Consider the following 216,271-nt stretch of genomic DNA (forward strand, 5'->3'; position numbering starts at 1 on the left):
CCGTTTTTTTTTTCATTTCAATTTTTATTATATATTTTCTCACGTGAATTATGAAAATATTGTAGAATAATAAAAGAGAATAATCACTTAAGAAAAAATAAAAGATGAATTGTAGAATCTGATACAAATATGTTGTGTTTGTTTTTATTTGGACTAGAATGCAAGTGGAGGTGAGCAAGCACACTGAAGGGGCCAAAGAAAAGAGTTTGAGGCCCAATGGGCTTCCGGAATCTTTGATTCGATATGATGGTAATTACAGTTTTTTTTTTATATATATCTGATTTTTCTGTTATTTTATATGTTTTTTTCTAATGTTTATTAAAACAAATTTTAAATTTTGTTTCGTAACAGCCCGCCAAAAAGATATTGCGACGAACTCAGTGACTGAGCTAGTGGAGGCGGTGAAGAGACCTCGAGCACTAAGCGAATCGACGAATCTCCATCCCTTCATGACAAAATCGGAGAGCGATGAACTTCCGAAAAAACCTGCTCGGCGAATGTCTGAAAATGTTGTTCCGTCAGGCCGAAGAAACTCTGGCGGCGGAAGAAGAAACTCGATGCAGCGAATCAACGAAATTCCCGAGAAAAAATCGAGGAAATCTTCTCTTTCCTTCATGGGGTAATAATTCAAAAATCTTGGTTCACCTCTAATTCTTAACATATTACTCTTTTACCTATAACTTTTATAAAGATGAATTTAGTCCTTGATAAGGCTATTGTGAACTCTGGTTATAGGATTAAGAAAAAGAGTGAATCTTTGGATGAATCTATAGACGATGGATTTATAGAGTATGGAGAAGAAGACGATGAAATTAGTGACAGAGACGAGAGACCAGAGAGTGTGGATGATAAAGTGAGACAAAAGGAAATGAGAAAGGGTATTGATCTCGCTACTACACTCGAACGTATCGAGAAGAATTTCGTCATCACTGATCCTAGACTTCCCGATAATCCCATTGTAAGAACAAAATGTTTTGAGACAAATCGGATTTTTCATTTGTTATGTTTCATTTCGATTGGTCTGAAAACGTATTGTTTGCTTTGTCCTCTGTTTCTAGATTTTTGCATCTGATAGTTTCTTGGAGCTCACGGAATATAGCCGTGAAGAAATTCTTGGCAGAAATTGCAGGTATTACATAAATGTGATTTTCTTCCGAAAAGATTTTCGTGAATAGAGCATGTCTTTAATCTTTCTTTTTTTTTTGTTTCATGGTTTTAGGTTTCTGCAAGGTCCAGAGACTGATTTGACAACTGTGAAGAAGATTCGAAATGCAATTGATAACCAAACCGAAGTGACGGTTCAGCTCATAAACTACACCAAGAGCGGTACTCAATTTTCGATATCTTTAGATTAATATATCGATCAATGTATAAAGTTGTCAAATTATACTTTGTTTTCTCTATTTCAGGAAAGAAGTTTTGGAACATTTTCCACTTGCAACCTATGCGTGATCAAAAGGTACAATGGTTTTAAATAGATATCGTGCATAATACGGCACCTTCAAATTAGTCCTCAGTTTCTTTTGGTCTATGGATTTAAAACTGAAGATGTGTATATTATTTGATATATCGGTAACAGGGAGAAGTACAATACTTTATTGGAGTTCAACTAGACGGGAGCAAGCACGTAGAGCCAGTTCGCAATGTCATTGAAGAAACCGCAGTGAAAGAGGGAGAAGAGCTGGTTTGGAACCCTAATCTATATAAATATTTATTTCATTGTAATTATTTGATCAAAACTCAAGAAATCCTAATCATTTCCCAAATCTGAACTCTTTAGGTGAAGAAAACAGCTGTAAATATCGATGAAGCGGTTCGAGAACTTCCTGATGCCAACATGGTAAATGATAGACAAAGGAACAGAATTTGAGAATTTAAGATTAGGCTTTATGAGAATTATCTGAATGAATGTTTTGTTGTGTATTGTTTGAAGACACCAGAGGATTTATGGGCAAACCACTCAAAGGTTGTTCATTGTAAGCCTCATAGGAAAGATTCGTCACCATGGATAGCTATCCAAAAGGTATTGGAAAGTGGTGAACCGATTGGTCTGAAGCATTTCAAACCGGTGAAGCCTTTGGGTTCCGGTGATACAGGAAGGTCTGAAACTCTGATCTAGTGAAACAGTTTACATAAAAGGTTTTTGTCATCAAACTTATAAATGTCCCATTTCTGTTTTATCAGTGTGCATCTAGTGGAACTCGTTGGAACAGATCAGTTGTTTGCAATGAAAGCAATGGACAAGGCTGTCATGCTTAACCGAAACAAAGTAACTACAGTAACTTGCACATCAAGAAATCTTTAGTTTCGCTTCTTATATCTAAGTTACGTAGCTAATGATATAAATTTTTTCAGGTGCATAGAGCTAGAGCTGAGAGAGAAATCCTCGATTTGCTTGACCATCCTTTTCTTCCTGCACTCTACGCTTCATTTCAGGTCAAAATTTTTGAATACATGTGTATATGCGTGTCTCTCGGTCTTAGGTTACTAATGTGTCATGTTTTACTCTGCAGACGAAAACACATATATGTCTCATTACAGATTACTATCCAGGAGGAGAACTCTTCATGCTCCTAGATCGACAACCTAGGAAGGTTCTCAAGGAAGATGCCGTAAGGTACAATTGTTCCTCGCTCGAAAAAGTCCCGAGATTTTTCACTTAAATCTTGAACTAACACAGTACCTGAATGGATTTTCAGATTCTATGCTGCTCAAGTTGTCGTTGCACTCGAGTATCTTCACTGTCAAGGCAAGCTGTTCGACTTCCTCTTACATAGAAAATTTCGGATGCAAATGAATCTTGACATGATACTAAGTTGATCTTTGTAATTTTTCTTAACCTCAGGGATAATTTACCGAGACTTGAAACCGGAAAACGTGTTAATCCAAGGCAATGGCGATATCTCCTTATCGGATTTCGACCTGTCTTGCTTGACATCTTGCAAACCTCAGGTATAATTTCTCTCAACCTTCTTGATTCTTTCCAAAGACTTATGCTAGAGAGTTTGCTCATGTATACTAATTAACGGTGGTTAATGAATCTCGCAGCTGTTGATTCCGAGTATAGATGAGAAGAAGAAGAAAAAGCAACAAAAGAGTCAACAAACTCCAATCTTCATGGCTGAACCAATGCGTGCATCAAACTCATTTGTTGGCACTGAAGAGTATATTGCTCCGGTTTGTGTATTATATATACTGCTAGCTTGATTATAGCGATTAAGATCTTCACCACTGTCTTAACCGGTAATTAAATGTCTCATATGGATAGGAAATTATATCCGGGGCAGGACATACAAGTGCAGTGGACTGGTGGGCTCTTGGTATCCTTATGTATGAAATGTTATACGGATACACTCCGTTTAGAGGAAAAACCCGACAGAAGACTTTCACCAATGTTCTTCAGAAAGATCTCAAGTTTCCAGCTAGCATTCCTGTAATGAATCAATTTCTATATTTTATATCAACTAATCGCAAATAAATGGAAGATCATATTGAATTGTTTTGTTATTGGTATGCAGGCAAGTCTTCAAGTGAAACAACTGATCTTTAGGCTCTTACAACGAGATCCGAAGAAAAGATTAGGCTGTTTCGAAGGAGCGAACGAAGTCAAGAAACATTCTTTCTTCAAAGGCATAAATTGGGCTCTAATTCGATGCACGGTTAGTTCATACGTTCTCTTTACTTGGTATAGAAGAAACATTTTCTGTTTTACTTGCGCAAGAAGAAAAACAATCATTTTATGAGTTTGTTTTGATCTGTAGAATGCTCCGGAGCTAGAGACTCCGATATTTCCTGACGAAGCTGAAAACGGAGAGAAAGTTGTTGATCCAGAGCTGGAAGATCTGCAAACAAATGTTTTTTGAAATTTGAATTATATGTTTCTTGTTTTCTCTTTAACGACTTCAAGAATTGTTTGAAACTCTTTGCTTTTCAAAAATCTTGGTTGTTTTTCCTATTTTACCATTATCTTTATTTATTATATTGTCAATCGTTTCTAGTAATTTGTGTGATTTTCTTAAGAACAGTTTTATCTGTTAATAATATTATCTAACATTAAAAAACAAAATTTACCTTTTTTCATAATTTAGTGGTTTACTAAAAAAATATCTAAAAAGAATTTAGAAGACTACAAAATATAATGGAAACCCTGAATTTTCTTTATTTCAATGATGTGGCAAGGTTTTCTTATGAAGTTTTTGTCGTGTAATGGTGTAATATATAAATTGTGGATTTGTAAATGATCATAACTAAATATAATTAAATATAAGATGATGGCATAAAATACTTGATTATTAACAATAGTAAGACTCAAGACCACCGCGATACCGCGGGGGAAAATATTTCAAAAATCGTTTAAAAAAAAATCAAACGAAAAGTTATAATAAATTGTAACAATTTTGAAATTATCTTTTACTAATAAATCAATATATATTTTACGAAAATTATGATAAAGAAAACCTTCATAAATTCTATATTAACCAAATGGCATAAAAAAAACTATTCCCATCAAAAGGCATCAAATAAACTAAAGATTACAATAATTTGATAAATAAGCCAAAATATTCTTTGGTTAGTCAAATAAACCAAATTCTACTATGTTAAATTAAACGGTAGCATTTCATTAGAATATATTTTAGTAATTAAATATATTTAAAAAAATATGATAAACTTTAACCGAGAGATGCGACCGCAGATATCAAATATATCAAAAGTAGTAACAATTCGTCAAATATACCATTACCACATGTTGCAATGGTTAATCAAATATAGTAATGATTACAATGGTTCGTAAAACAAAACCAAAAGTTACAATGATTCGTCAAATAAACCAAATGTTGCAATGATTCAACTAAACGGTTGCAACTGTTTTACGAAGAGTTACGATTAAAAGATGCAACCGTATAAAACATTTACTCGGATTGCAAATTTCTCAGAAAAACATAACGTAAAATATATTTTTAGTTTTCAAAGAAATAAACGAAAGGTTATGATATACCAAAAATTGCAACGGTTCGTCAAGTTTTGTCAAATAAACTAAAGATTACAACGGTTCGTAAAACGAAACCAAAAATTGCAATGATTCTTTAAATAAATCAAATGTTTCAACGGTTCAAATAAATAGTTATAATCTTATTTAATACATTTTGGTAATTAAAAATTAAAAATAATAATTTATGAAAGTTATACCGAGAGACGCGTCGATAGATAATTAAATATTATAACGATTTATAAAATAAACCAAATGTTGCAATTGTTCGTGAAATAAATTAAATATTTAAACCAAATGAGTCAATTGTTCGTGAAATAAACTAAATATTGCGTTGACAAAAAAAAAAAAACTAAATATTGCAATGATTCGAATAAACGGTTGCAACTGTTTATGAAGAGTTACAATAAAAAGACGCAAACGTAGAAGACATTCGTATTACAATTTTCTAAAAAAACATAATCGTAAAATATATATATATTTTTTTTAATTAACAATAATTTGCGATTAAAAGACACAACCGTTCAAAAGTGCAAAAGGCATTTATTGAGATGGTTATTATTATTAGATTTGTGAGAAAATAAATGAAATATGAATTAAATTTATAAATTGTGTATATGATTGATATATTAATTGGTAAATTTTTTAAAACATTGATTACATACATATTATAAACTTCTTTGGTATGTTAATCACAGAGTGTGCTTAATACATTCATCTATATAGGTAAATTCATGAATGTCATTAGTAGGTTAATCACACTGTGGGCTACCTCATTTCTATACCCACAATTCTCTTTATTTTGGTTACACATTTTGTTGCCTTGAATGAGATTTTTGATCCATATCAATAACTTTTTTTTTTAATTTTATGAGATATCATAAACTAAGTCACAATAATTATTTATTTTCTTTAATTAACAATTTTCGTTATATAATATTTTGTATAGTCATATAAAATAATTAAATATATATTATTTATTTCTAAATATTAAACACTAGAAGTTACATGATTATATATATTTGTGCAATCTTTTATCACCACCAGTTCTATTCAAAATAGCGGTTTTAAAGAAGGTTATGTTGACTTACAAATAAAAGATGAAGAATAGCACATTTAATTCGTTTTAAGAGGAGTTTATTGGGGAAAATTGAATAGATGATGTAAGAGAATCTATGGAATCAAATATAACGGTTGTTAGTTTTTTAGTGGTTTCAAATCGTGAGGTGAATAGGAAAAACACCAATCAGAACATAAATATTGATTTATTTATTTTTATTTTTATTGTAATTTAATATTTGTTATATTACTAATTCTTAAATGTGTTTTGGCATTTGAATGTATTCTATAACTTATGAACATTTCAAAAAATATTTAGACATATGCAAATATTGAGTGTCTAATGTTTTAAATAATACACATGATGCAATTGAAATTACAAATGTTAAAAGTCACTTTTATTTATAACTATAGTTTTAAATAAATTTTCTGCAGTTTTTCATATGTATATAATACTGTATTCCTAATATCACAATATTTGAATTGGTTTAACAAATTTTTTGGGTAACACATCATTGAAGATGGATTAATCATATCGTAACTCTTTTATCAACAGTTTGAACAAGCATATATGTGTACAAAAATATTGATATGTTTGAATTTTTTACAAGTTTCATATATGTGGATTTTTGGATGATGAAAGAGATAAATAAACTAGTTCTTTTATCACTTTCATAGGAAGAGAAACAATATATTATAAAGTTTTGTTTTTTTAATGGTTTGAAAGATATATGCCGATATTAAAAAAAGATGAAATCACTGCAAGTATTGTCTCAAGAAATTAATAAGAAGATTAAGGGTGCATTGGTAAAAATAGATATAGTTATTAACGAGAAAATTCGAAGAAAAAATATATACAACTCAAAAATATCCAAATGATTTTAGTTCTTACAATTATATGAGTCTCATCAATCACTTTACTAATTGGTTTCCATCATATTAGTCAGAATAATTATATATCTAATAAATATAGATATACTTTATATAGAAAAAATTAACTAAACACCTTAAAATGAATACATCAAAAAAATTTAATATAAAGAGACACATCTATCACTTCAAAATGCCTTGGTTGATCATATATCGAAGCAATATGAAATTAATTTGGTAATTTAGTTATTGTCACCTTTCGTCTACCTTTTTCTTTTTTTCTCTATATATCAGATCAGTTCGCCTTCGTCTCTTTTTCATCTCATCATCTCTCGTTCGTCTTTGTCTCCAATTCCCTACACAAAATATCTCCGGTACATCTTCCAATCGACATGAACGTTGTTCCTCACATCGACCTAAAGTTTTTCAGCGATGTTGTAGCGATCATTATCGCTGATGGTCGGGAGAATCTTCCCGTTCTAAACCCGGGTGTTGGTTACTGGGTTGACAAAACCACTGTTACGTGGTTCAAGTTCAATCACGATCTCTCTGTCGCGATTGCAGAGATACTCAAGCAAGACTGGCACCATGAGTGGCCGACCTACCACTTGATTCCCGAGGATGTTAAGAGACGTTGGTTTATCCTCCTCGCGGTAAGCTTCGATATTTGATATAGAGCACACTAAAACATAAAACTGAATTTACGATCTCTTCTTTCATTGTAGCGTAAATACACGTGGGAACCAATGCATACATCAACGGTTTGGACACAATTCAATTTGGTGGCTAGAACGCTATTCCGGGACCAGATGCGTGCGTTTATGAGGATATGGGAGCGTAGTGGCGATAAGCCCGAGTGGATGAATCTAATAGTGTGGAATAATTTATGCGATATGTTTGCCGAATTTGGCATATTGTTCCGTCGTTAAACTTCCTTGTACTGTCGTATCCTCTATGAACTTCCGTGTAATGAACTTCTATGATCATCATTCCTTATGACTTTTGTTTTCACTTGATTTTACCCGTGATTTCCATTGTTAGATTTTATTATAAATCAGCCGTAACTTGACCTTAACTCAGTTATGATTATAGTAAAAATCACGAATTATAGCTTCACGTTAAGTCAGCCATGACACTACCATAACTCGGCCAAACCACGAATTAATCTACGTTAAGTCAGCCATCACGCTTTCATAACTCGAAGACAAACACGATTTAATATGTGTTAAGTCATCCATGTCGCTGTCATAACTCGGCCAAACCACAAATTAATCTGTGTTAAGACATCATTTTCATACAGTCATGTAATTTATTCAGATTAATGAGATGTAATTAACTTTTTATATTCACTTTCAAAATATTGATCATGAAATTAGCTCATGTTTGCACCTTTAAAACTCATCCAATAAACCGATAACCCAAACACAAAAATTTGAATTATTTTGAATACTTTTTCAAAAATGTTGTAATTTATGACTGATTCGACTTGCCGTCTGCAGGTGAATATGTCAGTAATTATTAATGGCATCTCCCGAGAAAACACTTTATGTAATCTCGAAAATTAATATGTACTTAATGGGATGTTCGTAAGACAGCTGTAACTCAGCCAATACTGGTATGGCTCGAACGACGTCGTTTTATTAGTATACATGACTATATTGATTTAGTGAGTTAGAGTCATCAATTAGACATTTATCCCAAAATAAACAATTAGGGTTCTTCGTCAGTCTCCGAATAACGAGAGAAGATGGAAGTAAGCTCTGGATCGACGAGTAGCTTTGTGAGTAATTGTGGAGTTCGGAAACTGTGTGAATGTGGATTGCCGGCAAAGGTCTTCAAATCCAACACAGATAAAAATCCAAATCGAAGGTTCTTTGGGTGTCAGTTGTACAAAGAAGGTGGTAATGCTCACTGCAAATTCTTTAGGTGGCTCAACGAGGAGGTCATAGGGTGGCCGAAAAGAGCTTTGGTAGAAGCTCAATCTGTAATTAAATAGAAGACTGAGAAGATTGAAGAACTTAATGCGACAATTTTGGAGCTTCGTGGTGATTTGGAGAGGCAAAACTTGGAGTTATCATCAATTAATACAGAGGATGAGAAGATTTCGATTGAGCTTGGATTACAGAAAAGGATTGATGAAATGGAAACAATAGTTTATCGGCAACGCATCGTCATCAGGGGATTGACAGGATTGCTTGTATGTGTCGTATTGGCCATTGTCTTTGGTTGAACATTGTTAGTGATGTATAACATTTTATTTGGCTTGTGTTTCGTAATGCTTTTTGTTAGTGTTGTTTGAATTTTGCCAAATGACCAATAATAACTCAGCCGAGGAAATGTAAATAACTCAGGCGTACAAAAGTAATTAACTCAGCCGTGACGTATTATTCTACAGCCAGACATTAAAAATTACTCATAAGTCAGCCATGTCGCTGTAATAACTCGGCCAAACCACGAATTCATCTGTGTTAAGTCAGCCATGTCGTTAGAATAACTTGACATAAATTCAGTAACATAGATTCATTAACATATTATCAATAACATAGATTCAAAAAAAAAAAAAAAAGTACTGCAATACAATAACATAAAAGAAAATACAAATAGAATGGATATCTCCATTCTTAGTCTGATTCAGACTCCGACAACTCGGTCGGCTTAAACCCCAGTTTTTCCCAATTGATCCCCGTCACGTTGAATGCCATCTTCTCCTCGTAAGCCTTCTCTGCCTGCTTCTTCACGATCTGGAACTCCTCCTCCATGTTAAATCCGTCCTTCAAACTCATCATCTTCCTTAGGAGCTTCAGTTTCGCATTCTCCTCACGCAGCGTGAGATCCAAAGCGTGGGCTTCCTCCGTCTCTTTCATGTTGTGTCTAATGAGAAAGATGATGGCTTCGAAACGCTCTTTCTGCTCTTGCATCTCCACTGCATGCCTCCTGCTGCTGGAACCGTCTTCAACACGCGTCCTCTTGCTGCTAGACCCTGATGCATCCATGATCGACAAGAGAAAAGACAAGAGAGATTATATAGATTAGTTGCTAATAATCAAGAAGAGAAAAGACGAGAGAGAATTGTTTTACAAGAGTTATATTTACAAGAGATATATATATATATATAGGGAAAATAGGTATAAGGGTATTTAGGTCTAATGATGACGTTTCGGTTCTTAATAGTCCGCGGTGTACTTGAGTGGGTAGTTATTCGAGGTGGGGAGTTATACAACCATAACTCCTAATAAACCATAACTCAGCCGTGTTGTTAGATTAACTCACCTAAACAACGAATTAATAAACACCAATTAAGCTACTAAATCATCAATCTAGACGCATCATACAAACCTAAAGCATTATCAACCCCATACATAATCATCACGAGAACTCAAAAGCATAAATACTAATATCTTACATATCATCATAATGTATCATTGGACATTAAACGCACCAAGCAGGTCAGGTGCCTCATCATAGATCTCTGTTGCCATCTTAACCCGTATAGCCTGAATATTTTCATCACAGATGCCATCGAAACTTACACCGAGCGCTAGACATTCGACAAATTTCAACGCGTACACGCCACAGTCTCCAACTTGGACGTTCTGAGGGACCCTCGATTTATTTCTCCTTCTGAATGAAAACTACTCCAACCTAGTTGGATATATTTCAGCAGGAATTAGTTCGTTCATCATCTGAGGAATCATCCTTGTAAACGGCGTACAACCCTCCAGCACATATAAGTCACTTTCCTTGGTATGATGCCCAACGATGCTATCATAGCAATCAATGTGCCCCCTAATCAGGTCCACGTACTGCGCCACCCAATGATTGCCTCCGATTTGGTGAACTATATACAAGTGATCCACATCTTCTATCCACTTCATATTTGTCTTCTGATCTTCTGGCAGCAAACCGTTTACCATCTTATCATAAGGGGTGCCTTTGAATTTAAACCTATCGGGTTTTATCTTGAACTGGTCATACTCTTTACACCAATAGCTCATGAACCACGAGTCTATAAACGCAATGCGTTTAGTGTAGAATGGGAAGGGAACTCGCGTGATGAACCTGGTTCTAAGAACTCTCAAATACGCAGCAATATGCTGCACAAAAAAAAAAAAATCAAAAACAACTCAGACAAAACATAACAAGAACTCAACCATAATGTAGAAAAACACACCAATAACTTAGTCATAATGTAGAAAAACACACCAATAACTCAGCCATAATGTAGAAAAACACACCATAACTCAGCCATAATGTAGAAAAACTCAGCTAAAACACATCAATAACTCAGCCAAAACACACTAATAACTCAGCCATAATGTTATACTTACGTCATCCCACAGCCATCCATAATTTGGCTCTGGCCAGTCCTTTCTTTCGGCGATGATAATACTGTAGAAATCAACAATGTATGTTGCCCTGCCCAATGGGAGATGCCTAACAGATAAACAGAACGTAATTTACACAAATAGTGTAAACAAGCCGTAATTAAGAAGGTTAAAAGGTATAAAGGTTCATACTTGAAGGGGGCCATGTATTCCTTCAGTTTCTGCAATTTGGCAGGATCAACTGGTGACAGAGGATCATATATCCCAGCTGAAGGCAAACAATTCTTCCTCATGCAGTTCAGTCCGTTGTCTCCGATATAAGGAAATATCCTTTCGTGGAAATTAGAGATGGGATTCAATGCACTCCCATCCGGAGACAGCTTGACACTCTCCTTTCTTTGAGCTTTGATTATTTCAATCCTCATCTTTTCCTCTTCATCATCCTCAGACTCAGGTAACGTGCGTGCCTTTTCAGCCATCAACTCGTCTGTGACCTCATATACCTCATTGTCACCTTCAATGCCAGCTTTTTACAATACTTCCTCATCTTTGTCGGGGACATCAGCAGCTACTTTCAACTTTTTAACTATTTGAGAAGCAGGCTTTCTACCTCTTCTACGTTTGACTGATGTCTGCCCTTCTTTGACATCCTTATCTTTAACGGGCTTATCTTTGACGGGCTTATTCTTTCCCGTTGCGATTTTTGTTGTGTCAATTTTCCTCGAGCGTAAATTCCTAATTGAAGGAGACGTCTGGATGAAATCAATAGCAGACTTTCCATCAATGACCTTATCAAATTCTTTTTCCAGCTTCTTATTGACACCAGCAATACCATTGTCCTTCTCAACATCGACCATATCCTTCGCCAGCATAAACGTTATGATAACTCAGTTATTAAGATAATAATAACTCAGCCGCAATGTATTTATAAATCAGACATATGTCTGCCACTGTTAGCTTTCCCAGAGGACTAGTAACAGACTGGTTTTGTGGAGGTTTCACTGGACGTTTTGGTGTTATTTTTTCTTTCCGATTCAACAAAAGTTTGATATGCGTCGGGTTTCTGAGCGTATCTACAAGTCTGATTGCTGAGTTTTCCTCACAGTTGTCACCGGATTTCCCTAAACCCTGCTCCATGGCATTCAGACGCTCTTTCAACTGTTTGAACTCCTTCTCCATAGATCCAAACCTGCTTTTAAACTTTGCATCCATCCTCGCTTCTAATCTATCTCCAATCACCTTCTCCAAATTTGAAGAAACATCTCTGATGCTTGTATCAACGGTGTCAAACCTTGAGTTTAATTGAGTCACCATATCTACGACTGTTTTAATAGACACATCGACCAGAGCATCGTCCTCCGCACTACCACCCTACAACACATACACAAAAACGCATAAACAAGCTAGCCAAACATTACATAAAATATAAACTCACTACATACCATATCACTTACCTTTTCTTCTTTCTTCTTCTTCTTCTTCTTCTTTTGTGTATCTCCTTCACCAGATTTCCCACCCTCACTTCTGCCCCCCCAAATCACTTACATTTTTCTTCTTCTTCTCAGTCTTCCTCACATCCCAATAACCTTTAACAAACTTATCCTCATGTATGTCTCGGATCAAATTATCAAGTGGTGGGTCGATTTCTTCATCTGGCCACGTATATAATGAAATAGCTCTCTTACATCATTCTTCATAACCATTTTACTCACACGCAGCTATAACATAAGAGATTATAAAAACCCATCAGTAAGTTTAAACTCAAGCATCAATAAGTATAACTCAGACATTACTAACAATAAATCAACCATCAGCCATCTCAAACCATAAGTCAGCCATAACAAAATATAACTCAGCCATCAAAAAATATAACTCAGTCAGTAACTATCATAGCACAGCCAAAACCTTACCTCGCCATGCGCTTTGATATCTTCAGCAATGGTCGATTCCATTGATGTACGTGTACGATTTCCACCCTAACGAAGCAACGGTATCTCATCCTTGTTGACTACGTTCCCATATCCCTCTCCAAAGCATTTGACTGGATCATACGCCCAAGCCTGTAACACGAAAACCATACCACTGATGGTGTACGTCTTTCCAATAGGCCTCAACATCTTTATAGAATTAACAAGGGCTTCAAATGCTGACCGACCCCATGGATATTTGTTCATGGCTTCTTCATCAAAAACTCTTTTTGCACTTTCAAATGGTATTCTAGAGTTATGATGCAAGCCATAAAGTCCAATGGCTTGAAGAGTGAACAGCCCCAACCACTTACGCTTTTCAGGAGTCCATGTCCGGCACACTAATAATCCTGCCCTCAGTTCATCTAGCTTTGGACCTTCACCACCAGGCACATTCAATTCACTGAAGAACGCTTTGTAGTCAGCTTTAGGTTCAAACTTTTCTGTAGGGATTGAATCTGTGTTTAACCCCGTGATATGACCAAATTCATTCAAGCCAAACCTGAGTTGACCACCAACCAGAAACCAAATCTCCTTCTTGTGTATTCTTAACTGTCTACACATCAGAAAATGTACCAGACCACACGAATTGGCTATCAGCTAGCTTAGCAATTATTCCAATAGGTGACCCTTTCATTTCATTCCACGCATCTTGTCCAATTGATTCTCTAATCCCAGGGAAATCTCCCATCTTGATATTGTGATTAATCAATTTATTCTCCAGAATAGACTCCCCTTCTGCGTAAAGTCTTGGAGGGTAAGCCCTTGGAGGGTAATCCCTTGGTTGTTCTTCAGAAATAACCTTAGCCATCTGATAAACCATAAATCTTCCGTAAGCATACAGTAACTCAGTCACAACATAAAACTAACTCAGCCACAGTTGAGCAGATAAACCATAACTCAGTCGTAAGCATAGAGTAACTCAGCCACAACGTAAAACAAACTCAGCCACACCATAAAACAAACTCAGCCATAGATGCATTGATAAATCATAAATCAGTGTAAAGCAAACAATAATTCAGCCATGGAATCGAATAGTATAACAAATTAGCCACCATATGAAAATCAACGTTGGCGAAAATCAGCAGTAATAAGCGTCGATAAAAACCCTCAATTTCTTCGCGATAGTTTTCGGAAAACGGTTTCAATCACGGAAATCACTCGCTATTGTACTTAGATGCGGGGAAAATGTCAGAAAATCCAAAATAAAGATTCGACACATACATTAAACAAGTTGAGTTGAGACGAAATGGTCCCGACTTGAGGTGAGGCGACGAAGTAAAAGGTCCCGACTTGAGTAGAGACGAAATGCGACGGAGAGAACGAGAGAGTTCAGAGTTTTGGCCGGAATTAGGGTTTCTTAGTCTTAGTCGGAATCGCGTTTCCGTCGGAGAAAGAAAAAGTTTTTTACAGTTTTTTTTTTTTTTTTTTTTTTTTTCGCGGATGAACAGTGACAGAGAGGGAAATCAAAAGGGTTCTCTTAATGACGTGGCTTTAATTTGTTTTTCTTTTAATGAAGTGGATTAACATAATTTTCGTTAATCATTTCTTAATTAAAAATGGATTAAAAAAATCTTTATAAAAAAAATACTAATCAAGGGTGTTAATTGTAATTACACAAAGACGCTAAACATATGAGTAATTTTTAGAAAATGTATGATATTCTAGTAATATTCGAACTTTTGGTTAACATCTGAGTAAATATTTCTAAAGATAAATGTGTTTTGCTTTTACTTTGGCTTTAATATTTGAGCTTTGTACATATATTTTTTCGGTATCCGCTCAGTGAATTACACATTTAAACAAAAAACGTTTTGGTCATTTATTGGTAATTAATGATTTAGTTTTGTAATTATATTTTATACTATAATGAAATTTTTTATTAATTAATATTGTATGTTTTATAGTTTTGTAATAAAATTATGATCTTAATTAGTTATAATCAATAGTGAAAACTGTAATACAAAATACAAATAGTTTTGAAGTTAAATTTAATTTTTTTTTCCGAAGAACAAAATCTTTCGACCTTAAAAATATATTTTTTTGGGAATGTTCTTAGTCTTAGTTTTTGGTGTTTTCTCACAGATTTTACCCTTTTGTTTTATTTGTTTATTTCCCCCCTCAAACATTTTCTCCTTCTCTCCTATAACTTAGAAAATTGACTGCGGATATTGCTAAGCTGGTAAATGGTAACCAATTACAAAAAAGATCTTAGAAGCTGGCTAAGTAATTACATGACCATGAATGATCTTTACCTACATGGCGTTCTCCATTCATTCAATAGATAGTTACGCATATGAGCAAATTACTTACTCGTCTTTTGGCCATGATAAAAAAGTAAACTTGTTATTGATCAGTTTTATGAATTGATTATCTGAGTTATTTTGTTAGTTAGGTTTTTAAGATTAACAGCCAAGTAGTGGCACCTTGGGAGGAGAAAAGAGGTTATAAAAGCAAGGTGAATACTCCAAGAAAGAGATTCCATTTTCTATATTTTTCACCGCCATATTAGACACAAACATTGTTATTTCCATTACTTATTAAATTAATACTATTTATTCTCTTTATGTAATTAAACATAATACAGTATATGCCAATATCTATATATTTAGCTCTTTATGTTCTTTGCCAATTTATATTAATTCTTTAACGCATCTCTATGCTTGTCAGCATTTGTTATTTCTAATACTTATACTAAATACTATTTATTCGCTAATCTTGACGGCACAATTTGTATTTTATCCACGCCATCAGAGCATTAACATCCAGAACCAGAGAAAGCAAATTATTCTAATTCACATAGCTAACTGTCAATATCCAATTACACGTGATAACCGAACGCTTAGCATAGATATTTTATATATTAGTTTCATCAGAAAAAATAATTGCAATGAACTTAAAGAGTATAGAATTATAACTAGAAATGTAAATTTTATATTTTTTTTCAAATATATAGTTAGCTTAGTCCTTTTTTATATTTACTTCTTGTCAACGTGATTTTGATATGGTAGAAAGTAATTGAGTTTATGGTAAAAGCTAATTAAAAGAAAAAAATACTAGTATATGTTTGTCATTATGTGTTAATATTTACTGATGAAAACAAATTAATAGATTACTTAAAAGTAGTTAATTTACCATGTAATATTCATATATAGATAAATATGTATCCTTACAATATATGTATATATAGTTATATTGTCAATATATATATATATATATATATATATATATATATATATATTCAAATAACAGTAATTTTGCGTCATCTTTGGCTATTGAGTTAAATTCATATTGATACTAATCTTCAATAAATATATATTTAAGATATTGAAAAATGAAGAAGAATGACAGAAAAAAACATATAACAGACAAATAAATTTCAATAACAAAAATATTACGTAATAAAGTTTAAATGTACTCTAAATAAAGTTGATATCATAATAATGAAAATTATTAATCATGAAAATACAAAAAATAACAAAAATGTAAAAGGAACAACGAGAATAATAAAAAAGAATGTGTTACTTAGGAGTTAGGATGGAAAAAATAATTATTTTATCTTATTAAATTATAAAATGTATAAGGTTTTATATTGTAAACAACCATGTTTTCACTAAAATAATAGTAAGATTTAGTATAAGAGTGTATAAGCATAGTTTTAAGACAATGCATCTTTAGTTTTTAAGAAGAATAATGTGCATATTAATACTTATATCATAAAATATTAGAATAATTTGATTTATAATTTATTACTTGATGATGAGAACTGTTTAAGAAAAAACAAGTTAAAAAAAAGTTCTACAAATTGTTCAAGACACTTATTTTTTTTCTATATATATCCCACCAATCAACCTAATAAAACAAAATATAATAAAATCAGATAAAAATGCATACATACAAGTTGTTACAAAATTTTCAAAAAAGAAAAAAAAAATGCATATATACGTTTTCCGAAGAAATAAATTTTGTGATCAATTTAGTTTGCTTATCTATTTATATTGCTTTGAACATGAAATATATTCAGCTTAATTAATCATACCAAATTAAAAACAAATTTTAAGAACATGAACAATGTACAATACCAAATTACTAGCAAATTTTTAGTCATTCTCATACATGCGTTTTATGTGTAGGTTATAATCTGTGTACGATGTTGGCTGTGATAGATGGTTGTTTATTTATGTATAAAATTTTGTACTCTTCTCCTCAACAACGGCGGTATAAATATGCAAATATAAAAAAGTTATTTGAACCAAAACATGTAGTCAAATGGATTGTGTTAATGCATAGTATAAGTTGATTAATCTATTTATGTGTTGTGTGCTCCATTTGGTAGATATTCATTTTATCCCATAAAACATAAACGTTGCAAATTTTGTTCATAATTTACCTATGAAGTATCAATTATTGGAAATGTGTATATGATTAAGGTATTGTTCATGTTTATGTCATTGTTTGCACTTGTGGATTAGTCATTTGCACAGAACTATTAATATCATAATAAATTAATGTATTTTATATATATCACACTTATATCATAGTTGTATCAACTTGTCTTAAATGATTTTATATAATTTGTATCTAGTTATGCACTAGTATCATATTGTCTTGAATCAACATATCTATATTTTATTCTTCATCTTGATTGTTAAAAATATACATAATAATGATAATCTACTTTGAAATTTTATTTATTTATAAATGAGAGATATATGAATTATTAAATATCATTTGAATCTAATACTTTATATTTGATTACCTTTACGATTTTAAAAACTACTTAATATATGAAATTTCTTTATAAATATAACGCATATTCTTTTTTAGATGTTTAAATGGAATACTTAAATTATATTTTGAACTATTATATGGTTTGTGATACTTTTCTAAGAGTTTACATAATCTTCAAATCAGTAAAATATATGCGTTAATGAATATTTGATCCATAATTTTTTATAAATGTCTAACTTTACTTTAATAAGTGTTCACTTAAATGATTATATTCCATTAAATACAAATGCATCAGTTGTTTAATTTAATCGAATAAATATAATAGAACATACAATTATGATATCACGAATTTTACCAAAAATATTGTTGATTACTACATTATGATCTAAATAATCTATATAAAATATGTTACTAAGACCAAACCAGGTAGCCAAATAGTTTATGTTAATAGTTACGTTGTTATTACTGTTTGGATGCAAAATTACATAATGCATGTTGTTGACAAAAAATAATATAATTACTATGTCTATGATGCATATTTTAAAGCATATATATATTTCTATGTATATTAGATATTTTAAAATAACTGCATGCACTACATGAAAATATTTTTTCAATATCGGATATTATGGAAAAATTACATGATTTGTTTTTACTTATTATACGTCTTATAAATTTTATTTGTTTTGTTAACAAATATATATATTTTATTTATCAGATTTTCTTTTGATACTTGAAGTATTAGTCCAAAAATTATTCATCTTTCAAACAAGATTAATACATCTTTCATTGTTACTTTTTTTTATTTGACAAATATGATATCATTTTACATTCTTCTACATAGATAAATTCTTGAATCTCATTTATGTTAATCATACTATGTGCTATCTTCTTTCTATTATCAAACTTCACTATATTTTGGCTACACATTTTGTTCGCAATGACGAAATGAGATTTTTTTTTTTATCATTATCACTAACTTATTTTTTTTAGTAATTTTATGATATATCATAAAATTAGTCACAATTAATATTTATTTTCTGTAATCAACTATTTTGGTAATATAATATTTTTTATAGTCATATATAATATTAAAATATCCTTTAATTTTAATCTAAATATTAATCATTTGAAAGGTTGCATGTATATTCATGTTTTTTTTCCATCTTTGTGCAATCTTTTTATCACCACCATTTTTATTCAAAATAGCGATTTTATGGGAGATTATGTTGACTTACAAATGAAATATGAATAATAGAACAGTTTATATATATATATTTGTGCAAAAAACAGTTTATACTTTTTTAAGAGGAGATTATTTGGAGAAAAATCGAAGAGATGATGAAAAGGAATCTTTAGAATCAAACATGAACGGACGGTTGTTAGACGTTTACTGGTTTGTAATCGTGAGATTTGTAGAACATCAATCAGAACACTTATATTGATATATTTATTATTATTAATCGTAATCGTAATCATCATCTTCTGATTCACTCCCTCCACTGTAAGAATAAGAATCATCGGAGTTTTTTGAATACTCTTCATCTCCATTGCTCTCCATTTCATCTTCTACTGCTACAGATGTGTTTACACCTGTGTAAACAACCAAATCTCTTTTAGATGCCTTCTCCACTTCTTCTACGGCTTCTAACAGAATTTCATCGCTTATGTCCCACCCACCGGTGCTGTCAATAACATCTGTACTCTGGGCGATTGCTAACTGAGAGTTATTGCCTTGAACTGGAGGATAGATAGTGTTATTGTCTTGAACTGCAGATAAAAGTCCAGCAAAGTATCCTACTCCCTCTGTCGCTCTTGAATTACCTCCAGCCTCTACGATACCTGCAGATGAATCTCCAGCTTCTAAACCCTTAGCAAAGTAACTCCCACTCATTCGAGCTTCAAGAGTAGGCCCGACTATATATGACTCCATCGCCTTCTCTAAAACACACGAACAGGTTCACATATTTATCATCAATGCTTAAAGATTTAAAACTCCGAAACTGCCTATCACACCGAATCATTGTCGGCCCCAGCTGAACACCAGCTAACAGTGCTAAATTGTCCTCAAACATGTAGCTAAGCTCTACTGATATCGAGCTCCTCTCCATTTTGTAGAGTTGCCTCACTTTAAGCTCCAAATCCCTGAAAGTTTTTAACCCCATCAAACTCAACGCCCTCCCTACCGATAAGAATCCATCTTGAACTCCCGTTCACCTGAGCTAAACAAAATCCATCTTCCAGCCTGTACAACAACAATATCATCCACTGCAAAGGAAATTCAATTAGAATCAGTTTCTAGGCCAGTACACTTGGAAACATTAAAAGGAAATTGACAAATTTCTTTCAGTACTGAATTTCACCTTCCATGGTTTGTTCTCTGAACTGAATGACCTCAGGAACAGAGAAACCCTTCTGAAACTGACAATCATCTTCTTCTTTTAATCTTTTAATGAATTTTTCATCAAAAGAAGCAAAATAAATTTCCCCCCAAAAAATTTACCTACTTTCGAAAAAAATCTAAAGAGAATCTGAGTATTATATCATTTCCCTCACCAACCTAGTAACTAATTCCGTTGACACTAACTTCTCATTAATGCCGATAGTTTCTCTCTGCTGAACAGCCCCCATGGATGAAGACGACTTGTTTGATGGCGTGTTTGGCTAATTACTTAATTCTCGAGATAAAATAGTAAAGTATATTTAGGCCCATTTACAACTATCGAAAGCCCGTTAATCCCAGTTGGCTCCTGTGTCCAACAAGCCAAACACGCCATCTCGCCTAGAGGGTTTCTCATTCCCCTGCAAAAACAAGGAAGCCCTCAAACGTAATTTCGCCAACAACCTCAAGACCCCACTCTTTTTTCTTTCAGAGAGATCGTGTATCTCACGCACAGTGGGGACCCGACTACTTCTGCAGTTTTGAATAGTACCCGTACTAGTTTCCCTATTATGTTTCATAAACGTACTATTTTCCCAAATATCTCTTATTTTATACTATAAATCAACTATTGATTTCTCTTAAGAATCACTAGGTTCTCGGGGTATTGAACCCGAGAACTAAAGCAATTATTCTTAACTCGCATTCCCTACACTATTGCAGGCTACTCTATGTTTTTGGATGCGTGATCTCGAGATAGAGCTTTTTTTTATAAAGCTCCTTCTGTTGTGTTTTCTCAGGTTTATAAAACCTTAATTTAGTTAGATTCAGTTTTTTTTTAAAATAGATTCAATTTCCTTTTTTTTATTGATTTTACTATATCCACATCAAAGAGTTATTAAATACATCAAAGAGTTATTAAATTTCCTTTTTTCGTTTGGTACTTTTAAGAAGTCTAAAATTTCACACACGTGTATATCCGAATACGTATATGTATGTAGTAATTTTTTTTTCTTCAATAATTGTGTATTTTGTAATTTCTTTTTTTTTTCAATAACTGTGAAATGGCAAACATTTATTTTTCTCACACTCTTCCAAATAAATACGAAGTCTCAAAACTATTTGTAAACCTTGTTGAATTTTTTTATATTAAAAGTATATTTGATGAATTAAATAGTTTTCAAAACATTGTAGGCCTTTTATAATTTATAATTATTAAAAATAGAATTATAGGTTCCACTTTATATACATATGTAAAATTTTGCTAAAAATATCGTTTTTAAATCTAAGAACTGTTTGTTAGCTTTATTTGCATGTGTTAAGAGACGGTTTTGGTATAAATAGTTAATATCCATTCATTATTACATTAAGCACATTTGATTCAATAATGAAGACATGAATTGTATAAACAACTAGTAAAAAGTAACATAATTTTAAATATATTATAGTCTAATTTACTTGCTAAAAATATATTATAGCCTAACTTAAGTACAAAAACTATCTGATTTTTAATATTTCCTTTATATATATTTTTATTTCTGATTTTTTTTTTTTTGACCGGCATAGTTATTTGTGATTAAGTTTCTAATTATGAATTTTTATGACTTAATAAACTAGATGAGTGAAGGTAATAATGATTAGTTCAATTTTTATTATTAAAAGTATATTTGATGAGTTAAATAGTTTTCAAAACATTGTAGGCCTTTTAATATGTATAATTAAAAAAAATGGAATTATAGGTTCCACTTTATATATATATTTAAAATTTTGCTAAAAATATCGTTTTAAAATCGAAGAACTGTTCGATAGTTTCATTTGCACGTGTTAAAATATATACAACCCAAAAATCTCCAAATCATTTTAGTTCTTACAATTATATATCTGTCTCATAAATCACTTTACTAATTTTTTTCAATCATATCAGTCCGAATAACTATATTATTTTAAGGGAGACTCACAAAAATGCCCATTTTTCAATACCCCTTTTCAAAAATACTCCATTTGGCTATCCATTTTTAAAATACCCTTTTTATGTACAAAATGACTAAATTACTCTTCTTTTAATAAAAGATATCACAAATATATAAGGAAATATAACAAAATTAGGTCTACAAAATACAAAATATTTTTTGGCGGGAAAAGTGATCCCGTAATTTTTCCCGCCAAAACACTTGTAAAAACTTGTAAAACCTTTAAAATACCTTGTAAAATTTTCCCGTAAAATTTTTTCCCGCCAAAAAAATTTTTTTGCGGGAAAAGTTATTCCGCAATTTTTTTGGGGTTAAATTTTTGGCGGAAAAAATTTACAAGGTATTTTAAAGGTTTTTTACAGGGTATTTATAAGGTTTTACAATGTATTTTAAAAGGTTTTACAACGTATTTATAAGGTATTTATAAGATATTATAATATTTTACAAGCTATTTTATAAGGTTTTACAAGTTATAAGGTTTTACAAGTTTTTTATAAGGTTTTACAAGTTATAAATACCTTATAAAACCTTATAAATACCTTGTAAAACCTTTTAAAATACATTGTAAAACCTTACAAAACACTTGTAAATACTCCGTAAAACCTTTAAAATACCTTGTAAATTTTTCCCGCCAAAAAAATTACGGAATCACTTTTCCCGCAAAAAAAAATTTTTGGCGGGAAAAATTTTTACGGGAAAATTTTACAAGGTATTTTAAAGATTTTTACAAGTGTTTTGGAGGGAAAATTGCGGGATCACTTTTCCCGCCAAAAAATATTTTGTATTTTGTGGACCTAATTTTGTTTCAAATACGGGTAAAATGGTCATTAAAAATTAAAGTAGGCAAACTTAAAAATGGACTCTCAATTGGGATATTTTTGAAAAGGGATATTGAAAAATGGGTATTTTTAACAATTTCTCTTATTTTAATTGACTTTTTATTATAATGAAACGTTTTATTATTTATAGTGTTTTTTGAATATATGTTTTATAGTTTTATAACATATTTATGATCTTAATTAGTTATAATCTAATGACTATGTCTATAACGCAAAATACAAAAAGTTTTGAGTAAAAAACTAAAATTGAAGGGTTTTTCTTAGTGACCGATCTGAAATTTGAAGTTTGGCAAATGTCAACAATGAAATATGTTTTGGAGATGGTTTAGTCCTAAAGCCGCCATTTCATCCGTCTACGATTCTTCAGTTTCCCCTCAAGCAATCCCGATTCTGATCTCGACCCATTTCAATCCGCCCGAAAACACTTGCGAGTCGCGGCGAGCTAACAATGGTGAGGAGAAGACAAAGAAGAGAATCGAAGCTTGTGATGTTACGAAAGGGAAGTGGGTTTATGATCCATTGTACAAACAAATGCGTCTTGTCCTTTATTTTTTATGGATGAAGGATTTAGTTGTCAAAGCAATGGAGATGGGAGCCTCAAAATTGTGATTCATTGTTCCACTGAGCAGTTAATCATTTCATGGTCCTGACTCCTGATTTTGAAATTGTGGTCGTTTTTGGTATGTGTCAGTTTAGGTTCAATGCTACAAAATGATCTTGACGGATTTCAAGAACACTTTCGAACATGGAGATGTGAAGCTGACTTTGGTGGGCAGAGATGGATACAGAGTGACCATGGATGTGCACAAGAAGGTCTTATCAGAGAAGAGCAAGTTTTTCAGGGAGAAGATGAAGTATCGAAGAGAGAATGGAGTCTCTCATTCTCAAATGGTGGAGATAAGTGAGTGTGGTGATGTAGAGACTGTGGTGTTGAAGTATTGTGATGATCTTCAGAATAAATTGTTTGGTCAAAGTCTTGACCTTTCTCAAGGTAGATTATATATGAACATTGATTTTGACCAAGTTCTGTCTTTTCTATAGTGAATTTGATTATGGCTGATAGACTTAAGGCTTGAATCGGGCTCAAACCAGAAATGATTAGGATAGAGTAGATTAGATCCATGTCTATTTGAATCTCTTAAGTGTTCTTGATCTGTTTTTTTTTCTGAGGAAAGAGGAACTTTGTGGACTAATTACTCACATAGACACTGTTTCTGCTGCATCTTTTGTGTGTGTTTTTAGTAGTTATAATGTAAGTTGGTAAGAAATGATTGTTCTTTACATGTATGGCTGGCCAAATCTGAGAGCTTTTTGTGTTTAAATTAGTTTCTCGAGTTATTTTGCTTTTTTGATGGTTTCAATGTCTTGTCTTTTATAGGTTTCTTCAGCTATAACGTTTGTGGAGGGAATAAAGTCATGCTTGGAGTACTTAAAGGCAGTTCCTTGGTCATAAGACGAGGAAGAAATCGCTGCGTCGTGTATTGAAGAACTTAATCTTCCTGGTTCGACTGCCACTTCAGTTCTGCAGAGAGTATCATCTTTTAAGCCCTCCACATGTACAAGCATAACCGGTAACATCTTCTTGAAACTCCTTACTGGTGTTCTCCTAGCGAAAGACGATAAAGCATGCAGAGAAATGAAATCTGTCATCTTTCGGTTGATTAAAGAAGAAGCTGATCATGATGTGTCTAAAGATATCCTTTACAGTCTATGTCACCAATGTCTCCTCTCTCTTATCTGAAGTCACCTCCAATGTGAATGATCCTGGTGATTTGATTGGGGAAATATCTAGAGAAGCCAGTAACTTGATTTGGATAGTAGACATACTGATTTAAAAGAAGCTCTGCAACGAGTTTGTGAAACTATGGGCGGATCAGAAGGAACTAGCAAATCTCCATTCCACGATTCCAGCGATGTACAGACACGAAATAAGAAAGATCACTGCAAAAATCTGTGTTGGAATTGGTAAATGAAAGATCTTGGTGAAGAGGGAGACTCGGTTTTCAGTTCTGAATACATGGTTTAAGGCGTTGTACGATGATTTTGGTTTGATGAGAAGGGCGTCACCGAGATCAATGGACTGGAAAGTAGTGGAGGATGGACTCAGCCAGATGATATTGACATTGTTGTTGAGACAACAACAGGTGATCCTGATGGAGTGGTTCAATCGGTTTATGAGCAAAGGAAAAGAATGTCCAAATGTTCAAATAGCATTTGAGGTTTGATGGAGAAGAGCTTTTTCATAAGACAGGTCATATTTGAGCCACCTGATACATAATATCAGCTTCAGATTACTTTCTACAAAGGCTTTTACATTTGTAGTTTTGTTACACACATCATTGCAATGATTTGTTATATAATATTCTTTGTACAAAATTATTTATATACTTGATTCTGCAACTGTAAACTAATAATGAAACAGAACTCAACATGAATCAATCAATAGCAATTATAATACTTTACCAATACTACAAAATATTACATTTACCAATACTCAAAAAAACAGAACTCAATGTTAACAATTTAAGCTTTTAAACTCAACTTAAATCAAACTCAGTCATAAACAAAACCGTTATGAGAAAAATCCACATCCGAATAGAGAAACGGATGGTTCATGAGTTCATTGATCCTCCATCTTGAACCAGGCTCCTTAACAAAGCATCTCCTCAAAAAATCCTGAGCTTCTTCCGATAACCGACTCGATATACGAGGAATGAGATCAGTGTGACCGATGAGCTTAACCCAATCATCAAAAACCAAATCACCATGCTCTCCCCAAACCATTTGCCCGGTTAGCATCTCCAAAACAGAACATCCAAACGCCCAAATGTCAACACCAAAATCAACAACCCCATGGCCTATTAATTCCGGAGCCATGTACCTAGTTGTCCCTCTCATATGACCACATCCATTCCCATACTCCACCGAACCTTTCTCCATTGATAAACCAAAATCTGCAATTTTAATCAGATACCCATTAAACCTAAACCGGTGATCAACAGGGCTGAGTAAGAGATTGTCTGGTTTAATGTCACAATGAACAATGTTTCTGCTGTGAATGTAACTGAGACCAGACAGAACATCTCTAGAGAACTGCTTCACATCAAACTCCGACAACCCTCCGTGATTATCTTCGATCAAATCCACAAGACACTGTCCAGCACAATACTCGAGAACTAAGTTATATTCATGACCAGTCCCTTCTCGTGCAATCTCATCGCCGTAGCAACTAATCACGAACGGAGATTGTAAACGTTTTAGGATCCTTCCTTCGTGCATAAGACTCGAAGCCTTTGAAAGCTCTGCACTTTTGATGGCTCTCTCTGTTTTGTATCTGTCGTCTTTACTCGTCGCTAGGTAAACCGAAGCGTAACCCCCTTCCCCAAGTAACCTAGATTTCACCCAAGAGGAAACCTTTCTCACTCCTCCGTTGCGGGTTACGGTGGTGGAACGTTTCTGAACGGCGGCGTTGAATGATCCTCTGCTTAGAAATTTGACACTGCTACTAATACTCTTCTTCTTCTTCTTCTTCTTCTTCAAAAGCGGCTGTGTAAGTTTCTTCTTTTTAATCTTCCTCGAACAACGACGTAGATGGAGCATGATCGGAGAGAGTTTTACAGTGAAAATAGGGTTTTGAGGAAGAGGAGGGATCATGGAGTTGTTGCTTGACGATGAATCAGAAATCTCAATAACACTCGTCGTCGGTGAATATTTAGGTTTTCTGAGAGGTGTGTTTGAGAATTCGTTGAACTTGACCTGACCATATCGTTTGAAGTAAGAACACATTGAAATCTCAGACTCAATATCCATTCTTCTCTCGCTTTCTCTCTAAGTTTGTGATAGAAAGATTATTTATAATTATAAACTTCTGTTATGTTTCCTTTTTTCTCACTAAGAAAAATGGAAATACTTTGGGTTCTTGATTGGAAAATGGAAATACATTAGCTAGCCCACGTGAGAGATTAATTTTTGTTGATTTTTTTTTTTTTTTTTTTTATTGATTTTGATAAAACCTGAAGATCATGACATATTAATTTAGGCTAATTTTTAATAATAAAACTCCAAATTAATTCCCCAAACCTATATCAACTCTATTGTTAGGTTCGTATATATAAGTTTTTCTCAAACCAATCTCCCTAAAAAAAAAAGATTTGTCAGTTCTACAAAGAAGTAGGTATGTGCATAATTTCATATACTTTATAACGTTTCTATGCGTAATATTCTTGCAAAGTTATTTAATGATGTAGTCTTTCTTTGAAAAAAGTTATCTAACAAAGTATAGTTCTTTGGTGAAGTAATTTAGATTTTAATTTATAGTTGTTTAATTGATAGTTTCGCAAAGCTATTATATATAGTTGTTTGGTAAGTCTAAACAAGTTTTTTTTTTCGTCTGGTACATTTATGAAGTCTAAAATTTCACACACATGTTATATTCGAATACGTATATGTAATTGTGAAATGGCATATTTTTATTGATAAATTAGTGTGTGATAAAATGATTGTGAGATATTTGAAGTTCCATAAGGCATTTGCTAGTTTGAAAGAATGTGAGAGAAACTACAAATCATTGTCTTATGAGGATGAGTGTGATTGTGGAGAGAGAATTTGTGATTTTTAATGTCGTTTAGTACCATCACTACCTACTTCTTAGAAAATCTCCATCAGTAAGAGCCCCTAAAGAGTTTCTTAGACAAAAATAAAAAATGATTATTTTAATAAAGTTTATATGTAATTAAATTTTAATTTTTAGAAAAGAAAATGAATCAATGTGTGAGAGGCATGTGGCTTAAGGGGTTCTAGTGAGTATTAAGAACTCCTCTTCATTCTCTTGTTTTTAAAAACCACTCTTTATTCTCTTTTTTCTTTTTTCGACGATATTTTTATTTTCTTATTGTTAGAAACTCATCATAGAAACCCCCCCCCCCCCCCAAATTGGGGTTGTTCTTAGGTATCAAATATCCTACATCTAATGTGTATATTCTAAAAGTGTAGAAAATTGAGCTTCTTTTGTTATGAGAGCTATTTTAGATCCGAGGTTGAAAGTGCAAAATCAGCTTATAATAAAGTGAATCTGAGTACTTCAAAAGAAAATGTCAAAGTTTTTGTACAAAATTTGAAGAATCTTTATACAGAACGCATGGAAAAAGCTTAGACTTCCTCCACCTTCTCAACAACACCAACTCCACATGAACTTCTGACTGAATCACCATGAGAGGATGATCCGAATTATATAAGTATTTTTCTTCATGCGTTGTATGTATTATAATCATCATATTTGTCTAACTAGTGTCTATATCATACATGATGAGTTTGAGCTTGAGAAAAGCATACATCCTGGTTCTGACAACACAAAATCGAAATTGCAAAATTATTTGGATGATCCAAAGCTAGATTTGAGGTCTTTTACAAACATGGATGTTCTGTGCTATTGGAAAGGAGATGGGCAACTATGGTGATTTGGCTTCTCTAGATTGTGATGTGCTTAACATTCCAATCACCATAGTGGCAACAAAGTCATCGTTTAGTATTGGAGGTCAGGTTTTGAAGCCTTACAGAAACCGCCTCTTTCCTAGAAATGTTCAAGCCTTACTATGTACTAGAAGCTGGATGCGTGGTTTTGCTGAGTTAGAAGGTAAAATAATAGTCCATATTTTCTATAATTAATTTCTTTTGATTTGTTGATTTATATCTTCAAATTTTAGGTGACATGAAGAAAACTTTGATTATAGAATTGAGGGTACTACATCGATGGCAAATAGCTCTAGAGTATAAGACGCGAGTGATATTGGTGATATGATAAAGTAATAAAATTGAATTGAGATCGTTACTTAATAATATATATGATTGTTTGTTATGACATTTTGACGAAACTACATCGCTTTGTTGTAGTTGTTAGATTATGGTCAGGTTTTCGAAGAACGAGAAGATTGTTGTTTTTATATATAACTTCAGTTTTAGATTTTCGAACATGGTTTAAGATACTCGGTACTCATCTTTTTTTTTTTTTTTTTTGCTACTCGTCTCTACATTTGGTTTTTGATACTCGTCTCTATTTTATGACAATAATTATGTTTGTGATTTAAGATTGGAACATAAAACAACTTCACGAGACTTGGAAAATAATTCTTATGAGACTTAGAAAATTAATAAAAGTATCTCAAAATATATTTATATATTAATTTTATGTTCCTAGTTTAAAAACCAAATATTAGACAAATTTATGTTTATAATTTTATGATCCAAAACTTAAATTAAAGCCATTACAATATATAACTAAAACAATTCGCCGGATTTTACACAAAAAATGCCCCCTCTCACTTCACTCGTGTGATGGTTGAATTCCATGGGATTCCCTACTTTCTTCTCAACGAGAGAAGCTTAAGTCAAATTGCAAGAGGAGTTGGAGTCATTTAAGGTTGCAAAAATGTTAATTGAAGTGAATCTTCGAAAAGAGCTACCCACATAGCTCATATATGGTTTCCCCAATGGACGGGAGTTTGAAATTATTGTCTCATATCCTTGGCTTCCTCCAAAATTTCATGTCCAAGGAGAACCGTGAGAGATCTAGTGCTTAATCCAAGGGTAACAAATCACAAACCGTCAAGGAAGACCCAACTGTTACTAATGGTTCTTGTGTAAGAAGAGGAGTAATAAACCCCAAAAAAAACTCTTGCTTCCTCAATGCTATCTAAAGGCTTTGCTTTCCTGCCATCCTTTTGTAAAGTTCTTCCAGGGATTACAGAGCGATATTCAACAGGTTTGTGACATGAATTGTCCTATTTATGCATTTATCTCCAATCTTTGTTGTCTTATTATAGTTGTTCATGTTTCTTTTGTATATATCTGACATGTAGTATATTTTTCGGTGTTGGTTTTTTGAAGGTTACGCATGAAGATTTGATCCAAGAAAAACTTTAGCGCAAAGATTAGTAAAAGAGTCACTTGAAAAATTAGAGCTTTTGTATATAATGGTTAGCTTATACTCATTTATTATTTAACAATTTGTTGTCAATTTTTTATAAACCGAAAGTTAGCTTTGCTTGCCCTTATTCAAATCTCTGAGACTGTTGTATCTCAGAAACTTGATATTGTATAGGAGAAGTTGACCTCTCAGGTACCACCGATTCTTCCTTCAGTGTCGAACAATGAGGACACCCACTGGAATTACTAGTTGGTTCTCTCAATGTTGAATCTCATGTAAGTCATTGTACGAATCTTTCTCGTTCATCTTTAAGGCAGTCTCTTTAAGCACCCGAGAAATTAAATATGGATTGTTTTATTATTTGTTCTTATTACAGATTTTACTGATATTACTTTTTCTCATCTATTCGACTAACTAAAAAATTGTATTATAATTTAACTGGTAAATCTTTATATAGTGACTTATTTAATATATCGATTTCTTTTTAGGTTGGTTTATAAATTATTTTGATTGATTTTCAAGATTGTGTTAGTCCAATTAAATTATTGAATTATGTTTTAATCTAATATCTAAATTCTTGTTTTAAATTAACTTATGTTTGCATTAGTGGAGACCATGTAAAAATTTGTGTAGAAGATTCAACAAATCAAATCAATCATTCAATTTTTTGTGTAGATATTAGTTAAGCACTAATTAATTATCATTTACATTAATATTAGGTACATTCCAATTTTTTTAATTAGTGTTAATTATATAAAATTCAAATAATATTGACGGTATTTGATCAAATATTCTCCTTTTAAAAATGTCCCCAAAATGAAATTCTATTTTGAGATTTATCTACCAGACTGTGACTATACATCACACAATAATTACAACTTATCGTTAAAACTAAGTGAATAACTGAACTCAAAATTTGTTGTTTTAATTAACCAAATTTTTTTTAATGAAAAAAGTCAGAAATTCTCTTTGTGGAAAGTAAAGCGGGTGGACGACTCGAGACTGAACTCCTGACAAAGGGATTTTAGTGGTCGAACAAGCGTTGGACTTCCACAGTAGAACACACCTGAAACAATACAAATTAAAATTAATCTAAAAAAAAATCATGTACATTAAATTTCAAATTAAATGTATTAGATTTTTCATCCCAAATAAATATTAACTAAATCTTTGAAATTTTTCTTTACCAAATGAACTACTAAAATTTAAGATATCTTTATCATTCAAAGTACAAAAATTCGATGACAAAAAAAAAAAAGTACAAAAATTCCAAAAAAGTCAGACCAGAATATACTAAATCAAATATTGTTTACCTTGTTTATTACTTAGCTAGTTTCAAAATTTTCTTAATAAATATGCAAGAAAAATAAGTGCTTAATTTTTTTTTTTTTTTTTTTGCTAAGATTGTAAATATTCATTAAAGTGCTTTATATGCAACTAGTTGAATATATAAAAAAAAAAGGTTCAAGGTAAATACATGAAAATTCCCTAAGTTTCTTAGATGGTGTGAGAACTACACTTTAAATATTTAATTAGTAAAAATACACTAAAACATTTTGCTAGCAACAGTACTAAAGAATGTTTTAAGTAAATTAGGAGAAACAATATTTACGTACCTATGCGAGAAGTTTCGTGCTTGCTTGACAATTCAGAAAAAACCTTCCTCCAATTAGGTCTTGCGAAATGGGTTCGTATCTGAATCAGGTGGAATATTAGAAATATATTGTATTTGTATATAACACGATGAAAAGTATAACTATTTGTAAATAAAATATTAAATGGATAATATAATGTACAAAAAAATGAACATACTCGGCTCTCGGACACAATGTCAACACCATTTTTGGCATGTTGAAGTTTCTGGACCATAGCAATTAGAGCAGATCTTGCATCTCCTGCTTCGTACATACTTGTTAAGTAGTTATGCATCTCTATCACATTCTGTCAATACAAAAAACGAATGAAAAATAATATATAGATAAAGATATCTATTTTAAATTTGCATTTCATCATTAAAATTTCTCATCAAATTATTTTTCTTTTCATGATGTTTCAGTTTTAATTACTTAGAATTTCTATGGAAAAAAAAAACAATTTAAGTTTTTTCTTTCAACATTATAAAAATAATTTTGTACTTTATTAGACTATCAGAAATTCTGATATGAAAATCTTATTTAACATCATTTAAAATCTATTAATATATGATAAAACTGGATATAAGAACTTACGGTTTTGTCATACACTGCAATATCATCCATAACTCCTTTGAACCATTCGAAAGAAGCTTGTTCTCTTGTCACCCAGTAAAAATATGCTCTTTGTGGAAACTTCCTACCTCCTCCACTTACACTACCTCCTCCATTTACACTAGATCCTCCATTTACACTCGATCCTCCATTTACACTTGATCCTCCTAAGCTCTCACCTCCTACACTTCCTTCATACTTTTGCCCCTACATTTTCCAAATTTCACACCCCATCACTTTTTCATAGATAGACTTTGTTTCTCCAAGACTCACTATGGTTGTAGATTACTTACGGCTCTTGGAATACCAGGTTTGAGATTGTTCAACATGTCTTTTAGGATACTTATAAATGGGGTTGCCCCTATCCCTAGCCCAATCAACAAAAGGATATCATACTTCTGATAGTTTTGTGCCGGAGCTCCGTATGGTCCTTTGATAAAAATTCTTGGAAATCTGGTTGTGAAGATATGGATAGGATGAGATCATATTTCGATCAGCTTATGTTGAAATATCCGTGCATGGATTTGGTAGTAAATATATTCACTTACAAGGCTTGTGATTCTTCAACGTGAGGATTTGCACCTCTCGCTCTTGTTTCCATCCTAATAAGACTATTTGGACTAGGTTTCGATGTTTGATGAGGCTCACATGTCTACAAGAAACAAGAATTTACTATATAAAATCAAATTTGGAGTTTAATTTTGGTTAAGATGAGTGTTTATTGAAAATGATAAATGTTAAAAAATTTGAAAAGACAAATTAAGAAAATTACCTCTGCAAATCTGTTCCTAAGTTCAGAGGTCCAATCTCCTAATGCTCTTATGTGAACGCTCAAATATTCATCTCCGGGTGCAGAAGTGACGGAGAATGGATGCCTAAACCACAAAGACAAAATGATAAGTACAATGATAGAAATAAATAAATAAATATATAGGTTATATGAATTGGTTAGATCCTTTTTTGAAAAAGATGTTATTACCATTCGAATTTGGAGATATCAGGACACTTGACAAACATGTACATGCCACTTTTGTACTTGAACCCTTGAGGTTTTGTCATATAGAGTGCAAGAACATTGCCTGAATATACAATAGCCTAGGCATGCAAAAATTTACGAGGAAAGAAAACACAATTAAATTGTTATTATTACATTTGACAATCTTCATAATTTAATAATGTTGTAAGCAGGACAATACAAGAATCTTAATTATACCTTTATAATATGGACACGATGGTTGTGTTCTTGAACTCTTGAGAAAAGCCTCTCGCTCGCGTACAACACCATTGGTATGGCCACGTACATCCATGTCTACATTTTCCCATACAAACAAATATTTTTAAGAAATACTAAAGTTTGATTGTATATCTCCTAACATATATTCATTTTAGTATTTATATGTATAAACTTACCGTTTTTTGGTACCAAGGCTTCTCGATGATAAGAATGTAACCATGAATGATAAGAAGAGCATAGGCAATAACCAGCAAATGATGAGCATACCAAAACGAATTAAATCCAGCAAGACGGTTAAACGGTTTAGGCAATTTCACTATGTTTCTTCTGAAGTAATGCATAGCAAGCGTGAATGAGATACCCATGAAGATGATCATTAGAACTCCTGTGACCGAAACCGGGGTCAGCATTAGACCTAAATAGGTCGGTTGCATGAACCCCAAGAGATTTCCCGCGTAATCATAGTACAAATCGTTAGGGCAAGCACTTAGCCTAGGATAGTTGCATAGCATGTGTAGTGCCGTGTGGAGCAAGGAAATAACCGCTATCGCCACCGCTATCAACTTATGGAAGTTGATGTTATCATCGAACGGGATCAGGTGGCTCAAGAAAGTCGATCTGAGGAACGTAAGGGTTCTTCTTAAAACAGGGACCAAGATCAAAGCCATGTTGAGTTTAAGTATTTCCGCAGTTCCTTTCGCGGCGCAAAGGCAGCGTCCGGTGATGTTGTAAAGAGGGCTTGTGGTGAACTCTTCGTATTTCCATATGAAGAGGGCGGCGTTTACTGCGAGCCACAATGTAACGACCCAAATCTTTTTCCAGTGCTCGTACATTAGCTCGGCGGTTACTGAAACGTATTTACTAGTCGGTGTTCTGTAACGTTTTGGGATCATGGCTCGCGTTAGCTGTTGCGATTTCCTCACCACCTTATGTGACTCAGCGTTTGATACAATTCCTGTTAATAACACCTCGAGTTGCCACATCTGGTTGATGTAAACTAAAGAAATGTCAGAGTGGACGAGGCATGTAACACAAAGATATATGTTTTAACAAAAAATATGCAACATGAAGATATAGTTTTGGATTTAACATCAATATTAATTAGGTTTCGATTTCGTAAAACCTAAAATTACCATTTTCTACTATATTTATCATTTTCATATAATAACTAAAAGATATTGCAGCGTGGACAACGCATGCAATGTATACTTATATTTTTTTTTTCGTATTTAGTACTTTTATATATAAAACCTAAAGCTATATGATTTTTTTTTTTTAAACTGAAACCAAAAACCAAAAACTGAATTCACCAAAGTTCCTGTTTTTTTTTGTCTATAGCCGGGGAATTTTCTTTTTTAGAAAGGCTAATCTCCGTGTCCAAAACTATTTAGCTTTTGCAAGCTATATCATAGTTTTTTTTTAACGTTACTATTTTCATATATATGACAAATAACTTCGAATTGTTTGATTATACCCTAGCTTCAAAACGATGAACCAATAATTACATTAACCAATAACTAGTTGATCTACATTTTTAGACCTACAAGTCTGAAAATTTCACATGGTCACTCTAATATATCGTAGATTATGGAAATGGAATCAAAATGATACCTCAATGTAACCGTGTTGGTCGGGGTCGAGTTCTTCCATGATCAAAGAAGCATAAGATGCAGCATTCTTCTTTAGATTAGCGAGCCTGTTCGCTGATGCACTCAAGACTATGACCTCTTTAACTTCCTCTTCTGTTAACTTCCCGTCTCCATCCTTGTCACACCTAAACCGCAATTGTTAACCTTTGTTGCTATATATTTTCAAATTAAAACCAACATAATAAAAAGTAGTTACATGTCGAAGAAGATCTGGAGGCGACAGTCGAGATCTTTCTTGATCATGTCTTCCCAAAAAAGCTTGAGTTGTTCCTTATCAATCCCATTTTCTGTGTTTATTTGTCTTCTCCTACCCAATGCTTCATATACTTCTGCCGCAAACTCCAATGTATCTCCCATTCCTATTACACAAACATAATTATAACATGAAAACAACATTTTATATATTTCATTTTGAATAACAACCTTTTAAAGTTGACAAAAAACATAAAGTGTGACCTTATTTTTTTAAATTACATTTACGTAAAAAAAAAGGATGAATTTTAGTTTTACCAATGCAAACACCGAATTTATCCTTGGGAAGCCTCCCGTCAACGGCAAATTGATTGAACCGGTTCTCGATTGATCTCCACGAATCCCGTTCCCGTCCTGTGACAGTCCGATCAAGGAACCGTAGGCTTTGTAGTCCTCTAGCCGCACTAGATGTAGTCCTCTCGACTCTTTGTGGCCCCGGTCTTTTTTCTTGGGCAATAGGGAGCGGAGGCCCCAAGTTTCCACTCTTCCTCGTGCTCGGGGGCCCGAGATTACCGCTCTTTCTCCATTTGTTTACACTCATGGACCTGATTATCGATCCCACGCCAAGATTCTTAGACACATTCTTCAAGATCCCACCACCACTACCACTACTCTCGGGATTATTGCTATTGATTGTGTTTTCGGATTGTTTCACGGAACTCTCGCCTTTTGGATCTATCTCGACGCTCTCTAACATCCATTTCGTTGAATCTTCGGTCCCAACCTTTCTATTGTTGTTCATTATGGCTTATAATTTTGTAGCTTTTCCTTTTCGTCGATGATTTAATTTTTGATGCGAATGAGGATATAATTCACTTTTGCTTTTTCGTGTTGTTTTGCCATTTATCAACCAATTGATCCTTATAAATCTTTGTTTTTGGTTGATAAAGAATCATGAGAGATCCTGATTTTCTCTCTCGTTCTCTTTTAGTTCGTGTGAGTTCTTGCTCTTTCTTCTGCGAAGTTTTGAGATCGATAATTCTATGAGAAGAGACTAAGAATAGCCTCCTAATTGTGTGTCGTTTGTAACATGGCGCATAGTCTATTTACTTGGGAAGAGAGACACATGAAGAGTTACTAAAAATAGAAAATTTTAAGGAAAGTTAAACCCTTAAAAGAAAGGAAGATCAAACGAAAAAAATAAAGTAGATAGATACAATACAATATAACAAAACTTCCCCAAACGATAATCATATGGAACATTTTGTGGTAATGACTTAATTTTTGTAGTGAGTTAGTAAGTAACCTGATAATTCCCATGTTGTGTTGATTTGTTTTAATTTTTTTTGCGTTTGAATGATAAAACATATAATTTAAGATGAAACAAATTAAATGCTTTAATTAAACATCATATATTAATATATTCTAAAATATAAGTATAAGTATAACATTGCGAGAGATATGGGAGTGATGACAACAATTGCTATGCTATGATCTCTATTTGTACTATTGAAAAATATTGTATATCTCAATATGAGTGAAGCTAACCGAAAATTATTCAACAAATTTATCATTATTTAATAATTTTTATACGATAACAAGAAAATAGTTTTTCAAAAAAAAAAAAAAAACTACGAACTAAAAGATGGATCTCTCTCTTTTTTTTTTTTTTAAATTTTTTTATCATCCGAAATTAAATATAACTTAAAAGAGCCTGAGGAATGTTGTTTACATAAGTGATATGAACCTGTTCTGTACGAACTTTTCGTGCCAGATTATCCGCTTTTACATTAGCACTACGAAAAATTAAAGATAAAGAAAAGGTTGAGAATTCTTCCTTGTCGCTCTAAAATTCCTCCAAATACACTGAAAAAGCTGGCAATTCGGTTGGAGAAGACACCATCTTCACCAGGTCAGAACAGTCTGTATAGAATGCTACCTCTTGATTATCTGCACCAATCATACACTTCATCGCCCAGAGAAGAGATTCGACTTCTGTATGTAATGGAGATAGACTTCTACGGAGGTTGGCAGCTCACAAGATGGGTGAAAACCGACCCCACTATATCGACTCGATAAAGGACTAAAAGACTCTAAAACACACTTTAACTCAATAAAAGATATGGTATAGGAAAGAAAACAAATACTCAAAACCGATAAAAAAACACAACATATCAAAACATATTGCACATATATGTAAAAACATTAAAATAAAAATTAAGTGTAAATCAAAATACGGTAAAAAAAAATTGTCAAAAGAAAAGCGATCAAATAAATGATAATAATTAAAAAAAAAAATTTGTAGTTCTTTTGGTCAAAATCCACAACACAAAACAGTGGTTTGGTTTCTTATAAATTTGATTCCATATAATACTAACTGAATTTGTTCAACATGAGTTAAGTTTAAATGAATTTTTAGTCTTTTTTTTAAATGACTAAGAAGTTATGGACCTAGATCCGTACATTCTCTCAAGCTAGGATCCATCACATTTTATATATCCCCAATTTCAGTCTTGCATATGAGATGGATCACATGTGAACATCTAAATCAAACATGAGATGAAAAAGGTTGAAAAAATCATGCAAAGCAAAAGCATGAGATGATAGACGAACCAAGAAAATCAGTGTCATGGGAGAAGACAATAAAAAAATATTCAGTCAGACTTTTTTTTTCTCTTTAAAAAAATATTTTTAAAATACACAATTAATTTATATGTTATTTAATAAACCAAAACAACAATGTTTTAGTTGAATAAAAAAAGTATACCACATAAACGCCGTATACTCGGCCATGTTAACCCAAACTGTATTTAGTATACTCGGCATCTTTTGGAACATTATTTCTAGAGTGAAGAAAACTAATGTGATCATTGACCTTGAGTTATCTACCGTTGACGGCCCGATCTTAGACATCTATTGAAAGGTTTCTAGTGTTAGCAGTCTTTTGCAATTCGGCTTCTACTCCTTGCAATCGCCTTTCATCTCGGAAGATCAATTGAGAAAAAAAAAAAAAAGTATGGACATCTCAAAATGATCGAGATTCAAAAGAGAAGAGACACAATTTTTTTCACTTCGGCCTGACCCGGTCCAAGAAAGACTATAAGACAAGTCCAAATCCTTTGGGCTTCTCTTAAATATAAAGGAAATTTTAAACATTTTACGATCAAAATGTTCTTTTGTTACAAGTCCAAGTGAATTCAAATGTAAAAGTGAAATATAAACAACCCACATCATAAAAAAAGAAAAAGCTCTCGAAACAAGTAACAAAATTAAAAAGATAAAATATAAAACACTCCGAATAGTGGAGTCAAGATGGAAATGTTTATTTCAATTTGTATATTGTTTTACAATATTTTTATCTAATATTTGAATAGTGTCCACCAATATTTGTATATAAAAGATGGAAATGAAACTTTTAGTAAATTTGGACATGTATACATTACATGGAAAGTGTTACTGAATTATTATTTTTTTTCTTTTTTTTGTCAAAGTGTCAGTGAAAATCTATAAAAAAAACTTTTAATGTATATAAGTAAATGTAAATGCTATGAATTGTTGCTTCAGTATGAGTTTAAATATGGTTAGTTCAATTATTATTATATTCGACTCAAGTCTAGTTTTATTATTATTTTTTGAGTTGACCAAAAAAAAAATGTTTAAACGACGTCGTAGTGGAGTGTGACACGAGGACTCGTCTCTCTTCTCGTATCAACTCGCTCCGAGTCGACTCATACAAAAACTCGGACCGTCTCTTCCACTCTCTTTCCCAAAATTTTTTTTTTTTTTTTTGGTGTTGTTGCAATTTCACCGTCTTCTTCGTCCTACTATGCCCTAAGTCTCTGTGGCTTTACCCTTTTTCGTCTTTTCACATAACCCCCACTAATCTGACGGCTCTGCTTCCTTCCACGTCACCTTCGTCTTCTTCATCAACCCTCTCTCTCTCCGTCACCGTCTTCTCCTCCTTCTTTAAGTTTATCGCGTTATTTATACGGTTTCTTCTCTAGGGTTTCCTCCAGATTCATCTCTCTTTTCCTTTTTTCTTCCTCCTCGAAGAACTTCTTCAATTTTGCTCAAGCAGAGACCTTCGAGCTCCAATTTTTGTTCGATTAAGGTACTTTTGATCATAATTCATCGATAATCTTTGAATTGAATTGAATTGGTACTATAAAGTTTTTGTTTTTTCTTGTTTGATTTCTAAAGTTTTGTTTTTTTCTTTCTGTGTTCTGGGTTTGTGTTTGTGTTTAGGGTTAAAGAATCATAGGACTGTGTCTGTGGAGTGGAATTGGGGGTTTTTATATGAGGGATGGCGATCGAGAAGAGTAACGTCAAGGTTACGAGGTTTGATCTAGAGTACTCACATGGTAGTGGTGAATCTATGTCAAGTTATGAAGAAAGACGTAAAAACTCAGTGGCTAATAATGTTGATTCTGAGGATGAAGATGATGATTTTGATGAAGATGATTCTGGAGCAGGTTCTGATGATTTTGATTTGCTTGAATTAGCGGAAACTGGTGCTGAGTTTTGTCAAGTTGGGAATGTTACTTGTAGTATTCCTTTTGAGTTGTATGATCTCTCTAGTTTGGAAGATATACTCTCTGTTGATGTTTGGAATGAGTGTCTCACTGAGGAAGAGAGGTTTAGTCTCTCGAGTTATCTACCTGATGTCGATCAGCTTACTTTTATGCGTACTTTGAAAGAGCTTTTCGAGGGTCGGAATTTCCACTTTGGTAGTCCGGTTAAGAAACTGTTTGATATGTTAAAGGGTGGGCAGTGTGAACCGAGGAATACGCTTTATCTCGAAGGACGTAGTTTGTTTCTAAGAATTAAACATTATCATAGTTTGAGGAAGTATCATAATGATATGGTGGTGAATCTTTGTCAGACGAGGGATGCTTGGGCAAGTTGTAAAGGGTATAGTATTGACGAGAAGCTTCGTGTACTGAATATTGTGAAAAGCCAAAAGACTTTGATGCGTGAGAAAAAGGATGATTTTGAGGAGGATTCATCAGAGAAGGAAGAACCTTTTGATAAGCCTTGGAGTAGAAAGGAAAAAGATAGGAAGTCTACACAACACAAATTGGCCCGTCATTCTGGTTATGGTGTTGATTCAGGTTTGGAATTTCCTAGCCGGCGGCAGCTGGCGGCTGTTGAACAGGATAGATATGGAACACCAAAGTCGAAACCGAAGTTTCCTTTTACTAAAACGTCTGTTGGGCCGTATGCTTCAGGTTATAATGGGTATGGTATGAATTCTGGATACAACCCCTCTTCTCTTGTTAGGCAGAGGTATGGTTCAGGTTTGGTTCTTGGGTCAGAAGATAATATTGACGATGATGATCAGGATCCACTCTTTGGAATGGGTTCTCGACGAGACCGGGATAAATCTGGATACTCAAGGCCTGGAAAGAAACACAAATCTTCAAGAGATGGAGAACCAATTTCTGAACATTTTATGGGTCCACCATATTCATCAAGGCAGTCCCACAGCAATTACGCAAAATCGAGTAGATATGCAAATAATATTCATCCTCATGCATTTGCCGACCAGATGAAGCCTGTAAAAGGTAGTCTAGCAGACCTTCGTGGTGACTTATATCGGCATGGGAAGAATCATGGAGATGCCTTTTCTGTTGATCCCAGATATATATCTGATGACTTGTCTGGTAAAAGCAAAAGGTTGAAGTCTGAGAGGGACTCACCTGATACTAGTTTGAGATCTTATAGAGCTTCTATGCAACAAATGAACGAGAGGTTCTTAAATTCTGATTTTGGCGAGAACCATGTGCAGGAAAAGATTAGGGTGAATGTGGTACCAAATGCGAGGTCTGGTGTTGCGGCATTCAGAGATAGCAGGATGTTCATGGGAAATGATGATACAGAGTCGGATTCATCCCATGGCTATGATGATGAGGAAGAGAGAAACCGCGTAATACGGAACAAATCTTCTGTCTCAGTTGGTGGGATGAATAATTCTCATTTTCCAATACTCAAATCCAGGCAAGATAGTAAAAAGAGCAAATCCAGAAAGAAAGATATGCAGGAGACTGAATTGCTTGATGGACGGAGTACTTACTTGAAATATTTAGGCGTACCTGGGGAACACATCTATGCGCCAGGGACTGAGAAGCACTCCTTTAAGGCAAAACAGAAGGGTAAGATGCGTGACAGGAGTCCCTTAAATAACTTTTCCTCTCGAGATTTTGAAGATGGCCCGATGACAAGCTTGAGTGAGTTGCAGGACAGAAACAACAGGAATGAGTTTTTCAGGTCAAACAAGAATAGCCAGACAAGAGAGCAAATGATTGATAGACCACTGTTTCAGAGACCATCTGCAAAACCATATTTGTCTGGGAGAAAAAGGGGCTTTGATGAAGATGACGAATCACATGAGATGAGAACATTGGCTAATGATAGTGCCCGTGGTCGACTTAGTAGGAAATATCAGGTTTCTGAGGATGATGGTAATAGTGGTGATGAAAATTTAGAGGCCAGGTTGTTGGTTACATGTAGTACTGTGTCGAAAAAGAGGAAGACTAGAGTCTCTTTGATGGACATGGAGAGGAGGGAGGATAATGGTGATCTGCAGCTTTATTCCGACATTCAACAGCCGGTTGATGATGTAATTGTGTCAAAGAGAAAGGGAAAGAAGAAAATGGAGGTTGATGTTGGTTTTATTGATCTGGAAACCTCTGACATACCGAAAGCAGGAAAAGGAGCAAGTGAAGTAGAGGTGGAAACCAAGCCGCAGAAGAAGCCATTTGTGTTGATCACACCAACAGTTCACACTGGCTTCTCTTTCTCTATTGTACATCTTCTATCAGCCGTACGTATGGCAATGACAAGTTTGCGTCCTGAAGATTCATTAGATGTTAGCAAATCTGTGGCAGTGGAGAACGCAGAACATGAAACTGGAGAAAATGGTGCCTCCGTGCCCAAGGAGGCAGAGGATAACAAGTCGCCACAGCAGGGAATTGGGAACTTGCCATCCCTCACTATCCAGGAGATTGTTAGCTGTGTGAAGTCAAACCCGGGAGATCCTTGTATCCTTGAGACACAAGAGCCACTTCAGGATTTGATTAGAGGGGTTCTGAAAATCTTCTCTTCGAAAACCTCGCCTTTAGGGGCAAAGGGTTGGAAGCCACTTGTAACATTTGAGAAGTCCACGAAATGCTGGTCTTGGATTGGCCCTGTTCTCAGTCCTTCTGATCAAGAGACTGTTGAAGAGGTAACATCGCCTGAAGCCTGGGGTCTCCCGCACAAGATGCTTGTCAAGTTGGTTGATTCGTTTGCAAATTGGCTGAAAAATGGCCAGGAAACTCTTCAGCAAATAGGAAGTCTTCCTGAACCACCGTTGTCACTCATGCAGTGTAACCTTGATGAGAAAGAAAGGTTCAAAGATCTGAGAGCACAAAAGAGCCTTAGTACGATTACCCAGAGTTCTGAAGAAGCAAGAGCCTATTTCCGCAAAGAGGAATTTCTGAGGTACTCAATTCCGGACAGAGCCTTTGTGTACACAGCTGCTGATGGTAAGAAGTCAATTGTTGCTCCTCTGAGAAGAGGGGGAGGGAAGCCAACCTCGAAAGCTCGGGATCATTTCATGTTGAAACGCGAGAGACCACCACATGTCACAATTCTGTGTCTTGTGAGAGATGCTGCGGCCAGATTACCTGGTAGTATTGGGACAAGAGCTGATGTTTGTACCTTAATAAGAGACTCGCAGTATATCGTGGAGGATGTGTCTGATTCACAAGTGAATCAAGTCGTGAGTGGGGCCTTGGATCGTTTGCACTACGAACGGGACCCTTGTGTCCAATTCGATTCAGAGAGGAAACTGTGGGTGTATCTACACAGAGACAGAGAAGAAGAAGATTTCGAGGATGATGGTACTTCATCCACAAAGAAATGGAAGAGACCAAAGAAAGAAGCTGCAGAGCAAACAGAAGAACAAGAAGCTGTCACTGTAGCTTTCATTGGGAATGAAGAACAACCCGAAACTGAGATGGGTACAGATCCAAAGACGGATGAGCCCACTGGTTTGGACGGAGATCAAGGTGCAGCAGACCAACTGTGTAACGAGACTGAACAAGCTGCAGAGGAGCAAGATAATGAGAACACCGCTCAGGGTAACGAGCCAACGATATGGGAGCCTGATCCTGCTGTTGTTTCTAATCCGGTTGACGAGAACACATTTATCTGCCAAGAGAACTCAGTGAATGATGATTTCGATGATGAAACATGATCGGTGATACATTACCAGGTAGGTCTCAAACACTCTCTTTCATATTCAGATCTCATTGATCATAAGTTATGATCTAAGTCCCCCTGAGTCTAAGTCCACTCCCGTTGTTTTTCAGGTGAAAAGGCCAAGAGGGTATTTGATTAACAGAAAGAGAAGCTTATGTGGATTTGTTGTATAATTAATTGTTTGGTCCCAATAGATGTCAAAAAAGAGTGAGATCACAGTCTCTCTCACAAACAGCGTTGAAAGGGTTATTCCTATTGTTCTCATGCCATCCATGTTTTTTTATTCTTAAAGAAAAAAAGAATAGAAGTTAGTTTAGTGATCAGTGTTATTTTGATTAAACATCAATATTTGATATATTATACGCCCTGTTCAAAAACGCGGACGCCTAGCCGCCGAGGCGGCCGCAAAGGCGCTCAACGGTGGACCTCCGCCGCGAATAACCCAAATCGGCCGTATTAATCGCTTGCTCGAGTAAATCTCCTGTTTGGAAGCTTGGGTGAAGTTATCTTGGCTTAGTTTCTTATAAATCTATTAGATCTATAAAAGTTTGGTACATAAAGCAAGAAAAACAACTAAAAATGGTGAAAAAAAAAATATTAAGACGGCTATTAGGGTTGGATGTCGCAGGGTATAAAGAGGAAGAAGGAAAGAAAATTACGATTTTACCCTTAATTAATAGGGAAATCCAAAAAAATGTGACCAACATGCGGGTAATGCGGGTCGAACTGAGGACTTGTGGAGTTTACCACCAAAGCTAGAGTGATTTTTGAAAAATGAATGCGGTAGTTTGTATATATTATAGATTTTAATAGAAAAGCCTTAAAACTAATTCCCGATTAATCCCCGTATAATCTCCGATTTTGTCGCTAGGCGCTAGGCCCACCTCGAGCGCCCGACTAGCGCCTAGCGATGTTTTGAACAAGGATTATACGTATAGTAAAAAAAAAAAAAAACGTTTCATAAGCAGGCAATATTCATGACGAAATGTTGGAATTCATTATGATATGATTGACATCAATCACAAATACTATAAAACTGAATAACCTTCGTATGTTTCTTCTTTTCTTTTTTTCGTATGGAAGTCTAAATTTGGACTAATATGTGTTATGCGTTTAAATTTGGACTTGTACAATTCTCAAAAGAAACTTGTTCCAATTTCTTATAATCCATCTCTCTACGTCACTTTATAAAATCACTTTCAGTTACTTCTAATAATGCATTTGTTTAACATCATTTTACAATTGATTTCCAAATTATCAATAGGTTAACTTCTATATATTCTCCAAAATCAAAGTAGAATATTTGACGGCTTAATAATACTATAATTTTAAATTTTTCATCCTTTTGCCCCTAAAAAAAAATCATCCTTAACACAACTACTTAAAACTTACATTCTATCTTAATAATTCTTTTTTTTTTGGTGGATTGAGCCTTTTTTTTTTAAAGTAAAACTTAAAAAGAAATTACATTCTAACATATCTCGGACATGTAGACCCTCGAACATCCTCCAGCTCGAATTAACACAATCTGGACTAGAACCGACAACAAAAAAGCATAGTTTGCTAACCTATATGCAAGACGGTTAGCTTCCTAATACATGTGTGAAATACAGACTATCCAGTCCTTTGTAATGAAGTCATAACACAAACGTAGTAGGAAAGAGGAAAGACAACGGATGCGAGTCGCAAATCCCTGTCGTGAGAAAACCAACCACAATCTCCGAGTCTATCTCAAGCTATAGTCTCCGAGTTAATAATTCTTTTATTGTAAATACACCATCAAACTTATATTGTTACAACTTATAACTTTAATGAAAACTCCAATACTTACGACTTTCTTTCTCACCATAACATAGGGAGAGAGGATGTCAATCGAATTTGTGCTTAAATGCTTTTGGCAAATTTGCACAATAGAAATCCAAACTAAAGTCACAAGCATATATACAATCAGGCACTTGATCATATTCAGTCAACTTCTTGTCACATGAATCACGGGTGGTAAAGACTTTGTCTTTGAAATATAAGGGATGTACATGATAACATGAACATCGTGGACGAACAGTTCGGAAACTAAGCTGCAATGTACGTCGTCTATAGTTGAGTATTCAAAGATTATGTTCCTCGTGGCTGAAATGGTTTATCAAGTCATCACCAACCACCTTAAAAGGAAGAACTTCAATTTCTTTGGCATTGCCTTCGAGTTCTAGATATCCTATCCCAAACTTTGTAACTGGTCGCACATTGCGAATGAACAAAAAATATGGGGCTGATGGAGCAAGAATAATCCCCATGGAGCTGGTTCACTTGTCGACGACAAACTCCGCAATCCGAATACCCTTGGCCAAGATGATTAGTGCGCGAGATCCAATGACCGTGACAATTGATGATTAATTATATAAATTGAGGTAAGTCGATACAACTTCGATGGACCATCACATTGAAAACATAAATAATGCATCCCACAAACATTACAAGTAAATGAGATTCGTATTGATAAAAGGGTAAGACGATGCTCATGAGTCTTAAAATTCTCAATAACAAGAGGTGGATGGCAATGCTATCAATAACAAGAGGTGGATGGCTTTTCACACAATTTCGACACACGATTGGAGTCACATTAGAAGCAACATCCTCGACATCCTCAAAATGTTGAAAGACATTTAGCTAAGAGCTTCACTACTACAGAACAACATTTTGTCTGATTATATCAGAATTGAGTACAAAGAACAAAACTTGCCGAGGATGTTGCTTCAATTACTGAATTCTGTTTACTAATCAAAATATTTACTTCCTAATTTTTTTTTAATAAAATGTGAATTGAGAGTTCTAAAAAAAAATGATATGAATAGAGTAATTATTTTCTGTTTTGTTTCTTAACATTTGAATGAGGGTAGTTATAGTATTTAATATTGATAAAATTCCATTTACCAAAATGACTATAAAAAGTATCAATTCCTTATATTTTATATTTTGAGAATTTTCTTAAATATTTTTTCAGGTAACTAATGATATCACTAATTTGTGAGATAAAAAATTATTACTAAAATCAATTTTGTTGTATTTAACATTATTTTGAGGACTTTTGTTTTTTCCAGAAAAAATCCATTAAAATGAGGATCTTTTGCAAATTTACTATTCATTTGTAAAATAAAAAATGCATGCCGAACTTAGGAAGTCGAATTTAATCCGAAATATAACCATCTAATGTATCTTTTAAGAGATTGTTTGGTCATGTAAATTAGGTTTTTAAAAATTTAAAGATATAAATTGTCTCATCGTCGCGAGAATTTTGATTTGATATATTGAGAGTTAAATTTGATTGCGTGAGTTTGATATGCATTTTGTGCAAGTTGTGGGTTAAACTTGCAATATAGAAAATGGTTTGTTCTATCACTTAATTTTTGGTTCTTTCAAGACGAAAGAACTATCCAATTAATATAAAAAATTACAAAAACATGAGAAAATGTAACACATCGAAGTTAAAGCTTAACATATTAAAAATCAAACTGAAAGTAAAATCATAAATTACACTTAAATAGAGGGGTAAATAAGTCACTAGAAGCCCATATTTTTTTTTCTTAAATCTATAGATATATGAAAGCCACATTTCACAGAACATGCTATGTTGGTGTATAATTTAAATATTTTACCTTGACAAGGATTCTTGCAATAATCGCATAACGGTCGAATACTTTGGTGAAGAATTTGAACCTCCATCCCTTTTACTTTGAAATTTTGATCATGCTTCATGTATGGGTCTTCACCCAATAAGCATTCGATATGAATAGTGGTGCAGCACTCATCACACCAATAGAACACTTTTGTGTTGGTATCTCCTAAATCACGTTCACATACCTCACACCAATCTTTATGACATACTTCTTTCCCATATAAAAGTTCGAGAAAATGTTTATCATGTTTATACCTTACTTTGTATGGTAAGGTAGAGCATTTAAAACATACAATAAAATTGCATTCAATGCAATTTAGTTGTCTATAATATTTTCTTTCGCATACCTGACATATGAGTTTTTCTTCCCGGTCTAAATTTATGAACAAGGGATGTTTATGATCTTTGTAATCAAACGGCTCAGAAATTAAAGCACACCTTACATCCAGATCGAAATCACATTTCCTTATTGGACACTGATAAACAAAGCCACTGCTAACCCGTTCACAAGCATTGCAAATGAAAAAATCATCAATATATCCACTTTTAGCCTTCAATGTAAGTAGATGAGGATGTAACCCATGTTGTACTTGGCGGGGAGCATTGGCACATGTTTCATGGATGATATAGTCACACTTAATACAAGAATAGAAATTACCTTCAAAGATAGGACAAACACACACTTGACAAAGCTTGTTTTCATCATAATTAGGTATATTAACCTCGAGCCGTAGATGATGTTCATGAAGAAAATAAAGTATCACTCCATTAGAAATTGTATCAAAGGGTCTAACATCCTGTATTATATCATCTTCTTCTGGTACACCTTCGAGTTCTTCTCCATCCCATACATCTTGCCCGATAGCACATCTTGAATGAACAACATAATCACTACACTTAAGACAGGTATATGCACAATAATCATTGATAATACTTTGATGGCAAACCCCACAAGAACAATCTCCGGATTGTAAAGAAGAAGTGTAAGAAATACGATGATGGTGACGTGATATCTTGATGATACATGGAGAATACAAGCAATCTTTATGAGATACAAAGTTGCATCTGGCACATATGTAGGTGGGATCATTTTTTCTCAACAAACCACAAACGTCGCAAATTAAAAAATTTGGCCTGTGGAAAAAGGTTAGGGGGTGATCATGTCTTGTAGGCTGGTTTAAAAAGAAGGGTATCCGCTTCATCGCGCATAATGGATGCATGATAGCCTGACATATGGTACAATAATAAACTAGAGTTTGTGCTACTCTCCCGCAACATAAACACTCAATGTTACGATAATTAGTTGGATAATGAAAAAGTTGGAGAGAATGCTCAGGGTGGTATGGATGTTTGATTTTAAGTGGAGACTCGACACATTCTTTATGGTACACTTTATAACAATGATCACAACAATAATATTCTGTGCCAAAACTTGAGCCGTTGCATGCATCGCACCCACCCCTAGCATCAAATTCTTTATTGTTGCACTGAAAAGAGAATACGGTATGATAGTGTATAGATGGATGTTTTGGAAATCTTGTAGAGAATTCAATGGGTGAAATGAAGGGGAAAAGTGTGTAATAATCTAAAGGTGGATGTTTTTGAAATCTTGAAATCGACAATCGTGTAGTAAGGCATAAGAAAAGAGGTTGAAGAGAGTGGTCGTGGCTAGCTGCTTCACCGGAGGAGGATGGGCTTGGAGTTTGTAGTGTGGGATGGTGATATACCATAGATAGATTACCATCTTTTTCTTCTTCATGAAATCCACCGATGGAAGCCATAGATGTTCCTTAGTATATATGTTAAACAATTATTAATAGTTTCTACTATATATATATAAATGTGATCCTTAACGTGAAATGGACCTAATTTTATCCTTTTCTTTGTAGTTGTGATTATTTTCTTTCCACGCAAATGTAGGATCAACTCCTCTTCAAACATGGTTTTTGTTCTTTCTTAAATTATTCGATAAAGAATAAATCGAGACTTTGTATATAAGCTCAATATAGTTTTTCTATTGAAATTAAATTTTCATTTAATATATATATTGGTTCATGGATTTATAAGGAATTAGAAATCCAAACAAAAATCATTTGTTATTCAATCATTGATTTTAAAATCCTAATTAAAATCATGTGTTATTGGTTGCATGATTTATAAATACTAATTAAAATCCTATGTTATTCGTTTAGTCATTTGTTTTTGGATTTGAGAATCCAAATTATGTTTTAAATGGATTTGAATGGAATTGAAAGAGAAAAATAGAAGGATTCAAATCCATGGGTAAACACATGTTATTTCAAAATCCATATATTTTGATTTCATAATTAATAGAGATTTTTAAATCATATATGGATTTACAAATCAATAAACCAATAACACAGTACATAGTCGATTTAGTTTTATATTTTGGATTACTTATCTAATTTTCAATGCCATATAATGTAACATCAACAAAATTTGAAGTCATTTACTTAAAAAAAACTCTCCAAATAACTATTTGTATTCATTTCCATATTTTCTCTAGTACAAAAAAATAAACAATAAAGAATATTAAATAAAAAACACTGATGTTTTTAATTCCTCAAAACCAAAACTCCATGAATAAAAGTTTTTTTTTTTAACGTGTAATGCAACGACACTCTCTGTACAGTGTAACACTTAACCTTCTCTTTGGTTTTGTAATACCAAACCTCTTGATGTTTCAGTTAACAGCAGAGAGGGGAAATCTTGAATCCGACACAGCTGCCTCGTAAAGAGACGAAGCGAGTATAAGGTGTTGTTGCTGCTGCTGCTGCTTTGCATCCCCATTGGCTTGCTTCAACAATTTCTCATCTCTAAACACTCTCAGTAACTCCTCAGATGCTGGAGTTCTAAGTTCTTCGATGGACTCAATGCTCGGTATGTCGATTGGTCTTTTCCTTGGCGTTGAACATGATGGTTCATCCACCTATTGCATCAAAAACACATCAGTATTGTAACTAGACTCTAAGACCAACTATAATGTCTTAGCGGTTTTCTTGGTTTGTTTTGTGCGAGTTGAAATCTTAAAACTTACTACATATTCATCAAGAAGACATTTCCCTGCATTCTCTGTGATCTCTACAATCTTATGATTGTGATCACTCTTGAGCTCTATCAAGTCTTCACAGCATGGAATGATCATGGAGTTGACCTTTGTACATGCATCGTTATCTAGTTGCAATGAATCTGAAAATGTAGTAAACTTTCAGCAAATAAGTGAAGAACCTTTTGAATCTGTAAATTTAAGGGAGTTAGTTAGCTCTACTCACGATCAATGGAAGTAAGGAGGCTGCTATTTGCAGCATCAAAAACATCAAGAGAGGATGATACAGCGGACGAGAATTTAGTGCGTAGGTTCTCATTGGCATCCATGCCACCTCTGTTGAGAAATTGAAGTGATAAGTGACTTGAGACAAATGAGAAACGGTGAAAAAAGAGAATTGGTTTATCTATGCGGAGATCATACCTAACAATGGAGTCAACAGAAGCCACGTTGTTTCGTTCTAGACTGACTAGTGATTCTTGAGCTTTCCTCCATTGATGCGCACTCATCTCGGCCTTCTCCAAACTACAATTATCCATTTCGAAAGGTCAAGCAAATACATGAAAAAAGCTCGGCTTGGGATGATATATGTTGTGAAGTTTGGTAAACTGTGAGATTTTTATACCAGTTTAAGAGAACTTCTTGCATAGCTTTCTTCCCGCTCTCAACCGCTGAAGTGTCCTCATGATGGCTTGATTCTGTTTTCTCCATGTGCAGGCTCCACTCAGCTTTAATGGTAGAAGTTGAATCTTGCATCGTTGACATCTCATGCTGCAGGGTGGTCGTTCTGGTGGATGCGCTCTCGCGTAGATCGTGTACAGCCATTTGGACCTACGAAAAGATTGAAGAGTTTGCTCAAAGCCTTAAATCAAATGCATTTCTTAAGAACCAACATGCAGAATTGCATACTTACAAGGTTTTTCTTCCTGGCATTAGAGTTTGCCAGAAGTTCTGCTACTTTCTCTAGCAATTGCCTCTCTTCATTCGCAGCACATTCCTACAAGACAGAGGAAACATCATTAAAGCCTATGCAAGGCTTTTGCAGCTGCGCATGTGTCAAGAAGCCAAGAACCGAAATCACCTCAAACTTGTTTTCAAATTCGCTCAATTTCTTGTGGTTAACTGTCTGTGCCTCTTCTACTATCCCGGTTAATTTGGTAGCATGTGTGTCTAGAGTCTTGAAGAATTCTACTGTTACTTTTGAAACTGACCTTGCTGTATCCACAGCTCGACAGTGTGCCTGCAGAAATAATGTTTCAGCCGAAATGTCTGATATTACTATTGTAAAATTTAAAGGATCATTGAAGATTATTAAACCTTCCGTTGCTGCTGAGCAAATGTAATAAGCTTTTCTTCCTGTTTGTTAAGGCTACTTTGGAGATCTTGCAGTAACATGTCAGCCTCGGAAGCAAAACCCTGGAAAACCTACAAGAGACAACAAAGGAAGGAGACTGACTCAGAACAGAGATAACAATGGGTGCAGTGGGATAGTTAAAGTACTAGACTTACATTCTCAAGTTCATGCGAATGTTTCGAAACCTCTGAGTTCAGGCTACCAAATGTTGATTGAGAATTTCCATCTAGTTTCACAGCTATGTTATCAAGAGCTTCGATGCCAGAGCCATACACTGTCTTCAGTTTTGAAAGTCTATCACGGAGTTCTTCAGTAGCCTTAAAGGGTAAACAGCAGAATGAGGCAAAAAATGATCGGTGAGAATTAAAAAAAAAGGCCATAGAGAAAGAAACAAAAATCTAGTTCAGATTATGATGTGTCACCTCAGATTTTGTCGCCACAAAGGACTCCATGTCTTCCTCCATGTGTTTTAGTTGAACCTCTTGTTGAGTCACCGAAGAAGCCACAGTCTTATGCAATAGCTCAAGCTGTTGTGTGAGCTGTGACTGGAACTTTTGGATGAGATATCTATTTCCATCTTCAATTTTGTCCTTTCTTTCTGCACAACAACAGCATTTATGAAGCAGGGAACATTTATCAACAGAAACAAAGAATTTTGGTCCATGAATCTTTTACCTATTTTGGAAAACAAGTTGGAAACATCTGATGCTGCACTTTCTAGTTCTGTTCGCAGCTGAAAGGCTCGCTCGACAAGTGATTTTTCTGAAATTCGCAAGAAAATGTTATTGTCGGAAGGTTTAACTACTAAAACAGGGTTTTCCGCATGAGAACGTTGGTAAAGAAAATTACCTGACTTGAGGAGATTAGATATCACAAATTCCTTCTCTTTAATGGTTGCATTTGCCTGTCTGTATTTTTCTTCAAGATCAAACAATGAGTGCTCAGTTTCCTCAAGCTTTTTCTGATATTTGTGGAGAGATACAATTAGATTTTTGTGCATTTCGATTAACATATATAAAAAATGGTTTCAGGAGGAGTTAGAAGAGAAATCAGGCCCAGGCGTTTACCTCAGTTTTTTCAAGTTTCTCACTCAACTCCGCAGTTAAAAGCTGCTGAGAATTGTATAGCTCCTGAAGGTCAACTACTCGCTGCAGGGCCAACATAATCGTTAGAGTCTTAGAGATATATCATGTGAGGCACTGATGGGATATTGAATCAAATGATGTGGGTTCAAACCTTGTCTTTAGATTCTGATTGAAGTTCTAATCTTTCTATCTTTTCAGCCATTTCCTGTGATTAACACACAAATGGATAGAGTTACTTTCTACATTCAGGATTGGAAAGGACGAAGGAATAGATAAGAACCAGTCATTCAGAGAAAGTAAAACCTTTTTCTCAGCCTCTTCTTGAATATAGCGGTCTTTTGGAATATAAATCCCGTTCTTCTCTCTCGCAGCATATACCTCTAAGAAAATAGAGGAAATTTAAATTTATTAAGCAGATGCAGAGAAGAATAAAAACTACAATACCAAGTAAGGAATGCCTTGAAAACTAATAGATAAAATAATCATACTCATACCTTGCTTTAGTCGGTCAATCTCAGAGTACAGATCTTTCATGACAGCAGATTTCATCATCTTCTGGTTGATCTGGAATCAAGAGGAAGCTGTTAGAGCTGTTGTTTTGTGAAAGAGAGAATATTGCAGAAGAATGTCGTTAAGAATCACCTCTGGTTTGTTCTTGATATTCTTAGCACGATGTGCATAATCCAAAGTGCTTAAAGTCTCTTCTAAACAGTGGATGGAAGGTGAAATTGTGGCGATTACACACGTTTTCGTCTTTCCTCCCAATGAATCCCTCAAGAGCCTTGTCAATTTGCTATCTCTGAAAATTCAAAAGCAATAGCTGAGTACCCTCTGATGGCAAACCTAAATCGAAGACACCAAGGAGATTACAAACTATCAGTTGCTTTCAACTACTGTAATCATTTGTACCTGTAAGGAATATGACCAGAGTGCTCAACAAGGGCGTTAATGACACGTCCAAGAGTAAGTAAACTCTTGTTGATCTCTCCAGCTTCCCTGGCTCGTCCCTGCAACAACCGTTGTCAAATTAATTAGCACTAGCTTCCATGACTGCCTTGAAGACACTGATTACAGAGACGGCGATACTAAGAGAAGTATACCTCTCGTGCACCAGAGCGTGAGATATTCTCGGAGCCAGCAAGGTCAACAAGATTTAGTTTCCCACATTTGATCATCTCTTCTCCCTCTGGAGTATTTTCCTTGATGTGAATGGTGATGGAAAATATTGAATGAGAGCGACTACTTTGCTTGTTCAAAAGAGTTTCAGCTGTACGCCTTTTCGCGGAACCTTTTTCCAAAATCTTGTATATCTCATTCGCTGTACTCACTATCTCTTCTTCTAAGCCACGGACAAAGACACTTCCTTTCCCGTCTTCCATGAGGGCAATCGATTTTTTAGACTTCTCATCAACAAATTTAATAGTCTCCTCTGGTGCTAAAAGATCTGAGATTTCCTCATTATATAGTTCTAGGAAGGTGACCTTCATGCTATACTCAGCCCCCTGAGCTTCTAATATGTCGAAAATTTGCTTAACAGCTCTTGGAATAACACCTGCGTCACTCGGGAACTCACCATTCTACAAATAGCAAAGGTAACTATTTATTAAAAAACATGAAAAATACATATGAATCATACAGAAGCATGCTAGGTTCGTTTTAGAAGAACCAACCTTTTTCCTTGCACCTCCTTCCATCGTATACGTCTTCCCAGTTCCGGTCTGACCATATGCAAAGATGGTGCAGTTGTAACCCTCAAGTACTTCAAATACTATTGGACAAATGGCTTGGTCATATAAGTCCTTCTGTTGAGATGCCGGACCAAAGACCTGAGTAGTTCAAAGAGAAACAATTGAGGGACAAGCATAATCAAGAAACAAGCTTCAAGACAACTTTATCAAGTTTATAACCTTATCGAAAGCAAAATGTCTATCAATATGCTTTCCAGCAATACTTTGCGTGGCAGCAACTTCTCTACGGTTCTCATTACAAGAAATCACCACCGGTGTGTGTATTCTAGCCTCATCCTCACTCAATGGCCTATAAAGAACCAAAACCCAGCAAGAAAGATCAAAACCCAAAAGAGATCAAAATACATAAAAACTCAGAGCAGCTTAGAAGCTAAAATCAGACCTGCAACGCAATATGACCTGCACATTCACACCCTTTTCTTTATCATTTCTATTGGTAGAATTTGATTCAGAAGATCTCGATTCTCTAGCCGCTTTATCACTTGATCGTGGTGTCTGAGCTGGAGAAAGAGATACAATCCCACCTCTTCGTTGCTGAATCGAATCCATTCTGCTAAAATTGCCTACCATTTAGATTCTCTGCACAAACAAATCAGTCACATTAAGCAATGGATCCAAGGTAACCAAAACCAACATTCTCAAAACAAGCAAGCATTTAAAGGTAACATCTTTGAGATGCCCAGAAGCTTAAACTACAAATTCTATCCTCAAATCCAAACCTTTCGCAGTTTGACCCAAATTTAGCAACTTTCTGACTCAAATTGACTCCATTTCATGAATCAGCAAACATATAACAAAATCACAGAACAAAATGTAAATACATTGCTGAAGCTACTTCAACATCTAGCTACTCTAATACCAAACTATCATTAGATCCTCCTCTCAATACAGATGACACGAAATCGGATCAAACAATCGAGTGACAAAATGAAGAATCTTGATTGATTCAGCGAGTAGTACTTTTCAGGGAAGCAAAACCCACTCTGGAGATTTGTAGACTTACAGAGAAGGATCAAGTTTCAGCAATGGTGGATTCGAAAGAGAGAGACTTGGAGAGAGAGAGAGAGAGTGTGACTTCAAGTGCATTTATTGTTCCTTCTTCTCAAAGCAGAAGAAGAGATGAGAGATGAAGTAAAAGGCACAAAAAGATCAAATTTTGTAAACGACGTTAATCAAACGGTTTAAAAAGACCGGATCAAACCGAGATTTCCGTTCCGGTTTGACGATTTATTATCCTCATTATCTATATATTTCAAACTTTTTAATGAAAACATTCATAAAAATTATCAATTTGGTTAATTGTTTCTGAAAGTTTATGTAAAACAAAATTGTAGTTTCTAAATATTTATGGTTTGATTTGTTGTGGCTATCGGTTAAGTTTGATTATTTTGATCAGAACTTTGGTTATTGTTAACGGCGTCAAATAAATCGTTTACTTGAATTATGTGTAAATTACTATTTTCCATTTGTTTATGTTATTAACTTAGTTTAGATTTTTTTTTTCACTAGATTATGATTATCTTTGGATTAGAAGACAAAATTCTGTCTTCCCGTTTTGAGGGGAAAGTTAGAGCCTTTTTAGATTTTCTTTCATATTCAATTTTAAATTATATAGCTCAGTCCCATTAACTTAAATTTTAAATTTGAATTTGAGATATTAGTTGTTTCAACTCTAATGGGAGAAAGAAGTCTAATTTCTCACCTAAATATCTACTGAAAAAGACAGCCACCCATAATGCGAACAATAGGTAAATTAGATATATCAGAATGATCAAAATATTATGTTTAAATTTTACAAAAGTCAAATTTGGTCATCCTATGAATTTGATACCATAGACATGTCCCAATTTCAAATCAAACAAATTTGGTTTTTCAACTATTCTATCACATCTCCAAAAACATTAGATTTAAGCTTAAACTTACTTCTTAGGATTAAAATTAGTTATACATATAAAACTAATCGTCAATGTTAGTGTTAGACCACAATTAATGTTCTTGGAATTAGTAACAAAAAATATACTCCCTTCGTTTCGTTTTAGTTGTCGTTTAAGGTTTTTTCACACGAATTAAGAAAAGCATTTAATTTTCTGTTTTATCCTTTATTAATATATTTTATAAAAAATTTCATTGGCCAAAACATTAAAACAGTAGGGATAAAACTGGAATTTTCACCAAACATTTGCATTGAAAACCTAAAACGACAACTATTATAAAACAAAATTTAAATTCTAAAACGACAACTAAACTGAAACGGAAGGAGTAGATTATTAGTGAACAAACCATATATATTGGAAAATATGTGTATATATATATGTTCGGCAACATGTGGTTTCTATATAAGAGATTATGTGTAGATTAAGGAGTGAATAAAGAAGCTTGAGGAAAAAGAGAGAAGGCAAAAGTGTGGGGTTAAGGAGCCATGTGATATGATCCTTCAAACATGTGGTTTTCTTTTTCAAACCCTTTTGTTTTCTTTCTCCTCTCTCATTATCAACACACACAAACACATACTATATATTGAGTGTGTGTGTCTGTTGTTTCTCATAAAATTTGTGTGTCAAGCTCAGTCTTGCACTCATATCTACGCAGCATCTTTTGGTACCAAACACATGTGGGGTTACTTTTATGGTATCGATAGTTTGGTTCATATTTGTTGGAAAAAGTGATATATGAATTTTTTTTTTAGAGAATTAAACTAGGATTACATCAATTATGTAATCGTTTGCTAAGTAATGTAATATCAGAGATTTTAGCAAAAAAGTTAATTTGTAAAATATTTATAGTGACTACTATAGAAAGAAAAAAGTTATGAGATAACATCATTTATCAAATCTATGACTTTAAAGGTAACACAATTTCTCTAAAAAAATTATTATATATAGACTTATATGTGTCTGCATACATCACATGTATTATGTATATTAACATCTATATTTAATATTTTATACATTTTGCTTGCAAGACACTCTATCAAAAGTATTGCATATGCTTGTGTCTTACTTCAACTCTCTTTATATGGTAAATATAATCTAGTTACTCAATAAAAACACTAAAAAGAAGAAAGTTTTCACATGCATTGTTCAGAGGTTTTGATTCCTTCGCTCCACCATTACACATTTTCATTTCCAATATCTCTTACACATTATTTCCTTTACCTTAATCGTAAAAACTCTATAATGCTAACAAATAAAATATAAACCTAAGAAAGAGCTAATTAACAACTAAACCTTAAACGAATCTTTGTTTGTTGTCGATGCTTAATTAATAGACTAAATCATATATCGCAAAACTTTGATATCTATAAATAAATTTTGTCTTCAACGAGGAGTTACATTAGTAATGGAAGCATCATCGACTGAATAGAGAGCGGACGTATTGATAGATAGACGATCCACTAATCCTACTTGTTCATGTTTACTACTCCGGAAGAAAAAACCAGGTCGTTGAGGAACCGCGAGAGCCATTGAGCTAGTAGTGAGCATCTGGACAATAGCTGACATGGTTGGACGATCTTCAGCTTCTTCTTGAACACATAGTAAAGCGATATGGATGCATCGGGTAACTTCGTTTATTCTATAGTTATCATGAAAGGATGGATCCACAAGCTCTAACGGTGACCCATTGCTCCATAGTCTCCAAGTCTAGTGAAATGTTTTAGTAATTAATAATTAAAACTTTGGTCACTATTGAATAAAGGAAATTAATAAGGCTATACTCACATATGTAACCAAATTGCCAGCACTAGCACTATCGAATTGGTAGACATTGCTGTTCTTTTTCCCACTTATAATTTCGAGAACTAAGACCCCGAAGCTATACACATCTGATTTCATGGAGAATTGGCCATACATCGCATACTCGGGAGACATATAGCCACTGTGACAAAACTCAAAGCTTAAGTTGGTAGAAGCATGTTACGTGTCTTAAGGAAATATATGGAAAACTTACTATGTTCCAACTATTCTCCTAGTATTGGCTTCCGTTTGGTCCATTCCGAAAATTCTCGCCATTCCAAAGTCGGCGATTTTTGCGTTCATATCAGCATCAAGGAGAATATTACCTGCTTTGAGATCACGATGTATGATTGTGAGTCGTGAATCTTGATGAAGATAAAGAATCCCTCTAGCAATTCCTCCAATGATTTTGTATCGTCTAGTCCAATCCAGCAGGCTTTGCATCGTAGAGTCTGCGCATATGTATTTACAATGTTAGAAACAAAGAATGGTATGCATTTTATAAAAAATTATCTTAGGCTAAATATTGAACTTTATTAACTGACCAAAGATGAAGTAGTCGAGACTTTTGTTGGGCACAAATTCATAGACAAGTATCCTCTCATCTCTTTCCAAACAAAACCCTAGCAATCTTACCAAATTTCTATGTTGAAGCTTTGCCACAACAACAACTTCGTTTGCGAACTCTCTTTCACCTTGTCCTGATGTCTTGGATAACCTCTTCACTGCAACTTGTGCTCCACTAGGAAATATACCCTACAACAATAATCATGAAAATGAAACTTGTTTTTGTTTAACACATATTCGTTTTTTTAATATTTAAAAGCAAACTCAATTATTTCTCCTTTGTTCTAAAAGTTAGGACCAGTTTTGGACAATGGTAATACCTTGTAAACTTCGCCGAAACCTCCTTGACCAAGTTTGTTAGTCTCACAAAACTTATTTGTTGCTGCCTCAATTGCCTTGAAATCAAACTGAAGTGACCCCGCAGTAGTAATATCATCACTTTCTGTAGAAAGTAGAAACCATTCTAACATTAGGGTCTCAAATGGGCTTTTTTTTTTTTTGAATATCTGGAAGTTCAAGCCCGAATACACTATATCTCACAAAGGCGCAAATGAGTTATTTAGGTCTGAATGGACATGTTCAAAGGACATTGATGGTCAAAGTCCAAATAAGACTATGTCCAAATAGGATAAACCCGAATAAGACCATGACCAACTGGGTTATCCACATGATCCATATAATACATGAACCCAATTATACAAGAAACCGCAAAATCACATATCCCTCCAAAACCGCAAAATCGAATTTCCCAACTAAAACCGCTAATTTAGGACAGAGAAACACAGAACATTCAACATGAGAAAAAAAAAGAAAAGATGAGGAGATAGTTTATCATTGGTGTCTTTACCTTCAGTAAGTGGTTCCCTCTCAAAAGTCGTGTTTGTTTTCTTAGCCCGAAAACAAAAAACAGCTACAAAGATTATAAAAAGGACAGTGAATAGAACAACAACAGCGATGATTATGGCTGAAGAGTTTCCCCCTTTTCCTATAATTCACAGAAATAGCCTCATATGAACCACTGTTTTTAGCAAATCTTGAATGTCTCAAAAGAAAAGTTTCAGTTAAAGTTAAAAACAAGGAGATCAATTAATGTTCATCATACCACGGATTGAAATCTGCGGTGGGGGAGCTAACTTCAGCTGCTGTTGAGGAGTAGAGCCAGGCGGCAGAGACGGTGGTGGTGATGTTCTAGTGGCGGTTTCATTGTAGAACGCGTAAATCTCATACCTTGAATTACAACTAGGGTAAAGAAATCTTCCTCCAATTAGGTAAAGAGGCATTCCATTGATGGATTTTTGTAGGCAACGTAAACAGTCCTGTCTTGTAAGATCAGGAGTGCACTGAACTAACAAGTACAAAGTCTGTGGTATGATGACCTTTCTCGTATAAAACTTTTTAGAATTGTTGGCTGCTTCAACGGCAGCTTGGTTCAACGTGGACGACACCAAATCCCTGAACTGGTCTACTTGATTTTGATTAGTTGATGAAATATTAACACCGTTCAACAAGATAGCACTTCCATTGTATGTAACGGTCGAGAGAATATTGCGGTGAGAGTATCTGAGCATATACTCATCGTAATAGAGCACGACTTCTTTGCTATTCGGAAAGAAATCTAACGTCTCGTTAACGGAAAAGGCGACGCAGTTACGGCAAACTTCTTGGGAGACGTCTCCACGACAAAGGAAAAGTCCGGTAACCCGGTCAGGGGCTTGTCCCGCCGTGGCAGTTTGGAATCCGGAAGAGTATGAAGCGTTCCGGGAAGAGAGAGAGGACAAAAGGGTTTTGAGATTGGTGAAGTAAGTGCTGTTTCTTGAATACGATAATATTATAGTACCTGGACAAGAATAGTTTATGTAAATAAAATTTTGAGCTAGAGCTGAAGGAGAAGATAAGGAATAGGCAAATGAAAGATGAAGGAGAAAAGGAAAAAGCCAGAAGAAAGACATGCTTGAGTTTCTTGGGTTTGTGTTTAAGATCATGAAGCACTCATGCATTAAATAAAAAGAAATTTTCACGTTTCTACTGAAAAAAAGATTTTCTCTCAGTATTTGGCAAAGTGAGATTTGGTTCTCACATTTTGACAATTAAGCCAAAATCTGACGAAAATACCCCTAATGACTTAAACCAAATGACACAGTTGGTTTCGGTTTAGTTACTTTTTCTTTGTTTTACGGTTTGGTTTTGAATTTAAAAAAAAAAAAATTCTTGCCCAGAAACCTAGAAGAAAACGAAGAAGAAGAACGAGAGAGATCACAAATCGTCATCAACTTCAAAAACCCATTTTCTGGGGTTTTGTTTCTTGTTGTCGGATCTTCAGATGCTGGAGAAAGGAATGATTTTGCCTCCGGTACCGAGCCAATTGGTGCTTTTACGGCCAAACCCTTTGCTTCAATGGCGGCTTGGTGCTCTTACAGCACTCGTCTTCTTCCTCATGTTAGTCGTTTGTAATTTTTCTCACTTGAATCCTCATTTTCTGGGGTTTTGTTTCTTGTTGTCGGATCTTCAGATGCCGGAGAAAGGAATGATTTTGCCTCCGGTACCGAGCCAATTGGTGCTTTTACGGCCAAACCCTTTGCTTCAATGGCGGCTTGGTGCTCTTACAGCACTCGTCTTCTTCCTCATGTTAGTCGTTTGGAGTATTGACGGTTGTTCGATTCAAAGCTTCGTTGAGCCATGGAGATTCAATGCATACTCTGTTCGAATCAGTCCTTTTCCGTCGCCTTTAATGTTACCGAAACCCAAACTTCAAAAACCCACCAAATCGTCATCGTTTTTTAGTCGCCGGCGTCGTCATCGTCGAAGCTTCTTCTTTAGCCGAAGAATCTCTCTGGCCAACTTTCGTCATTATCTCTTTCGCTGTCAGATTCAATTTTAACACTCTGTCTTTCTTTACTAAAAAGGAACAAAATTTTTGATATATACAGAGAGAGAGCTCTCTAAATCCGATTCATGTTTTGATTTGGGTATATTCTCTCTTACTTAGGGCTTGAATGGCAGTCCGGTACGGCTCCGGTGCGGCGACCCTAATCACGGGGTCACCGGCGAATGGTAGTCCGGTTTCAGTCACCACACAATCACCTTCGTCGTCACCATCATCTTCTCCGTCGACGTCATCTCTGTTGGCGTCTTCTCCTTTATTGTTGTTGATTTCAAAGGAATTATGCTAAATTATGTAGTTTCGGTTAGCAATCAATGTTTCGGTTAATGTAGTAATTGGAATTCAGAAATTGCTTTTCTTTATTTATAAACACTATCGAAGAACACTATCGAAGAAGTTATGATGGATACACTAGCTTTTGATCTAATAGATAAAGCTTAATATATATTGCACATTATGTGTTCGACCAAATGTCTGAATGAACTTTCTACTTCATGATTTTCTTAAGCCATATATCAACCTCTTCATATTTAGATATTATTTGGTTGTATTCGAAGATGATATTTGCTTTTGAGGACATATTTGATTCTCCCTTTTCTATGCAACCATGAATTAGCTTATGATCATTATCATCGATATATCTTCTGTTTTCATTTTCTAAGGTTCTAAAAAATCATTGATATATTAGTTTTTGATTTTTCAATTAAAAAAAAGCTAAACTAATACTGCATGTTTCATTTTAATACGTTGTCGATTTTTAATAAAATTTTGGTTATTATATTTAAAAAAAATGTTTTTACAATTTCTATATTATTGGCGAATATAATATTTAAAATTATATTAATAAATTTATTTAATATGTAAACTAAAATATGTAATTATATTAATAAAATTTCCGTAACGGACGTAATGGTTAGTGCGAAAGGGTTCAACGGTTGAGATACAAATGTGTGTATATACACAGACATATCAGAAATGTACATAGTTATACGATGGCAAACATTAAACGTACGTACACCGACAAAAAATGTGGTACACATGGTCCAGACATAAACGTACACTGTCTACACGGTGACAAAAAACAAGGACATAAAACTAAATAGGATTTTTGCAAGACTTCTTGTTATCACTTGCTTGTCTACATCTTGTACACTGATTCGGAAAAAGTCTTTTTTGTCTTTTTTTTTCTGTAGTGACAACAACAATAAGTTAACAATCAACGCATCTTATACTCTAAACATAGATATAGGCAAATAAGTGCACATGTTAGAATGTTAAAACTTACCCGGTTTTCACCCCTAGATGGTATCACCATCCTTTTGGTGGTTGGTCTCCCTGGTGGTCGTCTACTGTATGGAGGAATTAGTATCATATCCGATATATCTTGTGGGATGACAATATCCTTCCGATCCGCGATAGGTAGAATCGGTTCTTGGAAAGAATCGGAAAACGTTTAAATGCTATAGCACCAACCGACAACAACCTTCAGATTAATTCCAAATTCTATTGCAGCTGCTAGACCGTGTTCACATGGGATTCTTAACCGCGTGTACATAAGACACGTACACGTACACTCATCGAGAACGACATGAAAATGCTCACCTGACTTGCTTGTAAATTGATAACTCTACGGTCCAGACATCTTCACCGCGTATTTCCCGGAGGCAGGCAAATCTTGGAGAAAACGCTCGTCAACCTCAGGCGTCACTAAGGATTTACACCTAGCCACTTTTTTCCTCCTGGCTGCGAACCATCGCATAAGGACCTCTCGAATGAACTCTATCATGTATACAATCGGATATGTTTTTGCTTTTGTTAAGACATTATTCATAGCCTCCGAGTTGTTGCTAGACATGATATTGTAGCGTTCCCCTTTGCAGTGAGATCTTGTCCAATGCTCAAATCCAATTTCCTCTAAGTAGTTTGCGCATCCAGGTCTCTTAGCCCTTAATTGTTCAAAGTATTTTTCAAAATCCTTCACCCTATAATCTTTAGCAGCACTGAAGAATAATTCAGAAACACCATACTTACCATAATTGGTATCCGTGTACGTAACAAAATCACCTTCGCAGCATGTATCTTGTACACAGTCTGTAGTGTACGTACATTGGTACAAACCATGTCGACACGTACATGTTGGAGTCACTGTTGGTGTACTGTCACCCAAATGAGAAATGTTATCTCCGCCAGGTACACGCTGACTTGTGTACGTTCACTCTGCCAATAGACGACTGAATTTTCCTAGATGTTGAACAGTCTGTTGAGTGAGAATGACGTCCTCCTCAACATTCCCTATTTCATATTCTTCTACAATTACATCGTTCCACTTGTTGTAATCTTAATCTTCGCCACTACCTTCACTACCGTCTATAGTAGGATCGAGGGAACTTCCCCCTATAGATCCATCGTCACCCTGATGACACATAAACATACACTACATTAATCTGCGAGTGTTATGAAATCTTATATGTATATTGGATTTTTGTAAGTTTTCTTGTTATGTTCTTCGCTTCTACATCTTATACAACTATACGACAGAGATATTTTTCAAAATAAAATTGCATCTACTACCCTGTGTTCACATTAAATTCATAATATGGTGTACATATATTATGTACACGTACACTAGTCCAGTAAGACATGAAAATGCTCCTTAATGACCCTCTAATCCCTACCTCAAAACCTTTAACTTCAAATACACTATGCTCTTTTGTATTCGTGTACGTCAAACATTCACTTTCACGTACTTTTTCTTGTACACAGTTAATGATGTACGTACATTTGTCAAATGGTTAAATTGTCACCATTCTCCTCAAAATCATCAAAGTTTATTATAATTATTTGTCTGTTTTTTTTTTCACTTTCTTACCATTCTATAAAATATTTCAGAAAATCATGTTTTTCAGCTATTTTTTTTTTAAAACATTTTTACTTATAAATGTTTTTAACAATTTTTTATATAGATTTATAACGATCACTTTAATTTTTTAGTTACAAGAGTTGTGTTTTTTTTAATAACTCTTTCTTTTTTGACAATTCCAAAAAGTGTTTTAAAAATTTTTAGTCGTAATTATTCACTCCGGAAAAAGGTTTTTCTTATTATGTTAACTCCATATTCAATTTGTACATTATTATATTATCATCTTATCATAGATAAATTGTAACATATTAATATTACTATGTACGTACACAAAATTAAACTTTATTATGTACACATTTTTAACTATGTACATCTAATTCCGCAAGAAGAGATAAAATAAAAACTAATAAAAGAGATAATGGAAACAGTGAGATAATTGACAAAAGAGTGACAACAATGCAGCATGGTAAAATTATATTTTTATTTACAAATCTTTAATTTGAAAAATATCATCATCTGTTGATTTATTTTGAATATTTTTTATATCTTACATATTTGTGTCAGCTAATCTTACACCAATGTGAGCTACTTTATAAGTTTAGCACACCGCCACGAACACCACATTATATACAATGATGTACACCGCACCAAAACTTATATAGCTTCAAATACGTACACCGCCTAAAATACATTTTTACATATACCGTTTTATAAAAAAACCCGTATACAGTTTCATACACTAATATGTTCATACACGAATATCTATATTTTCTCGTACACCAAACTATATTGTATATATGACAATGTATTCTGAAATTAATCACCATAAAAGACTCTGTATATTAAATGTTAACTTATTTACGTTCTTTTTGTTGTGTACATATCAAAACACAATGTACACAGTTGCATTTTTTTTTTGTAAAAATGTATTCAATTAAAAATAACATAAAAGAGTTGATGGTTGGAGGAAAAGAATTGCATACAAGGTTGTTAGTTCGATATTATTATGGATATATATAATATAGTATTAACACGTATATGAGGTAATGTTTTTTATATACGATATTCGATAAGAAAATTATTTGTAAATATACAAGTTTTGAGTGGTTTGTAAAGAAAATTTTATATGTATACAAATAATTTAAATGTGTACATGCACATAAACACACAAGTTATTACCGGTGTACGTACACATACATATATGATAATGATAATATAAAATTGTATTCAACAACATGATTTATAAAAGAAAAGTAAAAAATAATTAAAAGGAAAAAATTAAGTATAGTTAAATGGATCTTAAAAGATAGAAAAAAAAGAGTTACAATTTAAAGTAAAAAAATAAAAAATAATTAAAAAAGTGAAAAGAAAAAAAATGTGTAAACAAAAAGAGATGGAAATATATTTATTTTTAAATTAATTTTTATTTAATTTTTTAATACATTAAATTCTCCCTGTGACAGTTTTATTTTTTAATAAAAAATTTTCTTGCTTTTTTACTGTACAGCCGCAAAAAACAATTAAAAACGAAAATATATTTCTTAACCGGAACAGTGTACGTAACTGAACCGCATAACTGAACCGTACAGTGAACAGTACATCGTTACGCTGGCAGGGATAAAATGGTCAGATTTTGGCTAAATTGTCAAAACTTGAGAACCAATTCTCACTTTGCCAAACCATGAAATTAAAAGATAGTCTTATGCCCTGGCTTGCAATTTACCCTTAAATAAATTTATTTTTCTTGACTACTGTAGATTAACGTGAAGTGGATTAAAAAAAAAAAAAAAAAAACGTGAAGTGGAGGTTGGTTTGAAGTTTTTTTTTTTTTTTCCTTTTTTAATAACAATAATATCCTAGGCAAAGATGATGATGCACATTAGAAACAAGGGTAGGCGATGAGAAATTGCTAAAATAATTCATAGCAAGTAGTAGTAACGCAAAGAAACTTCGTCAGTTGATTGGATAAACACTCTCAAAGACAATGACCAAGAGAAGACAAAATACAAAGACTCATTTGCTGCAGTGCCGTGCTTATAAAGCATTTGCCTAAAGCCACCAATTTGTTTTGGGCAATTTATAAAAATAGCACCAAAAAAGTTTTTTTTCCAAAATTAGCACAACATTTCTAAAATTCCACAAAAAACACTATAAACTTCAATTAAACTTAATTAATATATAAGATAAAAAATAAAAATGAGAGCAAACACTAACCTAATATTAAATTGAATCAAAATTTCTTTTAAATAGTAGAAATATATACCCTAAATTGGAAATATGGAACCCAAATATAATACCACAAACTAATATTAAAATAAAAAAATCTCTTTTAAATAGTGGAAATATATACCCTAATTATTAGACATAGGGAACCCAAATATAATACCATAAACTAATATTAAAATGAATCAAAAAAATTTTAAATGGTTGAAATATATACCCTAAATTGGAAATAGAGAACCCAAATATAATATTTTAAATTTATTTCTAATTTATTTTGGTTGAATAGCTTTTATATAAAAATTGTGATATTATTAAAAAATAAACTAGTGATAATACTTATAGAACAAAAACTTCATAGTAAGTCAAGTAGTGCTATTTTTGGAAGTTTATGGAGTGTGTGCTATTATTGTCTATAAAACTTGTTTTAGTGCTATTTTGGGAACTTCTCTTTTTTTTTTTCTATTTTTAGGCCACATATTTTGTATTTTTTTGAATTATTAGACCACATTGTTTTGCCTTAAGATTTTTTTATCATAGAATTTTATATATACTTATATTTGCCTTAAGCCATCATATACCTTGGCACGACACTGATTTGCTGCTTCACAATTTTTATCTCTTTGGTGTTTTCTTGTAACCAAATCTTCATTCTTGCCCATACAGTTGTGGTCCAGTGGTAGTTGAGAATTGGGGAAATGTTGGAAGGAACTAACCCAGGTTCGATCCACGCTGAAAACAAAAAACACATTTGTGTGGGAAGTCTGGGCTTGGGCCAAAAGGCCTAAGCAGTTTACCTGGTAGTCCAGTAACAGGCGATCTGGCTACCTCTGACATTAGTCGGAAAGCATTCCAAACTCAGGACAAACAGTGTGGTGGCCCTTCGGGGAGTAGTCCACTCTGAAGCACTTCAGTGAGTTTCTATCGGGGCTGACCGGATCAGCCGATAGGATTTATCAAAAAAAAAAATATTCATTCTTTTGAAATCGAAATTTGACTTGTCATACTGAAGAAATAAAACCAAAATTTATTTGTGACATATACACATGGTGGTCAAAAATTTAGCGCAAGCCGCATGCAAAATTTTAAGTGTTGCCGATTAAAATAGAAATAGCAGAAGCTTTACTAAGAGTGAGTTACATGAGGAGCCGTAACGGATCCACGAAACGGGGGTGCCATAATCCGACATCTAAAGTAAAGTGATTGCACTTTTCTCCAAATTCCTGTCATTTTCATGTTGTCAAGCGATAAGAGTGTTGGTGACATCGCCACATAGTGATATTACTCCATCCGTTTCAATATAAGTATCGTTTTGACACTTTTCACACAAATTTGTGAAGTCACATTGTTGATTAATATGATATATGAGAAAAATAAATCTTATCATATCAAAATCTAATGTAATAAAATGACATTTATTTTAAACCAAATTATTCTAAAACAACACTGAAAATATAAATAGAGAGAGATAACAAATTTTAATTGGTTGCTACTCTTTGAGAAATTAATTTGCGGGTAAATAGGATCAATCGCAACGCATGCTTGTGTCCGAAGCATAATGTCATCATTTGTTGGTTCCCCTGTCTCGTTCTATCACAAAAACACGTTTTGACAGAAGGGATTCAAAGTGACAATCAAGCAATCAGTTTCAAGATTTAATCTTCTTCTTACCCACTCTCTCACCCTGGCTTTCATCACTTTCTACGGGAATAGGAATCGTCGGAAAAGAAGAAACCGGCCGATGGAGGGTGTGGTGGAGAGAGAGGCGTGGAAGGCTCATGTGGCGATGATCGGTGTGCAATTGTTCAATGGAGGATATCATGTTATTACCAAAGTGGCTCTCAACGTTGGCGTAAACCAACTTGTCTTCTGCGTTTTTCGTGATCTCATCGCTCTCTCCATTCTTGCTCCTCTCGCTTATTTCCGTGACAAGATGACAAGACCTCCTTTGAATCGACAGTTTCTCTTAGCTTTCTTCTTCCTTGGCTTTACAGGGTAATTCAAGTTTTCTTCTTCCTCTTTCTGTTATCTCCATGATTGCAATCATCACAATGTGGTTTTGGTGTGATTAGGATATTTGGTAATCAGCTTTTGTTCCTCATTGGTCTCAATTACACCAATCCAACTTATGCTGCAGCCATTCAGCCGTCGATCCCGGTTTTTACGTTCATCTTGGCTCTCATTATGGGGTAAAGACTCAGATCCAGTCTTTCTCTTTACTTTCTCTCTGACTCTTCCAAACCTAGAAGAATCCATTTTTGTGTGTTGCTGCAGAACAGAGAGACTAAATTTATTCAAGCTAGAAGGTCAAGCAAAGGTAGGAGGTACGCTTATTTGTGTCCTTGGGGCGGTACTGATGGTTTTGTTTCGTGGACCGGCTTTGTTTGGGGAAACAGAGGCTGAGTCCTTGGGTCATGGTGAAACAAGACACACTGAAACATCTGGACACTTCATGTCTGGCTTTTTTAATGGACTTGGAAGATGGAATTTAGGAGTTTTGTGTTTGATTGGGAATTGCACTTGCATGGCTGCTTTTCTTGCTATTCAGGCATGTCATTTTGCTTCAAGATGATCCACACACTTTCAGTTTCAGATATCTTCTTGTCTTTGGACTGACCTCGCATTTGAAACATATATGATCAGGCTCCGGTCTTAAAGAAGTATCCGGCGAATCTTTCAGTCACAGCATACTCGTATTTCTTTGGGACAATGTTTATGGTGACATCTGCTTTTTTCATGACAAATGAGTCGACGAACTGGAGTCTCACAAGATCCGAGTTCTTTGCAGTGGTCTACGCAGTAAGTTCCTCACACCATATGTTTGTTGTATATAGTCTTTGAGCCATTAAATTCTCCAATTGAGTAACTCTGCTGTGTCCGCGGTGCAGGGAGTAATCGCGTCTGCCCTCAACTATGGTCTCTTGACATGGTCAAATAAGATCTTAGGTCCTTCCTTGGTTGCTCTCTATAATCCTCTTCAACCTGCAGCCTCAGCCTTCTTGTCCAGAATCTTCCTTGGAAGCCCTATCTACTTGGGGAGGTTTAAAACTCTCTCTCGTTTTCTCTTAGCTATCCTCAGCCATCGAGGGGATCTGTCTGAAGTTTCCTAACTAACTCGGTTTTTTTCTCCTCCTCTCTTAGCATTTTAGGCGGATGTGCAATCATCGCAGGTCTTTACAGTGTCACCTGGGCGTCTTACAAAGAAAAGAAAGCGGCAGCAGCAACGGGTATGATCCCGATCACCTCAAAGGAAGCTGAACCCTTTATCTATAAGGACCATAAGAACAAACCAATAGGACATCTATTCACAAAATCTCCCATCTCTTCACCAAAATCCGCTGATTAAACAAAAAGTCTGGCTTCTTGAAATTACTTGGGTGCTCCAATGTTTTCTTGACCTTTTGCCGACAAGATAGTGACTATTTTTATTTAACAGTATATATATATATATATATATGCATATACACATCAATGTTAAACAGAGTCTCAGTATCAGGCTCATCTAATTCAAGAACGTGTCTTGGACTTCGATGCACCTGCTTACATGTGACAGAAAAGCTTAATGTCCTCAATGCGAAACCCACTCTGCATATAACTCGAAACCATAGCCTCCAGCAGTTAAACTTATGTGACCCTCCATAGCTCTGAACACCTTCCCGTACATATCAACCAACCCACTTTGAATCAAACCATTTGATTCAAACCTGAGCTTTATGGCATTCACAAACACTCAGCTGCCAAAATCTAGCCCCATAACCGACAAAATATTTTCTAATAAACCCCAATTTGTGGCATAGGGAGTGAACTTGCTTCCCTGATATTAAATCTGCACTCATGGCGCATGCTTTTAGAACACATCACATTATGGTGTTCAACATAGTCACAAAGAAAGAAGTGGCGTTTTGGTAACCATCCATATCAATACAGCTGATAATAACAATTGCCGAGGAATGAAACTCTCTGTACAGCATTTATCCAATATGTTGCGGGCGATGTCCAGGTGATACACAAATCAAAAAGACGGTTGAGAAACAGCAAGGTCGGTCTTACACCAGATTTCATAATGTGGACTTGCAGCTCATAAGCCCCAGTAGCAATCACATGTGTCAGTTGATTCCTGGGCCAGAGAAGTGTATAGATCTTCGGTTCCAGGTGAAGAAAGACAATCCATTAACCCAAGAATGTCGGAGTCAAGCAACATGTACTTTGATTTTCTGGATATGACGTTGGATAATGGTGGATTCTGGGTTTTGGGGAATGGGATCTGCTTGAAGCTTCGCGGTTTCAAAGTTCTGTTTGGGACTCCTGAGAAGAAGTTGACCATGGAGCCAGTTCCAGAGTTTTTATCTGATTTCCACTGCACATTTTTAACTAAAGAACATATTGAACCAAACACATCCACAAGAGGTTTTCTATAGACAATGGCTTCAGAGATACACCATTAATTCAGGGAACAATCTGAGACAAAAATGAAGTCATCAACAAAAGAGATAATTCAGAGGATTTAAGAGCTTTTCTATCATTTATGGTTCTTTATAATTTCTGGGGGACAAAACTCAAGAAATAGTGGAGAAAGCACCATTGGACATGACAAGTAATAAAATTAACAGCATAATTCTCCTTAGTCCTAACATTACATAATGTAAAGTTAAGATCTTCTCCGAGCTTTCTATTATGACTGATAAAACTCGAACTCAGCAAGCAAAATGTTGTTTCATCTCTTCATACCTCTGCATCACTGGATTCTGAATCTTTGTCTTCTCTCCAAGACAGAACTGGATTGAGTGAAGATGACTGGTATGATAAAGATTGCAAGAAGTTGAAGTAAGCATACTTGATGTCGAACTGCATGTCATACCCTGTAAATTAGATGCGGACGTAACTTATTATATCAGGAGAATTGAAAAATACAGGTTTGCCACCTGAAGACAAACCGAAGAAGGACGCAAAACTAGAAATCTTACAATAGTTCACCGCAATGGTATAGCCACCATCTCCTGGGGTTTGACTAACATGGTGAAACCACATGCTTGGCCTGCAATACGCAGATTGATTATGTGTCAGAATCATGACTGGAAAATCCGATTATGTAGGTCTATCACCCATTTCTAGTCTATGTTTCTTATAAAGCAAAAGTAAGACTGAAGTAGGCACACAAGTGATTAAACTTAAGTAGGTCTAAATTGAGCAGAAAAGTTTCTGAGAATTCTAAATCTGTAGAGCAAAGAGATTGAGATTCTTACAAGTAAAGAATCTCGCCAGCCTTGACGGTACAATGAAACGGCTTTGGGCCATTGAAGAACAACGGATACTTCAATATCTCACTTGCTTCTTTCTCTGGCGAAGGGTATGGATCAACACTAGACCAAGGTACATGCCTCACTGGCTCCTCAATCTCAAGCTTGAACACTTCAGTATCCTACAAAGATTCAAACTTTAACTCAACATCACTCAACAGAAACCAAACTCACTGAAACTTATTAATCTGAGAATCTCACAGACTCGGTGGTAAGAGTAATTAGCCGCCGGATATTGTTCGATATAGAGGCGGTGTACATCAGTCGGAGGAAGAAGAATAAAATGTTTCTCCCCTGAAACAACAGCGTATAGATTCTCATAGTGATCTTTATGAAACGAAGTCACGGAGTCATCAGTACCAATCCAAAGGTTCACAGCTTCCGGCGAACAACCAAACGCCTCCGTAGCCCACGCAATCTCACCGTCGCAGTCTAACGCAACCGTCGAATACTCCGTTCTAAAACAATCATTCTGCTGTTGTAAATACCCAACCTTTTGTCCTTTACACGACGATTGAACAGCCTCAAGAGCCTCCGGGAACAAAACTTTCTCAACATGAGCCGAAGCGAAACAAAGATCTCTATCTCCGGTGACGGCGTCTGCGCAGCCGTTAGGAGTGAGATGTAATGAAACAAAGTCATTTGACAAAGCTCCGGAGAGGTAGGCTGGATCTGACCAGAGTTTTAGAGCTGGCCAATGAGAAATAGCGTTGGAGATTACACAAGGCTTGCTCTGAGACACGTAGTCACGGAGAAACTTCACCGGAGACGGTGGTGAATCAAGACGATCGATTTTAGTTCCTAAACTCAATTCTCTTACTTCTCTCCATAAATTTTGTATCTCTTTAGCCATTGACGATAAAAAAAATTGGCGGGATAAAAAATTTGGGGGTTTTTTATACATAACAAGAACCCTAATTTATATTTAACAAAATAAAAAAACTGTTTTTTTTGTTATAAAGTAGGATTTTTGAAATAAATTTGAAGTTTTCGAGAAGAGGAAGAAGAAGATGAGTTGTTCTTATCTGATTTCTGGTGACGCTTCCGTCGTAGCTTCACGGCGGTGGAGTGATGTTTCTTCCCGGCGGCGTTTATTTCTTCCACGGCAATTACTTTGGCAGCCACCACTTTCTTCGCTTACCCGATGCGTCCGATTAGTCGCTAATGTGAATGATAACTTCAGTAAACAATCATACGCGACGAGAAATTGTTTTGCTTCAGTATTTAGTAGAGACGTCGGTGGAAGTAACGGCAATAACGACAACGGAAATGACGGCGGTGATGGTGGAGACGGCGGTTGGTGGTTTAACGGCGGCGGCGATAACTCTGATGACTCTTCTTTCAATTTGAGATATTTCTGCTTTCTTGTATTGGGATTGTCTTGCTTCTTCCATTTCCGATTATCAGCTGCTTCCGCCATAGCTAAAGCTTCGGATTCGGATAGTAGTGGAGATACTGATAAAGAGACGGTTTGGGAAGTGAGAGGAAGCAAAAGGAAGCGACTTGTACCCGATTTTGTCAAAGATGAGTTCGTCTCTGAAGAATCTGCTTTCGAATTATCATCTTCTCTAACTCCTGAGAATCTCCTAGCTCAATGTAGAAACCTTCTCACTCAATTCCTTCTTCCTGAAGGTTTCCCGAATAGTGTAACTTCCGATTACCTCGATTACTCTCTCTGGAGAGGTGTTCAAGGAATTGCTAGTCAAGTCAGCGGCGTTCTTGCCACTCAGGTAGAAAGACTAAGCTTATCATCTCTGTTAGGCATTTTCACAAACACTTGTTGCTCACTTTTTTCCTTGGGGTTGTTTTGGTAGTCTTTGCTTTATGCAGTTGGGTTAGGTAAAGGAGCAATTCCTACAGCTGCAGCTATCAATTGGGTGCTTAAAGATGGAATTGGGTATCTTAGTAAGATAATGTTGTCGAAATACGGACGTCATTTCGATGTTCATCCCAAAGGATGGAGGCTATTTGCTGATCTACTTGAAAACGCTGCTTTTGGTATGGAGATGTTGACACCGGTCTTCCCTCAGTTTTTCGTTATGATCGGTGCTGCTGCTGGTGCTGGTCGATCTGCTGCTGCATTGATTCAGGTTCCCTCAGTCTCTAAAAGCTCTATTTGCATAGCTTTAAGTGCAGCATTCTCTATTGAACTTATTATCATTTACTTGTCTGCAGGCTGCTACTAGAAGTTGCTTCAATGCTGGCTTTGCTTCTCAAAGGAACTTTGCTGAGGTCTACTACAATTTTTATATGGCCTTCTCAACTATTATGGGTGTGTAGTGTATGCATCAACAGCTTCTTTTGTAGGTAATTGCCAAAGGTGAAGCTCAAGGAATGGTGAGCAAGTCAATGGGTATCCTGCTAGGAATAGTGGTTGCCAATTGCATAGGAACCTCTACAAGTCTTGCTCTTGCTGCATTTGGAGTTGTGACAACAATCCATATGTATACCAATCTCAAATCTTACCAATGTATCCAACTCCGGACTCTAAACCCATACCGTGCAAGTAAATCCCACTCCTGCAGACGTCCAATTCATTCAAATCGTCTTACAAAACGAAAAATAACATCTCTCTGTTTACTTTAAAGGTTTGGTTTTTAGTGAATATCTCATCAGTGGCCAAGCTCCTCTAATCAAGGAGGTCAACGATGAAGAACCGCTCTTCCCAACAGTTCGGTTTTTAAACATGAAATCTCCAGAAAAGGTAAAAATGTTCATTCACCTTATTATACACTCTGAGATCTCTTATCAACTAGTTCAAAATCTAAAAACTTTCTTGGATGAACAAAACAAAACTTGATGACCTGAATGATTGATTCTTAGTATCTGCTCTATTCAGCTGCAAGATTTTGTCTTATCATCAGAAGCAAAAGCAGCAGCCGAAGACATAGAGGAACGGCTTCAACTAGGGTCAAAGCTCAGCGATGTTATCCACAACAAGGAAGAAGCAATAGCATTGTTTGATCTGTATCGCAATGAAGGCTACATCCTTACAGAACACAGAGGAAGATTCTGCGTAAGCAATAATATACCTTTTCATCATTATTATCAACCGGAATCTCTCACCATTTTATCTCCTCTTGTAATTGTCAGGTGATGCTCAAGGAAAGCTCAACTCCACAAGACATGCTCAGGTCGTTGTTTCAAGTGAATTATCTCTACTGGCTAGAGAAGAATGCTGGGATCGAACCTGCAAGCACTTACACAGACTGCAAACCGGGCGGTCGGCTTCACATTTCTTTAGATTATGTGCGACGAGAGTTTGAACACGCCAAAGAAGACAGTCAATCAGTGGGTTGGGTCACTGAAGGACTGATAGCTAGACCTCTACCAACCAGAATCCGTCTAGGTCATGATCGTGAACCATTATCTTCTCCTTCCAGCTCATAAACTCAGAGCAAAACCAGGGCCAATGGATGATATATTAGATCCCATTTGACTTTTCGGTATAGATTAGATACATTGTTCTCTGTTCATCTGCCCTTGGAATGTAGTAAGCTTTTTAGAGATTTACATGTCTCTCAAGTCAGAAGATCCCTAAATATCATATTCCAACAAAACAATGTTGCATAGTATATATGTGAACATTATCTCATTGTGGCTTGAGATTCTAATCTGCTTTTTAAAATTCATTGCGACTTACAAACTTACCTGACATTTTTCACATTTGACCCCACAACATTTGGAATGATTAATAATATAACACAACTTGTTTATTTATCAGATCAAACCTAGACTTCTACACTGATCTTTAGCAGGTTAACCACAGTTACAGACACACATACACAAGGCAAAAGAAACAAAAAAAATGGCGAGTTAGCCTTAAGAGATAGAGAGATTTCTGATTCTACTGAACAAAAGGGTATCGAGCAACGTAGAATTCTCTTACACGTGAAGCCCCGTCTCTAGCAAGTATACCTTCGAGATCTCCAATGATCCTAGCCAGCCAAATCTCCAAGTTTCTCTGAACTTCTTTCAAGTTGTTCTTAATCAAATCCAATGACCTCCCTGTGTTCATCTTGGCTTGGCTTAACTGATCTCCTTGATTACTCCTCGTGATTTCCGTCTGCAATGAAACTAGCTTCTGCCCTGTCTCTGATGCCCGCTGCTGAAGCCTGAAACACTCGAGCAGAAACTCGGTTTGTCTTTGCGTCCTGAACTCAGGTCCTAATGTAGCATCACACGGATCACTACTCTGCTGAAAACATAAACATCAGGAAAGGTTAAAAAAGTAACTCAAGAATGCGTTGTAAGCAAATCACACTTAAAGTTTAGAGACTAACCATTCTTCTACATAGATCATCAATCTTCCCTGAAAGAGCTTGATACCTCTTCGCCTGTTTCCTCAACAAAGATGGAACTTTCGAAATGTCACTACGACAAACTTTCTCAAGATTCAGTAATTCCTCTTCAAGCAACCTCAGTTTCGCAGATACACCCGTCCCTTCACTATCAATCTTCCATGGTGATTCCCTTCTATGCAATCAAAGACAAGCTATTATTATACATCACTCATCATCACAATCACACATCCTCAATTCAAAAATTCTCTCTTACCTTGGCACAAAATGCTTCATACGATACACAGATTCCAAAGATTCATATTGTAAATCCTACAAAAACAGAACCAAAACCCTAAAAACCAAAACACAAAATTCTTCACTCTCATAATCAAGAAGCTCAAAATCAAAACCTGGAAAGGAGTAAAATTGGAACTTGGGTTAATCCCATAAGCATTAGGTGATGATGATACAGTGAGGTGATCCACACCATAACGTTCACTAGACTCATCTCCATCTCCTTCTCCATCTTCATCTTCTTCCTCAATCTCTCTTCTAGACATAAACCCAATCATCTCATCTCTCTCACTAACTTCTCTCTCGAGCTCATTGATTCTATTCATGAAATCTTCTCTTTCTTCTTCCATTTCATGAATCCGATTCAACAATCGTTTCTCTTCTTCTTGCCAAGCGTTTCTATGACTTGCGAAGATCTCGACCACACGCGCGTTAGCTTTTGAATCCTCCACGCGCCGAGATTTCATCTGACGGACTTGTTCCTCCGCCGTCGCGAGACGTCGTTTTAGCTCGGTGACTTCAGATGTTAATCTCGGGACTATAGAGATTGCGTCGTTTGGGAGATGAGCTAACATTACTGAGAAGCTTAAACCTAGAAATGATTTTGCTAGTTTCTTCAATTCATCATGCTCTTCTTCTTCCTCAACGAAGCTTCTCATTCTCAATCTCTCTTCTTCTTCTTCTACTTCAGGTTCAGGAACAGTCGCCATTTTTGTGAGCTCAGAAATTCGCAGGAAAAAAGATACTAAGAAAGACAAATTTTTAATATTAATTCTTTTTTTCAATCTATCAGCAAAAACGGTAGGACATTTTTTTTTTTGGCGTATTAGCGAATATAAAATATTTTTAAGTTTGGATATAAATCAGATCATAAAGTTTTTATATTTGATATTGACAGAGACAATGCTACCTAACAAACTTATTATAAATTCTGTATTAAAATTAAAAATTTAAGATCAAATTTTTCTAAAGAGTAATGTAAATTATTATTGTAACTTAGATTAAGAACTAGCCGTTGACAAAAAAAAAAAAAAGATTAAGAACTAGTAGCACATGAAGCTACAAAAAGTTCTTTAATTATCTTACTTTTGATGATAAAGGATCTGATTACCAACTTGGAATATTTATTTTTTTAGCTTTTAGGCAGGTCTGACTTCTTCGTGATGCACTGCTCTCTCCTTCGTCAGATTCATTCCTATAATGTTTTATCAAAACAAAAGTTGAAAATCAAACATATGAACAATATGGGGGTATTCGATCAACTAAATTTAAAAGAATTAAAATTAATAGAAAAATGAAAGATTTTAAAGTAGTTGAAAAATTCAATCCAAATCACACCTTACAAGGTGGGATTTGTTTCTTCACATTTTTGCCTTTGATTTCTATCAAATTCTAATCAAATCATATAAGCATTAAAACAATCTTTACATTGAATAACAATAGAATTTAACAGAATTTTAAAACCAATAAATTGAATAACAGTAAAATTTAATAGAATTCTAAAACCTATAAAGTAATTCAATAAGCAAACAAGTCAGATTGTATAACGCAATTGTTACCTAAGTCAGTTCTGCCACACCATTAAACCATAGTGCATATTTTGTACATAAGTCCTTGAGATCTTTGGGAGCCTTTTTGGTGTGAAATAAGATTATCTCAAACCTGAGACTTTTGATATGTGAGACGTCGGTGCGAAGACGAGAATCTGAAGAGATTAGGAGCACCGGGCTTGGATTACGCTCCAATGCCCATGAGTGCATAGCCTTCCCCAATTCATAATCGGGAAAACCTTTGTGGTTTGCATTTGATTTCTTCTTGGTCTTCGTAGGCGGTTGTGAGATATGAACCTCAACACCGGATCTTCGAAGCATATCGATGGCTCCTCCATCAAGTGCCTTGGATTGGACAAAGAGATCGAAAGTATAAACTCCAAGATAGCCCAAAGCTTTGAGAGCGGTGTTGATGTAACCGTAGATATGTTGTGGACGAAGATGATCAATGGGACAAGTAAGATCCTAGAAAACCTAATAAATTAGAGAAAGTATCAGATTGATAAATTAAAAAAAGTCAAGACCTAAAATAGAAATATTGACAAAAATTAAGAATTGATTAATTACCGGGACAAGGAGATTGGCACGCATAGGAATAGGTAGAGAAACTCTTCGACGAGGAGGACTCGGCGGTGGCTACAGCATAGAGATCCAACGTGCGTTTCGATCAAGGAGTAAACCTCGAGCAAGATTCTCCCATGATAAAAAAGTTGGCAGACTGCAGAATTCTTCAGAGGCAGACCCATATTGTCTGCGAGACTGCGAGTTAGGTTTTGGACCATTTTAAAAAAGTCTCAATCCGAGGTTAGGAGCAGAATAGCAGCAGGAGGGTCACGCGCCTCGACCCATTATAAAAATAAAATCAAATATTTTTAAGTTGGATATAAATCACATCAAAAAGTTGTTATATCTGATAATGACAGAGATGATACAATGCTACCTAACAAACTCATTATAAATTCTGTATTAAAATTAATAATTTAAGATCAAATTTTTCTAAAGAGTAATGTAAATTATTATTGTAACTTAGATTAAGAACTAGTAGTTGACAAAAAAAACGATTAAGAACTAATAGCACATGAAGCTACATAAAATTCTTTTATTGTCCGACTTTTGATGATAAAAGATCTGATTACCAAAGAATATTTGTTGGAATATTTATTTTCTTAGTCCCGAACCTGAGCTCGAACCACCAGACCCTGGTCCTAAACCATAACTAGAATATTGACCGGAACCATAACCATCATTTCTTAGAAACCGATCAGGACAAACCTCCTCATCAGAATCCGAATCTTTCTCTGAGGATGATGATTCTATTGAGTATGCTTTAGCTATAGAATTCTTTGGCTTATTGGCAGGTCTGACTTCTTCCTCTGATGCACTGCTCTCTGCTTCGTCAGATTCCTAAAATATTTTATCAAAACAAAAATTGAAAATCAAACATATGACATTCCTCCACTTCTTAGAGCTGAGTGTCAAAAACCCAAAACTAGAGCCGGTCTATGGTAAAAGCCACCAAAGCAACCGTTTACGACATCATTGAAAACATGGAATTCGTTTTTGGAATATTGGTTATATGTGCACATTTTGTCTATATCATATAGTATTATTTATTTTTTAAGTTAATGTTTTGCTAATGTGTTTTTTTTTTTTTTTTGACATCTTTGGATCGACAAGGCCCGATCCATAGCCAATCCTTACTACGCGGGGTAACGCGACTTAGTGGAGTCGAACTCCGGTGGGGAAGGCGGAGTCAAATGGACTTAACCACTTGACTAAAGGCACATCTCCAGTTTTGCTAATGTGTTTGTTTTTCATATATTTAAAGATTTTAAACCATGTATTATTTGGTAAAGTCACGTGGATCCACTACTTTCCGTAGGTGTATGAAATAATTTAAACAAAAAACTTACAAATATTAGTTTTGTAATCTTAAAATGAAATATATATATTGGTGGTGTTAAAAATAATAAAATGAGGATTTAACCTGTATTGCAGCGGGTTAATGATATTTTAAATTTTTATTAATATTGATTCAAATTCGTTCCGCATATAACCATATCCCGCCATATGACCCCATCCCGCCATATAACTCCGTCCCGTAATATAACCCGTCCCGGTTACTTTATAAATGTTAAATATATCAATTATAATATTTAAAACTTTTTAAAAGTTTTAAATTTAACATTTCCATTAAATTAAACAGTTTAACTAAAAAACTGAATTAAACCGTATACAAACTTTTATATGTGGATGCTTGTTAGGTTAAGTTTCCTGCTAATTCGGATTTCGATTCATTTTGATCTTATTTATAATATGACTTATAATCATTGTCTAAACATTTTAGCCGATGTGGGACGTTGAATATATATATATTTTTTATTAATTAGGTAATATTTGTCTCTTTTTAAAATTTTGAATCACAATATATGCAGCAAAAAAATTTAAGATTTTTTTTAAACTTTATATATTGTATGATTATACAAAACAGTTAAAAACAAATCAAACAAAAATGATAGGAAAATCATAATTTTAAATCTTAACCAAATCTTTAAATATTTATATCATTAAATATGGAATATCCGGTTTATATTTTTGGATATGTTTTGATCCAATCCAAGTTAAATATGGAATTTTCGAGTCGATACCAAATTTGTCTGATCACAATTTAACCCACTCGCTGACATACTATAGAGATATATATATTGAGTAGTTGTTTTCTGAACTAATGAGGATGGACCATGTAGATAAAGAGAGGCTTCATCTCTTGAATGCAACAAGAAGATCAAGAAATCATATCACGGACCCGACCAATCTCCACCTCCCAAAAGCACATGATTTCATCTGTCCCCAAACAATTATCTCTCATTTGCATTTAGATTTTTAGACGTGATTAGGTTTAAGTTGCGGCTGCAATGGTTTCTTCCTATGAATTTGCTTGTCAACATATAAAAATGGATGATTAAAAGCTAAATTCGAGTTCCCAAATCTTTCATTTTTTGCTGACAAACAAATAACAAGAGTCTAGAAGATGAAGAAACATTTGCAACACACATTCTATATCCAATCTAATGTAGAGAACAAACTTTGATCATTTTGTTTTAAGGCCCAATAAGCGTTGACCTAAGAAAAAAAAACATAGCACGCTTTACTAGGACAGCGTTTCGCTGACGCTAAACGGCGTCGTGTCACAAAATGTGGAAGAGGGAAATGAAAAACTCCTCCCGCTATAATTTGACAAACATTTTGGAAAAATTCGTATGTCACGCGGATCGACTCTATGAACCGTTGATTAAGATATAATCAACGGTCAATACACATTCTTAGTATTCACCGAGATTGAGATCACTTTACTTTTATGACTATATAAACCCACTGCTCTCCTATATCATCCACATCTCAACAAATATTCATTCTCAGAACAATTCAAATTCAATTTTTTCGAGAAAAATCAAAGTTTCCTGAGAAAATGTCAGGTCGTGGAAAGGGAGGCAAAGGATTGGGCAAAGGAGGAGCCAAACGTCACAGGAAGGTTCTAAGAGACAACATCCAAGGAATCACTAAGCCGGCGATTCGGAGATTGGCTCGTAGAGGTGGCGTTAAGCGTATTAGTGGTCTGATCTACGAGGAGACACGTGGCGTACTCAAGATCTTTTTGGAGAATGTTATTCGTGACGCCGTTACTTATACTGAGCACGCTCGGAGAAAGACGGTGACTGCTATGGATGTCGTTTATGCTCTTAAGAGACAAGGAAGAACTCTCTATGGATTCGGCGGCTAGGGTTTTTGATTGTTGTTTTTGTGTTTTCTACGCTGCTTAGAAATGTTAATTTTCAGAATTTGGTCTTAACACCGAAAAAATTAAAAAAAAATGAAGGATGTTGTTGCAATTTCGTCATTGTAGTCTTGATTGTGTGATTCGCTTTCAGTAATTTTACAGTTTCTCTATGCTTGTTTATTAGTTTCCTTTGAACACGACGCAATAGTGAATCTCACAAGTCCAAATGTCTTGGTTAGAGATAATAACCGGATCGGTTTAAATAGCCTTTGACGCGAACATTTGCTGTATACATCAAGAACGTAAATCAATTTATTTTTGGTTTAGAAATACTAACCGGATCGGTTTAATTGAATTACTGATGAAAATCTGTCTTCTGAACCGGATTTGCTAAAATTAAATTTAAACCGAATTATTTTGGGTTTAAAACTAAATTTCAAAAATTGTCAAATCATATAACCTCTCCGATGTTCTAGAGAGAAGGAGAAGAAGCTTGGAATGGAATCAGCTCTTGACGTGAATCTGATCGGAAATTTTCTTGATCCTCGAGAAATGGGAGCTTCGGGAAGTGAAGACACCGTAGTGATAGAAATGGGGAAGAAGATTGGAGATGCTCATGTAATCACCGTGAATTGTCCAGATAGAACTGGTTTAGGTTGCGATATTTGCAGAATCATCCTCGATTTCGGTCTCTACATCACAAAAGGAGGTACGATTCTTCAATAATCCTGATCTTGTTCTCTGTAATTTGAGTAGAATTTGCTTGAGATACCTTGAATTTGGGAAATCGATTTAAGGTCTGATTATTTTGGAGTGTAGATGTGACAACAGATGGAGTATGGTGTTACATAGTATTGTGGGTGGTTCCTCATTATGATACTCTTAGATTGAGATGGTCACATTTGAAGAATCAGCTTGTATCTGTATGTCCTTCTTGTTCAACCTACTTTGTGCTCAATTTGATGTCGCCTTGTCCCGCATCAACGCCTGTTTACTTGTTGAAGTTCTTTTGCTTAGATCGGAACGGACTCTTACACGGTACTACTGTGCTTATCGTCTTATGTGTTGAGTTTTCTTATGAGTGTGTGTATCTTGATTGTGTGAGAATCTTGTTTTTTTCAGATGTTACTCAAGTACTAACTGAGCTTGAGCTCTCTATTCAAACCGTGAAGGTGACTACGACGCCTGATGGGAGAGTTTTGGATCTTTTCTTTATAACAGATAACATGTGAGTGAGTTAGTTAATCTGCTTCTTAAGAGTTTCTGTTAAGTATTCGAATGGTGATTAGTAGTAGTGTTTATGATTGTCTGTTAGGGATCTTTTACACACAGAAAAGCGCCAAGAGGAGACACGAGGGAAGTTTCGTTCTGTCTTGGGAGAATCATGTATAAGCTGTGAACTTCAGTTGGCTGGTCCTGAGTATGAATGTCATCAGAATGTTCCATCTCTATCTCCAGCAGTGGCTGAGGAATTGCTTACGTCTGAGCAGTTCACCGCTGAAGACAACCGTGCACAGGTTCTTAGTGACGATATGACAAAGCTGAAGAATGTCAGTGTTACATTTGACAACTCCTTAAGCCCGGCTAACACTTTACTCCAGATACAATGCGTTGATCACAGAGGCCTTCTCTATGATGTATTAAGAACCTTGAAAGACTTTGACATTAAGGTAAATGCAAAACCATCTTTGATCAGATTTCAAGATATTATTACACTGCTTTTCTTTGTGTGTTATCTCACTTTGGTGTTTTGTTTCTGCAGATATCTTATGGCAGGTTCTCACCTCAAACACAAGGTCATTGGGATCTAGACCTCTTTATTCAGCTGAAAGATGGGAACAAGATCGTGGATCTTGATAAACAAAATTCGCTATGTTCACGTCTGAAAGCTGAAATGCTTCACCCTTTACGTGTTATAATAACAAACCGAGGACCAGACGCTGAACTTTTGGTTGCTAATCCAGTTGAGCTATCTGGTAAAGGCAGGCCAAGAGTGTTCTATGACGTTACCCTTTCACTAAAAGTGCTTGGAATCTGCATTTTCTCGGTAAGAAACAAAATCTATTAACAGAAATCTTGGAATCAGTGAGTCTGACTGTGAACTTTGTTGTCTTTTTAACAGGCTGAAATAAGAAGGTACACGGCTAGTGGCCGAGAATGGGAAGTGTATAGATTTCTTCTTGATGAGAACTGTTTGTTTCAGCTCGGTAGTGCTTCCGCTAGGAATGAGATTGTTAATAAAGTGAGAAGAACATTGATGGGTTGGTAAATTAAAGAAATGTACAGAGAGGTAATTATGTACTGCTATGTAATATGGTATGCCTTTGGTTATGTCATATTGCTTATAGGTTCATGTAAATGCTTTTACCCGTTTGGCTGTTGGTAAATCCTCAAACAATCATGGAATCCCATACATATCGAATAATTTCTTATGAACAAGATAGTGAGAAATTTAGGAAATTGTAGCTTTAGCTAAATTTCGAATCTCTAATAATTACATAGTTTTGGCAATAAGGGCACACATATATTCCATAACATAAGGCACTAATTAATGATAACTAGGTATAGTTTCTCATAGAGGATAGTTGGAGGATAATGACAACTAGGTATAGTTTTGGCAAGATAATCAACTTCTTTGTTTGCTCTCGGTCAGATTTATTGTCGAGATTTGTGTGGTTGTTTTGGGATTCAAATTCACTTATGTTTTTTTTCTTTTTGTCATCCAAAATTAAATAGTGCTCAAAATAACATTCAAATTCACTTTATGTTATCTTAAACTAAATATTTCTAAATTCTTAGTAACAGAACTAATTTATATTTATATTATGTTGGTCTATAAAGACTTGTGATGTGGATGTGTCACAAAGGTTTCGTGGTGTAGTTGGTTATCACGTCAGTCTAACACACTGAAGGTCTCCGGTTCGAACCCGGGCGAAGCCACTATCTTTTTTTTTTTTGCCATTATCTTTTGTTTACAGTCTCTGTTCTTCTCTGTTTTTGCCTCAATCGTTAAAACCATCTATTTTGTTGTTATATATCTTGATTTTAGTACATACAAATACGATTCATCATAATATATATCTCTGCTCGTTATAATTTATAATTAAATCACCTTAAAATATTCTAACATAAGTGATTTTCTGATTGAAATTCTTTCAAATAACTAACTGTAAATTTCTAACTGATTAAGGTGATTAGTATTGAAGTTACTTGTTAAGTTAGACAAGAGACGAGAGAGCTAGTCACGAATGTGTTAGGCTGTGAAATCATATATTCTCTCTCTTTGGGTGACCAAACCCTTGTTTTGACTAACTCTCACATGTAAATTAATGAGCGCCATTAGTACTAGCCATTTTCCAAGATATGTTGAAGTCCTTACCCACTAGTATCTCAAGGCCCTTAAGCTCAACCATGAAGCTCTTACTCTCTCCTTTATCTTCCGAACCCACCACATACTTCTGATCCTTGGAGCTTACCTCAATCCTCTTGGTCTCGTTGGAGATTGGACTTCCATTAAGATGTATTTAAGAAACTTGCTCTGTTCCTTCAAGTCCCAAAACAATCACTCTCTCAATCACCAAACCTTGTCTCAACGCAAAACTTACCTTCTTTCACTTGAGACCATATCTTCACACTCTCATCCAACCGATGCGTAGAAGTCAACGTATGTTGACTGTCCGTTTCCAATTTTCATCTCTGGAAGTTCATCATCGTCAAGAAAGAGTTTCCCGGTGGCGTATCCCTCTGATGCTCTAGCCGGGAAAGTGACGACCAGACTAAACGGAGTTGTTCTCGCCTCTTTGGAATTTAACCGACCTTGTTGCATTGGTAATATCGTGTTCTGGTAAAGATGCACGTTCACAACGTTCAACGGAGCTGGGAGAGTCACGCGCTTCCCGTTCTTGGAAACAACGACCTGAGTCATGTCAAAAATGTGGTACCAAGAACCTGGTGGGAACAGAGCTTCAACTTGGGTTTTACCTTGTTCAAGAACTGGTGATATCATTAAGCTGCTTCCGAGCAAGAACTGTTTGCTCAAACCGTAGCACTCGGTGTAATCAGGGAAAGAGAAGAAGAGCGGTCTAGCGATTGGTGCACCCGTCATATGGGCTTCATAGTTGAGAGTGTAGAGAAAAGGAAGGAGTTTGTATCTCATCCCAAGAGCGTTACGAGCTGACTCTGCTACTGTTCCCCATTGGTAAAGCTCTTTTCTTGGCGCATAGTAATCGGCATGATCTCTTGAAAAGGGGTAAAACGCACCGACTTCAATCCAACGGTTGCAGAGTTCTTCTGGTGTTGGAGGAAAGAATCCACATATGTCTGAACCAACCATAGGAACTCCAAAAATTCCGAAGTTCAACATCGTTGAGATAGATACTTGCAAGCTCTGCCATGTTCCCTGGTTATCTCCAGTCCAGTGAGCAGCATATTGACCTGAACCAACAAAAGTGGACCGTGACAATATGAAGGGACGTTTGCCTTGGACATCAAGTAAGGCCTTATGGGTCGAGATGGCCTCAGAGAACCCGTAGATGCTGTGAGCGTCGTACTCACGAACACCATTGTAGTGATAAGCACTTGTGGGAATAGTCTTGAATCCAAGAGGAGCTTTGTTTCCAGTAGCATTGATCTTGTAAGGTGGATCATCCCATCTCGTATTGGTTATATTCTTGCAGTCCAAGCAACACGTCACACCAGGTTCTCCCCCACTCGGACACTGTTTCCCCTCCGGGATTGTGCACAATCCAGAGCAGAAATTGGAGACCTCATTCATGTCGATCCAAAGACCATCAATGGGGACTAATTCATGGAAACGTCGGATTTCATCACCCCACCAAGACACCGTTTTTGGGTTGAGGAAATCAGGGAAGTAAACCGGACCAGGCCACATTTGAGCCAAGAAAGGCTTTCCTTCATATTTAATGAACACATCATTAGCCATGCCTCTTTGGTAAACACCGTAGCTCGCGTTGACACCAATACCAGGATCATTTATCACAACATACTTCATTCCCATCTTGTGGATTCTATCCAAGAAAGCCAATAGCTTAGCATGAGGAAAGTTCACAAGATCCAATGTGAAGTCCTTGTAACCATCCATGTAATCAGCATCGTTCCAAATCACATCAAGAGGGATCTTAGCCTTTTGATAATTATCCACCACTTCTTCAAGAACTGATACATTACGGTATCCCCATCTACATTGATGAAACCCTAGAGAAAATAATCATGTTAAAGATTAGTAAGAAAACACATAATTTACATAGAACAAAAATTTGGGATATTAGTACCTAGAGACCAGTACGGCATTGGTGCTGGCCTTCCGATTAACGAAGTGTATTGATCAACGACATTGAGAGGCGACGGTCCAGCAAAGAAATAGAAATCGAAAACACCTCCAATTACCTTGTACGTCAAGGAACCGCCTCTGTAAAGCACATCCATACCATTACTGTTGAGAAGCAGAACAGAGTGTGCGTAGGATTTACCTCTAACGTTTCTCAAATCCATGTAAACAGGGTGTGACCCGTAAAGATCGGTGTTGAGTTTAAACGCCGAGACGTCTTCAGTGAAAAGAGTGTAAGGCTCATTAGGAACAAGCTTGATTCCATTGGGTTGTGAGTTTTCACCAAATCCATACAGAGACGAGTCTTTGGGTAGTGAAGTTGAGATCTCAAGGTACTGATCCTTGAACACCATCTCTCCGAAGTTCTCATCAGAGCTACTAGTGTTGAAAATCGTCTCGCGGTTGGATCTTCTTCTCACGGCGAAGCTGAAAGGATCTGTGGTGAAGCTCAATATCAACTCCGGTCCGGATATTTCCTGTACCGTAACCGGAGATTTTCTTGATTTTCCGATTACTCTCGGTGGTTGTTCTCGGCGGAGGAGATTGTACGGAACTTCCCATCGTTGTCTCTTTGCGTCTGTTATGTGAACACGAAGGCGATGATCCGTTTCGTGCCTAGAAAAAAAAATCCAACCGTTAGACATGGATGATTAATGTTGGCTGCAAAACAGAGGATATAAAACTCTATACTTGATGAAGAGTCGAAGGATGGTTATATCAGAGCCATAGATTTTGTTACTCTGCTTCACTTGGAGAAAGCCAATGAAGCCACCATCATCGGGAGACTTCTCAATGGAGATTAGACGGTAGCCTTTGCCGATGGCGTTGGAACACCGGAGAGATGAGAAGCAGAGGATAATAGCCACAAGAAGAGAAAGAGAAGAAGCCATTGTTCAGTTGGGTAGTGATACTTTCTACACTTAACACACTATAATCTGTACTAATAAGAAATGAAGGAGAAAGAGACATTTTCATTTATCACAAGATGTTAAACGTACCTACTTTAATGTTACATCATTACTCAATTGAGTGGGCTTGTAAATGATTACAGTACAAACTTGTTTCTATCTTTATATAGTATGCTAATAACTCAAATTATGTATAGTCGATTAAAAACTAAAGTTGATTTTGCACAAATTATAGAAATAATCAAGATTTTTATCATCCTCATTAGCTTAAAAACCAAAAAGAACAATTTCAACATAACAACACAAATTGTCACCATAGAGACATCAGACATTATCCATCTCCAAATTCATCGATAAAACTTCAGAGTTTGTCAGAAAATCAAAGATTTGATCAAGATCATCAAACTCTTGATTGTACTCATTGAAGTTTCCAAGTAAACCGTTGTTGTTGCTGTTGGCAGAAACCGCTAGGGTTTGCTCTTCCGTGTTCTTATTCACAGTTACGTCATCTTCAACGCAAACACTTGCAGAACACGGTTGAATATTTAGGGTTTGCTTTTGCTTTTCCAACTCCTTCAGATCTCGCAACATGGTCGACATTGAATCCATCGCCTCTCTCAACTCCTCCAGATTCTCTGATATTACAAGACTCTCATCTTCCCACCAAAACCCTAACTTTTCATCGCAAGGACGCTGATTCTCGAGAAAAGCAGAAACAACACTACCACAGAGGGTGGCCAAAAGTGTAGTAAGAAGCATTAGAATTAGAAGAAACTGGAGTCGCTATGATCGCAATCTCTGCGTCGGAGAGAAGACAAAGCTCAGAAGCCTTACTATAAAGACCCTTACGACGTTTTGAGAATGTAACCGCTCGTGAATCTTTCTTCTTTATCTTCTTTATAGCAATCTTGCTCTTCACACCACCCATTATGTTTTTTTCTCAAATTCACAAACAGAGAACGAGACGAGACTAATAATTTTTTGTGTTTGCCTGTTGTGAAAGAATATGATTATGGACTCACTCTATTTCTTATCAGATTATATATAGACTTTAGTTTGAAAGAATATTTCTTAGGAAATACTCTAAGCTTGTTACTAAAACAAGATCAGTCTCATTATTTTTCATATAAACTCGATCGAAATAATGTTATTAAAAAAGAAACGTAATAAGGTTTCTTCAATGTGACATGGTTAAAGTCTTAAACAGAAAGAAACTAATAACTTTTTTTCAGCCGCTCTTTATTATCCTCCTGCCTACGCGATCATACTCAACTTGTCTTTCACTTTGTCCAAGCAAAAGCTCCATCGGAATATCATCTTTTGCAGCTGCATTCCCATACTTTGCCATGATTGTGTCTTTTATCTGATTATTCAGTTTTTCCTTTGTAACCTTAACCCTCTTATAACACAACTCAGCTTGAGATGGAGCCGCTTGCATATGTATGTCTTGTCCTTTGCCAAATGCTTCACATGAATACATGTTTAGTTGTTTGAACTCTAGAGCTTGGCCACTGTTTCTATATTGATTATCTCCCAAACAAAATTTCTCATTTGGATTTGCATCTGGGAGCGGATCTTCACGCATGGATCGAGATTTAGGGTCATAATAAGCTGAGTTAACATCAAGGTTCAACAAGTATTTTGCAGTATCTTCTCTAATACGCAGATTCCTTACAGTTCCTGTGCTTCCACCATCAGTTGTTCGTACACGTTTTTTAACCTTTGCAAAATCCACCTGCTTGCTCTCATCAACCCTTAAGTCTTCTTCCTCTCCATCACTGGTTGCATCATTATCCTCTAGTTTCTTAAGTTGTTGCTCCTTCAAGTAATTCTCTCGTGCATTCTCTTTTGCTTCATAAAGATCTCTCACATGACGATAAGACGAAGGATCATAACCATTCCATCGGTCTCTCTTACCATCATAATCAAATTCAAGACTCTCGATTTTCTCATCAGGTGCAATATTCTTGTTTGTGTATTTTGCACCAACCTTACGAGGTCTTTCTATACATGTTTTCATATCATGTGTCATTGCACCACAGTTTTGACACGCTCCTTTGCGATATTTTTCGGCTTGATAAGTCTTTGCACCTCTGTCATAATATGCTTTTGTGGAAACGGGTTTAGTTTTCCAATTCTTTTGATGCTTCAAACTCGGTTTTTCAGACTTGGCATAGAATGGAGGAGATAACAAATACTTAGCTATGTGAGGATTGATTTCCTTTCCATTCTCGTCTACCTCAGCCGGAACAAGCCCGGCTTTTCTAGCTTCGTCTAATTCTTTTTGCTTCCTACGATCTTCCCTAGACTTAAAAGCAACTGAAGCCGTCGCCATTGTTATATCAAGGTTCGAAGGATGAAGCTTGTTGGGATTTGTGGTAAGAAACTAAGAACCCTAAATCTTTCTAAGTAGAAGAAAAGAAAAAATAAACTCTAGAGAAAATCTCTCATGAGCATACATATAAAAGCTAAATCTTAACATATTATTCTAGGAAAGTCTCTTCAACCGCAAAAAGGAAAAAAAAACTACTGAAATTGCTAATTTAACTAAAACATAATTGTAAAATTTCCCTTTTCTTATTGTCGACTGTTGCTTGCTCTTCAATTAATCCAAGTCACGCCCTTCTCACATGTCTTCTTCAATTCCTCTTTCCTTAGATTTTGTTTATAATCTAAATCCCTGGTTTGTCTAAACGTGCTTATTTGCCGTTGAAACAACAGTCTCTAAAGAGAATGCTAAAACAAATACTCATAAGCAAAACTAAAATGGGACAAAAACAATTAGCATAAAAGTATGTATTAGGCAAAAAGGTTTCGTGGTGTAGTTGGTTATCACGTCAGTCTAACACACTGAAGGTCTCCGGTTCGAACCTGGGCGAAGCCATTGTCTCTAATTTTTTTAATCTTTCTTACAGATTAATACTCTTGAATATACTAAGCCAAAGAAGACATGTGTGTTTCTTTTATTTTGATATGCATCAGTTTAAATCAGCAATTGATATAGAATCGAGGCAAATCCTAATCTTATATTTTGTATAACCCGAACAATGAAACAAAAGAAAAGGATAGAGAGGAAGAAGTATGAAGATATCTTCACATGTGGTAATCAATGCCGTGGATATGACAGAGTCTTTCTCACATGGATTGTTTAATGGTTACCCGTCTGTTGAATATTTGAAGATTTCATATATTGACTGATCAAATCAACAATTTAACGAACAAACTTTTTTCACATGATGATTGATTTATATATACGATAATACGAACACAAGTAGATAGAGTTTGGTGATATAACACTTGAAATAAGGAGAATCTAACGCTCTACATCTACTTATTATCTTTGTAAACTTTATACCCTAGTTTGTTAATTAGTGGCAATGAGTTGTTATGGACTAAAACATAACCCCTTTTAAAGCTTTTGTAGATCTCGTTTCCTTTTGACTATTAACACCAATATAAAACCTTTTAAAAAGAGCAAAAAGAGAGTATTCAATTTGAAGAGCACAAAAAAGTGTGTAGTAGACGAAGTGCTGAAAATTGTACAAAAAGAAAGAAAGTAAAATTGTTTTTCGCATTTGTTCTTAAAACCACTCTTTTCGGTTGCTTCTCTACTATTAAATCCATTCTTAACTTGATAAGACGTGTTTATTCACTGATTTTTAAGAGAAATTGCCATAAATGGCACTAAATGTTTTTGTGACACACATAGCATCTAAATGTTTTTGTGACACACACATATCATTTCTCCTTTATTTTTAATTATAACCAATAATATAATTAAGAGAAAATGCACGACCATCGACAGCCATTTCCGATGAAGCTTCCGAGCTCCGACGACATTTCTGACGAAGCTTCGAGCTCTGATCTGCATTTCCGACGAGGCTTCATAGATTTGATCTTCAATCAGTTATTAAATCGATCTCTTTCTCCAGAAATTTCCAATTTCTTCATCTTCTTCTTCACCAATTTTGTTGACAAAATTAGACGAGTACTGTTGTTTAATGGCGTTCTTCTTCACCATTGTTGTTTACTGTTGTTTAATGGCGTTCAATTTGTGAATTGATTCGTGAATTTGTTGATTCAATTGATTTTCAACACCTATGACATATTTATAGGAGTATTATGTAAATAATGATTAGTTAAAGTCCTAACTGTAATTTCCTAATCTTAGCTTAACCCTAGTCCTTCTCTAGAGTCTGTATAAATATGTGTAAACAACATTCTCTCATTAATTAGATTAATACAATCCTTATATGGTATCAGAGCTAACGTTCCTCTAAACCTAAAACCTTCAAATTTTCTTTCCAGCCGTCGTCGACACCATGTCGTCCTCTTCCAACACGCACGATGTCACCATCTCTCTCAATTCAAACGCCATTGTTCACATCAACATGGCTAACATTTCTAAACTCACCGCTGACACTTACCTCACCTGGAAACTTCAGGTCCATGCCCTTCTTGATGGGTATGACCTCGTCAAGCATCTCGATGAGTCTATAGAAGTCCCACCAGCCACTGTTACGGTTGGAACCACCACTTCACCCAACCCAAATTTTGCAAAATGGCGACGTCAGGACAAGCTTATTTACAGCGCTCTCATTGGGACTATCTCCACTCCGCTTCAGAAACTTGTGGCTCGCACCACCACTGCCGCAGAAATCTGGACAAAGCTAGCCTCCACATATGCCAATCCGTCTCGTGGTCATCTCCTTATTTTGCGGGATCAACTCAAGGTGATGAACAAGGGAACCAAATCGATTGACAAATACATTCAAGCTTTCACTGCTCGCCTTGACCAACTCGCTCTCCTTGGTAGCCCTATGGAGCACGAGGATCAAATCGAGCTCATCCTTAATGGGCTTCCCGAGGAATATCAGCCTGCCATTAATCAAATCCAAGGAAAAGACAAAACCCCTCAGATCACGGAAGTTCATGAAAGGCTTCTTAATCATGAAGCCCGACTTCTCACCAAGCAAGCTGCGGCAACATCCACATTTCCAGTCTCCGCCAACAATGTCCAACAGCGCACCGGCTACAACAACAACCGCAACAACTCCGGCAAACGGAACAACACCAACAACAACTCGTGGCAGCCATCACAGTACCAAAACAAACCCGACACCCGTTCTTCCAAACCCTACTTAGGCAAGTGTCAATTGTGTAATACACAGGGACACAGTGCTCGCCGCTGCCCGCAACTCAATGCTCTCCAAGCATCCGCCGGTGCTCCTCCGAGCTCTCCATTTCGCCCGTGGCAGCCACGCGCGAATCTTGCGATGGGTTCCACGTATCCGGCAGCTCCTTGGCTTCTTGATTCTGGCGCGACTCATCACCTCACATCCGATCTTAATAACTTGTCGCTTCATCAACCTTACAATGGAGGTGATGATGTTCTAATTGCTGACGGGTCTACCATGGCAATTACACACACGGGTTCTTCGCTTCTTCCTAATCAAACTCGTGCTTTACTTCTTGATAAAATACTATGTGTTCCTGATATACAGAAAAACCTTATCTCGGTTTATCGTCTATGTAACACTAACCGTGTGTCGGTTGAATTTTTTCCTGCATCCTTTCAGGTGAAGGATCTCAGCACGGGGGTCCCATTACTCCAAGGCAGGACTAAAAATGAGTTGTACGAGTGGCCGGTGACATCTTCAAAACCGGTAGCAATGGTGTCTTCTTCTGGTCATAAAGCTAGTCTCACATCTTGGCATTCAAGATTGGGACATCCCTCTTCGTCTATTTTAAATTCAATAATTTCCAAGTTTGCTATTTCCGTTTCATCTTCTTCTCCAAAACAATTATCTTGCTCCGATTGTCTTATTAATAAAAGCCATAAGCAACCTTTTTCTCAAACCACTATTGTTTCCAACCGACCACTTGAATACCTTTTTACAGATGTTTGGACCTCACCAATTCTTTCTGTTGAAAACCACAAATACTATCTTATTTTGGTTGATCATTTCACTCGCTACACATGGCTTTATCCACTCAAACGTAAATCGGATGTCAAAGAAATTTTTCCAGCTTTTAAAGCTCTAGTCGAAAATCGTTTTCAAAGCAAACTTGGAACATTATTTTCAGATAACGGAGGTGAATTTATTGCGCTACGCGGTTTCCTCGGCAAACATGGTATCTCACATCTCACGTCTCCGCCACATACGCCGGAACATAATGGCCTAGCTGAACGCAAACATCGTCATATCGTAGAGACCGGTCTCACTCTCATGTCCACTGCGTCTATTCCGAAGGAGTATTGGTCCTACGCATTCTCAACCGCCGTTTACTTGATCAATCGAATGCCAACTCCGGTTCTCTCTATGGAGTCTCCATTTGAGAAATTGTTTGATCAGTCACCGAATTATGAGAAGCTGCGAATCTTTGGCAGCCTATGCTTTCCGTGGTTGAGACCGTATACAATGCACAAACTTGATGATCGTTCGCAACCGTGTGTGTTTCTTGGATACTCTACATCAAAAAGTGCGTATTTTTGTCTACATCAACCTACAGGACGCATTTACGTCTCCCGACATGTTCAATTTGATGAATCAAAATTCCCATTTGCTGCTCCGACGACTCCGTTGGTTGAAACAGAGGCTTCCTTACACACCACGAATACGTCGTCACCACTTTTGCTTTCTCTCTCCTCGCCGGAGGTTCAGCCGCCGCAAATACCACCACCGGCACTATCATCATCGGCACCACCGGTCCCGACTGTAGCTGCTTCGTCCCCTGCTGCTCGTGAATTCACTCACGTTGGTGAAGAAGAAGAGAACTGTTCACATGGGCCACTTATTAATTTGGGATTAAATGAGATAGGCCCAACAACAACTACTTTAATTGAGGCCCAGCACCCTAAATCTCCTACAGGCCCAACTCAAGCCCACCATCATACTTCATCGTCTACCTCTTCTCAAACAGACGCCAGCAGCTCCTCGCCATCGCCCGAGCCTTCTCTGACGCCTTCAATGGGACCCTCACGCTACGACCTTCACCTGCCGTCGTCGCCAACGTCCACACCACAAGTATTATCTCCTAACTATGTCTCATCTACTCCTTCTACAACTTCTGAGCCCACTGCTCCAAAACATAATGAGTCGCAAACCTCGACTCAGCTAAACCGTGATTCAAATGAGCCCACTGCTCTTCGCCAAAATGAGCTGCGACCTACAGCTCAGACTCAGTCACAAACAAATTCCCAAACATCCCACCAAGCTACGTCTACGCAACCACATAACCAAAATTTAGCTCCACCACAAAACAACCACAAAACGCAAACTAGAGCCAAAAACAATATTCGAAAACCCAAACAGAAACACATCCTTACGGTAACAACCAATCCACAGCTACTAAAAGAGCCTACAACGATACAACAAGCTTTGAAAGATGAGCAATGGATTCGGGCGTGCTCTAGTGAATTTGATGCTCTTGTGGTTAATCGAACATGGGATTTGGTTCCTTCTCAAATGGGACAGAATATTGTTGGTTGCATGTGGGTCTTCACCACGAAATTCTTAGCAAACGGACTGCTTGATCGATACAAGGCGCGGCTTGTAGCAAAGGGATTTCATCAATAATACGGGAAAGACTATGCAGAAACGTTTAGCCCCATTATTAAATCGACAACAATTCGTCTCGTTCTTGAGGTTGCAGTTACAAAGAATTGGTCTCTCAAACAATTGGATGTCAACAATGCGTTTCTCCAAGGCGAACTCACCGAAGAAGTCTATATATCCCAACCTCCGGGATTTGTTGATAAGGATCGACCATCTTATGTCTGCCGCTTGCGAAAACCTATTTACGGACTGAAACAAGCACCAAAGGCGTGGTATATGTTGGTGTCGGATCCCGCACCAGAAGTACGAGACCAACCAAAGATTGCCACGTAATCAAGATAATGGCCCATAAAGGATGAAGCCCATTGGACCCGTGAGCTGAAGGGATGGTCGAAGTGGTTGTCACCATTTCGAGAATCCGAAGTGACTGCACTGTGACACGAGTTCGGTGTGGAAGACACGGGAAAGTCGGTTCAAGGACACTTGGGCCAAAAGAGGCGAGGCCCATGAAGATCAGAGTCAACTCAAATTCAAACGTTGAGCATTAAAGCCGAAGAATCAAAACGGACACATTTAAGAAGAAATAATTGTACTTAATTGCTCATTTTAATGTCGTTTATCTATGTATAAATATAGAGGCCAATGGTCATGTAAAAGGGATCTTCCTCTGAAGAGAGAAATAATAGAGCAATTTTCGTATCAATTTACAAGTTCTTGCGTATTCATTTTTGTCCCTCAAGAATAATCTTTCCCACCTAACAAAATACTTGAGTGTGTGAATCCGACATCCACATTTTGGCGCCGTCTGTGGGGATATCAGGATTCTTGAGTGGTCAGATTTCTTCTTTTCTACATTCCCGAGATAAGCGACAATGTCCGGAGGACACGCCGTTGAGACATCATTGGCCGAAACCCTCAAAGCTATGCAGCAAACCATGTCGGACATATCACAAAAATTTTCGGATGTGGAGAAGGCCGTCGATACGTTGCAAACATCCCAGGTATCTCTTAGTCAAAACGTCAATAATATACAAACTCGTGTTCGCTCTTTAAGTGCAGGAAACCCGGTGGGAACCCGAAGAGGGATATTCAACTCGCCAAGTTCCGCTGCACGAAATGAAACCAGCGGACAAACAACTCCCGGTGCTACTAATAATGTAGCTCAGACGTCGGAAGAAGAGATGCAGCTCGGGGATGAAGAACAACTTGCAGCTCAGTACGAGCAGGAGAACCTCGACCAGTTCGAGACCATGAGGAAGGTTAGCCAGGAATTAAAAGAAATGAAATCAAAATTTCATCAGGCTACAAGTTCGGAGCCAGACATCAATCGAGTCATTGAAGAAGCAAGACGAACCCCTTTTATCCCGCGAATTGCAAGTTTGAGGATCAAAGATTCCCGGAAGCTCAAGTTGGACCCTTACAGCGGATTGGAGGATCCAAAAAGCTATCTTGCAGCCTTTCTGATCGCTGCAGGAAGAATCGAGTTGGATGAAGCTGATGAGGACGCAGGCTATTGCAAGCTGTTTTCGGAGAATCTATGTGGCCAAGCTCTAATGTGGTTCACCCAATTAGAGCCGGGTTCGATCAGCAATTTCGACGAACTGTCAGCCGTGTTCTTAAAGCAATACTCTATCCTTATGGATAAAAGCGTTTCGGATGCTGATCTTTGGAACTTAACGCAAGGATCTAATGAGTCACTTCGAGTTTTCATCACCAAATTCAAAGGAGTGCTATCAAAACTCCCAAGAATCTCACAGCAATCAGCTTTATCTGCCCTACGAAAAGGATTGCGACATGATTCAAGGTTTAAAGAAGACTTAATACTTCATAAACCAGATACAATTCAGGATGCACTCTTCCGTGCAAACAATTGGATGGAGGTAGAAGACGAAAAAGAAAGTTTTGCCAAACGGAATAAACAAGAAAAGCCGGCAGTCACCGTCCCTACCAAGAAGTTCGAACCTAGAGAGAGAAAAGGACCAAGGAAGTTTGGGTCGCAACCCTTCAACAATTCCGTCGGGAAGCAATTCCAAGGGAAAGGAAGATCAAACACTTGGGTCCGTGATGAAAGTCTATATTGCGACATTCATAAAGTAACCGGACATTTAACCAAGGATTGCAGCGTTCTTAAAATGCACCTCGCAGAGCTTTGGGCTAGTGGTGATCTTTCTAAATTCGATATAAAAGATTTTGTGAAGGAATACCACGAAGCAAAGGAAAACTCCAAAGATCAAGATTCCAAAAGACCAAGGTTATCCAACGAGGAAGAACCAAGAAGTTCGAAGGGGAGGATCAATGTGATTCTAGGAGGTTCCAGATTTTGCGGAGATTCAATAAGTTCCATCAAAAAACATAGACGAAATGTCTTACTCAAAGCAAGCTTGAGTGAAGAAATTGATTTTCAAGGTGCTTCAATATCATTTAACGAAGAAGAAACGCGGCATCTCGAAAGACCGCATGACGATGCTCTAGTCATTACTCTTGACGTCGCAAACTTCGAAGTATCAAGGATCCTTATAGATACAGGCAGTTCGGTCGACTTGATCTTTTTAAGTACTCTAGAAAAAATGGGAATCAGCCGAGGAGACATAGTAGGACCTCCGTCTCCATTAGTTGCATTCACAAGCGAATCAGCCATGTCTCTCGGGACAATCAAGCTACCGGTCCTTGCCAAAAAAGTATCGAAAATTGTGGACTTCGTCGTCTTCGATAAGCCCGCAGCTTACAACATCATCCTTGGGACTCCCTGGATTTATCGAATGAAAGCAGTTCCTTCTACATACCATCAATGTATCAAATTTCCAACATCAAATGGGGTGGAAACAATTCGGGGAGACCAAGAAGCTTCACGGACTTGTTACTTAGCTAGCCACCGTATGAAGATTCAATAGCAACTAACGAAGCCCGCAAAAGAAGGACTAAAAATAAAATTTCCTAGTGGGCAGAAGAAAGAGGATGTAGTAGTCGAAGTGGTACTGGAAGAAGACAAGCCGGACCGGAAAATTAGAATTGGAACAACTTTGACTGGCCAAATAAAAGAAGCTTTGATCGAACTCTTAAGGAAAAACAAAGCGTCGTTTGCATGGTCAGCAGCGGACATGCCGGGCATAAATCCGAGTATAATTTGTCATGAACTAAACGTAGATCCAAGCTTCAAACCGGTGAAACAAAAAAGAAGAAAGCTTGGAGTGGAGCGGGCAAAAATAGTAAACGACGAAGTGGATAAACTCTTGAAGATAGGGTCCATAAGAGAAGTGCAATATCCGGAGTGGGTAGCAAACACTGTCGTTGTCAAGAAAAAGAACGGGAAAGATAGGGTTTGCATCGATTTTACAGACCTGAATAAAGCATGTCCTAAAGATAGTTTCCCACTCCCGCATATAGATCGACTTGTAGAGTCCACCGCTGGAAATGAGCTGTTAACGTTCATGGATGCCTTCTCGGGTTATAATCAGATAATGATGAACCCCGAAGATCAAGAAAAGACGTCATTTATCACAGATAGAGGTATCTACTGTTACAAGGTAATGCCTTTTGGTTTGAAAAATGCAGGAGCAACTTACCAACGATTGGTGAACAAAATGTTTCACAATCACCTCGGGAAGACTATGGAAGTCTACATAGATGATATGTTGGTTAAATCATTGAAGAAAGAAGATCATGTGAAACATTTGAAGGAATGTTTTGATATTCTCAATAAATATCAAATGAAGTTGAACCCGGCGAAATGCACATTTGGAGTCCCATCCGGAGAATTTCTTGGATATATCGTGACAGAAAGAGGGATTGAAGCCAATCCAAGTCAAATTAACGCCTTTCTGAACATGCCATCTCCAAGAAACTTCAAAGAAGTACAACGGTTGACTGGGCGAATTGCGGCTTTGAACCGTTTTATCTCGAGGTCAACAGATAAGTCGTTGCCTTTCTACCAAATTCTAAAAGGGAACAAAGGATTCCTTTGGGATGAGAAGTGTGAAGAAGCTTTTGGGCAGCTTAAGGCATACCTAACCACTCCACCTGTACTGTCCAAACCGGAAGTAGATGAAAAACTTTACTTGTACGTATCAGTTTCAAACCACGCGGTTAGTGGAGTCTTGGTTCGGGAAGACCGTGGGGAGCAGAAACCAATTTACTACGTGAGCAAGTCAATGACTGATCCGGAAACCAGATACACAATGATGGAAAAACTCGCACTCGCGGTGGTAACTTCGGCTCGGAAGCTGCGTCCATATTTTCAATCCCATCCGGTTGAAGTATTAACTAACCAACCACTCCGAACAATACTTCATAGTCCAAGTCAGTCCGGACGTTTGGCGAAATGGGCAGTGGAATTGAGCGAGTACGACATAGAGTTCAAAAGCCGGATCAGCATGAAGGCTCAGGTCTTAGCAGATTTCCTGACCGAACTACCAATACCTGGAACGATAGAGCAACCGGAGAACCAAACTTGGAAATTACACGTAGACGGGTCTTCAACAAAACAAGGATCCGGAGTGGGAATCAAGTTGGAATCTCCAACATCGGAAATTCTAGAACAGTCATTCCGATTGTTATTCAAAGCCTCCAACAACGAGGCAGAATACGAAGCCCTTATTGCCGGACTTCGACTAGCACAAGGAGTTGGAGCTAAGGAAATATTGGCTTACTGCGATTCGCAATTAGTAGTTAACCAATTTAATGGAGACTATGAAGCCAAAGATTCAAGAATGGAAGCATACCTCGAAGTGGTGAAGGATCTATCTAAAAATTTCTCGAAATTTGAATTAATCCGTATACCTCGGGGAGAGAATACAACTGCAGATACACTTGCCGCATTGGCGTCAACATCAGATCCTGAGTTAAAGAGAGTTATTCCAGTAGAATGCATCTCGGAGCGAAGCATTCAAGACAACAAGGAAATCCTCGTCGTTACAAGGTCTCAAGCAGCGGCACGCGACCGTGGCGAACCAGAGATCGAACCGCCACCCAAACGAAGAAAGTCAAAGGGACCAAATACATCTAGCAAGGAACCCGTCGTCTTAGCTGAAGAAGTGGTTCCAGAAATGATGTCAGAAACCGAGCCATTAATCGAGGAGGATATTCTTGAACCAAACGAGCATCCCGAACCAGAGCCACGAATATTTCACAAAATTGACCAAATTCCGGCTAAAGACTGGGGGGCTGACTGGAGGGAGCCAATAAAGCACTACATCACGACAGGCGAGCTCCCAAAGAATAAATGGCAGGCCAGGAAAATGAAAGTCGTTAGCGCGAAATTTTGTCTATCAAAAGATGCGTTATATAGACGAGGTGTCAGTGACCCTTACCTATTATGCATTTTTGGGCCCGAAGTCGAAATCGTCATGAGCGAAGTGCATGAAGGATTATGTGGGAGTCATTCATCAGGAAGAGCTATGGCTTTTAAAGTTAAAAGAATGGGGTATTTTTGGCCCACTATGATCACAGATTGTGTTAAGTTCGCCCAAAGATGCAAGCGTTGCCAACTCCATGCACCATTGATCCATCAACCGTCGGAATTATTCTCCTCCATTTCCGCCCCATACCCGTTTATGAGGTGGTCAATGGACATCATTGGGCCATTGCACAAATCAACTCGAGGTGTACAGTACCTTTTAGTCCTTACGGATTACTTTTCAAAATGGATCGAAGCTGAGGCGTATGTCGGTATCAAGGATTCGGCGGTGCAGACCTTTATTTGGAAAAACATTATATGTCGACATGGAGTTCCATACGAAATAGTCACTGATAATGGACCGCAATTCATTTCACACGAGTTTGATGCCTTTTGTGCGGACTGGGGAATCAAAGTTAGTTATTCTACTCCACGATATCCGCAAGGAAACGGTCAAGCCGAAGCCGCGAACAAGACGATATTAAGCAATCTCAAGAAACGTTTAAGTCATCTAAAGGGAGGATGGTATGAAGAACTCCAACCCGTCCTGTGGGCTTATCGTACAACCCCTAGGCGACCTACAGGAGAAACTCCATTCTCTTTGGTTTATGGCATGGAAGCGGTAGTACCAGCTGAACTCAATGTGCCCGGACTTCGTCGAATAGAAGCACCGTTAAATGAGGAAGAAAATTCAGCAATGCTTAAAGATTCTCTAGACACCATAAATGAAAGGCGTGATCAAGCTCTAATTCGGATCTAGAATTACCAACAGGCAGCAGCACGGTATTACAATTCAAAGGTTAAAAGTAGGCCGTTCTTCGTGGGAGATTACGTATTAAGACGCGTCTTTGACAACAAAAAAGAAGAAGGTGCTGGAAAACTTGGTATTAATTGGGAGGGACCTTACATTATTACCGAGGTGGTTCGAAACGGCGTTTATAGGTTAAAAGACCTAGAAGACAATCCAGTCAAGCGACCTTGGAATGTGATCAACTTAAAGAAGTTTTATGTTTAAAAGCTACATGCATTGTTTATGTACATGAACTACGATTTGGCTTGATCCCGAAATGGGTACGTAGGCAGCTCGAAAACGAGTTCAGCTATTAATAAAATTTTTGTTTTATTTCTTTATTAAAGGAAAAAGGTTCGGCTATGCGAACATACAAGAGATTGGAAATAAAGCGTTTATAAAAAAAAAGAAGACGGAGTGTCCCTCATCGTACACATCGAACTACGAAATCCTCGTTGACGAGCAGAACACTTCAATTCCTTGACCAGCAAGATCGAGGATTGACATCATGCAGTCCGGAATTCGAGCAAAGTCAGAAATTCCAAGCTCAATCCACTCTCCGGGGTGAGATTCAAGGATGTGAAGATTTCTTGACACCGTAGTAAGCCTGCGTTGCATCCGTTTAATCCTCTTCCGGAGCCTCCTCTTTTCCGACATAAGCTTCCGGTGTTGAAGTTCAAGTGCCTCTATGAACGCCATCGCTGTTCCTTGGTCTCTGATTGGGAGATCCCTGATCAAAGCACATGGGGCTCGGATCTGAGATCTCGAGAAGCTGCGAAGTGGAGAAGGCTGCCTGTTTGGCTCATTTTGAACATCATCATTCATCATTCCGATTCTGGAGAAGTCAGGCATAGATTCTGAACAGCGAAGATTGAACTCCATACCTGCTAAAATGAAAAGAAGGGTGAGAAGTAAAGAGAAATTGAACCTATAATTTATAGGAACCCCATATCCTTAGCAAGCTGCGGATTTTATCCAAGGAATGGAGTGATTCGCGGAGAGATTCATGCCCTCGAACGGATCCTGCATTAAAAGACGCATCTCCAAGAATATTTGGAAAGAAAGGAAAGTAGCAAATATTTCCATAAATAAAAAGGGGCCGAAGCCCATTACGAGTTTTAAAAAAAAAGAGAAGAAGTGAAGAAATTAAAGAACATTTATGGGAGAGGCTCAGGAACAGGCTCCTTCATCGCCGGTTTAGTCTTCGAAGTGGACGCCTTGTTTTTGGCATCCACTTCGGAACGATCCCGAATGCGTTTCCGGCAGTTGCTGGCCTCCTCCTCCAAGTCCTCTTCCTCTTCACTATCGGATGGAACGGCGAAGACTGGGGCGTTCACGGGACCCGGGACTCCTCTAGCACGGAGATACATCCGAAGCATCTTCGGGATCTCAGCAACGGAATCGAAGTTCCGCCACTCCCATTGAAAGGGATCACTCTCCAAAGCCCGTATCTTCCTCTCCACCCGAGCAATGCGAGCCTCGAGTGTTTGCCTTTTGAGGCCCAGCCGCTGCCTCTCTTCACATAAGCGACGGTGCTTGTCGGCGACCTAGCATAAAGATGAGTGAATAAAATGAAGCAAAAAGTTTTTGAGTCAAAAACTTTAAATATTTACCTTGTCGATGAAGTCGCAAGCCTCTTTCTTCTCCTTTGAAGGGAAGTGAAAGACGGCGTGAGGAAAGAGAACGCCGGCCGGTTTAAATCCGTCGCCGGACAAGAAAAGTGGGCTGCCGGGATTGATGGGGGCTACTCCTTCGTTTTCCATTCTTAAAGTATTTCTCAAGTAAGATTCTAAAGCCATGCTTAAATAAAGCTTAGAAGTATGTAAGCCTTTATTTATAATGATTTAGGGTTTGTCTTGGAACCATAAACCTAATAATGGTAGTGTGTCCGAGTGGTTTAAACCATTTTTGGAAATCAAGAAAAAAAGCACTTTTTGCATTAAAGACGAGCCGTTTTCCTTACTTATAAGAAGGGAAAGCGCAACCGTCGCATTAACTACAAAAGTTTCTAAGGCCCAAGCCCAGTAAGTTTATCGAGTTGACTAAACCCGAAGTGGGGAACTCGCTTAAGCCGAGCTCAGTTCTCGCATACTAAAGAGAAAGGTCTGATCAGCCTAAAAATCTCAAAAGCATTGCCACAAGGCCACAAAAGGTTAAAAAGCGGACTTTGCAAACCCGCATATGATTTTAACCAAACCCCCTTGGGTCACAACCTAGAAAGGTTTAAAAGCCTCCTCAGGCAAATATCTTGAAAAATTAATAAAGCCTCCTTAGGCCAAAAACAATAAAGCCTCCTTAGGCCAAAAATAAATTAAGTCTTAAAGTTAAAGGGACAATCCCCAATTTAAAGTGGACGCAGCCACTACGGAGTGATCTCCACCCCGGACTCCGGCTCAGTAACCAAAGTTTCATTCACCTCCTTGACTGGTGCTTGATCAGATGAAGCTCCCTGACCACCCTCCGCGGTACAACCAACCTCCGGAGTGACCTCTGGTACCATAGGAGCTGCGGGCGGGACAACGTCTTCCGTCTCACTTGAACCTAGAAATAATGATTCCAGTCAATCAAAGGTACAAGGTAAGAAAAAAGTAAGCCACATGAGCCAAGCGTTACCTGCCCAGTCTAAACCCGATTCACTGATAGGAGGTGATTCAGTAAAGAATGCCTCGAAGTCAAGTGGGTTGAAGGCCGAAGTGGGAAGAGCTGCTAAGCGACTCCGTTTTTCAGAAAGGTTAGTCGACAGCTCGGTCCTTTCTTGCTCCTCGGAGAAATCTGCTTCATGGATTTGGTCCAGCAGAATCAAGTTGCTTTCGTGCTCCTTGATGTCTGACTCCAAGTCCGACCTAGCCTTCTCAGTCTGCATGAATCGGATGGCCCCTTGGATCAACTCCATCCCGCGTCCCTTAACCTCTTTTCTGGCTTTTGATGCCGACCTCGCCAACTCGGAGTCATGCAATTTGGCAATCGCCTTGCACTTCGCGTTAAGCTCGATGAGTTGGTTGTTCAGGGAATCAGCGTTTGATTCGGACTCTTGAAGCCTACCCTGAACACCAGAAAACTCTTCCTGGAGCTTGAAGTTCTGGTCGTACTGACCCTGCAGCTCCCCCTTTATCTGCGCAAGCTCGGATGTTAAACTGTCGACCTTGTCCTCCAGATCATGCTTGGAGCCAGCAGAAGAATTGAGTTCAGCCTCAAGAGCTGAGAATTTCTTCTTCCACATATCAATCTCTTTCTCCCGTCCACTGACCAACCCTTCGTAATGTTCGATCATGTCGTTAAGTTCGCTATGAGCCTAGTATCATACATGAACCCGGGATGGCGAGTCAGTTCGCAGAACGGCAATACAATAAAAAAAAAGGGGAAGAAAACGGAACTAACCCGAGATGAATGATAAGCGTGAAGCAAATAGCGTTCACGAATTGCAGGGCGCCATTTGTTGAAATCTGGCAAGATCGAACCCGAACGGGTCTTGAAGCATCGGAAGACGCTTCCTTCTGTCTCCATAGCTGCGAAGAAGGAAGAATTGTAAAAATTGGAATTTTAATAAAGACAAAAAGTTTAAGCATGTGTAAATCACCAAACCTGAAAGCGATTTGACTTGAGGGACAAGAGCAGGCTTCAGTCTCGAGGAAGCATCTCGAGATTCAGAATCTCCACTTTTAGGGGATGCACTCCGAGCAGTCTTTTCGCTGACGGGCTGGGAAGAAGAAGACATGTCAACAGGTCGGGGAGGACCCATTGGTTCAGTAGAAGGGGAGGATCGAGGTGAACGGTCAGTCCGGGCCCTTGATTTCTCCCTTCGCGGAGACGAGTCATCACGGGACGACTTGTCCCTCTTCTTACGAACCAAATTCTTAAGTGGTTCGTTGCTGAAATCGTCTCGGGGAGGACGAGGAGAATCACGACGGGGAGACCGCTCCCTCCGAGGAGAACGCTCGTCGCGGCGCTCGCGACGAGGCGTTAACCTATAAGCAGCAACGGATCTGGCTCCCTCGGAGCTGTTGTCATCAACCAGCAGGGTCCTACTGTAATCTTTTTTGTCAATGGCGGTTGCAAGGAACGCCTTGTTTTCATCACAAGCCTCTGCTATCGGCTTGGAGAGCTTCTTACGCTGGGCAGCGAGGGCCCGAGCTGACATTCCCTGAGTTGAGGGAGGAGGCGGAAGACGATGAAGTAGATTGGGAGGACTCATCCTGAGTTTCCGGTTGGCCTCGACAAATCGGTCGAGGGTAAAAGAATTCCAAAGGGTTTCCCCTTCAAGGATTGTTTTGAAGAACTTGACAAATTCTTCAGTCGGGAGAGTTGAAGCGATGAAAGCTGCAAAATGAAATAACGAATTCGGTCAGTAAAAAATAATGATAAACAATAAAGGAATATACGACCTAGTCTCTACCAGGTTTCGCAGACCACTTCGATCGGAGTACATCGGAAAGATTCCCAATCGAAGCAGGAGTTTTTTTAATCAGAAACCAAGGATGGTGCCAGTATTCATCCTTGTTCGGGAGGTGCGAGATGACGTTCCTATTGGCATTTGGATACGCCGAGAAGTACCCAGTTTTCTTTGATGAACTCCTTACGCTTAGGAGTTCATTCAGCTCGGGAACTCCAATAACGTAGCCAGCCTCCGCCGAAACGGTTATAATCCCGAGGATGGTTCGGAGGAGATTGGGGGTTAATTGGGGCAAAGCGATCTCAAGAGCCGCCAAGAATCGAACTAGGGCTTCGGGAAGGGGGAAGGTCAATCCGCAGCCCTTGAAGAAAATTTCGTAAACACAAAAGTAGCCGGCACGGTGGTTCTCAGGAGATTCCGCAGGGTCGGCTATTTGCGCCTCCGCTATAATTCCAGGAGGAATTTGACAAAGTCCCTTCAATCGCTCAAGGGATTGAAGGGTACAGGTGGATTTGTAATGAGGACCGGCGATGTCGTTAGGACGAGTGCATTCGTCATTACTAGAACGCCTCTCGTCGTAAGACGGAGATTCAGGTCTTTCAAAATCAGAAGTCATCGAATAAAAATGAAAAATTTAAGATCCGGCGGAGAGAGGTTTTTCGTGAAGAAGAAAAGAGAGAGTTTTTGATTAAAGTACAAAAGTAAAAGAAGAGAGTAATGGTGAAAAGAAGTTACCTCAAGCTAATGATGAAACCGCCTCGGAAGTTGTGTGGGAAGTGGGAAGGTTTTTCCCGTTTTAATAGTAATTAATCAATATACGGTCATAATGATGACAGATGTCACTCGGTTAAAAATGGATAGTGCCGAAATTAAAAGAGTAATGAGATTTTCGGCGGTAAATCAAAAAGATTCTCGAGCGCAATCTTTGGCCACTTGAGCATTTAAAGTCCTCCGAATTGGAATAGCACTTCGAAGAACTTGGGGGGCTAATTGTTGGTGTCGGATCCCGCACCAGAAGTACGAGACCAACCAAAGATTGCCACGTAATCAAGATAATGGCCCATAAAGGATGAAGCCCATTGGACCCGTGAGCTGAAGGGATGGTCGAAGTGGTTGTCACCATTTCGAGAATCCGAAGTGACTGCACTGTGACACGAGTTCGGTGTGGAAGACACGGGAAAGTCGGTTCAAGGACACTTGGGCCAAAAGAGGCGAGGCCCATGAAGATCAGAGTCAACTCAAATTCAAACGTTGAGCATTAAAGCCGAAGAATCAAAACGGACACATTTAAGAAGAAATAATTGTACTTAATTGCTCATTTTAATGTCGTTTATCTATGTATAAATATAGAGGCCAATGGTCATGTAAAAGGGATCTTCCTCTGAAGAGAGAAATAATAGAGCAATTTTCGTATCAATTTACAAGTTCTTGCGTATTCATTTTTGTCCCTCAAGAATAATCTTTCCCACCTAACAAAATACTTGAGTGTGTGAATCCGACATCCACAGTATATGGCTCTTAAACAGTTTCTTCTTGCCACCGGTTTCACGAATGCCTTAGCCGATACGTCGCTCTTTGTTCTCAGTTCCGCCAATACTATCACTTATGTTCTTGTGTATGTGGACGACATCATCGTCACAGGTAACAATGATCGTGTGATTTCTCAAGTCTTAGCCTCTTTTGCAGAACGATTCTCGATTAAAGACCCAACGGATCTTCATTACTTCCTTGGAATAGAGGTTACACGTTCTGCTAAAGGACTACATTTAATGCAGCGCAAGTATGTTACTGATTTGCTTACCCGTCACAACATGTTAGACGCCAAACCTGTGACCACACCAATGCAATCTTCCCCGAAACTTACAATCTTAGATGGTGACCCGCTGGATAATCCCGCTCCATATCGATCACTAGTTGGAAGTCTTCAATATCTTGCTTTCACGCGACCTGATATCTTGTATGCGGTAAACCGTCTTTCACAATTTGTTCACAAACCAAGTGACGCACATTGGCAGGCAGCCAAACGTATTTTACGATACTTGGCGGGAACGATTGCACACGGTATATTCCTCCAAGCATCATCACCAATGATCCTTCATGCCTATTCAGATGCTGATTGGGCTGGCGATAATGATGACTATGTCTCCACCAATGGTTATTTGATCTACCTAGGTCGAAATCCCATCTCATGGTCTTCCAAGAAGCAACGCGGTATTGCTCGCTCTTCCACCGAAGCTGAGTATCGAGCTGTCGCAAACACCGCATCCGAGGTACAATGGCTTTGTTCACTTCTTACTGAGCTTAAAATACCTATCCAAACAGCGCCGGTAATTTACTGTGACAATATTGGGGCGACATATCTTTGTGCAAACCCGGTTTTCCACTCTCGTATGAAACATATTGCATTAGATTACCACTTTGTCCGCAACCAGATTCAGGGAGGAATGCTGCGAGTCTCCCACGTCTCTACCAATGATCAATTAGCAGACACACTTACCAAACCGCTACCGCGAACGCATTTTCAAAGAGCATGTGTCAAGATTGGAGTTACAAGAGTACCTCCATCTTGAGGGGGCGTATAGGAGTATTATGTAAATAATGATTAGTTAAAGTCCTAACTGTAATTTCCTAATCTTAGCTTAACCCTAGTCCTTCTCTAGAGTCTGTATAAATATGTGTAAACAACATTCTCTCATTAATTAGATTAATACAATCCTTATAATATTTGCCTCTTTGAATCGATTTTGAACAGCTACTCTTGTTATCTCAGGAATGTACCATCCACAAACATAAAAAAACGAGCCTAATCTCTGAAATAATTGTAAGTCTTGTCCAAGTATTTGAAAGTTTTGTAGATTTTTAGTGTTCTTATACTATATGGATCTTCTAGTTTCTTCATTGTATTTGGTTGTTGCTTTCTTTAGGTATGGTGTAGATATGGTGGAGATATACTCTGTTTGTGGGAAGTGGAAACAAAATGAAAAGCTTCAGTGGGTTTTCTTAGTAGACACAGAGAAAGGTGGATCCCTTTGTGAGGTAGATGAGAATATTTCATACAAGGGATTAGTTGAGAGTGTTATTGAAAATTTCGGACTTGAGTGTTTAGTCAATGATATTTCTCTTAGCTATGAACTTCCCCCAAAGCTGATGTTAGAAGATTCTCTACCAATACATGTTCGGAATGATCTTCAAGTTTGCACTTTCATCAAGAAGAAACAAGGAGATCCTGAAATAATTCGTTTGTGTGTAACGGTAAGTAAAAATGTATATGACTCTTTCTTATATTAACTATGGTCAGACTTACACTACATACTAAATTCTTTTCATTTGATTTTCTGGCAGAAACTTCATCGATCAACTGGAAGTGACATCTCATTTTTTGTGCCACCAAGTGATACATGTTCATTGGCTGAAAAAGGACAGGGCAATGATTCATTATTTTTGCCTCATGCTCGAGATTCTGCTGTGATTCCTATAGGAAGTTCACATTCAACGGCTGCACAAGAAAATCAGAAGGTAAAAACTCAATTTCATAGGTTTTAGGAAAGATACATTTAGTTTTGGATGCCCTTCCTAAATACTGCAATATACAGATATGATCGGAACTAGTCGTCTTTGTTTTTTAATTTGAACTGTTTGTTCATATGCCTATCTCTTTTTGTGTTTGTAGGAACCTCATCCTTTAGTTGGAACTTCTTCTATCTCTGCTGCACATGGAAGCCAGAAGGTAAATACTCAATTTCATAGGTTTTAGGAAAGATACATTTAGTTTTAAGATGACTTTCCTAAATACTGCAATATACAGATATGATCCGTTTCTAGTCGTCTTTTTTTTTTTATAAATTTGAACTCTTTTTCATATGCCTATCTCTTTTTGTGTTTGTAGGAACCTCATCCTTTAGTTGGAACTTCTTCTATCTCTGCTTCACATGAAAACCAGAAGGTAAAAACTCAATTTCATAGGTTTTAGGAAGGATACATTTAGTTTTAGGATGACCTTCCTAAATACTGCAATATACAGATGTGATCCGTTTCTAGTCGTCTTTTTTTTTTTAATTTGAACTCTTTTTCATATGCCTATCTATTTTTGTGTTTATAGGAACCTCATCCTTCAGTTGGAACTTCTTTTATCTTTGTGTCATATAGTGATACATGTTCAACGGCTGAAAAAGGAAGAGGCAATAAGTCATTGGATTTGCTTCCTACTCCAGATCATAGTCCGATTCCTATAGGCAGTGTGCATTCAACACGAGGTGCTGATGACATATATGTTAATAAATATTTCATGAACAAGGCTGAGTTAATGCAGAAGATGAGAACATGGGCGTTGGAGTATAAGTTTGAGTTTAGGTCTCGATGGTCTAACAAAGGTAGAGTGGTTTTGGTATGTGTAACTATTACATTTTTTTATTTTAGGGAAGGCCTTCCTGAATATTTGGGAACCCTTCCTGAATTTCAAAAATTGTTTACTTTTGCATAGTTTACCTCATATTAATCACAATTTACATATATTTTGAGGATCGATGATCTATAAAATCTCTTTTTGTGTCATGATGTGTTTCGTGTTTCATAGAAATATATACGTTCGTTTGTACAATATTTACAATTAGAAGCTTGGCTCACTGGTGACATGTTCAATTACAAATACAATACGCCCCGGTTTTGAATCCTGCTGGAATAACTTTTACAATTTTTTTATTTTAAGGAAGGTCTTCCTGAATTTGTATATATCCTTCCTGAATATTTGGGAACCCTTCCTAAATTTTAAAAAATAGTTAAGATGCAAAGGATATGCATATTTTAAACTTTCAAACTTCTGTATCTTCAAACTTTCAATGACAATGGAAGCTAACATAGCAAGCTTATGAATTCATATAATAGCGTCTATAAATCACAGAATCACGGTAGCTTCTGTATTCATACATCTATAGATTCATTAAGTGCAAGGAGCTTAAGAACACTTTGTTTGGTTATAAATAGAGCCGAGAAACAACACAAACCATATCAACGATTAGAAAATCTTCCAACATATTATAGAGAATCATTTCTTAATTTCAGCCAAAGAGAGAACAATAAAGCCTCAAATTCATTTCTAGTACTCAATCATTTCTTAATTTCAGCAATCTAGAGAACAAAAGAATGTACTATGAATTAAACATATCAAGTACACCATTTTCATCAACAATGTTTGAAATACAAGTATCCTAAAATCGATTCACTTATAGCAAAGCCCTATGTCACAAATCGCAGCGAAATTGACAGTGATCTAATCATTGTCCCCAATGACAAAAAACTTCACCCTAAATCGGAATCGAATTTCACCGATTATCTTTCAGCATTTGTTGAATCGAAGCAAGGGAATGAAAGGACTACAGAAACTCGCCGAAGAAGAATTGGAGAGTGAGAGAAATTACACAAACTCACCGGAGAAGAATGAATCCGACAAAGTCTTCGAATCTCCGGTGAAGAAATCAGATCCGGTGACCGACTGAGTCATCGAGGGCGACGGCGTCGTCGAGGGAGACGACGAAGGTCGAGGTTGACGGCGAAAGTCGAGGTCGACGGAGTCGTCAAGTTTTTCGAAGGTGAAGTTTGTAGGAAGCGAAGCCGTCGGGTTTGGAAGAAATGAAATTAGGTTTTGTGTATTTTCTGTTTTAATTAATTAGAGGATTAAAAACTTTGTGTGCTATTTTTGGAAGTTTCAAAAGAAAGTGCTATTTTTGGAATAATAAACCTTTTTAGTGCTATTTGTGTAAATTGCCCTATTTTTAAGAGAAATTGTTAAAAATGCCCCTTTTTCAATACCCCTTTTCAAAAATGCCCCCTTTGAGAGTCCATTTTTAAGTTTGCCCTCTTTTAATTTTTAATGACCATTTTACCCTTATTTGAAACAAAATTAGGTCAACAAAATACAAAATATTTTTTGGCGGGAAAAGTGATCCCGCAATTTTCCCGCCAAAACACTTGTAAAAACCTTTAAAAAACCTTGTAAAATTTTCCCGTAAAAATTTTTCCCGCCAAAAAATTTTCCCGCCAAAAAATTTTTTTTGCGGGAAAAGTGATTCCGCAATTTTTTTTGCGAAATTTTTTTGGCGGGAAAATTTTTGGCGGGAAAAATTTACAAGGTATTTTAAAGGTTTTTTACAAGGTATTTACAAGTGTTTTGTAAGGTTTTACAATGTATTTTAAAAGGTTTTACAAGGTACTTTAAGGTTTTATAAGGTATTTATAACTTGTAAAACCTTATAAAAAACTTGTAAAACCTTATAACTTGTAAAAATCTTATAAAATAGCTTGTAAAATCTTATAATATCTTATAAATACCTTGTAAATACGTTGTAAAACTTTTTAAAATACATTGTAAAACCTTATAAATACCTTGTAAAAAACCTTTAAAATACCTTGTAAATTTTTGGCGGGAAAAATTTTCCCGCCAAAAATTTAACGCCAAACAAAATGGGGAATCACTTTTCCCGCAAAAAAAATTTTTTGGCGGGAAAATTTTTTGGCGGGAAAAATTTTACGGGAAAATTTTACAAGGTATTTTAAAGGTTTTACAAATTTTTACAAGTGTTTTGGCGGGAAAAATTGGGGGATCACTTTTCCCGCCAAAAAATATTTTGTATTTTGTGGACCTAATTTTGTTATATTTCCTTATATATTTATGATATCTTTTATTAAAAGAAGGGTAATTTAGTCATTTTGTACATAAAAGGGGTATTTTTAAAAATGGACATCCAAAGGGGGCATTTTTGAAAAGGGGTATTGAAAAAGGGGCATTTTTGTGAGTCTCCCTATTTTTAATCAGTTAAATGGATTTTTTTTTTTAACTTGAAATTTGAGCCTTTGTATTTTCTTACTAAATTTTTTTTTCAAATCTGTTAAATTCCAATGTGAAATCAAGTTTTTACTAAAATCTAACAAAAATCATTAAACGAGTAAAATCGGATTTTGATAAATTATTAATGGGATAAACACATGGTTTGATAAAAGAATTAATCAATAATGCAATAATATGCAATAGCACATGATTTTTCTTAGATTTTCAAATCATAATATATATTTATTTGTTTTAGGTGGCACAAAATAGAAATTTTGGTCTATCCCCAAACAATAAATATATGTTTGTGCGTTCATAATTATAATCAACAGTAGTAATTTTTTAATATATGTATTGGTTAGGTTAAAAAACCAAATGTGTTGTTTCTTTTAGTATTAATAAGTTTCACAAATACACAAATAATTCAAACAAAGAAGAGTAGAAAAGAGACCGACATGTACAACTTACAAAGGTAAAGAGTCGGTACAATGCAAGGTCATCCACCTATTAGTCATAAATTCATAATTGGTAAATATGTCATTTGACTAATGACTTTATGAGTGATTAAATTTGACTAAATGACTCTATGAGTCAAACGCGTAATTAGAAAGATTACACACCAGCTTCTTAGATATTGAGATGCTGAGTTGGCATCAACTCTCTTCAATCTTCATCATCATGCTACTATATAATCCATTCTTTGTCCTCTCCTCTCTTTTCATCTAAATTCACATATCTCTCTACTTTGCTCATATAGATATTATTTTTTCCTCTAGAAAAAAAAAACAAAAATGAGAAGCTTTCTCTACCGCATCGTAGTCATCTTCCTCTTCTCATCATCTGTTAACGCATGTGATCGATGTCTTCACCGTTCTAAAGCAGCTTATTTCTCCTCTGCTTCTGCTCTCTCTTGTGAACATTCCCATCTTCTTCTCATTACTTCCTTTTAACTACTTGTTTGGTTTCTTTTTCTCATATCTTGTTATCTGTTTTTGCAGCCGGAGCTTGTGCTTATGGCCCTATGGCTACGAGATTCTTTGCCGGTCACATTGCGGCGGCTATACCTTCCATTTACAAAGATGGTGCTGGCTGTGGAGCTTGCTTCCAAGTCAGATGCAAGAACCCCAAGTTGTGTACCAGTAAAGGAACCATTGTAATGGTCACAGACTTGAACACGAGCAACCAAACTGATCTTGTCCTTAGTAGTAGAGCTTTTAGGGCAATGGCTAAGCCTGTTGTCGGTGCTGACAAATACCTTCTCAGACAAGGCATTGTCGACGTTGAATACCAAAGGTTCGATTCTTAAAACACCTAACTTCTTGTTTCTTTTTATAGTCACCTGATTTACTTTTGTAAATAAAAACAGAGTTCCTTGCAATTATGGTAAAAGGAATTTGAACGTGAGAGTTGAAGAAGCAAGCAAAAATCCAAATTACTTGGCGATAAAGCTTTTGTACCAAGGAGGCCAAACCGAAGTGGTAGGTATTGACATTGCTCGAGTGGGTTCGTCACAATGGAGTTACATGACTAGAAGCCACGGAGCCGTGTGGGCGACTGACAAAGTACCAACTGGAGCTCTACAGTTCAGGTTCACGGTGACAGGCGGCTACGATGGCAAAACGGTTTGGTCCAAGAGGGTTCTTCCGGCCAATTGGAAAGCTGGGATGATCTATGATACCGGTGTTCAGATCACCGACATTGCTCAAGAAGGTTGTGACACATGCGGTCACATATGGGACTGACTCATTACAATTCTCCTTATTTATAGGCAAACAACAAACACCCTTTATAGGATTATACATGTATGTGTAACACAACAAAGGAACTAAAATAAAATCTATATATGTACACGGTACACCATTCACAAAAATAAAGATCTTGCTAAAAACTAGATTTCATGTTGTTAAGAAAAAAAAAAAAAAAAACAAAACGAAAAATGTCACTTATCATTTCAAGCAAGAATCCGACAAGAAAAAACATAACTTAGAGATGTCTACATCAATGAAGTAGTACAGCAATTAAAACAAAATCAGCAATAGAACCATTTGAAGATCCGAACTCAACAAATCAGATGCAAATGGTTGTCACTTAATAGAATAAGATTAGAAAATTGAGTGAAATAAATTGACATGAATATATAATGTATTATTTCTCTCCAACTTGTTCATCTCATCCCACTTGTAGAATTTTGAGAGGAGTTTTTTTCAACTCAAATTATCCCTCAAGTTCCGTACGAGAGTACTTGAAACTAGTAATGAATGTCTTGAAACTAGTAGTGAATGTCTCAAAAGCAACACAGTGAAAGACTTTGGGAGAACCCATGTATTATGTTTAATTTTAGTAAGGCAACACCGTCAAAATGGTTTCGTGGTGTAGTTGGTTATCACGTCAGTCTAACACACTGAAGGTCTCCGGTTCGAACCCGGGCGAAGCCATTATGTTTATTTAGATATAGTATTCATTCGATTATTTTTAAATTTTCGGTTCGGTTCGGTACATTCGGTTCGGTTTATTTGCCCAGGCCTACTCACTTCATTGGACTCCTTTAAAGCCCCACCACTTAAAAAAAAAAAGAAGATGATCAAATATATACTATTCTTGTTTCCTAGACATTAGCCTTTACCAAATCCCATTTAGCACTAAGCTCAAGAAGACATGAGTGATTCTTTAATTTCGATATGCATCATTAACAAAAATCAGTGGCTATAAAGAATCTTAAATAAGTCATAACCTTATGTATTGTATAATCCCAACAATGAAAAAAAAATAGAGAGGGGAGTACTATATATGAAGATATCTTCACATGTTGTAATCAATGCCGTATGAGTCATTCTCACATGGATGTTGTATGGTACCAATCTTTGAATATTTTGAAGATTTCAATAACTCAAATCAACAATCTAACAAACAAACTTTTGGCATGCCCGAATTAATACTAACACATGTATAGATAGAGTTTAGTGATAAATCACTTGAAATGTGGGGAGGCTAATGCTCTACATCTAGTTATTATATGTGTAGACTTTATACAATGGTTCGTTAGTGGAAATGAGTTGTTATGAACTAAAAACCTAACTAATCCCTTTTAAGTTCTTGTACCTCTTATTTCCTTGTGTCTTTTAACAACAAAAATAAAATTCTTTTAGTGTGGGAAACTAATATAGTGAAAACGAATGGGTAGATTTTTTCTCATTGTTAATCAACGAACGATACGAAAACGTGTGTAGACGAAGTAATGAAAAGGTTTAGGACAAAAAGAAAGAAAGTGAAATTGAAATTAGGTTTGGAATTTGTTCTTATCCTTCACCTACTTCCCAAAGCAATCCCCTTTTTTCAGGTTTCTCTCTATTATTAAAATCCATTCTTAATTTGATATGGTAAGACGTGTTTATGGATGTACTCACTGATTTTAAAATCAAAATGCAAGGATTTTTAAATAATAAAAATTATTGTTTTCTGTTTACAAACACTTCCAAATCTGTTAAAATCAAATATGAAATCGAATCTTTTGTCAAAATGTAATAAACTCAATAAATGTGGAATATCATATTTCAACTAGTATTTGACATTCTACCAACAAAAAACTAGTATTTGAAATTATCAGTTAAGCGAATTAACATGATTTTTTATAAAAAAAAACTTTGGTATCAAAGGATCTGATAACACATGATTATGTTTAGATTTCCAAATCAATTAAAATTCGATAACTCTTACTGATATTTATTTATTTATGTTTTAGTTGGCAAAATTAAATAAAAAATTGTACATATGTATTATTGGTTAGGTTTTTTTTTGTTTTTCCCTCAGGTTAGGTTTAAAAAAGAACAAATATGGGTTGTTTCGTTTATTAATTAGTTTCAATACTATAACATACATATGTTGTCCCTTACCTCAAGAGAAGACCGACTTCAACAAGGCAAAGAAAAGAGTCGGTGTAACGTGTAATGATGCCACATCATCCCATGACACTCATATTGGTAAACTCTCTTCTCTCTTTCACACTTCTTTTTACTTTTTGGACTCATAATTTAACATATGAATAAAACGCGTAATTGGGAAGCTACACACACTCACACATGTACCAGCTATGACGTGACAGTGTGTGTTAGATATTGAGACGCTGAGCTGGCATCAACTCTCTCTCTCTATATAATCCATTCTTTCTCCTCTCTTCTCTTTTCATGTTATTCACATATCTCTCTAATTTGATCATATATATTATTTATTGTTTTCTCTTGAAAGAAACAAAAATGGGAAGCTTTCTCTATCTCATTGTAGTCATCTTCCTCTTCTCATCATCTGTTAACGCTTGTGATCGATGTCTTCACCGTTCTAAAGCAGCTTATTTCTCCTCTGCTTCTGCTCTCTCTTGTAAGCATTCACATCTTCTCTGATCATTACTTCTTTTTAACTGTATCTGTTTGTTTCTTTTCTCATGTTTTGTTAATGGGTTTTTGCAGCTGGAGCTTGTTCTTATGGCTCTATGGCTACGAGTTTCTTCGCCGGACACATAGCCGCAGCAATACCTTCGATCTACAAAGACGGCGCTGGATGCGGAGCTTGCTTTCAAGTCAGATGCAAGAACCCTAAGCTGTGTAGCAGCAAAGGAACCATTGTGATGGTCACAGACTTGAACAAGAGCAACCAAACCGATCTTGTCCTTAGTAGCAGAGCATTTAGAGCTATGGCTAAACCTGTTGTTGGTGCTGACAAAGATCTTCTCAAACAAGGAATCGTCGACATTGAATACCAAAGGTATGATTCTCAAAACACCTTAACTCTTTGGTTTTCATATAATCACATGACTTTAATTTGCTAATGAAAAAACAGAGTTCCTTGCGATTATGGGAACAAGAATCTAAACGTGAGAGTCGAAGAAGCAAGTAAAAAGCCAAACTACTTAGAGATAAAGCTTTTATACCAAGGAGGACAAACCGAAGTAGTATCAATCGACATTGCTCAGGTCGGTTCATCGCCAAATTGGGGTTACATGACCAGAAGCCACGGCGCGGTATGGGTGACTGACAAAGTACCAACCGGCGCTCTTCAGTTCAGATTCATAGTAACCGGCGGCTACGACGGTAAAATGATTTGGTCACAGAATGTTCTTCCATCCAATTGGGAAGCTGGTAAGACTTACGACGCCGGCGTTCAAATCACAGACATTGCTCAAGAAGGTTGTGATCCATGCGATGCTCACATCTGGAACTAACTCATTCCAATTCTCCTTATTTAGGCAAACAACAAACACCCTTATAGGTTTATTATATATGAAATGTGTAACAGAGTTAAAGAACATAATGTGAATGCTTAGTCTAATGATTCTATAATGATTAAACAAGAGAACCAATCGGTAACACAACAGAATCATTGAGCCATTAAAACACACAAATTAAGATTCATAACATTACTTTACACAACGTAGAAAGATAATTAAAGCTTGATAAAACGAAACAGAAACCCTAAAACCAAGGTCTAAAAGATAACATTTGATTCAAATTAGAGTCTAAAAACCCTAATTTACTAAATCAAGAGCTGGTGAATTTAGTCACAGCCTTAGTTCCTTCAGAGACAGCATGTTTCGCAAGCTCACCAGGAAGAACAAGTCTAACAGCAGTTTGAATCTCCCTAGAAGTAATCGTCGGCTTCTTATTATACCTCGCAAGCTTCGACGATTCCGATGCCAATTTCTCGAAGATATCGTTGATGAAACTGTTCATGATTCCCATAGCTTTGCTTGAAATACCAATATCTGGATGAACTTGCTTCAGAACCTTGAAGATGTAGATCTTGTACGTCTCGACACTCTTCTTCTTCATCTTCTTCTTTTTGTCTCCGCCGGCGCCGGCTTCCTTCGGGAGTTTCTTGCCGGCTTTTGGTTTCTTCTCCGCTGGAGCTTTCTCGGCTTTGGATTTCTCCTCTACTGGTTTCTCGGCGGCTGGTTTCTTCTCTGCTGGCTTCTTCTCTGCTCTCGGCGCCATTGTATTGACTTTATTTTTTCTGGGTGATGATGAAGAAGAAGAAGAAGCACAGATCTGAGTGATTTTGATATCTATTTCGGTGAAGATGAGTTTTGCTTTTATAGTAGTTCGAATAATTGATATGATTGGTTATTAGATATTGACGAGGATCGATGATCTGGAAGATCGTAACCGTTGAGATTGTTTTTTAATCGACGGTTTATTAAGATTATGAAGCGGGATCGCTGACGTGTCAATATTTGGTTTATGTTTAAGCGCGGTGTTAAAATCTCCGTTCCCGCTCTACTGTATTGTTTATGGGCTTTTATTGGGCTTAATCGGCCTGGTCCAAAATTGATCTGATTTGAAGCGGTTCACTCTCAGGCGGTTCTCCGATTTCTTTACCTTTTTAAGTTTAGTGCTCTAATTGGAAATTTAGGAAAAGTTTTGCTTGAAAAGAGAACTTGTAAAAAATTGATGATTTTGTCAATTTATCTTGGGTTAATGGATTCTATTTTTAATGATTTTTTTTGCTGGAGCTTATTGATTTGTTGATTAATTATCAAGCATATATAGGGCAGAGAGTAAAAGAAATTTTAACGATTTAAATGTTATTTTTTGATTAGAAAACGAAAATTTTTACCAACTAAAACTATTATGCTTGTAATAACAACATCCTCATACATAGTACACACAATCAAACTATTAAACCCTAAAAACACTGAAAACGATAAAAACACTAAGCAGATCTTCATCTCCAAGAATCTTAATCTTGAAATGCTTTCCAAGTTGTAAAACCCAGAAACACAGACGGAGGAGAAACAAGCAGCCATAAAATTCCCCAGAATCCAAACAAATTCACAAGAAAATACGCCAAAGTCAAAAATCCAAAAAGCATCGCATCTTCTTCAAAGCTCCTATTGTTTAAACCCATGGCCTCGACGAAAGCAGTTACTAAGCGAGCCATGACATAAGCAGCTCCCATCATCCCAGCGAATAACCCCATCAACCAACGAAAACTAATTATCTCCATCTCTGAATCAACGATCTTTGGTTCTTCTCTTAGACGACGAAACAGAACCAGAAAAACAAGCGTCGTAACCAAGAGAACGTTGAAAGTAGCATCAGACGCTATGAGATTCCGAGTGCATCCCAATCGCTTCATCTTTTCCAGGAGAGAAAGAGATTGCGAATGCAAAAATTGAAGAAAGTGAAAAACTTGAAGACGAACAAAATCTCTGAGAAACCCTAATTGCTGGGTTTTGTGCTTTTTCACGCGAGATCGTATCCGTTGTTGATTGTTATACCTTTTACTACAAGGTAGATCGATAGCTAGAGAGATTCTAACCGTTAATTAAAATAATCCGCGTTGACCTTATTGACCCGGTTCAGCCGGTTCCCCAATTTCTAAGACGTAAACCTTTAGAAAACCGGGAATTTATTATTATGCTTCTAGGGAGATGATGATTTAGGCTTTAGGGACTTAAACCTGAGTAATGTGGTCGATACAATTACAGTATGAAGAATGAAGAATCTAATTAAACAAATGTGTAAAATAGAGTATTTTCCGTGAAATTGAACTAACCTGATTACAAGTTCATTTAAAAATAACGTTACGAGCCTGCTATAGTATCAAAGATTCAAAGTAGGCTTTTCTAGGCCTATTGTTTAATTCGTTGACCTGAGTTGACTCGGTCCAGTTTTTGTGATTTTGTTGAATTAGTGGATTGAACCGGATTGGTCAACGATTTTGCTTGTAAACTAAACAAAAACACTTTTTCAGCATTTTGACGCACAATAACATTTAGTCCTCATAGATGAAAACACATGAAGATAGATAATAATACCAAAAGTTTTAATAATAGTCAGGAGGAAACATATCACTCGAGAAACAAGTTTATTCAAGGCCCTTGCAAGGGTTTTATTTCTTAGTTGCATGAAACTCCACTTGAATTCCATCTAGTTCTCTCTTGAACCTATCCTTAGAGCTCGCGTAAATCATCTTCTTTCTCATTCTGGCAGTTTCCGGAGACCTTAGCACACAAAAAAAAAAAAGACTCAAACACATTGATGATGATCATAACGTAAGCAAATCAAGGCAATTAGTTAGCAAAAAGCAGAGAGTAAATTATTTTACCACGCGATGAAGCAAATCTTTCTCTCCCATGGGATAAATTCGAAATCAAAAATGGCATATCGACATTCATCAGCTGGAAGACTGTTTACAAAGTCCTCATATGATTGTTCACGTTCACCAAGTTTCTCTATAATCACTTGCATGTTGTCCTCTATCTTGTAGACTATGGAACGGAATGTTCGACTCTCCTTCAGTTCCAAGAATTTGAGTATGCAATCATCATGCACAACCATTACTGATGCTGCGTTAGCCTGTTATTATATCAATACACAGAACAAAAAAAAAAAAAAACATTTCTAGTCATTCATATTGGAGAAGTACGTAACTCAAAACAGAATTGGATATTTATTGGATATTTTTATGATCTCTTAGCATATAACTATTAAGGATATGATTGATATCCTTGATTGTCTATGATTGCGTATGTCAAGGGTTCGTATATGTAAGGTTGTATATACTCTCATTCATTACACTTGTGTACCATAGGTCTCCCTCTCCTGTATATATATTGTAGTTCTGAGAATGTAATAGAATAATCACTTCTACAAACATCTATATGATCTTAACAAAGTTCTATATGTCCCTAATATACACAAAAACTTAATTTCTGTGTATCGATTATGTAACGCTAATCGTGTCTCTGTGGAATTCTTTCCCGCATCATTTCAGGTGAAGGATCTCAACACGGGGGTCCCATTACTCCAAGGCAAAACTAAAGATGAGTTGTATGTGTGGCCCATTGCATCGTCTCAAGCGGTTTCGCTGTTTGCGTCTCCATGCTCGAAAGCTACTCACTCGTCATGGCACTCACGTTTGGGCCATCCGTCCTCTGCAATTTTAAATTCAATTATTTCCAATTTTTCACTTTCAGTTTTAAACCCTTCAAACAAACTATCATCTTGCTCTGATTGTTTGATCAATAAAAGTCATAAAGTACCTTTTTCTAATTCCACTATTTTCTCTACCCGACCACTTGAGTATGTCTTCTCTGATGTTTGGAGCTCACCTATCATTTCTCTTGACAATTTCCGTTACTATGTCATTTTTGTTGACCACTACACCCGATATACTTGGCTCTACCCATTAAAACAGAAATCTCAAGTCAAAAACACTTTCATAACCTTCAAAAATCTTGTGGAAAACCGGTTTCAAACACGGATTGGTACATTCTACTCCGACAATGGGGGAGAGTTCATTGCGTTACGAGAATACTTCTCTCAAAATGGTATCTCTCATCTCACTTCACCGCCTCATACACCGGAACACAATGGCGTGTCCGAACGGAAGCATCGCCACATTGTTGAGACAGGCCTCACTCTCATGTCTCATGCCTCCATACCAAAGACGTATTGGCCATATGCCTTTGCAGTGGCTGTTTACCTTATCAATCGCCTACCAACGCCTCTACTTCAACTTCAATCACCGTTCCAAAAGTTATTTGGGATGCCTCCGAATTATGACAAACTCAGAATATTTGGATGTGCTTGTTATCCCTGGCTCCGACCGTACAATCAACACAAGCTAGAAGACAAGTCTCGCCAATGTGTATTTTTGGGTTACTCTCTTAGCCAAAGTGCGTATCTCTGTCTTCATATCTCGACTGGCAGAATATACACGTCTCGACATGTACAGTTTGATGAGCAACATTTTCCATTCTCTGCTCTTCACTCTGGTGTGACGTCAGCCCGTGAAGAAATTCAAGAATCATCACCGCAATGGCCATCTCATACAACTCTCTCAGTCCCGATTTCGGTTTTACCGGCACCCCCGTGTTCGAGTCCTCACCGTGATAACTCCCCCGCTCCGCCGTCACCGCCAGTTCAGTCACGCAACTCTCAGGTATTTTCTCCGACTCAATCTTCTTCTTCCTCCTCCACGTCTTCTCCTTCTTCCCCTGAGCCCACTGCTCCAAGTCAAAATGGGCCGCAACCCACGGCCCAGCAACACCAAACACAAACACATACAAATCCAACCCAACAAATAAATCATCAAATAAGCCCAGAACAAAACAGCCCAGAACAAATAAGCCCAAATCAAAATAGCCCACATCAAACCAACTCAAATCAAAATAGCCCAAATCAAACAAGCCCAATACACTCAACCCAAACACAATCCACGTCTTCTACCCCTACCACTCACGACTCAACAATCTCATCTTCTCCATCTCAGGTTTCACCATCACCTGAACCCATCGCTCCACCACCTTCAAATATCCATCCGATGGCTACCCGGGCAAAAGCCGGAATCGTAAAACCTAACACAAAATATCTTTTGGCTACATCTCTTGCAGCTGACTCGGAACCACGTACAGCTATCCAAGCGCTTAAAGATGAACGCTGGAGAAAAGCTATGGGGTCTGAAATCAATGCTCAGCTCGGTAATCATACGTGGGATCTCGTACCACCTCCACCACCATCTGTAACGATTGTTGGTTGCCGCTGGATATTCACCAAGAAATTCAATTCAGATGGGTCAATCAATCGCTACAAGGCTCGTCTCGTTGCCAAGGGTTACAATCAACGTCCTGGTCTTGACTATGCTGAGACGTTTAGTCCAGTCATCAAATCCACCTCGATTCGTATCGTCTTGGGGTTAGCAGTTGATCGCTCATGGCCAATCCGCCAATTAGATGTCAACAATGCATTTCTCCAAGGAACGTTGACTGATGAAGTGTATATGTCGCAGCCCCCGGGATTCGTGGACAAAGATCGTCCCAACTATGTTTGCAGACTTCGCAAGGCGCTCTATGGCCTTAAACAAGCACCACGGGCCTGGTATGTTGAATTGCGGAACTATCTTCTAACAGTTGGTTTTGTGAATTCAGTCTCCGACACATCACTTTTTATTCTTCAACACGGTAAATCGATTATCTATATGCTCGTCTATGTTGACGACATCTTGATCACTGGAAATGACACGGCTTTACTCCAACATACCCTCGATGCTCTGGCTCAACGTTTCTCTGTCAAGGAACATGAGGAGTTACATTATTTCCTTGGAATTGAAGCAAAACGAGTGCCACAAGGTCTTCATCTAAGTCAACGAAGATACATTCTTGACTTGCTAGCTCAAACCAATATGCTCACGACCAAACCAGTGACAACACCAATGGCGTCATCACCAAAATTGTCACTTTATTCCGGTACCAAACTACCTGATCCGACCGAGTATCGAAGAATAGTGGGAAGTCTCCAATATCTTGCATTTACTCGTCCCAATCTCTCATATTCGGTCAACCGCCTCTCCCAATTTATGCATATACCAACCACGGAGCATTGGCAAGCATTGAAGCGAGTTCTTCGCTATTTAGCAGGGACTCCCGACCATGGTATATTTCTTAAGAAAGGCAACACATTATCATTACACGCATATTCGGATGCGGACTGGACAGGTGATACAGATGATTATGTTTCAACAAATGGTTACATAGTCTATCTCGGTAATCATCCAATCTCATGGTCTTCTAAGAAGCAGAAAGGTGTTGTACGCTCCTCCACAGAAGCCGAGTACAGGTCAGTCGCCAACACTTCAGCTGAACTGCAATGGGTTAGCTCTTTATTAGTTGAACTTGGCATCCGTTTACCACAGCAGCCCGTCATTTACTGCGACAACGTTGGTGCAACCTACCTGTGTGCAAATCCGGTTTTCCACTCGAGGATGAAGCATATCGCATTGGATTATCACTTCGTCAGAAACCAAGTACAATCGGGCGCTCTACGTGTTGTTCATGTTTCTACACATGACCAATTGGCAGACACACTTACTAAACCATTGTCGAGGACAACGTTTCAAAACTTCTCAAGCAAGATTGGAGTCACTCGAGTGCCTCCATCTTGAGGGGGCGTATTAAGGATATGATTGATATCCTTGATTGTCTATGATTGCGTATGTCAAGGGTTCGTATATGTAAGGTTGTATATACTCTCATTCATTACACTTGTGTACCCTAGGTCTCCCTCTCCTGTATATATATTGTAGTTCTGAGAATGTAATAGAATAATCACTTCTACAAACATCTATAATAACAAGTAGGTTCCACGACAAGGTTGTCTATAGTAAAACAATTTAGAGTTCATCAGGAGACAACAAGTACCACATAGATCGACCAATCGATCGATTACCACCGACCAAAACGTTCAAACTCATATGGACACGTCAAGTGAAAAAAACACAAGATTATTCCTGATTTCATATTAACTAGCGAAGAAGCAGAACAAAGTTATGAGTTCTTCATCAGGTTCCAATCCTAGATTAATAAAAAAGAAAGGAGAGGAAATTGAGCTCACCATGTGAAATGGAGAAGACGTTCTCGGCTCGGAAAAAACGATAAAGAATATGAATTTGAGTTTTATTTTTCTTCACTGTTTTTTCTCTCTTCTTCTTTTTCAAAGTTATTTATAAGTATCCCAATAATTTGTATATGGAAACTTATTTCATTTGTTTATTTGTTTCTCTACATTTGGTTATTATCATAATATATGGATAAGAAAATATAATAAAGTATTTATTTTATATTAAATAATAAAGTATATATTTTTTGTTACATAATAAAGTATTATTTTTTCTCTTTTTCAGTGTTATTTATAAGTATCCCAATCATTTGTATATGGAAACTTATTTTTCATTTTTTTCTTTTTTTCTTTACATATCATAATATATGGATAAGAAAGTATAATAAAGTATTTATTTTCTGTTAAATAATAAAGTATTTATTTTCTTATTTTCTCTCTTCTTCTTTTCATTGATATTTCATATTTATAAGTATCCCAATAATTTGTATATGGAAACGTATTTCATTTTTTATTTTTTTCTACATTTGGTTATTATCATAATATATGGATAAGAAAATATAATAAAGTATTTATTTTCTGTTAAATAATAAAGTATTTATATTCTGTTAAATAATAAAGTATCATTTTTCTCTCTCTTTTTTTTTTTAGTGTTATTTATAAGTATCCCAATAATTTATATATGAAAACATATTTCATTTGTTTATTTGTTTCTTTACATTTGGTTATTATCATCATATATGAATAAGAAAATATAATAAAATATCAATTTTCTGTTAAACAATACTAGTATAAGAAATTACTTATCTCAGATAAGGTGATAACTTCATGGATAAGTTCACACGTTTAGAGATAGATAGTGCAATCATGATTTGTAGGGTGATTGGTAGAGACCTTATTTGACCCGGTTTAGCTCTCCGATTATCTGTGTTTCGGTTTAAATTTGTGAACCGAACCGGATTGGCTAATATATCAAGCTAAATTTCCGCCATTAATTTAGCTGCACACGTTTTAAGCTAGATTTTGCTTCAAAAGAAAATTAAACCACTTGTTTTTTTTTTTGTTTTTTTGAATATATTGAGTTGCTTTTGAGTTATGACTTAGATAGATAAATCATGAATTGTTGTTGTAACAAGGCTTAGTTTCAAGCTCGACCATGTATTTACTATTTTAGCATTACATAGAGAGTAGAGAGGGCTCTACATAATGAAAATCGTTATTGAAAGTCAGAACTCTAAAACACTCTCACAAGGAGTATTCAAAATCTAAATAATTTAAGGAGATGCTTGATATGGGATTCAAAACATATAGGGATAAAATAAATAATCAGATAGATAAATCATGAAGTGTTGTTGTGACAAGGCTTGAAGCCTAGCAATAACACCAAATCTGATTTCAAGTATTGTATATATTAACTAATTGAAAACCATCACAAGACACACATCTCATAGTTCCCATAGATGAAACACATCAAAGACAGACAATAATACCAAATTGAATAAAGTTGTTAAAAAGTTTTCATAACAGTCAGAGGAAACATATTCACTCCAGAAACCAAACTTATTCAAGGCCCTTACAAGGGTTTTTTTCTTAGTTGGTGCGGCTTTTGAAAACATCAAGACCCATTTCGGTTGGATCGGTAGCTTGAAGTTCCACCTGAATTCCATCTAGTTCTCTCTTGAACCTATCCTTAGAGCTAGCGTAAATCATCTTGTCTCTCACTTTAGCAGTGTCCGGAGACCTTTGGCACAACAACAAACACACATTGATGACCATAGACATGAGTTAGTAGGTGAAAGCAATATGCAAATTAGTTTACCATGCAATGAAGAATATCTTGCTTTTCTGGCAGTTCTCCGCAGTGACAAAGTCGAAATCGTAAATGCAGTATCGACATTCATCAGCTGGAAGACTTGCTGCAAAGTCATCATATGATTGTTCAGGTTCACCGAGTTTCTCTACAATCACTTGCTTGTCCTCAATCTTGTAAACTATGGTACGGAATGTTCGTTTCGCCTTCAGTTCCATAAATTTCAGCTTGCAATCATCATGCACAGCCATTCCTGACGCCGCGTTAGCCTGTTATCATATCAATACAGAGAACAAAACACTGAGAAGATGCACATCGCTTCAAAAACACATTTCTAAACCAACGATCAATCAACACAGAAATTGGATAATATTACCATCACATGGAAGAGACAATTAAACAACAATTTTGACTCATCACGAGACAAGAAGCACTACATAGATCGAACAATTGACTAGCGAAGAATTAACACTTGATTTTGAATTTGAAGTGAAAAACAAGAGATTCTTCCTGATTTCAGATTAACTAGCGAAGAAGCAGAACAAAGTTACGAGTTCTTCATCGGATTTTCAAGTCCTAGATATATAAATCGGATCACACACCACAACAACACACGAAAACCAAAGATCAAGTACATGAGATTCATCTCCAGATCTATATAATGAGCGAGAAGCGTTATCCAAAGAGAAGCAACTTGAATCGACTAGCAAGCAATTAAAATTCGAGAAGAAAGCGAACTTAAAACAGAAACGAGAGAAAATTGAGCTCACCATGGCCAAATCAAACCGATTTCAAAGAAAATTCCTGGTGAAATGAAGAAGACGGAAGAAGATATTTTCTCCGGTCGGCAAAAAATCAATGGAGAGAATGAAAATCACTTTTTTTTTTCTTCACTGTTTCTTCTCTTTTCGTTTTGTCAGCGTCATTTGTAAGCTATCCAAATAATTTATTTGGAAACGTATTTCATTTGTTTCTTTACATTTGGATAAGAAAATATAATAAAGTATGGTTATTTTCTGTTTAATCACAGTAATAACTAGGGGTGAGACCAATTATCCGGGATCCGATCCGGGATCCGCTCCGAAAAATAGAATATCCGGGTGGGGCGGATCCGGATCCGGATAATGAAAAAGCGGATCCGGCCGGATCCGGATACAGATCCGGATAATAGAAAATTTAAAGCAGGATATCCGGATCCGGGATATTTTATATAATAATAATATTTTTTTACTATTATTTAAATTTTATTAATAAATTCTATTATTTTATATAAGAATAATATTTTTTAATAATATTTTTAATTATTTATATTAAATTATTTGTTTTTAAATATTTTTCTTGAAATTTTATATTAATAAAAAAAATTATATAAAAAAAACCCGGATCCGGATATCCGCCGGATATCCGGCTCTTTTTACGGATATCCAAAATCCAGATATCCGGGTGGAACGGATCCGGATCCGGATAATGAAAAGGCGGATCCGGATACCCAAAAAAAGCCGGATATCCGGATCCGGCCCAGCCCTAGTAATAAGAAAATACTGATTTTTGTAATTATGGGTCGGTTATCCAATCGGTTATCGGTTCGGCATCGGTTCTTTTGGTTCTAGAGTTTAGTATCTATTTGGGTATTTTAAAATTTTGGTTTGGTTTCGATTCGGTCCGGTCTTTCGATTTTCGAATTTAGTATGCATTCGGATATTTTCAAATTTTCGGTTTGGTTCAGTTCGGTTTTTTTTACTTCGGTTCCGGTTCGATACATTCGGTTCGGTTAGCTTACCATGCCTAATTTTTGACTATTTCCCACTGTTCATATTTATTTATGAAGAAAGCTGTGATTGCTACCTATATTTAAAATGTCATCGATTAGGTGATACTTTCGTCGATAAGTTAATAAATTTAGAGATAGTGTAATTGATCATGATTTGTGTTTGTTAAATGATTTGGTACCACTTGATGTTGGGCCTATACAAATGTGGTCAACACAAGCAAATTCTTACTAAACATAAGAATGAACGGTCAAAACGACCAATCCAATTATATACTACTTAAATAAATGTTTTTCTAGTGGACCAAAAATAACTGTAGATCAATTTAAGACAAAAATAAGGGTATTTACACGAGATAACCAAAGAAAATTTCTTAATTAGCTGATACATTCTGACACTATTGGGCAATCTCTGTAGCAACATAAATAACTGTTACACTCCTACATGGCTACATCTAAACTAACCCAATAGAAGAGAGATGTTAGGGCATACACAGTGGAAAACTTTAGTTTTGGGTGTGACTAATATATTTATTATAATTTTTTTTTAAAGAGAGAGATTTGTGTGGAGAGAGAGATAGATGAAACATCAAACATCAAAATAATACTCACACCCGTGTGTTATTTAACACCTGTGTGTTATCTGTATACCCACTATTCTATTATTTCTCTATTTTTTATTACTAACACCCGAGTTAAAATTGCACCACTGCGTGTGGTCTTAGGTTATAGGCTTATGGCATTAGTAGTATGTGTCAGAACGCATGAATAAAATATTTGGTTTGATTTTATTTTGTGTACACTAGCAATTCACAGAAAAAAAGAAAAACATGAAAAATAATTTAAATCCATTACAGGGATAACTATGGGTCTCATAAAATTTAATTAGTACCAAACAATTCAAAGGTTAGAGGATAAATACTAGATGCCCCAGGATAAATACTAGATGCCCCATTATGGGTTAACTTCCTCGTTAACCCTTATTTGTACCAAGTAACTTGTCATACAGTTTCTTCGGGATTTTTAATGTCCTCTAAGTTTAATATTTTCTCTTCATTTAGTTTCTTAAAACTTAATGTTCCCGATAACAATGTATGTCTCCGCTAACTTGTTATATACTTGAGAAGAAATCTATATATATGTATGTTAACTTGAAATATATGATCTTACGTGCTAACTTACGTGTTACTTGATTTATGTGCGATGTATCGTATGATATATGCTCCTTTCGCCTTTTTTTTGTGTATTTTACTTTTTATTATTTAACCCAATTCCAACCGTTTTAACTTTTAATATACTTATCTAAAACTTATATTTATTATTTATCTGCTAACTTTGAAATAGAAATATGATCTTACCGGACAATATTTTAAGTATGGTCTTTATAAAAAAAACATTTGAAGTATGGCAACAGTTTTTGTTAACCTACATGTTATCCCATTATGTACGAGGTAACGGTGTTATCCTATTTTACATTCAACTATTTAACCCGCTACTAAACGGGATACCTAATAACTTAGGTTTTATCCTCTAACATGACAATATAACTAATGTGTTCACGGAAGCACCAAATTTATGTTCTAAGTTTATTATCCTTCAACCATTTTACCCCATACTAATCATTTACCCTTTCCTAGCCAAAACAAACTTATAGGCCACCTTCATTCTATGGAGTACGGATCCTGAGTTAACATGTATAATAGTTATAGTAACTCCATAAATGAGCCAATCCTGAATTAACAGATAACAATTATAATATCCCCATAAACTTACTTCTCCCATAATTTAATGTTATCTTTTGTATCTTCTTTGATTTCATCTTATTTGACAGCTGTTAATTTATCAATTGTTTTTAAATTTTTTAAACTTGTAATATCTTTCATATGTTTATACGGATCTTGTAGTTTTTAGAGATGTTTTTGTCTTTAAAAAACCAGCATAAGAGAAAGAACTAAATAGAAAATAAGAGAGGTTAGATATTATGTTATTCTTTTATCTATGGATTTAGATTAAAATCACCCCAAAAATAACTGTACAAATCTAAGACAAAAATAAACTTTGTTTTTTTTTTCTTCTGAAACAAGTCTAATCCAAAAGAACTCATCCAAAAGAAAAGAGAATCCTAACCAAACTTCTTCACTTCTTCGATGAGGCAATCTCTTTCTTGATCTTCTCTAGCTCTTCTTCACCAATCTTCAATCTTCCTTCATGGACTTCAGTCTTCTCACGAAGCATCACAATCTGGTTCCCTTGAAGTTTGACTAAGGTTGTCAAAGAACCCTGCCCTTCATAGAGGTTTTCAATATCCTTTGCTAGAGAATCGAATTTCTTATTTGTCTGTAAATCTCCGTAAGCCTTCCATGTCATAGTCACAACGATTCCACTGAGGATTGTAATGAGTGTGGGCGTTTATGTCGCAGAAAAGTGGAGGCAAGCCAAGTCCACAAAGGCATAGTTGATCCTTGAGTGGTTGATCCTTGCCTCCACTGTTGGATTAGCTATGCTAAAGGAGAGATGATCAACCACTCAAGGATAATCATATAGTTATTATCATAATATATGGATAAGAAAACAGTAATAAAAGTTTTATTATTATTATTTAATAATAATAATAAAGTATTTATTACTGATCTCTTACATAAACTATTTTTTTTTTTTTACACCTTTGGATCGACAAGGCCCGATCCATAGCCAATCCCTACTACGTGGGGTAACGCGACTAAGTGGAGTCGAACTCCGGTGGGAAGGCGGAGTCAAATGAACTTAACCACTTGACTAAAGGCACATCCCCCATAAACTATTTATTTCTCACTGTTCATATTATTTACATTTGGTTACATTGCATTTGTAAGCTATCCGAATAATACATATCTCACCTATATTGAAAATGTCATCGATTATGTGATTACTTCGTGGATAAGTACAAATTCAATATTTGTGTTTATTAAAGAAGATTTTAAATGAATTGGTAGCACTTCATGTTGGAGCTATACAAATGTGGTCAACACAAGCAATTTCTTTTGAAACAAACATAAGAATGAATGGTCAAAACGACCAATCCAATCATAATCTACTTAAATGTTCTTCTAGTGGACCAAAAATAAATGTAGATCAATCTGGTCCTAGACAGTTGTTTCATACAATTGTGAGGGAAACTTTCAATCATCCATTTCATAAATGATACCCAAAAGGGTTCATCTTCAATAGACGATTTGGGGTCCTTACACACCATTTAGAAACCAAAGACAACATGAACAAATGACGAAACACCGATAGAATGAAGTTGTTAGGTTCATATCTTGACAACACAATGTAAAAACATAATAAAGTACCATCACTCAAAAATAACAGAATAAGAGAATAGATCTTTCAAGGGGATAATAATCTTTGGGTTTTACTTTTTAGTTGGCACGGCTTCTGAAAACATCGAGATCCATCTCAGTTGGATCGGTTGCCTGAAGCTCTACTTGAATTCCGTCTAGTTCCCTCTTGAACCTGTCTTTAGAGCTCGCGTAGATCATCTTGCTTCTCACCTTCGCTATGTCTAGGCACCTTGACAAAACAACAGAAGTTGCATCACAGAAATATGTCAAAAACCTTTGGAAGATAGTGAGAAACGAGATTAATGGCAAATTATGTGATTAGCTACCACGCGATGAAGAAGATCATGCTCTTCTGGCAGTTCTCAGCAGTGACAAAGTCAAAGTCGTAAATTGCATAACGGCATTCATCAGCTGGAAGACATGCTGCAAACTCCTCTTAGGTTTGTATCGGTTCACCAACTTTCTCAACAACAACTTGCTTCTGCTTCTCCTCAATCTTGTAAACAATGAAACGGTGTGTCCTTTTCGCCTTCAGTTCCAGAAATCTCAGCTTGCAATCATCATGCACATCAATTCCAGATGCTGCGTTCGCCTGTTAAACCAAAGAACACTCATATTAAAACCATTTCACATAACATATTCAAGTCTTCTTACAAACAACAATCCAAAAACCTCTATTATTCTCAAACCTCTAGAGTGATTATCAATTACATAAAAACTGATGAATCAATCAATAGGAGAAACAACAAAATATCATCGAAATTGAAAAATCACTTAAAAAAATGTTCAAGAACAAGAAGCCCTAAGTTAACTCTTCTAATTTCAAATTTTAGCTATCGGAATCGAAAAAACCAGAGTAAACTCAACAGGAAGCTCTCTCGCACAGTTTTAATCCTAGATAAGTCACAAAACGATCACATAAACACCAAATCTCAGAGATCTAAAACCAAATTCCAGTTACTGATCTAACGAAACACCAAAATGAGCCAGAATCGAAATCAGAAGATTCGTATACGAGACGAAACCAAAATCGAGAGAAGCACACTACATATCGAGAAAATTAGTGGGAAAATTGAGCTCACCATGGCTGGAAACACACTAGTATCAGAGCAAATTCGTTGTTTAACGAAAGAGGAAGAAGAAGAAGATATTTCTTCCGGCGGCTACAATCGACGGAGAATTCGGTCACTTTTTTTTTTTCTTCTTCTCAATTTCTTTTCTCTTCTTTTCTTCAACTTTATTCGAAGTCCACCATATGATGGACGAGAAATAATTTAGAAAAAAAAAACTATATGGAGTATTTGGTATTTCAATAATATTCTTTGGATTTTTAATTCAATACTTTAATTAGATTTATTTTTACAAATGAGTCTATTTGGTAAGTGTTTCAATAAATAATTTTTAATTCAATTCTAATTTCGAATTTCGTTGTATTGATTAGAGAAATACTTTGTTTGTCTGAGAACTTTGTTTTAATGGGTTTTGACTAACTTATGGTGAATGATTCGACTTTAAGAAGTAAAAAATATTGATACTGAGACAGATTCATAATTACATGATTAGGATTTTGATGATTTTGAAAAAAATACTTCATTTTCACAATTAGTTTTATATGGTTTCACTGTCTGTCCTAATCTATATATAAATTTTCGAAGTACGAATATGAAATAAATCCTGGAGTTGACATTTATTACAAGAGAATGCCATTGTCATAATTGTTTATCTATTAATTATTATTAAAAAATATTTTCGAAAAAATATTTTAGAAATTGTAGCTTCCAAATATGGTAATAAATTGATTTTGTTTCTAAATTTTCCTAAAACATCTCTACCTAATTTAAACATTAATATATGATTCTTCTTCACTTTTATATGATCTTATAGTAATTTATTTTGAATTTATATAAAATACATATAATTAATAAAATAATAGATTTTTTCTGCATATAATGTGATTCAATTTTTTAAAAAGGGACATATATTACTCAATCGATGAAGAAAAAATATGTGTACAATGTTCCACATTGCTTAAAAAATTAGGCAATGGTTCAGAGTCATACTATAAAAAGAACCAAAATAATTCTGAATACAAAACGGGGTTATATGGTTGGAGGGGTTTGGGTTGATATTAATACAGAACGGTATACCACGGGTGAAACCTGGAATTAAAAATAAAAATAAAATTATATAATCTTAAATACTAAACAAACCAAACAATATTAACAAAACAAATATAACTTAAAATTTAAAAAATTTAGTTTACAAAAATCGACCCGCAATATACCGCAAGGTAAATTTTTTTGATACAAAATAATATCAAATTATTATAATAGTCAATGATTATAAATGCTTGCCAATTTAACACTATATCATTTCTACACTTACAACTCTTCTAAGTACACATATTTCAACTATATTAATCATAATATAAAATAATTAAATGATAGTTTTTAATATACAATCAATTTAAAAATCCAATAAGTTATAAATTATTATATAAAGTACATAAAATACAATTTTACCCGCGGTGTACCGCGGGTTAAATCCTAGTAACGAACATTTTTGAAGAGAAAAATCTCATATATCGATTAAATCATTGGTAAAACACATACTTTATAATCTAAGTATATAACATATCCATTTCCAAAGAAAATCACGCAAAAATGTACAAAATTAAAAAATTTCTTGCAAATAATTATGGTTATTTTTTTTCTAAAATCTTAGTTTTTTTTTGTTTTTGTTAGGATTCTAAAATCATAGTTGACGAGGTTTTTGGGTTCTTCTTTGATTGTTGACCGTTTATAAAAATGATTGTTGTCCTATATAATTTTAAGAAGATTCATAATTTTGTAACATATATATCTACCAGTCCAGACAAAATTGTTTTTCAATAAACTATAGTCTCTAGACACTTGAATGACAAACTAACTTGGTACGTCATGTATCAGTTTCAAATTTTAAATACACTTAGTTGGTTTGTTAGTACTTTATTTCAAAGCTTTAAGATTCAAACACTGGTCCTATATGTGAAAGTTGACAGATTTTAGGGACAACAAAAAATTTGTAACAGATATACACATTTGGTATATGTGCATAGTTCAAAAAGAAAAGAAATTAATCCCTACTTGAAATGGGACTACATAAAATTCTTTTTCTATTTTACTTAGGAAAAAATGCCACTAAATTATTTTATTACCGGGATAAAATTTCTTTTGAAAATCAAAAAGAAAAAGAAATGAAAGGTCCGTGAATCATATGGCTCTTCGGCAATCTCTCCGGTTGGCTCCACTTTTCCTCTCAACTTTCATTATAGCGGTGATGGGAACCAGCTGAGTAGAGCTGGTTATATCCAATCAATTATGGACACGTGGAGATTTTGGAGTTTGCTTTGTGCGACAGGTTTCCTACAGGCATGTCACTCTAGCCTCGGCGCTTATTATGTTAAAGCCCATTAACCCAATCAGGCCCGATATTCATATTTGACAAAATAGGCCCAAATCAGTTAAAGAAGGAACGTATATTGTCACAGATTATTCTACAAACCATATTTCACAAATTGCATCCACTTGAAACATGAAACTGATGATCTCAGATCAATTCTGTAAACAAGTCTACATGATAACAATGAGTGTCGATGCTCAAATCATCCGCGGTCCTCGGCTTTCTTACTGTTAATATCCGTTGTCACTTCCTCAGAGCTCTTGGCTACTTCCACAAATATTAGTCTACCTTCTACAATCTGAAGCCATAAAAACAAACAAAAGAACCAAATACAATTTAGTACATTCCTAAAGAAGCTCAACAATGTTATAGTCACAATGAGAGGAACAAAATCAACCCTAATTGGACTTCCTACAATGAATTTAGAGACCTATGGAACTTATTACAGAGAGTAATGTGTAGGAACTTATGGATATGTAAATTCATTACAGAACAAAGTCATTTCTTAAGCAAATCTCCAAGAACTAATTAGTACACTAAACAACAAAGCCAGAGAAACCTAGTGAAGTGTTAATGGAGTAATATTCAATTGGATTATCTCACCTTCCCATCTAAGCTTTTCAATGCCTTTCGTGCATCATCTTCAGACTCAAATGTAATAAAGCCGAATCCTTTTGGTCTCTGTGTTTCAGAATCTCTAATAAGCCGAGCTAAACAAACCCACAACACAAATTTAGTTCATAACCGAGCCTTAAACAAATTCAATTTCAGGTTTTTACCTTCTTTAATCTGACCAAAAGGAGAAAACAATTGCCTCAGAGATTGATCTGTAGTATAAGCAGATAACCCTGCAACAGAACAATTTCAGAAACCAGAGCAAGTAAAAGGAGCAAGAGTCTAATCAGAGATAATAAAGAAACCATTTTCATACTGCTTACGAAGAGTTGAGCTGAGATTCTTTTAGCCATCTTTATCCAAACTAATTCAGAAATGACTCAAAGAGTCAAGAGCAAAACTTTTCTAGGTTAATCGGTCAAACGAAACGACGACGTTTTGGAAGAAACACAAGAAATCCTAACGAAACGACGACGTTTGATTGAAGCGAGAAGCTAATTCTACAACAATCGATTCATTTGCAGTGAAGAAGAGATAATTTAGCAGACATTTCAGCAAAAAGATCAAGCTTTAATTGATTTCAGAGAAAGATCGGATCTTGTTTGATTACATAGCACTAAGAAAAAAAAAACCCAAAAGAAAACGAAATTCAGAAACCACTAATAGTCAACAACCATCAAATCTAAAAACCCTAATTTTACAATTCGATTCAACAAGACCCACACAATTCAAGAGCTGGTAAATTTAGTCACAGCCTTAGTTCCTTCAGAAACAGCGTGTTTCGCGAGCTCACCAGGAAGAACAAGTCTAACAGCAGTCTGAATCTCCCTAGAAGTAATCGTTGGCTTCTTATTATACCTAGCAAGCTTCGACGATTCCGATGCCAATTTCTCGAAGATATCGTTTATGAAACTGTTCATGATTCCCATAGCTTTGCTTGAGATTCCAATATCTGGATGAACTTGCTTCAGAACCTTGAAGATGTAGATCTTGTACGTCTCAACACTCTTCTTCTTCATCTTCTTCTTCTTGTCTCCGCCGGCGCCGGCTTCTTTCGGGAGTTTCTTGCCGGCTTTTGGTTTCTTCTCCGCCGGAGCTTTCTCTGCTTTTGATTTCTCCTCCACTGGTTTCTTCTCTGCCGGCTTTTTCTCTGCCTTTGGTGCCATTTTCTTCACAAGAAAAAAAGTTTCGGAATTTAGAAGATAAAACGTGAGATCAAGTTCTGTGATTGTGTGTGTTGTTTTAATTGCTTCGATAGCTGATGTATATATACGACTATGAATTAGATACTGATTGGTTAAGTCTTGTTTCACGAGGATTGATGACGTGGAAGTTATCACGTACCGTAGATTAGAATTAAATCCGGCGTTAGCAGTGAACGGCTAAGAATCTCTCACCTTTTAATTGGGCCATTACGCAAATCAAAAATTAAGTAATTACCTAGCTACGAGTTTCATTTCTCATATTTACCGAATCGCTCTACTCTAATTATTACAAGAAAAATGAATTTTCATGGATGTGAAATGAAATTAGTGTTAAGCTAATTTAATAAAGTTGTTGACAAAAAATAAATAAAAAATGAAACCTTTTTGGTTTAACCAAAAAAAAACATTGGTAATGGTAAATTTACTACAATCAATATATTTAACCAATTTTAAAACGGGCTAAAATGGGCCAAATATGTATCTATAATGGGCCTAATAACACATAAATCTAACCCGATTCCATAACCAACCCTTGAAGCGATAAAAGCAAAAACCCTAATTTTAGTTCCGTCTCCTGTTTAATCTCTTCTTCAAGGCCAAGCGAGAGAGAGACGTCGGAGCGGCTGCTACTTAGGTTTCAGGTTAGTAATCGCCGGAATATCCATCTCTTTCACCTTCTCGTGTAGTTAATTTCACCAATTTGATGTTTCTCCGGAGAATCTAGGTTCCAAGCTTTCGTTTATATCATTTGGGAATCAAATTCGTTGCCTCTGTAGATGTTTTTATGCAAATGTCAGTCAATAAGCTTAAGATTTGTTGATATATGCTTTTGCAGTTTTTGAAGAATGGTGAGAATCAGTGTACTCAATGATGCTCTTAAGAGTATGTACAATGCTGAGAAGAGAGGAAAGAGGCAGGTTATGATCAGGCCTTCTTCTAAAGTTATCATCAAGTTCCTTATCGTCATGCAAAAGCACGGTACGATAACTTTGCAGAGCTTAGCTTTGATTCCTGTATACAGGTTTCAAGTGTAATGATGCTTTTGTTGGATTTTTAGGTTACATTGGCGAGTTTGAGTATGTTGATGACCACAGGTCTGGTAAGATTGTTGTTGAGCTTAATGGAAGGCTGAACAAGTGTGGTGTTATCAGTCCTCGTTTCGATGTCGGTGTTAAGGAGATTGAAGGATGGACCGCTCGTCTACTTCCTTCTAGACAGGTTAGTCTAGAGACTATAGAACATAAGATTCTACTTAATGCTAGTAATACAAGCTCATATTGATCTGGTGCCTTGCTTTGTTGTTCATATTATGGTTTAATCGGGTGTGAAGTGTTCATTACTAGTAGATTGACTTGAGCTTACTTCATCTTGCAATGTTACAAATTCATTGTATACATCATTCTCTGTGTGCAGTTTGGTTACATTGTTCTGACGACCTCAGCGGGAATCATGGATCATGAAGAAGCCAGGAGAAAGAATGTTGGTGGCAAAGTTCTTGGCTTCTTTTACTGAAATCCATCTTATCGGGTTATAGTTTGCTTCTCCTTATGTGGAAGGAGTGAGTAAGTCGATTGACCTCCCTTTTAAAGTAGTAGTTTTGTATGTGGTTACTCGGATGCTTAAGAACTTGGAGATGAGTAGACTAGTTTATTTCAGTTTTTGAATTCGTTAGACTTGCGAATTATGAAAGCAAAATCATCTTTCTTGACTTATCGTTAAATGTGGCATTTACTCATTTTGGAGTCATGCTCTTCTTGTTTGTTTTTGTTAAACCATTTTAAAAACATGTTTTTCATTTAGAAAGTTCTTCCAAATACAAACAATCTTTGAGTGAACAGTGCAAATCAGATGATAATTTAGAAATACCTTTTTTAAGATCTGTGCGGTTTTGTGGTTTTCATGTGTTAAAAGAATTTTGAAGTAAACATTGGCTAATGAAATTTGACTGTTGTTTGGAAACTTGCAATAATTCTCAAAACTAAAATAAGATCCGATGATGTGAAGTTCCTTCTATGACAAAATAAGTTAAAAATTCTGACAAACAAAAATTGAATAGTTTTCCTTCCAAAAGCTTTCTTGTTTCAACAAATCTAAAATTCAAATTATGTTATGTTACAACTTACAAATGACCTCAAAAATAATGATCTTTGGGAGGAGAATTTCATCTCAACGACATTTCTCCTAATTCCTAAATATTTGACAAGTCAATTTGATATATATGTAATCTCAAAAATAGTATATCGTGAACAATTTATGTAAGGCTCAGAATTTTTTTACGAAAATATATTTAATATTTATCGTTTGTTCCCTTTTAATATATATATATATATATATATATATATATATATCAGTTTTTATTATAAATAAGAATTATCTGAAAATAAGTCATGGTAAATATATAACCTTTTAAATATTTTTACAAAATGATTTATCAGATATTCAGATTAAATTAGTGTAGTAGTAGTATTTTGATACCAAAAAAAAGATTACTATAGTATAAGTATTGATTTAGTCCAGCTAATTGATTTGGATTTAAACTAATTAATAAAAAGGCCCATAAGGCTTCGTGCCTTCTTCAATAGGCCCTCCAAAAAGAAGAATCCTTCTCTCTTTTTCTGCGCACTCCTTCGTTTCCAACTAACGTGCGCAGTGAATCCTATCGTGCACGCGAAGCAGACGAAAGAAGTAAAATAGAAGAAGCCGGGAAAAAAATCACAAGAGAGGGAAGGAAAAAAAAAAAAAGCTAAATCGGGACTGGCGCATTTTAGCCGTCCGCCATAACCTTCGCTCTTCGCTCTCTGATTCTTCCGATTACATCGGTTTTCTTCTCTCTCCGGTACACGATCTCTTCTTTCCGCAGCCGATTCATTCGATTTCTGGCTCTATCTCGATGAAACTAAGTTTTTGATCTTTGAGTTTTTTTTTTTTTCTCCGTCAGATTCAATGGCTGCTCCTCCTGCTAGAGCCAGAGCTGATTACGATTATCTCATTAAGCTTCTTTTGATTGGAGATAGCGGTACGTTGATCTGAAACCTCTTCGATCGTGGATCCGTTGAAATTTTCTGAATCTATTTGTTTTTAATTGAATCGATCTATTCACTGTGATCGTTGTGTGGATCGGTCTTTGTATTGAGAGATCTCTGTAACCTAGGGTTTGTTTTTCTTTGCAGGTGTTGGTAAAAGTTGTCTTCTTCTACGTTTCTCTGATGGATCTTTCACCACTAGCTTCATTACCACCATTGGGTTTGTTTTCTCTCGGCTATGGAGATATTGAATTCTGTGATAGTTGTTTTGATTTTGTTCGTTGACGTTTTACAGAGTCTTGTTTCTCTATTTTGCTTTGATGTAGTATTGACTTTAAGATAAGAACGATTGAGCTTGATGGTAAACGTATCAAGCTTCAGATTTGGGATACCGCTGGTCAAGAGCGGTTTCGGACTATCACCACTGGTGAGTTTCATCTTTTCATATGAATTTGCTTGCTGGATTAGTACTAAGAGCATTCACAATCCCAGTATCAATCAGATTAGATAGATTCTCGAGGAGATGAACACTTACCTGTGCTATGATCTCTTGTAAATGGAATGTTTTTGTGCAATGCCACTTGATTGGTTTGCTTTGTGTGGCTGATTACTTTGCTAGGTCTTGTATAGTTGATGTTGTTGGGCTATTTCAGCACTTTGTAGTTCATCTTTTCATATAAATCTACTTGCTGATCACTTTACTTGGCATTCACCATCACAATAGCAGTCAAGTTAGAAAGATTGTCAAGATGTCAAACACCTATAAGAAGTCTTAGATAGCCACTTATAGGTAAAGGGGATGTATTTGTGCAATGCCACTTTACTGATTTGCTTTGTTTTGCTGACTACATACGTAGGTATTGTCTAGTTGATATTGTTGGGATATTTTGGCAGTTTATACTGATCCGTTTCTGTTGTTTGAAGATTCTTTTTCTCTTGCATTTTCACAGCTTATTACCGTGGGGCAATGGGCATTTTGCTAGTGTATGATGTCACAGACGAGTCGTCCTTCAACAGTAAAACTCCCTCCATCAAGTCTTTCGCTTACTGGTTTCTATAAGTCTCCTTGACCCAAATGATCATCTCTTTTACTCACAAGATTCTTGACGTTATTTCAGACATTAGGAACTGGATTCGTAACATCGAACAGCATGCTTCAGATAATGTTAACAAGATCTTGGTAGGGAACAAGGCTGACATGGATGAAAGCAAGAGGGTATGAATCACACCGCCTTTATCCCTGTTCATGATTCTTGACTGATCCTAATAATAATAGCTTCTTGGTTCTGTCACAATTTTCAGGCAGTACCTACAGCAAAGGGTCAGGCTCTTGCTGATGAGTACGGAATTAAGTTCTTCGAAACAGTAAGTCCAACAATGCTCTCAATCATCTAAACTAGATGGGTAGTGTACATATTGCTTACACATCTAGCTATATATGTGTCATCGCAGAGTGCCAAGACAAACCTAAACGTTGAAGAAGTTTTCTTCTCAATAGGGAGGGACATTAAGCAGAGGCTTTCAGACACCGACTCGAGGGCAGAGGTTTGTTACATCCCTATCTTCTCTTTCACATCTTTGCGTTGTTAGGTCTTAAAACGCATGTGTCTTTCGTCAATTGCAGCCTGCAACTATCAAGATAAGCCAAACAGACCAGGCAGCTGGAGCCGGACAGGCCACACAGAAATCTGCATGCTGTGGAACTTAAAAGTTCCAAGAGTGAAGCTTTAAGTCGAAAAAAAGTTTGGGGTGAAGTGAAAAAACTAAGATCGTTGGGTGCTTCTGTAATTTTTGTTTTATGCCAACATTTCTGATTCGTTCTAAATTGTCCTTCCTATTTGTACGAAGGTTTAATCGAAACTTGTATTTTTTTTCTTTCTCTGTTGCTGATTTTTTATGACGGTGACTGAATTGTTATGTTGGTCATCACTTCTCTCTATATATCATCATCACCTCTATTCTTATGTTTCTCTTGCTTCCTCTTTTATCAAGTCTTTAAACATTACTTCTAAGACTTGTAAACTTATCTTTAACACAACCATAAGTGTTGTTGAACTATGAATGGTTTAACAACTAAATTAAACGTATAATTTGTGTTAGCTTCTTCAATCCAGTGATCATGAAACTTAATTATCATATTTTAGTTGCACAACAGTAACTAAGCTGCCAACACTTATGTATTGTAGTTTCAACTCTACTTAAACCATTCATAGTTCAACAAGGGTTAATAAAACGTGAAACCAAAATTTGCGAACAATAAAAGAAATCTTGAATAGTATCAAATTGTATTAATGTATACACATCGAACAGTAAGATAAATGGATCAACAAAGACTAAATCAATGCAAAAACTCTATATGTAAGATGTTTTTATCTATCAATAAACCTAAAACCCTAATTAACGAACATGAAAAATCAGTACATGGTTCTTCCCAACTCCAACTCCGTATTGACCAAACTCTCCACCGAAGTTGAGTCCAAATCCAAACACGCCACTCTCTTCCCACTACTCGATTTCTTTAAAGTCGTCACCGTTGTCGTCTCCGGCAAGAAAGAACGCGTAACCAATTCGTTAGAGGCCTTTTCTTGTTCTTTCTCGTTCCTATGTTTCCTCATGTGACCACCAAGAGCTTGTCCTATCGGAAAATCCAAACCACAAATCGGACAAGTATGAGACGACGTCGTCGTAGTTTTAGGCTTCTTCTTAAGTGATCCAGGTAGTGATTTATCGTCGCTGTTGATAAGTTTCGTGTGGCTTGCACGGTGGCCTCCTAAAGCTTGGAACGAAAAGAAGTCTCTCTTACAAGTCTTGCATCGGAAAACACGTTTCTTTCCTCCGTCGTGTTCCCCAACTTTCGATAACAACATCAGACAGTTCGCCGCCGTATCCGCCGTCGGATCAAGATTATCACTTTCCGCAACCATGATTAGTATTTGAATTGAGTGAGTGTCGTGACTTCTAGGGTTTTATGCTTGTGTGTCGGTGTCGTCGTGTGATGGATACTCACTTTCTGTTATATATATAGGAAAAAATTGGATAGAGTTAAAGACGTTAATTGACGAAAATACCCTCTTGTAACTTGCTGCGTAAGTTAGTGAGAATTGTATTAAGTGGGAAGCTGCGGTGTAAAGGAATAGAGAATCAGAGTCACCGCTTAAACACTTAAGACTCGGAAAAATGAAAATATTCATTTGTGAAGAAAAGGAATATTCTTGTTGCTTTCCTCCACTAATTAAATATTGAAATACTATAAACAAGTGTTAATTATTTTATCTGAAAAAACAAGTTTTAATTATTATTATTATACATAATTGCCTAATAAATATTTTACTCTCTCCAACACATTCTCTTCGGATTCGTGTTCCTAAGCCAGTTTTTAGGTTTATTTTTTCTTAAAACTTAAATTTTTCTTGTTTCAAAAAAAAAAAAAGTTAAAATTTTTCTTGATTGATTGGGAAAATCTACTTGGTTGGATATTCATTATCCATATTCCTAATAAATATCCTTACCCCAAGGAAAAAAGTATATGTTTATATTCATATTCATATTCATATGAATAATTTTTCCTAATAAACTAGGTTATTAACCCCTGCGTAGCAGGAGTTTGTTTGTATCTATTGTTTTAATATAATTTTAGGTTTAGTAATTATTTTAGTAGCTATATATTGACATATAGTAATACAAAGTACTATAATCTTTTATTTTTTATTCTTTTTAACATAATTATTTTTTCTTTATATTCTTAGAATCATTTATGTTGTTTAAAAATTTGTTTTAATAAGAAAATAAATTCTTTAGGACAAAGTTGGTATAATATTAGAAATCTGATGTATTATAGCGTTTTCATCACTAAATATTTTTTGATTACTTTCGAGCAAAATTTATATTTCAAATACACCATTAAGAAAACCATAACGTAAATCTAAAATATATATTGATTAAAAATTATCATTAATTTTTTATATTATAAATTATTATTTTTTCTACTTATTTTAGTTAATTACCTTCTATTGATACTAATATAGTCTTTGAAGGCACATCATATAAAACACATAATTTCTTCAAACAATTTTATATTTTTTTTATACTGTTTATTAGTGTCTTTTAATATGTGTTTCTTACATATTTTATAAAAACAGTATAAAATATGTAAGATCTTTAAGTTATTCGAACAACTTAAAATTTTTATAAAAATTTATAAAAATAATATCGTCGAACAACTTTATACTGTTTATTAGTATCTTTTTAATTTCTTCGAGAACCTCCTCCACACATATTAGTTAAAGTCTTACATATGTTATACTCTTTTTGTTTTTCTTAGCCTACTACTTCTTGATTGATTAATATACATTATTTTGACAAAATATTTGAAATTAAACAACCAAAATATGTACACGTTAGGGCATACTTTTGTTCGTTCTTATCTATTAGTATTTTTTTGTTATTAATCAAACAGATTTAGAGTAATATATTTCAAACTTTTTGCATTTATTTTAAATATTTTGGCGAAAATCATATACTACTAATGATAGTTCCTATAATATTATCTTTCATTTTTTTGTTATTGCAAAAATAAAATTTGTTTAATTTATTTTTTATTATATTATCTTAAACAATAAATCTTTTCAATATATTATGTTTTCTAACAAAAATCTTTTGTTTAAGTGGCACACCGTGATAAAATGTTGTTTATTTTTGTTCGAAAAACTTTAAGAAAACTTTAAGAACTTAGCTTTCCCTAGCTCTACCAACTTAGAAAACAAATTTGTAAGAATTTATAAATACATCATCAAGTTCTTGTCACATCTTATTTTATTTCTTATTACATTATCTTACACAATTAAAATATTTTCAATATGTTTTCTAACATTTAGTTGGCACAAATTGATAAATTGTTCATTCTTTTGTTTGAACAGTTTTTAAGAACTTAGAAATAGCTTTCCAGACCTCTCCCAACTTGGAAATCAAATTTATAAGATTTTTAAATACAACCATCGACATGCTTTTTCACATCTTTTTTCTTTTATTTTTACTACATTATCTTACACAATAAAAATAATCAGATATGTTTTCTAATAAAAATATTTTGTTTGTGTAAAACAAAGTGATAAGATGTTCTTTCTTTTCTTCGAACAACTTTAAGAAATTAGATTTCCCCAGCTCTCCTAACTTGAAAAACAAATATGTAAGATCTTTAACTACAACCATTGACATGCTTATTTGACATCATAAAAAAAAAATCATTGTTATATATAGTTGTAACATGTTAGTTAAAATCAACAAATTCTATCACTATTAAGATAAGAAATATTATTTTTTGTTTGTTTCAATAAAGTATTATTATCATAAACCTAGACATTACATATACAGTTTTACCAGTATTTTTTTTTCCTATTTTACCAATTAACTAACTCAATTATTTTTACTCATTTTTAAAACAATTCAATATTTAGTGATTAAAATAATATAATATCCGAATATCAAACTTAAACCATAAAAATCAATCGATATTTAAATGAAATGAAAAAATTGAATAGACGTAAACATGTTAGGTACCTCTTGATTAAATACTTTTTTTGAACTTTTCACCTATCTTTTGATTGATTAACCTATTCAAATTTAATGAGACTAATAGTAATTTTTAAATCTAAATATCTTAGCCATGTACAGTTTTCTTCATTTATTAGCCGATCCTTGTAGTGTCTCAGGCATTGCGAAACTGGAACATGTGAAGAGACTGGAGATCAAATTCTGTGTCAGAATGTTTAGAGAGCAACTGCACTTGAGTTTGAAAATTGGAAGAGATCTTGTCCGGTTGTTGCAGGACCTAGTTTACATCTCTGAATTTGAAGACATATGGAACGATAAGGTCTCAAACCATTACTCTGACACTTCGCAGTTTTATCGGTTAAAGACTTCAAGTAGGTACGTCTTTCTCTGGATCACTCCTGAGATGTTAGATTGGGAAGCCAGAAACGGCATCAAATATGGTTCTTGAAGAAATTTCAATCTGGTCTTGAAAAACAAACACTTTTGATCGACATAGTCCGATTCATTTGCTGTGTAGTTCACCCAACTAACGAAATCATCCGATAAGAGATCATGCCAAGATGGGTAACTATAGCCTATAGGTAGGTTTCTGGAACTGTGTAGGCAAAATCATCACACCGAACAAAGTGCTAAGCTCGCTCTGTTTTACGATTGGCTCTTCTTCGATGACAGAATCGACAATATTATTATGAATGTTGAACCTGCTGCTCTCTTGATGGTACGATCAACCGCAGTATCGGTCTGCTATGTTTTAGGTTACCAATCTAAAACTTAACTCATCTTAAAATAATAAAAAAGCCAACCAAAATCTAACTTATCTTAATAGTTGATCACGCATTAGCTGTAGCAGACAACTATTCCTCGCGGACACAACATTTGACACATAGTTTGGCGCAGAAGCAGAGCACCATAATAGCCGAGATGGAGTTCAGAAGAACAATCACGAAGGTTAAAGGGTAACTAATATGCATATTGCTCTTTGACTTCACCACACCAATATTTCTTCTTTTTTTAACTTTGTTTTGTGTCTTTTTCTTATTCTTCTCCGGTAGAGATTATGCTTATATACATGTATTCTCATCACAAAATTAACATTTTTGGAAAATAAATCGGGAAGATGTGTATATTTTACATTTTTCACTAAGGAACATTGGAAGTTTTACATTTTACGCTACTTTCTTGATTCTCATGCCATCAAATTAATATATACACATACATTAAGTGATTTAAATCTACTAAACTATTTTAACATTTTATGCGTTTCTTTCTTTTTTACAAATATTTATTGTAACAAAAACTTCTCTTAAATTTAAGATTCCTATATTATCGCTTTCCTTTTCACAAGTATTTCAATATAGAAAATATGAGAATTTGAAAATGTCAATTGAGGTGATGGGTAAAAATGTTAATTAGCGATTAAAAATGTTATAGAAAATATTTATAATTTATAGATGTTATTTAATCTGAATTAAAAATGTTAATTATTCCATATGTTGTTTTTTTTTCCTTTTTTACAAAACTTTTAATATAGAAAATTGTCTTCATTTTTGAAAAAGTTAAAATTCTTTTTTAACCACATCATTGTTTTTATTTTCCTTTTTACTTAAATTTTAATATAGACAATTTCAAAAATCTAAAAATGCTAATTAATGATATGTCTAATTACGATTGGTGGTTTAAAATCCTAGGTGGACGGTCTGAGAGGCTTATGGCTTCGACTTTTATATAGTATAGATTAAATATCCATATTCATTATCACCAAGGAGAAAAAAAAAACATACATCTTTAACTTTTTTTGGTTGGATAGTATGTTCAGTTTATATATTAAACTCTTTTTATAAATAATGCCTTATATATCAGAGAATAGACGCCTGGAGCTTGCTGCGGTTGTTTTGGATACGGTGACATGAGCTAAAGATAGACTCTCATGGGCAGTGACGACTGATGGGAAGTTTACTATTAAATCAGCTTATGAGTTGATAACAAGAGATGAATATCCAAGAAAACACATGGATAAGTTCTATGACCGTTTGTGGAAAGTAATTGCACCAGAAAGAGTACGGGTTTTCTTGTGGCTGGTTGGTAAACAAGTGGTTATGACTAATGAGGAGAGATTCAGGAGGCATTTGTGCGACACAGAGATTTGTCAGATTTGTAAGAATGGTGTGGAGTCCATCATTCATGTGCTCCGTGACTGTCCGGCTATGGCAGGAATTTGGATACGCATCGTACCATTGAGGAGAAGACATAATTTTTTTTCTATGTCTTTAATTGAATGGTTGTATGTGAATCTAGGTGGCGGAGGAGGAGAGGATGGAGAATCATGGCCAACGATGTTCGCAATGGCGGTTTGGTGGGGCTGGAAATGGAGATGTGGGAACATTTTTGGTGAGAATCAGGTTTGGAAGGAAATTGGTACGGTTCATCAAGGAGTTGGCGAGAGAGGTAATGGCGGCCTAAATCTTGAATGGTAACGGAGTACCTAAGGCTGTTCGGGTTGAGAAGATGATCAAATGGGTGACTCCGCCGACGGGATGGTTCAAATCAAACACTGATGGCGCGTCACATGGCAATCCGGGAATAGCTACAGCTGGGGGAGTATTACGGAATGAAGCGGGAGAGTGGTGCGGAGGCTTCGCGCTGAATATTGGCAGGTGTTCGGCGCCCTTGGCGGAGTTATGGGGAGTATATTACGGACTCTACATAGCTTGGGGGCAGCGAATCACAAGACTGGAGTTGGAGGTGGACTCTGAGATGGTGGTGGAGTTTCTTACGACAGGGATTGGAGATTCACATCCCTTGTCCTTCCTAGTGCGTTTGTGCTATGACTTCTTATCAAATGACTGGCTAGTCGCGTCCGAATTTCACATGTGTATAGAGAAACTAACCGCCTCGCGGATGGGTTAGCAAACTATGCATTTTCATTGCCTTTAGGTTTTCATTTGTTTCCTTCTGTACCCCCGTGTTTAGATGAGCTTATACGGGATGATGTTTTTGGGCCACCGAGGCCGAGACAAATTATTTTGTAATTTTTCTCTATTTTTTAATAATAATATCCGGGAGTTAAACTCCCGGTGATTCACCAAAAAAAATATATGTTAAACTCCTTTTTGTCGACAATCCCATTGAACTCATTTACTAGTAATTACATATTTATTCATTTTTATATACTCATGAAATCTTTGTTTTTATTTGTGTGTGAAAAAGTATACATAGAAATCTTCTGACCTACGTCTTGTTATTCACAATATATTATCAATAGAACTCAAGACTTGAGTGGCATGTTTATATCTTATAGAAGATCGACCGATTAAATTTAGTATCAATAACTAGGTACATTTTATCCATGTATTATCATTCGTTCAAAATTTGTTTGGATACAAATAATCCTAATCTATGTCCAATTCTAGATTACATGTCCACACACCTTATAATCTTCCTCATATTATTCAGATTATCGTCTAATTATCATTCTAAGATTTTCTCACAGTAACGTACATGAGGGACAAGTAGAGATGTGTGGCTAGCACGAGTCACCGAGAAGGGAACGAATAAAGTGTGCAAAGAGTGGTTGTACGGAAACTAGAGAGAAACGTACGTTTAGAAGCAATGCAGAAGAAAATAAGAAAATAAGAGAGTGATTTGATGCGACATTTTTGATACACTTCCACGCGGTTTCTTCTTACCACATCTCTTCACAGGTTTTTATCCACAAAGTTTTGTCTCTCATATTCATCTCCCAGTAGATAAGCAATAGAGATAATTAAGTATGTTAATTTAGCAATTAGCATAACCTCCATATAAGATTAATATATGTATAATTAATATAAAAATTTGTATATATTAACTGATTATTATTTATCTGTGCTAGTTTGACGGTTCAACTTTAAACTTCATTAATTTATATTCGACCCATTATTGGAATCTCAATGCAATGATTCAATCTGTAGTTTGACGATTACAGATTTGGATAATTGGTAATATTTTTAATATTAGTCTATAACCTTAAGATAACGGGAGCCAAAAAACTGTAAAAGAAAATCCTTGAGAACATTTAGGAATCATAACTACTTATTAGAATGATCCAAACTTGAAGATTAACTAAGTTCAATGAGTTCTTGTTGTTCTAGTTGACCACACTAATATTATAGTTTCAACACTACTTAAACCATTCATAGATCAACCTTCAAGGGCTAATTAAAAGAAAACAAGAAAATTAGCGTACAGTGAAAGTAAACTCCGATAGTATATATCAAAATAATATACACATCGATCGGTAAGATATATAAATGGATCAACAAAGATTACAAAACCATGTGAAACTGTATGTTTTATCTATAAAACTAAAAACATAAAGCAAGAAAACGAATCAAGAAATCGTTCTTCCCAACTCCAACTTCCAATTGACCAAACTCTCCATCGAATCCAAGTCCAAATCCAAACAAGCCACTCTCTTCCCACTACTCCATTTCTTCAAAGTCGTCACCGTAGTCGTCGTCTCCGGTAAAAAAGAACGTGTAACCAACGTACCGGAACCTTTCTCGTTCCTATGTCTCCTCATGTGACCACCAAGAGCTTGTCCCATCGGAAACTCCACGCCACATATCGGACAAGGATGCGACGTCATCGTTTTAGTCTTCTTGTTAGACAATGATCCAAGAAGTGATATATCGTGACTGTTAATGAGTTTCTTGTGACTTGCACGATGACCTCCTAAAGCTTGAAACGATGAGAACTCTTTAAGACAAGTCTTGCATCGGAAAACACGTTTCTCTCCTCCTCCGTAACCGCCGCATTCTCCAACTCTTGATAACAACATCAAACATTTCGCCGCCGTATCTTCCACTATCTCAATTACCTCACTTCTCGCAACCATTTTGAATTGACTTAGTGACTTCTAGGTTTGCGGTATATTGCGATGAGTATACTCTCCTATTTATACAAGAAAATGGTTTAGTAAATATTAATTGACGAAAATACCCATTGTGACTTGCTGCATAAGGAATAGGATTATTAGCGTCACCGCGTCACTGGTTGCGTTGCGTGACGCGTAAACACTTGGGAGACTAAGAAAAATGGATTCAGTCGTTATACGTTAGTTAATAGAAAAGGAATGTTCTTGGTGCTTTCCTCCACAAAATACAATATTTCAAGACTACTAGAACAAGTTATTTAATTAACTTTTATTATCTTTTTTCTTATTGGTCGATGGTCGTCGAAGTTATTAAAAACTGGTTCGTGCATTTTTTTTTTTTTTTGACGTCGGTTCATGCATTCTAAGCCGCCTTCTAGATTTTTGTTTTTTTTGTTGAACTTTAAATCTCTGTATGGATTGAGCAAATGAATATACTTGCTAACTTAACTTATCCATACACAGTCTAGATACATCTAGAATTTTTCTTTGTTGGATAGTCAAATATTTATTCGTTAAACTTATCTAGTATCTACTAATAATATATTTTCTCATCATATATTATTCATCATATATCTAGTATCATTGTACGGAAACTAGAGAGAAATGTTTAGAAGCAAAACAGAAGAAAATAAGAAAAGGAGAGAGTGCTACGTGATGCGACATTTTTGATACATTTTCACGCGGTTTCTTCTTTGAACACACAAACATATATCTCCACAAGTTATTTATCCACTAAAATTTCTCTCATATTCATCATCCAGTAGAGCAAGCATGTATAAAGCATAATATCTAATACAAGATCATTAATATAAACACTTGGTTGTTGAAGTTTACTACACCTAATTAAGAGTTCTACAAGCATCTTATTCTTATACCTGATAATATAATAAGATTACTTAGCTTTTTAAACATGGTTACTCAAATTATATTCGATCCATAAATCGAATCCCAAATCAATAATTCAATACTTTGATGATTAAGAGATTTGAATGATTATTGCTTCTTTTACTATAGTAAGGAGTAAGGAGAATGAAACAATGGTTCATGTTAATAAAAGCCTTTAGATACTACTCTAAGTCACTGAGTTTGACTTGGAACTGCTCACCTGAAGACAACACCTTCACACTGACCGAACCATCTTCCCAGCCTTCTTGCGTTTACCCGAGCTGCCCTCTTGAACACCCATTTCAGCGGTTTATTCTCCAATACCAAATCAACGGTTTGGCCTTTGTCTCTGAGAGCGGTTGCTACGGTGGCTGCAGCTTCTTGGAGATCTTTGTCCAAAGCACACACTATGTTCTCTACTTCTTGTCCCAGTTCTGGTAACAAATCCTTCTCCTTGAGCAACTAAATGAAAGTGGGAGAAATAAGAACCAGATATTCAGAGACACACAACTTTTCACTGCGGGTAATAATAGTGACCAGCAGGTTTAACTTACTTCAAAAATTACAGCATCGCCGAAACCAAAACCACAAGCAGCAATGTCATCACCTCCATAAGTAGAGAGTAATCTGTCATATCTCCCACCACCACATATAGCTCGCAGCTTCCCTTTTCGATCAAATCCCTGTCATAATATCAGTTGTTATCACAAAACTATAGACAAGTATCCATGTATGGAGAAGATTATGTATGTCATAAAATCTAACCTCGAAGACGATACCAGTGTAATAAGCAAGACCGCGCACAACAGATGCATCAAACTGTATCCACTCTGAATAACCAAACTTTTCAGCAAGTGAGAAGAGTTGTTTCAAATCTGCAATGGCTTCTCCTGCTCCACCAAGTATATCTGCTTATACAAATTAGAGGTTCTTATCAGCATCAATTTTCGGAGAAAGAGACTCACTAGAAATAATGCAAGGACATACCTTCCAAATCATCCAATGACTTCACAGAAAGCACTTGCAGTAACTGTTCAATAGCATCTTCTGACATTCCCGTGAACCCAAGTTCCTTTTTTATTTCATCAATTGGAATATTTTCTATCTATTTAGCATGCAACATAAAAAAATAGGGTAACAAAGTTAGCAATAGCAGAAACATTCGCAAAGCTGGAGTATTTATTGATATCAGTAGATGAAGTAGCCTTGATTTCAAAGCAGTAGAATATTGATGTTTAGACTGCTAACCTTGTCTGCACATTGCAAGTAAATTCCTTGGTTCTGTATCTTGAGGGAAAACTAAGAAACAAGATGATCATGTAATCGACATGAAAAGAGATAATAAGCAAAAATACCTTGCGGCTTGAAACCTTAAAACCCACATCTGATGCAGTGATTCCAATTCGCTTGAAGAAGGTGACTATAGATGAAATTAGTTCCGCTTCAGCCTAAAAGAAAAGGTTTGACAATCCAAATTAGCGGCATGACTTCTAGAGACTTAAAAAGCAAACACAGGTGAGATTACTATAGCAAGAAACTCGAAGGCCTTGAAGTTATGACTTGAGAGATATACATACAGTTACTTGAGGCACACCAATAATATCCATATTCCACTGGTAATGCTCACGTCGCCTTACTCTAGTCATTCTCTCATATCGCCAACACTGCCCAACAGCAAACCACTTCAATGGAAGGGAAACAGATTTTCTGGACCAAAAAGAATATGGGAATCAACCAACAATCTCACATCCATACCTGGATACAAGAGTTTTACAAGCAAAATATATAAATAAATCGTCCTTCGAAGATGAGAAAATATTCAAAGCTGGGTTTATTACCCTTTCTGTATGACAAGCCTTGCTAAAGAAGGTGTAAGCTCAGGCCTCAACGCTACACGCCGATTTCCCCTATCTTCAAAGCAGTACAGCTACATAACAAGGTTGCAAGAGTTCAAGCTAAATTCCTCAAACAATTCTACATAAACTGCAGATAAAGATCCAAAGAATGAAATCGAAATGTCAAAAAAAACTAACTTGGTCTCTAATCTCTTCCCCTGCTTTTCTGATGAACAATGCCTCCGTCTCCAGTACTGGATAATCCACTTCCTCAAACCCATATAACCGTGAGACCTTCAAAGCAACGTAAACAGACAAAAAGTGTCAAACTTTGAACACACCCATATAACCGTGAGTCCTTCAAAGCAAAGTAAAGAGATAAAAGTTTCAAACTTTGAACAACACAGAGTGAACAAATCTAACCAAAAGAAAAATTTGCAGAAACAAAAAGAACAAGTAGAGTTCATATATGACCTCTTTGAAGTGGTTGAAGAGCCAATTGCGGAGTCGCATATCCTCAGGAGGGAAATCACGAGTTCCTTTAGGAGGATTGACATCGATCTTCTTCTGAAAGTCTTCTTCAGTCACAACCAACGGAGCCGCCACAATCGAACCTGACCTGCCTCCTCCATTGGCGGCGGCACAGATTAGGCGCCTAGGGATAGAGAACTGGCGAGGAGGAGGCGAACAAGAAACAACGAAGTCAAGAAGAAGAATAGGCCTAAAGCTCGAGCTCAATCGCATATGAATCGCTCGCATCTTTTTTCTTCTTCAGCTGAGTGAGAGAGATAGAGAACAAGCAAAAGAAAGAGAGAACAACATTTCTTTTGGTTCGGTTCAATACATTGGTCATTTCCGGTTAAAGAAAGCTCAACCTGGTTTGGTTTTATTAATTTCCACTCCTTCCAACTGAATAGAAGAGAGGAATTTGCAGAAATATCCAAAGGCCGAGGGCGGTAACAATCTCGAACGAAAGAGTGGGTATAGACGCTCAACAAGGGGAAGGAGGCAATAATCAAAACAATTGCTTCCTATAGCGGTTGAGCGTCTACATCCTCTCTTTCATCGAGATTGTTGCCGCTTTCAGCATAGGAATGATGATTAGATATATATTCACCACTAAGGCCATACACATTGGCGCACTCAATGGCCGAGTGTGAGTAATAAACAAAAGAAAAATAATTGAAATGTTGTCTCTCTCTTCTCACCCGGGTGTAACTTTACACTCGGGTGTAACACTCTTTCTCTCTCTCTTTCTTTCTCTCTCTCTTTTCTCTTTTGCTTTAAATTATAATAATAAAAAAATACTCATACCCACATAAACACATTTGCCACTGCTGATGCTCTAAGCATATCTAACTATTTATAACCAAATCTTGAGTCCACTTTTGCTTTTACAACCGATGTGGGATAAGCTGCTTTCATTCACGTGGGCTTTTAATAACAAAAGCATTTGATAAAGCTAATTATGATCGTTATGGCTTTATTTACATTAGTTATTGGGCTTTTATTGGACAGAGTTAAATTCTGTATTTATTATTATTTTGAAAACATAGTCTACTTTTTTAACAAGAATTCGTTTTTCTCGATTGTTTTATATTTTACTTATAATTAATAACAATGTATATTTACCATCGTCATATATATACCATCTCCTTACAATAATATTATTATTTATAATTTCTATTTCGGATAATCTAAACCGAATCAAACCCGAAAAATATCGTTCCGAACCCGACCCAAAAATTTAAAATGCCAAACGGGTTTTACATCCCAAAACCCGAACGCCCACCCTTAGTTAAAGATAAAATATGTCAGATGTCGTTGCTTGCACAAAAACAGTTCCTCTGTTTCTTCAACTAATATTAGGAGTTATAGGGGTGGTTTACGTAGAACCATCTTTTGAAGATGGTAAAGCAAATGCCAAGAGATCATAATCAGTTTAAAAAATTTATTAAGGCTAAAAAGACCAAATTTTTCAACTATTTTTTTTTTATTTTTAAAGTTTCGCCATGAGCCCATCATGAATTGAGACGGGCCGTAGGAAAATAAATAATAAACGAATAAATCAAACCAAACCAACCGAATTCGATCTGATTTCAGTTAAACCGAATTGGTTTGCTTCAGTTGAGGCCTGAGAGACGGGTAAAAAACTCAAAAAGAAAGGGGTCTTCGTGGACAAAGAAGAAAAGAAAAAATTAATCCACTTTTATTAGTGGGAACCACCGAAAAAAGCTAAACCAAATTACTAACCGGTTATAAAAACCGGTTAAAACATCTAAAAAAGAATTAGAAGCTCAAGGTATAGAAGGAAATGGACTGGCCAATAAAAATACTATCTCTTGTACTCTAAAATTTGTTTGATGTATCTTCTTGATCAGTTAGCTTTACTGCGATTATGTGCTTTTAGCAGACATTATTAGCTGTTTGTGAGACACATTTTAGAGGTAGATGAGTAAAAAAGGTGTTATAGAATCGAATCATCTAATACACTATATTCTTGATTTCTTGTATCCTTGAGGAAAAAGGTTCGTCTTCTCCTAATATAAAGTATAAACAACTAACCAAGTCGCCTTGGTCCAGTGGTAAAGGAGAGAAAAGTCTCCGCCACCTGGGTTCGAATAGCATTAGCCACCGGGGTTCGAATTTTAACATGGTTTTCTGGGCCCCAGGATTAGTCTTTGGGCCTATAAAGCCTTTAGGATCACCTGAGTTATCAAAAAAAATAAAAAATAAAGTATAAACAACTAAACTAATGAGAGGTTCTAATTTATTACCAAGAATCAAGAATCAAGAGAGCAAGAGCAAATTTAATTACTTGGGGTCATAAAGTCAGTAACATTGGTGCGGCTTCCTGGGGGCATATAGTCAGTTTTATTGGTGGACCGGTTTCTTTTTACCAGCACAATATGACTAATTACAAGACTCATTCCTCCCACGTTACATCCACTTAGTTTTATCGCCTTCTCCTAAAAGAGAAACGCGAGCACAGCTAGGGAGAACCATAACTCGGGCGACCTCTCCACATGAAGAGAGAAATTCACACACCGCCATCTCCTTCCAACTGAATAGAAGAGAGGAATTTGCAGAAATATCCAAAGGCTGAAGGCAGTAACAACCTTGAACGAAAGAGTGGGTATAGATGCTCAACAAGGTGAAGGATGCAATAATCAAAACAATTGCTTCCTATATCAGTTGAACGTCTACATCCTCTCTTTCATCGAGATTGTTACCGCTTTCAACATAGGGATGGTGGTAAAATATATGTTCAACACTAAGCATATCTAACTATTTATAACCAAATCTTGAGTTCCTTTTTATTTTCACAACCGATGTGGGATAAGTTGCTTTCATTTACCTGGGCTTTTAATAACAAAGCATTGGATGAAGCTAATTATGATCGTTATGGCTTTATTTACATTAGTTATTGGGCTTTTATTGGATATGGTCAAATTCTGTAATTACTATTGTTTTGAAAACGTAAAATTTATAATTGTAATTTTTGAATCTACATTTTTAACAAGAATTCGTTTTTTTTTTATTGATTGTTTAAAACTGTACATATAATTTATAAAAATGTATATCTACCATCATAATATATATATATATATATATACGTTCCATCTCCTTACAATATTATTATTTATATTTCGCATAATCTAAACTGAACCAAACCCGAAAGATATCGACCTGAGCCCGATCCAAAATGCCAAACGGGTTCTACATCCCTAAACCGAACGCCCACCATTAAAGATAGAATATGTTAGATTTCGTTGCTTGCACAAAAACGGTTCTTCTGTTTCTTCAATTAATGGTACTTCCGAGTTATAGGGGTGGTTCACGTATGGCCATCTTTTGGAGGTAGTAAGGAAAATTTCAAGGGTCCATAATTAGTTTTTAAAAAATTATTAAGGTTAAAAAACCAATTTTTCCAACTAATTTTTTTTCTTAAAAATGTTTTGCCATGGGCCGTATCATAAATTGAGATGGGCTGTTCATGTAGGAAAACAAATAATAACCGAATAAATCAAACCAAACCAACTGAATTCAATCTGATTTCAGTTAAACCGAATTAATTAGTTTGTTTCAGCTGAGGCCTGAGAGACGAGCAAAAGAAAGGGGTCTTCGTAGACGAAGAAGAAAAGAGATAACAAGGAAAAAAATCAACTTTTATTAGTTGGAAACACCGGAAAAAAAAAACTAAAACAAATTACCAACATTTTTATAAAAAACCGGTTAAAACATCCCAAGAAGTATTAAAAGCTCAAGGAGGAAATGGAATGGCCAATAAAAGTTGTACATATCTCTTGGACTCTAAAATTTGTTTGATGTATCTTCTTGATCAGTTAGCTTTACAAAGATTATGTGCTCTTTAGCAGACATTATTAGCTGTTTGTGAGACATATATTAGAGGTAGATGAATAATAAAGGTGTTATAAAATATCCTCTAATACACTATATTCTTGTATCCTTGAGTAAAAAGGTTTGTCTTCTCCTAAGAGAGAGCCTTCTACTTCTCCATCTCCATCTCCATCTTCTTCTTCTTCTCCATCTCAATCTTCTTCTTATGACCTAACATAAAGTATAAACAACTAAAACTAATGAGAGGTTCTAATTTATTACCAAGAATCAAGAATCAAGAAAGCAAAAGCAAATTTAAGTACTTGGGGTCATGAAGTCAGTAACATTGGTGCGGCTTCCTAGGGTCATATAGCCAGTTTTATTGGTGGAGCGGTTTCTTTTTACCAGCACAACAAGACTAACTACAAGACTCATTCCTCCCACGTTACATCCACTTAGTTTTATCGCCTTCTCTATACATCCTTCTCCTAAAAGAGAAATGCGAGCACAACTAGGGAGAACCATAACTCGGGCGACCTCTCCACATGAAGAGAGAAATTCACACACCGCCGCCATCTCCTTCCAACTGAATAGAAGAGAGGAATTTGCAGAAATATCCAAAGGCTGAAGGCAGTAATAACCTTGAACGAAAGAGTGGGTATAGATGCTCAACAAGGTGAAGGATGCAATAATCAAAACAATTGCTTCCTATAGCAGTTGAGCGTCTACATCCTCTCTTTCATCGAGATTGTTACCGCTTTCAACATAGGGATGGTGGTAAAATATATGTTCAACACTAAGCATATCTAACTATTTATAACCAAATCTTGAGTTTCTTTTTATTTTCACAACCGATGTGGGATAAGTTGCTTTCATTTACGTGGGCTTTTAATAACAAAAGCATTGGATGAAGCTAATTATGATCGTTATGATTTTATTTACATTAGTTATTGAGCTTTTATTGGACCTGGTCAAATACTGTAATTACTATTGTTTTGAAAACGTAAAATTTATAATTGTAATTTTTGAATCTACATTTTTAACAAGAATTCGTTTTTTTCTTGATTGTTTAAAACTGTACATATAATTTATAAAAATGTATATCTACCATCGTAATATATATATATATATATATATAATATTACGTTCCATCTCCTTACAACATTATTATTTATATTTCGCATAATCTAAACTGAACCAAACCCGAAAGATATCGACCTGAACCCGATCCAAAAACTTTAAATGTCAAACGGGTTCTACATCCCTAAACGGAACGCCCACCATTAAAGATAGAATATGTTTTTAGATTTCGTTGCTTGCACAAAAACGGTTCCTCTGTTTCTTCAATTAATGGTACTTCCGAGTTATAGGGGTGGTTCACGTATGGCCATCTTTTTTTTTGGTGAGAAGAGGGGAGGCAAGCCTCCCCCTATTTATTAAATTAAACCGAAACAAATTACAAACGAACGTCTCGTGGGATCGCAGTCCCGACCATATCATCTAAACCAATCCGACTAACAACATCAGGACTCGAATCAAAAGAATGAAAACCTAGCGGTAATGAAAACGCATAGTTCGCTAATCCGTCCGCAAGACGATTAGCCTCCCTATACACATGAGTAATACGGACTATCCAGTCCCTCGATATGAAGCCATAGCACAAACGTACTAGGAATAAAAGTGGATGTGAACAATTCTAATCTCTTCCCTGCTTTTCTGATGAACAATGCCTCCGTCTCCAGTACTGGATAATCCACTTCCTCAAACCCATATAACCGTGAGACCTTCAAAACAAAGTAAACAGACAAAAAGTGTCAAACTTTTTTTTTTTTTTAAGTGTCAAACTTTAAACACCCCATATAACCGTGAGCAGAGCCGGTCCGGAGGACAAGCAAGTGAAGCCATCGCTTAGGGTCTCACATTATAAAATATTTTTTTTGGGAGAATTTTTTTTTTTACATTAACAAAAAAGCCTAAATTTTTAGTTATGCGTAGGGTATCAAAGAAAATTTTGAAACTTTGGACCGGTCCTTCAAAGCAAAGTAAAGAGACAAAAGTTTCTCTTGGAAGGTCTGGGAAACCGAACCACAGAGTCAACAAACCGAACCAAAAGAAGAATTTGCAGAAACCCGTTAGTAAAAAAAGGTCTGGGAAAAAAATTGCAGAAACAAAACAAGAATTAGAGTGAGTTCATATATGACCTCTTTGAAGTGGTTGAAGAGCCAATTGCGGAGTCGCATATCCTCAGGAGGGAAATCACGAGTTCCTTTAGGAGGATTGACATCGATCTTCTTCTGAAAGTCTTCTTCAGTCACAACCAACGGAGCCGCCACAATCGAACCTGACCTGCCTCCTCCATTGGCGGCGGCACAGATTAGGCGCCTAGGAATAGAGAACTGGCGACGAGGAGGCGAACAAGAAACAACGAAGTCAAGAAGAAGAATAGGCCTAAAGCTCGAGCTCAATCGCATATGAATCGCTCGCATCTCTTTTCTTCTTCAGCCGAGTGAGAGAAAAGAAAGAGATAACAACATTTCTTTGGTTCGGTTCAAATTACATTGGTCATTTCCGGTTAAAGAAAGCCCAACCTGGTTTGGTTTTATTAATTTCCACTCCTTCCAACTGAATAGAAGAGAGGAATTTGCAGAAATATCCAAAGGCTGAGGGCGGTAACAATTTCGAATGAAAGAGTGGGTATAGATGCTCAACAAGGTGAAGGATGCAATAATCAAAACAATTGCTTCCTATATCAGTTGAGCGTCTACATCCTCTCTTTCATCGAGATTGTTACCGCTTTCAACATAGGGATGGTGGTAAAATATATGTTCAACATTAAGCATATCTAACTATTTATAACCAAATTTTGAGTCCCTTTTTATTTTCACAACCGATGTGGGATAAGTTGCTTTCATTTACGTGGGCTTTTAATAACAAAAGCATTGGATGAAACTAATTATGATCGTTATGGCTTTATTTACATTAGTTATTGGGCTTTTCTTGGTTCTGGTCAGATTCTGTAATTACTATTGTTTTGAAAACGTAAAATTTATAATTGTAATTTTTGAATCTACATTTTTAACAAGAATTCGTTTTAAATGTCAAAAACTTTGTTGACTCTGTGGTGTTCAAATTTTAAATGTCAAACGGGTTCTACATCCCTAAACGGAACGCCCACCATTAAAGATAGAATATGTTTTTAGATTTCGTTGCTTGCACAAAAACGGTTCCTCTGTTTCTTCAATTAATGGTACTTCCGAGTTATAGGGGTGGTTCACGTATGGCCATCTTTTGGAGGTAGTAAGGAAAATTTCAAGGGTCCATAATTAGTTTTTAAAAAATTATTAAGGTTAAAAAAACCAATTTTTCCAACTAATTTTTTTTCTTAAAAATGTTTTGCCATATGGCCGCATCATGAATTGAGACGGGCTGTTCATGTAGGAAAACAAATAATAACTGAATAAATAAAACCAAACCAACCGAATTCAATATGATTTCAGTTAAACCGAATTAGTTTGTTTCAGCTGAGGCCTGAGAGACGAGCAAAAGAAAGGGGTCTTTGTAGACGAAGAAGAAAAGAGATAACAAGGAAAAAAAATCAACTTTTATTAGTTGGAAACACCGGAAAAAAAAAAGTAAAACAAATTACCATGGATGGGTGCTAGTAGGACAAGATAAAGTCTGCCACCTAGGACTTAAAAGCGTCAGAAGGAGCCTTTCACCGCTCCATGCGGAAGTCGACTCCCTGTTATGGGCGATGGAATGCATGATCTCGATTGGTGATTCCTATGGTGCCTTCGCCTCCGATTACCAACAATTTTATAAAAACCGGTTAAAACATCCCAAGAAGAATAAAAATCTCATGGTATAGGAGGAAATGGAATGGCCAATAAAAGTACATAGCTCTTGTACTCTAAAATTTGTTTGATGTATCTTCTTGATCAGTTAGCTTTACAAAGATTATGTGCTTTTTAGCAGACATTATTAGCTGTTTGTGAGACACATTTTAGAGGTAGATGAGTAAAAAAGGTGTTATAGAATATCCTCTAATACACTATATTCTTGTATCCTTGAGTAAAAAGGTTCGTCTGCTCCTAAAAGAGAGCCTTCTACTTCTCCATCTCCATCTTCTTCGTCTTCTCCATCTCAATCTTCTTCTTATGACCTAATATAAAGTATAAACAACTAAACTAATGAGAGGTTCTAATTTATTACCAAGAATCAAGAATCAAGAAAGCAAGATCAAATTAAAGTACCTGGGGACATAAAGTCAGTAACATTGGTGCGGCTTCCTAGCCAGTTTTATCGGTGGAGCGGTTTATTTTTACAAGCACAACAGGTTTAACTTCAAGGGTTATTCCGCCCACGTTACATCCACTTAGTTGTAGCGCCTTGTCTACACATCCTTCTCCTATAATAGAAACGCGAGCATGGCTGTAAAATTCAACACAGAGAAAAGTCTTTAGTTAGAAATTCAATAACTTGAGAGTTGGAAAAAAAAAAATTCACAAATGGGAGGAAGAAAGAAGGCCGCAAACCTAGGGAGAACCATAATTCGGGCGACCTCTCCACATGAAGAGAGAAATTCACACACCGCCATCTCGATATCAATCTCAGGAAGAGAAGTGTCATATCCAGTAACGTTTACACTAAACTAAAAAGTTATTAACAAAACAAGAACACATCTTACACAAGAATAATTCGAAATTATATTTACCTGTGTTCTTTGGGCCTGGCAGCAGCAGCAGAAGCAGGACACCAAGGATCCATGACTTCTTTCTGCCATGGTGCAGCCTTAACGATAGCAGTCCATCCTCCCACGTCAGTTCCACTAAGTTCCAATGCTTTCTCATTGGCATTTTCTCCTTCAATCCTCATGAAGGCAACTCTCTTGAGGGTACCACTTTCATAGTCTCTTGGAACATAGATATGTTTTACTTTTCCACATGAAGAGAAATGTTTTGGCCCTAGGGAAGTGGATACGCATGAAGGGAAGTGGCATATCCCTCAACGGAAATCGGGCCTCTGTTTGCATCACTTTCGTTCAATTTCAGCGATTTCAGACCCTAAGGTACAAAAGATCTAATCAGAAATTCTACTACATATATTTTTCATCTTTCTTGTGAAAGAAAGAATCTATAATTAAGGAGAAGAAGATTACTTTGATGGCGGATTCGTCCATGGTGATAAGTTAAGAACTAGGGTTCGAAAGATATTTTTCAGATCTAGGGATTTAGGTCTGAAGAAAGGAGTTTTTTTTTAATTCCCTTTTTTAATCCTTAATTGTTAAGCCATGAAAGAGCAGAAACGTGTCCATATATATATATTCTATTTATTAAATCTCAATCCATATTATTGTGTGGCCAATTACAACAAAAACCGAAACAAAAATGTTTAATCCTCTGACAACGAAACCAAAATAGAAGACCATTAATTGAAAAAATCGTCAAAGCATGATGATATAATGGTAGGAACCATAAATTGTCTGATCCATTACACTTGTAGGAGGTAAAACATTGACATTGAACCATATATGTGATAATCAAACGTTCTGCCACTTATTGACACTTAATGACAACCATGAGATAAAGAAGTAAGCAAAAAAACTGCTCTCGATTCACCAAACAATTACTGTCTCATGACTTACTTAGTACTAACAATGTTTCTTAAAAAAACTGCAGAGAACAGAGCTACAGCGGGTTCACCGGATCTAATGCTCCGGCCACCGTGCAGTCGTCCATCAGCAGGGTTCGATCCTTCAAATCTGTCTCCGGCAAATTTCTTATTAGGCTTTTTTGTAACTGGGTCATAGTTTGTAAGGCTTTTTCCAAGCCCATATGGGAAGATTTAAATGAATATTAACTAATTAAAAAAAAAAAAAAAAAAAAAAAAAAAAAAAAAAAAAATTATGTCTAAAAAAAAAAAAAAAAAAACAGAGCTACAGCGACAGAACTTCACTAAGAGTCTGATTGAGTTGATGGGAAAGCTTGTTCGTTGCTTATATAAAACATATGAATACAAAACAATCTCTACTCTTCTTTGTATCTCTCTACATTTGTTAGATTTTAGGGACGAAATCTGGAGATGCATGTCATAATATTCATGTCTCTTTAAATTTGTTTTACTCTGTTTTTATTTTACTCAAATGATCATATTCATGTCTCTTTAACTTAAACACCAAATGAATCATATGTGTTGTAACCAAATGAATCTACAACAATTATGTCATAATATTCATGTCTCTTTAATTTGCAACAATTATTAAATTTTATATAATTATAAATTTTATTTTTATATTAATATTTCTTTTTCTAAGAACTACATGTTAAGAGCCTACCATTAATCACACAAAAATATTAACTCAAAAATACTATCTCTTAACAATCACTTTTACAAATAAATTACTTAAATATTGCTAAGAGATATTTCTAAGAGACTAGCTATAATCATGCTCTAAGGCCAAGAGACTTGTTGAGCCAAGCCTTCCATGTTGCAGCTGGCTCCACTCGTGGCTCTCGTTTTAGACATGTAGTCAAAGTTAGGTGTGGATAGTGGACTCATAAAGTCAATTCTTAAACACTTTTTTGACTACTCGCGGAATAAAAAAAAAAAAACCAAAGAGAAGAACAAAAAGTCTTATTATCTCTTTTTCAAATCTCTCTTTTTGTGTCTCTCTCCATACATTCAAACTCTTCAAGATTACTTCCTCTTCACTTTGACAAGAAGAACAAACCAAGAAAGCTCAAAAATACACCGAACAACATAAAAAATGGCGTTGATGAGTTCAAGAACAACACAAGACAACTTAATTATAGTTCCCACCAGATCGAATCACCACCAGTTAGACTCAAAACCCTCCGGCGAACGGAAAGTCCCCGTCGTTTATTATCTCAGCCGGAATGGCCAACTAGATCACCCACACTTCATTGAAGTACCTCTCTCTTCTCACAACGGTCTCTATCTCAAAGGTAGTAAAAATCTCATCTTTTTCCTCTGTTCTGCTCTGTTTTGCTCTGTTTTTGATTTCATAAAGTTTCGATTTTTATTTTTCTCAGATGTGATCAATCGTTTGAATGATCTACGAGGCAAAGCAATGGCTTCTCTCTACTCTTGGTCTTCAAAACGGTAAATCTCATTCTCCATCATCGGATCTGTAACTCACCGTCCGATCTTCTCACAAATTTTTGTTTACTCTGTTTCTAATCTCAGAACTTACAAGAACGGATTCGTATGGCACGATTTATCAGAGGAAGATTTCATTTTTCCCGTTCATGGCCAAGAATATGTACTCAAAGGCTCTCAAATTCTTGACCTTGATAATAACTCTGGTAAAGAATCTAACTTCTCCGCCGTCACTCACCGGCGTAACCAGTCTTGGAGCTCTATTGATCACTACAAAGCGTCCACTGAGTCAACTCGTAAACTCGCGACGGACGCTTCAACACAGACTGATGATCGTCGGCGGAGGAAAAGTCCGGCGAAAGAGGTGGATGAAGTGAATGAGATCACTGAGCTGAGTAAAGAAGAGATTACTTCACCTCCACAGTCAGATACGAGTCCAGAAACATTGGAATCATTGATGAAAGCAGATGGACGGTTGATATTGTTTCCGGAAGATCAAGAATTGAATGGGACGGTTGAGAAGATGCGTCCGTCGGCTGTTCTCATGCAGTTGATATCGTGTGGTGCCATGTCGTTTAAGAAATGTGGTCCGACGCTAAGGAATGGGAACACGAGTAGTAGGGTGGAATGGAGAACAGGTAATTATAGGCTCGAAAGGGCAGAGAAGGAATTAAGGAGTTTTGGAAGGGTAAACTTGGAAGAGAAAGAGTATTTTAGTGGTAGCTTGATTGATGAGAGTAGTAGTAAGAAGGAACTTGTTCCTGCTTTGAAGAGGTCTTCTTCTTGCATTAAGTCCCCTGTAGCTAGCTTTGATTAAAGAGTCTCTTTCTTGGTTCGTTGGGAATGTGCATGATGAGAAAAGGTAGTTAGCTTATCTGTCTTGTTCCTTTGCTTGCATGAAGAAAGACTCTCCTCTGTTTGTTTTGTGGGAATAGGCATGACTAAGCCAGTTAGTTTCCTACAGCGAGCTCGAGCATGCACTATCTCTCAAAGGGTTTAGGGTTTTATAATATTGATAGCCGGTAAACAAACATCAATAATAATAACTCTCTTTAACTACTTCTTGAGTTCTTGTAGGTGAAACGGCACGATGTTTTTATTTGAAATAGCATTTTTAGTAGTTGTACATGCCAACAATTAGTTGTTGTGTGAGTAGATGTAAGAGCTTAAATTGATAAAGTGTAGAAGAACGTATTGAGGTAACTCGGAGCCCATAAAACCCGTGAAGCCGAAGTCAAATAATATTTTAGATATCTAATTGTGATAAGGATTAAGAGATTTAGAATATTTACTTATTCATGTTTATCTATTTCTTAATCTAATTAGGTTAAACCTAAATTAGTCTCTATATATATTGTATCAACTCTTTTTATATCAACAACATATAATAAATTAGTCACATGAGTTTTCTTAAGGGAACTATATATAGGTTTGAGATGAATTTGGTATTTACGTGTTCTAATGGCGATATTAATCAACTAATGTTGTCTTAGGAGTTTTAAGGATGGGTTGACGAAGGAGAAAGATGGGGAAGAGGTGGCTCGGGCTAACTTTATTCCGAGAAACCCAAATTCTGTGGTGGACAGCCCATAAAGCCCATAACAATGCAAAGGCAGGTGTTTGATAAAGCGACAGGAGAGAAATTGCATTGAGGTGTTTTTTTTTTTTTACTATGTTTTGGTTGAGTAAACAAATACAAAGTATGATTGTTACATGCATGTAAATATGTTGTAGTTTAACGTTTGGTGTTTTATTGAGGTCAATATGAATATGATTGTTTTTAGAATCTTCCAATTTCTATATTTTCTATGCATGTTTGACTTATTTCATTCCTTCAAGATTTCAAAAAGATGTAACAACTTATATGTATGTTAGACGTTCAAAAGTTTATTATTGTTTATATTCGTTATATTTCGAACAAACGATGTTATTTACGAGTATAATTTGTTGTTGTAGTTAATGACTTCTCAAATTTGAAATCTTGTTTTTATTTAAGGTTTCAAATTCAGAACGAATGCAGTCTCCGCCGGAGAGCAGATTAAAATAATTAGAGTAGCCGGTCTTTTTCAGCTCTCTAGACCAATTTGGTGTTTTTCAATATAAGATTTCAAATTTCTTAATTCTTGCTGCCTTTCATTCCACGGCCTTTAATTTTTTTATATTTTTTGCTTAGCTTGGGCTTTTAAAACAAAGTTTGTTACTTTCTTTTGTAAACATTAAACAGCATTCTTGGGCCCATTAAATTTTAATGTGTGATTGTAAGAATAAGAGTCAAAACTCTTTGCACAAAAAAAAAAAAAAAAAAAAAAGAGTCAAAGCTCTATTGTGAACAAAATATATCAAAACTGCAGAGAAAACAAAAAAAGCCTAGCTGAGATTTATTCGATATGAGCATTTTTAAGCAACTGAAAACATGTTTTATGAATGAATCACAAACGCATATCATTGCAATCATATATTCTTAAAGAACCATTTCAAGTCGTAGTGAACTCATACCGTCATCGATCACAATCTACCTCTCCAGCATTTTTGTTTATGTTTTGTCTTTGCAACATTAATATACGTAGCATATGGTTTCAAAAAATGATTAGACAGATAATTTACCGTAAAAAGCGTTCCCCCATGTATATAATTTGAATATTAATTTGTAGTAATTAAATACTAAAAGTTGTATACTTGTTAGAATAGATTATTTAAGTAATTAAGAAAAGGACTAGTCGTAAATTTAAATGGTTTCATTTATATAGGCGGCTGTAGATTATGGCTGATGAAATCCTTATCTCCACCCGATGGCAAAAAAGCTAGTGATTGCTTAATTGGACAAACACTTTGTTTTCTGCTCTAGGAATAATAATTAGTGAACAAAATGGAATTTTAGTTAGTGTAAAATAGAGGTTTCCTTTGAGAATTGTACCACTAAGGCAAAGTGACGATTGCAAAATTCCCAAGAGAGGAATAATCCAAATGTCAAAGACCCAAAGATGCAATCATTTTCTTTTTGCTTAAGACAAGAGTTTACTCTTTTGCACGAAGATTGATAGAATTTCTAAAAGCACCGATTCTATTTTCCATAGACTATGGATCTAATGCTTTTTTTCCTTTTTTTTTTTCCTTCTTGGGTAGTCATGAAGCTAGCATCTTAGTACCAATTAACATATAACATTAAAGGAAATTAAAAAAAAAAAAATTTCTCACAAATTCTATATTAAAAAACCATGTATATTATTTTTAAAATATATTTATAAAACATTATATATGATATGTATCTATATTTAAATTACAAACGTCACAGAAAAAATTCAAAACAAATTCGACAAGATATTTGTTCTAGGAATATATTTTTCTTTTTTGATGAGGTGATATGGATTACTAGGTAAGACCACGAAATGACAAAATAAGAATTCAATCCTTTGATCTCTATGAATTTTGGAATTCATTTTTATCCTTCTATATCCGCAATAAAGAAGCAAAAATAGTAACTTCATTGTGGAAGCCCCCTTGGTCCATTGGTTGACTAAGGGTTCATTAATGCTTATACACCTAGAGGTCTGGGGTTCGAGTCCCAGATACTGCAATTTATTAATAAATTTGCAGATTATTGGAGGCAAGGGTGCAGGAGATCTCCAGCGATGTACAATTATAGCCGTTCGCCAGGATTCCACACAGAGAAGGAAGTGTCCATGAAGAAAGAGGTGAAGGAGATGAGCATGAAAAAGGAGGTGAAGGAGGTGAGCATGAAGGAGGTGAAGAAGGTGAAAGAGGTCGTGGATCTAATAAGGGTCGGAAGGAATTGTCCGTTGTAGAATCGTCTATGTAACAGTTCTCATAATTTGCAATAAATAATAAATTCAGAGGAAAAAAAAAAATAGTAACTTCATTTTCAGAATCTCATTCCATTTTTTAGCATCTCAATATTGATGGTTGTGTCACTTATGTTTCTAATGGAAGTGATCTTAATAGAAGAAATTTACATCTATGTATATATTAGATATTGTGGATCAAGAAATGAAAACTTGAATATTATAGGTTTCCCGTCTACTATAATATAGTTTTTTTTTTTCATATAATCAACACAAGTTAAGAACATTACTCGGAAAGATAAATCCAGAAACAACACACATGTATTTTATTTTATTTTGGTATAAACAGCACATATATATTATACGAAAGTTTGTAGCATATTTAATAAAATCTAAAAAACTGATCAATGACTAACGTTTAAGTAAAGAGTATAATAGAAGAACTCTAGACAGTCATGAATGAGTGGTTGCAAAGCTGCAAACTTTGAGGATGATGGCAATAAAAAGGCTTAAACATTTCTTTCTTTCAAAGGGAATTCGCTACTTTACGAATAAATAATATCATCGCTTATCTAGCCTAAATAGACGATACACACTTATTTTTTAAAAGAAGCAAGATATCTTAAGTAATCTTTGTTTTCTGTAATGTTAATATGACTATATATAATGTAATCTTATATATTAAAAGTAGATTACTCCATATGGGGGATTACATATCATTGCATACGTAATCTTTGATGTCGATGTGGGCTTTATACCTTTAGGGCGTGCTCGTCATGTTCATAAGAATATCCATCGCATCGATCCTCATCCTCTTTAACAACTACGGCTTCTTCTTTTGCATTACCCAAACCTTGTAAAAAAAATACAGAAGCACATATATATTATATATTATTTATGACTACATCTATCATCTATGTATGCTTTCATATGCATGCATATGTCACATATGATGTGTGGAATGATGGTACACGGTACATGCATGAAGATTGAAACACATGCAAGGTACATGAAGATTGAAAACACATGCAACGCAAGCATATCTATGTGTACGTATGGACGGACGACATCTTAAAGAAATACTCTAAAACCTTTTGAAATCAAAAGAAAAATGATTGCAACAATAGACATCTATGCACTTGAATAAAAGTCAAGGGAATATATACTGTACTCACAAAAGATGGTTATTTTGCTCTTAAACCATTGGAATTCAAAAAAAATATGATTCCACAAGTAGACATGCAAAATGAAAAAATCTTTCTATCCTTCGACTAGCGGCTCAACAAATGAATCGATTTTTTCAGTCGTATTCCGGATCATTTGCAGGATGGTCCAAACCATAATTCACATATTATAATACTAATTTTCACATTTCTATTAGCAACGGTAATTAATAGAAAATATAGATATTATTAAATTTGCGTGTGGGAGTCACGAGGCAAAGAGGAGGATATAAATATTTTTAGTGGAGATTGGCCATAGAGGAGTGTGTTGGTGACGTCCACGTCCCTCAATCTCATTTCTTAATTTGGCTCCACTATAAAGAATCGGTGACCAATTTCAAATCCTCTCCGTTCGTTTTGTTGAAGTTTGGAATCTCAAGTAAATTCTCATTAGATTTCTAAATCATTAAAGAATATATAGTTAGACACGATGATCAAACCCAACTAACAATAGAATATATTTGTTTATCAATCATCTCCTAATCATATTCTTCCAAATGTATTGGTATAATTGCTTCTGTTAACCACCTCATTAAGTGGTCAAATCCAACTAATAATCATGCATCACTTCAAATGCAGTAGCTTTCAAAGTGTGGTGTTGTATAGAATATTTTGTAGACAAAAGGACAATTTTAGGAATCCCAAAGCAATACGCATGAATTATAAACCCCTAGAATTAACCCGAATCTAATCGAGCATAAAAAAAAAAAAAAGCAGAACAATATGATCTGGAAAAAATATATATATATATAAGAATGGTTTTTTATGAAGACTTTAAATGGTTGGTTGCAGTGGAAGAGATCTGCACTAAACCGTTTGCGGATTGGATTGAATTGTGTTTTGTTTATCAATAATTAGTTTTAGAGATCTGCACTTTTGCGGATCTAAACTAAATTAGTTGCGGACCAACTATGAACCGTTTTTACAGAGAAAGAAACCAAAATCTTGTTAGCGTTTGACATTAACTCTTGCAATTTTATAAAAATATTTTATGAAAACTGAAAAAATGGTTTCTATTCCAAAAATATGATAATATTTTCTCTCCTCATCTCCTGTAAAACACAAATGCAAGTGTTTGAAAGAATAAGCATGTGTCAGTAACTTTTATGATAGCCAAGAAAAGGAAAACGAAAGAACAAATTTCCACAATATAAAAGTCAACAGTCCAAGCTGATATTTCCAAATAACTTTAAAACCTTAATTCATATAAGAACCATCTCTCTCCATTCATATGAAGCTTATATACTTGAGATCTAGCTCTAGCTCAATTTCAAGAATGGTTTAGGGCCTCTTTAGAATCCTTTTTAATTGTTAATATTTTAATTTCTCTGGCTTTATTACAGGAAATATAGTAAAAAGATACTTTCTATCTTTTTTTTTTTGCTTTTGGCTTGAACTATTGACAATGACATAGGAGATAGTGCACTTGCAAATATGGAGTATAAGAAAGAGTTCTTATTACCACACACACCACCAAAAAATAAAGACAAAAACTAATGGGAGTGTTACGTCGGTACATCAATCACCTCTTTTCTCAATACATGTTTGTTTACCTCATATGCTCATAACCAAAGGCCACAAATACCAACTTAGTTCTACCTCAGTTTAATGAATCTTGAGAACACTGTGCCAATAAGAGAGAAGCAAATACATACAGTCTCTACACTCCCAGATTCATGACTATCTCTCTCATGTACATGTGTACATGTGTGTGTAAAGAAACCAACCCGATAGTGCTTAGCACTACCCCAAGACCGTAATACCCGAGAAACTCGATATAACCAAGATAAGAAACCCTCTAAGTATGATAGAAAATTTGGAAGAACAATTAGAGATTACTTGAAAGACTTTTGGAGAGACTTAGAGAACTTTTAAAAAGTGTTATTTTCTTTGAACTTTCTTTTTATTCACTTATTCAACTTCATTACAAATGAGGGGGTGATGAGGTATTTATAGCCTCCAAAGTTAGCTTACAAAGTCTCTAGATTATTCTACCATCATCTCTATAACTCTACTAAAATATCTAGATTTTATCTTACAACTTTCTAGATTATTTCACATAATTATCTTAATATCTATCTAATAGAACTCTCTAGAACACATAAGGAGGTGGTGATTTCTATGATGCTCTAGAGAAATCTAGAACTTAGGCTTAACTTTGGGTTTTGTCCAATATAGAATATTGAATTATAAAACCATAATTAAGCTTAAACCAAAATCAAGTTTAACTTCAATACTCCCCCTTAAACTTGATTTTGTCAACCATCCGGAGCTTCGAACGAAGTAACTCGAATTGGCATTTTGGTAATGACTTGGTGAAGATATCTGCAACGTTGTCCTAACTTCGAACTTCCAAGGTTTCAATTGTTCCATCAAGAACCTTCTCCCTTATGAAGTGATCTAACTCAATATGTTTTGTTCTTGCATGAAACACCAGATTGTTAGCTAACTTGATAGAACTTTGATTATCTCCGTAGATAGCCACCGGTTTATTTATAGGCTTGAAAAAATCTTCAAGGAGTCTTCGAAGCCATATACACTCTTGAGCCGCGAGTGTGGAAGCTTTATACTCCGCTTCAGTGGTAGATAGTGACACCGTTGGTTGTTTCTTGCTACACCATGAAATACTTGTGTCTCCACATAAGAATACATAGCCCGAAGTTGATTTTCGGTCATCTAGATCTCCATCAAAGTCAGCATCTATAAAACCATGAAGGAAAATCTTTGCATTGTACTTATACATCAAGCCCATGTCAAGAGTTGTCTTGACATACTTCAAGATCTTCTTTGCCGCTTCTAAGTGTGGCTTCCTTGGTGCTTGCATAAACCAACTTACAAGATCTACTGCGAAGGCAATATCGGGTCTTGTAATGGTTAAGTATAGAAGACTTCCCACAAGAGCGCGATAAGGTTGAGGATCAGGTAACAATGAACTTTCATCACGTTTGAGCTTGATGTTCATATCCATCGGAGTAGTGCGTGACTTTTCTTCGTGCACCCCGAACTACTCAACAATCCTTCTTGCATAACCTTGTTGACCAATGAATATTCCATCCTTTACATTTTCAATTTCTTGGCCAAGAAAGTTATTCAGCTCACCCAACTTCTTCATCTCGAACCTTATCGACATATCCTCTTGTAAGCGAGCAATTTCTGCATCGTCATTCCCAGTAATTATCCCAGTAATTATCATATCATCCACGTAAAGAAGGACTACAACGTGGACTCCTCCTTTCTTCTTGAAGAATAGATTCGGGTCAGAATTTGATTTCTCATAGCCGCAAAATTGAAGGAATTGAGCAACCTTTCCATACCAAGCTCGTGGAGCTTGTTTTAATCCGTACAAGGCCTTTTTCAGTTTGCACACATGATCAGGATGCTCTCGTGATTCGAAACAAGGTGGTTGCTCCATGAAGATACTTTTATCAAGCTCACCATATAGAAAGGCATTCTTCACATCAAGTTGCCATAACTTCCAACCAAAACTTGCTGCTAAGGATAAAAGTGAGCGTACCGTACTCATTTTCGCCACTGGACTGAATGTCTCATCATAATCTTCTCCATACTTTTGAGAAAATTCCCGAGCAACCAGCCTTGCTTTAAATCTTTCAATGCTTCCATCTGGTTTTCGCTTAATTCGATACACCCATTTGCAAGAAACGGGCTCAACATCCTTGGGTTTTGGAACCAGATCCCAAGTTTCATTTTTCTTGAGAGCCCTCATCTCCTCCTTCATTGCAGCTTCCCATTCTTGAACTCCTTTAGCTTCATCATAAGAAGATGGCTCATCATCATCTAAAGGAGCTGCAAAGAAGCATGAATAAGTAGTGATAAATTCTTCATCTCTATATCTTGCAGGCTTAACAATGTTTCTTTTCGGCCGTTGATTGACCATCAAACCATGATCTTGTTCCTCTTCTTCTTCTTGGTTAGTGCTCCTCCTTTCACCTTGAATTTTATTTTCAGGACTTCCACTCTCACATGGTACTTGGAGAGTTGATTCATCGTTCTTAGAGGAATTGACACCATCTTTCTCAACCAAGACTTGAGGTGACCCGTAGTATGAAGAAACTTCATCAAAGAAACCATCACGAGACACAACATACTTGTGTGTCTCGGGATCCATACACCTCCAACCCTTCCTTTGTTCATCGTAGCCGACAAATATATATTTCTTCGCCTTTGCCTCCAACTTAGTTCTTTGTGAATCAAACACATGGACGTAGCAGATTGATCCAAATATCCTGAGAGTTTCACCGTTGGCTTCTTCCCGTGAACCATCTCATAAGAAGACTTCATATTGTTTGGACTAAGTGGCATCCGGTTGATGACATAGGCTGCACATCTCATGCCCTCCGCCCATAACGTCTTAGGCAAATTTTTGCCATGGAGCCAACTTTTACACGTCTCACTTAGATGTCTGATCTTCCTCTCTGCTACTCCATTTTGTTGAGGTGTATGTGGACATGTAAATTCTCTCTTGATACCATTATCTCGACAAAAAAAAGAGAAACTCCTTAGACATGAACTCCCCTCCATTATCCGTCCTTAAGGTCTTGATCTTCTTACCTAACTCCCCTTTCACGGTAACCTTGAATTCTAGAAACTTAGAGAATACTTCAGATTTTTCCTTCACAAAGTATACCCAAGTGTACCGTGAGAAGTAATCAACGAACAACAACATGTAGCAATACCCGAAATATGAGGGTGTTCTTGTTGGACCCATCAAGTCACTGTGGACTCTTTCCAACGGAACACTGCACCTTGAAGTGGAATAGTCAAATGGAAGTCTATGAGACTTTCCATATTGACATCCTTTACAAAGTGTGCCTTCATCTTGGATCTTCAACTTTGGGAGCCCGTTAACCAAGTCTTTATTTACCATAACCTTGAGCTTAGTCATATTTATATGACCAAGCCTAGCATGCCATATAAAAGCATTATCGTTGGTACTCATCTTCTCCAAATAAGAGTTTGACGCCGATAAAACATACAGATCTTTAACCCGTGCTCCAGTGTGAACCATGTCCGCCTTTAACTCTTGTATATTTTTTAAGAATTTAACATCTCTTGGGCCAAATAAAACTTTATTACCTGAGTCCACCGCATTTATCACGGAGAGAAGATTCTTTTTTACTCTAGGAACATGGTAAACGTTCTCGAGAGTGATTGGGCTTCCATCATCTCCTTTGATGACCACCGTTCCTTCCTTCTCAACGTGATGGATTGAATTATCCGCGATAATGATTGCTTCTTTTCCTTCATGGCGTTGAAGACTAGAAAATAATTTCTCATCTCCGGTGATATGATGGCTACAACCAGAATCTACGATCCAATTACTTTCCACCTTCTTAGGTGTAGATGTACTTAAAGATGTAGCCTCCACCGTAAATTTTTTTTCCCATTCTTCGTCTTCATTAGGACTTTTTGATTCCGCCATGTTTGTTTCCTTCAGCTTGACTCGGCAATATTTTTTAAAATGCCCAAGTTTTCCACACCGATAGCACTTAAATTTCTTCTTATCTCCCTTAGAAGATCCTTCATGTCCATCATTGTTTCTTGGACCACCATCATTGGATTTGGCTCTTGAAGTTGTGTTGCCTCCTAGCTACAAAAGCTCTCCCCGAGTCATCATGAATTTTAACTCCCACCATTTGTACCGCTAGTGATTCTTGCGAAGCAAACAAATTTTCAAATTCCTTCAACTTCATTACAAATGAGAAGGTGAGGAGGTATTTATAGCCTCCAAAGTTAGCTTACAAAGTCTCTAGATTATTCTACCATCATCTCTATAACTCTACTAAAATATCTAGATTTTATCTTACAACTTTCTAGATTATTTCACATAATTATCTAGATATCTATCTAATAGAATTCTCTATAACACATAAGGAGGTGGTGATTTTTCGATGATGCTTTAGAGAAATCTAGAACTTAGGCTTAACTTTGGGTTTTGTTCAATATAGAATATTGAATTATAAACCCATAATTAAGCTTAAACCAAAATCAAGTTTAACTTCAATAGTGTGTGTGCGCGCGTGTATTCGGACAATGTTAATTCGCAGGCCCAAGCTGAAAAAATTACAAGCCACAAACACAAGATCTTAAGAAAGTATCTAATTCCTATCTCAGGTACTGTTACTAGATACAAAAACTCACTTATCAACACTACAAAAAAAGTGGACATTGATAGCACAACATAATAGCACGGATTTCGTTAATGCTATTAAAAATGATACTCGGATTTTTATAACGATATTATAGCATTTTAGAAACGCTAAACCCTATAATAGCAGACCGGAAACTAAAATTACTTATACCGCCAATATTTAGCAAAAATTTTGCCCAAACCGCCAACAACTTAGACAAAAAAAAAAAAAAAAAAAAAAAAACTCAAATTAACAATCAAACCCTAATTTCTATCTTCTCCATCCCCTTTCTCTCCTTTACCTCTTCGCTCTCTTCCTCGATTCTTCCTTTATTCTCCCATCTCCTTAGCTCTCCTTTACCTCTTCACTCTCTTCCTGTGAGGCTATGATTATACGAATCTGGATCTACTGGATTTTATCAATTTCTATCACTCTTTGTAACTATCGCTCTCATCCCTAAATTCTTCTTCTTCTTAAATTCTATAAATTATCCATCCTCCATTCTCAAATTTCGTAGCTTTTGCTTCTTCTGTGATTTTGGGTTCAGTCACTTTTCGGGTTGGTGATGTTTTTGGTGTAAAGCTTTGGTTTTTATTTTTGTTGCAATTGTGGGTTTAGCTTAAAACGAAGTCTTTGTACATGGGTTCTTTTGCTCAAATTTCGTGGCTCTTGCTTCTTCTGTGATTTGGGTTTTAGTCACTTTCTCGATTTGTGAAGGTTTTGGTTTAAAAGTTTTGATTTTTATTTGCTGCAAAGGTTGAAGATGTCAACGCCGAAATCGGGTGGAGATCCACTGCAACATCCGACGAAAGAACAGCTTACAGATATCTCTTACTGCATTACAAGCCCTCCTCCATGGCGTTAGGTTCTCTTCTTTGCCTTTTCCCCTAAACGTTTGACTTTTAGCTTTTGTTCTCGGCATATCCCTAGATTTGAAGCTATGTGACTGATTAGCTTCTTCCATTTTGCTTTTTCTTTCAAATGAGGATTAGATCCTTACTTATCTCTTTAAGAATTATTCGTTTTACTTTGAGAATCTTCCTAAGTGTTTTGAAGAAGAATAAACTTAATCAGCCCTTGCATTTAACTAAATCATGTCTTGTTTATTATGTATCATTCTCTGGATTCACTTCTTCCTATTAGGGAACTGGAAATAACTTCTCATTAGATTCTGACTCTTTTGGGCATATGTTCAATCTAACTGTTGTTTGTAGTGATATGTTTCTAATTTGACAATTCTTGTTTGAATGTTGTATTTTTAAGCTTCTTATTTAGTAAATGCGAGATTGAGAGTTATCTTTCAGCTGAGGCTATTCTGCTTGGAGCAACCTATCACTCAAATGCGGTGGATATGTGGTCTGTTGGCTGCATTTTTGGTACTACTTCTTCTCTTTTAGTTTCACTTCAGTGTCAATATAGTAAGAACTAACAACTTTGTATATTTTTTATTTGTAGCTGAACTAGTGACCAAGTAAGCAATATAGTAAGAACTAATACATTTCTCAATTCATAAATACACAAATATGACGTTCACTGACTCACTTGTTCTACTTCTATCTTTTTCTGTGGAAATTAATGTTGTTAGACCACCAAACAAAGTCTTTCCTGCATAATTAACACTATTAGAAGAATCTGAACTTGATTTCTATTTGAATAAAAAGGTAACTTATGATTGCTTTGTGGGTGTTACCTGTAGGAAGTTCTTGACTGTCAAATTGTCAATCCCTTTTACCTTGCTGTATTATGAGATAGTTATTTGAAATATCTTTTATCTCTGGAACATTAAGTTGATGAAAGATATGGTTGTTTTTCTAGTAAACTTGAAGGTCCTCTTGTCAAATTGTGCATCTTTATCTCATGATGGATCTCTGGTTGTTGGTGGGTTCTTCGATTCATCAATAAAGGTATGCAATTCTGGTTTCTGAGTTTAGATTGATTTTAGCTTTGTTGCTCTACTAGTTCCTCTTCTTATTGGCATATAAGTTCCCATTGAAATACATTGTGGAAGGATGCCAAAGTATCTTTTAGAGTCTATGGATATTCCCTTTTATCAATCAAATTTGTGTTCAATATCTCTGACTTGTAACGTCTCTTTGTTGGGAAAATGCAGGAGAATGAATAAGGACTACGATTGCAACCTTTAAAGACGTAGATGTGTACGACGTAGAGTTTTGTGTTGAGAAGACATGTCTTGAGTAATGATGAACCTACTAAAGTTGGACACTTTGAGGACTTCAAGAAAGAGAAGGAGAAGATTATGTTCAAGAAGAAAGTAGGAGACATGATTGAAGTTTGTCTTTCTGGTGTTAGATTAATTTTGTTTAAAACTTAGGTATGATGTTATGAAAAGGATGGATAATGTAATATTACTGTTTTGTTGTTGATGATTGATGATTTATGAAATATAAAAAGTATATTATAAATCTAATTAAATTTATTTTGCAAAATAGGATTCAAATATAAAAATTATTTATAAAACCAATCAAATTTATATAGCAAATATAAAATGCTACATTACAATATAAAATAGCACTAAACGTATGCTATAATATAGCATATTAGATCATTTTACTATCGCTATAATTGATCGACGTATAATAGCATGTCAGAAAACGCTATCGTAGGTGGAAAACCTACCATAGCTGCCGATGTCATAGCATTTGTGAATTCGCTATGTAATATGTATTATAGCAGATTTTTCGCGCTAACGATGAACATATTTCTTGTAGTGCAAGCTCCCACAAACAATTGACTTCTAAAGCTGTCCAAGCTTTTGTCGGTTTCTCTTCTCTCTTTTCCTTTTCTAAGCTTCAACAGTTTCTACCAATATAACCCTTAATATAAAGTCAAGAGACACTTCTCTCATATCCCCACAAAAAAAAAGGTGAAGAAAGATCTAGGGTCTTAATTTATACTATTTTTAACACCCATAGAAAATTTATATTAAGAGTTTTTCTACTTTAAATAACAAGAAACTATATATAGAAGACCATACCTTCTTCTTTTTTGGATTGATTTAGGAGATTTTCTGATGCTATTGAAATCCACATTCGAGATAGTGCCTTCCAAAAAATATAAGAAAGAGTTCTTATTATCCACACGGCACAAAAGATAAAAGGCAGCAGAATTAATGGGAGTGTTACATCAGTAACACCAATAACACTCTTTAACGATCAAGTTTTTTTTTATATAATGGCCTTGTGACATCACTATAAAGAGACCCTACATTTTCAATAGGATAATCTCTCAAACATATAGACACTAAGAGCAACCCCATTGATGGTTTCTAAACATAAGTCTCTTATTTTAGAGAGAAAAAATGTATTAATAAAAAAATGTGTAGGTTTCTTGAATAGTGAAGAAACTCTCTCCAAAGTATGTCCAAGTACCTAATATAAGAAATTTTAGAGAGAGTTTCTTCACTGTTCAAGAAACCCACACAATTAAATAATTATATTTTTGTTGTCTTAATGTTAAGAGACTTAGTTAAAAAACCATTATTGGGGTTGCTCTAAGGATTGGAATAAAAAGAAGAAATCATTAGAGATTTAATATTGCGAGTGTGATATCGTGTAGACACACCACAGTGTTAAAAATTTTACCTTATAAATATAGTGGCCAGAGGATGCCATGGTGAAGCAAGCTGAGAAATAACTTTTTAGTAACAAGAGAGAGATAAAGAAGAGCTAAAGAGAGAGATGAAAATGATGCAAGAGGAGAACCGGAAAGGTCCATGGACAGAACAGGAGGACATACTTCTGGTAAATTTTGTTCACTTATTTGGAGATCGACGATGGGATTTTATAGCAAAAGTATCAGGTTTGAAGGTGGAGGGAGAAAGATAAGAATAGGTAAGGAGCCACCATTAATGAGCTAGTTTTGGTTGTAGGTTTGAACAGAACAGGAAAGAGTTGTAGGCTAAGGTGGGTTAATTACCTTCATCCTGGTCTCAAACGCGGCAAGATGACGCCACAAGAAGAGCGCCTCGTCCTTGAGCTTCACGCAAAGTGGGGAAACAGGTCTGATCCATCTAAGAAAGAAACAAAAAGATGGTTACTTGAATCTCAAGTTATTGTTGTAACAAGTATTATTGATACTTAAAAAATTTCCATCTATATCTATGCAGGTGGTCTAAAATAGCCCGAAAATTACCGGGCCGAACGGATAACGAGATAAAGAATTACTGGAGGACTCATATGAGGAAGAAAGCTCAAGAAAAGAAACGTCCTGTTTCCCCAACTTCCTCATTTTCCAACTGCAGCTCTTCATCTATGACCACTACAACCACCAATACTCAAGATACATCGTGCCACTCGCGGAAATCTTCAGGGAAAGTGAGCTTTTACGACACTGGAGGATCCCGATCCACGGGTGAGATGATGAGTCAAGAAACCGAAGACGTATACTCTATGGATGATATATGGAGAGAGATTGATCACTCAGCAGTAAACATAATAAAACCGGTTAAAGACATCTACTCAGAACAAAGCCATTGCTTAAGTTACCCAACTCTGGCTTCTCCAACATGGGAAAGCTCATTGGATTCTATATGGAACATGGATGCAGATAAAAGTAAGATGTCGTCTTCCTTTGCAAAGGATCAGTTTCCTTTCTGTTTCCAACACAGTAGATCACCATGGTCGCCAGGTTAAAATTAAGATTTAATTCATTGAGATAAATCTGTTTTATATATATGTTATATAACTTATAAATACTTTAATAAATACAATAATACCTAACGAATGTAATAGTTTTGTTTGATGAGCACAAAAACAGCGTAAGTCTGGACTCTGTAATCATCACTTGTATAGTAAGTAACAAGCTTAAGTTTGTGTCTATAATGAATAAGAATAAGTCTTGTGATACTACTTTTTTTTTTTTTTTTTTTTGTCAAAGTATACAAGTCAAGACTCTAATTCTAAAGTAAACTACATTTCAATTTTCAGAATTTTTTCTATGTTTCTTTTTGGTGATATCTCTCTTTAATATATCAACAAACAATTGTTGAAAATTTTCATTAATTAAGGTAACTAATAAGCAAATTTGGACAAGAAAGTTATGAAAGTACATCATCTTGTCTGTATTCTTAGGGTGGAGTTATTATTTAGTATCTGAAATCCCATATATATAGAATCCACTCCAATCCGATAAATATATATATATCTCGAGAATGGTCGAGATAGGATCAAGATAGTAAAATCTCGAATCCGGATATGGTGATTTTAAGGTTTATATCCGGATCCGGATCTTAAAATTTTCCAACATCTTAACATTTGAGATTAATTTACTCTTGTATGGTTAAATTTAAACATTTTTCAGCATGAATTTAAGATGGTTTATATGTCTCTTGGATTTTAACCTAAAAGAAAATGACAAAATTACTCCTGCTAATCATGATATTTTTATAGATATCTGAAAAATATCCCTAGGGGAGTTATTGGTATATGGATTTCTACATGGAGAATTAGATGAAGAGATTTTCATGAGTTTACCTCAAGGATACACTACGCCTAATGGAAGTTCTTTACCACCTAATCCAGTATGTCGTCTTCTTAAGTCATTCTATGGACTTAAGCAGGCTTCAAGACAGTGGTACAAGAGGTTTTCTTCTGTTTTACTGGGTGCAAATTATATTCAATCACCTGCTGACAATACCATGTTTGTCAAGATGACTTCAGATTCTTTTATTGTGGTATTAGTCTATGTAGACGACATTATGATAGCAAGCAACAATGATGAAACAGTGGAGGAATTGAAGTCCTTATTGCGTTCAGAATTCAAGATCAAAGATCTAGGTCCTGCAAGATTTTTCCTTGGATTGGAAATAGCAAGATCATCAAAGAGAATTACTGTCTGTCAAAGAAAATATGCTCAAAACTTGTTGGAGGATGCAAGTCTACTGAATTGCAAGCCAAGCTCTATTCCCATGGATCCTACAGTTCATTTGGTTAAAGACATGGGAACTTTGCTACCTAATCCAACAACCTACAGAGAACTCATTGGCCGACTGCTTTATCTGACTATAACAAGACCTGATATCACTTTTGCAGTCCATCAACTGAGTCAATTCATTTCAGCTCCTTCTGATGTTCATCTACATGCAACATACAAAGTTCTAAGGTACATTAAATCTAATCCTGGTCAACATTTACATGTTAATAAAGATTCTGTTAGATCTAAATTTGAGCTCTCCTTCGTTCTCTTCTCCGATTTAATATCTCCGGTGTATCGGACTTCAATAGTTTATAGATTCCATTGTTATTAGTTCATGGAATCTTACATTCTTAATGAAATCTAATGTTACTGGTTTAATGACTTTTAAATTGTGTTCAAAATCTTTTGTTATTCAAAAAGTTTAGTGATCAATAATCATTGACTCTATACTTCTATTAAAATCCAGTGTTATTGATTCTCTATATATTTACTCATACGACACAACTCTCAAAATCTCATGGATATACATGAGAGTCTTACAATTTATGCAAAAAACCACACACACAAATCCATATTTGATATAACCATAATTTTATAAGTAAATCTTTACAACACAAAATCTTTAGATGTAAATATTTACAAAACAATAAACATGGACCACACTTACCGATATACCCAGAATTGTAAGAAATACAAATTTCATTACTTTGTTTATATTTTATAAAAATAATTCAATATACATTTAATGAAAGATTAAAAACCCAGAATTCGTTATGCCAATGGGAAATAAACAAAAAATATGGATCACTAAAAATAAATAGTTATTATTTATACACATAAAAAGACTTTCTTCAAAGTTATATTAAATATATGTAAATTTCAAAGAGATTACATTTGGGAAATTTATATGGAAACATAAAAATATATTACTTTGCAAAAACATTTTTTAAAAAGTTTAAAAAAATCTTTGTAATCCATGAAAACTCATAAAAGTCATTAATAATAATCTATAATAATCTTCGAAACTCTTTAAATCCCTAACTTTAAAAATCTACAAACTCTACACAAATCAACTTGCCAATAACCAGATTTGGATTCTAATCCAAACATCTTAAAAGGTTAGTATATTTTTTTCTCTTTCTTAAAAGGTTAGTATATTTGATCATTTTTTTCTTTGGATAACTTAATCATATAAATAGATTTATTGATTTGTTTGTGTTAACTTTTTTGTAATTATGATTTGAAATTGAAATATTAATTAACATATGATATTGATATATATGAAGACCGACAGATAAGTGGCAAAAATCTATGTTTAAAATTCAATATGATAGGGATAATAAAGTTAACATTAATAATGCATCCTATAACGTTTGGGGAAATAATGTAAATTGGTTCTTACTTCTTAGACACCAGACTCAATACTAAATCAATAACGCGCCAAAGTTAGTTTATTATAAATAAATAACGCGCCAAAATAACGGATTTACAAAATTAATAACGTACCAAAAGTTTGAAGTTGACTGAAAAACAAAATACATTTACCTAAAATTTATATTTTTTTATTTACTTACCTAAACATAGGATTATTTTTTTTGTTCTTTAACTTTAAAATTTTGGATATATATACATTGAATACTTTCTTCCTCTAGAGTCACCTTTATTTTTTTAGTTCCATGAATATAAAAGCTCGTGCAAATGATCAAAGCAAACCAATTGTAAAAGAGACACAGTTTTTGTTTATTCATTAGTAGTCTTTTATTGACTCCATTTTTGAAGGTGAGGTATCCTTTATTTCCTCAAAATTTTCTTGCTTAATGTTTCAGTATTTTTATTTATTTTATAAATTGATTACACTAAAAAAATGAAGGGAAGGCTCTTGACCATTTTTCTTTGCTTCACTATCAAAATGTTTTACAGGGAAAGCGAGATGGATTCTAGGATCTCCATGTCCGCTTATTACAGACGATATGGTCAAAGGAAGCTCAACGATTTGTCGAACCCGCCTCTTAAAAAGCCCAAATATTCACCTACGAAGAACGGCATCGTGATATCCGATTCATCAAGCAACACGATGACCTCTCCTCTTCCCCAAACCCCTACTTTGGCTGTAAAACAATCTCCGACCATTCTTCATCGACAACGTTGTTCGAAGAACAAGAGAAAGAGGAGCTCAACACCGCCGCCTTTGGAGAAGAGTACTAGTAGTAGCAAAGAGATAAGCGAAGGATCATCCACCAAGGGTGGACTAGTAAAAAAGTCTTCGTGTTGGGTCAAATCTCGGTTGCTTGGAAAAGGGGCGTATGGTTCTGTTTATCTAGCGACATATAAGAACGAAGAGAGAGCAATCAAAACTGCAGAAATTTCACGTTCTTTGAGTCTCATCGACGAGGGAAGGATCCTAAGAGGATTGCAATCTCCCTATGTGATTAGCTATTTCGGCGATGAGATGGTACGTGAAGGAAATGGTCATCGTTACAACTTGATACTTGAGTATTGCTCTGGCCAAAGTCTAGGAGATTTGATCAGGAATAATCACGGAGGGTTAATGGAGTTTGATGTAAAGCTGTTCGCTAGAGATGTTCTGTGTGGTCTCATCCATATTCACGAAAAAAACATTATTCATTGTGACATTAAACCCGACAATCTCTTACTCAGCCCTCTTGATCACCGATATAGGTCTAATGGATATATAGCCAAGATTGGGGATTTTGGTTTAGCATTAGAGAAAGGGTCGGTGGAGTATAGAAATGGATCGGGTCATAAGAGAGGTACTAGAAGGTATATGGCTCCGGAGCTAATAAGCCATGGTATTGTGGACTTTAATGTTGATACTTGGTCGTTTGGATGTTCGGTTTTGGAGATGTTAACCGGGAAACAAGTTTGGGGAGAGTATGGTCATTTAACTAAAGAAGATTGGATCAATCTAATTGGTCACACTGATCTCATTCCTCATATACCGAGTGGGTTACCTGCAGAAGCACAAGATTTTCTGAGGAAATGCTTAGTTAAGGATCCTGATTCAAGGTGGGGGGTCAGAGAACTCGTCAGCCATCCCTATCTCAGTTACGATTAGATGTAGACTTGTCTAAATTTTAACTGGGATCAATCATCAAGAGCTTTTTTTATAACTTTCCTTTAATGCAAAATGAATATCCAACATTTAAGTCGATTTACTATGTACAAATATAAAAGGCATGTTGAAAAGGAAAATGTAAAACCTATTAGGTTCAATGTTCTGATATGCTTCTTCTATTGGTTGTTGGTCTCATATAGCCCATATGATATAGGCATGTAAGCTTCTTCTATAATATATTTAGTTATATTAAACTTGTGTTACTCATTATACAAGGATTACTTGGTTTAATAATGGATAGTTTTGACTATTACAATTATATTGAAAAAAATTAAGAAAAAATAAATAAAAAAATCATATATTTGGAGATTACGAGTGGCATGTGCGAACATGATATGATTATCACTTTTACGCGGATCCGTTGATAGTTGATAAATCTAACTAAATTCGCAATTAGTTAAGCAAAATCCACTCAAGAAAAAAAAGGAAACTCTAACGTTGACTAGGTCAAATGAACAACACCAAAAGCTAAAAGGAAAACACAACAGAAGCCTATAAAAAAAAAAGTCTTTTGCCTTCTTGTCTTTGTTTCACTATCAGAGAATTTTGCAGAAAGAAGAATGGAGATGAATTCTGAATTTTCCATGTCTGTTTATCGATATGGTCAGGTTAAGTTCAACGATTACTCAAACCCACCTCTCAAAAAGCCTAAATATTCACCGACGAAGAGCGTCATAGAGATTTCTGATTCATCAAGCAACAACACGATGATCCCTCCTCTGCCTCAAAACCCTATTTTCACTCTAAAACTCTCTCCGATCATTCTTCATATACCTAACACGAAGGACAAGAAAAGGGGGAGATTTACACCGCCGCTTTTGAAAAATAAGAAGAAGAGTAATAGTAGTAGAAGCGTTAAAGAGATAACCAAAGAAGTATTCGATGGAGTAGTGAGAAAGTCTTCTTCTTGGATCAAGTCTGAGTTCCTTGGAAGAGGCTCTTATGGTTCGGTTTATCTAGCGACAAGTAAGAAAGACAAAGGTAAAACAATCATGGCGATAAAATCTGCAGAGATTTCACGAGCTTCAAGTCTTATGGAGGAGGAAAGAATATTAACCCGTCTCTTATCTCCTTTCGTTGTTCGTTGCTATGGCCACGAGATTGCACTTGAGGAGACTCTGTTCGGTGGATCGAGAACGAACTACAATTTGATTCTCGAGTATTGCTCCGGCAAAAGCCTTGCCGACTTGATCGAGAATAACATAGGAGGATTATCAGAGAAAGATGTGAAAATGTTTGCTAGATATATCCTTAACGGTCTCAACTACATCCATAGGGAAAATATTATTCATTGTGACATTAAACCGGAAAATATCTTACTATCCCCTGTGGAGAACCGGATAAGACCTAATGGGTATGTGACAAAGATTGGAGATTTCGGTTTAGCATTGGAGAAGGGGTCGAGCGAGTATGAAAAAGCACCGGGTCATACGAGAGGCACAACTAGATACATGTCTCCGGAGCTTATACGCCACGGGATAGTTGATTACGCTGTTGACATTTGGGCTTACGGATGCACGGTTTTGGAAATGTTTACGGGACAAGAAGTATGGGGAGAACACAGTGATTTGGGTCCTGTAGATTGGGACAGTCTCATCGGTCTAAGCAGTTTCATTCCTTATATACCGGATTGGTTATCTGAAGAAGCACAAGATTTTCTGAGTTGTTGTTTGGTTAGGGATCATGGTTCAAGGTGGGGGATTGGTGCACTCATGAACCATCCCTTTTGCAATGTGGATGTATAATTGTTTAATAATGGTTTTGTTTATGTCTGATTAGTAACCTTGAGTTTATGATTCAAATATTATTAGTTTTACAGTTGTAGAATGAAGCTGTAAGATAAAGAATTCAACTCTGTATTTAATATGTGTGTGAAATTTTTGATTAGCATAAATCATACTTGCGGGATAAATGAGATGAGACTTTATAACTTTAGTATAGAAACACCAAATTTAATTGAGTATTATAGCAAATCACAATATTGTTTCATGAAGGTAGAACACATTCTGATGTCTAAAGCCAGAGCCGTGCTAACATATATGTGCATCGGAGGCGACCATAAAAAAAAAATAGAGTAAAAATGTATCATCGTTTGTGAAAAAGAACTACACTAATAAACAAAGTATTTATTTTAATAACATTTTCAAGCTTTATTAATCTAATCTAAAAAAAAAAACATGATACAACCATCACTATAGTAGATTTAATTGCCAATTATTTAATTTTTTTGTTTAAAATTTGAGTAAAATAATACAAAGTACCCTCATTACATTAAAAACATATATAATAACGAATAATCTTATAACTTGATTATATGGTCGATTTATATATATAGAGAAGAACAAAAAAAAATTTGCATCGAAAAAGTTTAGATTGGTGATTTAGAATAAGATGATGATTAATTATTGGTCTCCCCCAATCTGTTTTAAAACAGTCATCTTGAATTATCAACTTAATGTGGTAACTTATCAGTAGGGGTGTCAAAATGGATAAACCGATTCAAACCGATATATAATCCAATGAGTTTAGGCTTAAATGGTTTATGAGTTGATCCAACTCATTTGTTAAATGGATTGAGTCAATCCATTAATCCAATTATTTGATGGTTTAATGGTTAAATGAGTTAATCCATGAAAATAAAATAATTAATTAATTAATAAATATTATCATCATATAATGCTACAAATAATAATTAATGACATAAATGAGTTATGATATCACGTTTTTGGCGGGTAAATCACGGAATCACGTTTTCGTGGGAAAATCCGGAATCACGCTTTTGGCGGGGGAAAATATGGAATCATGTTTTTGGCGAGAAAATGTGGATCGCTTTTTGGCGGAAAAATGCGGAATCATGTTTTTGGCGGGAAAATGTGGAATCATGTTTTTGGCGGAAAAATGCGGAATCATGTTTTTGGCGGGAAAATGTGGAATCACATTTTGGCGGGAAAATACGGAATCACGTTTTTGGCGGGAAAAATACGAAATCATGTTTTTGGCGGGAAAATGTGAAATCACTTTTTGGCGGGAAAATCACGGAATCACATTTTGGCGGGAAAATTTACGGAATTGCATTTTTGGCGGGAAAATGTGGAATCACTTTTTGGCGGGAAAATCACGGAATCGCATTTTTGGCGGGAAAATGCGGAATCACGGTTTTGGCGGGAAAATAGGAAATCACGTTTTTGGCGGAAAAATGTAGAATCATATTTTTGGCGGGAAATGCGAAATTCCATTTCTAGCGGAAAATTTTACGGAATTGCATTTTTGGCGGGAAAATGTTGAATCACGTTTTGGCGGAAAAATTTATTTCATGGATTTAATAGTTAAATCATGTCTACATTGATTTATTAAAATCAGTTTTGACATTTGATTTGATTATATTTGGTTTAGACATTTGATTTAGAATGTTTAATTTTTATTGGTTTGGTTATGAGTAATCCACTAATCCATTCTAACATAAACCATTTCAATCTAATTCATTAAACTCACTAATCCATTAAATCCATTAATCCATTAGTATCCAAATTTCTCATTCATTATATCTATGGATTGGATTGGTTTGGATTGATCCATTAACTTTTATCCATTTTGACACCCCTACTTATCAGTAAATTAATTATCAACTTAAATTGGTAACTTATCAGAAGCAGCCAAAGTATGGTCTTATGTTTGTTTCTATTTGTTTAGAATCTAAACTTTGAATATGTGAATTGTTTTTGTAAATTTTTTGCTTAGTTTTCTGTATAATGTTACTTATGTTTTGATCATTTTTTGCTTAACATTTGCTTACTTTTGATCAATTTTTTTTCTTGATTATTTAAATTACTAGATTATGTACCCGCATGATTTTAATTAATTTTTTTTTTATCAATGTGGATCTGTGAGTTTAAATCTAATCATTTGATTTTTTTATTATTTTACTTTATTTATGTGCATTATCTTTCTATAGTAGTAAAAAATTTCTTCACTTTTTACTACAATTTCTTTCGTTATCTTCTATGATTCACTTGTTGCTTCCCGACATCTTCTCTTTTCACTTTATATTGACTCACATATAATTTATTCGATTGTGAATTAGTTCTCAAGATATATCGTATATCATTTCTCCTTCCTATCTTTGAATATTCAATTCGTTTTTTATATGTTGCACAATTTTTTTATTAAAGTGAACATCAAAAAATTTGAGGAAATGTTTTGTCCTAAGATTTCTTTGACTATGGGTGTAAATGGTGACACTAGTTTGAGGAATTATTGAGGAAAAGTTGTGGAATTTTACTTTGGTTACATCATTTACACTAATGAAAACTTGAGGAATACTAGTCACATCAATTAGTAAAACTTGAGGAATTTTAGGTTTTTCTTTATTTTAATAAAAAAGTAAATTATTTTTGTAACTATAAATATTTAAATTCAATAGTAAAACTTGTGAGTAAAAAATTCTAAATCAGAAAATATTATAAAAAAAAAAATTAGTTTTAAGATTTTATAGTTTAAATCATGTTTGATTAAATTATCAAATATATTAACTTTAGGGGGGTGTTATTGGTTTATTAATTTGTAAATCCATATAGAATTTGAAAATTTCTATTAATTATGAAATCAAGATTTATGGATTTTGAAATAACATGTGTTTACCCATGGATTTGAATCTTTCTATTTTTCTCTTTCAATTCCATTCAATTCCATTTAAAACATAATTTGGATTCTCAAATCCAAAAACAAATAACTAAACGAATAACATATGATTTTAACTAGTATTTATAAATCATAGAACCAATAACACATGAATTTATTTAGGATTTTAAAATCAATGATTGAATGATTTTTGTTTAAATTTCTAATTCCATATAAATCCATGAACCAATAACCCCTCCTAGATTTTCACCAAAATCACCAAAATATATGATAATAATATTTGATAAAACTTTAAAATATTAACTTAAAACCTCCGATAATTTTTGTCATCTTAAGAACTTTTAGATATATTAGAGAATTTAATTCATTTAAAAACAAAATCATATTTATGTTTGAGTAATTTGAGTATATGTCTATTATAGTAATTTTAAATTGATTCAAAATTCAACTTTATTGTTTAGAAGTTATAATTTTTCAGAATATTTCGTTTTTAACTAATTTTGTTGGAATTTTTTTTCCTAATTATTTTTTTATAAGTTTATTTGATTAATTAATTTTTCAAAAAATTCAGCCAGATTCAGCAGTTACCATTTGAACTTTAAATTATTCAGCCAGATTCTGCAAGAAATCACAAATAAATTCAGCTAGATTCAGCCGGATTCCTCGGTTATCATTTAGGCCCTATGTTTTGGTGGATGTAAAATTGTTTTGTATACAATAAATTTCATATGTAAACTCATTCCTATTCAAAACATCAGATTTTAACGTCAATTTTTTCGCTTTATCTTGACTGTTTTAAATATATAAAATTCTCTTTTCACATATATAATTTAACGTATATTATGATTCTAGATAGTATTATTAGTGTTGATTTTTCTAAAATATGTATATTACGAAATCATAAAAGTTATTCTAATTTTAAAATACATTTAAATACTATATACTCAATCCTTCTTATTTTTATCAGGAATTGATACTTTGACCTTACAAATATATTCTCAAATTTTAAATGTGTATTTTTCAGAAATGAATTACTTTTTTTTTTAAGTCAGCACCTTTAAATTTGGTATTTTTAACTCTTATTTTTGATTATTATTCCATTAAAATATATGATAAGTTTTTGTTTTCTTATCTCTCACCATTTAAAAATAATTACTCATTACATGTTAAGATATAATTACCTAATTTTATATTTCTCCAATCTCAATTCAAAAGTTTTATATTTAAATATGAGTAAGATAAGATTATTCATTTTGTGTTGTATATTTGTTTTTCGTCTTTCATATTTAATTCATTTTTTGTAGATTATTGTTTTTTTTAAATGAAAGGTGATCAGATAAAGTATGTGAATTAATTTATTTTTACTGTTTTTTGTTTTAATAAATTATATATGTAGAGCCTACAAAAATAATAAAATGTGATGACATGGATGTTGATGTGGACACATTAGATATGGACACATTAAATGTCAATAATCATAATATATTGATAGATGTGTTTTTACTATAAAAAATTTGCATCGAAAAAGTTCAGATTGATTATTAAAAACAAAACCCTTTTGTTGTGTCCTTCTATGTGGAGAAGGACGAGAAGAATCCTTTACTCGAGAAGATTTACTACAACACGTTACACGAGTACTGTTCAGGAAGAAACCTAGCGAAACACATTGAAAGAAACAGAGGAAAATTACCGGAAGATGATGTGAAGAGTTTCGCTAGTGAGATATTGGTTGGTCTCAAGTATCTTCATGAAGAGAAGATCATTCACTGTGATATCAAACTTACTTGCGTTTAAGAATAACCGATTTGCTAAGATCGCTGGTTTTGGGAAAGCGATAAAGAAAGGGTCGGTTGAGTATGGTGATGGGTTAGGCCATAGGAGAGGCACGTCATGGTTTTTGTCGCCTGAGGTTATGATGGGCATGGTTTGGATTATGGTGCTGATGTATGGGCTTTTGGGTGTACCGTGCTTGAGATGTTGACTGGAGAACGAGTTTGGAGTAAGTTTGGTAAGCTTGATTGGGAAGGTTGGAAAACATTTATTGCTAAAACTCTTATTGTTTACCAAGTGTCGTTAGCTCAACTGGTAAAGACCCTAGGCGAATCTTAGAAGTCGCCGGTTCGAGTGACGCTTAGGACGAAACTAATATTATATGCTGTGGTTTCGGGCGTGGGGGGATTACGGGCTTTTTGGCCCAGAACCTCCTGGTATTAAAAAAAAAAAAAAAAAAAAAAAAAATTGTATTGCTCCCCATATTCCTGATTACTTGTCTGAGAAGGCAAATGATTTTCTCACAAAGTGTTTGGAGAGAGACCCTGGTAAGAGGTGGTCTGTTGATAGTTTGCTCAAACATCAGTTCCTTAAAGAAGAAGAAGACGTGGCCATTGAAATAGATGAAGGATTCGGAAGATGACCTATAAAAAGATGATCATGTTAATTTTCACACTTTTTTGGATCTTGTTACATTATTTATATGACATTCATGCAAAAACAAGGATGATTATTTGAAGAGAAAATATGTTTCGGTTTCACAGAAGTAACTGATTTTCCAAAAACTTGGGATTGAGTGTCAATTAAACTCGATAATTGAGAGAAGTAACGTTGCTTACTTTTTCTAATAGATATATAATTAAGAGATAATCAGCTTCTAACAAATGCAGACTCTAAGCAGATAGTCAAATAAGAAAAGGTCAATAAACAACAGACACTAATCAAAACAAGTCAAGAACTAATAAATATTGGGCCCAAATGCCAACAAAAAACATATCGGGCCCAAAAGCCTACATTTTGTACAGAGATTAGATTTTGATTGAAAAAATAATTAGTTTTTAATTCCGGTTCGGTTCAGGGCGAGACCTGATTGAATTTTGTTTAGAATTTTAAGTTTTAACTAGCGAGGGCAATTGATAAAGAAAAAAAAAGGAAATTCATATTTTGCTTCAGAAATATTACCCAAACCGTGTAACAGCTGCCAGCTGGATAATTGTTTTTTTTTGCCTAAACCCAAAAGAAAAAAGGAAACTTGAGTCCCAAGGGTTACAAAACACAGATCACTTTATAAATACGGTCTCTCTCGCAGTCTCGCCTCCAATCTCTGTTTCATCGCTTTTTTTTAATAACAACAATTCAGAGAAAATAGAAAGAGATAGAGTTCTAGATAGAGAAAGATGTCGACATCAACATCTTCTGATCGATTAGGTCAATGGGAGGACGACAACTCGAACCGTCCTCACAAGAAGTTTAAGTATTCACGAACCAGATCAGAGACGAACGTGATAGACGATGATGCAGATTCTTCGAACCGTTCAATCACAAGAAAGCCAGAAAGTGATTCGTGGGTGGTGACTCGTTATCTTGGAAACGTCTCTGGCTCATACGGCTCTGTTTACGTAGCCGTCAGAACAACCGACGGAGACGAAGACGATCTTCCTTACGAGATGGTCATCAAATCTAGTCAGCTCTCAGAAGCAGCATATCTTATGAACGAGGAAAATTACTTAACACGTCTCAAAAGCCCGTTTATCGTCTCCTGTTACGGCCATGAGATGACAGAGGAGAAGAACGAGAAGAAGAAGTACTTCAACACTATTCACGAGTACTGTCCTGGTCAAAGCCTTGCGAAACACGTCAAAAGACATGAAGGAGGATTACCAGTTGTTGATGTGAAGAGATACGCTAGTGATATCTTGTTTGGTCTCAAGTGTATACATGAAGATGAGATCATTCATCGCGACATCAAACCAAAAAACATATTACTCACGCCTAGCGGTTGTGGGTTTAAGGCTAAGATCTCTGGTCTTGGAAACGCGATTGAGAAATGGTGGATTGAGGATGGTGGAAGCTGGAATCATAGGAGTGGCACTGCAAGGTTTATGTCACCGGAGCTTATAAGGAATATGGTTTTGGATTATGGTGCGGATGTGTGGGCTTTTGGGTGTACCGTGCTTGAGATGTTGACTGGAGAACGATTTTTGAGTGAGTTTGGTAAGCTTGATTGGGAAGGTTGGGAAACTCTCATTGGTAAAAGTGGAATTGTTCCCTATATCCCTGATTACTTGTCTGATAAGGCAAAGGATTTTCTCACAAAGTGTTTGGAGAGAGACCCATCTAAAAGGTGGTCTGTTGATAGTTTGATCAAACATGAGTTCTTGAATGACGAAGAAGCGGAAGAAGAAGAAGAAGAAGAGGAGGAGGCATGTGAAGAAATAGGATATGCAGAGGTAGAAGCATATGAAGCAAATCTAGAAGCTGAAGCGGCATTTGAAGAAGAAGAAGAAGAAGAAGAAGAAGAAGAAGAAGAAGAAGAAGAAGGAGAAGAAGCAATTGAAATTGAAATTGATGAAGAATATCCTAAAGAGGATTCGGATGAAGATTAAAGAAGTTGATATTAATGTCAAGTCACACTTTTTGGAATCTTATTTCATTATTTGTTTAATATTTGCAAAATTAGGATGATTATTGTACGACAAAACTATGTTTCAGTTGCTCTGTATATATTGATTTTGAGATATTGTGCCAATCGTACTTGAGATGATAAAAGGGGATTTATAAAGAAAATGGAAATTTTATGGAATATTTTGGGATCTTTGCTTAGTCAAAGTCCATGGTCTGTGAATTGTGACTTTTGGTTCTGTTCTAATCTTCTTTAGCCTGCTCCTTGAAGCTTGCTCCTGACTTATGCAGCCTGAGACATTGTCCTTTTTAGCAATGTCACCTGCAAGTGTTTAGAACTGTAAATCACAAAATTTACTCCTTCGAAGATATTGAAGTTGCGCCTTAATTTTCTCGAATGATTCTGAACAAGTGAAATGATATTAGTGTCTCCTTGTTGATTCTGCAGCTGTTAGCAAATAGTTGATGTCCCGGTCCAAAGTAGCGAGCTTGGCACGAAGAGTTTGCTGAATCTCTCTGATGAACACAGTAATAACCAAACTTCTACACTCTATCAAATTATGGGTTTATATGAAGGAAATTAACTGGCAGAAATTTGAGAGTGGGAAATTCAGTTGATATGAATCAGCCATTGTATCACAAATTTATGATATTTCTTGATACAATATCAAAATTCCATTACAATTTTACAAAACCATTTGAACAACTCTAGAATAAACAGTAAAGAATTTGATCATTGGTCTCCTTGTCTGCACAAAAGGTAGAAGAAAGAAACAAGAAACTGCATTTGCAAACATTAGGCTCTATGAGTACCCGTCCTACGTCTCAACCGCTTAGTTTTGTTAGTTAGATGCCTCCAAGTCAGAGAGAGCATTAGATTTGGCTGGTAACTGTTTAAGCATCAGAGAAGATAAGGCTCTCTCTGTGCTTTAAGGGTTTCCCTTCAGAGGCTGAGCCTCTTCATCCGGTGGAAGTTCTTGAGCTGCCTGCGGCTTTTCTGATCTCTTCTTCACTAAGGTTTTAGCATATAGAGATCCGAAAACAATTACCTGTGCCAGTGAAAATTGGGTTTAGCTTCGGGAAAAAGGAGAGATCACAAAAGAGGGAAGACAAAGTAAAGAGAGGATTGGAGGAGCTTACGGATCCAATACACTGCTCCCAGCTAAGCGGGTGTGAGAACCAAATGCAGGAGAGCATAATGCTCACAAGCTTTTTATTTTTCAGACAAAGAAGAAATTAGATTTGATTATATTGTGCTTAGGAATCAAAGAGTTGAGATCAGAGTAACTAACTAACTAACTAACTTACCTGTCTTGTTGTCATTATGGCAGCAAACGTTAGAGCACCAAATGTCCTAATGGTGTACGAAATGAAAAATTGGCTGGCTGTTGCTACCTGCAAAACAACGTGTTCATCTCTGGTTAGTTGTGACCACTGCTGCAATGCAATCATACCCGTCTGATTTGGATATATTTTCCAGAACATGATAAATGTAATGACTCTTTGACAAAAAAAAAAAAAAAAAAAAAAAAAAAAAGATAAATGTAATGACTAAGCTGAAAACTTACAGTGGAAAGCAAAGCGATGTCAAAAAGACAATCCCTATGTCGAGAAACAAAGTCTACTGCTGGGAGTAAATGTCCTTGCAATATAAGGCCTATCGATCAAGAAATTTCACATATGAGTAGCAAAAAGCATGGTCAACCTGATTCTCAAGCATTTTTAGGTCCACACATTGAGGTTTATACAAGGCAGCTGAGTTCTATATCGAAAAGCACTGATGGACTAAGAGAATCACAGTCAGAATAAGAACGTTTCCTAATATCTACGGGGTTTAGATTTACTAACATATGGCCTCAGTTGAATCTTAAATCAGAAGTTTATATATAATCAATCAGTAATGGAAACTAATCATCACATGGTCCAGAGTCCAAACAAATGAGAATAAAAGAGACAAAAGAAGCACAAAGAGAAGTTCTCACCAGTAAAACTAAGAATAGAGGAACAAATTGTTGTGTAGAATATCTGGTTATGTATTTCCATATTATAACCTTTAAAGAGTTTGTCTTGGAATGTGCTTGTAAAACCATCAAACCTGTTACCAACACCCCAATTATGGATGAGCCAAAAGAGTATTGAGATTCATAAGTCAACAATGAAACGAGTAAAACGGATACGTACCCAAGATAACCAACCATAAGGGATACACCCCAGACAGTGTTTTCTCTTCCCTTGTTGTACGGACTAATATCATCTCCCGCCTACAACTCAAGTACATAAACAACAGAGCAGCCAAGATAAGCTTACTACAAACTAATGGAGAGATCTCTTTAGAAAGATTGTGTTTTTACCGGAAAAAGAATAAACACAGAGCAGCCAAGAGTCACGAGAAACGCCACTAAATAATCAAATCCCCTATACTTTTTCTGCATGATGAGAGTTCCCCAAACCTGTAAAAGACAGCACATAGATTAAAGAGTGTTGATAAACTCACATGTACACAAAAGTTTCCTCCTTTACATAAAACTTACCATTACAGGTATCATTTTGGCACATTTAGCCAAAGTTTGGACTGGGAAACTCACATACTTGAGGGCCTCATATTGGCATGTTGTGGTTAAGATGTTAGTTACTGATATGAGACAATACTTATAAACCGGAGCTACAGGATCCAAAACTTTCTTGCTTCCCTACAAATACACAAATTAAGCTTCTTTATGTATATTGAGATAGTATGAATATAAACTACAAGACAAGATTTGATAAGTGTTACCAGTAAAGCAGCAGCAGAAACAGCTGATGTAGTAAGACGATTACAGAAAACAAGAAACAAAGAGTGCGTAAAGTACTCTTTTTTCAATCCATAAGGCACTCTCATGATCTTCTCCTGCAATTACAATCACATATTCGATAAAACCCAGATCGTTTCTTGAATCAATTTGACCAATGAGAGACGAATTCGAAGGTAAAACTAAAAGGAACTGAGAGACCTGAAGAAGACCGTAGATGACGAGAGTAATCATGATCCCAGAGATAGCGAAAACAGCTTTCCATAGCTTCTTCTTCTTCTCCTTGGCTTCGTTTACAGAATCTGGCTCAGCCATTTTTTCTCCATTAACGATCCGCTTCTCTCTCTCTCTCCCTCGCCAAGACAACAAAAGAAACAACTAACCAAAAAATTCAATCAGGTCCCGCTCGAACCGAACCGAACCGGAATTTAAACCAATTGGTTATCAAATTTTATTTATATTATGAATAACATAATATGATCTAGACCCATCTTCACTAAAGAATTTATTTAATAGTCTTGATTTATTAATGGAATTTTCATTTTTGTAGCCATTAGCCTAAAGAATAGTCTTTATTTAATAGTTTCCATCAGTTTGCATTTTGCAACAAAGAATAATTGCATTGGACAGGAAGTTTAGTTACATCTCCGGTTAATATTTAGGAAGTATAATTATTAGTTTCCAAACGATTTAGTTTTTAGAATAGATTAAATATTACATGTTGTGTGATTAAATTATTTTGAAGTTTGACAAAAAAAAAAGAAATTCATATAATAATGCGAATTTAGAAAATGATACTAAGCTAATTGCTATGACCAATACAAACTATATTAAACCTGGAATTTATGTATATTATAGTGATTTGTTAGGATTTCGATAAATAAAAATAACATTCGTATGCTGATATTTATTTTTAAAGGATTTTTGGAGTATTGTGTTATATTATAGGTTTTTATTCTCTATTCTTTAAAGTCATATCAATTTATGTTAAGATGAAAATAATATGATCAAGACCCATCTTCGACTACACCATTTATTCGATAGTCTTGATTTGATTTATGAAACTTTCTTCTTTGTAGCCATTAGCCTAAGTTTCTACCAGCTTCCAACAAAGAATAATTGAATTGAAGGGGAAGTTTAGTTACATCTCTAATAAATATTTAAGAAGTATAACTATTATTTCCCAAACGATTTAGTTTTTATAATAGATTAAATATTTACATGTTTTGTGATTAAATTATTCTGTAGTTTCACAAAACAAAATTACAAATTTATCTAATAATGCGAATTTAGAAAATGATACTAAGCTAATTGCTATGAGTACTACTGCATACATTAAACCTGAAATCTAAGGATACTTTTATGATTTGTTAGAATTTCTATAAATAAAAAGAACATTCGTATGGTGCTATTTCAATTTAAAAGGATTTTGGAGTATTATGTGTGATGCCGTAGGTTTTTGTATTCTAATCTTTAAAGTCATATTAATCTATAGTAAATGATAATAATATGATCTAGATCCATCTTCGACTAAAGAATTTATCTAATCGTCTTGATTTGTTTAATGAAATTTTCATTTTTGTATCCATTAGCCTAAATCTGATGAAAGAGCTCTTGATAAACGTAGAAATCATTTGATGGTTGATAAGTTTGGCTATAACAACGATAACAAAAACGGATCAAAGTTGACGGTTTTTTGTAGCATGATGAAAGAACTCGTAATAACGTATATATCATTTGATGATTGATAAGTTTGGTTATAACCATGATAACAAAAAAAGAGGACAAATCTTTTTAACTTTAAATATCACCATACAAATATTACTTTTTAACACATAATACTTCTAAGAAGATATTCAAGGTCACGGATGGAGAAGATTTGCTGAGGACGAGCACTAGTACAATCCTTCTTTGGCTCAACAACTCAACTAAAACCATTACTACCGGATACAGCTTCACATGTATAAATTCTACTTAAGTTTAACATTCTTTTCTTACATTTATTGTCTTTTACTCTCAGTTCTGTCTTGGAGGGAAAAAATCCATTCATTAATGCATGTAACTAGCTTCATCAGCGATGAAAAAGAAATTGACTACTATAGAGCCATATTAAGATTTTGGTGGGACTTTGAAAATTACAGGGTTGATGATATGGCAGATTATTCTAACGTTGCATCTGCTATATTCGAGTCTTGTGAACAATTTGGATATAAAGGGAGTGGTAGGAAGATATTCGCAGTTGACAATCAAAGATTATTAGCCCACAACTTTCAAGACGCCTAAAAGATAAAGGCTTCCTTGATTAAACAGTATGTAGATTTTGTATAAGTAAAAAAAGGTAATGTTTTTAATTCAATCAATAGCATGTGTTCGCTGTTGTTATGTCTCTCAAATAAAATTATACGAGGTCAGTACTTGTACTTTGCACGAGATTAACACTTTTAACACATAGGTTAAAATTTGTTTTTTTTTAACATCTTTTATTGAAGATTAAAGTTTGGTTATATTTTAATTTTAAAGAAACTATTAATTATGTGTATAAATGATAACGTGTATATTTTACAAAGTTTATATAAAAATCGAATTATTTTGTACATTAAACCATTTAAGTTTTGTATTATCGTAGAAATGAATTGTTGCTTTCTGAATAGTATGAGATATTAGTAAATATAGTTGTATACATTGTGTGTTAGTGTATAGTAGAATTTGTAAATGTGTATATTTTAGTAAATATTAGTTTTAGAAACCCTGTTCTATTAGCTAAGTATTCACATATATTAAATAAACACAACAAACATATAAATTATTAAAACCAATAATTTAAAAACACATATTTCAAAAATAAATTGTTAATTTATCTGAGAGTTGAATTTATTTTTAAAACAGATAACTGATTATGAAAGTAAAAAAGCAACTATGTATCTTTTTATTGTTGACCCGTGATTTATTTTACAACCATTGTTGTAATCTCATACCGATGATAACATTATGAATTAACTATATATTCTTTTTAAATATTATGGTATATTTAAAAAATTAAAAAAAAAACACCTTGGAATATTTATAGAGATATTAATTAAAATCTTTTAAGCAAATGGTGATTAAGATTTTGTTACATATTTATCTAACAGAAAATTAATTAACGTTTGGACCAAATCCACCATACAGATTATCTAAAAATAAAAGGCCACAAAATCCACCTTTGTATTCATAAAAGCCCATCAGGCTAGAACATTCAAGCCCAACGTACGTCAAAGTCCACCATACGGATGCTTCTTTGCTCCAAACGTTGACCAAACACTGTTCCATGAATTTTTTTTTTTTTTTTTTTTTTTTTTTCTGTTCCATGAATTATGACGGTATTAATGATTCATATATACATACATAGTTGTATCTTTTAATGATAATGTTGAGCCGTGCATGATCAAAGCGTATGAACACAACCTATGATATTGAGTCAATTTTCTGAAATGGACCAAAGATTTGTATGCAAAATGTGATTATCTTGGTGAACAATAATTATTGTCAATGGCTCATATTGATCAGTATTTGACTTTTTCTTACATTTTTTTTTTCATGATTTTCCATTTGAATACATGAATCTGATATATAGAAAGGTACGCAAAAGATTGACTACAACAATTGTGTCAAAATTGAAAACTATATTATATAATTTTTCTTTCTTCATAAAAGCTCCACACCAACATTATTATTTTTTTAAAAAAATCAAAAAGAATTTTTAATTGTTAAAAATATTCGAAATGTTAAAAAAAACATTATTAATCTTTTTTTAGATCATCAAAATGTTTAAACGTAAAAAATACAATGGCCTTGTTAAATTTTTAATATTTATTGCTACTAAAAACTATAAGTTGATATATCAAAATGTCTAAATACGAAGTAAAATTAACTTCTAAAATCTAAGACCATCAGTAACGGTCCGTCTCCCAATTTGGGTTTCTTATTTCCGTGTGAACACAATTATATGTGTGAACACAAATTATATTCATAATTTATTGAAAAGTATTTCAACTAGACTAATTGTAAAAGGACATGTGTAAGAAACGTAAAGAAGCGTTTCTTATCAGAGAAACGTCTCTATCACTCTCTCCTCCTTTTTTCATTTTTTCTTTTATTTTAATAGTTAAGGATTCTACTAGATACGACCATTGTTGATGCTCTAAAGGGTCGCAAATTAAAACACGAGAAGCTCAAGGCCTCTCTTCTACCATATTGAAGAGAACGTCCTCCAACAACTTACAGCGTCACGTTCGAGTCTTTTGGGAAAATGATGGAGCTAGTCAACAATGGATATTACGAGTCCCTTCCTTTCACTGTCGATGGATTCAATTGGTACGTCATTTTCGTTAAAGACCATTATATGTTTCTAATTGTAAGTTTGTAACCCAAATTCTTGTGCTTAATGAACGTTAAAAGGACGTTCAAAATCTACCCAAACGGAAACACCGATACCACAAGAGGACTTGTTTATTGTTATGTAAGAATTGATAACTCAAGTATCACCGACCCATCATTAGATGTGTATGCGGCGATCAAGTTCTTTGTCTACAACAATGGCATTAGCGAGTATTATATACATACCAAGGTACTTAATCTTAGAGGATCGAAAAAAGAAAAAAAAAATCTTAGAGGATCGATTCATTGGTATGTAAGACAAATGTGTATTCTCATTGGGTATTGAAGAATTTACGTAGCGATTTATGGCTCCAAGATTAACGTACGGAGTTTTGAATCTTTGCCATATTTTTATCTTTCTTACACTTTTAGAGAGAAAACCTTTTATTCTTTGTTGTTCTCTGTCACACCTTATATTTGAATGCCTACCCAATAAACTTTTCGCCACGTTTATTATGCATGAGGACATATGTCTATACAAATTTATACTAATATCTATGTTACACGGAAATTTTATGTTGAAGATGGTTATGGTTTACCGTAACCGAATGTGGTCTGATCTTGGTTAACAAGACTTGGTCATCAAGTAGCGTGATCAATTCTTCGATTCCGAGATATCAGCGTCAATCATTGTCGTCAATGTAGTTACCTTATTTGTATTGATCTGATTTGTAAAGATCATCTCTGTTCAAGTATATATGTATGTCTATAGCATCTCAATGAATACACAGAAAATTTTCGAGACTCTGTTTCTTTCATGGTATCAGAGCCTGACACAAATCTCTAAAATCCTTTTTTTTTTTTTTCAAAATTTTCTGAAACAACGATGGCTGAAGAGCAGAATCCACTTGGAGGTGCTCCGGTGAACCCGAACGTGAACCAGACGGTGGTGGTGCGACGAAAAATCTCACTGTATGACTTGACTTCCAATGACAACCCCGGCGCCGTGATCTCGCATCCGCTGTTGAAAGGAACCAATTATGATGAATGGGCGTGTGGCATGAAGACGGCGCTGTGTTCTCGAAAGAAGTTTGGATTCCTTGACAGGTCGATTACAAAACCAGAAGAAGGGTCTCCAGATCTTGAAGATTGGTGGACCATTCAAGCTCTGCTCGTGTCTTGGATCAAGATGACGATCGATCCGGTCTTGAGATCTAACATCTCACATCGAGATGTGGCAAAAGATCTCTGGGATCACTTGAAGAAACGTTTTTCCGTGATGAACGGACCGAAACTTCAGCAAATTAAAGCTGAACTTGCGTGTTGCAAGCAACGCGAGCTGGCGATTGAGAGTTACTATAGGAAGCTGATGAAGATTTGGGACAGTATGGCGAGTTTTCGTCCGCTGCGGACCTGTAAGTGTGGCAAATATGAGTGCGATCTTGGCACTCTTCAAGAACAGGATCGTGAAGAAGACAAGGTGCATCAGTTCCTTTTTGGACTTGATGATGCTCTGTTTCGGACTGTGAGATCAAGTCTTGTTTCTCGCATTCCGGTGCAGCCTATGGAGGAAGTGTACAACATTGTGAGACAAGAAGAAGACTTGATTCGTAGTGATACCAAGGTCGTGGAAGAGCAGCCAGAAGTGAGTGCTTTTGCTGTTCAAATGGGGTCTCGTTCAAATCAAGTGAGAAGTGATGACAAAGAAAAAGGTGTGATGTGTAAACATTGCAACCGTGGAGGACATGCGTCGGATAATTGTTACGCTGTCATTGGCTACCCGGAGTGGTAGGGAGAGAGACCTCGTGGTAGATCCCTGCAAGGTCGTGGTCGTGGTAGAGCTAGCTCTAGTGGAGGAAGAGGACGTGGAGCAGCCACTTATGCAAATCGAGTGTCTGTTCCACACTTCGACACGGCGGAGCAGGCGCATCATGTGGTGACTGATCGTGACTGTGATGGTGTGAGTGGTATCACTGACAATCAGTGGCGTTCCATTAAGCACATCCTCAATGCTGGAAAAGATGGGGAAACTGAAAAACTCACTGGTAAGTCTGCTTTTCCTTCTTGGATTATGGACACAGGAGCATCACACCACTTGACAGGTAATTTTGAAATTCTGACAAATGTGAGAGATATGGCTCCTGTATTGGTCATTTTGGCTGATGGTAGAGAAAGGGTATCTATTAAGGAAGGAACAGTTAGGCTTGGTGCAAACTTAGTAATGAAATCAGTGTTTTATGTGGAAGAATTTCAATCTGATTTAATCTCAATTGGACAATTGATGGATGAGAATCATTGTGTTCTACAAATGGCTGATCACTTCCTTGTGGTACAGGACCGCATTACGAGGACAGTGATTGGAACTAGTTCTAGAGTTGGCGGGACGTTTCACTTTCGCAGTACGGAGATCGCAGCATCAGTCACAACCAAAGAGGAGAAAGATTATGAGTTGTGGCATTGTCGGATGGGTCACCCTTCTGCGAAAGTAGTTGGTTTACTTCCTGAAATTTCTGTTTCTGTTTCTTCTACACATTTGAATAAGGCGTGTGATGTTTGTCTCCGCGCCAAGCAAACAAGAAACTCGTTTCCTTTGAGTATGAATAAAACTTCTAGAATTTTTGAGTTGATACATTGTGATTTGTGGGGTCCTTATCGAACACCGTCTCATTCCGGGGCAAAATATTTTTTAACAATTGTCGATGACTATTCTAGAGGAGTATGGTTGTATCTGTTGGCTGATAAAGGAGAAGCTCCTGGTTATTTAAAAAATTTCTTCGCATTGACAGAGCGTCAATTTGGAGAAAAGGTTCGAACAGTCCGGAGTGACAATGGATCCGAATTCATGTGTATGACAAGATTTTTTCAAGAGAATGGGATTGCTCATGAACGCTCATGTGTTTCAACACCATATCAGAATGGAAGAGTAGAGAGAAAGCACAAGCATATTCTCAATATTGCTAGAGCACTGAGATTTCAAGCCCGTCTTCCGATATCGTTTTGGGGCGAGTGTGTGCTAACGGCAGCTTATTTGATTAATCGCACACCTAGCTCAGTTCTTGACAATGCCACACCGTTTGAACGATTGCATAAGAAGAAACCGCAGCTTGATCATTTACGCGTCTTTGGGAGCTTGTGCTATGCTCATAATCAACGATGCGGCGGTGACAAATTTGAATCAAGAAGTAGAAGATGTGTTTTTGCTGGATATCCGAATGGTCAGAAGGGTTGGAGATTGTATGATCTAGAAACAAATGAATTTTTTGTTTCAAGTGACGTCAAATTTTCAGAAACAGAGTTTCCATTTATGAAGAACACGATCACAGAGAAGTTTGGTAACGAAGGAGAAGAAGTTGATTTATGGGCTCCATTTTCTTCTGGCCCATTAGAAGAAGAAATACCCATTCAAGTTTTAAGCCCAGCACCAATTAATCACGTTGTGGGCCAAGAGGAGATTCAGCCCAACTCCACGACAACATCTTTGTCGACCACCGAAGCTGAGAGACAAGCACCACCGGAACAACGTGTTGTGCCGCCTGCTCCATTAGCGCCACCGCGGTCAACACGTCCGACGAAGTCGACCTCAAATTCAACTACGGCACGTTCGGTGAACCAACCCTCGACGCGTCAAAGTCAAAGGAAGAGGGAGCCACTAGTGAAGCTTCAGGATTATGTTGTTAATTCAGCAATTTGTCAAAAGTCCGAATCTCTAGATAACAAGGTTCGTTATCCCCTCTCACATCAAGATAATGGGCATCGATTTTCAGAATCACATATTGCCTATATGACTTCAATTGCGACAGCTAAAGAACCACGATCGTACAAGGAAGCAATTGCAGATAAACGTTGGGGTAATGCAATGAAGACTAAAATTGATGCTCAAGAAGAGAATAAAACATGGACTATTGAGGACCTACCACCGGGAAAGCACGCCATTGGCTGTCAATGGGTGTACAAAGTTAAACATCACTCTGATGGCACAATTGAGAGATATAAGGCAAGACTTGTGGCGCTTGGTAACAAACAGAAAGAAGGCGAGGATTACGGAGAAACGTTTGCTCCGGTAGCTAAAATGGGAACTGTGAGAATGTTTCTTGATGTTGCTGCGAAACGTAAGTGGGAAGTTCATCAAATGGATGTCTACAATGCGTTTTTACACGGCGATCTAAAAGAAGAAGTATACATGAGATTGCCTCCTGGTTTTGAAGCTTCCCATCCGAACAAGGTATGTCGTCTCCGCAAAGCTTTGTACGGATTGAAACAGGCACCACGTTGTTGGTTTGAGAAGCTAACAACTGCGTTAAAAGACTATGGTTTCGAACAATCGCTGACTGACTACTCTTTGTTCACGTTGGAGAAAGGTCAGATTCAAATCAACATATTGATCTATGTTGACGACTTGGTTATTACTGGCAGTTCACCAAAGGCGGTTCAAGACTTTAAAGATTACTTATCATCGTGTTTTCACATGAAAGATTTGGGCTACTTGAAATATTTCTTAGGAATTGAGGTTGCAAGAAACTCAAAAGGTATATACATTTGCCAGCGTAAGTATGCCTTAGATATCATCTCTGAAACGGGTCTGTTAGGAGCTAAACCAGCGTGTTTTCCTCTAGAACAGAACCATAAGTTATCTCTCTCTACATCAGCTCCTTTGTCTGATCCGCAGAGATACAGAAGATTGATAGGTCGTCTAATCTATTTGGCAGTCACGCGACCTGATCTCGCCTACTCCGTGCATATTTTGGCTCAATTTATGCAACAACCGCGTGAAGATCATTGGGAAGCGGCACTTCGTATTGTTCGCTACTTAAAATCTGATCCTGGACAAGGTATATTATTACGCAGTGATGGCAATTTTCAAATCACCGGATGGTGTGATTCCGACTGGGCAAGCTGTCCTTTGACTCGTCGGTCAATCACAGGTTACATGGTTCAGCTCGGAGATTCACCTATCTCCTGGAAAACCAGAAAACAACCGACAGTGAGTAAGTCGTCGGCTGAAGCGGAGTATCGTGCAATGGCATTTCTCACATCTGAACTGAAATGGGTGAAACAGTTGCTCTTTGAGCTTGGTGTCCGACACGATCAACCGATGGTAATGTGTTGTGATAGCAAATCTGCAATATACATAGCCACGAATCCAGTATTCCATGAAAGGACCAAACATATCGAAATAGACTGTCACTTTTTTCGTGATGAAGTCGTTCGTGGAAATGTTGAACTGCGACATGTTGGCACATCTTCTCAACTCGCAGATATCTTTACGAAGCCTTTGGGAAGAGATGGCTTCACATTGTTTCGAAGCAAGTTAGGCATACGAAACTTGTATGCTCCAACTTGAGGGGGAGTGTTGAAGATGGTTATGGTTTACCGTAACCGAATGTGGTCTGATCTTGGTTAACAAGACTTGGTCATCAAGTAGCGTGATCAATTCTTCGATCCCGAGATATCAGCGTCAATCATTATCGTCAATGTAGTTACCTTATTTGTATTGATCTGATTTGTAAAGATCATCTCTGTTCAAGTATATATGTATGTCTATAGCATCTCAATGAATACACAGAAAATTCTCGAGACTCTGTTTCTTTCATTTTACGAAATCCAAAAGTGTAATATCAACTTTGCAAATCTAAGTTTTTTAATCTCGAGAAATAAGGGTGAGTAGCTATAAAACCATTATTATCAGGAAAGTGGTAAAACATGTGTTATGCTACGTCAAATCCGGCGGCACGAAACCATAAAACGAGCTAGAGAAGCTGTAAGCGTCCTTATGAGTTGAGGTTTGAGGGCTTGTCTTGATTGGCTATACTCGTGCCAACAACGATGAGGGTTCAAATTATTTGGAGTTGAAGCAATCACATAAATATCCGAGTTTCGCACTTCAGAATTGGTGTTCTTTCCTTAAAACCTCTGATGGTAGCTTTCGTTTTTTTGCTTTCCTTGTTGTGTTTTTCTTTCTTTTTGGCGTTAAATTTTGTTGTAATTTTCGGTCTTTCTAAATATTTTTACTTCCCGTGTATTCTGTCGAAAATCTAAAATTGGGTTTACAAAATAATTATTATGTTTTGTAATTTTACGATTTAATGTTTTTAGCTTTTGGCAACGCAAACGACTTTACATCATTAGCTTTTGGAATCAGTAATTCTTAAAATATTTATTGTTTTACTCGAATCAGGTTTTTAGGTGAAAACGGTATAGATTTATTTGAATGGGTACCTTATATCTTATTAGAAATGGTCCAGTCCATGACTAACAGTAACAATGGCCATTGTCACGGCTAGTAGCCACAACTTTGCCGTCCAAAGTTTTAAGAAATCAGTAGTTTTGTGCTGGCTAAGTCATGACACCACGTGTATTTTTTATTATTACACTTATTTTCCAATTTTGTTTTCCTTTTCTTTCATGCACTTGTTTTAAACAATCAACCATAATGAAAAATATAACTATATATACAACAAAATCAAAAAGTTCATATATCTTTTGGGTAGCCAAAACTATCTGTATTTTTCTGAAATATTTAAGTTAGTTGATGGATCTTTAAAGAAAATTTACCTTTTAAAATTGCCAAACTTATCATTAATTTTTCCCACTTCACCACTATTCCATCTTTAAAAAAGCTCCAATTAAAACAAGACCAAGTCGCCCGCAAGGTGGTGGGCGAGTGGTAGGGCAAGTCCGGAGTTAAGGGTGAAATCCCCGAACCCGGGTTCGATCTTCCTCCCTCGCTGTTATCAACACTTTGTTAGGAAGTCTGGGCTTGGGCTTCGGCCCAGGCAGTTTACCTGGTAGTCTGGTAACACGCGATCCAGCTACCCCCGGGCATTAGTCGGAAAGCATTCCAAACTCGGTTCAGGCAGTGTGGTAGCCCATCCTGCAGATCATGCACTAAAAAATTATCAACAACTGAGTCAGAAATTTGTTAATATAAAAGATATCCATATTAACATGAACATGATTGTTGTTTTTGTGAAAGAAGAAACAAAATATTGAATGATCATTTAATGTATACTAGGGGAGGTCCCCGCGCCCAGCGCGGGGTTGTATGTTGATTAAGACCAGAATTAATAATTAATATTTAGGGTTATCAAGTTAGGAATATTTATTGAATTAATTTTGTCAAGAGTCTAATTTTTATAACGACATTAATATAGAATTATGGTAAAACGCTATAACTTTTGATATATATTATTAGTAATCAACAATTAATAGTGTTTTTGAATCACAAACAATTATTAGTGTTTATATCTTGATATATATAATAGAATTAAATATAAAAAATCTATATATTTAAACCAACAATATATTAGCAACGCCCCGACCGCCACTGTCCATGGGTTCCCACGTCCAGTCTCGGTCTTTAGGCCCATCTTCTTTGTTTTGTCGTACTCTTGATTTTATGACATATTCATGCTTACTCGTTTCTTTCATATTAGCAACGCCCCGACCGCCACTGTCCGTGGGCTCCCCACGTCCAGTTTCGGTCTTTAGGCCCATCTTCTTTGTTTTGTCGTACTCTTGATTTTATGACATATTCATGCTTACTCGTTTCTTTCATATTTGTAATGCCACGACCGCCACTGTCTGTGGGTTCCCACGTCCAGTTTCGTTCTTTGAGCACATCTTCTTGGTTTTGTAGTACTCTTGGTTTTATGACATATTCACGCTTCTTCGTTTCTTTCATATTTGTAACGCTCCGACCGCCACTGTCCGTGGGTTCCCCACGTCCAGTTTCAGACTTTAATTTGGGCCCATCTTCCTGGTTTTTGTTGTATTCTTGATTTTATGACATATTCATGCTTTTAGATTGTATGTCACTGGAGTTTTTCGTAGTTGGAAACAAATAATTGAAAAATATAATCTCTTACCATATCTCTTACCTATCAAGTAAGTCATCTTGCTCTTTGAAGTAGTTATGTACGTAAAATTTCAATGGTATAGAAACAGGCATCTCCTTTGTATATATCGTGTCATATTTATCGTCCCTATTGTAGTATCTTTGTCTCTACCTTCGCCATTGGTCGCTGCGTAACCCTTCAGTTGATCTCTTGTTTATAAAACCCATATAAAAAGTTGTAAGAGAAATATCATTTTCTTAACTGTATCGTATATGTATTTGTAGTATATTGATCTGAGATTGCAAAGATGTATGCCTATCAAGAAGCTCTTAGCAAAGTAAACACTGAAGATAGGTACTAAAAATGAGAGGGTTACAGAGAGCAAGTATCTATCCCTTAGAAACCACTATGTGCAACTGAGAATAATTCATATATGTACATACATACACATGTATACAACATATTGAAGCTTTTAAATTTAAATATCGAATGCTACAAAACTGGAAAATTGCTTGTGGAGAAAGCAATATGAACATGGCCACATATATAACAAATAACCGATTATGCTTGTCGTAGATCATTCTCTTTCAAACCAAAAGTTTTACCTAAACAACATATCAAGTGACTCACAAGAGATACATAAGAGCCATATCCTAAAAATATCCGGCAAAGCAAAAACGCTCCAGGTTCGAGAAGGAAGTCATTGAAAAATTTGAGTATATACCAAACTGGAGAGTAATTCGGCTACAAAGAGAGATGTGTTGGCTTTGAAGAAAACGCTATGTGATGCTCTACCTTTTATTTATGAATTTTATGCTATGAATATATGTTTTTGTTAGGGTTCAACTTCAGTCTCCGGATTAGAGACTTATATTCATCCGACAAACAATTCGATGTCACAATCAACGCTACAAAATTGGTGGGTTCTCTCTATTAACAAACAAAAAAAATTCGGGGGTATATATTTTTTTTTTGTTTTGTTAGATCCATACGACGAAGAACATGACGAAGAACACCAAAAATTCTCATCAATCCGGTACGTTTGATCTTATTTTTATTAGTTTAACAATTACGGTTATGTCCGAATCTGAAATAACCATGGCTTCAGACTCCTTCACACCATGGCCACATATCACCGGAGTGGAGACGATTTCAAATTCGGAGCTTCTCTTCGCATATAAAATCATACATATGGTCTCTTTGTTTCGGGTTTCCTCTACAATAATTAGTACATATTTCAAAACTGAGCTACAAAAGAGCACATTGGATTTTGGTAAACATCAAGATTGCTTCCTACCTTCCAAGAAACATGATAGACTAATTCACATCCAAGACCAAACATTAGCCACATAAAGCCTGAATCAAATTAAACGATCTTAGGATGCTCTTCATAATCCGTAAGTTAAAGAGACTTGCATTAATATTGCAAATTAGACTCTAGAGGTCCACAATGGTTAATCAGAGTGTATCAAAGACGACGAATAAAGCATGAATTAGAATATCAGCAGAGGAAGCACACAAATATTCAATAAACGTAATCAATCACTGAGAATAGCATGGACCCAACTTTTGAAAGATTCATAAAAAAAGAAGATTTTTCCTATGCAACAATATTCAAACAATGAGAAGATCAATGATTGATGACTAACCATACAACCGAAGCAAAGCCATAAACAGAAACGAAAGTACTAAAGAGCCACAACAGCAGTGATACGACATTTGTTTCCTCGCACTGGAAACAATGACGTGCTTCCATAAATCCAATCTAGTTTTTATGGAAAACAAACCTGCATTCATAATAAACACTACTATTAATTATTATTTTTTATGCAAAAATTAAATGGCAGTATAAAAAATTCAATGGTTAGTGCCGAAAAAAAAAGCAAGGATTAGTTATGATATCAAATCAAAATTAAATATCAAGCAAGGTATTTACATAAAATTAAGGCAGTGGAGGATCTAAGAATTTTTTATATGACAATATCTACAACTAAACAAAGAAAATTTATATATTTTTAAAACAGAATCATTATTTGTTTTTTTGGTAAGATTAAAACCGAATCATTATCATATTAGTAAAATTATCATTTATTTATTATTATCCACGTTAATTCAAAAGTTTAAGAGAATATCTGCTTTTTTCTCATAAAAGGATGGAATAATAACATAACTCTTTTAGATTTATAACTATATTTGACATTATCATATTAAATCTATTAAGATAAATATATTTCTTTTTGAAAAATATAAATAAAATGATAATATAATTATTATAGATTTACAATTATATTATTATCCATGTCAAAATTTTAAAACATTTTACTTTTTTCTCACATAGGAAGATAGAACAATAACGTAACAGTTTAAGATTTACAACATAAAAATAATATCAGAATTAGAACGCCAAATCATAATCAACACAATTAACACAACTCTAATGGGAAATTAGAGTTATCTTGTGATTAAAATACTAAACAAACAAAACTAACCGAAACAAAACAAAAGTCTTCCTTTCAAAATCATTAACGTGACGGATTGCTGACTGATTAAGTTGAAGTTTTAGGCATTTAAAGATCTAGAAAGATGATTAAGGTTAAACATTTTTATTTATTTTAAACAACGTTTGAATGTTGACAAAAAAAGAAGAAGAGAGTGTTGGGACCATCGGGAGAGACAACGTTGAGCAGCTGCGAAAGAAGCCAACGTTGTCTATTATGTTCCTCACAGTGTTTGATTTGACTTTTGATGACATTACACTCCTGTCCACTTGTTATCTCGAAAGTTCATGCAATGGAAAATTATTAAACAAAACAATTTACTTTTATGTATAAATCCTAGGGAAGAACCGATCAAGCTAAGATCAATGGTTGTGGTTTTAGTACCGTATACTTCTCAAATATACCCGTTGAATAACGGAAATCCGCAAGACGGGGAGGAGACGAAGTCAACCTAGCTGGCAAAGGAGCTAACCCAGCTCCTTTGGTCTTATTTATGATCATATGTATTTAGCAAAATATGGTATACAAACCGAACCAATCAACAACAAAACCTGGTTTTAAATTGTTGTATATTTCTCAAAAGTCAAAACCCATAATAACCAATGGAACAGAAGAAGCTAATGCAGAGCATACTTACGCTTGGAGTAAAGAGTGATGCAAGCTTCCATTGGCACACCCGAAAACGCATCAGAGCATGGAAAGAAACCTAAAAACCAATAAATTAAACAATAATTAAATCTTAGTGCATGGAAAACGAATCCTATACATACCAAAGTCCGAATCTCAGTGCCTTAGAATGACCTCGATACCAAAAACTTTAAGTTACTACTTCCATATATGTAATATTTTAGTTTGGGGAGAGAGATTGGCAACGAAGAGTAATTCCTGAATTTAGCAGCCAAGTTTGTTATCCCTAATCTAAAGAGAAGAATACTTAAATTGTATTAACGACAAAAATTAGCCTCCTCTGAAGATTCATCCCTGAAATAAGTCATCTTTCTGACTTTGTGGCAACTGTGTTATCAAAAGTTGAGTGTTTCTTCTGAAAAAAGACATATTTGAAAATAATAAGAACATGTACCTCAACAAAATCGGGAGGTACCTCATCTTTTTACAACAAAAAGAAACATACCAAACCATCGATGATTACCTTCTCAAAAGTTGAAACCAAACTTTTTGATTATAAAAATTGATTAGTGGTGAAAATAGTGAAACCATAAATACAAAAAAAAAAAAAAATCAAATTTGTACAAATAAACTATAAGATCACCTGTTTATTCATTGAATTAGGTCCAAATTTTCCATACACCAGTTCACATCGTCCCCTCCATACATCCACCGTACAATAAAAAGAAAAATTAAAATTAGGTAGAAGCAAAAAAAAGTTCGAAAAAAAAGAACAAAAAAAACAAGGATTAGTTATGATCTGAAATTGAATACCATGAGCAAGGTATTTATATTGAATAGGAGGCGGTGCATGATTTAGGGTTTCTAAATTTTTCGACGATAAATACAAAAAAAGAAAAGAAAATTTACATATTTTAATAAGCAAATCACTATCATAATAATAAATATTTGTAAAACTGCCATTTATTCATTGTTATCCATGTTTATTTAAAATAATATTTACTTTTTTTCCGTAAAAATATGGAATAATAACAACTATTTTAGATTTACTACTATATCTGATACTATCTTATAAAATATATTAAAATTTAAGGGAAAATTCCTTTCTGTTTCAAAAATAAGGCGGAACAATAATATAATTTTTGATTTACAATAGATAGACATGCATGGTATCCATATGCGTCATGTCAAGCTGATCCATATTTTTTTCCAAAACTCGATCTAATTGCTATTATGTGCAAAAATCACCGCCGTTCACGTTCATGTTCACGTTAGCACTCCATACCTTAATTCACATGTAAACCTCTCTACCTATCTCTGACTTCAGCTCTCTCATCTTCGAGTCTCCCCAAGAAAGTTTTGACACCACACCAACATTTCATTCGTCAAAATTAAATCGAGTTTGCACAAGGTTACAACCGATTAATAGGTGGTCTTCTACCTTCTATTTACGATTTTATGCTATGAATATATGTTTTTGTCAGGGTTCAAGTCAATCTCTGGATTAGAGACTTATAATCATCCGACAAACAATACGATGGCGTGATAACCGTTTCTAAATTGGTGGGTTCTCTTTCATTGATCTACATATTATTTTTTTTGTTCGTTTTTTTTTCCAAATATTTAGATTGAAACGACGACGAACACAACGATCATACCAAAAATTTCATCTATTCCGGTATGTTTGATCTTTATTTTAATTAGTTTAACAATTAATAGCCGTTTACGATTAATTTCGGATATCTAAATCTTATTAATTTGAGTAAGGTTAGAATAGTATTCTTTTATGTTTATATTAATGCTCCGATTAATAATTTTTGGATATTTGACATTATCATCTTAAATATATCAATATTATAATAAATATTTTCCTTTTCCGATTTTTTTTTTTTTTATATTCACACGACGAAGAACACGATGAATTCAATTAAAGCTTCCTAAATGGTACTTCGTTGTTCCTTTTTTTTTTGGTTAATTATCATGTTTATTGTTTCCAAAATTATTTTTTCCTGGTTAATTCCGAAATTCAATTTAATTTTTCCAAAATTAATTAGATTTCATTAAGGGTAATTAAGTAATTACGTAAAATCAAGGACTCAACAAGAGCCGAGAGTCCGACACGTCAGCAAAAACACTTCTCAAATATTGTTATATATAGATCTAGAAAGATGATTAAGGTTAAACATTTTTATTTATTTTAAACAACGTTTGAATGTTGACAAAAAAAGAAGAAGAGAGTGTTGGGACCATCGGGAGAGACAACGTTGAGCAGCTGCGAAAGAAGCCAACGTTGTCTATTATGTTCCTCACAGTGTTTGATTTGACTTTTGATGACATTACACTCCTGTCCACTTGTTATCTCGAAAGTTCATGCAATGGAAAATTATTAAACAAAACAATTTACTTTTATGTATAAATCCTAGGGAAGAACCGATCAAGCTAAGATCAATGGTTGTGGTTTTAGTACCGTATACTTCTCAAATATACCCGTTGAATAACGGAAATCCGCAAGACGGGGAGGAGACGAAGTCAACCTAGCTGGCAAAAGAGCTAACCCAGCTCCTTTGGTCTTATTTATGGTCATATGTATTTAGCAAAATATGGTATACAAACCGAACCAATCAACAACAAAACCTGGTTTTAAATTGTTGTATATTTCTCAAAAGTCAAAACCCATAATAACCAATGGAACAGAAGAAGCTAATGCAGAGCATACTTACGCTTGGAGTAAAGAGTGATGCAAGCTTCCATTGGCACACCCGAAAACGCATCAGAGCATGGAAAGAAACCTAAAAACCAATAAATTAAACAATAATTAAATCTTAGTGCATGGAAAACGAATCCTATACATACCAAAGTCCGAATCTCAATGCCTTAGAATGACCTCGATACCAAAAACTTTAAGTTACTACTTCCATATATGTAATATTTTAGTTTGGGGAGAGAGATTGGCAACGAAGAGTAATTCCTGAATTTAGCAGCTAAGTTTGTTATCCCTAATCTAAAGAGAGGAATACTTAAATTGTATTAACGACAAAAATTAGCCTCCTCTGAAGATTCATCCCTGAAATAAGTCATCTTTCTGACTTTGTGGCAACTGTGTTATCAAAAGTTGAGTGTTTCTTCTGAAAAAAGACATATTTGAAAATAATAAGAACATGTACCTCAACAAAATCGGGAGGTACCTCATCTTTTTACAACAAAAAGAAACATACCAAACCATCGATGATTACCTTCTCAAAAGTTGAAACCAAACTTTTTGATTATAAAAATTGATTAGTGGTGAAAATAGTGAAACCATAAATACAAAAAAAAAAAAATCAAATTTGTACATATAAACTATAAGATCACCTGTTTATTCATTGAATTAGGTCCAAATTTTCCATACACCAGTTCACATCGTCCCCTCCATACATCCACCGTACAATAAAAAGAAAAATTAAAATTAGGTAGAAGCAAAAAAAAGTTT

The 216,271-nt window shown here is 35.5% G+C and overlaps 40 protein-coding genes, 2 long non-coding RNA genes, 3 other non-coding genes and 1 pseudogene across 59 annotated transcripts in view; 23 read left to right on the forward strand and 23 right to left on the reverse strand.

The window, feature by feature from the left end:
- LOC9313504 (phototropin-1) overlaps positions 1–4,001 on the forward strand; it is a 5,828-nt gene extending 1,827 nt beyond the window's left edge. Inside the window, exons 3-20 of the mRNA XM_021024783.1 lie at positions 158–249; positions 352–619; positions 736–958; positions 1,059–1,129; positions 1,220–1,326; positions 1,410–1,459; positions 1,580–1,684; positions 1,781–1,840; positions 1,934–2,100; positions 2,185–2,269; positions 2,356–2,436; positions 2,514–2,617; positions 2,700–2,749; positions 2,846–2,952; positions 3,049–3,177; positions 3,269–3,433; positions 3,519–3,659; positions 3,762–4,001. Coding sequence (XP_020880442.1) covers positions 158–249; positions 352–619; positions 736–958; positions 1,059–1,129; positions 1,220–1,326; positions 1,410–1,459; positions 1,580–1,684; positions 1,781–1,840; positions 1,934–2,100; positions 2,185–2,269; positions 2,356–2,436; positions 2,514–2,617; positions 2,700–2,749; positions 2,846–2,952; positions 3,049–3,177; positions 3,269–3,433; positions 3,519–3,659; positions 3,762–3,863 — 2,107 coding nt within the window. The 3' untranslated portion in view covers positions 3,864–4,001. The remainder of the gene's footprint in view (positions 1–157; positions 250–351; positions 620–735; positions 959–1,058; positions 1,130–1,219; positions 1,327–1,409; positions 1,460–1,579; positions 1,685–1,780; positions 1,841–1,933; positions 2,101–2,184; positions 2,270–2,355; positions 2,437–2,513; positions 2,618–2,699; positions 2,750–2,845; positions 2,953–3,048; positions 3,178–3,268; positions 3,434–3,518; positions 3,660–3,761) is intronic.
- Positions 4,002–23,301: 19,300 nt separating this feature from the next.
- Positions 23,302–25,563, forward strand: LOC9311819 (BTB/POZ domain-containing protein At5g60050). Its single transcript, XM_002875705.2, has 2 exons — positions 23,302–24,119; positions 24,507–25,563. Exons 1-2 carry the CDS (start codon positions 23,840–23,842, stop codon positions 24,611–24,613), a joined length of 387 nt encoding a protein of 128 aa, XP_002875751.1. The 5' UTR covers positions 23,302–23,839; the 3' UTR covers positions 24,614–25,563.
- A 93-nt stretch (positions 25,564–25,656) lies between these two features.
- Positions 25,657–26,959, reverse strand: LOC9311820 (mitogen-activated protein kinase kinase kinase ANP1). The gene has a single exon (XM_002877390.2). The coding sequence runs from the start codon at positions 26,936–26,938 to the stop codon at positions 25,682–25,684; it is 1,257 nt and encodes a 418-aa protein (XP_002877436.1). The 5' UTR covers positions 26,939–26,959; the 3' UTR covers positions 25,657–25,681.
- Positions 26,960–30,847: 3,888 nt separating this feature from the next.
- Positions 30,848–36,584, reverse strand: LOC9313505 (putative respiratory burst oxidase homolog protein J). Its single transcript, XM_002877391.2, has 13 exons — positions 35,690–36,584; positions 35,376–35,538; positions 35,142–35,304; positions 33,707–34,513; positions 33,510–33,605; positions 33,276–33,391; positions 33,069–33,171; positions 32,845–32,948; positions 32,590–32,749; positions 32,279–32,503; positions 31,863–31,991; positions 31,667–31,745; positions 30,848–31,116 (listed from the first exon to the last, which is right to left on the reverse strand). The coding sequence occupies exons 1-13, from the start codon at positions 36,171–36,173 to the stop codon at positions 31,007–31,009; spliced, it is 2,739 nt and encodes a 912-aa protein (XP_002877437.1). The 5' UTR covers positions 36,174–36,584; the 3' UTR covers positions 30,848–31,006.
- Positions 36,585–38,912: 2,328 nt separating this feature from the next.
- LOC9313506 lies at positions 38,913–43,938 on the forward strand. 2 transcript variants are annotated; one of them, XM_021024968.1, is made up of 3 exons: positions 38,913–39,482; positions 39,617–43,628; positions 43,726–43,938. In XM_021024968.1, the coding sequence occupies exon 2, from the start codon at positions 39,675–39,677 to the stop codon at positions 43,608–43,610; it is 3,936 nt and encodes a 1,311-aa protein (XP_020880627.1). In that variant the 5' UTR covers positions 38,913–39,482; positions 39,617–39,674; the 3' UTR covers positions 43,611–43,628; positions 43,726–43,938. The 2 variants fall into 2 exon arrangements, with proteins under 2 accessions (XP_020880627.1, XP_020880628.1); XM_021024969.1 differs by lacking the exon at positions 38,913–39,482 and having other exon boundaries at positions 39,599–43,628.
- Positions 43,939–47,039: 3,101 nt separating this feature from the next.
- Positions 47,040–49,098, reverse strand: LOC110228071. The gene has a single exon (XM_021024205.1). It carries the CDS (start codon positions 49,064–49,066, stop codon positions 47,171–47,173), a length of 1,896 nt encoding a protein of 631 aa, XP_020879864.1. The 5' UTR covers positions 49,067–49,098; the 3' UTR covers positions 47,040–47,170.
- Positions 49,099–49,759: 661 nt separating this feature from the next.
- LOC9311821 (kinesin-like protein KIN-5D) lies at positions 49,760–55,658 on the reverse strand. Of its 2 annotated transcripts, none has more exons than XM_002877392.2 (23): positions 55,543–55,658; positions 54,922–55,118; positions 54,699–54,828; positions 54,462–54,617; positions 53,892–54,368; positions 53,701–53,798; positions 53,434–53,590; positions 53,286–53,355; positions 53,095–53,171; positions 52,943–52,996; positions 52,774–52,854; positions 52,556–52,667; positions 52,382–52,468; positions 52,129–52,304; positions 51,862–52,023; positions 51,670–51,777; positions 51,434–51,592; positions 51,266–51,349; positions 50,978–51,183; positions 50,776–50,877; positions 50,579–50,688; positions 50,344–50,495; positions 49,760–50,235 (listed from the first exon to the last, which is right to left on the reverse strand). In XM_002877392.2, the coding sequence occupies exons 2-23, from the start codon at positions 55,107–55,109 to the stop codon at positions 49,990–49,992; spliced, it is 3,192 nt and encodes a 1,063-aa protein (XP_002877438.2). In that variant the 5' UTR covers positions 55,110–55,118; positions 55,543–55,658; the 3' UTR covers positions 49,760–49,989. The 2 variants fall into 2 exon arrangements, with proteins under 2 accessions (XP_002877438.2, XP_020881270.1); XM_021025611.1 differs by lacking the exon at positions 55,543–55,658 and adding an exon at positions 55,500–55,516.
- Positions 55,565–55,951, forward strand: LOC9313507. The gene has a single exon (XM_021025612.1). It carries the CDS (start codon positions 55,565–55,567, stop codon positions 55,667–55,669), a length of 105 nt encoding a protein of 34 aa, XP_020881271.1. The 3' UTR covers positions 55,670–55,951.
- Positions 55,952–57,615: 1,664 nt separating this feature from the next.
- On the reverse strand, positions 57,616–60,838 carry LOC9311822 (cysteine-rich receptor-like protein kinase 4). 3 transcript variants are annotated; one of them, XM_021026326.1, is made up of 7 exons: positions 59,943–60,835; positions 59,688–59,750; positions 59,161–59,282; positions 58,819–59,029; positions 58,488–58,725; positions 58,259–58,415; positions 57,616–58,180 (listed from the first exon to the last, which is right to left on the reverse strand). In XM_021026326.1, the coding sequence occupies exons 1-7, from the start codon at positions 60,820–60,822 to the stop codon at positions 57,857–57,859; spliced, it is 1,995 nt and encodes a 664-aa protein (XP_020881985.1). In that variant the 5' UTR covers positions 60,823–60,835; the 3' UTR covers positions 57,616–57,856. The 3 variants fall into 3 exon arrangements, with proteins under 3 accessions (XP_020881985.1, XP_002877439.2, XP_020881986.1); XM_002877393.2 differs by having other exon boundaries at positions 59,688–59,825; positions 59,943–60,834; XM_021026327.1 differs by lacking the exons at positions 57,616–58,180; positions 58,259–58,415 and having other exon boundaries at positions 58,501–58,725; positions 58,910–59,029; positions 59,688–59,825; positions 59,943–60,838.
- A 744-nt stretch (positions 60,839–61,582) lies between these two features.
- Positions 61,583–62,117, forward strand: LOC110228595. The gene is made up of 2 exons (XR_002332066.1): positions 61,583–61,701; positions 61,827–62,117. It is a non-coding gene; the product is annotated as an uncharacterized LOC110228595 (long non-coding RNA).
- Positions 62,118–68,285: 6,168 nt separating this feature from the next.
- Positions 68,286–70,239, forward strand: LOC9311823 (WAT1-related protein At3g45870). Its single transcript, XM_002875709.2, has 6 exons — positions 68,286–68,796; positions 68,874–68,990; positions 69,076–69,349; positions 69,445–69,600; positions 69,690–69,841; positions 69,943–70,239. Exons 1-6 carry the CDS (start codon positions 68,543–68,545, stop codon positions 70,145–70,147), a joined length of 1,158 nt encoding a protein of 385 aa, XP_002875755.1. The 5' UTR covers positions 68,286–68,542; the 3' UTR covers positions 70,148–70,239.
- A 182-nt stretch (positions 70,240–70,421) lies between these two features.
- Positions 70,422–73,027, reverse strand: LOC9311824 (jmjC domain-containing protein 7). Of its 2 annotated transcripts, XM_021025000.1 has the most exons (5): positions 72,304–73,027; positions 72,045–72,220; positions 71,766–71,836; positions 71,530–71,660; positions 70,422–71,259 (listed from the first exon to the last, which is right to left on the reverse strand). In XM_021025000.1, the coding sequence occupies exons 1-5, from the start codon at positions 73,000–73,002 to the stop codon at positions 71,248–71,250; spliced, it is 1,089 nt and encodes a 362-aa protein (XP_020880659.1). In that variant the 5' UTR covers positions 73,003–73,027; the 3' UTR covers positions 70,422–71,247. The 2 variants fall into 2 exon arrangements, with proteins under 2 accessions (XP_020880659.1, XP_020880660.1); XM_021025001.1 differs by lacking the exon at positions 70,422–71,259 and having other exon boundaries at positions 71,285–71,660.
- On the forward strand, positions 72,993–75,726 carry LOC9313509 (protein root UVB sensitive 1, chloroplastic). The gene is made up of 7 exons (XM_002875710.2): positions 72,993–73,828; positions 73,913–74,188; positions 74,274–74,330; positions 74,406–74,604; positions 74,687–74,802; positions 74,938–75,114; positions 75,192–75,726. Exons 1-7 carry the CDS (start codon positions 73,109–73,111, stop codon positions 75,486–75,488), a joined length of 1,842 nt encoding a protein of 613 aa, XP_002875756.1. The 5' UTR covers positions 72,993–73,108; the 3' UTR covers positions 75,489–75,726.
- On the reverse strand, positions 75,694–77,484 carry LOC9311825. Of its 3 annotated transcripts, none has more exons than XM_021024997.1 (4): positions 76,792–77,484; positions 76,656–76,711; positions 76,382–76,574; positions 75,694–76,296 (listed from the first exon to the last, which is right to left on the reverse strand). In XM_021024997.1, exons 1-4 carry the CDS (start codon positions 77,383–77,385, stop codon positions 75,946–75,948), a joined length of 1,194 nt encoding a protein of 397 aa, XP_020880656.1. In that variant the 5' UTR covers positions 77,386–77,484; the 3' UTR covers positions 75,694–75,945. The 3 variants fall into 3 exon arrangements, with proteins under 3 accessions (XP_020880656.1, XP_020880658.1, XP_020880657.1); XM_021024999.1 differs by having other exon boundaries at positions 75,790–76,296; positions 76,382–76,571; positions 76,792–77,448; XM_021024998.1 differs by having other exon boundaries at positions 75,790–76,293; positions 76,792–77,447.
- A 64-nt stretch (positions 77,485–77,548) lies between these two features.
- On the reverse strand, positions 77,549–79,811 carry LOC9313510. The gene is made up of 5 exons (XM_021026177.1): positions 79,758–79,811; positions 79,498–79,629; positions 78,793–78,861; positions 78,235–78,690; positions 77,549–77,870 (listed from the first exon to the last, which is right to left on the reverse strand). The coding sequence occupies exons 1-4, from the start codon at positions 79,809–79,811 to the stop codon at positions 78,235–78,237; spliced, it is 711 nt and encodes a 236-aa protein (XP_020881836.1). The 3' UTR covers positions 77,549–77,870.
- A 1,790-nt stretch (positions 79,812–81,601) lies between these two features.
- Positions 81,602–82,183, forward strand: LOC9313511 (histone H4). Its single transcript, XM_021024042.1, has one exon. It carries the CDS (start codon positions 81,695–81,697, stop codon positions 82,004–82,006), a length of 312 nt encoding a protein of 103 aa, XP_020879701.1. The 5' UTR covers positions 81,602–81,694; the 3' UTR covers positions 82,007–82,183.
- A 266-nt stretch (positions 82,184–82,449) lies between these two features.
- Positions 82,450–84,463, forward strand: LOC9311826 (ACT domain-containing protein ACR9). Of its 2 annotated transcripts, none has more exons than XM_021023943.1 (6): positions 82,450–82,712; positions 82,835–83,041; positions 83,126–83,231; positions 83,319–83,673; positions 83,766–84,050; positions 84,126–84,463. In XM_021023943.1, the coding sequence occupies exons 1-6, from the start codon at positions 82,502–82,504 to the stop codon at positions 84,270–84,272; spliced, it is 1,311 nt and encodes a 436-aa protein (XP_020879602.1). In that variant the 5' UTR covers positions 82,450–82,501; the 3' UTR covers positions 84,273–84,463. The 2 variants fall into 2 exon arrangements, with proteins under 2 accessions (XP_020879602.1, XP_020879601.1); XM_021023942.1 differs by having other exon boundaries at positions 82,451–82,712; positions 82,823–83,041.
- A 406-nt stretch (positions 84,464–84,869) lies between these two features.
- Positions 84,870–84,943, forward strand: TRNAV-AAC. The gene has a single exon. It is a non-coding gene; the product is annotated as a tRNA-Val (tRNA).
- Positions 84,944–85,241: 298 nt separating this feature from the next.
- LOC9311827 (putative alpha-xylosidase 2) lies at positions 85,242–88,255 on the reverse strand. Its single transcript, XM_021024354.1, is given in 5 exon segments — positions 85,242–85,602; positions 85,604–85,643; positions 85,645–87,217; positions 87,295–87,965; positions 88,041–88,255. Coding segments are annotated over 5 exon segments (2,757 nt in total). The 5' UTR covers positions 88,241–88,255; the 3' UTR covers positions 85,242–85,329.
- Positions 88,256–88,486: 231 nt separating this feature from the next.
- On the reverse strand, positions 88,487–89,281 carry LOC110228124 (agamous-like MADS-box protein AGL97). The gene is given in 2 exon segments (XM_021024353.1): positions 88,487–88,988; positions 88,990–89,281. Coding segments are annotated over 2 exon segments (603 nt in total). The 5' UTR covers positions 89,187–89,281; the 3' UTR covers positions 88,487–88,582.
- Positions 89,282–89,400: 119 nt separating this feature from the next.
- Positions 89,401–90,779, reverse strand: LOC9313512 (pre-mRNA-splicing factor SLU7-A). Its single transcript, XM_002877398.2, has one exon. It carries the CDS (start codon positions 90,591–90,593, stop codon positions 89,487–89,489), a length of 1,107 nt encoding a protein of 368 aa, XP_002877444.1. The 5' UTR covers positions 90,594–90,779; the 3' UTR covers positions 89,401–89,486.
- Positions 90,780–91,068: 289 nt separating this feature from the next.
- Positions 91,069–91,142, forward strand: TRNAV-AAC. Its single transcript has one exon. It is a non-coding gene; the product is annotated as a tRNA-Val (tRNA).
- Positions 91,143–113,933: 22,791 nt separating this feature from the next.
- LOC110228315 (expansin-like A3) lies at positions 113,934–115,100 on the forward strand. Of its 2 annotated transcripts, none has more exons than XM_021025201.1 (3): positions 113,934–114,121; positions 114,208–114,502; positions 114,576–115,100. In XM_021025201.1, exons 1-3 carry the CDS (start codon positions 114,001–114,003, stop codon positions 114,949–114,951), a joined length of 792 nt encoding a protein of 263 aa, XP_020880860.1. In that variant the 5' UTR covers positions 113,934–114,000; the 3' UTR covers positions 114,952–115,100. The 2 variants fall into 2 exon arrangements, with proteins under 2 accessions (XP_020880860.1, XP_020880861.1); XM_021025202.1 differs by having other exon boundaries at positions 113,935–114,121; positions 114,600–115,100.
- A 470-nt stretch (positions 115,101–115,570) lies between these two features.
- On the forward strand, positions 115,571–115,644 carry TRNAV-AAC. Its single transcript has one exon. It is a non-coding gene; the product is annotated as a tRNA-Val (tRNA).
- Positions 115,645–117,394: 1,750 nt separating this feature from the next.
- Positions 117,395–118,536, forward strand: LOC9311828 (expansin-like A1). Its single transcript, XM_021025199.1, has 3 exons — positions 117,395–117,580; positions 117,670–117,964; positions 118,040–118,536. The coding sequence occupies exons 1-3, from the start codon at positions 117,460–117,462 to the stop codon at positions 118,419–118,421; spliced, it is 798 nt and encodes a 265-aa protein (XP_020880858.1). The 5' UTR covers positions 117,395–117,459; the 3' UTR covers positions 118,422–118,536.
- Positions 118,537–118,559: 23 nt separating this feature from the next.
- LOC9311829 (histone H2B.6) lies at positions 118,560–119,263 on the reverse strand. Its single transcript, XM_021025204.1, has one exon. It carries the CDS (start codon positions 119,188–119,190, stop codon positions 118,738–118,740), a length of 453 nt encoding a protein of 150 aa, XP_020880863.1. The 5' UTR covers positions 119,191–119,263; the 3' UTR covers positions 118,560–118,737.
- A 1,827-nt stretch (positions 119,264–121,090) lies between these two features.
- On the reverse strand, positions 121,091–125,693 carry LOC9313515 (putative actin-depolymerizing factor 11). The gene is made up of 3 exons (XM_002877401.2): positions 125,593–125,693; positions 121,307–121,557; positions 121,091–121,202 (listed from the first exon to the last, which is right to left on the reverse strand). Exons 1-3 carry the CDS (start codon positions 125,593–125,595, stop codon positions 121,091–121,093), a joined length of 366 nt encoding a protein of 121 aa, XP_002877447.2. The 5' UTR covers positions 125,596–125,693.
- Positions 125,694–126,909: 1,216 nt separating this feature from the next.
- LOC9313516 (actin-depolymerizing factor 2) lies at positions 126,910–128,417 on the reverse strand. The gene is made up of 3 exons (XM_021025206.1): positions 128,176–128,417; positions 127,415–127,674; positions 126,910–127,336 (listed from the first exon to the last, which is right to left on the reverse strand). Exons 1-3 carry the CDS (start codon positions 128,176–128,178, stop codon positions 127,186–127,188), a joined length of 414 nt encoding a protein of 137 aa, XP_020880865.1. The 5' UTR covers positions 128,179–128,417; the 3' UTR covers positions 126,910–127,185.
- A 3,899-nt stretch (positions 128,418–132,316) lies between these two features.
- On the reverse strand, positions 132,317–133,711 carry LOC9313517 (actin-depolymerizing factor 1). Its single transcript, XM_021025205.1, is given in 3 exon segments — positions 132,317–132,725; positions 132,823–133,088; positions 133,579–133,711. Coding segments are annotated over 3 exon segments (420 nt in total). The 5' UTR covers positions 133,582–133,711; the 3' UTR covers positions 132,317–132,574.
- A 2,263-nt stretch (positions 133,712–135,974) lies between these two features.
- LOC9313518 (cold-inducible RNA-binding protein) lies at positions 135,975–137,018 on the reverse strand. The gene is made up of 4 exons (XM_002877404.2): positions 136,869–137,018; positions 136,717–136,785; positions 136,541–136,647; positions 135,975–136,235 (listed from the first exon to the last, which is right to left on the reverse strand). Exons 1-4 carry the CDS (start codon positions 136,903–136,905, stop codon positions 136,140–136,142), a joined length of 309 nt encoding a protein of 102 aa, XP_002877450.1. The 5' UTR covers positions 136,906–137,018; the 3' UTR covers positions 135,975–136,139.
- Positions 137,019–137,101: 83 nt separating this feature from the next.
- On the reverse strand, positions 137,102–137,797 carry LOC9313519 (histone H2B.7). The gene has a single exon (XM_002877405.2). It carries the CDS (start codon positions 137,716–137,718, stop codon positions 137,281–137,283), a length of 438 nt encoding a protein of 145 aa, XP_002877451.1. The 5' UTR covers positions 137,719–137,797; the 3' UTR covers positions 137,102–137,280.
- Positions 137,798–138,284: 487 nt separating this feature from the next.
- LOC9313520 (40S ribosomal protein S15a-1) lies at positions 138,285–139,492 on the forward strand. Its single transcript, XM_002875715.2, has 4 exons — positions 138,285–138,398; positions 138,593–138,735; positions 138,815–138,975; positions 139,171–139,492. The coding sequence occupies exons 2-4, from the start codon at positions 138,603–138,605 to the stop codon at positions 139,267–139,269; spliced, it is 393 nt and encodes a 130-aa protein (XP_002875761.1). The 5' UTR covers positions 138,285–138,398; positions 138,593–138,602; the 3' UTR covers positions 139,270–139,492.
- An 888-nt stretch (positions 139,493–140,380) lies between these two features.
- Positions 140,381–142,746, forward strand: LOC9311830 (ras-related protein RABE1c). Its single transcript, XM_021025203.1, is given in 10 exon segments — positions 140,381–140,593; positions 140,696–140,773; positions 140,928–141,000; positions 141,107–141,207; positions 141,731–141,796; positions 141,899–141,996; positions 142,083–142,145; positions 142,233–142,325; positions 142,405–142,449; positions 142,452–142,746. Coding segments are annotated over 9 exon segments (672 nt in total). The 5' UTR covers positions 140,381–140,593; positions 140,696–140,700; the 3' UTR covers positions 142,512–142,746.
- Positions 142,747–143,048: 302 nt separating this feature from the next.
- Positions 143,049–143,777, reverse strand: LOC9311831 (zinc finger protein ZAT8). Its single transcript, XM_002877406.2, has one exon. It carries the CDS (start codon positions 143,702–143,704, stop codon positions 143,195–143,197), a length of 510 nt encoding a protein of 169 aa, XP_002877452.1. The 5' UTR covers positions 143,705–143,777; the 3' UTR covers positions 143,049–143,194.
- A 2,269-nt stretch (positions 143,778–146,046) lies between these two features.
- LOC110228588 lies at positions 146,047–147,501 on the forward strand. Its single transcript, XR_002332062.1, has 2 exons — positions 146,047–147,085; positions 147,157–147,501. It is a non-coding gene; the product is annotated as an uncharacterized LOC110228588 (long non-coding RNA).
- A 3,056-nt stretch (positions 147,502–150,557) lies between these two features.
- LOC9311832 (zinc finger protein ZAT8) lies at positions 150,558–151,239 on the reverse strand. Its single transcript, XM_021025789.1, has one exon. The coding sequence runs from the start codon at positions 151,204–151,206 to the stop codon at positions 150,700–150,702; it is 507 nt and encodes a 168-aa protein (XP_020881448.1). The 5' UTR covers positions 151,207–151,239; the 3' UTR covers positions 150,558–150,699.
- An 869-nt stretch (positions 151,240–152,108) lies between these two features.
- On the reverse strand, positions 152,109–154,771 carry LOC9313522 (histidine--tRNA ligase, chloroplastic/mitochondrial). The gene is given in 10 exon segments (XM_002877408.2): positions 152,109–152,391; positions 152,393–152,592; positions 152,685–152,813; positions 152,896–153,038; positions 153,118–153,235; positions 153,486–153,578; positions 153,708–153,837; positions 153,969–154,057; positions 154,164–154,259; positions 154,440–154,771. Coding segments are annotated over 10 exon segments (1,362 nt in total). The 5' UTR covers positions 154,725–154,771; the 3' UTR covers positions 152,109–152,312.
- Positions 154,772–159,696: 4,925 nt separating this feature from the next.
- Positions 159,697–161,133, reverse strand: LOC9313524 (histidine--tRNA ligase, chloroplastic/mitochondrial). The gene is made up of 2 exons (XM_021025712.1): positions 160,508–161,133; positions 159,697–160,090 (listed from the first exon to the last, which is right to left on the reverse strand). The coding sequence occupies exons 1-2, from the start codon at positions 160,790–160,792 to the stop codon at positions 159,914–159,916; spliced, it is 462 nt and encodes a 153-aa protein (XP_020881371.1). The 5' UTR covers positions 160,793–161,133; the 3' UTR covers positions 159,697–159,913.
- Positions 161,134–162,194: 1,061 nt separating this feature from the next.
- On the reverse strand, positions 162,195–163,565 carry LOC9313525 (nucleolin 2). The gene is made up of 4 exons (XM_021025713.1): positions 163,465–163,565; positions 163,021–163,369; positions 162,842–162,952; positions 162,195–162,737 (listed from the first exon to the last, which is right to left on the reverse strand). Exons 2-4 carry the CDS (start codon positions 163,179–163,181, stop codon positions 162,596–162,598), a joined length of 414 nt encoding a protein of 137 aa, XP_020881372.1. The 5' UTR covers positions 163,182–163,369; positions 163,465–163,565; the 3' UTR covers positions 162,195–162,595.
- Positions 163,566–164,928: 1,363 nt separating this feature from the next.
- LOC9313526 (protein UPSTREAM OF FLC) lies at positions 164,929–167,213 on the forward strand. 4 transcript variants are annotated; one of them, XM_021023974.1, is made up of 4 exons: positions 164,929–165,271; positions 165,359–165,428; positions 165,513–166,217; positions 166,919–167,213. In XM_021023974.1, exons 1-4 carry the CDS (start codon positions 165,073–165,075, stop codon positions 167,016–167,018), a joined length of 1,074 nt encoding a protein of 357 aa, XP_020879633.1. In that variant the 5' UTR covers positions 164,929–165,072; the 3' UTR covers positions 167,019–167,213. The 4 variants fall into 4 exon arrangements, with proteins under 4 accessions (XP_020879633.1, XP_020879631.1, XP_020879632.1 ...); XM_021023972.1 differs by having other exon boundaries at positions 164,930–165,271; positions 165,513–166,287; XM_021023973.1 differs by having other exon boundaries at positions 164,930–165,271; positions 165,513–166,063.
- Positions 167,214–180,133: 12,920 nt separating this feature from the next.
- Positions 180,134–181,465, forward strand: LOC9311834 (transcription factor MYB48). 3 transcript variants are annotated; one of them, XM_021026835.1, is made up of 3 exons: positions 180,134–180,448; positions 180,487–180,616; positions 180,724–181,465. In XM_021026835.1, the coding sequence occupies exons 1-3, from the start codon at positions 180,331–180,333 to the stop codon at positions 181,247–181,249; spliced, it is 774 nt and encodes a 257-aa protein (XP_020882494.1). In that variant the 5' UTR covers positions 180,134–180,330; the 3' UTR covers positions 181,250–181,465. The 3 variants fall into 3 exon arrangements, with proteins under 3 accessions (XP_020882494.1, XP_002875766.1, XP_020882493.1); XM_002875720.2 differs by having other exon boundaries at positions 180,136–180,416; XM_021026834.1 differs by having other exon boundaries at positions 180,136–180,358.
- On the forward strand, positions 181,082–185,874 carry LOC9311835 (mitogen-activated protein kinase kinase kinase ANP1). Its single transcript, XM_002875721.2, has 2 exons — positions 181,082–181,169; positions 184,452–185,874. Exon 2 carries the CDS (start codon positions 184,462–184,464, stop codon positions 185,605–185,607), a length of 1,146 nt encoding a protein of 381 aa, XP_002875767.2. The 5' UTR covers positions 181,082–181,169; positions 184,452–184,461; the 3' UTR covers positions 185,608–185,874.
- Positions 185,875–186,227: 353 nt separating this feature from the next.
- LOC9311836 (mitogen-activated protein kinase kinase 7) lies at positions 186,228–187,429 on the forward strand. Its single transcript, XM_002875722.2, has one exon. The coding sequence runs from the start codon at positions 186,228–186,230 to the stop codon at positions 187,410–187,412; it is 1,185 nt and encodes a 394-aa protein (XP_002875768.1). The 3' UTR covers positions 187,413–187,429.
- A 4,427-nt stretch (positions 187,430–191,856) lies between these two features.
- LOC9311837 lies at positions 191,857–192,718 on the forward strand (annotated as a pseudogene).
- A 663-nt stretch (positions 192,719–193,381) lies between these two features.
- On the forward strand, positions 193,382–194,851 carry LOC9311838 (mitogen-activated protein kinase kinase kinase 3). The gene has a single exon (XM_021026379.1). It carries the CDS (start codon positions 193,473–193,475, stop codon positions 194,679–194,681), a length of 1,209 nt encoding a protein of 402 aa, XP_020882038.1. The 5' UTR covers positions 193,382–193,472; the 3' UTR covers positions 194,682–194,851.
- A 446-nt stretch (positions 194,852–195,297) lies between these two features.
- On the reverse strand, positions 195,298–197,841 carry LOC9311839 (UDP-galactose/UDP-glucose transporter 5). Its single transcript, XM_002877412.2, has 10 exons — positions 197,688–197,841; positions 197,471–197,584; positions 197,229–197,387; positions 197,049–197,147; positions 196,879–196,958; positions 196,680–196,792; positions 196,266–196,354; positions 196,006–196,092; positions 195,838–195,906; positions 195,298–195,746 (listed from the first exon to the last, which is right to left on the reverse strand). The coding sequence occupies exons 1-10, from the start codon at positions 197,799–197,801 to the stop codon at positions 195,627–195,629; spliced, it is 1,044 nt and encodes a 347-aa protein (XP_002877458.1). The 5' UTR covers positions 197,802–197,841; the 3' UTR covers positions 195,298–195,626.
- Between the last annotated feature and the right edge of the window lie 18,430 nt (positions 197,842–216,271).

Source organism: Arabidopsis lyrata (assembly GCF_000004255.2).
Source record: "Arabidopsis lyrata subsp. lyrata unplaced genomic scaffold ARALYscaffold_5, whole genome shotgun sequence".
Taxonomy (NCBI): Eukaryota; Viridiplantae; Streptophyta; class Magnoliopsida; order Brassicales; family Brassicaceae; genus Arabidopsis; species Arabidopsis lyrata.

Bases quoted from the DNA above. Each gene is read 5' to 3' on its own strand.
- LOC9311819 (XM_002875705.2), top strand. From the start codon at position 23,840: ATGATCTTGACGGATTTCAAGAACACTTTCGAACATGGAGATGTGAAG. The intron at 24,120-24,506 runs GTAGATTATATA...TGTCTTTTATAG, and splicing joins AAGTCTTGACCTTTCTCAAG to GTTTCTTCAGCTATAACGTT.
- LOC9313524 (XM_021025712.1), bottom strand. From the start codon at position 160,792: ATGCGAGCGATTCATATGCGATTGAGCTCGAGCTTTAGGCCTATTCTT. The intron at 160,091-160,507 runs GTCATATATGAA...TTTGTTTTGAAG, and splicing joins TCTTCAACCACTTCAAAGAG to GTCTCACGGTTATATGGGTT.
- LOC9313519 (XM_002877405.2), bottom strand. From the start codon at position 137,718: ATGGCACCAAAGGCAGAGAAAAAGCCGGCAGAGAAGAAACCAGTGGAG.
- LOC9311823 (XM_002875709.2), top strand. From the start codon at position 68,543: ATGGAGGGTGTGGTGGAGAGAGAGGCGTGGAAGGCTCATGTGGCGATG. The intron at 69,350-69,444 runs GCATGTCATTTT...ATATATGATCAG, and splicing joins CTGCTTTTCTTGCTATTCAG to GCTCCGGTCTTAAAGAAGTA. The intron at 69,601-69,689 runs GTAAGTTCCTCA...TCCGCGGTGCAG, and splicing joins TCTTTGCAGTGGTCTACGCA to GGAGTAATCGCGTCTGCCCT.
- LOC9313516 (XM_021025206.1), bottom strand. The intron at 127,337-127,414 runs GTAAACTAATTT...GTTGTGCCAAAG, and splicing joins AAGATATTCTTCATTGCATG to GTCTCCGGACACTGCTAAAG.
- LOC9311824 (XM_021025000.1), bottom strand. From the start codon at position 73,002: ATGTATAAAAAACCCCCAAATTTTTTATCCCGCCAATTTTTTTTATCG. The intron at 71,837-72,044 runs GTAAGAATCTCA...TGCGTATTGCAG, and splicing joins GCTGGCGAGATTCTTTACTT to GCCAAGCATGTGGTTTCACC. The intron at 71,661-71,765 runs GTAAGATTTCTA...TCTAATTTACAG, and splicing joins TACCATTGCGGTGAACTATT to GGTATGACATGCAGTTCGAC.
- LOC9311838 (XM_021026379.1), top strand. From the start codon at position 193,473: ATGTCGACATCAACATCTTCTGATCGATTAGGTCAATGGGAGGACGAC.
- LOC9311820 (XM_002877390.2), bottom strand. From the start codon at position 26,938: ATGGATATTGAGTCTGAGATTTCAATGTGTTCTTACTTCAAACGATAT.
- LOC110228315 (XM_021025201.1), top strand. From the start codon at position 114,001: ATGAGAAGCTTTCTCTACCGCATCGTAGTCATCTTCCTCTTCTCATCA. The intron at 114,122-114,207 runs GTGAACATTCCC...CTGTTTTTGCAG, and splicing joins CTCTGCTTCTGCTCTCTCTT to CCGGAGCTTGTGCTTATGGC. The intron at 114,503-114,575 runs GTTCGATTCTTA...AAATAAAAACAG, and splicing joins GTCGACGTTGAATACCAAAG to AGTTCCTTGCAATTATGGTA.
- LOC9313505 (XM_002877391.2), bottom strand. From the start codon at position 36,173: ATGAACAACAATAGAAAGGTTGGGACCGAAGATTCAACGAAATGGATG. The intron at 32,750-32,844 runs GTAAGTGAATAT...CTTCACAACCAG, and splicing joins GTTGAAGAATCACAAGCCTT to ATTTCCAAGAATTTTTATCA. The intron at 31,117-31,666 runs GTACGTAAATAT...GTATTGTTTCAG, and splicing joins GCACGAAACTTCTCGCATAG to GTGTGTTCTACTGTGGAAGT.
- LOC9311832 (XM_021025789.1), bottom strand. From the start codon at position 151,206: ATGGTTGCGAGAAGTGAGGTAATTGAGATAGTGGAAGATACGGCGGCG.
- LOC9313515 (XM_002877401.2), bottom strand. The intron at 121,203-121,306 runs GTAAAATAATTT...TTGTGTGCTAAG, and splicing joins AAGATTTGCTTCATCGCGTG to GTCTCCGGAAACTGCCAGAA.
- LOC9311839 (XM_002877412.2), bottom strand. From the start codon at position 197,801: ATGGCTGAGCCAGATTCTGTAAACGAAGCCAAGGAGAAGAAGAAGAAG. The intron at 197,148-197,228 runs GTAAGTTTTATG...TGTCTTTTACAG, and splicing joins CCAAAATGATACCTGTAATG to GTTTGGGGAACTCTCATCAT. The intron at 196,793-196,878 runs GTACGTATCCGT...TGTTGGTAACAG, and splicing joins CTTATGGTTGGTTATCTTGG to GTTTGATGGTTTTACAAGCA.
- LOC9313520 (XM_002875715.2), top strand. From the start codon at position 138,603: ATGGTGAGAATCAGTGTACTCAATGATGCTCTTAAGAGTATGTACAAT. The intron at 138,736-138,814 runs GTACGATAACTT...TTGGATTTTTAG, and splicing joins TATCGTCATGCAAAAGCACG to GTTACATTGGCGAGTTTGAG. The intron at 138,976-139,170 runs GTTAGTCTAGAG...CTCTGTGTGCAG, and splicing joins GTCTACTTCCTTCTAGACAG to TTTGGTTACATTGTTCTGAC.
- LOC9311831 (XM_002877406.2), bottom strand. From the start codon at position 143,704: ATGGTTGCGGAAAGTGATAATCTTGATCCGACGGCGGATACGGCGGCG.
- LOC9311828 (XM_021025199.1), top strand. From the start codon at position 117,460: ATGGGAAGCTTTCTCTATCTCATTGTAGTCATCTTCCTCTTCTCATCA. The intron at 117,581-117,669 runs GTAAGCATTCAC...GGGTTTTTGCAG, and splicing joins CTCTGCTTCTGCTCTCTCTT to CTGGAGCTTGTTCTTATGGC. The intron at 117,965-118,039 runs GTATGATTCTCA...ATGAAAAAACAG, and splicing joins GTCGACATTGAATACCAAAG to AGTTCCTTGCGATTATGGGA.
- LOC9311825 (XM_021024997.1), bottom strand. From the start codon at position 77,385: ATGGCGACTGTTCCTGAACCTGAAGTAGAAGAAGAAGAAGAGAGATTG. The intron at 76,712-76,791 runs GTTTTGATTTTG...CTGTTTTTGTAG, and splicing joins CCAATTTTACTCCTTTCCAG to GATTTACAATATGAATCTTT. The intron at 76,297-76,381 runs GTTAGTCTCTAA...TTATGTTTTCAG, and splicing joins ATGATCTATGTAGAAGAATG to CAGAGTAGTGATCCGTGTGA.
- LOC9311835 (XM_002875721.2), top strand. From the start codon at position 184,462: ATGGATTCTAGGATCTCCATGTCCGCTTATTACAGACGATATGGTCAA.
- LOC9313506 (XM_021024968.1), top strand. From the start codon at position 39,675: ATGGCGATCGAGAAGAGTAACGTCAAGGTTACGAGGTTTGATCTAGAG.
- LOC9311834 (XM_002875720.2), top strand. From the start codon at position 180,296: ATGAAAATGATGCAAGAGGAGAACCGGAAAGGTCCATGGACAGAACAG. The intron at 180,417-180,486 runs GTTTGAAGGTGG...TTTTGGTTGTAG, and splicing joins TTTTATAGCAAAAGTATCAG to GTTTGAACAGAACAGGAAAG. The intron at 180,617-180,723 runs GTCTGATCCATC...ATATCTATGCAG, and splicing joins CACGCAAAGTGGGGAAACAG to GTGGTCTAAAATAGCCCGAA.
- LOC9311826 (XM_021023942.1), top strand. From the start codon at position 82,502: ATGGAATCAGCTCTTGACGTGAATCTGATCGGAAATTTTCTTGATCCT. The intron at 83,042-83,125 runs GTACTACTGTGC...TGTTTTTTTCAG, and splicing joins TCGGAACGGACTCTTACACG to ATGTTACTCAAGTACTAACT. The intron at 83,232-83,318 runs GTGAGTGAGTTA...ATTGTCTGTTAG, and splicing joins TTCTTTATAACAGATAACAT to GGATCTTTTACACACAGAAA.
- LOC9313509 (XM_002875710.2), top strand. From the start codon at position 73,109: ATGAGTTGTTCTTATCTGATTTCTGGTGACGCTTCCGTCGTAGCTTCA. The intron at 74,331-74,405 runs GTCTACTACAAT...CTTCTTTTGTAG, and splicing joins CTCAAAGGAACTTTGCTGAG to GTAATTGCCAAAGGTGAAGC. The intron at 74,803-74,937 runs GTAAAAATGTTC...TGCTCTATTCAG, and splicing joins ACATGAAATCTCCAGAAAAG to CTGCAAGATTTTGTCTTATC.
- LOC9311829 (XM_021025204.1), bottom strand. From the start codon at position 119,190: ATGGCGCCGAGAGCAGAGAAGAAGCCAGCAGAGAAGAAACCAGCCGCC.
- LOC110228071 (XM_021024205.1), bottom strand. From the start codon at position 49,066: ATGGCTTCCATCGGTGGATTTCATGAAGAAGAAAAAGATGGTAATCTA.
- LOC9311836 (XM_002875722.2), top strand. From the start codon at position 186,228: ATGGAGATGAATTCTGAATTTTCCATGTCTGTTTATCGATATGGTCAG.
- LOC9313526 (XM_021023974.1), top strand. From the start codon at position 165,073: ATGGCGTTGATGAGTTCAAGAACAACACAAGACAACTTAATTATAGTT. The intron at 165,272-165,358 runs GTAGTAAAAATC...TATTTTTCTCAG, and splicing joins CAACGGTCTCTATCTCAAAG to ATGTGATCAATCGTTTGAAT. The intron at 166,218-166,918 runs GTCCCCTGTAGC...ATGTTGTCTTAG, and splicing joins AGGTCTTCTTCTTGCATTAA to GAGTTTTAAGGATGGGTTGA.
- LOC9313518 (XM_002877404.2), bottom strand. From the start codon at position 136,905: ATGGCTAAAAGAATCTCAGCTCAACTCTTCGTAAGCA. The intron at 136,648-136,716 runs GTAAAAACCTGA...GGGTTTGTTTAG, and splicing joins TTTTGGTCAGATTAAAGAAG to CTCGGCTTATTAGAGATTCT. The intron at 136,236-136,540 runs GTGAGATAATCC...TTATGGCTTCAG, and splicing joins TGAAAAGCTTAGATGGGAAG to ATTGTAGAAGGTAGACTAAT.
- LOC9313507 (XM_021025612.1), top strand. From the start codon at position 55,565: ATGGTGGATTCGAAAGAGAGAGACTTGGAGAGAGAGAGAGAGAGTGTG.
- LOC9313511 (XM_021024042.1), top strand. From the start codon at position 81,695: ATGTCAGGTCGTGGAAAGGGAGGCAAAGGATTGGGCAAAGGAGGAGCC.
- LOC9313525 (XM_021025713.1), bottom strand. From the start codon at position 163,181: ATGAGGATTGAAGGAGAAAATGCCAATGAGAAAGCATTGGAACTTAGT. The intron at 162,953-163,020 runs GTAAATATAATT...TTTTTAGTTTAG, and splicing joins GCCAGGCCCAAAGAACACAG to TGTAAACGTTACTGGATATG. The intron at 162,738-162,841 runs GTTTGCGGCCTT...TGAATTTTACAG, and splicing joins CGAATTATGGTTCTCCCTAG to CCATGCTCGCGTTTCTATTA.
- LOC9313512 (XM_002877398.2), bottom strand. From the start codon at position 90,593: ATGGCGACGGCTTCAGTTGCTTTTAAGTCTAGGGAAGATCGTAGGAAG.
- LOC9311822 (XM_002877393.2), bottom strand. From the start codon at position 60,822: ATGATCTTAAACACAAACCCAAGAAACTCAAGCATGTCTTTCTTCTGG. The intron at 59,826-59,942 runs GTATGATGAACA...TGTGAATTATAG, and splicing joins ACCGCAGATTTCAATCCGTG to GAAAAGGGGGAAACTCTTCA. The intron at 58,726-58,818 runs GTCAGTTAATAA...ACATATGCGCAG, and splicing joins TCTCGACTACTTCATCTTTG to ACTCTACGATGCAAAGCCTG.
- LOC9311821 (XM_002877392.2), bottom strand. From the start codon at position 55,109: ATGGTAGGCAATTTTAGCAGAATGGATTCGATTCAGCAACGAAGAGGT. The intron at 52,668-52,773 runs GTAAACGCCTGG...CACAAATATCAG, and splicing joins AGAAACTTGAAAAAACTGAG to AAAAAGCTTGAGGAAACTGA. The intron at 51,778-51,861 runs GTAAGTCTAGTA...TGTCTCTTGTAG, and splicing joins ATTCGCATGAACTTGAGAAT to GTTTTCCAGGGTTTTGCTTC.
- LOC9313510 (XM_021026177.1), bottom strand. From the start codon at position 79,811: ATGTGCACATATAACCAATATTCCAAAAACGAATTCCATGTTTTCAAT. The intron at 79,630-79,757 runs GTAAACGGTTGC...AAAATATTTTAG, and splicing joins TCCATGTTTTCAATGATGTC to GAATCTGACGAAGCAGAGAG. The intron at 78,862-79,497 runs GTTTGTCCTGAT...TCTATGCTGTAG, and splicing joins ATTCGGATTCTGATGAGGAG to CCACCGCCGAGTCCTCCTCG.